Consider the following 269,761-nt stretch of genomic DNA (forward strand, 5'->3'; position numbering starts at 1 on the left):
TGGCCTGCATCAATTACTGAAATATACACATAATAATACTCAACAGGGCTCAAAATTTTTTTCTGAAACTGAGGCCATCACAAATTCAACATAAAACCTACAGGGAAGACACGTAGTGGAACAAGGTAAGGGGAAAAAAACCCGCAAGGATGCTTTTGATTTCTCCTCTCTGCATAATGAGCCAGATTCTCAGCTAATGCATAGCCTCATTTTTCCATTCTTGCCTATTGAGCTCTGACATTCTGTACAACTGGTACGTTTAACAGCAGGTTAAGAATAAACCTGTAGACCCAACCTTAGTACTTGCCAGACCCACAGAAGCTCATAACGCGGTGAAAGGTCACAGAGCTGCTCACATTTCTACCCTGTGCCTGACAACACCACAACCTCAGCCACCCAGGAGGTGAAAATATGCCCCTTACACCAAGCTGTCAAGCTAAATGACTGAGTCTTCATAAAAAAAGAAAAAAGTTCAGTTAAATCTAAAAGCATACACACAAATTCTGACCTCTGGAAAGAAAAAAGAAACTGTATTTGTGCCGCTTTTAGCTTTTATTGGTTTCCCACCAAATCTCTTAACACTTCTTCTGACTTATTCCAAATTTTCAACTTTTGAATAACTACATTTGCAGCTCTGCTAATTTTGCTGCTCTGGGAACACAGCAAAATCTGGCTGCCACAACTGTGGCTCTTTTGTGTTCAAAACTGCATCACTTATGTATTTAAAAATACATATGATATTTATAAAGCCTACTCAAAACATTACTAAATTGTCCCATTTTCATGTTTTCATGACAATTTATATGTTTTCCATATGGGCAAATGCTGACAATATGATACAAGCTTAATGGAACAAACTGTGGTTTTTCTTTATTGTCTTGGCATCAAAAATCTGCACTTGCATAAAAATAACTCTCTCCTCTATTTTAAAGGGATGACTTTTCATTAATGCAATTTTAAGGGCAATTCTCTCTCTCCCATTTTACTTAAAAATATATCAAATTTTCACTGCTTACCTTATCATTGTACAACCATTATATCCGGGAAAATTACAAATCTATTGTAAAAACCAGCTGACATCCACAGAGTGCAGAATTATTCAGAATTTTCCATAACTTAGCGTGAGCTCCACAAAAGACTCAGGTTTGGGAGAGGAAGAAAAGATGCCTCACTTTTTTCATCCACAGGAAGACAGATACTCCCACATCACCCATCTACTTCTGTTTTCTCCCTCCAACTTTCCAAAAGCAGGAACAGCTAATGCCTGCAAGCATTAGGAGGAGCCTGTGTGCTAAAAGTCTAAGGCTGAAAAAGCTGACAGTAAAAGACTTCCTTAAAAGTTCTCAAAGTATCCAATATGGCACTAAAAAGAACTAATATTCCTATATTCCAACAGCATATGTACTTCAGCCATCTCCATCCAGTCTCTGCTGCCTCCCTCCCTCACCCTACCTCACCACAAAGCCATTCTTGCCTTCTACTTCTCTTCCAATTGCTGCAGTCCTAAAGGAGAGAACACTTTCCCTGACCTGAAGCTCCTCAGTCAGACCAGCCAACCTTCTCTTCATTTAATCCAGCTCCTACAGAAACTTCACAACATGACAAATATGTTAAATGAGCCATCCACCAGGCTGCAGACAGCAGTTTCTAGGGCATAGGAGACACAGGTGATGGAAGAGATTGTTGGAGGAAGTCAGGAAGACAGGAGGCCATAGGTAATATCCCAAGTGTCCTGCTGAAAACTGACAGCTTAATGGGCATGATACATAAAATAACCAGCAGTATCTCAAGTCTAGACCTTGAATAATTACTACTCACTACTGAGAAGCTAAAGTGGAAAATAGATTTTGCCAGAGTTAATAAGAAAGACTAATGCTATAGAAGTTGTGGGTTACAGGCACCACCTCAGTCAGTCTAAAACATTTTACTTTCTAAGAACTGAAAGTTGATGAAAGTTGCTATACTGATGGAACAAGACCAAGTTAATTCACCCACAGATAAAGCAGCTGGTATCATACACAAACCTTCTTCTAGGCAGCCTCTCTCTGGGATAGGCATTGGGCAATCTGTTTAAGAAGCAAGCTTAAAAGATAGCTGACTCAGACAGAGCCTCTGATCAAGCTTCCTGTTAACCAGCTACTCAGCCACCAACTGGTGCCTTTTCCTTCAAGGAGAACGCAGCGCTCCCACCACCTGTTCTCTTTTGAGGTGACTCACCTTGGTGACACTACTGTCCCAAGACATGCATATACTTCCATTTGCAACTCTCATGCCTGACGGGAGAAAATCTGCTGCGCTAAAACACTGGAACAGTTCATGGATTGTCACTTCCTTTTTTTAGCAAGACTTTTTTTAATCAGTTGTGTTGGAAATGCACTTCAGGACAGTTTTACCGTGTTCTGTACACACCCTCCCATGCTCACAGCAAACTGACACTTTGTACTGTTTTGGGCTTAAGTAGTTATTTTTCTTCATGGTAGCTTGTATGGGGCTGTGTTTTGGATTAGTGCTCAAAAGCACTAATAATTCAGAGATGGTTTAGTTACTGCTGAGTAGGGCTTACACAGCATTGAGGCCTTTTCAGCTTCTCACCCCACCCCACCAGTGAGTAGAGCAGAGGTGCACAAGGAGCTGGAATGGGACACAGCCAGGACAGCTGACCCCAAATGATCGCAGGGATACTCCACATCATATAGCACTGTGATCACCACGGAAATCTGGGGGAAGAAGAAGGAAGGAGGACATGCTCGGAGTTATGGTTTTTTGTCTTCCCAAATGACCATTTTGCCTGATGGAGACCTCCTTCCCTGAAGATGGCTGAATATTTGCCTACCTGTGGGAATTGGTGAACAAATTCCTTGTTTTGCTTTGCTTTTATGCACAGCTTTTGCTTTATTTATTAAACTGTCTTTATCTCAACCCATGAGTTTTCTGACTATTACTTTTCTTATTTTCTCCCCTGTCCTGCTGGTGGGGGAGTGGGCAAGTGGCTGTGTGGGAGTGGGGCTTAGTTAAACCATGACAAACCCACATGAACAGTAGCGCAGCTTCAGCAGAAATCTCCGCTGTTGACATTCTCCAACTCACTCTGTCCTGTTTAATCTGACTCATGTTTTCTTCACTCATCATCTTAGTTTTCCTTATTTCATTACATTTCCTTTAAAATCACTTGTGGCTGCAATCTAAGAAAGTTCAAGCAATATTTTTTTTTTTTAGCAGATATTTTAAAGGTAGATCTCTCAACAGCATTTGTAAGATGAGCATTAACAGCAAACAAAACAAGCTTCTGAGGAACAGAATCTAATAATGACTTCTCCTGGTTTACTTCTAGATTGTTTTTGTATTAGGCACAGTATACATATATAGTATAATTAGGATAAATTCTCTGCTTATGATCTCTGCAAAACTACCACACCAGTAGTGTTGAATAGGCTATAAATCACTCAGATGTTCACGCTCAGCATTGAATTTCTCTCACCAATTAAACAGGGGTTTGGAAAAGCTCTGAATCCAAAAGTTCACATGATGAAAATTTTGGCACAGAGGTGAATATTCTCTATTAAGATGCACTACACAGAGAAGTAAGCAATATAATGCAGTCGTTCATTTTCCATCTAAGCAGAGTCTTGATTAAATATCTGTCTGTTCCTCTTACATGTCAATAGCTTGTATTTCAGCCAACTGATTGCTCAGTTACAAAGTTTGCAGACAGGAAACTGAGTTTATTTTGTGCAATATATTAGAACCACTAAAATTAGGTAAACTTCCAGGAAGCTGTACAATGGAATGCAATAACCACCTATAGCCTTAAGTCTTAATAAAAATGCTTATTTCAAACAGCACCTTGTCATCAGTCAATGGATGATTTTTCCTTTTCACGTAGCATCAAAACCTAACAAGTTTCATTTGGAGTTTTCACTTTAGCTCTCCATAGTTCAAGTGACTTAATAGTCACAGTTAATAATCAAATAATAATTTTTAAAATTGTATTGCAGTAATATGAAATAGTACACAGTAAAGACCATTGACACTCTCCTAAAGAATTTTGTTCCTGTATAGATGTACAGTATTTTATCTTTATAAGGAAATTATAAAGTAAAAGAAATCTGTTCTGGGAAAATGAAAATAGATATTTTTCCTGTTTATCCAGGCTGACTTATTAGTGCTAGTACTCTCAAAGTAACCTGACCTATTCCAGTGAATGTAACTCCTTGCTTTTCAACAAAATTTGAAAATTAGTTTTTCCACTTTATTAATCATATATTAAGTCTATTTCACTTACCTCACAAACTTCAAATGTTCTTTTTCTTCTAGCCCATCTCTGCATTTCACCCTTAAAACTTGCTTTGCAGTTAAAACATCCATGCCAAAAGGCACTGTGCCATTCGTACATTTCATAAAATAGAACCACAGCACACACATTTAAAAAACACTTAAAATACACATATTTTCAGGAATTATTATTATAGGTGGTGGTCACATTGCTTTAGTACTTACCAGAAATAGCAAAGTGTTTTCAAGTGGACTGAAGGGCTAGACCAGTCCTGGCAATGGAAAACAGACCAGAAGACAATGTCAGGTGTTAACAAAATTCCTTACAGAAAGACTCCAAGAGTCAAAGACACTTTTACTGCATGATTTGGAATTTCAACTGGTCCTTTCTGACTCCCCTTTCTTTCAGCAGATGTATTTGAGGTGTACAAACACCAAAAGTCTAGACTCCTTTTTACATAAATTTGATTTTTCTACCTTAATTATTGTTGATATTGTACATCATTTATGTGTGATTATGTTATATTTAAGTATTTCTAAATGAACTCACATTAATCTAGTTACCTAAATTAGAGTAGAAAAATTATTTTAATGTGACATCCTGTTAATTTGTTCCTTTGGTACTTTAGCTTTGCATCCCTGGGGCAATACAACCATATCCCATCTAATGCAAGAATTTCAAAGCTCCAATACAGCACACAAACTTAGGATCACAGGAACTGCCAAATAGGATCAGAACCACAGGCTATTTAGTCTCATATCCTATGTCCTGCAGGGAAGATGCTCCAGGGAAAGGTGTAAGAAACCCAGCAGTAAGCAACAACAAAATATAACTTGCAATGTGGTCATTCAACACAAACAATGGAAATGGTGATTTTAAGCATAGCTACAATAAGAACAGAGATTTTTAAAAAAATAATTATAAGTAATCACTTTAAAGAACACAGGGATGTTTCTATTACGTAAATTTTCATTCCAGTGACACTTCGATACAACTGTGATATTCCATCATGGGCTATAAATAATATTATTTCTCAGGACACAGTTATGGGCAAGAGAGAAAAATGTGCATTTATTCTATATGGTGCTATTTAAGAAGTGTTTCCAAGTGACCCACAAAATTTTATTCAGGGGAAATGCTTTTGCTTGTGCTTGCTGAAATCAGTAGTAAAACTGTACTGTCTTTGGTTTAGAAGGGCAGAATGGAAAGCAAAATTTAGCCACTGTGAACTTAAGGACACACTTACACAGCTTGTGAACCACACAGAGGCTAATGATCTTAATCAACAATAGAATTACAGTAACCCAAAGGTCTATATGCAGACAGAGCCCTGGTAATATCATAGCTGCAGTAGCCCCACTTCTTGTACTCTATCTAGACAATAGTATTTCACTGGGGCTGAAGGGCCTGATTTTTGCTCTTATCTCTACTCAAGACTTCAATCCCCATGAAAACTGAGAACAAAGACCCTGGTTCCCCCTTGATGAAAACTTTCTAAAAAAGCCCTTTTCCACATCTTCCAAGAGAAGGCCCTGCAAAAAGGAAGCTACTTATTGAAGAAGGTTTGAAATGAGCTTCCACAAAAAGCACAGGTGTTGTCTTAGCACGAGTTCCAACATTGCTATAGTTCAAGGATTTCATATTGCCAGAGCTTCACACCTCCGCAATGTTTCGCACAGGCAACTCCTCTAAACACTGACTGTCCCTGGTCCTTGCAGCAGTCATCTGACCCCAGATGCCACCAATCCACTCTTTTGTACCACTTGTTCTTATTGGCTACAGGGGTGGCCTGTCAAGATCAGGCCTGCTTCTAATCTTTAGTAACTGGTCCAACTGCAGCTCATTTGGGGATAAGATTACCTTCTATACCACCTTCATTTACCCATACTGTATTCCCCTACACACAGGTCTTTTCAATAAAACCTGCATCAAATTTTAAAGGAAAGGGGAAGGTCTCCTTGAAGCACATAAAACCAAGCCTTCTAGCAGTGATAAGGCTAACTCCACAGAATGGAACTTTGTTTTTTATTATTTTTTCTTGACATAGTAAAAGAACAGTAAAAGATTTTTTTTTTTTTTTTTGAGATTTTTTTCAGGAAACTATATTTGGAATGCCATGGCAGACCAGAAACTCCAAATCTTTTCAGCTGTACATCTTTTTTGTATAGTTTACAGTACAGTCTAATTACATAATCACTTACTTGTCAATATCATAATTTTTCTCCCACAAAGTCAGAGACAGATTATAATACTAGATATTTTTCACTGCCATAATAGTCCAGTATGTCTTTACCAAACTTTTCTGTGATTAAATCCTCATCTTTCCTCAGTAAATATTTTTTTTAGTCAGCAGCCATATACTATAGACTTTTTTCAAGCAGCAGCAATGCTGCCTTAAGTTCCATTTTGAGATGAGATTGCAGCTAACTTAGCTGCATGCACAGGTATCCTAAAAATGCAAGTCACATCTCACAATGTTCTTAAGCTGGTTGATAAATCTGACAAAAAGTCACACTATGCAACAACAGTGGCCAGCCCGGGATGAACAAAAACAGTGAATAAACAGCTGAAAAAAAATTTGCAGAATGTTTTCTTGCATCTTGGAAAATTAAAAATACATCCAGAATACAGCTTTGTTCTGTCCTTGACAGTTAATTAAATATAGCTACCCAGATCACCTGCCAAGCTTGAAATTTGGATAATCATACCTGTAATGTAGAATAAACCTGCAAAGCAGCTGTGACTTACAGAATTATTCACTAGAAAATACTCAGATATTGGTGGATCAGCATATCCATACTTTGCCCTGACCATGAGAACAGAATAGAGACCTGTGGTTAGAGACTGCAGTAGTAGATAATAGATTTACTAGATCTTCTGGCATATAAAAAATGTTTAACAGCACAAAATGCAGAATTATCTAAAGTGATATCATAATTGTACTTCAAAAATAATAGCTGACAATGTAGTCAAGAGTTGTTTCTTAGAGGGATTTAATAAGTGTGACATTTCCTACCTTTTGAATACTTAACCTTACCCTTGCCTCATGCATTTACCAACAGGGCTGTTGAAAGAGTGTGTAGAAAAATGAAGTAGAAAAGAGCAGCACTGAAAATAATACTGCCGATTAAGAAATTATTAAAGAACACTGTAAAATCTTGATGATAAGAAATGTATTATTTTGAAATCTCCAGAAAATAAACTCAGAATATAAAATAACCATAGTCCTGTCATAGGGAATTATTTTCATAGTAGGTGTGTAAATATATACAAACCAGAGCTCTTCCATTTCGGTAAAGGATAATTTAAGGAAGGTGATCTTTCCCTCCCCTTTCATCTTTCTTGTAAAAACAAATTATTTCCTTTTACAGTATTGTCCTGGTTTGAGAAGAAATGAGTTTTTTTGGGATGGTGTGGTCAAACCATAACAAGTATCTTGCCTTACCCTTCTCTGAGAAGTTGAGAGCTTGAGCTTCCAGCCAGGCCAGATAATCTGCTAGCAACTGCACTCCCTAGCCAGAATTGACACAGATGTCTCTCGTAAAAACGTTCACTTTTCTGTTTTAAAAGGTGTATTAATACATTCATAGTATTTCTGTGGATCAGATGCAGAATATATTCACTAGTTGAAATTGGTTTTATGGGTCTTTTCCTCTCCAAGAAACTTACTGCTTTGGCTGAATTTTGCTTATGGAGCCATCCCATTTCTGCCTGATAGAGAACCGAAAATGCCAAATCTCCTGGGAAAATGCACCAGGCAATAGCAGGGACATGCTCACCGAGATCAGATTCAGTTGTGAAAGGGGGAAAGAAATTTTAAGGTTTTTTTTTTTTAAAAAGTTGGTTTGACATATGGTCTTCCTTTGTATATAAGACAAGTAAATTTGAGAAACTGTTTCACTGTACCATATATAGGGCCCTGTAGGGCTTTTCCAGATGAAAGGAAGAGATAGCAGTGTGATCTGCACAGGTGTCCACAGGAGTCTAATCAGAGAACACTGGGACTGCAGAAGGTAGGCACCAAACTAGAGAACCATTACTGCAAATGATGACAAATAGATGAAAACAGCTTGGTTTAATGGTCAGACCTTAAAGTGAACTTGTAAGATCTATATGCAATAAAAGTCTTTAATGCTTTTGCACTGAAGAAATTGATAAGAGGATCAGTGATATACAAGGGAATGTGAAGTACCACAGTGCTACTATAGTACCGTTATTTCTAACAGGAACACTAACTTAATGACTTCTTTGTAGATGTTTTATAATGTAATCAATTGTTGGAACACACGTGTGTGTGACGCCTACAATGTCATGCCCAAACCCAGGTTCAATTGGACATGTAGGCAGCAAAGACTGATGGAGTTTTGACATCTCTCACCTCTACAAGTCTTTCTGCGACTCTGAGCACCTTAATGTTTTTCTAAATCTGGTCTATGTCTACTGGAACAGAGGGACTGATTTCTACATGGAACAACACAGCTACGTATGAACTGCAACTGCAATTTCTTGTAAAAACATTTATTTCATCTCTTTCTAAATAACTGCAGTTCTGAAGTACAGAATCATGGAATCATTAAGGCTGGAAAAGAGCTCTAATATCATTGTGTCCAACTGTTAACCCAGAACCACCATGTTCACCACTAAACCATAACCCCAAAACATATGGTAAGTTAAGACTGACAAAACTTTCTTTACCATTTCCAGAGAAAGTTGGTTCCCATTTCCAAATGGCTATTTACTGGAAAACACACTCAGAAAACTGAAGTAAATCTTTGGAATATGGGTATCCTTAAAGCAGTAAAACTTAATCTCCCAGATCTGTAAAAATAAATGTGTTGCATTAATAAATATTTTCAATTGTGTGCTGTGCAGAGTCTGTTAGCAGGCCCTTGACCCTTTACACCAAGAAAAAATAACAGGAAATTCTAAGAAAACAGAAACATAGCAGTGCTGGACACACAGTGGGAGGTGCCCACAAGGCCAGTGAAGATTGTAAAAGGTGTCTAACGGAAATTGTTCAATTTATTACTTCTTATTTAAAAAGCAATATATACCTAAAAAGCTTTGTATTTCCCAGTGCCTGGGACCCATAGATTTTAACATGCAGGTAAAGCAGAAGACTGAATGTTCCTCAGGTGGCTGAATTTGACCACTCTCTTCACTGAAAACCAAAAGCACAGAATTTGACCCCTCCTGAATCTGTAATTAATCTTAGTAAAAAATCCTTTCATACCTGAGACATCACTGGAAAGCATGTTTGCACAATAGTTCTAAAATGCTAGTACTGTGGGTGGATATTTTATTAATTTATACACAAGTATAAGCATATATGAGACAGAGCTTGGTTTGAAGATTACCTATCTAATGATATTTCTATGAGATTAATCATACACAGTAAAATAGTGGGTTTTTTATACTGAGGAGAGAGGTAAAAGAATCAAAGTTTCAAAAATTACCAGTGACATGAGATGGCCAGCTTAAGACCAAGAGTTTAAGATCATAAGGATGCTTGATCACCTTTGAAGACCTAGAGCAGGCATCCAAATTACTCTCCACTCTTGAAAAAACAGCTTGCTCTCTGAAATAGCAAAAATATAGAGCATATGGTTGTCATACCATAGGAATAACATAGTGGAAAATAACTAAGATACTACGGTGTCTAAGCATGACAGAACTGCAGCACAGCAGGAAAAGGGCACATTGCTATTCAAAAGCATTGACTTGTTTGGCCTACGTGTTTCAGCTGGGACAGGCACAAGCTACCTGTTCTAATGGAAGAAGGCTGCACTACTCACCATCGACCCAGAATGCAAGAGTGTCTTTGGGCATTCAGAGCACAAAAAAACTTGTTACTGCTCCTCTGTATGTAGCTTCTTACAATGTAGTTAAAATGTGGCTTTTTATACAAGCCGTGTTACAAGATAATTTCTCCTAAAAAATAAACTCATGAAAAATGCTTTTAAAAAAAAAATGCCTGATCTATGTTTTCAGCCCACATAGATATTAAACCTAGTTTCCTAGACCCTGAAAAGCTAATTATGCATTCAATTAGAGTTTCTTAATAAAGATTAAAACTCTGAAGTCTATTACAGGCCCATATTTAATTCAACTGCCATTTTATCCATGCCATGAAAGTGTGAGTAGTAACAATGAATATAAATTATAATACATGCCATAGAGTGAATGCTATTTGTCCAAGTACGTTACTATAAAGAATTAAATTTTGCTATCGGTTCCATAATCTAGTTAAAATTGGTATTCTTTATTTGGTCTTTCAATGTAGTCCAATTTCCTACTTTGAAAAACAAATTCTAGGGAATAAAGAAAAGAGATTAATTTATCATTAAGACTCTGCTTAATTGAAGTCAATTCCGAACAAACTTGAATTCAATTTCTACTCATTAAATTGAATGTGCTCTGCGTTTCTCTCTGCATTGCTTTGAGCAAGCAGCTGAGAACAAGGGACTAACATCAAAATTATTAAATTGAGGAGATTTTATTTGGTCTTCACATGCCAGAGCTGCTTTGATGAGGAGCTGTTTTGGCACTGAAAGGAAACGAGAGCAGCTGGAGGAAAAATCAAATGAAACTAAGCCTCGGAAAATTGAAGAAAACGCAAGCTTAATAATATTTAATAATTAAATTTCCACAAACAATAGCGGCAAATGAAGTAATCTGCAAAGTCTGTGAACTCATTTGCATAATTGATGCCGGTCCCCTGTAAATGAATAATGAAGATAATAAAAGATGTTTCTAAAAATGGGCACAATAACAGCAAATTTCATCAAGCCGCGCGCTCTGATTAATCTGCTCTTGCAAATCAGCAGTGAGGGGGGACGCGCGATTACCCGCGCGGCGGCCGGCAGCAGGCGGCAGCTTGGCCCCGGCCCTGCACCTGGCCCTGGCCCTGGCCCTGGCCCTGGCCCTGGCCCTGGCCCGGTCCCGCGCCCGCCTGAGACTCGGTGCCAGGACCAGCGGCACCCGGGGGCGGCCTCCGGCGTGGGGCCGCCTGCAGCCCGGCGCCGCCGAGCCCGAGGCGCCCCAGGGGCCCCGCGGCACAGTCCCGGGGGCAGCGGCGGGGCCGGGGATCCCTCCCAGCCGCGCGGCCGCGGAGCGAAGGCGAGCGTCAGTGCGCCCCTTGTCCGCCGGGGCTGCGCGGCCCGGAGCAGCCGCCCGCTCTGCCCCGCGCCTGGGCCAGGGCACAGCTCTGCCCTTCAGGCTGCCCTGAGCAAACCGCGGCGTCCTACTCAGCGACCTTCCCGCGAGCCCCAGGCCTCTCCTAGAAAACGCAGTTTCCAGCCGCCCAGGACAAGGGCCCGGTGTGTCACTGCCTGGTAGGGCTCTTCAAGGCTGGACAAGGTCTAGCTCGGGCCACTGAGCACCCGCAGTTTTCAGCGCAGCCTTTCAGTCCTACCAACACTCGTTTATTTCTAAGAATAAGCCTTGCCACCAACCTTTACCTTTACACTGATGGAGCCCCTCAAGACGCAACCCATAGCCCAACACTTCACACAGCAGTCTCTGCTCTTCACAGATGAAAAGTGCCACAAGTACAAAGTGTTGGCCAGGTTGCTATCTGGCTCAAATGTTGGTAGCCATAAAATACTACTTTCAAACATACTACTTCGTTTATCCTGATTTAGCTACTCCCACAAGGGTCCAACGCCACAGATTTCAGTGGCATTAATTAGTGCTTTTCACAAGACTGGAATTTTTCACAGATTGGGGGGGAAAAAAAAATTGAGAAAACAGTCATGCTGCTTCCTGAAGCTGATGCATAGGCTGGCAGTGGACACTATGCATTGGAAGCAGGAAACTATTCCAAAAAGCAGTATCTTTTTAGAATACAGCACTACACTCTTTTACAGCATTTAGAAATATTCATTTATGAAGAAATTAAAATTACTTCATTGGGATTACTCATAGGACTATTTAGAGGATCAAGCCCCAAACTGTTAATCAGTAGATACAGTTTACTATTCAGTTGCCTGAAACAAGTGATCTCCTCAGACCATTAAACAATTTCATTGAATGAGAACTTTTCACTGTATGTAATATTTAAATGCTTTATAGCCAAAGTACAAGATACTCTCTATTTTAATTGCACAAATTCTTTTACTCAAATTATGGATCAATCCACCTTAACAACTAGAATTTGTTTGAAGGGCATGTATTTCATTACAGAGTGGAAACTCCAAAACTAGACACTCCTAGGAGAAGTCTTTTATATCAGTCTAGTGAAAAACAAAAAAAAAAACCATAATTTTCTCTTGTTTATGGTCATCTTTAAGCTACAGTTCCAGCTATTTAATTTCGTGAAAAAACACCACCTCACTCCCTTGAACATGAAGAAGACTGTCTGCCCTTTGTGGCAAGTATATGCCATTCATCTTTCCTTTTGCATTGATACAAAACAATTGTTTAAACCTAGTTATTAAATCTATGTACAGCACTATATACACCTGAAATACAGTATGATATATCATAATTAATACAAAGCTCTCATGGGTAAACTGCATTCAGTAAATAGAAGAGGAGTTAAGCCATTCAAACTGGAATAAGCAGTTTTTTCATGAGCTTGATGGATACCTGCAGACCTGCATGGCAAGAAAGAAAAAGGTTTGATTGTGTTATTAGGCATATAGGTAATTGTAGTGAAACAGGGACAGATCCCACTATACAAAATACAAATCTATATTTGCAGCTTTTAATTCTATCCTTATTTTATTTTCTTCTAATACTCAAGGAATAATTCCATTCCCAGTGTAAGTCAGGGCAGCCTTAGAAGTATTACAAATTCAGCAACTTTGCCACTGAAACTAAGGATCCTCCTTTTGGCTGTGTATGAATGAAGCACAACATCTGCTGCACATAAACACAAAACAGGCAAGAGCCAAAGGGAGAACTGAGACTTATCAACCAGTTGTGTATGAACCAAGAGTCCTCCCAATAAACAGTACAACAACCATGAACCAGGACTCAGGATCTGAGTCCAAGGGGTTTGTAAATGTAGGAGTCAAACATGCCACTAATAAGGGAGACTACATTAACAAATATGTGTGAATATAACTGTAGATTCAATTTCTAATAGACGTGATGTATTTGGGGTCAAAGCTAGTTATTATAATGAATTGGGTTCTATGTTCAAAAAGCAGATGTTTGGTTAAGTAGTACTTGCAGTTCTCAGATGATAATGTATGTTGATATAAATCTGATTTTATTTTGAAGAATCATCTTTTATTTCCTCCCTTTTTGAGCACTATCATTGTTACACTGTTAGAAGTCATTATCAAAACATCTTTGTCTGACAGTAGGACTGGGAATAATTAGATTTAGTCCAGTCCAGTCCAGTCTAATGACTCTGGTGCATTGACTTAAGACCTGACCTTTGCTGACTAATTAAAAGGATTCTGTATCAGATGCAAGTGTTGTGATTGTTTTTGATGCCCTAAGGCACTTTTGGTCAGAAAAAAAGATTCTAGTTTGCTATTCTCTGCATGTTTTAGTTGAGGTATTTTCCATCTTTGAAGAGGAATAAATGTGTTGTTAATTCTCTGCCTTTCCATCCAAAATATTGTTTAAAAATGTTCTTAACTTCTCACCTCAATGAAACACTAATTCAGAGGTCCTGAGCCTGTGCAATATCTGGATAAACTTATGATTTATAAAAGCAGGAACAGTTCTTATTAATGGAGTTTTTTTCTTTCCTTTCTCTCTTTCCTCTGCTTCCCCATTCTTAGAATTCCTATGAATACCATGTTGTGCTCCATCAAACATTGCAACATTGCAACAGTATTGCATCTACATAGACTCTATCCAGACAACATCCTAAAGTACAGATATTCAGCATATCCCTGTTTTTGTCCCCCAGTGTTCCAAAGAAAGACAGAATTTAGCAACTCTTGCAGGAAATTGTTCCATTTTAAGTTTCACTTCGTCTTAGCTGACAGTTTTCAGGCAGAAGCAAAATTACATTGCTCTTAGTACAGATTGCATGAGCTCTCATTGCAATGGGAGGAAAGGATTAAGGCTCATTCTTCCTTCACCCCTGATTTCTACTGTTCCTAAGTGGAGTTGGTGGGTTTTATCTACACAACCTCTCAGTAAATCTGGTCAATATCTTCATAGGCTGAGTCAATCTGGGAAGTGTATTTGACTTTTTATACTCTCTTTATCATTCAGCTGCCATGTTTCCCTCTATAGTCACAGTTAACCTGTCAATGTACTAGCTGTGAAACAAGGTTTTTGTGACCATTCCAGCTGGGTTTTTTTCATCAAATGCATCTTGAAATGGTGTATGATGGTCTTCCAAGTTAACTGGCCCTAAAGACTGTAAACTTCAGCTGTGTTCTCCTATATTTCAAAAAAAAAAAAAAAAGAAAAATTCAAAATTAGCCAGCTGACATGACTTCTATCATACTTTTGGATTTCTTCCTGGGGGAGATTTCTCTTCAAACCTTACACCATTACACTGCCTAAGTTGAGTTTTGTGGCAATTTTCATATTTTAAATGCTCCTTTTTATTTTCTAGTCTGTAGCTGTTCCTAGATTAGTAATGGAGAAGACAGATATAAAGGTGTCACATAAACTTCTGACTTGGCTTAAAGATTGATAAAAGTATCACTAGAGACTGTATTTCTTCTACCAATTCTCATAACTAGGGCTTATAGTGTCACATATTTGGTCATAGTTGGTGACATTTGGTTATGCAATGTGCTTTTTTCTTTTAGTAAAGGAGATTTATTGTTGTGCTATACTAACTTCCATATAACAGCGAGGAGCAATGGACAATCACAATAATCTTATTGGAAAGCTGATGTTGAAGGGTTATTTTGCCAGAATGTTAAATTGACTATTTAATTGCACAAACAGCATTATATAGAATGAAAATCCAAAGGGAAAATCTTTACCCAAGAATAGTAGCACTACTAAAAAACATTCCAGGGCAATTTTCTCTGGCTTGTTCAGCATCATCAAACCATTAATTCTAGGTGATACTTTCAATGACACTCCCTCAGAGGAACAATATTAGGCATTCACTTGTATGATCTTCACCTTGTATGAAGAGAATGAATAAAAAATGAAGTTCTTCACTGCGAACTATTCCCGACTAGCTATTTTCATTTAAAAAAATGTTTATTTTACTTTGACAGTCTGAAGGTTAAATTAACTCTGAGTTTTCTGTTCCACCATGAAGCTAGTGGGAAGACTCAGAGCATACTGCCGCCTCTTAAGATGGTAAAGGAAGCAATAAAATATAGCTGAAATGTTAATACTCCAACACTATTAAATGTCTAAGTCACAGACTCATCAAAAACTTTCTGACCAATGATGCTTTCTTCTGTCTGAAGCATACAAGATCTTGATTACTGATACAGAGCCAAAGAAAATAAAAATTAATTAGGATGCTGCTTCGAAATAAACATTCCTTGGGATGCATTTTGAATACCATGCAATGTTTCCTATGCATTCCACAACATGTCTGTATAACTCAGTAGAGCTGCTATTCCTGAGCCAGATACAGAAAGGATTTCGGTTCTTGTACGCATTTAAGGATTTGATCCCAATTTACTGCCTAAACAAGAGAGAATATTTTGACCACCCTGACTATGAAAAATGCATAAAAGTGTATTGCCGTACATATGACTTTCTCCTTCTTAATAAAACACTGTAAGCAGAAATTAAGACATACTCTGCAACACAAATTTTCTAATCGCCTTCTCTCTATCATTAGTGACCCTTAACTGAATTCACATGGACAGAGGGTTTTCTAAACAGTAAGGATTTTTTTTAAAAGGTTGAAACTATGAGTCTTTTAGCTGAGGTAACCAAAATCTTTGTGGAGAATAGCACGTGTCACTGCAGTCATCTCACAAAATAAACTGCACTGGGCAGCTACACTGAGAGTCATACCAGCTTTTTCTAGAATAAACTTGTAAAGCAGACCAGTAGTGGAGATATTTGCTTCCAGCTCATAGAGAAATTAGTTCAGAGCCTTTTGAAATAATTGTTCTGTGCTCTAGCTGATAAACCACAGCCTATTTATTATACTATTTATGCCTCATTGTTCAAAACATACTTGCCTGTAATAAAGGGCTGCTACATTGCTAACTGAATGAAAATCTTAAATACACAGAGTCCTACCAACTCTTTGTAGAATATCTTTTGAAAGTGTATCTGCAGTTGGATATTCAGACTGACTAGTTGTCTTAATTTATGCAAATATAGCCTATAGCTAAAAGCTTTGTATATTTGTTTTCCTGTGGTATTAGTATTCAAAAAATGGGACATTCTTTCAAGGGCATTTTATAAATGCAGAACTATAATTTATATAGCAAATTAAAGCTTATACAAAATGTGTGCACTGAGCTACAGATTAACATATTTAATTTCACTATTACCTGCAAACCTATTTTTTTCCATCTACTGCTCTAATTAGCCATATAAAATCAAGTCAATATATTGTAAGCAATTATTTTAGTGGGAGTAGAAAGAGAATCTGAATTAAGTATATGGTAAGAGATAATATCTTATGGAAATTAATATACTCATTTGTGTCAAGAAAAATGTGTTCCAGCTAAATTTTATAAGATAGTTTGGAGTTCAAACATATGACTCATGTAGAAGTTGTAGTTTTATAGCTCCTAAGATGTTAGACTGTGGATCTTCTTTTAAGTTCTTTATTAATGTGCCAGTGCTCATTCTTTGATATCTACAGATTGTCAGCAACTACTGCCATTTCATACTGTGAAATTTTTCCTATTATGAATATTCACTCCCCCTACAGTCAAATGTGTAAACTGTTAGCAACTTTGTATGTTAAAAGAAGGGTTTTTTCCATAATTTAAAGGTATAAATCATACCTGGCCCTTCATATTTTTTATTATTCATTTTTATTTTTGTAACTATTTACTTGAGAGAATTAAATGATGGTGAAAATCAAAATGCAACATTCCTTTCACCAAAATCAAAAAGTAATCCTATAAAGAGTAATTTTTTTCCTTCCCATTTTACCCTCAAAAAGTATGAAAACTAAATATGAAAAGTCTTTTTAAGGAGTAAGAAAAAAAAAGTGATATATGCGATGATGAACTTCAGCTGTTTCCTCCTAATGCAGTTTCCAATTGTGATGGTATTCAGACAGCACAAACCATTTTCTAGCAGTAAAAGCATTTAGCTGATCAAGTTGCTGCAGTTCAGAATTTTGCACTCGGTTTCAATTTGGAGTCTGCAATATATGCCACAGTTAAATTCCTTTTAAAAGAAGGATAACAGACTCAGTTCCTCTTACTTCTTGCTCATGATCTCAGAATATCCAGCAAAACTACACAGAAGTCTGATGGCTGCATAACTAGCTTTTGGCCTTAAAGCAACTCTTCCCCATTTCTTGGCATAGAACTTGTTGGCTGACATAGCTGCCTTATACTTCAACTCTGCCCTGGGAGATAACATGGAATCTTATTGCTTGGAAGGGCCTCCCTAAAAAGGCAAGCAGAAAGTAAAATCTTTTAGAAAAGGTGCAGAAAATTGGATTATGTTTTTGCCATTTTGGCTCCAGCATCACAAAAGAATAGCTAATGCACAAGAAAATTCCTGGATCTAGAACTGTAAAGAAAAGTCTTCCCATCTCATGAAAATTCAAAGCTTCCAGATGCTTTACTATTTCCTATCTGAATAAATCAGTGAACTCTACAAAAATACAGTGCACACAGGCATGTACTAGTTCTTCCCTTAGCATCCTCTCACATTCCAGCTGAGCATCTTGGACACTTGAAGTCTGAGGTAAGTTGTTCTCAAACTTCCCACTGCAGCCTTTTTATCTTCTATGAACAGAAAATCTTCATTTGAAGAATCTGTACCTGGGCAGAACATCAACTACTAACCAGCCTTAAGCAGCTGTATTATATATATTTAAGAAACCACATACACACACACACACACACACACATACACACACATACATTCTCCTCTGAAACAGCTGCATTTGGAGAAATCATCATCTCAAGTGAAACTCATTCTGTTTTACAAATCCAAAATACTTTCCCCAACTATAGGAGGAATAATTCCCAATCTTCTGTATTAATGTGTACAAGTAAAAGGAGTGTGTACAAAATATTTTTATTTAAAACTTTCCTTAACATTGTAGGACAAATTGGCAACATGGCCTCAACCCAGTCTGTAAAAATATGTGGAAGAACTTCCAATGTGACAGCTAAACTTGCACTCAACATAAAGTGCAGTAGGAGTGACAGAAAAAGTGACAGACAAATTAAAGAGCTACCTCTGTTTTAGCAATTTTTTTGTGACAGCATTTTAAAAGTTTGCTGGGCAATTACTCTAAAATGACAGTGCACTGCTGAGTGGGTAGTACACTGAGTACATAAAAGAACTTGTCAATAGCTTTCAAACTCACAGGAGCTTTAGTATACATCATTTCATCATTAAAATATTAATTTATATCAGCTTTTACAGATGTAAAATTGTTGCTGCACCTATTTTGCTAATTAACTCTGACACTTATGCTTTTGCATAAATGTTAAATACTTCAGAGATGGTTCATTTCTACATGCTAGTTACTAGCCTGTGGACTGTATCAACTTGCTTGTAATATCAGAACCAAAAGACTAAGTACCAAAATACAGCAAACATTTGTGTCAGTGATGCACTTTTGCATGCAATTTTTCTTCCTCAGTTTTTTCAGTGATCTAAGTCCAGCCTTTGGGGGTCTGTAAAAATTTTTTTTCCATGCAGCATTTTAAAGGCATGTTCATTTTATTGTAGAAGAAATTATGTGAAGTATGAGTTGAGATTTTTTTTTCCAAAAGAAAATGGTTTGCCTACAAAGCAGATACAAATATGTTCATGTAACAGAAAATAAGTAATACTGAAGAAATATTTTGCATCCGCTTTATATTACATACCTTCTGTGTGCTTCTTTGGTACATATTTGCTCAATATTAATAATGGACCACTTTAGCAGTTTAAAGATTCTCTGCACATTTCAGTAAAAATGGAATAGGTTTTATTTTCCTCACACATATCAGAGTTTTTCCAATCACTTTAAAGAAGTACTCTCCTAATCTTCCCAGACAAAGTGACTAGTTACATTTTTCACCACATTACTCAGGCTCATGAGGTGTTAGAATAAGATGATCCAAACTTAGTTTAGGTCAGAATTATTCAAGTGATTCTAATGCCTTTAGTAAAAAATATTAATCCTGGACAAACTCTGCTCATGGATAGTCAAGGCACAGATAAATAGGGCTTATCACTTCCCTTGTACAAGTTTAGATCTATTCTACTTTAGTATTGTCCAGAAATTCTCAGGTGTGAGCTGGTCTGAGTTAAGTTCCCTGTAGGAAACCAGTACTAAAACAGATGGAGATATACAATACTACAGTATTTTGTTATATACTGAAAGGACTTATGAGCCATCCAGGATTCTGTTCTATCTCATCAATACTTTTAATGTTAGTGTGTAAATGTGGAGGAAAAGGTAAATGCTATCCAAGAGGATTTCCTATCAACCACCTCAGATATCTCACATTGTGCTCTTTCCCCAGCCCTTCCTACGGATTTGTACTTGGTGTCATCTCATGGCACAGGTTTGCGTGCTTGACTTTGCATCCTGCTGCTACAGAACAGAGCCAGTGTGACAGCCTAGTACCAGTGACATGAATTTTCAGAAATTCTTAAACATTTCTAGTTTTAAAAAGCAACAAATTGGGATAGTACTGAAGAGTAAAAGTCAGTTCAATGTTTTCTGAAATTAGAGTGCTTTTTTAAGCAACATAATACAAACCATCACTGTAATTAAAGATAGGCTATAGCTGGAGTAAGCACATGCTTCCCAATAGTACTTGCTCAAACCCATACTCAGATCATTTTCTTCATTCATACAGAAAACATGTGGGAAGATGTTTCCAGTGAAACCCTACCCAGTCCTGTAGGTGAAGTGTACTCTGGAACTCTGGTGCATTGGCTGCAATGTGTCTAAAGTCCTGTGGCTATCGATCTCAATCCCTGCTCTCTAAAGACATTGTTTAAAGACATTGCACTGATGAAGAGTAGTTCACAAACTCTCATGCACTATTCACAAAATGTATGAAATTGTGCACCTTAAGATTCTCTTTCACTTCAAACCCCAGTTCTGTTCAAATACTGCAGTATCTAGATTCATGCCAGTAAGTATAGCACTACCACAAAATAATACAAGTCCAGCTCTCCATTAGATCCTGCAAACCAATATGCAGGAGGTGTGGTATTGTGTTAAAATAGTAACCTTAATCTTAAAACATTTATTAAAAACTGACTTTCAAATTCTGGAAGTTTGAGCCACATAAGGTTATTAGGTTATCATTAGGTTTTGACCAGCAGTTATATGCACAGTTCAAACACACTTCTAAACATCTGTACTCTATTCAAGTATTGAAAGTCATTCTCATTGATTTTGTAAGAAAATTACAAAAAATCACAATACAGCAAGGAAATACCATGTTATACAGTACTTTTAAAAATTATAGAATGGGTATAAAATAATTCCCATTGGTGCATACCACATAAAATGTGTATTTTGAATATTTGTGCCATCTCTCCAATCACAGTCCTAGGAAGCAAAATAATGCAAAAGCAGCAGTACAGAATTTAGTTAACATTATTGACATTAAACTGTGTATCAACTACTCCAGTTGTTATGAAGTAAACTTAAATCTGCATCACTAAGGAAATTCAGCAGTAGTAAAACAGTTTTCCTCTGATAAATGTGGCAAAACTTGCAATACACATTTCTCTCACTGAATTAACTTCTCCCTAGTTACAACAGTCCAACCGGAGTGTCAAAAAATGGCTTTAGTAACACAAGAGTTCCAGCTGCATTCAGGCAGAACTCCTATCAAAATAAATGGGAATCTCTCCTACAGCTCTATTTCTGAAAATGCATACACATGTGGATATTGAAGGCTACAGGCCTGCATGTTTAAAATTAATCCCACATAAATGTGTGGGCTCAAAGCCTAAAGAGGGAGTACAGAACCAAGCCTTACAGGAACAATGGCTCAGAGATTCCAAAAGGAACTGCTTAAAAAACTTATATTAAGAGTGCAATGCTTAACTCTTCTAGTCTCCTTTGAAAAATCTCTTCATTTACCTCAGATATTTCCTGAGTAGCTCAAGCCTCCTGTGTGCCAGGAAAAAAAGAGAAAAGATATCCTCACTGCCTTAGCTATTCATGCACTATATGAATAGTTTTGATCCAGATCAAGTTCTACACTTTATCAAATGGCATAAATATCTAAATATGATAATTCTAGACCCATATCCATTAGTGCTTTAGTCAATGGGGACATATTTGTAACAGTAAGACACTGTCACTTCCGAGGGAAAAGATCATTTTGTGACAGGTAAATTATTGCTATATCTCATTAAGAATGTTACGTTCCTGTGCTAAGATATATCAATTGCAAAGTGGTAATCATCATAATAGCATCAAGATGTTACTATATATAATCTAGAAATCAGAAGAATGTGCTCCCCTTGGGCCTGCACTGAAATTTCAGTGCAATTATCAATACTTTACAATTAATTTCTGCTAACTTTTCTCCTATAAATCAATGGTGCACACCAATACCAAACAACCAAAGCATTCCTTAAGATGGGCAGCTCCCAAGCTTATAAATGGCAGCTATTTCTCTAGTTCAGAATCAGCTGTTTCAGTGTCATCTCATTCAGCAAGGAAGTCTTGGAAACATCTCTGCCCGATGCTAGGGAGCACTGATAGTCCCATCTGATCTGAAGTGATCCTGGACATTCCCTGAGAGATTGGTTGCTCTTAAATGCAATTCTCTGTCCCTAAGTTCTACTGTACCAATCCGGTGGGATTGGCTGTATCCATACTGACAAAAATAGAAATTGGAGACCTCAGATTTAGATCAGAAATACTGACAACTTTTCCTCCTGTGACACAGCTAAAATAAGCCACAAGAAATATAAATATTTCTAGTGTCAGGCATTTCAAATGGAACTAAAATTTCCTACAAAAAGGAAGTCAGTCCTTTCACCTTGATATACTGCATTGATAAAGGAACACCTCCTGATTTACATTAGAGCATGTGAATCAAAAATTGCTATTAGATATGTCAAAATGTTACCTGATAATTTTTTTAGAATCAGAGATTACACCACAAATATTTTTAAAGAAACCTAAAAACAGAAAAGTGAATTTGAGTCTTTAATTCATTAAGAGCTAAACTTTCAAGGCTGAGGGATGTACATCACTTCAGGGGGATTCCTAACAAATCTAGATTTTTCACCATGATAGGAAAATGTGACCAGAGTAATAATACATGGTGTTATATACTGCTGCACAACTTAGAAAAATTACATCTGTTACTGGATAAATGTGGAAAGAGTCTGAATTAGAAAACTTCCTGCTGGGTCTCAAACATACATCAGAATTAGTTTGTTTTCAGCACAAGAAAAATTGCCATTGTCATATTCCAAAGTAAGCATAAATTGTTTTATTATAAACTCCCTGTTGGTCCCTGTTTAACTGAGAAATCATTCAATCTAAATTTATCTTTTCTCTGTGGCAATGCCATGTGTTGATATCACCAAATTTTGCCTCAATAAGACCAGTATTTCTGTAAAAGACAGACTGCACTCTTGATCTTAAGCAACCTTGCCATACATTAACTCTTAGTTTGCCCTCATTTCCTTTGATTTGTAACCCAAGGCTCTCAGTTTCATGAAGAAAAGGCCTCATTGTTGTTGATTCACAAGGCAGTCAGTCTCTACAAACTTCTATCATGCTTGACAATTTGACATTTATGCATATGAAAATCTACATTTCAGAAACAGTGAAAATTAATGAAAACTATCCCCTATTTATATTAATTCCTGTAGCTTCAATAGAAAGAAATCCTAGTCCAGATTAGTAATGATAGATATACCTATTCCAGCTATCCTCCATGCACTTCATTCTCATTTGATTTGCAAGAGAACTGACCTGCTTAAATAATGCCACTTAAATGCACACAAAACCAATAGGTAGCCTTTTTTGTTTTCCTTTTTCTACATTTTTTGCTCTTCCATCTTAACTTTAGCATCTGATGGCAACAGGATAAGTGTCAAAGACTCAAAAAGAACAGCGAAGCAACCACTCAGACATCATACAGGCTCCAATTAGCAAGAGAAGGTGTTATTGTTGTGTCCAAGAGCTCCAGCAAGGAAGGCTTTGTTGACAATGTAATTTTTCACACTTAGTGCCATGAAATGTCAACCTGAAGCAAAATCAAATCCACCACCCCTAATGTCATGAGCAGCTCCATTATACCAACAAGAGCACAGCTGAGGAAATAGAATGAATCCAAGTCCCCAGTAATGCTTATTTGCTAAAGATTAAGAGTGTTATACTTGAATTTATATGCATTGGAAATATTAGAAGTTTGATTTTCATATGTACACATCTGCCCACATTCAAAGGGGATAGAATTGTTTAAAACAAAACATTTCCTTTACATTTTTTTAATTGGCAATTACAAACAAGCAAAGCATCCTTCCTACCCACTAATTTAACCTCTGGGGAATAGCAATATATTTTGCATCTTACCACTGTTCACTGAAAACCTGGAGCAATTTCTATATTTTCTTTAAGAAAGGAGGTTGAAAAACATGATGTTGCTAGAAACTGTGGGGATCCAATCTTTTCTATCTCCAGCTTCTCCATGTTCTCACTGGCCAAAGTAGCAGCCAGCTCAGTGTGACTTGCACAGGCAAGACAAGCCAAGTCAGGTGGTGTGTGCTGTCTCAGAAAAAAGAAGACAGTATTGCTTCTTAATTATACTAATGAACTGCATCTTTAAAGCATATATTTCATTCCTCTTTTATAGGACTTTCCAGAAAAGGATATTTACAGAAGGGCATAGAATGTACTTATTTAAAAATAAACTTTTACTGGATGGAAAAAACACCAGTCCTTTCAAATATCTTTTTATAATGTGATTTTTCCAGTTCTTCTTCTGCACCAGGTTTGGGGTTTTGTTTGGGGTTTTTGTTTGTTTGGTTGGTTGGTTTTGGTTTTGTTTTTTTGGTGGTGGTTTTGTTGGGTTTTTTTTCATAGCTGGAGAAAGTAGAAGCCACAAGTGGTGAAAAATGATCGTTTACTTCAGATGACTGGGAGATCTTCCAAATTAAGAAGGGAGTATGTCAATTTTATTTCTGCAGTATGCAGAAATTTAAGCATTTATTTGGAAAGTGGGTGCTAGATTATGGCTTTGACACAGGTTAAACTGAGTAAGGCTTATTTCCTAAGCGAGGAAAGAGAACCTGAGTTTGCCACTGCCCTTCTCCTGCCTCCGTGCGTTTTTCCATTCAAAAGCACAGGATGGAGAAGCTGGAGAGTTCCTGGAGCACACTGCTGCTCCCCACTGGCAGCTGGTAGGTCCCAGCTAGTTCAGCTGGGACTAATTTAAGAAGTCACAGGTGCAGCAATAATTTACCAGCAGAAACTAAGTCGTTGTTGTTATGCTTTTGGGTATAGAACTGCAGCTACAGACTGAGATCTGTCTCAGGTATGAACGTACATCAGGCTTGGTAAGACAGTAAATCTTCAGCAGGGACCTCAGAAGTTGGAGAGGAAGAGAAAATTTAGCTGTACTCTGAGATTTGGACATATGTGGTCTACTGTGTTATTCTGGAGATCCCCTAGTCTAAAATGAGATAAAAATTAAGAATATTTGTAAGGAAAAGCAGTGACTTTAGCTGCTACTGGCTTTCTTTCCTATTGGGAAAAGAAGTTTGTGAAATATCATTAGATAGTTTCTTGAAGCTGCATGATATCTCTTTATTAAAACCCACTGATGTAACTAGGAAGCAAAACTATTGCTAGAGAAAAGCACATATCATCCCAGTTATTATCTTCACAAGGGTGTGTTTCAGAAAGACTTACAATGGGCCAATTAATAATTTGTGGGGTTTCTGTTAATAAAATTACTGTCTCATGATATTCAAGTATAAATTTAACCTTCCTTTAGACAAGCACCTAACAATGAAAAAAGAGGTTATTAATTTGAATATAAGAGCCTTAGAGGAAAAAAAAAGATTTTTTTATTAGTCCAAGTCAAGAGCAATAGCTATGCATACAAGAAATGCATCCAAAATGTGGTATGCTTAGTGGTAGGATCTCACCTATCCCAGAGCTACCAAAACTCTCTTAATGAAGTATGAGTGTATAATTCAGACAGAAAAATGAAGAAAGCATTCACCTTGTGAGAAAAGAAGCATAGAGACCCCATTAAAGGAGATACTAGAGCTAGAGAATGAAAGCTAGGAAACCACTGCAGATAAAATGGGAAATAAAAAGCAGCCACATACATTTGATTTCTGAAAACTTGAAAAGGCAGCAGTTGAGAAAAAAAGGTAGAAGAAATCAAAAAAGAGCTTATTTTCTGACATTTCCCTACCAAGACCAAAAAAATACAGATAGGTGAAAAAAAGCATTATCTGAGGATGATGTGAACACACTAATTGGCAGGCTGGAGAGTGAATAACTGAAGGGACTTACAAGGTGAACAACATTCCAAGTGCTGGGAGAAATAACTTGTACATTAATCATTCACCATCTGGGAAAGAATTAGAATGCCTACCCACTCCTCAATTTCTGGGATTTATTGTGGCTGGAATATTATTTAAATTAAAAATATGAACAAGTTAAAAATATTTTGTTTCACAATACATTTCATTGCTATCAGTTTTCTACTAACATGAAGTGCTTAACAGAAGAAGTCCTTTCATACCTGACTTGTTGCTTCTATTTAAAAAATCAGCTAGTCAATCCATTTATTTCTATCTGTACACTTTTAGAAACATATTTTGAATGAAAAAATACGCTTTTAAAGGCTGCCTTTCTCCCATCTCCAATTTTGTTAATTCTAGCTGTTTGTTACAGCACAGCTGTAGTTCACTTCAAGCATGAGGAGAGGGGGGAAAGGGAGGGCTTTGGGAAGGGCATCTGGTTCAAGGTTAAGATGAGATAAAGCCATAACTTGCTTTAGACTTATCTATGTCTCATCTCAGCTGTGTGATATGACCCTCTCTTCTTGCTGAGCTGCACTATCTCATGTTGATACTGTGTATCAGCTGACAGACATCCTGAGCTTTATTCTTGCCACTGTGATTTCAAAAGATGGCTACAATGAAGTATGGACAACTATTTAGCAGACTGAAGGAAACTGGGAAATAAGTTTTATAAGTTTTATAGTAATGTTTTTCACAACCATTACTCAGCTAAAACTGCATCTTGTAATAAAATATTTACAATTATTGTCAGTGAAATTAAGGTTTCATTAATTTCCAGTTCATTCTTAACTGTGTCTTGCTATGTTTATGTTAATTCAGACTACTTTAAATATACTCAGCTCTTTGAAGTGCCCAATGGAACATTTTCAAAAGTAACTAATTTGAGAAACAACAGGAGCATAAGTTAAGTTAGGAATAATCTGCAGCAGAAAACTACTTTAGGGTGTTTATTTTAGGGAGCCAAACACTGTCTTAAGCACAGGAAATGTCTATAAAATGCAGAGCAGGTTTTGAGAAGATTTCAGCTGAATTCTAGAAGTACTAATATTACCCAAGCCAGCAAATATCAAGAGGCTTTCAAAGGTTTTGGCTTTGGCCCACTTCAGTGCAAAAGCCATTATGTTGATTCTAGAATACTTTTGTCTTCCTGCATTACAGAAGCAGCTAACAATTCTCTACCATTAAAGACTGGTCAGAGCTTTAAGCTTCAGCTGGAGTGAGTCCAGAGATGCTTACATCTGGTTTTATGCTTCAGTGACCACTGAGTCTCAGTAAAGTAAGTTAATAGCTTGGATTTTGATCCTGTTTTGCTCTTGTGCCATAACAATTAAAAGAAAGAGTTGTCTTCTGTCTCCCACCAACCATTCTAAAATGTCTTCTTAAAAGAACATGTGTCTATTTATGAGAACAGCTTCAAATAATTTAAATCTTATGTTCAGAACAAAGAACACTGCATTTACAAGTAAATTCCACATATTTGTTTCTGCAGCATGCATACCTGACACTCTTTGTCAGAGATTCTGATTTATAATTCTTAAATTTGTAGCAGATAACCATGGGCCCAGAAATACCATAGCTGTAAAATATTTGCTTCTGATTTGTTTTATTCAATTTCTATTATTAAGCCTTATTAAAGAACTGGACATTCATTACAAATGTTATGAAATATGCAAAATGTATAGGTTTGGTTACTCCACTGTTTTTGATAGCAAAAATAAATTTTCCTAAAACAAGACTAAAAATCATGTATGGACTATCCCCTGCTCTGTTTTTCATTCAGCATCTAAATATTCAAAGCAAACCAAAGCTTAACTCCACATATTATGAAAACTACCATTTAAAATTTATTTATGTTTAAAATTACCCCTAAAACTTTTCTTCTAAACCTCAGTTGAGGTATCAGTTGTTTAAATATATTCATCACATTTAGCAGAATCCTATCATCTCTCCTCTTCCTATTTAATTAAGAATTAGTTTTGCCTGCCACAGGAGAATCAGAAGAGCTTTCTTTTGAGTTATTCAGAGAGTGGTAAAATAACACATGCAGATACAGCAGCTGACAACATAAGCAGGGTCAGTATTAGGACAAATTGGCCAAAAAGAGCAGCTTTTGGCATAATTTTAATCAGTCCTTGGGTACATGAAATGTCATGGAGTTTCATATGAAATGAAATTATCCCTTTCTCTTAGCTTATTTTTGTTCCAACTAATCCTCTAACTCTTTATTAAACATTATCATTACCATCTGCTCTGGGTGAATGTTCAACACCTTGCAGAAGAACTCTGGGCTGATTGGTTTTTATGGGCAACATGATCTGAGTTTTATACACATACTTAGGATTATGTCAAGGACAAAGAGGATGAATAATCCATTAACTATAATAAGCAGGAGCCCATATCAGTGAAGCTCAAACATGTGTTATGTTTCAAAAGGAAAATATGAATTAGAGATATGTGGATCATAAAATACATATAACCTGGGACCCTCTCTATACCAGAACATAATTTCCATACATGCATACTCCACTAAACAGCATTCCTGAAAGTGACGTTTCGCTCTTGATGAGTCAGAGTTTATAGTGCTGAAATGGAATTTCCAGGCCTACAACATGCAAAGAAACAGCTCTGCTGAACTGGGCATTTCCTCTAAGGTAGAACAGATGGTAGCAAAATATCTGCCCCATGCATAGGTCTTTCAACCACACCTATATGGTCAATAATAGAACTTCATTCTATTTTCATACTTTCAGTAAGCCTCTAAAATAAACCATCAAGGAAGTGCTGCTGTTTAAAGTCACAATTTAAAAAATTTACACTTAGAAAAGTAATTGTCAAAAGTTAGTCAAATGTTGCTATCAAATATATCCAGTTATTGCTTCCACTCTTTGATTACCACAAACACTAAAATAACATTACCACTATTAATTATGATATTTAGGGTAATGTGTATCAGCCCACCAAGACCGCATTTGCCACAAAACACATAATTGTAAGAGTTTGGTTCCTTGCTTGCAATAGTTCATGTAATTACTCACCTTTTTCACCTTTCCCCATCTTCTACAATAATTTGTCTTCCTCTGGCTAAGCTTTCAGACTGAAGTATTTACCTTTTCTTCCACTATAAAGGTTTATGATCCCAAAATGAACAACAGTTATGATGGTATTTGATAACAGTGTATTATCAACAGAAAATATCTGGACAATAAGTGTTTACTCATCTCCATTTATGCAGAAGGTTTGCACCATGTATCCTTGCAGTATGCTCTAAGGCCTAATGACTGACTACTCTTCTAAACAATTTCAGTAACTTGTTGAGAATTACTCGACTCGCAGTTAGCAGCATTCTTCACTGCTCTATCATTCCATACATGAAGGGAAGGATCAAGGTTCTCCACTGATGTAAGTTGTATGAACTCTGTTGATTTCATTAGAACTGTGTTGATTTGAATCAATGGTGTGATCTCTACACTTTTAGAATTGGTGAAACAGTAAGGACTCTGAGAGAGATAGTCATTAGTAGCTACTGGATATGCAGCTAAAGACTATGAGAATTGTCCAGCGGAGAGCTTTGACTGGCAACAAAAGGCTGCATTGAATCCCAGTATTCAAACCTCAGTACTACACGTGCTTTGGCTGACCAGGGACCTTGACTTCTTTACCTGGTCCTGTAGTACACACTGGGGGCAAAACAGGCTTAGAAGCAAATCACAGAAACCATGCTCCATGAACCATGCTCCAGACCACTGCCCTCACAGCTCACTGGATTAAAGAGAGATCAGATTAGACCCGAGATCATCTACTGTATGGGGACCTGCTCAAGTTGCCTACCCTAATCTAAATCTCAAGTGTGCTAAGGAACAGATGAAAAGCTCCACAATAATTGCATAGCCCAGGTACTTAGTAAACTTACTGTCCTATACTTCCAGACTAGCAACCAGCATAGAAACAAAACCTAGTAATAAATAAAAAGTAATACAGCTTAAAGAGCCCAAAATAGCATTACACTAAGCTACAAAAAATAACCTAGTATCTTCCTCTCCAATTCCTCCAGCCATGGGCAGCATTCAGTGATAGTCATAGGTGGGCAAGGAAGGATCCAGTATATTTATGTCACAGAATTTCCCATGTAAGTAATTAGCTGCTTAACACACGCCCAAGAGTTCTTCCTAGACTAACAAGTATTTGTGAATCTCCCAGTTCAGAATACAAACTTCATTACTAAATGAAAGAATAAACACACATAATATTCAGAGTAAATCTCATCTAAGATAGGATATTACTATTCTTAAATAGACAGAAAAATGGGTTCCAAACACTCAAGTACAGTCAGAGGTCTGGGCCACTCAGCAGAAGACATCCCTATCAGCTTCCATCCTAAACACTGAATTTCAGAGACTCTTCAAAAGTACATGAGAGTTACTTTTTTACTGTTAATGCTTTCATTAAACCTCTTTTTATAAAAGTCAATTAAAGTTACTTTCCAGTGCAAATTGTGAACTCAATGGGAATTTTAAAACAAAAGATAAATGTACTGTTCATTTCTATCTAGAAAGTGTCTCTCTCCTCCCTAAATCTTATTACATACATACATGGATGATTTAGATGAGGTAGAAGGACAGTGAGAGATGAAGAAAAATCTTCTCTAAAATAACACCTTTGAAATTATAAAAAGAGGAAAGCAAAAGAGTTATGTAAAATGTTACAGGGTAATAAAGATTTTTTACATATCTTAACTGTTAGCATGAGTAATACACAAAATGGATTTGTTTTAGGTTACCAGCTTTTATCCAGATTATCCAGACTATCAGCATCTGGTTTAAGTCCCCAGTGTAACCATCTGTAGTAATGTCACATGAAGGATTAGCCTTATCTGACATTTGTAATGAATATATGGATGGAAGAAGAGGAAGGAGTGTGACATAGAATACAGTTGTTAAACCTTAAAATCAGGTGAAACCACATCTTTATTTGCTGATTCTAACCATGGGGTTTTTTACTTTTCAAATATTAGCATATGTATTGAAAAATAACACATCCTCATTGATTTTTTAAAGAAAAGCGGGCAAACTGAGAAAAAATATTTTTTGTAGTTGACCTTTTAAACATAATTAGAACATTAAATAAAAATAAAGCCTACTTCACCATGTTCAGTTATGACAGATGGGTATGATCACAAAAACATCAAAGGTAGGCTTATCCTAATCCTGTAAAGTGGTAAGTGCCTCCTGAAAGGTCCTGAGTGCCTTCTAATCCTACTGAGGACAGGCTGCAAGTGCAATGAGAGCTAAGAGGAGCAAGTAACAGAGGTAATAGTGAGCTTTCCTGGCCACATGACGAACAGTCTGTCTTAAAAAGATCTGATACATTAGGAAATAACCTGATTTATCTAAACACAGAAATTAGAAAGTGGGAGGATGTGTATTTATTCTCTACTCTCTGTAAGTCAGCCCCACATTATGCAGCCTGAATTCAGAAAACCTGGCTTCTCTTCCAGGCTTTGTTATTTGCATAAAATTGCACAGTGTCCTAGGTCGATATATTTACCCCTTAGCATCAGTGTCTTCTTTCCACAAATTGTCAAACTGAAGTGCCCTCTTCTCAACAGTTTATGAAGTTGTGCAAAATTGGCAATACATAAGAATCTATGGCCATAATTAGTTTTAATGCATCAGAATGTATGATGAAAAAGCTGGGGTCTAAAGCAGAAAGAAAAACTCAAATCCTACAAAATGTTTTGATTTGAGGTTTCCCCTTTGGGTGCAATCAAATATTTGGGAGAGGGAAAAGGAGAATAAAAGATTCTATCAACTTAAGGCAGGTACCACTACCTTTGGAAGAGCAGCTGAATTGGAATGAGTGCTTATCAGGTCAAGTTCAACAAGAGTATTTTTATTCAAAAATGGCCAGGTGAAAGGTCTCAGTGAAGATCAGGCTCTGTGTTTCGAGGCTAGGTGATATGAGAACACAGTACTGCAGTGGAGTGCAGCAGCTAAACAAACAAGGTATATTGTGACAATGCCAACTACTCCTCCCCAGTTTAAAACAAGCTTGCTAAGTCACACTGCAAAAGTACCTTGTGCAAAGTCACAGATGATATCTAGTGCAGCCTGAGAACTAAGCCTCAGCCAGTTTTATCTCATCATAGTGAAACTCTAGAATATTCCCATTGGTCATACAAGACAGAGATATCTTCTTTCCTTTGGTGAAATGGACACAATTAATAGCTGATATTAAAAAAAGGCTTCTTAATATGTGTATTATTAGATGTCACATGTCCATGAAGCTCAAGCTTGGGAGTTTTTTTCAAGTATCCAGATACCTGTTACCAGGCAGAGTGTCAAATGCCTACATTTTATAAATTTGCATGAGACATTTTTATAGCACATGCTGTATTGGCACCAATTGCCCCAATACTGCATGCAATTACTTTGTTGTTGCAGTTGTTGCTGAGGGCCAAGCTCTAACAAATTAAATTTAGAGAAGGGAAATAGGCTTATATGCAAATGGAATTAAATGCTGACACAAGGATAAAACAGCCCTGGATTTAGACAGGGCTCTCCCCCCGACTTTTTACCAATCATTAGATTTAAATTGAACAGACAGATTCATCTTTGATTTAACTCCACTGTAATCAATGGAACTGCAGCAGGGATGAACCCGAAGCAATATGTTTTTGACAGGTTTTATGGAGTGGCTATCCAGAATGAAGTAGATGAAACAGATTTTTTTTTTTTTTTTTGCTTATAATTTATGAAATTATTTCATGATCCCCAAATCCCTACATCAAGGAAATTAGTTGATGCATAAAAATGGATAAAGTAGGCAGTTGCATGCCAAATACCAACTGCTGACCACAGGCTCTGTACCCAAATACACAAAGCCAAAATATTTATCTGACTTACCTGTGATCCAGAGCAAGCTCCCTAATGGTGTCAGTACAGCCGGATAATTGCACAGCTTCTCCTCAATGTCACTTGAGCTGCATAAAAAGAATGAGTACATTTACTATCTCTATAATATTAGTATCATATATTAATAGTGACTGAACTTAGAAAATTATGGTTTTTGGTTACCTATAGAAGTCCTAGGACAAATAATGACAGTTGATCTGATCATTGCATTATACAAAAAATGCATTTCAGTAAACTTTTAGAACCCTTGGTTGCATTTTGTGCCTTTGTTACATGACTGCTCCTAGACATTGCTTCCTCCCTTCTTTGTCTCCATTGGCACATCTTGTGGGAAGAATATATTGTTTATCAAAACACTTAATAAATTAATGTAGGACAAAAGGACTATGACAACAGGCACTGTATATGTAGCTAATGAAAACTAGGGACTATTGCTCATACCAATCTGACAGACTGATTTTTTTGGCACTTTTTTTTTTTTCAGCATCAACTCCTCTTCATTCTTCTCTCCCTTCATAGTTTTCCATTGGTTCTTTTCAGCTGACAGCTCGTTGCTTATTCATTTATTCATGGTCTCATTTTTTGGTTTTAAGGATTCTTTATTCAATGGTAAGTTCAGAGGTACAACAGTTTGTTATTCCACACAGCCACTTCTCTACTAAAGCCAAAAGATACAGAGAACTTCTGTATGGGTGTGTAGCTTTACCCTTCTTGTGTCAGTTTCCACTCCTGCATTGTTTTTTCCCACAAAAGGTTTTAGCTTCTTTTTCACTGTATATGCACATGTAATGCTATTTTTGGTAACTGCTAATGGTTGACCAACTGTACATGAAGCATAACAGACTTCCTATGGCATGGTCACCACCAGCCAGAGTTTGCAGATTATCTTCTTGAAATATTAGAGTAGGACAGTGCTTTTTACTTGGAGGTCCACAATAGGTCACTAAGATAAGTGTATTCTCAAAAAGTAAGTCCATGCATCAAACGTTCATTAACTGCTGCAGTAGAGATATCCTCAGCTGGTGGAGTAGCCTTGGGACTACAGGTACTCTGGGCAGAGACAGCAAAGCAGACCAATTTCAAAAAGCAAAAACATTTCCAATTCCAATTTATTGGTATTATAACCACACTATTACCAATTTATTTCCAAAATACCAATTTCAAAGCAAACTCAATTCAGATCAAACAACCCTAGAGAAACATGTATTTCTTTTGTATGTCTTGTCTTACCTACATAAAAACAAGAGAGGAATCTAACAAGGCCTAGCATTGAACTTACATTGAGGGAATTACTGATCTTTGTTTACATTTGCTGTTCTGTAGCAAATCATTAGGGACATAGCAAAACAGTGCTTATCAGTATTATTATACTAAATGGAAGTGCTTGAATTGGGTCTAAAGCACATACAAACTTCTCTTCCTTTCCTCAAATATATGTATTTCTTCCAAAAGCACAAAGCAGGTATTTGTTACAACCGCATTTTGCTCACTAGAGATTTTTGAAAGTATAATCAGAATTACTGTGGCAACATGCAGTCCTGTGAAAATATGTACAACAGAGAGAATTACGGTGGCATCATGTATTTTAATGCAAAACTAGTTTAAAAAAAAGTTATGAAGATATAAGTCAATAAAAAGTATGGAAAGCAGCTGCTTTTATAATACACATCCAGCTTTAAAGAGAAGGAGAAGATACTACCTTTACAAGTATGTCACTGTATAACTTATAGGAAAATTAAGATTTTTTATTTCAGCTACTAATAGTTTCCAGAATACAAAGCATAAAAGTCTGAGTACTCCCTTTTTTCAAGCAGTGAAGGTCTAAAGTTTTTACCCTATTCATATTTGTTATCACATTCTAATCATTTGTATTTCATTGATTTCAAAACATAGAAAATGGTCCATCAAAATAATGCTTTTTATAGATGTTACAAACTTTATTACAATCCTTCTACATTTTTCACCATGGAAACTACAGTAATTTTCAAGTAATAAAACTTCATGCTTACTTTCTGGAGTTCTAATTCTAAACATTTCATTTTGTTCAGTTATCTGGTAGTATCACAGCACTCAACAGCATTCATTCTTCTTGTGTGAAAAAAAAGCAGAGTTAGAGATGGTAACTGATATTCGTATGAATTCAGGAATCTAAGCAAAACTGAGATATTGAATGTCTGTTCGTTAAGAAGTCAAATCAGCATTCAACCATCCCTTTAAATATTTCTAATATTAGTAAGAAAGTTTTCAACTCAAACCTATAAGCACGATTTCTTTCCCTAGTCTTTCAACAGATGAAATTAAAAAAGCATTTTAAGGAAAGACACAGGCATCAAATCCAGTATCTGGAAAAAACTTGCTGGGTTACTATCAACCTCATAGGGTAACATTAACTGCTTGCCTTCAAACTTCAAAGTAAGTGCTCCATTAATTTTTAGCTCTTCCTTCTACTCCAGCTTTGAATTTCTTCTTTTTGCCTGCCAAAATAGCTGAATTGATCTGCGGTTGCAAGAATATGATTCTCCATGTGTTTCTTGTATCTGCAAAGAATCAGTTTCGAAACCAGTTAGAGAATTCAATCTGAAGGGAGGCTGTCCATAAAATCAGTTAATCAATTCATAAACATACTAGAGGGTTTTATGCTGAAATAACAAGAAACTTGTTTAGTACTCTTTAAAACGCTCTTCAGTCCTGCGGGTGCCCGGCTGCTGCAGGGGGAGGGCTCTCTCTGCCCTGGAGGCCCCGCCGGGCTGTGCGGGCGCAGCCTGCGAACGCCAGGGCGGCTGCCTCTGCCCGGCCCCGCCAGCGCAAGAGCGGCTCAGCCACAGCTGGGGAAGGGCCCGCTGGATCTCAGCTGGGGAAGGGCCCGCTAAATCTCAGCTGGGGAAGGGCCCGCTAGATCTCAGCTGGGGAAGGGCCCGCTAGATCTCAGCTGGGGAAGGGCCCGCTGGATCTCAGCTGGGGAAGGGCCCGCTAGATCTCAGCTGGGGAAGAGCTGAGCCGGCTAAACCACGGCTGCCAACGGCGCACGGCTATCACATGGACTAATAGGCTCTCGCATCTTCTACTACGAACACTCCCTCTTCATTTTTCCCCAATGCTAGAAGTTTATGAGTCTTTTATCCAAACCAAATGATGTTCCTAAAGAAAGTTTTATATTCCTTTGGGAAGAAAGTAGTAAAATGGAAAGTTGGATAAGAGTCTCTTATACAAAACAAAGCAAAATATTCAAAATATGCAACTTTGTAACCATCATAAATATCTAATATGGAATTAAAAAATTGGTTCGTTTTGAGAACCTTCCCCATTCATGGGAAAGCACCCACAACAAAGAGAGAAAGAACAAATGCAAGTAAAAATAATCAACCAAATAGAATCAGAGAGAACTTTCAGGGAAAAGCATTCTACCACCCTTAATATGATTGAATATCCATCTTGCAAAGAAGCAGTCCAAACGGGGGGAGGGGTGGGGAAATTAGTTACAATTTCAGATCAAATTGAAATAAACTATTGCATGGCACGAAACTGTGAAAGAGGAGAATTTGGATTGTTCTTGCAGAGCTGTGTCAGACTTGTTATGAAATCTCATTAGCTATCCTGTCTCCCTCAGTATCCTCCATTCCCTTTCTCAACTCTGGTGATCTACAGAAGTTATGGACCAGTTCTCACAGTGGACACATCTATGCTAAAATCAGAAGAGTGACAGAGTGGGGTGAAGGAAAACATTCCCAGACTAGCTTTACTGTCACTGGCCTGCTCAACAGAATTTAATTGTCCCAATAAGTATCCATTATGTCTTTCAGATCTGCATCCTGTGCTGCAGTCCATGTTTCCTGACAAAGTTCCTTGATAAAGTTTCTTTCAGCTGTGCCTACCAGTCCTTCACTTACATACAGTGTGCAATAGTGATTTTAAATAGGTGACACCTGGATCTCAATGGGCTCTCTTAAGCACTACTTTGTAATACATAAAACTAGGTGCTGCTGAAATACAAGCAACTTTCTTGCACTGATGATTTGTTGCTGGACTAGCCCTGCTTTTCACCTAGATTGCTTCTAAAAAGCATTTCCTGCAAGTCTGGGCAATTCACGTCCCCTCTGCCTGGAGCGTGGATCCCTGCAGTTGGTGCACTGAGCAGACCCAGCTGGTGCAAGCCCTCTGCTCCAGGCCCTGCAGCCAGACACCCTGGAAATGCACCAGGGAGCAGATGCATCACCTCCTCCTGCAAGCACTGCAACAGCCACTGCACAGGTGGTTGCCTAATGCCAACAGTATGATGCATATTTCCTGCACTGAAGGAAATTGCATCTTTCAAAAATTGCATCAGGCTCTGGCAAAAAAATAAAACAGCTAGGGAGAACATATTTCAATGTGAGTGAGCTAATTATAATTTTGGCTCTTAAAGCTTTTTAACAGCCAACATATAAAGTCCAGCTGGCATGTCCTTCCACCTGCCTGAAGGAAAAAATCCCAATTTATAGCACAATCAAAAATCATGTTTCTATATTTTTGGGTTTTTTTTAAGTTACTGCCAATACATCAGCCTATGGAAAAGCCTCAGATTGCTTTCCAAGTGATGGAGTGCCAGGAAGAAAAAGTTTCAATGTATTCACATTTTACTGTCTTTACATTGGTTTAAAAAGCACACAAGATTGCCTGGCTGGAAGTAAGGGGAAAAGAAGTATCAGTTAAGTAAGGAATTTGTGAATCACATAGTCCTGTGCAAGTAAGGGACCATTGTTAATTTTCAGATTGTCATAAAGCCATCAGTGAATTTGAGACAGTTCAAAACCAGTTACAATAGAAGGAAGAGGGGATTGCGCAATCTGCTGAAATGAAATCCAGCCTACAGAAACAAAATCTTGCAAGAACCCAGCACTGAAGTATGCTGTGAGAATAAAACATATATAAGCAAGTGCAGCAGGTATAGTCTTTCAAAGACCAATGTTATTTGGTATGAAGGCAGAGGGTATTGCACAGCTCTGACCGCAGATTTGCTAAGTATACCAGGCTCTTACTTCTTTCAGTGAATTATACTCTGAAAACTTTGAAACTACCACAGATGTACAGAGAAGCAGCTATATTGATTTTCACTCACTATACCTGTAGTAATAAATCAATCAATATCTCTCATAAAAATACCATAGCACTACTTGCCCTGAAACAGCATTTTGAGTATGCACCTGCAAAGGCAGATAAATTTTTCTACATCTCATAACTAAAACACTGCATCGCAAATAGCAGTTTGCAATGATCAAAACAGCATTTATATGTCTATTTTTAAGTGATGTTTCTTTAGCAATATAATTATGATTTTGATTACTCATGCATCAATGTAAACTAAATGAAACATATCCTAGGTTGTATTGAAAAAAATGTAAGTGACCAAATCTACAAACTTCATTAAAATGCACAACTCTAATATGATCAACAACATAGATTTCAGCATGACTCTTTTTGTAGGTAACAAGTTTGTGTAGTAACCCTAAATGAATTAAAGCCCAGGAATGTGATTTTCATTAGTAATCTTGCAAACAAAGGATAGGGAACCATATTTATTCTTCAAGTGATAGTCACCTTGTGGCATCTGTAGCACATGAAGTCTAAAATGTAACATTTACCCAGGTTCTGAGACTGGAAGTTGAACAGGGTACACCTCCTGCATTCTGTGGTGCATTGTGACTTGAATGCAATTTTCTATACCATACTCATCCTCTCTACATTTGTATGCTCAGGTATTCAAATTCCTTCAATATAAGTCAATGCTTGTCCAAACCAACCTAACAGCAGAATCTAGATGGAGGACTTTAGGTGTCTGAAGAAACAGCCAATTTCAGCAATTTTTTCCAGTTGCCGAAATCCTTTCAGTAGTTAAACAATGTGCAACCTTAAAGCATGCTTTGGATGGAACTGAAGGCAGAATGGAGACCTGCCTCCACACCTTGCCTGTTACTTCAGCCTTTAGCCTTTATAACACTAAGCCCTTCAGCTGCTCCTGGTGCCTCTCCACAGCATGCATTTTCTTATTACACTGTAAAGGATGTAGTTTGAAGTACCAATATTTTATGACTTCCTAGTTCAGTCTGTGACAGTTGTCAAGCATCCATCAGTCTCCCAGTACTAATAGCTAGTTATTTACTAGCAACTACATCCAGAACCCTGATTTTCTCTCAGGACCCCTGAGGATTTTCCTGTCTCATCAGTTCAAAATTCCACACATCTTTGTATCTTGTCTATCTGGGTATCTTAACTACATGTGCTTTGGAGGTAGCATTTGGGTTGTATGAGCTCTTGAGAAGAGGATGCCAGTCTTCAGGGGCTGCAGGGATTGCCAGGATCCATTTCTTGGGGCTGGGGCAGGTGAGGCAATGTCCTTGCTTGCAGCAGGGAGCTCACATTATATCTGGTGAATTCAGCACCCACCATCCTGGACTGTAGTAACACCATAATCCGTAGACTGAGGGAGGAGAAACTCATCACTTGTTAGACCACATCTGTAATAGTGTATTTGGGGTTGGGATCTCTACCACTCAAAAGACACAGGTAAACTGGTGTGTCACCAACACTGTCAGGGACAGAATATACATATGTATCTCCAGAATATATGTATACATCCAGAATATATATATTCTTCAGATCAGCAAAAAATCCAAATTTTCAACTGGCTCAAAACTTACAAAAGCTGTAATTAGAAATTAAATGAAATGTGGAATCCCTTTCCTTAGGGCAACTTTTTCAGAAGATCTGTGTAAAATTTATAGATCATAGCTTATACAAACCAACAGTCTACATTCCTGTGAAAAAAGTTTTCAGTATTTTTTCTCATTTTTATATATACCTATACAAAAATAGACAGAGTACAAACACACATATATATAAAAACAAGCATTTCTTGATTCAGTTGGCTGTGTGCTCAAAAAACACCTAGGTGATATACTTGATGTATATTTTCATATAATTCCCATTTTATTTGGCTACTTCTAGGAATAGGATATTGGGCTAGACAAACCTTTAATGTGATTCAATATGAAAGTTTTTATAAATACTATTTTCAACTGTTTCAGCCACATTTTAAGTTTACTATCCCAAATATCCACAAAGCATAATTGAAAAGAATACAAATAATTTAGAGGAGTTTGGATTAGCTCCTGTTTTCCATAAAGAAAGAATGAGGTTCAGGAGAGTGTAAGACAAGATGAGCCACAAGAGAATCAATCTACAGCCATGGTCCACAAAAGTCTGAGAACTACCAAATCACTAAGTACTCAAAATTGTGTGCAAAATATGAATAAAATATTGATTTCATTAAAAATGTTAAGGACTACTTAATTCAACAACATTTTATATGTTTGCATATTTATTTCCAAATTTGCATATCTGTTTGCATATATCTTGTAAAGCTGAACGATAATTATACTTTAAAATCATGTATAAATTGTAACCAAGAATGTTGTATGAATTTTTGAAATAAGAGATGCTCAAGTACCATTAATTATAAACTGCCATTTAAAGCACACTGAAGCAGACCTCATATTGAAAAAATATTGAGCCCTTGACAAATAAAAAAGGCAGCAAGAGTTATTAACTGGTCTAGCTGATTAAATGGTGTTTCCTACAAGCATAGCATAGATTTTTTTTCCTCTTTCTACCTCCAGACCTTTCTCTCTCCTGGGTTCCTTCTACTTAGAAGTGACACATGACAATTTGCTGGCCAAGGTAAAATTGCTATTAAGACCACATGATTCACTGGTTTACAGTTTCTGTTTAGGCCAATTCTCTTTTTGAATCTTTATTCATGTAGCACTGACAGTAATACATAACAATAGACAAAACTTCATGAGTTACTTTAATGGACTAATGTCAAATGAGGTGAGTTGAAGTGATTTTCTCACACATTAATTAGATCTGTGAAATTATTCTGAGTAATTTAAAAAGCAAGGTCAAATCTCAAGCAGCTTCCAAAAACCTCGACTTGCTAAATATACAAGGCATGTTGATCTGACTATCACTTAAAGTGCAAATTGGAGACAGTCAAAATTCTAATAGCTTTAGATATAAATCCAAGGTCAGCTATCCCAGTAACCATTAAGGGCCAGGAGTTTCCTAAAAAACTGTTCCTTAAGAATATTGCAGAAGTATTGCTCTTGTTAATTTTGAGAAGATGTGTTAAAGATCCATTAATAGTTAAAGAAAATAATTCAAATGTACAGCTTGCATAGAGAAGGCTCCTCAAGTTTATTAGTGCAAATCAGTGTTGCTGCCCTTGAAAGTTACCTATCTCTGCAACAGGCTGTTCCCTAAAGAAAGGACAGCAGAAAGGAAAAGTCCACACCTCTCTCTAGTCAGTCCAAACCTGATATCTTAATTTACGTGAACAATGAAGCTGAATTTGCATTAATCCATCAGACTGAAAAGTATATAAGTAGAGATGCAAACTCACCTATCTTGTTGTGCTAGCTCAGGGGTGGTAACACCAGTGCAAGGAGCAGACTGACAGCCAGGAGCAGTGAAGTCTCAAACTTCTGCATGTGTTATGCAAATGGGACCATGTCCATCAGCTTTAGTGGTGTTGCACTACAGATTGAATTTGGCCTGCATAGGTCTGGCCTAACATTGGCATGTTATCAGCCATTCACACTCCTTGGTCAAGCAAGGGAACTTTCTTCAAATCTATGGAAGCTCTTCGCCTGATCTGTATTTCCCCCTAGAAATACAGACTACAGCGAGAGGGAGAGCCCAGAATGCACTATGGAAATACAGCTCTGTGGTTATCTCTATGGTGAAGTTGATTACAGGAAAATAGCCACAGAGCAGCCACCTCAGAGACATAAACCTCTCATTGAATCCTGTCTTCTGAGAGACACCTCTTCCGCCTGCACATTCTTTCTTCTTCAGCCCACACTTGAGTCTAAGCAAGTGGTTCCATTAGAGGACATGCATACCCTAGCACAGAGGCCTTCTGTTAACATTTCTTCCACCATGCAAACACTGTTCGCACTTGCAGAGCTGAGTTAGATTTGCACTAAACTTTAATAGTTGAGGATTCATAGTATAACATGTCAGTGGTAAAAAATCATGGCAAATTTTCTTGCTCTCGGTAGGAAAGTAATGTGAAACCCTATGAGTTCTGACTTTTGATTTTTCAAGGTTTCCTATTCTTTTTATTTTTCTTTCCCTTTTCACAAAACAGTCTGCAAAGGAAATAAATGCTGCAATTCCTGTGACCCTTCATAACATCATATGTCATTACTTCCAACAGTACCTGATTCTCAGGCTTGGTTCTTTCTCCTGTATCAGTGTAGAATTTAGAGAATTTAAAGTAGCAACCAGCACAGCTGTATAGAGCAGGGAACTTCCCCAATGGCTAAAAATGCAATGAATAAGTTACCAGCAGCCATTTGATGCTTTTCTTCCAATGTGCATGTCCTTCACCTACAACCATGGAACATATATTTTTAAAAGAGAGGAAAGAAAAAAGATGCTTCTGTTTCTTGAAACTAAGATATTGCTACAGCTGTAATTTCCCATTCTAATGAGGATCTATAGCGAATGAATTACTAAAGCAATAGACAAGCACCAAATAGTTCTCCCTCCTGATTGATTACACTCTAACAGCAACAAAACCTCATGGCTGAGCCACTAATGAGTCTTAGATAACCCATCTGTTTGTAATAGGAGCATGCTATTGTATTGCCTGTAACAGAAGGACTTTGTATTGATATTTTGTTACAGAAGGGTCTAGAAATATATTTTTTCAAGAATTGGGATCCAAACAAAGATCTTTGTAGTAAAAATGCCAATTGCAGGGATAAGCCAAAATCCTGACTCAGTGTTATGCACTCAAACTTGTATGATTATAAGTATTTAAGTATTGAATCAAGTTCTTTTGCTGAGCTTTCATGACTAAAGTTATCTATTTAGCTAAACGCAGAAGTAACTTGGCAGCATGTTTTAAACACATGCTAAACTAATACAGCTTAAACTTAATTTCCTCTGTTCCTTTATAATGGTTTGCTACTTTGATACAAAACAGCAATTGTATTAGATTTAGGCCTCAGTAATTAATTAGCAGGTGGTATGGAATTAGTTCATAAGGGTTCAGAAATGTTAATATAGCAATTCACAGTTTGTGTCACCTTTGTTTAATTTTAGTGCAGGTAGGTAGTTCAGTAATGTTTGACAACAATCATTGCCATTTGGCATATTCAGTCTTGCAAGACTAACACACGAGCTATTGTCTAACTTACTTTTTTTTTTTTTTCAAGTCTAAGAATCTTCTCAAGTGTTTTATCAGCAAATTCATTTCTTAACAGAAAGTAGTATACATAAAATATATATAAAGATGCAACCACCAATTTTTTATTTATGCAAAAACTACGAATACCAGTGTAGTTGTTGGAGATTTTCATATGCAGCATGCTTTAGATCACTGCTTTAAAATGGATGAGCTGATAAATGTACTAATTCCTTACTACTTAGCAGCCTATTATCAGTGTGATTCCCAAAGAGAGGCAGGCAGGCAGGAAGGAAGGAAGGAAATGTAATTTTGTCCTTTTTCAAATTATAATAAAGAATAATTAATACAGGAAAAAAAAACAGTGAGAAAATAAAGGGATTTTTTCAGATAATTGCCATGCCTTATTATTGTAGTCTTTCTAACAGACCATATTCTGATCTCACTTCATAAAGAACTGTGCAAAAGTAAGTTCCAAATTTCACTTTTTGATCTCATTGATTTTCATTTAAAAAAAAAACCAAACACTGTACTTTTGGAAATATACCTGTAACCATTAAAATGTCAGGTAGCTGCAGCGGGAAAGGAGCTACTACCTTACACTTTCAGGTACTCTATCATGTGTCTCCCAGTCTTGGTTTCCCCAAAGATGCAAAAATATACCAGGGGCCTTAAAGGACAGCACATCAGCTTTTGGACTTGCCTACTGCAGTTGTAACCATGAGAAAAGAGATCTCTGAACATAACACAAAGTGATCCACAAAGGAAAAACAGGGGTTGTGTCTTTTTGCTGCTTTTATGCATTCTGCAGAATGCCAAGATGAGGTTGTTTTACAAGTTGCTTAAAAGCTTACTTTTTGCTTTTTGAAAAACAAGGGAGACCAGGTTTTGCTCAGCACTAATTGGAGGGGATGGAAGTACTGAGCCTCTGTCAGTTTTTTTCTCACAACTGCTATTGATTAGCAGTTGAGACATAGTGAATATACGTTTTTTATGCTTGTTGTAAATTTGAAAACAGCATTTGCTGTAGTCTATTATCTATTACTCCTGCTCAGTTGTGTATACTCTGCTTGAGGAAGATAATACATAGACAGCTTGTGGTGACAGTCCAGCTTTTCATGCACTCTTACATGCACAGAAAACAGTAAGACAACAAAACCTCATTTGATAATGTCAGGAAAGGAAGTCTCTAATCTTCAATAGCTTGATTTTTGCAACTACCAGGCTAATCTACTGTTACAATACTATTTCATCCTCAAAAACTCTGTTCTGTGTGTAAGCAGTGACGTCAGCATTGCAAAGGAAGGGCTGTATGACCATTTTAACAAGTCTATCACCCAATTCCTAGCGTGATACTTTTTTAATGGTTAAACAAACTCTCACAGCAGAACCTCCGAAATCAAGCAGCAGTTAAGTGTATCACCTGAGATATTTAATTTTGTTTAGCTTTGGGGTTTTTTAAACTGGCCATGTATTTCCCTCTAATATGACAGTAAAAATGACACTTACAGAGAGAGAGAGAGAGAGGGAGAGAAAGAGAGAATATGGGCAATGAAATCATTCATTTACTGGATACATCAAAACTTCTGAATGTATACAGTGTTGGCAGACTGAGAAATTCCTGTGGACAGATCTATGCTGAGCAATCTGATCAAGGAAGAGGTGGAATCAATGCCATCCTCTGTATATAATAAAGTCAAAGTCTTAACTACATAGAAAGAGGCTTTCCTTCTTTTCTTTCTCTATATTAAAATTTCCACTTCAATGAAGATGAAACCAAAGCTATTGGCTTATTCAAAGTTCAATTTACTTAAAGAAAAAGCAGAGTTCTCTTGCTTCGAGAAGTATCTGCAATCTGTGACACCAGAGAAAACACAGAGCTCTATGACACTTGTATTTGTAGGATTGCTTAATTTGGCTCTAAAGTAGGAATACATCTATGCCAATCTAGCTTTCAGATGAGTTTTGCAAGCACAGCCTCATATGTCCAAATTTGTACCAACTTAACTAACAGAAACAAAAAATAAAAATTGCTTTTTTAATGTGAGGCATATTTCTAAAATGATCAGTATATGAACTAAAATGTACCCATCCTTAGAGTAACTGCTTGGCTGAGCTGAAATCAAAACATGAGGAAGCTTGAACGTGGAATTCCTCCCAGCTGTAAATTGAAATCCCCAGGAAACCTTTGTCTTAGCCATGTTCTGAAAATTATTTCGGCTAGGGGGCGTTCAACTAACATATTTTCCATGGCTGCACTTCAGACATCAACCTGTTCCCAGCAGCCGTGACAGCAGCCTCCTGATGAGAGCTGTAAGTGCAAAACCTTGATATTCCAGGATTTTAAATTTCTCCCTTACTGTGTAAGCAAGGGCCTCAGACTCCACTGTGAAGCTGTAGCAACACGAGTAAATAAGAATTAGTGTCTGATACAGAAAGGTGCCTGCCATTTGCTCGTTCCATAGGCACTCCAATGCAGGGATACCCCGAAGCTCTCCTGCTGTGACTGTTACAGGGATGTGCATTATACCAATGCAGTTAAGCCATAAGACACAGAACAGATTACAGCAACAATTTTGCCAGTGTAAGTTCATGTTCACAAAACTCCTACTGACATAAAGCAGAGATCATACCTCATGCTACCCCAGCTTTCCTACTTCCTACAAGTGACAGCAGCAGCATAACTACAACCTTAAATAATTACCAATGCAACTATTTTGAAATACTACATTTGGGGTATTCATGGGGGCAAAAGATTTGTATCAATTAAAGCTTAGCTTCCCTGGTCACATGTCACATATGGCTCCAGGACACCAGCACCTCCACTTTTCCTTGGTGGACAGAAGTCAAAGGAAGTGTCATCACATGTCCACCCACCAGGGTCTTAAGAGAATATTTATTCCTGCTTCTTCAATGTAGGCAAGACATGAGCATCAACACCTTTTTACTGGCTTAAACAAGGGACACAGATTTCAAAGCTTTGAACCAACAAATAAGATAAATATAGATCTATAACCATGGGTTCAATAAGGATAGCTAGACACTGAAGGAAGGCTAAAATTTTCCTTCAGAAACTGTCACCTCTTCTGCACTGATGATTCTCTGGCACGTCATAGGCTTATAAGACTGTGTTGGGGCAGGGGGTCTGGTTAAGAAAATGCTATAATAACCCTTCAGTCCATATTGCATGAGATTTCTTTTGCTCATATCTCCTCCTCTGCAGATGAATAACAAAGGAAAATACACATTGCAGCTGGTGACTCATTATATTAGTAGATGCCCTGTGCTAAACTCTATATTATGAGAATTTCCAAAATTTCATGGGTATCTCTTTAAGAAACAAAATGAGCTGAACTTTCATTGTACTGTGGGAAGTAACAGCACATCAGCAGTTATGGTATTACATATGGACTTTTGCTTCCTCCTGGGAGTTGTTTTCCTTAGAAGCAAAGCTGATTCCTATTTTCCACTTTGCTGATAGCTCTGTTCCTGCATAGTTTGTACTACAGTGGGAACTATTATGCACCCTTCCCTCTCCCTCCCGCCCCTGCATACCTACACACTTCCTCTTTCCAGAACAAAAGCTTTTTCCAGTTACTTAAGGAATCTCACAAAATTATACTTCCTTTCCTTATATAGTGATCTCAATTATTGGTTCCAAAACATACTTTTGAAGGGAAAAGTATAATTGTTACTCAGGAGCTGAGGCATAAGCCTCCATCAACCTTGTATTTAATGTTAAAACAGTGATGGAAGAAAAGTTTTTGGGAAAAATGGGATTCCCTGCCCAGTTCTGGTTGCACTACCTGTGTGAAAACAATTTCATTTCAGAGGATTACTAATGCAAGGATACCAGAATCCAAAATTACTATAAATTCTGGTTGCTTTCAGATATTCCTAGTTACTGTTTTATGGAACTACCATTTGGGATTTAGTTTACAGTCTGCAAGCAGTAATGATAGAAACTCAAGACAGGTCAGGTTACTACAGCTTAGCTATCAGACCCCTTGAAAATATACTGTACAACCTTTAAGAAAACAAGCTTCTAATAACCATAATAAGCAAGTTCCAGTCTCTGATTAAGAATTCTCTTATCTCTTAGCCCTGGTTCCCAGGCTAATGAGATGACTTTGAGAAAGCTGTCTTTAAGTGTCTTCCCTTTATGCTGTCCAGAATTCTGCAGGCTGTATGGCTCATTACATGTTTCTTGTAATACTGATTTGTCTCTGCCATAAGCTGTCTCTGCTGCCTGAGTGCAAGAATGTCTCACATTAAATTAAAGGGCCAGAAGTCCAGGACATCTCAAGAAGGACAAAGAGGTGGCAAAGCTCACTGACTCTGCAGGGAAATTGCTTTCTTGAGGGAAGTGTTTCTTGTACTCAGGAGGTCTGGAAGATGGACTTTCTGGGAGAAGGTGGCTCAGTGCTGATAGGGGTGCTAATATAAACTGTATATGAGACTATTGTTGTCATTTTAAAATTAAAGAGATATACAGTCAATACTTCAGCCTTTTTGTTCCCCAAAGTCAGTACTTTATTGTTTTTAAAGCTTTGTGTTGACACAGTGCCGACCAAAGGCAAACACTACAAAATACAAGCACAGACCCAGCATGTCACTTTGAAAAACAAAAACAGAATGGGGAAGAAGTGCTACGATGTCATGCAAAACATCTCTAGGCCTAATTTAAAAAAAAAAAAAAAAAAGACAGTTTTATATGGAACCTAGAAAAAGAAATATATTCAGAAAACTGGAAGAAAAGCAGTGCCATACACTATTACAGAAAAAAAAAGCCTTAGCTAAACTGCAGCATTCTATAAATGATTGAATTCAGATTAAATGAAACAAACACCTGAACACTTAAAATTACTGTCTTTTGTTACAATCCATTAGAAAATAGCCTAAAACTGAATTTTTTTTGAATCTATGGTATTTTGGAACTTTGCTTAAAATATTTAGCCACACACAAAGAACAGGAGGGGTGTACTTGAGATGGAGTTGTGGGGCACTGGACTACAAAACACACAGGGCCACAAATTGATCTGGGATTAGCACAGGGCTGTGGAACAGCCTTTGATAATCAAGCCTCAGAACAGTATCAGACTAAGAGAGAGCTGCTCTTGTCAGTAACAATTTTATTAAGCAAACCATTGACATTCCCCCACACCTTAACAGGAAAAAAAAACACCAAAAAACAAAACAAAACAAAACAAAAAAACCTCAAACAAACAGAAAAAACACAAAAAAACCCCATGCAAAAATCAACAAGCAATCCTTTTTATTGATTATGCCTTTCTTTTTCAAGAGTAAATTAAATTTACAAACAGCATGGGGCAGCCTAAATAGTACCACTGTAAGCCTAGTTCAGACTTGCAGTGAATTCAAGAAAAGAATTTTCCATTTACATTGCAGTTGGTCTCACTAGGCCAAGTTTACAGAGAGCACATCCCTGTAAACGTAGTCAAGTTGAAAACAATGGTCCTGTTCACACAAGTCCAATTTTGTAGAAGTAATGTGGTAGGAAGGAAGGTGTTCAGGATACAGTGCTATTGATAACTTCTGTGGCACAAAATCACCTCGGCAAAAAAGAATCAGGCTGCATATTCTAAAGGTTAAAAAAAAAGGAAAATATACTTTACTGTATAACAGGCAAACTAGAGTGCCTTTTGATATTTCCTTATCACACAACCCCCAAAATATGAAAAAATTCACTCAGCAGTTCCAATCATCCATCCAGCATGAAAAGAACTGTTTTATAATAATTTGTGATGTTTCTGAAACAATAAAGAATACATGCAAATTACACCAATACAATAAATACTTGATTATGCAACTGTTTTGCCTCCTTCACTACAGCAATAAGCAAGAAAACAGAGACTGAATTGAACACAATTTATGCTGCAAAAGAATATTTACTGGTGTTACTGCTTTGGCTACTTAAAAGAAATAATTTTGGTAAATCATTATAATTAGGAGACCCTATTTAAGGTTTATATCAACGACCTTGAGACCAATTTCATCATGTCTGTGCTCCACTTCCAGATTTTCAAGACTCAGTTGCTTTGCTCTCAAATGACAGCAGAATACTTTTTACAAAATGTGTTCAATAAATTTTTAAGAGTGTCAGCATTACATTTTTGAGGATTAATATCTTGAAATAATCTTTCCTAAGTATTTCTACTTGAGAATACCTACGCATATTAGAATTTACAAGCCTTTTTTTAACCTCATTACAGTCAATGGAAGTTAAGTATAGACTTAAATGTATTCTGCTATTTTTCATCCTGAACCAGGATATTCCATTGTATTTTAGACCAAGAAAGAACAACACTGAAAACTATGTATCAGGCATACAAGATATGTTATACAAATCATGTCAATATGCTAATAAAATCAGTTATTTCTTTTCTCATGCTGTTGTAAGGCACCAACAATGTTGGTTTTGGGGTTGATCAGAAGAAAAAGACACCTTTTATTCAGCTACACAAAATCTAAATTTAAGAGAACGTTTCTCTCTCCTGGTCTCTTCTCAGAGCAATGGACTTTTCACACCACTGCAGATGAGAATCCCCATTTAAAATTTGGTTTATTAATGGTGCTAGAAGCAGCATTAACTCATCCTCCAGCCCCTACGAGCTGTGTCAGAAGGGGTCACAGAGTACTGGTGCTGGCCAGCAGCCAGTGACAGCATGGCGAGCAGCCAGCCATTCTGCTATGAACTGAAGGGGGTTCCTGAGGGAATTTTAAAGTTTTTCTGTATTTCCACCTTTATTGCAGCTCAAGATCTCCTGCAGAGTTTGCATGTACAGCTTATGGATACTAAAGGCTATGCTTTTATTTCACTGAATGCTTTCATAAAGAAACCAAACCAACAGTAAGATTTTTATACAGCTTCAGGAAGCTTAGTATGAACTTCTTTTGGCCACATCACATCCACATCTAAACTTTGCAGAATTGATCATTTAAGGTAATTCGTGCTTTCCTTGCAAGCTGAGAAAAACAAATATAGGAATTAGTAATACTATCTTGTCTAAATTCTCTGTTTAGGAGGAAAATAATCTTCTTTGTTACAGTTTCCTGTACTTCAACATTCTTAACAATGAATTACCGGATTTGGTCCTGAAACATTCTGCAGCAAGATTTGGAAAATTTGTACATACCTTATGAAATTAAACCAAGTTACACATGGCTTCTGAGAAAATAAAATAATTTAAGCTTGTATAGAAGCAAAAGAGGCAGTATGGGTTATGGAGAAAAAAAATGCACCTTGGCATACTACAACAGTAGGCAATATCACCAAGACATCATTTTCATGATGTTTCATTTCATACATATTTATAAAGGTCCATACGCAAAAGCACCTGCCCACAAATGCACAACACAAAAATCCACAGTTCTTTGGGAAATGGACTTTGTATAATCTGATAGAAAAACTTTCTGCAGCATGCTTGAAAATAGATTGAAAATTATTGCCTCACTTTGAACATTTCCTGAAATGCACTGTAATATCAGTACAAAGCTGACTGCATCAATCAGGTATCTTTAGATGCTTCATTTGATTTTTCAGAGAGATGAGAAAGCAACAAAGTAACTAGACCAAGCAATTCCAGGTACTTATAGCACATTAATCAATTTGAAATGAACTCCTTTTGTCTGCTGCTGCAATGGTTTAGAAGATATTTCCTAAACAAATAGATAATACTTTCTTTTCTATTACAAGTGATCAAACTCTGAGACTTATATTAGAATTTTTTTTAAAACCCACAACACAATACTAGTGTTTTTGGTTTTTTTTATTAAAGAGCATGCTTACAATTGTGAAGTCATGGTTACAGAAGTTCAAATAAAGCTTATTTTTTAAATTCTATCTGACCTTGGATTTGACAAAATTGTATATGGGTCAAGATTATGAAAGGGCTTTCATTACATGAAGTTATCTAAGTATTGTTCAGACTGGTTTTCAGGATGAAATACTAGCTGAAGTTTGTATTTACTTCATGTGCAATCACTTTAACCTTGCTATTTGCACAGCAGATGTCTTCTTCACAAGACTACAGAAGCTATTGACTATAAATCTTGATAAGATAAGCTGTTCATTCCTTCCTTGTCAGAGCACTCTAAAAAGTAGCATAAAAGAAAACAATTACTGAACTGAGGCAAATACCGTTGATCCTAGAGTTCTTATGGAGTCTTCTATACAGCAGCTTCTGACCAAGGCAAACCAGCAGAATTAGAATCCTTGTAGGAAAGTCATTATACAGAATTTGATTCATTTGTGACATTTAATTCATATGAATGCCAAGACTGCAGTTACAATTTTTCTAATTACCACTATTCCTGAAATCTCAATAGTTAAAAGAAGATTAAATAAGCATAGTAATTCAGCTACTTCCTTTATCCTAGCATCTTACCCATTCAGTCATCAGTATCACAATGTGTGGTTATAGCAGGACTGGATAAGCTTGTATTCCCCATCCTAGTGGGGAAGAGAGTGGCCAAGGCTGCCAACTCTAAATTAACAAAAGCCTCCACTGAGTGCTTTCCACTATCTCTGGAAATAATTATGGAAAGCAGGTTCCATCCATTTTTCTGGTTTACTGATTAAGAAAGTTTGTTCCACTTACAAAAACAACATCAAATCGACATAAGAAAGTCTGAGGGCCCCAACTTCCTATTAAGAACAGAAAGGTAAGAAAAATACACAGCCAATGATATTTTGGCCATGTGTGTCTTCAAAATAATGCTTAAAAAAAACCCAGCTGGATAAGGTGAACTGCCCTGTGGAGAAGGGAAGATTGTTCCTTCATTGAAGAGCTATTAACATGCTCTAGGAAACGCTTCTAATTCATCCCAAAAAGTTTGGCATTCTTGAATTTAAATTAGTGGCCTTCAGGGAACTCACTGTAAGGACAAAAGTATAATCTTTTTAATCTCTCTCCATAAGGTGAAACAAAAAACTACCACTCCTGTTATTTCAATTGTCTTCTAGAAATGAACTTTCTTGAAATACAAACCTGATTCTGCTTTTAGTTACATGATGCTGATGAGCTTATTAACAGCCAGGTTATTTCCAATTGACTTTCTGTGGGCTAACAATTCATTGATGCTAAGCAGCAAAAGATGCATTATGACTAAGTCCTTTTTCATATAGGATTCCATGCTTTGACTTAAAATATTCTACAGCCTTTAGGCATCTGGGAATCTCAGAACAAACAGGAAAGTTATCTGCAACCCTACCTTCAAAGATGACTTATTGGATAACATAAAAAATAATTGGCAAACCACACAAGAATGCCATAAGATAGTCCCATCTTTAAAGCACATGGGCAAGGGGACAGGCCTCAAGAAACAACATTAGCATGACTACACATAAATTAGTCAGATAATCTCAGCCCAATAAACTGGATTTACTCAATTCAAACAGGATTCTGCAGTAGTGACCATAGTCACTATTTGTATATTTGCATGCTGCAGTGCAGCCTCCTTTGCCTGGATGCTGTTGTTAAATCTTTCTGAAAAGCAGAGATTCGCTACTGCACTTTCTGAATTAAATGAAACAGAAATTACAAAGGTATACAACCCTTTAATACTTAATTACCTTTCCAATCAAGGAGTGAAACCAAGCAAGATTATATGACTGATTATACTGATGATATGACTGATCTATTTGGATTGTTATTTGTCACACTTAACACAAGTAATGAGGAGAGCTATCCTTTGGTTGCTTAGAATCAAAGTTTAACCCATTTGCTGATGATTTTCCTAGCTTCCCCTGTCAGCCCTGCCAAATTTCTTTTCAGCAAACTAATACCCAGGGTTTTTTTCCAAGTCTTCAAGCTTTTACTAAGTTAGAAAATTATGATCTATCTGTTTTCAGAGGCTGAGAATCCACAATTTTCCACATACTCACATGAGTGGCAGACCCTGCTATTTGAGCACCATAACCCAAATGTTCTTTCATAACTGCCACACACAGTAAAGCAATTGTTTTAGGTCATTTCAAAGCCACCTCTTTTGTGGAAGAAAACAGCCATTAAGATCAGATATGCAACCTTGTGAGGATGGCAAGTTACATGGTGACAAGGTGGGTGAGCTGTAGAATTAAGTCTGTAACTGGAAAGCATTTCAATAGCCCTAGAAGCAGCAAACAATAAATGTGATGGTGCACAGGAAATTCATGATGCAGACCTATTTGCCAGAGAACATGCAGAGAGTGATTACTGTCTTACAGCAAACAAACATGACATAATATTATGTTTAAAGGAGGCAAATTTCAAACTAAGTTCAACATAATCTATCCATCATTTTTAGCAAAAGATCCTATCACCTTAGGAAACAATCGCATCACTAGAAAGCCACAGGTGTTGTTTCTGTTTCTCAGTAAGTCAGGTGCATTTCCTATAGCCTTGTAGGACACTGCATCCTCCTACAGTTTTGTAATGTAACACAGGCCTGTTACCTCTTAACAGATACAAAATTGTATGATCCAGATGCATCAGCCTTCCAGACTCTAAATTTGCTCAAATACAGTAACTACCAACTTTTAATTTTGGTTTGCACAAGACATTCTGATACATACAGCAGCTACATCTGCACATATATCTCAGCTCAATTCCCACAAGAACTTTTTTGGGCCCTTTAATCAGAGACTGAACTCCGTGACTTGCTTGTTGTGGGCACACTATACAGACTTTTTCCAGAAAAGTGGTATTAAGTAAGATCTGTGTGCTTCAGAAGGACATTCTGTCTTTCTGTTGGAGCTTTCTACAATGTCCAGTTCTACACTCCAACACACAAATCTAATGCTAAACCCAGAAAGTAGACTGAAAAATGCTACTTCTAGGGAATGTTTGCCTCCATTTCAATCCCTTATTCTTGCACTCTTACAATATGCAAATCACCTTGCATATCATAACTCACTTTTTATTCACAGGAGAGGAGGGAAAACTTAAACCCCACAATTCTCTCTAGGAGAATAACAGGACAAAATTCAGCTTAGAAACACGGAGAAAAAAAAAGGAAAAAAAAAGAGAAGAAATTGAAAAGATAAGAGAGATCTAGAAGTTCTTGAACACCTAAATTTTTCCCTGCTATGCCTGGTTCATATCTTCAGCTGCCAGTCTGTCAAGTCTGAGAATAACTGCTGTGATTGGAATCTGCTAAAGAAAACAAGATGCTATGAGCAGCCATGTTTAATTAAACAGTGGGAAGTTCACATTAGCATTAAACACAGGAAATATCAGAAGTCTTTGGCAAAAGCCAAGTGGTCCTTTTTACTGGTTGTCTTTACAACAGAGCAGAGACATTAAGGATTCTCAGGTATGCTAATGAAATACCATGTGATTCCACCTGTCTAGAATAAGAATGCCTCAGATGTTCTGCTTCTAAAGCTTTGATTCACAATTTCACAGAAATATGGATGCAGACATGGAGAGCTTGAAAAATGCCTCTCAATGTCAACTTCTACTTTGGTGGCAGAAAATCTAGAAAGGAGCACCAAAATAGGCCACTATCTGTTCTGCAGTCATGGAATAGATGTAATTAAAATAATTTCAGATTAGCTACAATATTAGGACTGAAATTATTCCTGAAGATCATATGGTATCAGAGGTTAAAAGCCCAAACCAAAACAAACCCGAGTAGAACAACTGCTTAGAATGCTTTTTTACCAGCATGGAAATATGTAGAAACAAGAAGTCACATGCTGGTTTACTTTTTCACAGTGCATGCCACTAAAATGGACTCCATTTTTGATTAGAGGGGGATGTGAAAAATCAGTTAATTTCAATTAGCTAAGAGAAGGCCAACCATGGAAACACCACAGAAGTTAGAATATGATAATAAGAATCATAAGAAAGACAGTTTAAGAAGGAGTTAAACCTGAATGAACTAGAAAAATCATCAATGGTAAGAATGTACTGAAAAAAAAACAAACCAAAAGAAAAGGAAAAAGTGTGGCATTTATTTCTTTCAGGGAGATAACATCAATATGATCAAAATCATATAGATGGGTTGAATAATCAGTAAGATTAGATTTTAGTACAATCCAAAATGAAAGAGGTTATCCACGCTTGGAGATCCAGAATCACTTTTTGATGAAAGAGAATAAGTTATTTGCCCAATTAAGTCACACAATCCAGCACTAAGCTTATGAAATAAGCAATCTGATACAGTAAACAATGTAAAATGCAAAATGCCACAAGACAGATTGACAGAATTAAAACTTCATGGCATTGGTCTAATGAAGAAGGTGCACGAGATCAAAATTTCCAGAAATTTGGGAGAAAAGCAAGCTCTTCAAGTCCAGGATAATGCCAAAAAGCCACAACAACTCTGCAGGTCCTGCACTGTCCTATGGAAGTTGTTCAGAGAAAAGGCTCAGATCAGATGGATCAGCATCGGTACTCTCAGTAACCTGCAAAAAGACAAACATGCTCACCATTTTTGAATCCACCCATAACATTTTTAAAAATACATACTCTGCTAGAAACCAAGGAAGTTTACAGAAGCAGAAGCAAAGATGAAGCCTAAAGAAAAAGTGGTCAATGCCAAATATTTATTGCTGCATGTGGAAACCAGCCAGGTTCTGATGAGTACATCTTGAAAAAAAACAGAGGAGTATACATCAAATATTGTCTCCCTCAGTGCACATGCTAACTGTTTCCTGGGACTGCGGCTGTTTGGCTCAGGCTTGAAACAATTAAGTTGCATTACAAAAACAAGGCATTTTTGATGGGATGAGAAATAAAATGGTAAGATGTTTTCCAATATCAAAATCACTACAAAGACACAACAAAGCAACCCCAGAGAGGAGCACAACTGAATCAGTACAAATCATCGTAAGGCATACTCTGACAATTTATCTGCCTCAGGAAACAAGAAAGATTTCATATACGTATTTTTAATTAATTCAAAGAAAATTCCCACTGCTTTAAGATAAAGCACCATTCTATTTCACAGCAATTAACTATTTCTTCATGCACTATTATCAGGATGTGCTACCTTGTATTTCAAACTTTGAAAGTTAAGCCAAAAGTACAACAGCTGAGGTTAAAACGCACACTGCAAGGAAACTTTACTTAACATGTAGGGAAGTTACACAATTGTGATATTTAGTGGCCTGGGAAAGGAAGATAGGAATAGCAATCTGCAATTTTAAGTGACGAAACTAATTGGGAAGCGGAAGTCTGGAAAAGTGCACTACAGGGTCTATGTTCCATTATTCAAGTGAATAATAAAAACAACAGTCTTGGAATACAATGCAACTCTTCTAGACCTATAGAGCAGTTTCTTAATATTAAAGGAGTATTTAGACATGAAATGAGGAGAAAATTAATTTACTAGGAAATTAAAGGCAGCAGATTAACCAAAACTGAAAAATGAATGACAAAGGTAAAGGACAGGGGAGTAAGCAAGTCCAAAGCACCTGTTACATTTTCAAGAACAGACAACTTTCTTTTTAAAAAATCCAATACTTAAAATTTGGATTTAAATTATTTTAGTTATCGCTTTTGCTTGCTTTTCATTTTTAAATGATTTTTGTGTTCTGCAGGACTTCAGCTGCTGGTTGCACAATTTTGGGCTCTATTCAGAAACTGAAAAACAATACCAATCACCCTGAAAGTGATTAATTTTGCTTTCTTAAGCACCTCAGTTCCCGTTAAAGCCAGCTGCATAAGGGATCACAGCACTGGGCAGCCAGAATTTGCAGGTCTCCTCAAGAGCTGCCTCTTTTTGCTTTTTCTTTTTTGTCTTTTCAAGGTGTTCAAAGGAAGAAAGCATCAGAGATGTCTGGATTAAATATTTTCTTGAACATTTTTCTTTTGAATTTTTTCCTGTTTTCATAGCTGGGAAACAGGTGTTTTCACCTTGATTGGCATAAGAATTCCAGTTGCTTACGAAGTATATTGACACTAACAAATCATTCAATTATTCATTACTATTATGAAAAGTACAGCATCAGTGCTAGTAAAGGCATTTGGAAAAACAATCTGCAACTGATATTTCTCTCATGTTAAGACACGAGATGCATCTCACTATGTATCACTATGCATCTAACTATGTACTGGACTCAGTACATAATTCACTGTGTATTTTGTGTATTTTAACTCTTCGACAAAGAATCAGAGACTTCATCCTTATTGTACTATTCATGCAGTCCAGCTTCTCTATTTTCCCTCCCAGGCCCAAGAAGAACCCAAAAAAAACCAGTAAGGCACTAAAACCAAGATTTCAAAAGCAGTTGAGACACTTGGACACCCAAGGCTTCCTTCCATTGAAGTAAACAGTACAAATCCTCAGAAGAAACTGGAAGGAAAATCAAAGTTTGTACCTTGTCACATGTGCAGTTCCCTTGGTAGAGAGCTTCCTATGTAAAAGAAGAATTCAATCTTAAATTTTTAAGAGGCATAATAGTTACTAAAGAATAAGAATCACAAAAGAAAAATGTCAGTTTTAGAAGACAGCCACTAGATGGAGCAATTTAATATTAAGATTCCTTTTATAAAGGTTCTTTTACCTTTCCCATTACAGATTGATTTTTTTCCTTTTTATGCTAAGGATACTTAGAAATACTGTGCCCTTGCATATTATGCAAGTAAAAGGAAAACTGCACATGAATAAACACTAATGTTTCTATGTATTGCCTGTAGTGAAGCAAAGACTGGAACCAGTGTAAGGTAAAGTGCAATTCTAAACTACTTCTGTTAGACTGTTAATTTAATTAATCCACCAATCTACATTTCCTAATCTTGAGAAACATTAAGCATTAAGAAATACTAAGCAGTTTATCAGAATACTATGCTCTCTATTCACCAGACACCAGAACTTTTTGCCAGCAGAGATTATTCTATCCTACCCTGAACTTCAGCTTAACTACTATATCGTTAGAATTCTTCTATATTTTAGTATCAAAGTCAGAATTAAGAATATTTTGTACTGACACAAAAGGAAAAGAGATTTGACCTCATTAGCTTGAGTCCCAATTTGCATCAGTTGTATCTAAGATGGCTGTAGAACTACAGTGCCTTCTGTCAGTGTAAGACCAAAAGTTGAACCCATGTCTATTTATATTTCTAATGTTATTTTCAAGCAACAATTTACAGTTGTTACTATCCAAAGGCCTGATAACATCTGTCTGTACCTTGTGAAGGTAATGTGTATGTTTAAAAACAGAACAATGGTGTTGTTGCTGAGTGCAGCTCTGAGGCACCAAGAAAGTAAATCCTCAATGATTACATGGGTCTTACAATCCTTCTTTAATACTGGATTTGCTGGGAAAAGGGGAAGAAATAAACACAGTTAAGGACAGCCTGCGAACAGCAATCCCCAACTGGCCTCTGCTTTTTTCTTTTAAAAGACTCCTGTTATACCATACTTATGAAATATTCATATTTCTGATTGATAAGTATGATAATCTAAGTAAGCATCATGAATGGTCTACAGCACCCAAAGTCTGCAAACATCATAATACATAATACAGTATACATTTTAAAATTCTTCCTATTAATGAACTTTTCTAATGTTAAATCAACCTCTACCTGCATAGCAGGGGCAAATAGCAACGGGATTTACTGTTGTGTTTAGGTCCATGATGAAAATCCGTGCCTTTAATGTCTAGATGGGGTGCTTTCTTCGAAGAACTGCTACTATTATCTATCATGATTAAAGATAAACAAAACCCAAACACTAGGCTGTTTATACAACTATTAAGTCAATTGTGCATTTCTCTCTTAGAGAAGTCAGCCATGGTTCTAAAGTTTCTGAAGATGTATCATTGATACATCCCCATCATGTCCATCATTATCATGACCACATTTAGCAGAAGTTCAATTAATCTAATCTCTTATCTCTCTTATCTCAATCAAAGTCATTAAGGACATTGCTGTTCAATCGCTTACTAGATGGACCTCAGAATGAAGAGAAAGCATACAGGACAGGAGGAAGGTAAACCTTATTATTTTGTTTTGAGATTACTGCACTTCATTTTTATGCCTTGCTCCATCGCTGCACTGCTTCTAGGGGGAAGAGAAGAATGTATGTAGGCAAGAGAAGAAAGCAAAGAACAAGCCAAGAATGAGCATGCTGCATTAGCTGGAGACACTTTTGGCATTTGAGTAAAAGCTGCCTTCATTAAAGCTAACATGTTAACACTGCAGCAAGCAAAGACATAAATGAACATAAAGAACATCCACATTATCACATTTGAAATATCAAACCAGTATACTTCAGACCTCTCCTCCATCAAGTCCACCTCAGCAATTGCCTATGGCTGACTGCTCCTTGACAGGGTAGCTACAGAAAACAGATCAAGGCCCTAAAACATTTTCCCCCACATTTTTCAGCGGCTGCTGCGCTCATTTTTCTTATAAAGAACAAACAAGCTCACTAACTGCAAACTACCTGCTAGACAAATCAACTTGAAAGTGTTTTAGATTTCATTATGTGACGATAATAAACAATTCAAAGCTGAGGCCAGACTGACAGTGTGGAATTTCAGTGAATCCATTTCAAGCAACTTAACCCAAACTGATTCAGCTCAGTCCTTGAGACCTCCAGTGTTTGCCCTAGAACATGAAACCCATTACATAAAGTCCTAACAAGAAAACACTTTACACTTTAAGAAATCACTGGCACCTATGTAAGCAAATTAAAAGAAGCACAAGAATTTAATTAATCATCTCTCAGATACCAAATCATTTCACTTTCCAGTCAGAAGAGTCACTCTACAAGTAACTTTGTAACTAGGCTTCAGTACAGAAATCTAACCTAAGAAATCTCACCTAAGCCTTTCTACCTTGTGTTTTTTCAGAAAACATGAAAACGCCATCAGATTCTTTCATACAAGAGAAAACGCCTTTGAAGAACCTGAAATGTTTGGAAATTACAGGTAGTTAAAAAGGTATATTCCAAATGTGGTGTGATTAACTTCCCTGCTCACTTGTGTTATAAGCATCCCTCTCCAGGGATGGGGAAGAAAGAAGAAAGAAAATGAAGGAAAAAAAGAAGAAGAAAAAAGAAGGAAAGAAGAGAGAGAGAGGGATTAGTCTTACTTCCCCTTATGCTTAACAAACACTTAATTAAGGGGAATACACTGTAACAAGCCATCTCTGAACCACGGGTTCATAAGCAGAACATAAATGAAAGCAATGTAAAGTTGCACTAAATTACATGACAGCAAGTTAGCCACAGCCTAAGAATAAAAAAAATTGAAGATGAGGGAGATAAGGCAAGGAAAAGTGAGGGGGGAGTACTAACATATTTGGTAGCAGAACTTTTTGGAATGTTTTTCTCTTTATATTGTTTGATGCAATTGTCATTTTCGCAGAAAGTTTTTAAGCTCCCTTCTCTCCAGGGGACGTCCAACCCAGCAGAGCAACAGTGCAATTAGAGCTAGTTACAAACATGCCAGGCAACTCGTTTTAAGTGTTCATTAGATGAAGATAGATCTGCCTTTTTAATTCAGAGACATTGCCTACTAAGTACAAGTTAATAACTACTTAGGACTTCAATCTCTGACAGAGTTACATATGCAGGCTACTGTCTCTGAGAAGAGATAAAGACATGGAGGAAAAAAACCAGCCATCAAGTTAATCATGACCAGAAATCATTACCATGTAAGACTGAGTGTCTGATGAAGTCTGTTTCAGAACTATTCAACATAGTTATTTATGTGTCCACAAACACATCAGAGCTAAGAAAACACTGATGTATAGATGCTGTATCACCAGACACGTCATACCAAGAACTTACTTCCTGGTTTTGTCAGTCTTTGCTGCAGATTTCAAAACAGCAAGTTCAAATTGTTTGAGGACGACCAGAAGTTCACAAGTCACACACATCAACTTCCACAACACAAGGTAAGACAAGTCTGTCGACAGCATGATGCAGAAGAAAATGGACACAATCTTCTGACTTCTTTATTTCCTACTGTGAGCTGCTAGCAAATCTGCAGTCTCATTATTTCTGGAAGCAACAGATTGCCCATAGGCAGGTCAAACCCCACATCACAAACATGCAAGAGACATCCCTGCAGCAGCCTTTCAAGCCCAGATCTCTTCTGCAAAGATTTCTCTGGGTAAGCCATGTCTGACTCCTCCCTTGCAATACAATTCCCTTTCCTCCAAATGCAGACTGGGATTTCAGCTGAAGCTGTAAAATTCTTTTATATTTGAAAAGCTTTCTGGAGGAACTTGATTTTCCTAGAATCAGAGGAAGTTGCACACCTTACTGCTGCACAAGAAAGTCTTTCAATAATCTCCTGAGCCTGAATTTTCTGATGTTTATTCATAGCAACTTTAGGTCACAGCCAGCTACCTACATTCCTTCAGGAAATCAGCCTTCTTCCTAACAGGATGATATATTTGTCATCTTGCCTTGTTTTTGTAACAAACTAAGATATTTTCCCCTAGTCACCATTTGAAGTAATGTGTTTGCAATTTACAGAAATAAAGCAATGAGACCAGGAACTATACAGAGGTATAGCTACCTTGCTTGGACTGATCTCTTATCTACATTGTTGAAAATAAGGTCTTGATGTTACCAGTGCTGCACCATGCCCTATTCACTTCAGTAGAGTCAATGAAAGCACAGGAGTCCATCTGGGCAGTTCATTTGCAGAAACAACATCAAGTATAATAAGCTGGATCCTTCAATCAAGATTAATTAGAATCACTGAGACTTAGCATAGGTGTAGAGATCAATATTGTTGATCCACTTGTGGGCTCACAGCCTTAATGTAAAGACATAATGCATTTTGTTATTACTTCAAATAATGCAAGTTGATCTCCTGTAGGGAAATGAGGCCTGATCTTAACAGCTGGTTGTGCACAGGTAGGGCTTTCCTCTCCTCAAGGTACCACTGACATTAGCTGGCATAAGGCAGATTTTTCCTCATAAGAGAAAGATGGAAAAGAAAAACAGCAGGCCATAATGAACAGGAATGAACCTCCTTCCCCTGGAGCACTCTTTTCTCACTGACTGCAAGTCTTCCCAGGGTCCAGAATTAATAAAACAGATAGTAAGATAAAGTTTGTTGCACTCCACACCTCATAACATAAGCCTACACTTAGCCCTGGGTAATAGTATGTAAACATGGAAGACAAATTTTAAGCAAAACGTGTGCACCAATTGCTAGGAGGGTTATGATTACATCACAGTAATCCACATAGAACTTGTAAGATTAGTAGTGTAATTAAAAGAGTAATAAAGGAATAGTTTAAGTATACATGAAATTTGCAAGCACCACAAGAGCTAAATAAACAAAGGTAGTCATTTTAGTTTTGTGTTTGTGATGTGCCATAAGCTCATCCCCTTCACTGGCACTGGTACATCAACATGCTCTCATGCTCTCAGGAGCCTTTTCTTACACGGATTTCCCACTGAGAAATCTGAGTGAAAGACAGGTAATTAACTCCTTAGAAATGCTATGGAAGAAGTGAGTTTTCAAAAAAAGGAAATTATCCACACTTTTAATTTTTAATTTTTTTTTTATTTTCTCATTTGTGGCATTTTCTTTAATAAACACCAGGAAATTGTTGATCTAAGAAACATTATTATATAACTTTTTTTTTTTGTCTCAAGTTTTAACCTGACCTAGACATATTTATTCCTAAATCTATTGGAAAATGTAGTACAGGAAGCTTTATAAAACGAAGATTTCTCCTATTCCCACAATTATTTGCAAAGCAAAACAGGAAGATGGAAAGTAGGATTCTTCATTTCTATCCTATTTTTTCAAGACCGTTGGGCTGAAGTAAACAAATACAGAAGGCAAAGATGTATACATTCTCCATCTCATTTTTCTGTGTCTCATAGTTCCAGAATTTCATAATGTTTTAAAAGGATCCAGCTTAGAGGTTAACTATGCAAGAGTAACATTGCTTTGTCTAGAAGTCAGGGACAATTAATGACTATATTATTGAAAATCTATTGTGGTGGTGGTAGTAGTTCAAGGTTTTGGAGATTTTTTAACTAATGTTGGGGCTACATTTCTTTTATATAGTTAGTTGTCTTTATTCCTAAGTGAAAGAACTTAAATTCTATCCCAAAGTTGACTTGAAGTGTGAATTTTAGCATTCCTGCTTTATGAAACCAGGATTTCCTTTAAGAGGTATTGATATTACTTGCAAAATCAAATAACCTTTACCCCACCCCATTAAGAAGGTCACTAATTCTTAGAGCTTGTTCTGTGCTTAAAAAGGCAGTGAGCTGGCCTAGTATTGTTCTGCCCCACTCTTCTATTAAAAGCCTAGTAGCATCACATCCAATTTCTTCTTACCAAGAGTGCAATTTTGCCCATATCTAGGCACATCTCTACATTGTTGTGCCTCTAAACTACATCACTAATTAAAACAAGCAAAATTAACCAAAAGCCTGAAAAAGAAATTACATTTTTTTCCTGGTAGAGTTTTGCCAGTAGTAAGCATAATCATATAATTAACACCTATCTGGTGCTCTTCACATGCCAATTCTCATTTCTATATGCATCACTAAGTGAAAGTAAACTCTTTCTTAGGTGATATATTGGACTAGCTAGAACTATACTAAGAAATACCTTCGACTTCGCTTACAGTATCCTGAACATTTACATAAAGTGTTCTGTACTGTGCTTAGGGGTTCACAAGGTGTGTTTTGTACCAGGAACACTGCAAGTCTCAGCTATTCATTTTTCCAGGTCTTTGTGACAAAGACTTTAATAACACAACATGAAGAAAATAAACAATTAAAGGGGCTTAGCCAATAGTATTGACATCCATTTCATTCGGTTTGCTTTTCTAGCTTGCTAATTGACTGCAGGGATGAGCTAACAGAATAATGGCTGAAGAGATTGCATTCAGATATTTTAAGGCACAGGCTGAACTCAGGATTCCATATAATGCTAAATTCTCAGACTTACGTACTGCCTTCTATTCTGGGACTCATTCGGAATGTTCCCTCTTGCTTAGTAATTCACTGTCAGTTCTTAAATGCAGAGCTACGGTTGTTCAGGACTGCCTTGTACTTTCCAGACTATAAAGAAAGAATTATTAAGAATCAGGGCTTTAGCTAAGCTAATATTGTTTTACCAAACCAGTTTCTCTATATTCCTGTGCCACTACACTTCCATCAAAGAATCTAGGACTGTGTCCTCCCAAGCTGTGCAAGTAACATTTGGAATACAAAAAAAGATTACACGCCTTGCATTGACAGCAGTAATAATATGCTCTAGGCTACACTCAATAGGCAGGCTAGGCTAAGCATGAACCAAAGCCAGCTGCCTGTTTTAGAGAGAATCTCAAAGCTTCACTAACTTTGTTGACACCCACTCGTATATCTATAAATTTCTTCTGGTGCATGCACAATCTGTGTTTCCCTCTGACCACATCTTGTAAAAGAGACATGCAAACACATTGATCCTCTCCTTTGCAATGGGACCAGGCAAGGAGATGAGCTGCAGTAATGGACCACATACACGCTGACAAGTATATGAAGTCACTAAGTCACAGTAATCCAATCATTTCTGATTACTTTTTTATATCCTTCAACATCTGTTCTCAAAACCAGTTCAAATGAAGTTCAAACATTTGAACATTTGAATCATTCTATCATGGTCAAAATGAGAAATTATTATAAAAAAGACTTTCTTTCCCCATCCCACCCATCCCGTTTGTACACACTGTGAGCCACAAGTCATTTCATGGCTGTGGACACGGGCCCACTGAAATAGCACTAATTCATCCCACTGACACTGAAGCTGGGCTTGCACACATCTCATTGGATAAGAGCCTTTCAAAACTAGTGACTTTTACACAATCAGCAAATAAAATTTTCCTCTGAGCCTGGAACTGCCCGGCCACAGCACAGAAATTAAGCCACTGGCTTCATGCGGACTATGTCTAGACATAAATTTGTGTATGTGAAAGATTATGAACTGTGTCAAACAGCTACTTACATGTAAGTCAGTGAAACTGTAATTTCAGTAAATACGTGCATTGTTACGGTAGAATTATCCTAATATTTCTTTTATGTGAAACTAACTGTGTGTATATGTTCATAATTTTTTTTCTACTGCATGATAGTACCTCAGGTTGTCAGGCTTGTTTGGTGCTCAACAGTGGAAGTATAGGCACACTTAAAATGCTTCAAATTTGCTAGGAATAGTAGTGATAATTTAATGTTGACTTCTGCCATTCCTAGTTCCTCAAGAAAACAAAACAAGCCAACCCTCCGAAGTTTAACTTGCATTCCTAGACTACTATTGGTCTGTAGCCACACAGAGATGCAGTAGCATATACAGAGCAAAACCTGAGGATACTTGCGTGAAGTTTAATCTATCGAAAATGCCTCAGCTTATGAATTTTACATGAACTGCATAGAGCAAAAAAAACCCCCACAAAACAAAAACCGCCAAACAGCTATAATTGCTTCCACAGAACATTTTGTATTAGTCCAATCAGCCGAACGTAGCATCAAACATTAGGGTAGAATGAGAAAGCACGTGTGTATAGAGCCGACAACAGAAAGCAAACGTTTAATGGATAGGTGAAGAAAACCACTAACCCTCGGCACAGGCAGGAAGCTGAAAAGAAACGGTCTTGTAAGATGGTGCCACGAGGAAAGAGAAACCATTTCCTCCCAGACACTCAAACCGATTCTGAAGATCTGAGAAGCTTATTACTCTGCAGATTAACTGAACAGTGCCAAACCCCCAAAAAACTCACCAAGCATCCCAAGTACAAATGTTCAGCCCTTTAAACTGTTAAAAACGGCATTTACAGCCCCCACTCACCACAACCTCCTGGGCCACTGCTCCAGGTCCCCAGGGCGGCAGGTGGCTGCTTGAGACAAGCGTGAACTCTCCTTCCTGAGCTACCTGCCTTCGCTACCCAACAAACTGAGGGTTTCACCTGTCTCCTGGGACGGGAGAGCCGAGCCCCGGCAACCCCCGACACCAGGAATGTGCCACACGCCCCCCAAATCCCGCCACCACAGGAGGAAACATGATTCCCAGAGCTGGAGCCTAACGGATGGGAAAGCGCAACCAGTAGAGAGTGCAAGGAGGGAGGTGGCGAGGGGGCGCGGAGCTGAGGGCAGTGAGGGGCTGAGGGCAGTGAGGGGCTGAGGGCAGTGAGGGGCCTCGCGCCGCGCGGGGAGGTGGGGCGGGGGGCGCGCACCGCTCTCCGCCTCCGAGGGAGCCCGCTCTTCCTCCCCGCTCAGTCACGTGCTCCGGGAGCCGCAAAGCAGGGACGCCTTTGCGACAGGGTGACAGCCAAATGGTGCGACATCGGCGGCGGCCGCAGGCGCAGCAGCCGCGGCGGCCCCAGCGCTGCCAGGGCCGAGCGCCGCGCCCGGGCGGGGAGCGCACCGCGGGCACCGCACGGCGGGGAACGCACCGCGCCGCTCCGCGCCGCTCCGAGCGCGCTGCTCCGCACCGCGGGGAGCGCGCCGCTCCGCACCGCCCCGCGGGGAACGCGCCGCACCGCGCCCCACAGCCCACCGCGACCCCCATGAGAGTAGAGGGGTCGGCGACGACCCCCCCGCGCACCCCCGCCCGCCTGCCTGAGCACGGAGCGCTCCCCCCGCCCCCGATGCGCCCTTAGTCCCGGCCCCGGACCCGCCTCCCTCGCTCCCCTCCCCGCCGGCGGCGGCGGCAGCGGCAGCAGCAGCGCCCAGGTGCGGACTTCAAACCCCGGCGAAATGGCGTCTAACGCGGCCGAGAGGGAGATCCTCTTCACCGAGCTGCAGGTAAGCGGCGAGGGGCGCCGCCCCAGCCCCGCTCCCCTCCCCTCCCTTCCTGGCGGGGAGGACGGAGGAGCCGCCGCGCCCCGCCGCCCCCTGCCCGCCGCTCGGCGCGGGACTCCCACCCCAGCCCAGCCCGGGCCGGGCCGGGCCGGGGGGCTGGCGGAAGCCCGTGCCCACCCCGGGCCTCTTCCCGCTGCTCTCCCCCGGGAGCGGAGGCGCCGCCGCCCGGTCACGGCCCCACCCCGCCGAGCGGCCGCGACCCGCTTTTGTCTGCGCTCGGCTCCCTCCTTCCCCCGCCGAGCGGCCGCGTCCCTCCGGCGGGGCCTGCCCGGGCCGCGCCCCCGGCCCCGGCCGCGGCCCCGCCGCGCGGGGATCTCCCTCCGCCCGCCTCAAGGCTGCCCGCGCCCAGAGCCGCTACGGGGGCCGGAGCTCTTGCCCTCCCCCCCGCCCGGGACACGGCGCTCGCCCGGGCCGGGCCCAGAGGGCTCCCGGTGGCCACCCCACGCCCGCGTCAGGGTCAGGCAAAGAGCCTCTCTCTCCTTTGGACACGGCACCGCGCAGGAGCCGGAGCAGCTTCCTTCTTGTAGGCCTTGAACGCTGAGCTTGGGAAGAAGAGAAAATGGTGCGGTCGACTTGATTTGTCACACGGCAAGGGTTCTTGTCACTACGAAAAAACAATCCCAAAAGACCCCGCAACGCTGTTAAAGCTTGAAAGCTCGAGGCTTAGAGGTTTCCATCCCTGTAATTTGATCGGTTTTAGTTGCATGTGCAACTGTTACTTTTCTTCTTGTCAGCTGCAAGGTTGAGTGCAATTCCGGAGCTTCACTTTTGTGCTCTTATCTTTAAATGTCAGCACAACCTGCTACCTCTTCAGCTTCCTTGTTCTGAAGAAATCTTGTTTTTCTTTTTTCCTTTTTTTTTTTTAAATATACATCCCTAAATCTATTCAAGTTATTATGCTTACCCAGGCAAAGAATGTGTCTCTGAATTTATTAGTTGGACAATGATCCAAAGTAAGAAGTCCATAAATGGAAAGTATTGAATTTAATGGTCAAATAAAAATTAGAAAGGCATGTCTTAAAAAAAAGTAATTTTATTTATGTAATGCTTTTAAGTTCTCCTGTAATTCGGCAGGTCGGAGGTGTGCTCACTTGAATAGCAAAGGAAGAGAAGGCACAACAGATGTGGGACTCTTCTTAATATTGTAGCACATGAGATGGCTGAAGGCTAAGAATCCATCTAAAATGCTGAACTTTGATCAGAGGCTCATAAGTGCCTAGGAAGAATCAGTATGTTAATACAAACTTGATACGATGATATATAAGCTCGTAAACCTGTTTGAAGTGGAGAGCTGTGTGAATTACTAACTGCAGCAGTGTTTCAAGTAAGCTAAATGGAAGCAACATTTCTCTAGAAGTACCCAAAGCAGGGTTCCAATTACTTTAAACAGAAATGAGTGGAGATTTTTCTTTGGGGGGGATTGAAGAGGTTGGTTTTGGTTTTGTTTTGTTACTTTTTTTCTTGAAAGATGAGACTGACAGTGATACTAATTTTTAAAAAAGCCCCAAAGAAACAACCAAAAAAACCCCAACAACCAACCAAAAAACCTAAGGTGGATTAGATTCTTGGGTTGCCATATCTGTTCCATTATATATGGTAACTTCTGTATTAGTAAATACAGTTTCTTGCACAAGACAGAAAGGTTAACATGGGAATGCCAGTGAGGTTTAAGCTTTGTGAACTGCTAACTTTTAGGTATTTTTAAGAAGAACTTTCATATCAGAAAGAACCACTGTAACGATAGTGCTGTTTGCCATGCCATATATTAGCAGTGAAATACAAAGGCATCAATACAGTTCTGCTTGAGAATACCTCAAAACAAATTGCTCTTCATATACCTGTACATAAAAGTTGCTTTAGTGGTATGGTCTGAAAGTAAAGGGAACTAGAGTGAAGTGTGAGATACGCCATTTCACTTGTGTTTCTTCAGGAGGGAACTTCCTCAATCATAAGAGCTCTAACTTTAAAAGTGCTTATATGTGAAACGGACTTTTGCTTGCATATTGCAATCCTGTACAGAAAGATGAGGAAGTTGAAGAATTCATGGCTGCAGTAAAAGTTTAAAGGGTCAAGTCCGTGGGTTGATCTAGATCATGGGTGATGTGTGGTCAAAATGTTGTGTTAATAGATGTGAAAACTTACTGAAAACAAGCTACACCCTGCCCCAAGCTAAATGCCAAGCTTGTTCCTGACAGGGGCTCTAAAGTATCAGTCAGTGATCAATATAACACATTGCTTTGTGCTGTGGTAAGGGCTGTGTGCACCTGGTTATGACAGCCCAGTGTACTCCAGAGTCCTGTAAGGAAACTTAGCTTGAGGTGAAGTTGATAGAAGTGGATCAGTAGTTCTGAACCAATTGAACGCTCCTGACAGAAAGTTTAGCAGACTGTCAGAACTACTGACTAACAGGATGTGGATTCTGAGAAAATACTAAAAACGATAGAGTAAAATAACTAGTTGCTAATAAGTAAGTGGTAAAACATAGATGCAGTACGTGTCCTTGTTTCAAAGGCTTAATTAAACAGGCCTTAAATAGACCCTAGATCTCACTTCTCACAACGAATTTTTGTATTTTAAATAAGTGATGCCGTATTAGATAGAGCAATTTCTTAGAAATCTCTGCTAGCAAATATCCACTTGATATTTCTGTCCTGCTTTTTCTACAAAATATTGTATCCATTCTTCTATATTTTGTTTTACTTTAAACATTTAACAGACTCATAGTGGGATGTGGAAAGTATCTCTTTCTACTTAGCAAGTTTTAAACTTAAGTCTGTTCAAGATGAAAAATGCAACGCTTTTTTCTCAATAGTTAGCAAATGCAAAGTACAAGGTAAACTTGGCAATAAGCAAATCCTCTTTTTAGTTTGTTCTGGTAGCTTCACCAGCGAAATTGCCTGATTACTAAAGATTGAAAGATTACATAAAGCCAGATTACCCCCTTTTACCTCCTTTTATCTCTAGTATAGGTTCTTTAGTAGGAGGAGGAATGAGCTTGGGCAAGAACCAATATTGCTGATGTTGCCTTCTCTACCAAAATTCTGCTGTCCTTCTCTGGGCTTGCATCCCTTAGAACTTTGTACACCAGGTAAACTAGCCTCTCCAGTGCTTGCGCTCAGGTTAATTGCACAGTCTTTAACTCTTTTCTTCCTGGTGGAAGTGCCAGCTCTGTTTCTTCAAAGAAATTAAACTCTAATGTATGGTGCTGTAGTTTGTTAAATAAGGCATCCACAAAATAAAATATTTTAAAGTTTTTTATGGTTTGGGGGTTTTTTTTCAAATCATTATTAAAAAGAATTTTTTTTTGTGAAGTGTGTATGCTTTCTTGGCAGTGATGGTAGATATCAGCATAGTAAATTGGTATGGCTGGGTTAACAGAAATTATTGCTTAGAGTATTAAAATGAAACCATTGTATATGCGCAGTGATTACACTTGTCTACTTCTAGGTATTCCCTACCACTTCTTTTCTAGACAGTACTGTAAATCCTCTAGACTTGAGGCTTTTATTGTTAATGTTAAGGATTTATTTTACAAAAATTTTCACTTCACTCAAAGATGTGTTTTGCAAAGCAATACTTGTTTAATAAAAAAGTATATTGCTTGGGTTTATTTGCTTAAATCAAATTGTTTGGTCAAGATAGAAAACTTGGGCTATGCCCTGAAATGAGTAAGCATGTAACAAACCCTCCATTACTTCAAATGAAAATATTCAAGTCTCTTCCTGGAATTAATTTTTCAATCTCAACCATCATACATATTTTTCATATTACAGAACATTGTGAAAAATGTCTTTATACTGGTCAGCATAAAGGGACCTTATTAATGGAAATGTTCAAAGGCCACAGTATTTTTTTTTTTAATAGTGATGAACAGTATCACAACTGAAATATATAAATTACAATTATATGATGGTACATCCGGTATAGTTTTTTTGGTTTGTTTTATTTTTTCATTTCATGTCTAGGGCAAGAATATCTGTCAAATTAATGTGACCAAACAATGTTTAGTATTTTACTGGTCTGCATGATGCAAATTGGACAGTTGAGTCTGAGGTTATACAACTATGTTTTGTATATAAATGTGTATAAAATTGGGCACTTGTTAAACTACTAACTGGGACTCTGAAAACCTATATTTCATTCCTGGCTTCTCTGCTCTCAGCTAGGTGACATTAGGCAGATGGCTTTGCTTACTCATGTCTCCATTTCCTCATCTTTAGAATAGAGGTAATGATGCCTGCTTTTTTTGGAGTTAGAAAGTACTGGGTATTTATTATTAGCTGTGGTCAAGTGCCTAAGGACACTGTAAAAAGGTACAAGTAACCTAATTAATCTGTTTTGAAGAAACATTGTAATTGGGCTGAACACTCAGCAGTAAGACTGCCTTCAAATAATACTCAGCTAGGACAGATTAGCTTGAAATAATTTTGAATGACTCTTGTTTCTTTAGGAGGAAAGAGTGTCACATTCAAGTGAAAATATCCTGAACTAGTCAATTGCAGTTTAGAAAGGATGTATACCTAATTGGGACTTCTTAGGTCCCTACAAATGTTTTCACAATTGGTGGATTTAGAAAAGCACTTCAGTTTTTTTTTTTTTCCATTTGTGGATGTATATTACTCTTTAAACATTCCTGTGCTCAAATATTGTATTAGCAAAATATGCATCCTGTTCTCACTGGAACATAAACAGTCCTTAAAATACCTTTTGGTAGGTGGATGGGTGGAGTTTTTAGTTGTTTTGGGGTTTGTTTTTTTTTCTTTTTTTGAATTCTGTTAGTCTTCCTGTTAACACAGAAACTTGTATATCATTTAGACTTGTATACATTTGACTGAATTTTCTTTATCAGAATAGCTGGCTTTTTAGGACCCAGATCTGTTACTTTAACTCAAGATAAATTATTAGTGATGGCTAGTAGAAAAGTATTTACTTACGTTTTATGTAATAGCTCTTCTGGAAGAGTTTTGTAGATTATGAAGGTCATTCATTACAGTGTAACCTAAAATCTGCAGTAGAATAACTAGATAAATATGTCCTTGACATTGGGAAACAGTGGTTTGAGGATTTCATGTTGGGATTAACAATTTCTTCATCAGTGCCTCAGTGCTGAATTGAGGACTAAGACCTCTGCATAGATTCAGAGTAACAAAGTCTTGTATGTGTTATGTGCAGTGCAGAGCTCAGTCTGCTTTATTTTTTTTTTTTGTACTCACTTGTCCAGCTGTTACAAATTGGTTGATGGTAGCCTTTTTGTTTGTTATGTGTTTTCACTACATGTGTCCAGTAAGTGAATGGGTTCAGGAACAGACTGAGCTGAAGCATCTCTCATGAGACTTTATTGTAGCATGGGCAAAGCATTTGTATGGTACTTTGAAACTTTAATTATTAATGCTTAGTCTGCAGTTCCTGACACAAGCAAAAGAGCATCTTTGCTAGTGTTTGGTGTGGGGGGGAGGGTTTCTTTTTAAAGAAATGAGATTTATGTTGTAAAATTGAATCCATGGCTTCTGTTACTTTGAGATATGATTGAGAAGTGCTACATCGAAACCGAAACTAATAATACCGTTAGCTAGTGAAATGCTTTAGGCCTGTCCTTGAAAGTACCAGCAGATATATGTTTGTTTGTTTGAACTGCAGCAATACAGTTTTGTCACAGTGACACAAATCAACACAGTTTTTGTTACTGCCATTTTGCAGCTACCAGTTACTTACTGTTTGACACCTCACCAGTGAATTGAACTACTTGCATGGCAGTCTGGGAGTACATCCTTTGGAGCAAAGTACTGCTTTCTCGGTTTTCTCATGATTTTGTGGGATACAGGAATTCTGTGACTGTATGTCAATCTAAGGAAGTTTTGTGGCATCCATCAGGTTTGCCATGCAAATTCTGGTAGCTGATTAAGTTTCTGTGGTGAGGAGACACTCACATGAACAGGAAAGTAGTGCGCATTTGCTGGTTTATGTTCAGCTAAATGGGCCAGCTTTGCTGGGAGTTCTGCTGTTCTACTCTGCTTAATAGAAGAGGCTGAAATGAGGCTATTAGAGGTAGTGCATTTAACCTCATCAGCAGGGTGAGCTGAGAGGGTTCATGTGATCAGTTACTATGGCTCAGAAGTGGGACCACCAGCTGGGTAGTGGTGAGCTGATTGTTCTTTAGAGCAGGACACGCCTTACTTTTTCTTGATGTTAGGTATAGATACAGTTTCCTATGCTTTGTATCAACATTATGCCCACTGTGGCTGTACTTCCTGTTTACTGCTGCTGCAGTGTACCGAGCACTTCTGGAGTGGATGCACGGAGATGGCAAGACTGTGGTCTCAGCAGTAGAATTTGTTACGTCCACTGGACAGGGAAAAATAGGAATATTAGCAGAAATGTATTTTCCTAGGCCAAGTATATTGATACTGAAAGCCTTTGTTATTTTACTGTAGATACATAGCTAGCTATCAGATAGGTACCAAATAAGAAATGATGACTGGAAAGGGCTGGGCTGTGAAGTTTTTTTTGTGCCATGAAGAAAGGCTGATATTTGGCAAGACCCAGGGACATGTGCTCTGGCCCACCATACAAATCAGGGTTAGTAAAAACCTTAATGTGGACGTGACTAAATTAGTTCGCTTTTTCTACCTCCAGTTCCTATGGATTCCTTTAAGCCTTGTTTTCTTCACTGGAGATGTATTGGTTTTTTAATGATAGAGTGTTTCTGACTCCTTCTCTAAATAAGTGCAGATCAGAGAACTTGAATTAGAAGCCTCTAATATTTGGCTCCTGTCTTAGTGCTATGTATGGGAGTCTGGTGTTGAAGCAAACTGGTTTTTCTCTTGAGGTTTTCCTGACATTTGTTACCTTGCAACATGGTAGTAGGGTTCATACATTTTAAGTTTCCATTAAATGCAAGAACTTGTTAGCCAGAAAGTTGAAGTAGCAGAATCAGTTCTGTTTCTATTGAGAAGAACCAGAGAGCTTTCCATTAACTTTCCACACTTGTTATTAGAATGTAACAAAATGCAATAAGCAGCAAATCTATAGCCAGGAGAAGGCATAATTAAGTCTGCAATACCAAGGTACTAATAGATTGTACTAAAGTTATAAGATAAATCTCAGGAATATTGTGAGGCTCTGTTTGTTACTGTGATGAAACACTTCCAAGCAGATCAGGTCAGAAAGGAGAACTTTTCTTGTGGGTAAATACAACAATAGTAGTTTTCTGAGCCCTAAACCCAGAGAATATTACTCAATTCTTGGAATGGGGGTGCTGATACACTTTGTGGGGGTTTTTTTTCAGCTCTTAATACTCAAAGTACTTGAACATTGCTACCACATACATTTTCTGTAATGCAATTTAAGAAGTAAATACACATATGTGAACTCCATAAATACATATGCAATATCCTATGTTCTCATATTTGTTAGTCTGTTTAAATAAATGGGTTACTTAAATTAATAAAAAGTAATAGTAATTTTAATTGTTATTTACCTGAAATAGTACTTGTAAATAATAACAGTATGTAGCTGTTTTGAAATTATTCTTCTATTCAGCTGTGTGTATGCATATCTTTTTTTATATTCAAACTTCATGTAACTTTTGAGGAGGAATTGAGAGTTGATATATAAAATATCAGAAAAAATGCCATTTTTTTGTTTTTCATTTCAAAGTCCTAAACACAAACTGTCTAATTAACCAGATGATATGGTTTAGTGCATCACTGGTGCCATAGCTGGCCTGTGAACTCAGGAATTTTAACATATGTATTTTTGAAAACTGTTAAAAGTATAATCAGTTTGGTTTTCTTTGTTGCAGTAAGATGTACGGCAGGTCTGTGACATAAATTTAGGATGGTAGAGTTCTAGTTGGTTCATTGATGATGTCGTGTGCTGGAATTAGAAGCTTTGCCCATAAAGACTTCAGTCTGTTGCTCAAAGTGTCAGAGTTTGTCAGCTGGTACCACTGCTGAAAGTGAGCGTCTGCCATATTATGTTGCTATACATTTGCACAGGCAGCTATATGGTGAACAGATTTTGTTGTTTTGTTTTGGTGGGGTTTTTTCACCCCTAGATTAGTTTTCAGCCAGATCAGGTTCATAATTGCAGTTCACTGTGTGGCCATATAAAAGTTTGTACTGTATACATCAATGAGTGGTCTGGAGCAGGAACAAACTGTTAGGGGAGGTCAGGACTGCTTGTTCTTTAGGATGCTTTTTATTGCCTGCAGTGGGGGTTCATGCAGTAAAATGTTTATGGGATTACAGATTCACAGCTAAGGACTGTGTAGAGTCCAGTTCTGCTGCAGGTGAATATGCAGATAATGAGCAGTCCAAGCACTGTCTGTGGCAATTGTTTTCTAGCTTGATATTCTTCAAGCAGAAAGTCTCACAGTATGCATGTGACAGTGAAAACCTGTTTGTCTGAAAAAGCATTAAAAATAGAATTGGTTTGGACATCGTGCATGGATGGAAGATACAGTTACATTTAGTTTGATGTTGAAGGCTGGCTGGTAAGGTTTGGTAGCAGTACCAAGGCCCATGTAGGGATATAAGCCCAAGTTTATTAGCTTACTTTGAGAAGTGGTAAGCCTTTGCTGTTAAACCTTTTATGCACTCAATGCAAGAAGTAGCTTTGAAAAATCTTGAGTCTTTTTGTTATTTCTCTAACTGAAGTGAAGAAAAAGTGATTGTACAATTGAAATGGATGGGATTGAATTTTGGAGTGAAGACAAAGTACTGTGCAAGTGATACTAAAAATGTACTGCCCATAAAGATAATGAAGAGACTGAATTATATACAGCTTGGTATGAACACATTTGTCAGTTAATGAGTAACTTGATAAGTGTGAGACATTTGAATATTCAGTAGGGAAATAAACCCCATACAGTGATGAGTTGAATATTTGCAATAGGAAAATATCTCTGAATGGTCACATGAGCATCAATTAAAGCACCACTTAGAGGATTTTGAACTACTGTGTACAAGATTAATTCCATGTTTCAGAGGTCTAGCCAAATTTGGGAGAGAAAAGGCCTAAAAATCTGGTGCAGAAGTAAGAAGTTTGAGGTAACAAAGCAATTAAATGTTTTCAATGTTCATGTGTTGAATTAATTCCAAAATTATCAATTCTTTCTCATTCTCCTTGTACTCACAAACCCTGAATGTATTCTTTTTTATTTGTGCTGTTGAGTTGAAAGATTATGTTTAAAATAAACATGGAGATTGTTTTTGGTGATTCCATGTGTTCCAAAGATTTCTGGTAACAAGCTTATTTCTGCAATGTAGGCTAGAAACTTCATGCCAGTCCTTAGAAAAATGGAAAAAACTTGCTTGGTTCTGTTTTTCTACCTTTTTTACTTCTCTTCTGCAGGAAGAGGAACATAACCACTTCCTTTTATGATAGATTTTAGGACTTGCTTTGTTTGCATCACTGAGCCTATTAGAAATGAGATTGAAGTTTCTTTTTCATCATTGTGATACATGTTATCACTTGGATTTTTGAGTAACATGAGCCCAAAAGCATCCAAATCTATTGCTGAAAAGTTAGAAGGAATGCATATTGACTGTGTGGCTTGTTGCTTTTTACAAGCACAATATGTAAAACCATCCACTGCTTTTCAACTTCATATGTTTATTTATATGGAAAGACACTGCAAAACAATGAAGTGGAATATGATATTCGAATTGTGGAAGCTAAAATTATAAGATAAATTATGACAAAGAAGTGTCAGCTTTTCTGACAAGTGTTATTAACCTCTGAAGTTATAAGGGTGTGTGCTGCCTGCAGCCCATCCAGAGCATGTCGGGAATTCCATGGGCATAATCAGATGGGGAGACCCAATAGAGTAAACCAGATTCTAGCAAAAGGTTACAGAAGCCAAAGTCAAAGTTTCAGAGACTTGTATTAAAAAATACAAAAACAAGCATACAGATCTACAGAACATTTTAAAATCAGCAAGGCCTTTTTGTAGACATATTCTAAACTTAGTGGCAGCAGTAGAAAAGTAAAAGTACTGTAAATCGTACATGCCTAACTACTCATGTAGCATTCTTGAACTGCTGCCCATTTGGGACTCAGCAATCTCCTTTAATGGAAGCATGTTTTCTTCAATATTTGAGTTTGTTTGTTGCTTATTTATAAGCTCATATGAAGTCGTTGTTTTAGGCTGAAAATGCCTGGATGTCAAAAGTTATGAGTTGCAAATTATAATATCCATAACTAGGAGTCCTCAGAAAGATTATTTAAATTTTGTTATTGAAACTTAACTCATTATTTAGGAAGTTTTCTTCATATTTCTATGATCTGCATCTTTGGTTTTACAAGAGGTGGGAACATGACATTTTGAAAATTAAAGCAGACAGTGCTTCAATATTAGAACAACATAATTTCTTTCAGAGGGTTTTTTAATTGTACTCTACTTCTTTATTCAGGCAAGTTAGTGTGAGTCAAACTAAGTATTTTTCTGTTGGGTGAAAAATTTAGTTTCAACTATTCATTTTTATCAAGCTGGTTCATATATGATTCCTCAGCAAGCCACTTCACAAAGGAACATCTTGATCTGACTTTTTTTCTTTTCATTTTGTATGTACATTTTTCAAATAAAATACTAATCTATGGCAAAGTACATGGCATTTATCAGCAGTTAATTTTTTGTTTTGGGGGCAAACTCCTTTCTTGAATTCTGCCTTTACTTGTAATGTGCTACATAATGCTGAAACAATTTGCAATTGTAAATTTAATTGCTTTAGAAATTGGTCTTTATCTGTATTAGGATTCCATACAAGAGAGCAAGTGAATATATTCTCAAGTTTTAGTTAAACTAATTCTACCAGTTGTTTTTTTTTTAATCCTTAGAAGATTCTTAAGTGCAGGAGGAAAAGGAATGGTGGCCTGCTGTAGAGGGGTATCCAGTATCATCATATATTTTTCAGGATAGCAGCCAGACTAACTAATTTGAAGTGTTTCTTTTTGGTGGCAGTAACTCAGTGGCACTAACTCAGTGGCACTGTCAGGGCAGCAGTTTCTGTGCAAAATTGATTTCTTTACCTCCAGTGACATTCTTGAACTGGATGACCTTGGGTATGAAAGAAAAGCAAGGGAGATCCAAGTTCGGCTAATGGTCTCCCATTTTTTGCAATTTTTTTTCTTTCTACAATATACTGTACTGTTTTATGAGCTCAAAAGTAGCATTTCCTTTCTTTAGCATTTGTTTTCCTTCCTGTTTGTCGCATCTGCTTTAATTAATTTGTTCAGTGTCAATTTAAAGTTTATGCAGTACTTGAAGAAACAGATTCTTAAAACTTAACTACAGGCATCCAAATTCTGAATTGATTCACATACATTTTCTGAACTATGGAGCTGAATTATTCTTCATTTCTATCTGGCATGTAGTTTTTCTGCAAATTATTCCACTAATTTTGATCTTGCACTTGTCCAACAGTGTACATTGAAAAGGTCAAATATATCTAATTCTATTAATTTTTCCACTGATATAAAATAATCTTGTCTACTGTCCTGAAATATATGTGTTTCTTTACTGCAATGAATATACTTACCACAGAGCGAAGTACAACTACTGGGAATTCCTGCAAACCTGAGATGCAAAGGCAGTGAGCATTTTAGTGGTATATACAGGGAATGAACAGAGCTGCCTCTTCCTCACTCAGGGTTAGCTGGCTGTGGTTCTGGCATCTTCAGAAAATGGGGAGGACCTGTACCTAGGCAGAAGTTTTGGCTGCTGTACCCCAGAATGTTCATCATGATGCTGGTTCATTGTGTCCTGCCTGGGTAAAACAGTGCAAAGGGCATGAAAAAGAAACCAGTAATGCTCAGAGAGGTCAGAGATGTTTAGAGTTGAGAGGATGGTAGCCTGAGCTAAATATAGTGTCTTAGCTTAATTTGGAAAATGGTGCATACAGATTGGGATTGTACTTTATTTTTGTAGTTAAATTTCTTTTTTTTATTGCAGGGACTGATTTTTATTTTTCTCCTGTGACTCTTGACATCTTTAGTACAATACTTGAGAGAGCATCAAAAAAACACACCCCACCCACTCACAATCAGCCCCTTCCAAGTGCAGTTAGGAAATAGCCACAACCACATAACACTTAAATTTCAGAATATGAAAGTATCTTTCATCAAGTAGGAGTCATCTTCCTGCTGGTATTTTTCAGTCAGAAGTTAATTTGTGTATTTTTGTCTCCTAAAGATGACATGCTTTAGATTAGACAGGTCATTATAGAGGAATACATTGTAGATACTCTGGGGAATGCAGCAGGTTAACCATAAATAGCTTCTGACTGCAGTACTTTCCTTAGCTTAAGGCAGTTCTTCATGAAGGTTTTGCTCAATGTCATATCTAGAGAAATTTTTGGTAGTTTTTAGTTATTAATAAAGCAGAATATTCTACTTTTGCTTAATAGAGTTTTTATGCTACAGTTTCTAGTAGTACCTGAAAATTTTTCTCAGGCTGCTAACTGAAATGCTCCTGACCTGGAATGAAGTGAAAAACTTTTAGTCTTGAAGAAAAATGCCTCAAAAGTTAGGAGCATACCAAAATCAGATTCACATCAGCAACACGTATTTCTAGGATGTTTTTTGAGATTGTGTATATGAAAACTGCTGTTTATATGTGCCCTGTAAAGTAGCGTGAGGCTTTTAGTGTTAAAAGATTGATCAGTTTAGGATAAACATGTTACATAGCACATTCAAGGTTCCATTCATCTGATTGTGGCTGGAAAACACATAGACTGCCTGTGTAACCTTACCCACTCTGAAAAGGGAAGAGTATTGAGATCACTAACAAGTATGTCTTGTTGTGGGTTTTCTTAATACTCAGCAGTATAAAAAACAGCATCATTCCCCTAATTTAATGCACGTGTAAGGTGAGACCTTTTTACCATTGTTCTGTATGCATGGGTTTATGGGATATCCTTTAAGATTTAGTGTTATATGTACGTCTATACATGATGCACTGAAAAAGTGTTGTTTTGTTCTGCTTCGTTTCTGTTATGTTACAGGTCCCGTTGGTGCATTGGTTATTTTGAAACCACTGCTTCCCATTTTCTATTTAACTGATATTGAGCTGTGCTGGTAGCAAGAGCTAGATGGTGGGGAGTCCTGTGCAAGTATGTGTTCACAACAGGAAACAGCTTACTTAGGAGATGGTGCTGAGGCTAAACATAAAGAGTAAAATTTGTTCAATATGCAGTAAGAAATCCTTTGCTAAAATCCTAGGCTTTTGTTCTACACTTTTCACTGCAAACTTCATATGTAAGTCACATGTTCATTTTAGGTCATAAAAAATTAGATTTACTTAGAGTACTTATTACAGTCAGGGGAGAATCAGGGCTTCTTAAAACTAAGAAAATGTAGAAAGGTTTTAAAATCAAAGCTTTAGGCATATTTGTATTTAGAAATGTACTAAGAATTTTTTGCAGTCAATGTAGGAAGTGAAATCACCTGCCTCTTTCATTGCTGTTGCATATAAAGCAGTTAAGTCAGGCAATTTTTTTTTGGCTTCTGTTGTAGGTTAAGACAGGATACTATTTGTTCATTATTCTGTAATGTCTAGGGAATTCTTAAATAGAAAAAGGACATTAAGAGCCAGTGAGAATCTTTCTACCATATTTTAAGGGTCAGAGGAAGAAGGATTGCAAAAACACTATTCAGATGTATCACAATGTGCATCAGTGATGCTCTGTAGAAGTCTCAGACAAATGGGACGTGAAGTAATGCTTCTATAAATAACCCTGTGTTCATACGTAAACTTTTACTGGAAGAGCATGGAATGAGATGCCTGCATCTCTACAAGTGGAATTTTGGGTGTGGCAGTCCCAATAGGGAAAAGTGGTCTTTTCTACTGACCACCTGTAAAAGATGAGGAAAGGATTTAAGAAGACTTTCCCATCCTTCTTTTACTGCTGGAGGTGAAAGCAGGAGTAGGATTTCCAGCTGCTTGGAATGTGGGCTGTGAACTTGAGTAACTTCAGATAAAACAACCCAAGCTACTGTGAAAGAGTTCTCAGTCCTAGAGTATGAAGACACAGATCCTTGCTATAAATACAAGCATACATCCCTTTCCTGTAATAACAGATTCAGCTACCAAGCTGGGAAACCCATAAGCTCTGGTGAAGCTGCTGTTGCACACAGTCCTAGAAAGCAAAAAATCTGGTTCCTTCACCAGGATCTAGTATTTAGCCACTTGGCCTCTTGCCTTATAAAACAGATGTTAGTATTATCTCTGATATGTATTGCTGCATTTATAATGTACAAAATAGTTGGCTGCTAAAGATGGTGGCTTAATTAGAGTGGAATGTAGACTCTCGACTCTTCTATTAGTTTTGAAATGGCTAAAAATAGCTCCTGTAGAACATAGTAAAGTAAAATGAACTAACATATCTGTTGTTTGTGCTGAAAGTTGGAATTGCCAGAAACAAAGAAATTCAAGGGTTTTTCTTTTCATCTGCTAGTTATCCATCTCAGAAATGGAGATTTTCATACAGGGACCCCTTTATTGTACTTTTCAGATTAAAGAAATTGAGTGTATTGGTCTTGAACTGTCCTGATACTTGCATGTGTTATTGAGAAATTGCTTTTTATTGTGAGGATTTCTTTTGCATCATTTCAATGTTTAAGATTTTTAACCTGAACTGAAAGATCACAGAAGTTCCAGGTGTAATGATTTGTTTCTGTAGTAAGACATTTTAGCATTCTTCTCTTGCAGTTTAGTTCAAGTGTGTTACGCTGAATTCCCACCACTTAACAGATGTGGCAACAGCTGATAGTGGGATTTGTGGATGAGCTGAATGTTCAATCTGTTTCATTACCCGAGATAGATAATAATACCTTTTTAGTGGTAGCTATTATCTAATTCATTTTTCATTCATAATATACAAGAAAAGCTGATTGTCATTAAGCATTAATAAATTAGGGTTTGGGTTCCTTGAGGTTTTATTTTTGTATTTCTGCATAGTAACTAAAACTCCTTCACAAGCAGAAGTTTACCCACACATTTTTATGTTAATGTTAAAATTACAGCTGTTGAAAATGTGTGGTTGCAATGGTAACTTTTCTTTAAAGTAAGCATATTTTTGGGTGCATGCCCACCAAATTATCACCTTTGTACAGTGCATTGAGTTTGAGGAGGAGTTATCAAAGTCATAAGACACGATTGTGACTCATGTCTGTTGACTTGACCTTTTAACCTTTGAAAATCTCTTCTACCCAATTAATACCACATCCTTTAGTTTGGATAATGTAGTGACATTATTTTTTCAAACTTCTTGAGCTACATGTATAATATTACTCTACTCTGCATGTTAGACAAAAACAGGGAAATGTTTTGTATGAAAAAAATGCAATAAATATTTATATTGGGGTGACCTAGAACAAAATTATGCTAACTTTCAGTAGCAGCAGAAATTTTTGAGCTGAGGTGTTTGCTTTAACATGCACTTCAACAGATACCTTACTGGTTGTGGTGGAAGCAGTATGGGGAAGGGGGAGAGTGTTTCTCCTTGGTGGACAGATTAGTTTCTGTATTACTTATACTTGGAGGCAAGTTCACCACACAATATTTGCATGACCTTACCTTTATCTGAAATAGTTCTGTTTCCTGAGTAACTTATGTTATACTTCAAGCACTTCAAAGCATTATAACAACTGCTTGCACCAAACTTGAGTTTAATGTAACAGAGAGATCAGTCCAGTCAAACTGAGACAAGTCTTGGGATAAAAATTTCTCTCAAGCCCCCTTCCTTGTTTCAGTCTCTGGCAGTAATTCAAAAGGAGTGTATGAATTTCTGAAAGAAATGGATAACATGGATACCCCTATGTAGGGTTTGGCAAGTTTATTAAAATACACTGTATTTTAAAAGTACATGCTGTATATATTCAAGAAATAATTTTAGGCCATTAGGGTGAAGTTGTTTATTTATTTATATAGTACAGAGAATTGCAGGTGTCCTCATGAAAAAAACCCTGTAATTCTTATGGGTTTTTTGAAAGTGTTTAAAGAACAAGGGAAAAAAAATACATAGTTTTGTTATCAGTTTTAAAATTTAAGGGGTTTTTATTTTAAAGAAGCCCCAAACTGTCAAACACACACAAAAATGTTCATTTCTCTGCTGTTTACTAGTTAATATTTTCATATACTACTTCATATATGTTTTATGGGATCTCAGGTTTTTTTTCACCAAGATATTTCTCAAAAGAATATTGAATTTTTCAGTTCAAAATTTAGAAAATGCAAAACGAGTTTGTGCATGAAATTCCCATGTTGCCAGTAGGAGGTAGGACACAGATACCTGTCTGGTTTTGCTGCCCAGTCCAGTACAATAAGCATACAACTCTATGACCTGTGGCTGAGAGACTTAATCTTGCAATATTTTGTGTTTCTTTGAACTTGCCTCTCTTTCATTTGTTGATCTGTCACTTAATCCACCTGTTTTCCTTATCTTTTAAAGGGGAGTGTGTATATTTACCACATTATTAATGTATGATAATATTACAGGCATTAAATGAGAAATTATCATTTCAGTGCTCTGATTGCATGCATCTTGGTGAGGCTGCATTTTAGGGGAATTACTTCAGTCTTCTTGGCACAGTTCTGTGATACATCATTATTGGCGATATTTTCAGCATGCACTATGGTATTAACATTTCATAAAATCTTTTTCCCTGTATCTTGAAAGAGACTGTTTGTATTTTGGCATTTAATAGAGCTTCACCTACCATATGTGGTCTGCTTGAAACCATACTATTTACATAAAAAGCAGTTTTCTTCTGAGTATGTTATTCTCATATGGGGTGAGAAGCAAAATGAAAACTAAGCAAAGTCTCATAGATAATGGAGAAGTGGCATTATTATAGCCATAATTTCATATCCTGATCTTCTTGGGCACATGTTAATAAAGGTTGTGACAACAGTCCCTATTGATGGGAACTAGGATTTTGCTATTTCTTTTGCACATCTGAAACTAGAGAGGGGAAGTTTTGTTTCCACTGTACTGGACTCTATTGGAATTTTTTGGCTTGGTGTCGGAACTTCAAGTTAGAGATAAAAGTTTGGAAACTTCTGAAGTGTTTGTACCTCGCCTGTTGCCAGAATATGTAGTAATGCTTCTTGGATACTGTAGCCATTTGCTGGCCTTCCATTTGAGTGCTCATCACCTGTGTTGTGCCATAGCCTCCATCAAGCTTTCGTGATTGTGAGAAACAGTGTGAAGTCATTGAGATATGACATATGAAGTCCTATGGCATTGAAAGAAAATCTTCAGTGTGAAGATTTTCTTTCAATGTCATATTTCCTTGGAAGCCTCCTTGCAGGTTCTTCGCCTTGTGTAAAATTATCAGGAGCTCCTGCAATGAGAAGCAGCTGAAGGCAACATTTCTTGAAATGTTTTCTTTCCCTTCTGTAGCAAAGAAATCTCTCTCTCTTGTGCCCCTTTCTCTCATTAGTGTTGGCACAGCACTGCATAAACACAACTTCTAGTTCTGTGAGCAAGTCTTTACTGCAGTTGGAGCACCTTTGGGGGCCATGCTCTTTGTGTTAGAAAATTCTGGCTGAATCAGGGATTTTTGGTGGCTGGAAGCTAGATGATAGCAAGGACTCCCCAGAGAATTTTATTACCTGATGAGGTGTTTTGGCTGAGTCAGGCCACGCAGTTTTTCATACTGGAGCTGAAGGACCAACTGCTGCAGCCCAGCAGCTATTGTGTGAGTGAAAGCAAACATTCCTCCTAAAGAATTCATCAGGACAGCAGTTCAAACTGGGAGAGCATAGCAGAGGTGACCAGCTGATTGAGGACCTCCCTATTTAAGGAACACATTTTTCCTTTTTAAAAAATCTGTTTAATCTCTTACAGATGCAGTTGGGCACTTGCTGTTTGTGCACAGGAATTGAACCCCATTTAATCAGTGTCCTACTTGAATTCATCCATGTATAATGTGGTGGACTGTGGGTATTTCTGCCTTAAACAGCCTCTTGTTACAAAGCAGAAAGCTGTGACTTAGATTAAATTTAAATCCTGATTTGTGACATGTTAGCACAGCAAACTAATGCCAAAATCTATTAAGCCTCCAAGTTGGGGGGGTTTTTTTAGTTCTTGACATTGGGTGAGTGCTGAGATCTTGACCACAATCACATTTGCTTCTGAGTAGGAGGAAATAGTCCATGTAGTTCCAGTAATGCAGACAAGCCGTCACATCTGGTTTTATGAATGATTTCAGGGGGAAGGGAAGTTTGCAATTGATTAACATTGTTTGTAAAATAAAAGACTACTCTAGTTTTAGGAATTAGTGTAGAGAACTTTGGGAACCTTGGCAGTTAGCTCAGAAAAAGCAGCTTTTTTCCCTTTTTTTTTTTTTTCTCCTAAAAAATTATTCAGAAAATTATTCTACTAAGATATCTAGTAGTTCCAAAGCTGTACTTCTAGCTCTTCAAAATTAAATTACAAGTTAATAAACATTTTGTCTTTCTGGGTTATGATAATTTTTAATTATATGTAAGATGAAAATCTTTTTTTTATATAGCATTTTTTACTATATTTGTCAAACAGGTTTTTAATTGTCTCATTGTCTGTTGAAATTATTACCAAAATTTAAGAGCATATAAAAAGTAAAATAAAGAGCATATAAATTATTATTTAATTTCGAGGCAATATAAAAAGAAATGCTAATACTTTTAGGAAAAAAATTAAGCAGTTTTACTGGGAGTTTTGAGAAGATCTGGTTTGGGATATTTTCTAAATGCAGGTTTAGTGTGTGCTAGTAGCACATCAATGTAAAATGTAAATAATATTGTGCACGAGCACTCATCAGCTGTTAAGCATGGTTTAGTTTAAGGCTCCACTTACTCTTCTATAACAACTTCTAACAGAAATGAGCAATGGAAAATCTTGCTCTAATTGATATTCTCTATAATGAATATATGGTATAGCATTGTCAAGTTGTACTGTGACCTTAAGAGCAAGTCTTCAAGAGTTACTAATGCCCAGAGTTTTAGTGCTATCTTCTAAGAGGGGGCAGGTTGAGAATCTCATTTAGAATTCAAAGCCATTTGGTTTACACAACTTAAGCAGATTCCCTGGTACGTTCAGCTTCATGGTACTCTCTTCCAGCAATACCATTACCACTGCCATGCAGATTGGATGTTTTATTCTTAAATGGGATTTTGGTGGTATTGCAGTATGTAAAAGCACCTGCTTCACCAGTTGTTTGGTTCAGAATTGATCTGAAGCAAAAGTGCAAGCCCCACATGGTTTTCATAAACAGTATTACTACTCTCTTTCACCACACCAGCCAGAATAGACTGTATTATTAAAAGACATGCTCAGACCACTACTCATTATTTTCAGCAACTACACTTAAAACATTTCCCAGAAGTACAGAAGCTGAAGGCTAACATCTTGAATTAATCTATGTAAATAGATAGTCTTTGAGCCAGCAATCAGAGTGAGGTTAAGCCCTATGCAATGGGAAGGCTGCATAAATGGACTCCTTTTTTCCTTTTTTTTTTTTTTTTAATCAAGCACTGGTATCTTATTTGTGGTTCCTTATAGTTAATTGTGGTTAGCATATCTTCAGTTTCATTACACACTGAAATGTTTCAGAAATTTGCAGTGGCTTGGAAACTGCTTGGAAATGTATTTTACAAAGAGGTGTGCAGCGCTGCCTCTCGCTGCTGTCTGTTCCTCCCGCGGTGGGTGGGTGACGCTGCCCTTCGCCGCTGCTCGGGCCAAGAGCCAGCTCCCCAGCAGTTTGCTGGGGCACAAGGGGAAAGGGTGCTGTGCTGAGCTGTCCAGTACTGGCATCACCCAGCAAAGATTGGCCCCTCTCTTTTAACCAGCAATCAAAACACTACCAGAATTTAAAAAGAAACTGAGAGTCAGTAACTGGCTGCCCATTCTGTTGCCTTGGATTGTAAAGCAGTGAGGCCTGTTCTCTCTTTTGCTAGCACTAGTGGTTTAGTCATTATCTGTTTTAGAGCATTTCTACTCTTAAGATATTTTATGTTCAGTGATTTGGAGAGGAAGAGTAAAGGGAAGAGTTATGCAAAATTCATTGATAGCTTCTTGGCATAGAGAATGTGAATGGTTTCTTCTGTTTTTGTGCTCTGCCTGCTTGAGCGCTGCAAAGGAATGGATTGCGCCTTGCTCCTAATTGTTGTTTCTTTTTACACTTAATTTTCAGGTTGAGTGGGCAGAACACCTACAGCCTAAAGGATGTGAGGTTCATCCTGGGAGGAAGTTTATCCAAATGAGAAAAATAGATTCTTGAAAGAATATTCAGCTCTAAGCAGAGACTTGGTAGTAGGTTGTCATCTAATACAGCTGGAATATGCTGTATTTTAAATAACTTCTTCTATTTAAAAGTATAGTTTTGAGTTTGGGATTTGAGAGGTGCTTTTCTTAAAGAAAAATCCTACCTCATTTCACTGATTTAACTATTAGATGTTTCATCTTCATATTATCTTCATCTTAAACTGGAACACTTCTGAGGCTGCTCAGCTTTGCAGCATGCGGCTCTGTCTCAAACCTTTGCTGCATCTCAGCAGCAAAGCACATTATTGCAGGTGCAGAGCAGCTTCCCTTGCAGAACACCCTGTTGCTCTGCATTCCCAGTGACCTTCAGGGGTCACTGAGTGCACAATTGCCTCCTTGGAAGAATTTATTTCACAGTGACCTTTGTGCCAGGTGACACATCTGGATAACTAGGTGAGAGAATACTTTTTGTTTAAAAGTATAACTAACTCTGGGTGACAGGAGGGGCAGAAGGAGTATCATCTGTGGCTTTTAGGGGGGATTTAAAAAAGAGTGTTTTAAGTGTACAGGCAGTGTGACCAGCTTCCAGTGTTATCCATGCTGGTGAACTCTACTGTCTCAAAAGCAGATTGAAGACAAGTCTAGCCTGAAACCCTTAAATCCAGGGACAAAGATGCTGCTGAGACTGCTCAGGCTGAGGAGAACTTCAACTCAATTACTGCAAATTTGGAAGGCAAATTACTAATGATCATGGAGATTTAATTTCATTGAAGGCTTACTAGGGGCTCTGTCTGGAACAAGGGCTCCAAAAACCTTTTTATGGAAGAACATAACATCACTTTAACAGATGGGATATAGGGCTTGTAGAGGGATAAAAACCTCCCCTGTAACAAAATACATTATTGTTCAATGGATGAACAATAACTGAAGTCTCTTTGGTAAACCCCAGTGAATAATATTTCTGAATTATTTATATCTTAATTACATTGTTCTGTTTGAGAAGTGTACATTCTTGGCATAATTTTAGCAAACTTCAGGTGCTGTTACAGCATGGAAAAAAGGTTTTTCTTTTGGGTTTTGGTGGTTTTGTTATTTGATTTGGGGTTTTTTATATTTCTCATTTGTCTTTCTTCTCTGAACTTTAAAAAGTATAATATCCTGCTTTAAGGAAGCAGGTGATACATAAGTGTATTTCTAGAAAGCTTGCAGAACGGGCATGAATAATTATGCTGTAAAAATAAAATGCTTTTTATTCACAAACATTTTTTACTATCTCTTTCTTTAAAAGCTGAGTAGTAGCATACTAATCTTGATGCTCTTTTTTTGATATCCTTAAGTTTTATGTGTTAGAAAGATAGGGAAAGCAAAGATCTTAATCTGATTTGGATGTACTTGCTACTTAAATGGTTTGCCATACAGTTGTTATATAAATTTATTTTCAGTTTCAGTTTTCTCAAAACTAAACATCCAACTTGTGGTGGGTGGCTTCCTTCATTTCATTTCATTTCATGAACCTTTGTACTAGTTGCTCATTGCTATTGATTATTCTATTTTTTTTTTTAAATCAATTCTATTTTGTGTGCCTATATATGGAAACAATGCCATGTACTTCCCAGTACAGCTATTAATAGCCTCTCTACAGAGGCATAATTATTTATTTTAATCTGCACTGACAGAAAAGCACTCACAAGTGCACTTGAACTAAATTTGCATGGTTTTTTTCCCTTTCATTTCCTACTCGGTTTGTCATTTCCAAATTGCTTACTTGTTCTCTTTTTTACTGATAGTCAAATTCTGTGGCAAGATGGCAGTTCTGACTACTTTGAATATTTAAGAATCTTTGAGTTGTTAACTCTTTGTACTAAAAGTAGAATCTGTGGGTTGAAAAATTTTAATGAGAGATTCAGGAGACTTGGGAAATTACAGTTGAGGACTAGTAGATTGCATCTTGCTTATGGAAGGCAGGATTGCTGGAATATGCACGGATTGAAACAGTTTGACCAACATTATCTGTGGACATGTAGGGCCCAGGCACAACCTTCCTGATCCAAATTATTTTGAAAACCAAGTTACTATAGAGGATCTCTAGTGGTTTTGTGTTCTGGACATTCTTCAGTTTATTAGGCTGATGCTGTGCTCTGTGAACTCCCTCCCAAATGTTTTCTTCTACTTTTTACTGTGATGATAACTGATTTTATGACAAAAACTTTCAACATTTCAATTATGCCAAAAAATGCCTTTTTGTTCACCCCATTTTTCAGAAGTCAAGGCAACTTCATCATAGTGTTTAAGAAAGTTTGGTGGAATTTTGGTATTTTGGGTGGTTACATGCAATCAGGCCAGACATTTATTAAATAAATTCTGAGTTAGGGTGGGATCAAATTCAAGTTCGGGAGAATCTTTCTTTGATCTTCACTCATTTACCTCTAGCTGGAATTTTTTGGGTAGGACCTAATGCCTGCTCATTGTCCAGGGTCTGTGCCTAAGGCACACAGATCTTGTCACATATGTAAATCTTGTCACATATGTAATTAATTGTATGTGAACTTCACTGGTGTAGGTTCTATAATGTGCCCTTTGTGCTTTTACTCCTCAATGATATGTGACTGTATAGTAGGCATGATTATGACACCCGGTGTTCTTGGGGTCTGAAGACTCTTGATCCCCTGCTCCCTTAATACACCAACTCCTCTTCCATCATTTCAGTATTTTTTTTTCATTTCAGCCTAGCTTGCCTGCTCAAGAAAGTAAGATTTGGGTTTTTTAATTATTATTATTTTTTAAAGAAATTAATTCTTATTTTTAAATTTTAGAAAAATCTTTACTTGAAGGATTAAAAAATAAAAAGACCTGGTAAATGTCTTTCCAGTAATAACTTGACAAATCCTTATAGATATGCCAGTATTTCTTTAAACAACTCCAAATATCACTACATTTTTTTAAACAATCTTTAAAAGGAACCTATTATAAAGAATGTATAAAATTTCATCATAGATTATAATTATTAGAAGTTAGTTTTCTTTCGTCTATCCATCTTGTCTATTAAAACATAAATTAAATCTATAAAATTACAAACATGACTCATTAGCTCTGAGGCATATAACTGCTAGGCAAGCAGCCATGACAAATACAGAAGTATTTAAATCTCTTGGTGTTAAAAATAGGCATAGTAAAGATAGCACTAAATTTAAAATAAATCTGTTGATATCTTGTGATATTGTTGCTTTAGGTCACCGTGAGTGTAATCTGAAGTTAGTGAATGGGCTTACAGGGTTAACTATAGCGACCTGAGTGCTGGGCACTGTAAGTGTGTGTTGTCAGAAACAGTGTTGCCTGGTGATTATATTACTGTTTTTCTTCCTAGGGGGATGCCAAAGGCCTTGTAACCTCTGAGAATGTGAGTACTGGCCAGAAGTTGGACTTCTCAGATACAATGGTACAGCAGAAGCTGGATGAAATAAAGGACCAAATCAAGCGAGAAATAAGAAAGGAACTTAAAATCAAGGAGGGAGCAGAGAACCTCAGGAAGGTCACAACGGATAAAAAGAACTTGGCATATGTGGACAACATTTTGAAAAAATCGAATAAGAAGTTAGAAGACTTGCATCATAAGTTACAGGAGCTAAATGCACACATTGTTGTAACAGATCTCGAAGATGTTGCAGGTACCATGCATTACTGTGAAATCACTTTTTCTTTATAGCTGAGATAAGCTCTCCCCATTTCACTTGAAAAAAATTGCTTTGTGACTGAGCAAATCCATAGCTGGTGAGCTTGTTACTTATGTATGTGTCTTTGTTTTGACTCACAAATCAGTATCCAGTATGTTTGAGTTTTAAATTCCTTTCTAGGGAACAGTGTCTTTTATGGATTATGAGTTCTTCCCTTTCAGTTCTTAGCATACTAAAATATTTTCTCAGTCACTGTAATGTTTCCTAGTAACTTTTCTCTGTGTGAAAGCAAATTTCATGAGCTCTTCCAGTGACTTTCTCTGAATTACACTGTAGATATCAGCATTGATGCACCTTTTTATTCAATGCAGGAGAAATTACAGCATTTATACTTAAAATCTTTGTTAGTTTTTGGTTTTTTAAACTTAAGTCTTAACTTAGAAAATGTTTTTCAGTTGTGCTGTTATTTAACTTATCAAACATTTCTTACAGTGACATTTCTTACAATTTATTTATTCTTCAGCCTTTTCCACAGCAAAGCTGCTATTTTAAAGACAATTTGAAATTGTTTTCACTGAATGGTTGTAGTTGATGGTTTTAATTCGTATTTTCTGTGGCACAGCAGCGAGTCAATACTAATTTTGAATGTATTTTTCAAAAAATACCAGGATTGGCATTTTAAGATGGAATGTTGTGAAAGTAAACAGTGCTCTTTCAGCTTTGTGGAATGGCCTGGGAGATACTGCCAGCCTGGTGATTTCACATTGCACAGACTCTTCTTGGCAAAATGTTAATAGTGTGCACAAGCCATCGAAGATTCGTGTGAAGTGAATGCCAAGCCTAAGGAAGCTTAGGCTGTAGAATAAAAGTCTGCATCATCCTTGTGATGGATGAAAGGTTGGTTACAGTGAGAATTTAGGAAATAGAGGCGGGTGATGTCCGCAGTTCGTGGTCTGGCCCAGTGACACACTGCAGAGGTGTTCAGGTGTCTGTGGTGGCCTGTGCTGGATTCTTTTTTGCATTTTATCTCTGTGAGGATACAAGAGGTGGGGCAGGGACACAGCTGGAGCTAGTGAGCTAAGTGGTTGCTGCAGCATGAAATGGAAATGAATACAATCATGTATGCTTCCAGATAGCCATTGGGCATTTTGGTAGGCATGAAGCATTCTGTTCCATGTCAGCTAAGGTTTATGAAAATCTGCTTCAGTGATGACAGGACTGGCTTTTAAAGGAACAGGAAGAGTGGAACAGAAAAAGAATTGTATACAAACTGTGTATAGACCAAATATTAAAAATCTGTGCAGACATAATTTGCAGAATTCATCTAGCAGTAGAACTTGAAAAGTGGATGAGCACAGAAATGCTCTTGTCGGAATGCTTCCTTCCAGTGTAGCATTTTTAAAAGCCTTATCATAATGAGTTAATGGGTAATATTGTCATTGTGCATGTCTTGGGAAATGCAGGAGGGATTCAAAGGATAAAAGATCATGGTTGATCTTATGTGCTTCTACATGCTTTTGATGTGTGCTAAATTTCTTAGGACTGTGTTTTTAAATTCCATTCTGTTCTAGGTGTTAGTGGTAGATAGATTGTACAGTCTTAATCATGGAAATATGCAAGAAAAAACTTGAAAATTCAAGTTTTTCAATTTCAACTTGAAAGTTGAGATCTTTATATCCTCTGTAAAATATCACATCAAGTATTCCCATGCAAGACCCATTTAAATATAATATTTTGCATAATCTTGATGAGGGGGGAAAAAACCAAACAAATCTTTAATTCTGTTAATACCTCTTTTTAGATAAAAGATTTGGAAGCACCTGCCCTCTGAAGTTGAAGTGCTTGAGTTTTTTGTAATGCTTGCCTTGCAGTTTAAGTGCTTGTCTCCTTCCTCATTCGTGGTCAGTAGTACATGGAGGGGGAGCACTATCAGTAAATGTTGTCTGTCTTGAGACAAATGGCTGCAAGTCATCTTGGTGATATTTTGATTTTTAATAATGAAGCCTTAGGCTTGACTTAAGGTATTGGTGAGCTTGGCCTTTGCAAAATAAAGTTGGTAATATAAAAGTTGTGACATGCCAACTGTGTGTGCATGAGGATATATGTATACACACACATGATATTGAGGAAGTCCATAGATACATAACCCTAAAGGTGACTGCCATCTGACATAAGATACCTCACTTAGGGAACTCTTGCTTTTGCTAAAATAGGCAGTGAATTTAATAACCATTTACTGGTGAATAGGGGAGCTCCCCAAAAAGTGCATTGTTTCCAGAGGTTATCTTTAGTCATAGTTACTGCTTTTCACTTAAGCTTGCGTTTGACCTTCTTCTGGTCACTTAGTAACAAGTTATTTAAAAGAGATGGAAATATATGGGAAATTTTTAGACTGTGCAGATCATGAATGCTGAAAATAAGGTAAAGAGGGTTCAACAGCTATAGGAGTCAAGGTGTGTCTTCTCTTTGTGTACTTTAATACATTTCAGTATTAATGCCCTGTGGTTTCCCCTCTATAACAGAATAAACTGGATAGGTTTTTTCAGGTTCTAAGTAGCAAAGTCAGGATTGAGATTCATTGAGCTGATCCTTTTGACTTGTCAGGCCTGAACTCTAAAGATTTTTTGACTGTTCTGTTGACTGGTTGAAAGACCATTTTGATAACTTAGAACAGTCATTTAATCTTCCTGTGTTCCTGTATCTGGAAAGTGGGTGTGAACATATATTTGTAAAGTGCTCCCAATATAGAGCTGAGAAATGCTGCACAGGCTGTTGTGATTCCTTCTGTTTCTTATGGTTTCAAGCAGTAGCTTGTATTACTTTTTAACAAGCCACTAATTTTTAGTGTAACTGCTTTGTAATCAGCACAGTGTAATCAATATGTGTTGAAATCGTTAAATGTAGCGTTAACAAATCTACTGTAGAAAAATCTGTTTTAATAACATTCTATTCCAAGCAAGTTTAGATGTTTTTGTGGTAGTTTGCCTAGAGCTGAAAACTCACAATTATTTGAAGAACTGGTACTAAACTTTAACCAGAAAGTGCAGTTTGTCAAACAGCTTTATTACAGCATGTGAGGGTAGATTTGACAGTGGGTATGTGATTCAGAAACAACTTTTAGTACAACATAGGTGTACTTTACCTTATAGGGATTGCTGATGAATCTAAGTTTGTTTTAGGAGTGGGACTTTGTACCCAAGTCTGCCCTTGTTGTGCAGTGTATTAGTCATACAAGGATGCAGAATTTTAAAATTTGTAGGTCAACACTTTAAAGTGAAGCAGAATCCAGCAACATAAAATGAGTAGGACAAGCCTAGCGACCATTATTGCTGGAAGTCTGAGAGATGTAATATGTCCCACAGGGATGATTACTTCTCTTTCAGAGATGAAGAAATTTTGTGTCTAGAAAACATATTTCTATACAATAGCAGAGATTAAATTGGTGGATTTGTGTTTGTGTCAAAAGCAGCAGTACAGATTGTGGTCTCTAATATGACTCAGGGAGGAGTAAGAGACTGAAATAACTTACCTACAGCACGTTACTGATTTAATTAGACATATAGCTAATACACAGAAAATCTATAAATTGGCAAATTGGCCCATTTCAGAGAGCTGAAGTTAAGGGGGATAGAGAAGTGCAGTGATAGGAAAACCTTTGAGCGAATTGATAAAACTGGATAAAACATGGACAAAATTAACTCAAAGACAAGTTAATGCCTTTTCTTCCAACCTCCTAATTCCTAAAGTGGAAGCTATCCACTTTACATCAAATTTGGCTGTAGGCATTGCAAAGAAAATAAATTATTTTGTTTAAGACTATGGTTAGCTGGCTGTTTGTATGACTAGGTTAATCTGTTGGACACCAGAGTGTCCACATAAGACCAATTACTGGAAACTGGTAGAGGTAGCAACCAAACTGATAATAGGTAGTGACTTTTTAGACAGCAGACTCTGCCTACAAACTCATATCCACTGGAATTTCATGACAACTTTTGGGAGCCTTAATGTAAGATAATATTATTGATGCAATTTGAAACAGCCTCCTGTCACTTTTTTAGTAGTTAAAAGTAGCTGTTGCCTAGTGGAAATTCAGTTGAACTTCAGAAGTTTCCAGAAGGTCAGCACTGGATGTTTTCTGAGTGCAGAATGTCCAGTGCTGCCTTGGACCTACTGATGACTTAGTTCAAGTGCTGATCCAACCTTCTGACTCCCTGAGAAAAACCTGACAATGCATCTTTCTTCTTCCCTTCTGCAATGCCTGAATGCATTGCAGGTATTTCTGTTGGGTATGACACTGATGAGGCTAACTGCAATTAAATATCCTCAAATAAGATTAAAATTAACCATTTACCAAAGGGTACTTGCTGCTAATTGAGTACTTAAGCAGCACACTGCAGTACCATCTGGGAGCCCAAATTCAGAAAGTTATGTGGGATCCTCGATTTCACACTGAGCTCACTGAAGAAATAGTATATGTAGCATCTATATGTAGCATCTTTGGAGATCCCAAAGGAATGAGCAGCAGTCTCAGAAGAGTAGAGTTATGTAACCACTCTTTATAAATATGACGTAGATGGCAGTCATGGGTAAAAGGCAATTTAGAAGCAAGAAGTTTTTGCTGGTGAGTACTGTACAAACTCAAACTGAAAAGGTTTTCAGAAGAGCAAAGATCACAGTTCAGATAATCATTTCAGACTGACAACTGCCATTGTCCTCATGTAATCCAAATATTAAATAAAAAATTATCCCTCTTAACTTATTTAAGTCTGTTGAGTATATTTTTATGAAAACAGGATATTTCAGGTGCTGGGGAAGCAGCACTGCAGCTCTTCCAGCAACCTGGATATATGCCAACAAGTTGCACAAAACTCACTGGTGTTAAGCGACAGCATTCATAGTTGTTCAGTATAATAAGATGCCAATTTGCTTGAAGTTGAGTTCACTTGAAATGTATCTGTTACTTCACTCTATACTCACTGCAAGAAGATTTGGGCCTAGGAGCCTGAACCTGTACCCCAGCAAAGCCCTTGCTGTCTGATGCAAAGCTGTACTTGAATGTATCCAAAATGGCAGGTTTCTACTGCCCTTATTAACCAACAAATGGGGCAAACTGGAGAATCTCTTATGTTCCCCAGTCCTTACTTTGTGTGAAATATCAATTTGGTATTAGTACTTAGCTCTTGCTTAACAAGAGGAGTATACATAAATTCTATTGATTGCAATGACCTGGAAGAATTTATTACTTATTTGTACTATGAAGATAACTAAATGCTTTCAGAGGAGATTTGACCCCCTCTGTAAAGTGCTTTACATAAATAAATCTGAGATAACTAGCCATGCAAAATCATAACAACCTTCCAGAACAGAGAAAAGGAAACAGCTAATACAGATGTAGCTTGTAGTGTTGCTGCTGAGACTGTCAACGCTTTCTGCAATAGAACCGGTTTGTCTGGCTGATTTAAAAATTAATCTGAATTCTATAAGAAGCTGCCTCGAGCTGCTTACTGAGTAGTAATGGGGAGATTGGTTGGGGGGATGGTAGAAGGAGTCCCTTGGAAAGCATCTCTGAAAAGCTATTGATAATTTTTTTTTTTTAAGATAATATGTTAAGAAGCATGTTGTTCCATATTTGGGAGTTTAGTGAGCAGCCATTATGCCTGAAGGCAAAAAATTACTTCTTCCTAGCAATTAGTCCCTCTTGCAGAAAAGTTTCCTTTGCTACTAGTTACTAACAAAGCATATAGTACAACAATTTTAACCAAGTAATAGAGGGTAGGCTACACCCACAAGTACAGACCAGCTCTTGAAATGACCCAGGTAAGTGGTGTGGTTACACCTTCACAGCAGAGACATGCAAAGGCAGATAATAACAGCTGTGTGGGCAGCCTGAAACATGGTATCTCTAATTAGTCCTTAACTTGCAACTTGTGTGTTGTTTTAATGCAAAGAAAGGCTGCTTGTGTACATCTTTAAAAGCTGTGAAAACAGACTTCAGGAGCCCCACAGCCTTCACAGGGATCATCAGAGGGCTGGGATCTATGTGGTAGAGGCTTGCATCATATATCTAAAGTTGGTAAATATTCATTTATATGATGAATCTACTTTACAAGGAGACTTGACACTGTGACTTTCAAGTTCATGTTTGTTCTCATTTTGAATAGTTTATTAGATGAGGATGACTTGAAACTGAAGACATAAGTGATAGGAAAGCATTTTGTTAATCTTTCTTTTACTAATAACAGATTTAAGGTAAAGCTGTTCAAGTGCGGTTCCACAGAGGAACCAAGCCAAAACATTGAGGAGAGGATCAATGAAAAACCAGCTGAGAAATAATGCAGGTTTTTTTTTTAAAAATCTGGTGTTTTCTGTGCTACCTTTAAGTAGTGAGGATGCAGTAAGAGACTTGTAAGTGGCTTGAAGTGAAGAGTGAATTAGTAGCAGAGGAAATTAAAACTCCTTACTTGAAATCTGTATGTAGCCTTGGCAAAGATTGCAATTTAGGAGGAAATTACCCAGCAAACTTGGAAACAAAATGTATTGAATCTCCAGAAATAGTTATCAGAAGCTTTTACAGAAAAAATACGAAAAGGCAGATAAGACATTTCCCCTTGACACCTCATAAGTAAAAATACGTAAGTTACTAGTGCACTGCCTGTGTTTTCTGGTAATTGAGGATTTCAGAATTCCTCATCCTAGTTTTAATACAAGGAAGATTATTACAACTGGAAAAAAGATTCTACTGTTTGAATTTAGTAAATACTGTCTTCCAGGAAACCAGTACCATTTGTCCATAGAGAAGGTATTCTCTCAGGTATTGTTGGGGTAGAAGAAATATTTTTTTTTTTAAATTATTATGGTGGAAATAATTTGTTCTCTTTTACCCAAAGGTTGGAAGTCATTGGGACTGCTAAGGAAGATAGTTAGCTCTAAGGACAGGTGTGTTGAAAATAGTCCAGTGGCCACTTATTTTCAGTTTACTAACAGTTCGTGTTGCAGAAGCTGAAATATGAAGTTATATAGTAGACTGGTTATGAAAAGTTAAGGAGTTTGACTTTATCATTTAATTGATAAAACAAACTTGCATTCCATGAAATTAATCCAACAAGAGGGAGACCCAAACACAGTAATACTGTCAAGAGAAAAAGCTTTCTCCTTCGCATAGATCTGTCAGTTGTTCAGTAACCTATCTGCCTATATTTCCAGTTATCCTAGATTTTTGTTATGACTGCAGAGCAGAAAACATTCAGCTTTAGAATAAGATAAACACTTATTTTTATCTGTTCTTAATTTTGACATAAACAGTGTCTGCAGTATTCACACTAAAATGGATGAGGATCTATCAAGAGCTGTATTCAGACGGTGCTCATTAGTATCTCTCGGGAGTATAACAGGGCTTAAAGGAAAACTGCATTGTTTAATTGACTCAAGACATTCTAGAAGATTTAAATCTCCTTTGAAATAAAAATAGGCTTAGCTGCAAACCTGCCTGTTTGCCCACTGCCGGAAGTGATTCATGTGAATTAGGACACGTGTAGGAGTCACAGGGCTCTCGGGAGGCTTTTCATGGTAAGGCGCATTTGCAGTGCTGTTGCAAAGTAGCTCTGGACAGGAGGGTCACTTAATTCTCAAGTATGATGTTCCAGTTCTGTTCAATCTGTAACTTCATAGAATAGAGTGTAAGATGGGTTTGGGGGGAATGGTTTGGGTGTTTTCTTCCTGATTTTTTTCTACATGCTTATACCTTACCTTTAATTCACAGATTGTCCTAGCACTCCTGATACTCCAAATAGTGATCCTCGGTTTTCCACAAACAACAGATTGATGGCCTTAAAGAAGCAGTTGGATATAGAACTGAAGGTAAAACAGGGAGCAGAAAATATGATACAGATGTACTCAAATGGCTCTTCAAAGGTAAGGCTTTGGAATGCTTAAAGATCATTGATTGAACGTGGGTTTTCACATTGCTGTAATGTGACTGTACAATGTGTAAACAGTATGCAGCTTCAGTATTTTTAGTTTGGGCTATATTTTTGTTAAACAGTTACATCAAATCTGCTACAAATTACTATACCATTTTTTGTTGTGGTTTGATACCCACTGAAGTGATTGTTTTATCAGTTTGTACAGATGCAGTTCAACCTAAATAATAAATCCGGCTTACTAAATTTAGTACATCTAGTAATCTTTGACCATGTGGGATTCACTTTGCAGCAAAGCTTGGTGGGACTGACTGGTGTTTTTTCCAGCTCCACTAAAAAAAAAAGATCCATTAGTTTAACATTGTAACATAGGTGATAATTACAACAAAGGCAGTATTGCCAAGTATATTCTGAACTTGTCATCTAGTTGTAGTTAGCAGTAAAAAGATCTGTGCCAAATGCTTCAACAGAATGTGTGTAGTATTCTGAGAAGATGTCATAACCTCCATTGATACACATATACATAAAATACACATTGAAATAATTTCTTTTTATGAAAGTGTGGTAGTCTAGAGGTAGCAACTGATAGAATAAAGTGAAATTAAAAATAAAGCTACACTTACTATTATATTTGAATTTTAAATACTTGCACTCAGTCTCTCTTGATAGCACCAGAATTTTTCCAAGGAGGTGGAGGGAAAGTGTTTGCTAACTTCTAAATGGGTTTGACTTATTACGTAGTCTTTTCTGTGTAATAAAATTCATCATATTCTAAGGATCCCTTAACTCAAGTGGAAGACAATCCAAAACTTTGAAGTGAAAGAAAACAAAACAAAATTTAAAAAGTTAACAAAACTAAATCCAGAAACTAACAAAAAAAAAAAAAAAAAAAAAAAAAAAACCAAAGCAACCCATTTTGTTGATTTTGAGGCAGTCATAGTTCTCAAATGAGAAAAAAGGGAGGGAAAGTTCTTCTACTTACATTCCCCTTCACCTTTCATTCATTACTCATGAACTGTTCTTTTCATGTACTTTTATTAAATCATTAAGGAGATTAATTTCCGGACTAAGGGGAAACACAAGAGTAGATCTAACAAATACTGTGTAGTAGCTTGGTTAGATGTTTTTGTGTCCAGACAGTAGTAAGTAAAATCAAAATGTTTTAAGACCTTAGCTGAGGCCGCACCTATCAGTCAACTTACTAAAAGGAAGTGTTTGGCTAGAAGAGTAGGAATCTGAGAATTACATTAGAACTGATTTTAACTATAAATTGTTGGAAGGAACTTCATGTTTTTGACTGAATTTGGGCTAGGTGTTGGTGGAGAGGTAGATCACTTTGTGTCTGCCTACTGTATGGCTTCCTTATACCTTGAAAAAATAGCAGGGAGCACTGCTCTCTCCCAGAAAATGAGTTTAGACTCAATGGACCAGAGGTGCCATCAAGTTCCTTCTGTCCCAGGCAGCCTTATCTTAAAGTGACCTGTAACATACTAGCTGGGGGCAAATAGAAGAAATAGCTGGAGTGCACATTATGACTAAGGTCCTGGGAATGCTGTCCATCCACCACAGTCCCTCAGCTCCTGGAAACCCTTGTAGTCTACATTCTCTGGGGCCATGTACTTAACATCAGGTACACTTAAAACTAATAATTAGCTGACCCAAATGGATCAAAAGACATACATGAATTAGGTTTCTAATAAACCCTTGGTAAGTAACCTTATAACAGGCTGAAAAACTTAACTAAACACTCAGGCTGTAATATTAGACATTGTTAGCAGGCTTTGATCAGACTAGGTAGAGAAGATAAATTCTGGTTTGCTTTAGATTGAGGTATGTAATTAAAATCTATGATTGAATCTTGTATTTGCGATTGGTAAATGCTTAAATGAGCCTACCACATTGGGACTATATAGTAACTGGGCTGGAGAGAGCAAGCTGCAAAGCACAAAAGCACTGCCAGCTACTTCAGCAAACAGGATGGAAATGGTGGGTATTCATTCTCTTGTTTTTTCCTGCTCAGTAGTGAGTTTTTTGGCAAGTTTGAACTGTAGCCTTGAGCATGCTGATTATGTTTAAAAAGCAGAATTTAAGGGAATCCAACCATCTGGATGGGGTGGGCAAAAGGGGCATAAAATCCCCAGTTTGACTCTAATCCCAGTAATCCAGTAATTCTTAAAAAAGTAGTCATAGGGCCATCTTTAAACATATTAAACTCATTTGTGACCTTTCTTCAAGTGTACTATATGCTTTCAAATCTGTTGTATTATTTTGAGACCTAAATTTAATGGAGGGAGGTTATAATCTGTTTTCTGAAACTGAAAAAGCAGTCTGTTAATAAACCCATCATCTCATGGGAAGCTTTTCCCTTTGTACTTTACTTGCTTCAGTAACATTCAGCTCAACCTATTTGGACTTGAACGCTTCTGAGATAACGATCACCTTTCCTTGGATGTGCGTAGGTTCTCTGAGATCCCATGACAGCTTTGCGGATCAGTTTTACAGGCACTGTCAGTTCTTCTCTACTCAGAAGATGCACTGAAATACTTTGTATTCAGCCTCCAACACTAAGAGAGCTGCTGAGCATTACACATACATTTTGATTCAGAAGATGTGATCTTCTGTCTCTTTAAAACCTAAGGATATCTCTGTAACACTGGATTGCCTCCACTCAACACACTGAAGGGCTAATGCTGCTCCTGAGCAAGCAAATCCATTCCAGTAAGAGACTGTGAGGGGTAATCAAGAGCAGCAAGATCAAATATAAGATAAAAGTGAAGATACAGAAAAAGGAACACTTCCAGCATATTTATACATCAGAATGATGCATGGATAAGGTTTAATACAGGATTTTGGAGTGACTTGTAATCTGTTACTTAAATCCTATACTCTGCTGGAGTCAGTGATTATTCCAAAATTTCACATCTGTATTCAAGAAAGTACTGATTTAGGAAAGTCAGTGTATTCATTAATTGGATAAGTAACATGGAATCTTAAAATATGAAATCTGTGGTATCTCCCTGTAATGTTGATTAATACTAAAACTTTAATTCGAGATTTGTGAAACTATGGTATGCAGAGGGGGCACAATTTCTTTCCACAAAACCAAAGTCTTTTTATGTGTAGATCTTGGTATATCTACCCTGCAGAACAAAGGGCAGCATTAAAATATCTGAGTGAGTAGTAAGTCAGGGTGCGAGGTCATAGAGGAGCTCTGTGAAGGTCAGTTTCTCAGCATACAGATCTTTCTTACAGTATGCTTCATGTGCCAATATTTCCAGCTCTGGGATCTGAGCTTTACTGCAGTTCTTTCTCTTGGTTATGGCAAGGGAAGAATTAATTTTTTTTAACTTCTTAAGTAGTTGATAACTTCATTATAAAATAAAAAATACAATTACAAACCATGTCCATGGGAAAGTAACTTATTAATGAGGTTATAGAGTGGCTACAAAATGAGCTAACCAAAATACCCTTTGGGTTGTAAGGGTGGTACACATCTGCCCTGACTGCTGTGATTGATTAGTACTTCATGGACAGGACAAATATACACTGCCTTAAATTTCCTTAAGTTTTCTTATACCTTGTTTTTGTTGTTGTTCATACTGCAAGTCAGATCACCTTTAAGCTGTCTGGTAATTGCCAGAACGTAGAGCCACGTGGCAGCCATGGAAGTTTATAAAAGTTCATCTTTAGGAATGTTCTCTTCTAAACAGCTTCTTGTGATACTGCTTTTGAAGATGAAGCTTGGTTATCTTAGTTTATTTAGATTTAAAAGTGCTGTACTGTACTTAGATTGCTGATGAAATAGCTAATGAAGTAGCCCTTGTTTGTTACATATTTATTAATGCAAAAAATGTTCAGCTTTCATTTGTTCAGCAAAATGTACTGCAGACTTATTGTGCTGTGTAAGCAACATCATATGTCTCATTTCAGTATTGAAAATCAACTCAGGTTAAATAGTACAATTACTTTTATGTAAGCTTAGTCTAGCAAATTTGTCTATTACAAGAGTTTTTACCATACTCAAAGTAAATTGGAGACATTCTACATGGTTTTGGAGGTATTTTGCACTTAATATCTTCTCCTTTCTTTAGTATCAGATTACAAAATATTTACACATGTAATGTTTCTAGATCATGCCTCCTTCACTCACCTTGAAACACATACAGTTTCCCTGGGAGTGGCTTACAGTCTTTAATCAACCAATGCCTCTGTCCTAACTTAATTTTCACCAATATCTTAATGTGGTTAGTGTGCCTAATGCTTTACTAAATGAAATGCATAGATTTAGTTCTTGTTTCTATGTGTGTTTTGAAACTTTCAGTGTGTCTTGTTCCATGAAGAAGTTTCTGATTTCATCTTGTCTGTTTGTTTTAATAGGATCGAAAACTTCTTGCCACAGCTCAGCAGATGCTTCAGGACAGCAAGACAAAAATAGAAGTTATAAGGATGCAGATTCTTCAGGCAGTCCAGACCAATGAATTGGCTTTTGATAATGGTGATGGTGTAGAAAGGAAATATGAATCATTAATGTCAGAATGTCATATAGATATATACCCATATGCACAGAGACTTACCATAAATTTCTGTTAGGAATATTTGATACAGCTTGCATGAACCAAAAACAATCAGAGGCTAGGCAAAACTTTGGGTGTCTTGGGGTGCCAAAAACATCTGAAGGAATGTGAAGGAAAATACCTTCATCGTTATGAAGAGAAATACCATCTCTGTTTATCATCCTTTCTATACTTTATGCTGTCCATATATACTTTTTGCTTTGTGATCGACCTTCTCATTTCATGCATGCTTTCTTTATCTTAATAATTAGTGATTTTTTTAATGGCATATAATCTTTATATTATGATGCTAAAAAAAAAATCTGATGCCAGTACAAAGCCTGCTTGTCATACATACTTGAATAGACTGACCTTATTATTTCTAGTGGTCGGACAGATGGAGGAGAATTTTTCCTGATTTTATCAGTATTTAGGCTAGATTGAGTGCTAAATAATTACCTTTAAAGCAACAAAAAAAAGTGTTATTAAAATGACCTGGCTTGAAATACTCATGCTGCATTTCAGAAGTATTTTTAAACTTGCATTTCATTGAAAATCTTCAAATAATAATAATAAAAAATTACTCGAGCTCTAATAGCATGAGTGTACTAGAAACTTACAGGCATATGGGTATATCTCTAAATCTTGAACTATATTTGTGTTCATTTCTGAATATTGACCTTGTATGACAATGCTTGTAGTCAGGGCCTGTATATATCCTAGGTAATGAAAAATGTGTGTTCATGTTTTATTTTGTGGTGTGTTAGGTGTTTGGTTTCTGTGTTTGTTTTTCCACACCACTTTTTAACACCCCATTTTAGTACATGGATTGTGTTTATAATTTGGTTAAAAGGAAAAGAAATTCATGCTAGAAAGGGCTTTCCAATGCCTTTTTGTGTTCCTACTACTCTTAGTGCATTACACAGAAAGGAATATATTCAGGAAGTGTTCTGGTTAGGATGTAGGATAAGCACTCTAAGATGTGGACATTAGAATGGTTAACCCAGGCCATTTAGCAAAGGCAGTGTATGGAATCTCTCACATTTCTCTGTGGTGGCAGAAGCCAGATTCCATGGGATTTCAAGTGAACCAGGGGGATTATCAGAAACTGATCAGGAATCTACTTGGCTACAGAGCACTTTAAAAGAGAAATGCTCATGGTGTAGTTCAGAAGTGTTGAAGTCCCAAAACTTCCTTGCCAGTTGAATATTTGGGATATTTCAGTTTTGTCCCTTAACTCCCCTGAAGACATTTTCTTTTTTTTCACATCTTCTAGCAATTATAGCTTTTCAGAAAGTAGGAACTGTTTCTTGAATTGAGGCCCTGATCAATTATTTCTTCATTCAAATGTAGATGCTTAAAATATCACTTTTTACTTTTATTACATACTTCAAGTTTCTCTTTGGACTACCAAATACACATCTCTCCTGGTTTTTCCCTTTTTCTTCTCCCCTCTGTTTATATGGAGGAGGGATTGATACTAAAGAAATAAAACCTGGTTGTTATCTTCAATGAAGGTTGTTTGTTTATATCTCTTTGCAGCAAAACCTGTGATAAGCCCTCTTGAACTCCGAATGGAAGAATTACGGCATCATTTTAGGATAGAGTACGCTGTAGCAGAAGGTGCAAAAAATGTGATGAAATTACTTGGATCTGGGAAAGTTACCGACAGAAAGGCACTTTCAGAAGTAATTTGTCATTACAATTTCTGATATTTTGTTTTAAAGGTTCTTTAGGGAAAAAAAATTGAACTATTTCAAATTCTTTTTGTTTTAAAAAGGCGCAAGCAAGATTTAATGAATCAAGCCAGAAGCTGGACCTCTTGAAGTATTCACTGGAACAGAGATTGAATGAACTTCCTAAAAACCATCCCAAAAGCAGTATTATTATAGAAGAGCTTTCATTAGTCTCCTCACCCACATTAAGTCCTCGTCAGAGTGTAATATCTACTCAAAACCAGTACAGTACACTGTCCAAACCAGCAGCTTTAACAGGTATGATTTAAAGAGCTTTTTTGGTTTTCCTTTTTTGATCTTAATTAATGATTTAAAACAAACCTTTAATGCCAACTATATTTCTTACTGGACATATGTAATTGTTGTTCTTTTCCTAGACAAAGGCATTTAGAGTTTCCAAGTGTCTATATACTGCAAAAATGCAGATAAGTTTCTTTGATTTATTTGTTTACCTTTTTATAATGTTATTGAAAATGTGACGCTCTGGCATTAAATAGCTCCCTATGGAATGATATTGCTAGCATTTACCAAATGCTTGTCATCTTGAGATTATCGTGGACTTATCATCGAGGTGTATAAGTATCATTATACCCATTTTACAGATAGGGAAACTGAGTTGCAGAAGGGTTCAGCAATTTGCCCATATCATATAATAAGTAGGTGGCAGAGCTGGAGATTGGCACCCAGCTTTTCTCCCAGTTCCTATTTTACCCATTGGACCTCACAGGATTTCTGGGAGGTGCGATTTATACTACCAAATCATGCATTATGTTTGTAATCCAAAGAAAGAGGTCCTAACAAACATACATGAAACCATGGGAGACTCTTGTTTGTTGGTGTCAACTGTTTTCCTTGCAAATAAGATTGGAGTGATTTTTTAGAGATTTAGCCTACTGTGAGGAACCACATTTATATATAAATGTGACTTAGGAGCATTTCATAGTTTGGGTTCACCTGGAATTGTCCTTCATTGAAAGTAAGGTTTGAACAGATGAATGATACTTTAACAAAGGCCTTGAACATTTGCCTCTTAATTGTTCTTAAAGAAAAATATGCTTCTGACTACCTGGGGGTATGTTGCTGTTCTAAATTTATTTAGTCAGTGGTCTAGAATTCCTAGAACAGATAGGTTTGATTTTATGTTTTGTTTCCTAACACATTTTGCATGTAACTATTAAGCCTTTTATTAACAGAGTAAGTTTATAAGGAAAAAAAAACACCTGTAATTCAAATGTTACTCAGGATATACCTGTAGAAATGAAACAGAATTTAATTTTTAAGTACTGTGGGGTTATATTTTGAAACAAAAAGAGGAACCTTTCTGCTAAGCAATAATAATAATAATAATAATAATAATAATAATAATAATAATAATAATAATATGGAGCAAGTCTATTTCTCTTGCATTGTGGTTTATCAGGACCTCAGCCAAGAGTCCTTGTAAAGTTGTGTGGTAAGAAGAACTTTTTTCATCAAATGAAAACTCAAATGATCACTGACTGTAGGCAGGAAGTATCATGCCTTGGGTTTAAAACAACTTGCTTTTTTTTTCTGTTTCCTGTAACACATAATGAAGAGTCTGATACCTTATAGTGACTATAATTTCTCTTTAAACGTGATTTACTGATACATATGAAATTTTTTTAATAGAAATTGACAAAGCTACATTCTTGTGAAGTTCTTCATAGTTTCACTTTCATATTGCCTACACAAAGAGCTTTTGTATTGAGCTGGATTTAAATGAACAGTGTCTCTGTGTTTTGCCTCTAATGCTTTGTGAGAAATAGGGCAATGCTACTGTCATACATCTTAAAGTGCATCAGCATGACTTTCTGATTTGCATCCATTCCTTATACAAGAGCATAGCTTTTCTGCTTATTAATATCTTTTTTTTTTCTAAACAGAGTTTGGGAATGAAGTATTCTTTTACCTTTTAACCTGTTTCGGAAGCCAATAGCATCTCTTTGTCTTCATAGCCTAATGCTTAGCTGTCACTTACGGCTGTTAGCTTCCTACAGGTTGGGATTTCTTCTTAGACTGGTTTCTTGCTGTCTGTTCTGTGGGCTATGATGTTGCCAGATCATTTTTAGGTTAAGTCTGACTTAAGTTTCTGTTACAAAAGAGTACTTTTTAAGTGTCATGGTTAAGTACGTTTACTATCAAAAGAAGACTGCATTTCCGAGCTGCTTTTCTAACTGACACTGATTATGAACTGGCTAATTTCAGCACTTCTAGTAGCTGATCTTGTCAGTCAGTGGTGTCACAGTTTCATAGATGTTATCTTGTACAGGATGAAGCCAGCCTACCATTCTTGTAACTATCTGTGATGTTCAGATGTTTTTGTGCTGCTGGAGGAAACTCTTCAATTTGAACAGCAGCCTTTATACCTCATTTGGTTAAAGATGCAGAAGATTTGGAAGAATAACTTGTTGAAGAGTAGCTTCTTGTCTCAGCTTTTATAAATCCAAATTCAGTCAAGTTGGAACAATTTAATGATTTTAAATTACTGACACAAATTTGACTTCAGCATGCACCAGGCAGATGTGACTTCTAGTGTGTGATTTCTTACACAAATCCATAGTCTCAATAGTTTGTTAATTTTATCCAGTATTAACTAGTTATATAAAACTCATTAAAAATTGTAATTGCTTCATCTGCAAGATTCACTGCTTTAATAAGAAACTTGAAATTTGTCAGTCTTAAAAAATGACATTGTTTAAAATTCGAACCCAACTCAGTTAGGTTCCCAAGTGAAGAAAACAAAAAGACTTCTGAAACACAACAAAAAGTTATTTTGTGTTACCTTGGTGAACTGTTGCTCTTTACTAGAAGGTTGAGTCCCACATAGTTGACTTTTAATGCTTTTATTTTCAATATATATGTGTGTCCTGGATTTGTCTTTTGATTTCATCTGATCTCTCTGTTATACCCTGTGGGAGTCAGAATGTGAGCTATTGCCATCAATCAGTCATTAGTCTTTTGCTTGTTTTACTTAAGAGCAGAAAACTTTCATAAATCGTTGTCCATCTTCTTCTAGGTACCCTGGAAGTGAGGCTCATGGGCTGCCAGGATATATTGGAGAATGTCCCTGGTCGATCAAAAGCCACATCGATTACATTACCTGGTTGGAGTCCAAATGAAGCCAGATCATCTTTCATAAGCAGACCCAGTAAAAGTAAAAGTGGGAGTGGTAGAAACCTTCTGAAAACTGATGACTTGTCCAGTTCAGTATACCCTTACTTCTCTTATTTTTATGCATTGTCTTTTATTTAAATTTTCATGGGCATGATATGTTCTGTAATTTAAAATATTAAATTGATTCAAAGCTTTAAACTTTAAATATTTCTTTACTTGTTAAGCTGTTAACAAAAGCAAAAACACAACCACACTATTATGCCCATAAGAACCAATTAAATATGAGATTACATTTCTAAGGGAAACTTACTGGAGATTTTTTTTGTTTGTGGAAAATCCTCTTAAAGATTTAAGCTGAGTTTATGTACTTTACTTACAGATGAAGTCTGTGCTGTACTGAAGCTGGATAACACCGTGGTTGGTCAAACTAGCTGGAAACCGATTTCCAATCAGTCATGGGATCAGAAATTTACACTGGAACTAGACAGGGTAAAAATGTGGCCTGATGTCATTGACAGCTGTAGTTGATTCTTGTATTCATTTCATGTCACTTTTTTCCCCTGTTGCTGTCATTTTATTCAAATTCCATAAGTGCAGCATTCCTGTCTTTACTAGAAAGAGCTCCCTGGACTTGGGCTGTTGTGCTGGGCCAGCATTCTAGAAATCTTATCTTTTCTGACTTACAAACTGATGTAATATTTTTGCCAAGATCTAACCATCAGTGGGTTTTCAGAGATGGGAGAGATGGTGCTTACCTTTTTATTTGGATCATCAGCTTTTAATTATTTATCAGTAAAGTGTGATATCAGATCAGTTTGGATGTTTTGGTAAAACCACATCAGAATTTTTAGTGTTTTTACAGAAGTGTTCTCATGTAAAGCTGGTCAGTTCTTCAGGGATTATAAATTCATTGATAGTTCTTTCTTATAACTTTAAATGTTACTTAGAGGGCACAAGCATTGAGTTGCTACTTTTGAAGTAGAATTTATGTTACATAGATTTAATCAAGTATTTTTTTTAGATACCTGATAGTCCTAGCATTTTAAGGTACAAGGTTTATTTTTTTTCCTGAAAATTAAACTATATTTTAGGAGCTTAAGTGTTATCTTCAGTACATGCTTACTCCAATACATGCTTCTCACATGAGGAAGAAATAACAGCCACTTTCCTGTTTTTTGCTTTTTCCCCACCAAGCCCCAGTCCAGATTCCCTCATCTAGGAAGGAAGCAGTTTTAGACTTGCAGGTAGAGAAATTCAAGTTACAGTCAGGAGTAGTGCAGAAAAAAAAACCAAGCAGCTGTGGAGCCCTGAAGCCTCAATTATTTTCAGATTAAGACTTGAACTACTCAGTGTAGTAGCTGCTCCTGCCAGCCTCATGTGTTGTGGGCTCTATTTAAGAACTCAGGTTTTGGTGCCAGAAAAGTACTTTGCTTCTGCTGTTCCTGGCCACATATCCTGAGACAGGCTCCGAAGGTCAGAGCATGGTGCCAGTGACACCAAGGGTTGGGTTCAATCCCCATATAGGTCATTCACTTAAGAGCTGGACTTGATGATCCATGCAGGTCCCTTCCAACTCAGAATATTCTGTGAATCCTTCTGTGCTTGAAATGCACAATCCGAGCCCTGTTATTCTTTCATCTGGTGCTTCTTGACTTTTATTTCTTTTAAAACCTGTCATAGCTATGGTAGACAGTAAAATGATGTAATGTGATGGAATTGAAGTAGTAACATACGATGGTGCTGTTACATTGCAGGATTCACATGTATTGCAGGATTCTTCACTTCTGGGGCAGGTTTTTGTAACACACATATAAGAACACATAAATCACATCAGCAAGATAGAGCAGTAGTTCCTGGTAGTTTAAAGTTTTTGGCCCCTCTTTACAACCTTGTTACAAAAGGTGTAAGCATTTCTGAGATAGTCTATAAGGTTTTACATCATCATGTATATGCAGGTACTGCAGTGTTTGCAGGCATGAAATGAAATTGATACTTGTAAAAAATACAGAAATTACCAAACTTGAGGTTTCTAAGCACAAATTAAGCTTTGTTGTCAGAGCTTGGGCTAAAACATCTTGAACAAGCAATGTTGCTAGACTGACCCAAAAAGTCTGGTGACTGTGGCTCTCTGCTTCTACTCTCAGGAAAAATTTTACACTTGTGCTTTTATTTGTACACTGGAGATCTCCTCTGAACTGAAGTGAAATGCTGTGATCATCAGAGCTTCAGTCTGACTGGTTAGCCCTGGCGGCCTTTTAAAATAACAGCTCTGTATCTTGGTCCTTGAGTTCCTCGATCTTACAATTGTACTGTGGTAACTGTTGCAGAACAATTACTAATAAGTGATTTCCTGTGTCTGTGTTTCCTGTCATAGTCACGTGAATTAGAAATCTCAGTTTATTGGCGTGACTGGAGATCTTTGTGTGCAGTAAAGTTTCTGAGGTTGGAAGATTTCCTGGATAACCAACGGCATGGCATGTGTCTCTATCTCGAACCCCAGGGCACTCTGTTTGCAGAGGTAAAAATGTTTCTTTGAAGCACTTGAACATACTTGAAAGTATTACATGGCAGAATAGTTTAACAAGTTTTCCTTGAACTTTTAAGAATGCATTTTGTTCTGAAACTTGAACTATAACACGCATTATTTGAACTGCAGGTTACGTTTTTTAATCCGGTTATTGAAAGAAGACCAAAACTCCAGAGGCAGAAGAAAATCTTTTCGAAACAGCAAGGTGATTCTTTAATATAAACATGTAAAGCTTAAAAATTGTATAGATCTGTGAAATTTTTTATACAGAGGTCTAATGTTTGCCTGCAAATCATACTGTTGATAATGAAGGATTTGACATTGCATTTAGAAATTTTTTGTATTAGAATTCCTTGTTATGCATTAGCATTTAATTGTAAATAATTAGAAATTGCTAAGGAAAATTACAAATTTAGTTTGTTTTTCATAAACTATAAATTAATTAATATGGGATCTTTAAATTATTGGTTTTGGTAATGAGTAAGGAAATTACTTGCACTCTGTTTTCTTTTTTCATAATATCTATAGGCAAAACATTTCTCCGAGCTCCTCAGATGAATATTAATATTGCCACTTGGGGAAGGCTGGTAAGAAGAGCTATTCCTACAGTGAATCACTCTGGCACCTTCAGCCCCCAAGCAGCAGTGCCTGCCACAGGGCAAGTGGTGGATGCCCAGCTCGCTGAACTGACCCTGCCAGCCGGGTAGGTCACCTCTGCAGCTTTGCAGTACCCCTGAGTGCAGGAGGGAGCACTGAGAGGCTTCTGTCCTCGTGTACAGAATGTGTGCAGAGTCTGGGTATCCTGCAAGGCTGCGCACTTTTCCATTTTTCAGTTGTGGAAAACTATTCTGCAGCTCGATCCAGACACACAAGGCTTGGTTTAGGAGAAATCTACAAGTATTAAAATTGTCTTTGCTATACACTGAGGAGTTATTTATTTTCTTGTCAGTGACTCTCCTGTAGCCAAATTGGACTTTGAACTTGAGCCTGAGCCTCCACCTGCTCCACCCCGTGCATCTTCCCTTGTGGAAATATGTGAATCTTCCTCTGAGATAAAGGCTCCTGATGTGCCTTCTCAGGCAAGTAATTTCTAAGAATCTTGGGTTATACAGTTTAACTTGGTTGTAATATTGGCATCTTTGTGATGGATTTCTGCCTTTATGAATCAGCATATGCTCCCTTAACTTCCACACACAGAATTGTGTCAGTAGAATTCTGATTGCTCTTCGTGGCAGACTGTTTCTGTGGTTGGTGTGTTTAACACTCCATGTAATTAGTTCTACCACAGAAAAAGCCTGAGCTCCAAACCTGTTAGAGTATTCAGGATAAAATGGTTTTATTAAGAAAGAGCAGAATGACTGGAGCAGTAGGATTTCATCAGTGTGCTAAAATTTTACTTACCTGTATCATCTGGAAATTTGCCATTTTAGCCTAAACAGTGGGTGTATTTAGAACTTCATGTGCTTGTAGTAAAATTTCTGCATTCATTTGCCTTCACAATCAGTTTTAAATTTTCAGGTTTCTTGTTCTTCACAGGATGAAGTAACAACTTTTGATTTTGAAAATGGCAGAAATAGTATTGTTCCAAAACTCCAGCCTGAAATAATCTGTGAGTCTGATGTTCCCCATTCAGACATGAAATACACCAACACCAGAGAGCCCGAAGATAGAAGGTAAAAAAGAAGTGTTTTTTCTGTTTTGATCTGAATAATATTTCTTAAAGCTAACAAACTAGGAACTTTGGGACTTTTTTTTTTTTTTTTTACATAGATCACAACAAAGATTCCAGTTCAGTCTGAAGGATTTCAGATGCTGCGCTGTACTGGGCAGAGGACATTTTGGAAAGGTAAATGTCAAAGGCCTGCTTCAAGTATCAAGGCTTTATCAAAAAGTAGATACAGCTCTTCAATTTATCTCCTCTGTTTTAGGTGCTGTTGGCAGAATACAAAAACACAAATGAGATGTTTGCTATTAAAGCCTTAAAGAAAGGAGATATTGTGGCTCGTGATGAAGTGGACAGGTCAGTTTGTCCAATATAACCATGTGGATTCCATAAACCGGTTGTGTGCTCTGCCAGGGAGCTGCTGAATTGAGTGGTAGAGCGAAGTCAGTTGTCATCTTCCTGTGTAGCTGGCTGCTGTAGATGTGTATTCTTGTTCTGGGGCAGAGTAACCCCTGGTTTGTTTTAGTGCCCTTCCTTTGCCTGAACTACAGCTCTGACTTAAGGCTGATCCTGATTTTGATTTTCAGGTTCTCTTGCAAGTATTCATTCTAATTACTTCCATCACATTAGGGGATAACAGTGACTGTTTGCTTTACTGGCAGAACTCATGTTGCTATTTCTGAACCTGTAACATACTGTCATGCTCTGTCCATCATATTTCTCTTTGTATACTCCACTGGGTTGGGTGTTTTTCAATCTTTTTGACCCAAAACTCAGGTTCTGGTTTTTTGGGTTTTATTTGCTTGGACATGAAAGAGCCATTACAAAATTGTTTGGTTTTAGTGCAAGAAGGTGTTTTTACAGTTGCTTAAGAGTGACTGTATTCATTTACAGGAAGAAAGATAGCTGTATTAACAATAACCTACAATTTAAACAATTGGTTTAAGGAGAAATAACCAGGAATTACTATAGATAGATATCTGTAATACTGTCGCTGGATTTCCACTTTACATTTTGTAAATAATTAAAATTAAAATTGATTGAAATGAATGTCACATGATAGCAGTGCATACTTAATGCAATCCAAGTATTTGGAAGGAGAACTGTCGGCACAATTTTCATGGGCTGCTAGGTTTTCTCTTTTCATTTGGGAAAGCTAAATATAAATTCATGAAATCCTGATATTAAAATCTCTCTCTTGAACAAAAAAAAAAAAGTTCTTATCTTATCCTGAGGAATAGAGCAAAAAACATAAAGTATAAAATACCAGTAATTTCTGAGAATTGAAAAACTGTTGTTCAGCACTGAGCTTTATGTTGTTCCTGATTTTGTTTGCAGCTTGATGTGTGAAAAGCGAATATTTGAAACTGTGAATAGTGTAAGACATCCCTTCTTGGTGAACCTTTTTGCTTGTTTCCAAACCAAAGATCACGTGTGCTTTGTAATGGAATATGCCGCTGGTGGGGACCTGATGATGCACATTCACACTGATGTCTTCTCTGAGCCCAGGGCAGTGTGAGTATCCCTCCCCTCCTGTGGCATTCAGGGACGGGCCCTTGGCTCAGTGGATAAGAACTAAGGGCTTTATCACCACATGCCACCACATTATGCTCTTCAGTAAACACTGCTTAAGTTTTTAAAAGGGTTGGAGATTCTAATTGATTTTGCTGTTAGAAGATGACGTGCAGGTTTAATGTGCCTGAATCTACACTGAATTCTACACTGAAAATCTATATACAAGTATTTAATTTTTATAATACTTTTTTTTAGGATTACATAAAAAAGCTGAATGAAGAGTTAAAATAGACAAAGCTAAAAAGGGAAAGAATAAGCTGATTTAGAAAACCTTCAATGCTGTAGCAGTGAATACTACAGAAAATTTATCATCCAGCCCAAGCAAATATGCCACAGTTTGAAAGCTCCAAGTGTTTTTGCCATCTGGCTTTAAAACTCTGGCCTTGAATAAAACTAATCTGTGCCCAAAAAAGCAATTGGTAATTTTCAAAGGATGGCTCATAAAAAAAATCAATAATAATGGACTTCACATTCTGAAAAGCAAGACAAAATTCCACTGAAATTTTAACTTTAACTTTTTTGACAGATTTTATGCTGCGTGTGTGGTTCTTGGACTTCAGTATTTACATGAGCATAAAATAGTGTACAGGTAAGTAGTCATTTCCAGCAGATGAATTTCAGCTGTTCTGAGTAGTACTAAAGAAACACATCAAGTGATGCAATTTTTGTTCTCCAATGTTCATTTAGAGATTTGAAGTTGGATAACTTATTGCTGGACACAGAAGGCTTTGTGAAAATTGCTGACTTTGGTCTTTGCAAAGAAGGTAATGGCCCTTAAATTTTCTTTCTAGAGTAAGAAATAGTCTGTCCTACTCTTGACTGTTTCCTTGAGAGTGTGGGACTGTGAGATGTGCATAGGGTTTATGCATACATAGACCCTTTTACCATGTGTCATTTGAAGGAAAAAAAAATACACCCCTGATTGTACAAATGTGGACATAAGAGGAAGTTCCTTAGTAGGGAAATATCAGGAGCATGTGAGCATTGCCCTGTTCTTTTTATTTATTGTCAGTGAGCATCACCTATTCTGACTCTTACTTCATCACATCTCTGCTTGTTAACAAGGCACACTGCACATTTTATGAGTAGGAAAAGCATTAGGTGGTTTCCTCATTCTAAACATCTTGACACAGCACAACAAAATCAAGTGCCATTATAATCCATCCTGAGTTGTTGCTTTTTTACAAATAGATTATCTATTTTTTTAGCTCAGAAACAGTTGCAACTCTGAGTATGTGGAAATGTGATTCTTAGGAAAATTATGTGCAAAGTATACTACAGCTAAAATTGAGAGATTGTCCCAAAAGGAAAGTCTAGAAAGTTACTTTCAAGCACCTCACTACTGACAAATACCAAATAGAGGTAGTTATTACAGTGTTTTTCTCAAAACCCATTATGTGGGCCAAGATCCTTTTTCAGTTTCTCTAGCCTGTCTTGCATATCTTTTTCTTTAAGGTAGCCTAAAAGGGAATTTGGTAAATTCAGTAGGTCTTCAAACATGAGTGCCAGGGCAAGTCCTGTGACTGTAGCTACAAATAAGTTCTGTAAATGACAAAATAAAATGAGAAGGAAAGTTCTTTCCTTTACTGACTGTTACAGTTAGTGGTTTTTTCAAGTTTTCTGCAGCAGCTCCCCTTGTCTTGTCACATCAGGCCTGGTGGTGCTGATGTCCCAAACTGTGCCCCTCTGGCAAATCCACAGGGCTTATTTTGCTCCACAGTCTTTCAGTACACTCCATGTTTTACTCTGCTATATGTAATTTGCACTACAGAAGCATCCAGAGGGGCACATTTGGCTAAACTAGTGTGTACTGGGTTTTCTTTTGCTAACTGGTAGAAATGGAGCATAAGATTGTATCTTTCCAAACAAAGATAACTGGGTAACAGAAGTGTAACTGGAACCTTAATCTGGCTCATTGCATATAGTGAAGGATAGAATTTGAACAGAAGCACATGTGAAACAAAGGCATGGGGAGGAAGAAGGAGGGAATGTTTTACCTCATTGGCCTGAGCCTTCAGGTCACAGGCCTTGGATCTACAGTATCGGTTGAAGTTGCTCTGGAGGGAGGTTCTGCTTGGAGGAACAGGTTGTGGAATGGCAGAAAATACTGCTTGCTTTTCATTATCTGTAACTTTCAGGAATGGGATTTGGAGACAGAACAAGCACGTTCTGTGGCACACCGGAATTTCTGGCTCCAGAGGTGCTGACAGAAACCTCCTATACAAGAGCTGTAGACTGGTGGGGTCTTGGTGTTCTTATCTATGAAATGCTGGTGGGTGAGGTAAGTTCTAGTAAGGTACAGTGGAGTCATAGAAAGCAATGTTTAAAGGTTACAAACCTCAAGATACCAGCCTGTTAACATTTCATATGCCCTACCTGCCACAGTATCAGTATGCATAGGCATACCCAGCTTTACAGTGAGCATCTTAATGTGAGTCGTCAAGAAAAAGAAGTGTGAAATACTGGGCAGCTACTCACCTGACATTGGCTGCTGTAACACTAGAGAAGTTGGCACGTCATGTCTGGAGCTTGAATTATCAGCAATTGTAGAAGCCAACAAGTTGTAACAGATTTTTGCTTTACTCTATTTTTAATTACATCATTATGTCTTAAATCAAATTCCACTAATGGCAGTGTCTCTAAGAGCACAGTACATCTGTACATACAGTTTGGGGGAGCTAGGTTTCCAGGACACATCTGTTACCAAATCTAGATGTGCACAGCAATATATCAGTCTTCTGCTTTCAAATGCTTTTGGGGAAAAAATTAACTTCTTAACTCTTTTAGCTTGAACAAAAGTGAACTTTAACACATAGAATTGGATAGCAATGAAAGATTATGCCAAACACGCTAAAATAGGAAGCCTCAGTTCCATGTAAATGAGCTGGTATAAATAAATCACTGTTGAGAAGTTTCTTTGCCATTGCATATACTGCTCTAGCTCCTGGTCCATTTTGTAACAGTATCTTCCAGGTGGCACAGTGATAGCACACACGCTAAAAACTCGTAATTTTCTTCTTTTTCAAAAAAAGATGGTTGTTCAACTTACTTTCACTTCCTTTCAGGTAAAAAAAGACAAAAAGCTTGTGCAGTGTCACCTACATCTGTCAGGCCACTTCAAAACAGTTTGAAAACCCTTGAGCTGCAATATGCTAAAGATTTTACTAAAGCAAATTAGTCTTGCCCATGCTATTTGTGAATGGCAGCTACCCCAAAGAAGAGCTGATAGATAATTTCCATGTACACCCTGAGTTCAAAGCAGATCCCAGTTTTAGGTGTTTCTACATCTACAAGCACATTTTTAAAACACGGTCCTTCAGTAGGAATTATGGGATAATGCCAACTTGCCTTTTCTCTCTTCCTTATGGAAAGCCACGTATCTCTTTCTGGGAAGGAAGACTTCATTTCAGGGTGTCTAGTTCCAAATATTCAGATGAGTTTGTTGTTTTCAATTTTGATTTTAAGCCTGTTTATAGTAGCGGGTTTTTTTTCGCTTTCATTACAGTCTCCCTTCCCTGGAGATGATGAAGAAGAGGTGTTTGACAGCATTGTAAATGATGAAGTAAGATATCCACGATTTCTGTCTACAGAAGCCATCTCAATAATGAGACGGGTAAGAATATTTTAATAATTATTACAGTATCTCCCTCTTGTCCTGTTTCCAACAATTACTTTTGTGAGGAACAAAATAGTTTAGGAACCTGCACTTTGTATTTTTTTTGACAATTAAATTTCAGACTTGCTTCATTTATGCTCTGCCTGTCACCTTAAATGAAAATAGTCTGTGCTATTCCACGTTGTTTGGAGCAAGTTTTTCTTTTTACAGTGTAAAACACTTATGGCTCTATTTTCTCTCTGAGCTAAGTTTCCTAGTTTTACCTAACTAGAGTAGTTCAGCTCTCTTTTCCTAGCCAAACACTGCTGCATTGACCTATTTGGTAGATTAGCATTGTCACATGAATATTTTAATTCAAAGACTTCCAAATCTTTTTGGTTTCATTCCAGCTGGGGCAGGGAACTGTACACACAGCATCTGCAGTCCCATTCTTGCAAAGAACAGCTGATTTTGGTTATGGTTGTTGCTAGTGCTATTCCTTAGTGAGACGTGTCTGCTTATCAAAGGAAGGCAGTTGAACCTAAGTTAGCACCTTATCACAGTTGATAGAAAGGCAGTATTGGAGGTGGTTCCAAAGCCTTTGGAATCAGCCTCTCCACATAAATGCCTGATGCTGAGTATCAGTTTAGCACCCAATTCAGCAATGTGCTGTAGCACAGTTAACTACTGTGACATAACATCTACGTAATAGCATAAATATTCAGTAATTTAAAACAATTGCTTAGTCCCAGAGAGAGTGTTTGCCTAGAGAAAGCAAGCAGAATACAGATTTAAGGCTGTACCTGGGGAAGGTATTTTTGCTGTGAAAATTCATGCCAGTATCCACAAGCCACCGGGTGCTGCTCCACTGCACCCACAATACATGTACTAGGAACTTTGTTTACTAGTTGGAGCTCGGTGCATGCTCTTTCCATCACAGAATTTCATTCACAATATACTAGACATTATTTTTTGATGGCTGCATCATGACTATCAACCCACCCTGCTGTTGAGCCCTGCCTGAAACAGGGAGCTGCTCACAGCAGTACAGTTCACAAGGGGGAGCATCAGACTTCTGGGGGTAACTAGGAAACCCTTTCCTTTGGCTGAATGTGTGAAGCAGCTTGAACCCTCTCCTGGTAAATCAACTGCTGTGAAGGAGCTGAGCACTGAGACAGCAGGGTAATTAATCTCTTCTCTGAGCTTTGCAACCACTGGCTAATGTAAATCTGCACCCTCACCAGCAAAGAGGAACTTTGCACTCTGTGACTTGCCCCAGATCACCTCCAGTACCAAGACATGGCAGCACAGCTCTGCAGGGAGACAGATCAGTCTGCTCTGGCACTGGTCCTGGCTTAGCTGCTGCTGAAACTGTGCTGGCAGGCTGAAAGAGCACTGCTAAAAGCTTTGTCTGTCCATTGCTTCAAGGGGAAAGGACTTCCCACAGGTCAGGCAGTATGGCTTTCACTGTCCACCTTATATTGGTGTTGGCTCTTACACAGTAACATTCATCCTTCTTCCTTTCCCTCCCCCTGAATTTCTTCACTGAAACTCTGCATGTTTTGTCAGCTGCTACGAAGAAATCCAGAGCGGCGTCTTGGGGCTGGAGAGAAAGATGCTGAGGATGTGAAAAAGCATCACTTTTTCAGAGTGAGTACAAACTAATACTATTTCTAAGGACACAGAGGAGTAGAGATGGGAAACTAAACATCAGTTCATTTCTTTTACAGCAAATAGATTGGCATGCTTTACTGGCCAAGAAAGTCAAGCCTCCTTTCGTACCTACCATTAGAGGAAGAGAAGATGTCAGTAATTTTGATGATGAATTTACCTCTGAAGCACCTATCCTCACTCCACCTCGGGAACCAAGGATACTTTCAGAAGAAGAGCAGGAAATGTTCAGAGATTTTGATTACATTGCTGATTGGTGTTAACTTCCACACACTGTGAAGCCCCAGCTGACTGGCTCACAAGAATGCCTCTCTCTGAAGAATACTGACCCTTCAATTGCTTTCTGTGCCACCTGCAGCTTCTGGGTTTTTTTAAATCACATGAAGATCCTTTTAAGTACTGTTTTAACACTCTTTTGAAGAGTGGCCTCTTTGTATATTGTTTTTATCTGAGCACTGGAAAGCAGGTCTATGGCGTTCCTAAGCCGAGTTGGTGAACCCAGGCTGTGTTGAACTTCCCGCACATGGGCGCACGTGGATCTGTACAGTTTCTCTCACTCTTCCACAGCAGATAATACCGCTTTTTAAGTATCTGCCTTACGTGGGAAAAGCAGACTTTGAGCTAGATAATCTCCACTCAGCCACACTGAAGTAAGTTGGGATACCAGTGACACTCACACAGGACCTGGTTCTAGTCGGAGAAGGCAAATGATTTCAGCTAAACATTGTGCAGTCTTTAAATCTACACATTTTTACGTACACCTTCATCTTGTGTTCTTAAAATAATGGTATTGAGAACAGATATGCCTTGTTTTGTAAATTTTCTATGGTATTTATTAGGAAAAATGTTAAACACCTTGCCTTTCAGATAACAACTGTGTAAGTGCTTCCATTACAAAGAAAAAACCAGAAAAATCCGGAGAGTTTACCAAAGTCACTTGCCAAACAGTTTTGCCTTCAAGCTCCTTGAGCATGGCTTAAGGCCCTGGTTGGGATGAGGAATGTAAGGAGGGCACTGCTCAGTCTAACCCCGGAGCGGAGCAGCCGCAAGGCCCAGGCCCAGCCCCTTCCGTACTCACCTCGAGCCTTTCCCGCAGCCCGAGGGCGCAGAGAAGTTCCCAGTCCGTATCTAACCCCCTCCACCCTCCTCTGTCTGCTGTACAGTATCATATCACTTAGGAAAAGTAAGCATTTTCAATGTATACATGCTGTGAACATGTATATTTGGAAGTTGTAATGTATTCTTACCTCCAGGCAAGTAATTTAACTGTACCACTTCACGATGTTGCATAGTGGCCATGTGAACAAAAAAAAATGTATCCATGCAGGCCACTGAGCTCCAGCCCCTGGATTGGCAGTTACTGAGGGTAAAAAGCAATATGTTGTAATAGAATGTATAAATATTTTTGATAAAAACAGTGTATATTTTATAAACCCCTTAACACTAAAAGCTGTACCTCAAAAGTTGATAAGTAATTTAGACCAGACACTGTGTGTATTTGTAAACCAAGACCTATTTTTGGCATCTGCTGTTCTGTGGGCAAACATTGACTCTTGGAAAATAAATTTTCCACCTGGTCCTTACCTCTAGCACTATTCAGCACTGTAACCTCACAGGTTCATCCTGGCCAGGAGTTTGCTGTTCATGGGCCGAGGCAATGAGCATCACACTCAAATGAATCAAAAACTGGTAATTTTATTAATTCAAAGAAGAAATGCAAACCACTGGAGTATGCAATGCTAAGGTGGTGGTTTAAAATCAAGATGCTGGACAGACCTGCAGGGTTAGGCAGGGGAGAGGCTTAAGGGATAAAAAAACAAAATAATTGTTACTAGGTCTAAATCAGGCCAGTCCCCCACAGGAATGGGGCAGGCACCTTCCTCACTGCTACAAATCACGTTGGAAAGAGTGAGTCAACTCCTCAGCATTCCTTGTTTCCAGGTTCTGTATTGACTAGAAACAAATTATGTTCCTGTATCTAGCTGAAACCAATACTTTTGAGGTACAGTCAGCTCACCCTTTTTGGTTCCCAAATATATATATATATACACAAGCATCTTGCAGGGTGCTTAATACTTATGAAAGTATCCTCAAACATACCTTTTTGTAACTACATCTTGTACAGAAATCTTTTTTTTAATCTAAGCAAATCACTAAAAAAAAAAAAAATTAGAAAAAATTAGAGGGCAGGGTATGTTCACCCAGTTAAGCTGAAAAAAGCACTAATTTTATCTCTGTAGTTTTTTAAATATTTTTAGGCAGATTAAGATTTAAACCCTAGATTGTAAATATATTTTGCTATACTTTATCTGTATGTGGCTGCTCAAGCACTTTGTAAGGAAATTAGGATATTTTAGAATGGTACACTATGCATTAAATGAAATGTGCCTTTAACAAATGTCATTCTAAGTGTTTTGCAGTCATTAATATCACAAATTAAAGGTCTAAATAGAGTAATTTGTAAATTGTGTCTCAAACATGATTTTGCTGTTCCTTGAAGTGGCTGGTCATGTGTCTCAAACATGATTTTGCTGTTCCTTGAAGTGGCTGGTCATGTCTTCCCCACAGGTACCTTCCAAAAAGATCTTAATGTCAGGAGAGGACCCATTCTCTTGGTGGCAGCTCAAAAGGCTTCCGTTATGTTTTTTTTTTTTTAAGAAAATGACGAACTGCCTCTGAGCAGTCTCTGGCTTGGAGCAGTTGGGAGAGCTGGAGTCTGGTCTGCTTGGCTCAGCATTCTCCCTCCCAGGCTTCCCTGAGGGCACAGGGAGACAGCTCAGTCCTGCTCCTGGCTTCTTTACAGTCTCTTTCCTACCACCATTTCTTAAGCAAGCTGTGTAACCAAACGAAGTCTGTACCTACCTACCTACCCCTCACCGAGCTCATTTTTTGGACAGTCTAGAGGATGAAGCTTTCTTCTGAGTGCATTTAGAACAGAACTCTTTACTTTTAGGAACTACATGGAATTGTACGTGGCCATTTTGCCCAGAGGCAGACACTTCACTTCATACCTGGCTAAACAATCGATCCAGAAAGGGCTGGCTCCAGCGTTTCAAGGATCTGATCTGAACTGCCGTTGAATTAAGGCTTGAAGATGTTCCCCACACACCTGTGTGTGGGGAATGCAACCCTGCATGGTCCTGTCCTGCCTTCTCCGGGGCTGGCTGCTGAGCCGCCCCCTCAGGCCCGTCCCGGCTGAGCCGAGCGCCCCGAGCCCGCCCCCGGCCTGAGGGCGGCGGTGCCTCCCGGGCCGCGCCCCTGGAGCTGGCTGACACAGGCAGCAGGAGCTACCACAGCGGTCACAGCTGCCTCAAAATTAATCCAGAGCTAAGCCATATTTTTTCCTGCTATGGTTCACATTAACTGGTATACTGCAACCAGTAGTAAATGGCCCTCAGAATATACCTGCCCCTTCAAACAGAGTCCTAGTTCTGCCTCTTTGTGCTGCACAGTTACTCCCACACCCTGGGAGATACAGGAACTGCTATGGAACTGCAGGGTCACGGCAGGATTGCACTTCCCTGCCTCCATCTGCTGCACTTCAGAGCTTTGCACGGACGTATTTAAATTCCCATCCAGTCAATCTTTGCTGTATGCAACAATTTCAACTACAAACACTCACCCACTGCATGTCAAGTGCTCGTGCCTAATGCCTGAAAGGATTTAAGATGAGCATTATGGGCAATGTATATTTCAGTCACTTTCAACCTTCATAGAGCAGATTTAATCCACAGATCTATGCTGGAAAATGGCACTCGCAGTAAAAGCAATTTCCACCTTCACATTTCCAAGCTGTAGCAATGCATTAATGGTCAGGCCCAGCCCATTCACAGCATCCCACCTTTGCTCACAGAGGATGCAGGCAGAATAGTACAGACCAAGACCAGGAATGCCCAGATAACAGAAAATGCTGCAACAAAGTCAAAGGCAATACATCAGACAATGAACACACGCCCTTCCAATGACTGAGCGTACTCCTAACCTGCACCAGAAGCCTTCAAGGCTGCAACCAACAGCTCCTGAAGTGTAACAGGACTGTACAACCTACAGAAGAAAATGTTCAGTTTCCATTTTTCCAGTATCTACTGGCAGAAGAGGATTAAAGCTCAACTAGCAAACAGTGAGGGCTACTGGCAATTAGTGAGTGCAATAGCACTGGACACAGCCTTCCCTCTGGCTGGCTTAGACCAGATGTGCAGCAAGCTGACCCCTCAGCTGTTACTTGTGTAGTTAAACTGCATTGCACCTGTGATACAAAATCTCAGGAACACAAAACTCACAGTTAAGCACATTTGTTGCTTTGTACACAAAAGGACACTGTCAGGAGGCAACCAGTGTTCAAAGCTCTTAGTCTGGGCAGGGCTGAACAACTTCAGGCCTTCACTCAGCACCTGGCATATCAGTTCAAACAGCAAGGGCTCACTTAGAACAACCACAGGGCCAGCCAGACTGCTGAGTGGGCTGGCAGGACAGAAATTTAACAAACTTACACTATAAATACTTTTTACTGCATCATAAAGTTACCAGTAATTCAACTAAAGTGAGTCCTCATGCTTCTCAGTAGTTGCTTTGTCATTACCTCAAATTCACAGCAGCAAAGCAGAGACACTGAGAATCAGGAAGACTGTGCCAAGGATGGGATTAATCCTTTTGCAACCAGTTTGGAAATATTCTGCAGCAGTTGTGCAAAACTCAGAACAGCTTTTCAGCAACTGTTTACATTCTGGGTGCAAGCACCCACACTACAGCTCCCCACAACTACCAGAGCACTCTAGAGATCAGAAATTGTCCATAGAGTGAGCATTTAAGCAGCCTTGTGACCAAGCCCACAAGTATGAAGCTCACTCCACCATTCCATGGACTGCATTCCAGTTCTCAGCATGTACAACAGTACGTGCATGTCACATTGCAGTCATACCACAAGATGGTGTTTTTGGAAAACAGTTTATTTGGGAATTACACAATATTTTAAATTCTCCAAAATACATCTTACTAGATCCCTACAAAAGAAATCTAAATAAGTACAACAGTATCAAATTAAATTTGTTGCAACAGATATTAAATATTTACTTCCACTAATATATACATACAAAATGCCACACAATCAGCTTGTTTACCCTTGGAATGTATGCTGCCTTTCAGCAGTTATGCTCCATCTCCATATCCTCCCGTTCCACAACACGAAGACCCAATATTAACACTTTGTACATCCTTTATTATAGGCAAAAATAAAGAGTTTTTGTTGGGTTTTTTTATGGGGGGGTTAACAGAAATTAACCCTCTGTAATCTCACAGCTGTGGTAGTTTGTCTACTGGGGTATCAAACTTGAAGTCTGCTGGGAAAAGATCTGGAGCTCGAGGATAGATCAGCCTGTATGACTGTCTAATCGTAACATCAGCCACACCAGCAATATCACCAATTTCTACAACAAAAAGCAGAGAAGTTGTTAGTTTTTACTTTTGCCATTTGTATTCAAGAAACCAGCAAGCATAACTTATCAAGAGGCACTGGACACTTGCTTCACTTGCAACTCCCCCAAAAGCCTGGTAGAAAGGGTGTTAACTGTGGTGACTAATATTTTGGATATATAAGTCTGTCGTCTTATGTGCCACAGCTCAGCTTAACCTATAAATTGTGGAATAACAAACTTCAAATTGGAAGAGGACTGGAGTGTAAAAGTAATTAGAAACATCTACTACATATAACCACCATTATTTTACCAAATCATCATCGACTTCCGGAACTTTGTTTTTATGCTTTGACTAAATATAAGCAAAAACAAGCAAAACACTGAGCCACAGACAAAAATTGATACCTTCAGTTAAGCATGAAATACATTTACCTCAAAATGCACCAAGAAATAAGGCAGAGGCACACAGCACTGTCTAACAAGCTAAGGGAACACTTGTTTGAGATGCACAGAAACTTAAATTTATTCAAGAGTTAGTAAAGTCAGGAATTTAAACCTTGAACTGCATGAGAGCCTTCAGCACTGTCCAAAAACACTGGAGCAGTGTGGAGCTGTGGTGTCCATGGCAAGCAGCTGTATTTTAATTATCACTCTTAACAGATGCAATCCAGTAGCTGACAGCCAGCAAGGATGAAGGTACTTAACTTCCTGGGCTACAGATCACTCGCAGGCCCAGGAAAGTCCCAAAAGGATAGAAGCTCCAGGGACATAAGCAATAAAAAATGCAGAACAAAACACCACAACCTGACAGATAAAAGCTATTCTTTATCCAAAAGGAATGGTCAATTAAGAAATAGCTACATTTTCAACATTTCTGATCTGGACTGGACAACTCAGTGGAGCACCTGAATCCATTTCTTAAATCAAGTTCTACCCCCTGCAGCCTTAGCAAACTTCTTCCCCCAGACATCACTGCTCTGTAACCTCATTTCCCTGAGCCCCAGGGGCTGATCCATGCTGCTCTGCAGTTCAAGAACCCTGAACTCCTTACTGGCTCCCCACAGGCCACCCTACCAGCAGGGAATCTGCCCCAGCTGGTCCACAGCAAACCTTGCCATCCCACATTTTCCATCTTTACCACAGGCTGACGGTAAGTCAAGGACCATGTACTAATGCAGGCAATTCCCTGGCTGCAGGAATGATTAAAGATTCAATGTAATCCAAAGCCCAAGTGCTCCCTGTAACTGCCACCAAGTTCCTGTTTGGAATATTTTAGAGCAGAAAAACAGACACCCAAAAATATTAGCATATGTGAACTTAAATTATTATGCTCATGTGAATGCACTGGTCCATTGCATTCAAGAATCTGACTCCTAATACCAGAAGAAAATGAACTCAATTTACACTGAGTGTAGCCAATTACTCCATGTTCCTTCTGGGGACTGGGAGATCCTGGTTTGGTCCTTGCTGCACGCAGTTAGAATGGAGCTTATCACTGTTTGCACAGACCTCATCCAAGTTTTACCAGAACACTGAAGTTTCTTTCAGGAAGAAAGATGTGGCAAGCTAAAAACAAACCAAAAAAGACCAAAAAAAGTCATGTTTTACCTTTTTGTGTCCTTTTCTCTGAAGAAGCCTGTGATGCCATATAAATAGCTGCAGCTGCTACAGAGATAGGGCTTCTTCCAGGAACCAAATCTAATTCCACAGCTTTACGGGCAATGTGTGTTGCTGCCATTTGTACTTGTTTGGGAAGACCCAGATTAGAACAGAATCGTGACATGAAGTCTCCAGTTGTAATCAAATCAACGCTCGTTTCCAGAGCTTTCAAAATAAGTTTAAAGCACCGGCCTATTTCTTTCTTTGAAATCCTGGACACTGCACATATTTCTGAAAAAGAGAGTATAAATTAAATCTTAGGCTCCACAGCATTTGTCGCCCCCAAAATAATCAAACTTGATTCTCAATATTTTAAGACCCATGACGAAGGCCAATGTCCTGAAGGCCACCATCACTAAATAAGCTCTGACCATTTGTGAAACTTCAGTCAGTGCACATTTATCACAAGGCACTAATTAATACAGCTCACTTAGGGAAATTTGGTCCTGAATGCTAGAGAATTTCATCTCTGGTAGGGAAAAGCTGCACAGATTTACTACAGAACTGCTGGTTCAAATTCAGTTAAATCAGTTAAACCAGTCTCCACCATCCTCTGATCAAAGCAATGCCTTTTAAGTTTCACCAACACTCAAAATAACTTTCAAATGCTAAAACCCTCGTGCCCTAGAGCCACAAATATAACAAATTCCAACAGACCCTTCTACCCACCCCTCAAAGGTGAGCTACAGCTGAGAACAACCAATTTGACAAAGTCCAGGAATAAGAAAACCAGCCTCTGACAGTGACAGTAACTAAACCTTTCCTTCACAGCAAAATTGAATCTGTATCACTGAAAACTTACCTTTAAAAGTTCTTGGAACACCCTCTTGCCTACAGGCTATGTAGAGACAAGCAGAAGCAATAGCATCATTACTTCTCCCCTTCAGGCTCTTTTGCTCATACACTTGCTTGAATAAATTATTTGTTCGATCCTTCAACGCAAGAAGATGAAATTTAATTAACTCTAGGCCATTTAATTAGCAGCAATATCAAAAATTCATGTGCTCATTATATTATGCTAACTAAGTCAATGCCAGAACAATTTAAGGAAGGGAGACATGAACTTACAACTATATTTCTAGGGAGGTTGATTCTGTCTGCCATGTTCGTAATCTCTTTAAAAGCATTCATCATCGCACGATCAGAGCTGCTCATAGTTCTGCGATTTTGGTACTTTGAATTCCCAAATTCATCAAAACTTGCTGCACCTGTGCCCTGAAAAGAAAAATTTACATCATCAATAATACAACCAACTAAGCAACTTCCTGCTCACTTCAAGAGCAAATATCTTCCAGCTTTATACATTTTAATTCAAGGCATGGGTTCCAACAGTTGTGCAAATAAACATCACTGAAAGTAACTCATTCAATCACACATCATTCCACACAACAAGTTCTACACTTTGCACCAGTCTCAAATCATGAAATGCTTCCCAGAGATGGCAGATTACATAGGGCTTTTTCTTCCCTTATGTAACAAAATTACACAGTCAAAAAGAGAAATACATAGCCAATGTGTGCATCTCAATACTCCTGTCACCAGTGTTGAGGGCCAAGATGATACTCCACGCAACTCTGGTGCGTCCTTTAGGACGCATCCGTGGCAGACAGGTGAGTCAGGAAAACAATTTTATGGTCAATGGGAGACCAGTTATTACAACGATAACCATTATAGTGAAGGCATGGGCAAAGAGCCAGTCAAACCCAACCTGCTACCGTGCCTGTTAGAGGCTGCAAGCATTAATTAGAAAATGGAAATATCCATGTTTTTTGACTTTATGGGAAAATCACTGGCCTCTTAAAAGAAAAGCTTGAGGTCTTCAGAGAATTAGGAGCCTCACACTCAACCTGGCAACTTCAAAACAAGCTTCCAAAGTACCATTTTGCTTGTACCTAACAACTTATAGAGTAAATTGCATACTTCTATTAAATATGCAAATATGCCCAACCAAAAGGGTCCAAAATGTTTAAAGTTTTCAATTTGCCAGTAGCCCAAAACAAGCCTTAACCAAATAATGCCATGTCAGATTAGTGATAGCTGATAAGACATGTCCTGTAAGAGAAGAGCAATTTATAATCTCTAACTTCTATTGTCTGCATTTGTGTTCACTGTCACAGTATGCAAGAGGCCCAAGTTCCTTCAAGTGGAAACCACTTCTTCATAATTCCATCATGTGTAGAAGCATGGATTTCCTGAATCTGCAAGCATTTATTCCTTGCTGGTACCTTCAAACAATTTACCTGGGATGGGGCATCCAACTTTCACTACAGACAGATTTGGTCATTTAAACAAGCCACCGCAGACACTGACTACTGGAGTGTTATTTTACCAAAACCAGTAAACACAATGCAGGTCTTGATCTGTGCCTGACTGATAACCTAGCTAGCACTTGAACACAGAGATCTCAAACTGAATACCCAGCAATAGATCGAGATGTTTAGGCTGTACAAAGTGTAAAGACACAGTGAACAAAGCACAGAATATGCCCTGGCATCACTTTTTCTCCTCAGCTGCCCAGTTTCTTCATTCCTGACCCATGTCCTTGAGAACTGCCCCTCTATTTTAACAGGCTATAACTGTCATCTGTGAGGTGTACTTCTGCATTTAATACATGTTTTCTGACAGTAATAACACTCATTCTTGACCATTCACTTACACTGTTCCCCTTCCCATGCCCAAGGCCTCAACGACACCCCACTTCCAGCAGCCCCAGTGGATCCCTCCCTGCTGAGACACCATCTGTGGTGCTCACACACCTTGACTCACTGTGGCAACTGAGGACTTCAGCACAGAACCCTCCTCATAAGTCTCCCTAGCTCCTTCAACACGTCTTTACAACAGATTCCAGAACCATTCATGGCTTTTTCCTACTACTCCAAACATCCTTTAATACAAAATAAGCACCCAGACATGATCCTGGCACCAACACAACACAGGGCTGCTCCAAAGACAATCCTACTTCCTTGGCTGGATGAACACCTCCAGCTATTCAAAGATTCCCAGTAAGATGAAAAGGTAAACAAAGAACAAGAATAAAGTACAAGACTTCAGGCCACAAAGAGCAATACTAGGCCTTCCATTCAAAAATTATGCCAAAGCTTCCCTTGGCCCAAAGTATACAGAAGTCTTAAGCCAAAAGGTTCCTTGCTGGCCATCAGTCATACCCCTGTTCCCTGCAGTGTATTACATTTGTGTTTATCATGGCCTCCTAGACCAGTGCTATGCACACATGCTTACATGGAACTGCATGAGCTCAAACTCTTGTAGATGCCAGAAGAGTGAGCACAAACAACAGCAAGTCCCCAGGTCCTTGTCTAGTCAGGCTTCGTATCAGAGACTAATCTACCAGGAAATATTGCTCTGTCCTGGAGCCAGCAAGGACTCCCCTTCACCACAGGATTTTCCTTGGTCCACTGGTTAAGGAGAACCAAAACAATTTAAAAAAAACAAAAAACAAAAACAACCACAAACCAAAACCCATATCTATAAGGTGCTGTGGAATGAAACTAGATAAGGATTTTACCCTGCTGATGTGAGCCCCCTTCAAGAGCCATGCCCAATATACAACTCACAACTATAAAAAGGGTGGAAAACTCTCTTCCACCTCAATTGCTTACATAAACCACAGAAAATCTCCCTGCATGTGTTATTTAAATGCACCATCTACTTTCCTTCTGGAGCTTTGAGGGACAATGTTTTACTGACTTCAGCCCTTGACAACCATGTTAGGAGATCCTTTCCCTTCGTGGAAAAAGACAGAAGCCATACAGTTTTAACTGAAATGAAGCTGACTTTATGAATCATGTGATTTCCTATTGTGGCCTTTGAGTCAGGAGTTCTACCTGTTTGGCTTTCAAACAGAACAGAAACCTCATGGATACAATCCTGGAAACACCCTTCAAGGTAACTAAAGTGAAAAAATGCAGTCAAGTAAACAGTGACAATCTCTGAAGGGGCTCAGTGGAGGTCAGGTTTACAGTGCTGGCACTCAACAGCTTTGTACTCCAGTATTTCCCCACAGCAGCAGAAAGTACGACCAGTATCACCCACATCACTGATTTGTGGTTAGCCAAAGCAGCAAGTCATGCCCCCCGATCTAGCAATCCTCTTGCCCAGTACAACCAGCTCATATGGATCAGTCTGATGGATCCTTTCTACTTTTTCAATCATCAGCCCCTGATACCTTCTCTGTTTATCAATATAGCACTGTTATCAATATAGCACTTCCAGATTCAGGCCATGCAGTTTTACAAAAGCCAGCTTTCTCTCAGAGATAATCTGATCAAAGGATAGGAACTCTATGCTAAGAGATTGCATTAGATCTTTGTTCAACCAATATAAATTCTCTTGGAGTTGCAGTTACTACAAAAAAAGGAATCAATTAACTAGCAAAGGTGACAAAAGACATTTTCCACAAGACAGGAAACAAAACTTGCAGTTTGCTTTTAGATTCCTAGAAGGGAGCTCCCTGGCTCCCTGTATCAAAGCAAAACTAAAAGATACTTGTTTAGTTATTTTTCTTTAATCTTACATTAGAATTTTAGAAATAGCTACAACATCCTGGCAATCAAGACACAATTAATGTGACACTTCACCATGCCTCCAATTGATATGCATTGTAATCAGATCAACTGCAGCACACAGTATCTAATTTCAGAGTTACAGCTCTGTGCCAGTATCCTGAAGACCTGCCTGTGGAATTCAAACCACTTCTAGCACCGCCAACTATGCTATTCACCCTCCTCTTCACTGGCAAATTAATCTTTGTTCCAATGCAGGCTGCTGCTGCCTCAGACAGATGGGCTCCCTACACATTAAAACCAATTAGGAATTAATCCCTTTGCACAGGCAGAGCAGCTAACACATACAGACCACACATCCCTACAGGAAGGGGCCCCAGAGCAGCACCTCCTGCCTTCCCAGAGGAAAGAGAGAGAAACCACTCTGTGAAGCAGAACTGACCCTCTTCCTCTACTGTTACAAAGCAATACTGTTGTAACTGGTTGAGACTCCATTTCCATCTCTGTTCCCAGGAGTCTACAGCAGATCTAACATGATGTGTCATGAGAATTATCCATGTCCTTCTCTTCTGGATTTCCCACAACACAGGTTGTGCTTTAGGAGATTTTCTGGTGGGGGTGTTTTTTGCAAGGATGGAGAAGATCAGCTGTAAAGATTTTATTATCTGCAGTCCTACCTCAAGCAGAAAGAAATAGCCCTGGTCCTGTCCCATATGAAAGGTTAAAGCCATCTCTGGCACACAAATATGGGGTCTGCTCCAGGCCCTTCTAAAACCTGCTGTTAACTGGGAAAATAATAATTTTACCTTGTTTCATTCTCTGGAACTCGTAAAGGTTGTTCTGCACTCTGTCAGATACTACTTACCCTCTTCAAGACTACACGGATTTCAGCCTTGCTCAACCACTGTGTCTATCTAGGTCAATCCACATCCCAACCTACTGCCAGGAAGGACTTCAGATCACTGCCCGAGAAATGGACTACTTCCTTGCTGCAAAATTCATGCCCTTTCTGCACTGACAGAAGATGTCTCCAGCATCTTCTGATAAAAGTAATTCACTTCCTTCCAAATAATTAGGAAAAAAAAAACAGTCCCTGATACAAAGCTCACATCAAGGAACTGACATTGCAAAGCTTCTGCTTACCAGCAAGACAAACACAGGAACTCCTGTGCAGAAAACATCCTGGTTTGTCAAAGTGACTCTCAATTTCCCATAGACAATAATGCACCTCTTCTGCAATTCCTCCCTGTGCAAATAAAGTATCCACAGTTGAACTGACTGCCCCCTCTACAATCCCAAACACAATCCTGGCAGCTCCAGCACTTCTTACTCAGTTCTCACAGATTAAATCATGCCACACCAAAACTCTCATCTTGTCTTTATGGAATGGCACTCTGCTACAGCAAGTTTGCTCCTGCCTATTCTGGGATGTTCTGGTTCACAGCAAATGTCCAGCTCTGAAAGTTTTCATGGGCAAACAAACTTTTCATACAAGTTCCTGTGTCTTTAATTCCCTCACTAAGGTCGCTATCCCTCTTTATTCCAGATTATGATCTGAACATCCAGAGGGAAGGGAGTTAACAGCTCAAGTCACTGATCACCTGGACACAAAACCTGTCATTAGCTGAAATTTCTTTTGTCTTTTCCAATGCGCAGGTTAGAACCTGCACAGTTCTCTAGAAGGAGCTCAGGTCATTCTATTGACTGAATTAAAATGAGCTCCCAGAAACAAGCCTTGTATTTACACAGCCAAGAGTGAGAAACAATGTGAACCTGGAGCAAATAGTCCATTTCTCCATCTGTCTATAAAGGTATAGATCTTTATCAGAGCTGACCAAATCAGTAACAGAAATTCAAGCCCTCTGAACTACAATCTTTCTGATCCTTTATAGGTGGTATTAGAATTCCAGTGACTTCTACAACGCTGCTTCAAAGAGCCACTTAGCAATGCCAATTTTTTAATGAAGCACTGAAGAAATTTGTTTGTCTGAACGTACTCCAAAAGCCACCTATAATCCTAAAATGTGATAGGCAGCAATGCTTGGAATTGTCCAGAACATAATAATCTACTCGGACATTTCCTCAAAGAGAAGATTTCTTTTTCACTAATGGTGAAAATTAGCTGCCCATCAGTATTCACTTATTGACTTCTTTGCTTTTAAGAATTCTTGGATGAAAAGTATGCTGCACACTGCCCTATACATACATATTTATGCACTTCATCCGAGCAACATCACTGGAACAAAAACTTTTGAGAAAACACGTAAAGCTGCAAAGTGTTCTTAATCAGCAACTGTAGCCCTTTTCATGAAACATTCAGGAAATCCACGAAAAATTAAATTGGATCTTGCAGTAAAATATGAAGAAGAAAGTACAACAATTAAAACTTACCTGTGTCACTGCTTCATTAAAGGGAATGAATTTGTGTGATTAGTCCTGCTTGCTCTCAGGAGAAACAGCTGGATATGACTGCACCACAAAATTTCAACCCAAGTATAGACTGAATACTTTCCTTTGAGGCACTCACACCATGAAAGAATGCTACATTTAGTGCTTTAACATTAACTGAAAGAACATGTACAATGTGGTCTCCAGGTCCCCAATATGAATCTGATACAGACTTTACTACCAAAAAAAGGCAGCATTAGCTATTAAGATCTCAACATTAATTTCAGAACCACCTCAAATACACTTGCTAAGTCAAAATATACTTCTTTTAAAATTGCAACATCAGCTTTCCTATTTATAGAAACATATTTAAGCATAGCAAGTAACCCCACAGCACTGCAAACTTTTTTGGTTTTTTGCAAAGGTTGACCCTTTCCTTCTATACCCAGGAAAGGGCCACATTTTATAGACTGTTGAAACATGCAACTTCAGTTCAGGTGAAAAACTCCTCAGAACTACATTTATTGCATAGTTTCTTTATGGAAGTATCATCTGGTATTTGAAATAAAAACACTCAGTAAAAATTTAGTATTTCCAGTGTTACCTTGCCAATCATTGTACTCAAGTCACCATCACTGAGCAAAGGATTCTGGGTATCCCCGACTCGAGAGGGGTCTTTGGTTGCTTTGTCATTGCTGAACGTTCTCCACTCCGAGCCCACGTCTATGACCCGGTCACCTGAGAACACAAGGTAACACAAAGTCTGCATTGACACAGTGCTTTAAAATATTGCATGAAACATTAAGCCAGGCATCTGAGCTCTGCACTCTAAGGAGGCAGTCTGCTGGCATTCCCAAACAACAGTAACTGGCAGGACAACAAACCAGAATGTTCAGGATCTACAATGGAAAAAAAATGCAAGTAGAGCTGCACAGAAGACATAAATAACTAAAGAAATGCATCCAGAAACCAGAAACTGTCAGCTTTATGGATTATCCATTAAGAACATCATGGCATTTCCAATACACAAAAGGAATCAAGATCTCAATTTCAAGCTGAAGTCAGGCTGCCTGTGGACTGCTCTCAATGAATCAGCTGCTGTAACTTAACAAGTTCTATTACACTTGCCATGTGTTAATAGTGCACACATGAATTACCTATCATGCACAATCCCATCAAGCTATAGTAAATTACTTCTCTTGAATCATTTCTAAGTCCTTTGTACTCTCAATTTTGTACCTTCTAACCCACCATTGATGACACCTTGCAGTTCAAGTTTTGTGCGTGAAGACAGTTGTGATCCTGCCCAATTTCAAGATGCTTGACAGTATCAACATAAAATATATAAACTCAACTACTTTTTCCTAAACAAAATCAGCCCTGTTATAACTGGAAGATTTTCAGTACAGATTCAGAATAAACAGGAAAAGCACCACATTTTCTGAATGAAACAACTTTCCCAGCAGTCGTCTCTTAATTCCACATTCACCTAAACCTTTCCTACAGCAACTTACCAGTCTGAGAAGTAATTCTCACCAACATTCTGATGCAGGCAAAAGCCCTACAGTAAACACAACAGAAACTTGGGGGGAAAAAAGAAACACAAAAGAAAACACAAACCCCAGCCCCAAACCCAGCACAGCTCATTGTATTCAAAGATCTGATAAAAGCTGCATTGCAAAAGTGTTGCCTCCAGAGCAATACTACAGAATTTTTAAGAACACATGTACAAAATAACACAAAAGGAACACTTTTCTTAGTGTTCTGCAGTAATGAAAACACTTTTCTTAGTGTTCTGCTCAGAAGAAACTTCAGAATAATTGGTATCCTCAGCTAAACCTGAGGGAAAATTCACCAACTTTATCAATGTTTAAGTTTGTTGTGAGAGAAATGTCTGCAAAAAAAAGTAGCATTGACTGCATAGTTTACAGTATGGAAGTCTTAGAATGAAATCACAGAGGCTCATTTAACCTGGTGAAAACAGGCAGAAAAAAGCACTCTGCAAACAATATAAGATCTGAAGCAGGAGAAAATGCAGAAGGTGCGGACACAGTGATGTAACTGCATAATTCCCTGGGGGATACAAGGGGACTCTATTCTGACAGAATAACCCACTCAATTTTTAACATAAAATTATGAAAGGAGAATGCTTGAAATTGAAAGCTGTGAATGAACCAAAAGAAGTTGCTACAAAAAAAAAAAAAAATCACCACAACACTTTAGGTTAAAGGTGTTCTCACCAATATCTGTCAGACCTGCTCATAACTATGGCTCCACCTTTATTTACTGGTCTAAAAAACCAAGAGGGAGAAGAAAAAAAACAACCACAAAAAGCTACAGGGTTACAGATAGAGTAAAAGGCAGCACAGATTCATTCTATCTGCTACAAAGGTCAACCCCCACACCCTTGGCAAGCTTGAATTTGAAGACAGTGTGCTCCTCTGACTCCTGGACTCTCTGTAAATATTTGATTCAGTAATGCTCCTTCTATGGCCTAGCAGTAACTTTACTTTTAGACAAACCCCCAATACTGTTTACAGCATCTAAAAAAAGCAAAATGTACTTAAAATTCTGGCATGGTATAAATAGAACACTGAGTACAGAGCAATGACGTAATATTTTTCCACACAAGAGGGAATGACCTAAATGACTCACTCAGGGATCTGCCTCTTGTGAGTTATGAACCATTCCTGCTCTAACAAAAAAGTTCTGCATCACTGCCTGCTTTGATAAACACACCACAAAGAGAAGATGGAGACTACGATGTCAGAGTAAGAAAAGATTAAGTAGAACAAATCACTGAATATAAAGCATTTGTGTAATTCAGATGGAGTATGCAAATATCTTCATTTTGCCAAGAAATCTGCTACTACAGAAAAGAAGTTTTGCTGTATCTGTTGATGTCACAGAAAAGATACAGAAATCCTAGGCAGCACATTCCTCTTTGAAAAGGCTTCTATATAAGTGTGACACAAGCTAGAAGTATTAATGAAAATGGAACAAATAAGCCCACAGGTTTCCATAGATGGAAAACATGTTCAGCTACAAGCATGATTAGCTGGATTATCCTGTTCAACAAGAAACTAAAACAAGAAACAAAATGCAGTATTTATTATCTTTAATTCTTCAATACATAAAAACCACCTTGGAATGGTGATATAAGGACGGATGCAATTAAGCCCCATCCTAAGTGGTCAAAGCAAAACTTTAAAATACTAAACTTAGTCTTAGAAAAGCAGTGTAAGAAAGCCTTGAAAACTGGTCCTAAGTTAAGATTTCAAGATCTAAACTGAATTTGCTAGGTCATGCCCTACTGACTGGCTTTCCCAAGCTGGAATACGGGTCCAACAGCCCAACATGAGAGTAAAAAAGCTCCCACTAAGTACATTATACAGTTGTCTCTGCTTTCTCACATTCTTATATTGGTTTGGGCAACCCTCTAGAACTGCAATAAGGATGGGAGTGGCCACATATTCCTTGGCTACTTCCTTTTGAGGCAGTCCTTTTGAACAAAAGGGCTTCACTAGATACACTCGCAATAGATGCTCCTTTATTTGATTTTCCTCTAACAGATGAGTTCACCTCCTCAGCTTCCTCCTCTGAAATACATACAAAAACAGTTTACAGGACAAAATCCTTGTGAAATGCATCTCCAGGCTGATATCCCAAAGCATCTTTCTAAACAGACTGATTTTTCTCCATTGCTCCATTTCTTTTCAGAAACTACTCTTCCAGTGTTCAGTGTCTCTTTAAAACACAGTCCAACAGAGTAACACAGAGGCTCTAGTGCAAACACACACTGCCAACTTCCCTGGTTGGTAACCAAATTCAGGTTACTCACCATCTGAAAAGCTCATTCAATAAGATGCAGAAGTGCTACTCAGAATGGAAAACCTCAGGCCAAGGTTACTTTCCTTCACAACTAACACATGCAAAGAACGTGTGCTACAGAAATGCAAAACCAAACTCAGGTCAGACTCAAAAATTAAAACATACTTTTGAGCAATTTTTAAAACTTAGTTTGAAATATCTACACATCAAATTTGCAGTAACTTATATTAAACATCTGTATTTTCTTCTCCTTCTGCATTTCGCATTATCTGTTATAAGAAGACAACTGAAGATATCTAACCAAAACTAGAACTATGATGACATTCATGAGCAATGTAATCTTCCACATCCAGTCCTGAAACACTGCTGAGAAGGCATGTTCTTAAGTTCTTTTCAGAGAAGCTGTAATGTTAGCTGCACATTGCATTAAGTTCCACATATTGTTAACTAATATTTTAATTTAAACATAATTACAGTATTAAAAGTTGATTTGCACTCTGAAGACCCAAAATACCTACTGTTAGTAGAGAATGTTTCATTCTCATGGTTAGTTAGGGAATCTGCTGCCACCTAGTGAGCACATATATTATACTTTTAATTAAAAGCACTTTACAATGCCAAATTTAAATATATATGTGTCCGTGTGTGTATATATATATATATATATATATATATATATATATATATATAGGATTACACTTGAGTTTCAGTCAGCTCCTGATGAAGTAGAGCAATGAGGTGCTGGGACAAACTACAATGAAAAAACTAAGGAGCAGGCTTCAAGCTGGGGAGAATGAAGAAGACATGAAACTGCACAGAACCCCAGGCTGAACAGAGTGAGATCAAGCTTCAGCTCTCAAGACCCTCCTAACTCCTAAATCACTTTTGCAACCTTCTTCTGAACTTGTTCCAGCAAGTCTCTCCCTTCCTGGTATGGAGAAGCCCAGAGCTAGACACAGTACTCCAGGTGTATCTACTCCAACATTCTATTTATTAGCTCACATACTGCCCCATATGGTAGCACACAACCTTTTTTTCCATTTTTCAGCCTTAGAATTTCTATGAAGGACCAGATGTATTAAATGCTCCACAGAATAAACTCATGGAGAAGGGAAAAAATTAATGAACATATAGTTTTACAGTCACCACTTTTCCTAGTCCTTAGTAAGACACTAGTATTCTTTGTAAAAGTTATCTTGTTTTCAATGATTGTCATCACCACAAATTTATCATCACAAACCAGCAACATCAGTCTACTCACAAGACAGTTAAAATAACTAAAGCAGGCTTTCAGATGGCTAAACAAAACATAAAACCCCCACAAGCTAACAAACAAAAAAGCCACAGATGATTTTAACTAGTTGCCAGACATCAACAGCATCACATCAGTACCAAAAGGCAACTATGGATTGATACAGACAGCACAGCACCGCAGGCAAACGACTGCTACAAGAACAAAGGCTTAGCAGCTCCTGCATATCAAAATGATGACAAATCTAAAAGGACTTACAGGCTTCCTAAGCCATCAGCTTGCATAATAATTTTGGAAGAAGCAAATGAGAGTAGAAATGTTAAATGATCAGGTAGACAAGTCTGGTCAACTGCAGTTACAGCTCCCCAGGACTTGAGGCCTTCAAAAGATTAACAGCTCAAATACTTGTGTGAAGGATGCTCCAAACTACAGAATCTCAATTTAAAATGTTGTGCCTGATTTACCCTACATCAAAGGGGTATTTGAGACTCTTTTTCCATCAGAGGAGTTCACACTGTTTCCAGCCCTTATTTGCCTAATTACCATGTCAGCTGGTAAGGAAGCAAGTTAAGAACCACTCCCTAAATAAGATGATTCAAAATGTTATAAGAAAAATCTGGTACTGCACCTAATGGAAGAAGTAGTGGCCCTCAAATACCTGAGGTCACTAGCCAAAAACCCACTAACTAGAAAGGTTCCTCCACCCTCCAGGAAATTTCATGCTACGAGCAGTGCTTATTACCAAGCCTGACAAAAGACACTAACTTCTAACATCTAAAGTCTGTTTCCACTCTTACAGGCATTACTGCCAAATGCTTAGAAGCATCACCCTTTGCCTTTCAAGCTGAAAAGGGTTAGAATTCAAACAGACTATTTGAAATGCTGGCTGAGAAAGGCAAGCAGGTTACTTTCTTCATATCATAAATTTCCTGTATTAAGTATCTGTGAACGCTCATGCAAGAGTCAACTATTCAGAATGCCTTTAAGCATCAGTATCCTTTATAATTAGCTTTCCTCTGAATGCAGAGAGTCTTTTTCCAAGGGCCAACTTTTGTCACACACTTTTTAGTAGTCTGGACACCAAGCATGTAAAGGCTGCTAATACACATCCGTATCTGAAGATTTTTGCCTACTTTTTAAGCAATACTTTGAATCAAGAATTAATATTTTAAAGACTGACAATACTTGCAGAAAGGAGTAAACCTGGACATACAGCCAAATATTAAAAGATTTTTCCCCTATGGCTGTAACTGCCCTCTACTGGATGCAAGTCAGAAGTACTTAAGCACCTTCCCCACTTACTACAAACAGCTGAAAAGAAATAAAAAGTTTCTTTGGTTTTCAGAAAGAACAAGCAGCTATACAGAAGCAAGCAATCTTATCCCTAATGACAGATATCCTGAGTAATGAACTGGCCAGTTGAGAGACAATTGTGAAACCCCTTCCTACTTGTTTATTATACTGCCAAGAAAAAAAAATACACCTGTAGTATAGTCAAATCTTACCTATTCTTCATGGACCAATTTGAATTTACAATGCACCATTTTGATCTCAAACTGTAGAAGTTTGAAGTATCAGCCAAATAAGTTTGTCAGAAGTATCAGCCAAACAAATCCTCAGACAGATATTTGTAACAGCCTTAGTACTGACAACAGGCTATTGAATATTTTTCCCTAAAATTCTTCAACTGAACACCCAGGTATACACAGAACATGACAGAAATGTCTGAATATTGGTCATAATCTGATTCAAAGCTTTAACAGTTGATATGTGTCCAAAGATCCTCATCAACTGGAAACAGACTTTGCTTTTTTATCAAAGAAGGCTCCCCAAAGCAGGTCCACACAAGAGCACCATTCCTCCCAGCCACACCAGTGAAGCAGACAGAGCCAACCAGTTCGAGAAAATCACTTACTACACACTGAAAATAAATTCCTCACTGCTTAACTTCTGCACACTAAGAAAACATTTAATGAAGCTATCTACATAGAAGTTTAAGGAATGTCTAACCTGAGTTATTCCTTATACCTGAGTACATGCCACCAGACATGTTCTTATCCTCCTCTGAAATTCACATCACCACCTTGCTACATCAAGAAAATTCAGTGCTTTGTCTTCCACTTACACTCTGCTTTCTTCAGCCCCTTCTGGCATATGAGCTGATTCCCAGCCTTTTTTACAGCCTATAAGGCAGTAAGCAAAATATCTGCCTGTCAAGAAAGAGGATTTACTAGCCCTCTGTTCTTGAACACCCTTTTCCCCCCACCAACCCTGTCTGGAGAATGAGATATGGTGAACGTTTTAAATGAACACAGAACTAAGAACTCTGTCCATGAACTCTCCCACCAGCTCGTGAACCTTTAGTGTAGCACATAGCTTAGAATGACTGAAGGAAGGGAGGGATAATAAAGCACTATTCTTGTCACAGCAAATAGACCTGGACAGAATTGTTAAGTCTCAAATGCATGTCAATCCACACTAATATCAAAATTTCATGGATGATTATAATTTAGGTCTCCAAGCGCCTTTCAAGTAAAAAGCAATTAGCAGAAGGAAAAGTTAACAAGTTGGAAATAATTACCATGAAAAGACAGAACACAAACTAATCCACAAAAAGTAATAATGAAAAGGCAGATGAGAGATTTTAGGAGAATGAAGCAGTATTTTGAAACAATAATACTCTCAACACCAGCTTCAGCCATAATGACATTACAAGATTAAATTATTTTAATATTGCACAGAAAAACACCAGTTTATTCAGAACACATGGAAAATACTGTGCAAAAAAACCCCAGCATACTAGATTTAACTAAAATTTCAATCTTATTGAGACTAAGAATAAAACCTGCAAGTAGAAAACAACTCTGATAAAAAACTTTTTTCAAAAATCGCTTTAAAAAGTAGTACTTGCAACACAATGGTCTGCCTAAAATATGGAATCCACTTGATAGAGATCAGCTCCACTGTGTCCTGGCCTCCTGCTCCCCCAAAATTTTCTATTACTTTACCCTTCAACTGATAAATGTAAGCTAATAATAATGATTAAATCTCCTCTTCCCAGAAAATTGATTATAAACCTGAAAACTATCTGTGCACCAGCTATTTTATCCTACAACATAGTTCTACATATAATAGTCTTACACTGTTTGCATAAATAAGCAACTTCAGTACTTTACCACAGCAAGCAAGAAAAACATTAAACGCAAATACTCTTAGTTAAGTCAAGGACTATTAGCTCTGTCTACAATTTTTGCATGAGGAGGGTTAACTGGTTTAAATGATCCCCACCACTGAAGTGACTTCTAGTCCATCCCAAAATGTATTTTCAGTGGGCTCTGCTCACGTGTGATCATAATGCATGCAAGCCCTGAAACAAAACTTCCCTATGTAAAAACAGGAAATGAAATCATTACTCTCTTAAGGGAAATGTGTCTCATAGAATCTGCTACAAATACAAATTCCTTAACTTTCAGCTTTTAATGAAAATTTTTAAATTCGGCAAGGCAAAACAAAACCACCATAGTTAAGGAAAGATAGATATAAACAATCTGAAATATTTAGCAGCACTGAATGAATTACACAAACATGCACCCTCAAGGAGGATTTTTTCACATAATGGCCAAAAAAAAAAAAAACAGAAATCAATGAAGTTTAAAGGATTACCATAATACAAGCATGGAAAGTTTCCCAGGATAAAAGGGATAAAGACAGTAAGGTGCATGTAACTTGTTCATCCTAGAAAAGATACACACAAATGTATATGCAGCAGGTTTTATGGCAACTTCGTCTTTCTCATTCAAACAAAAGACAACACCTAACAGGCCCTTCATTTTAAATATGCCATTATACTTAGAAATACAGTTTAGTCTGTGGAAGTTGCTGCTACAGAAACCAAGCAAACGTGCTCCACAAAATTCCAGTGGGAAAATTTACGACAGTCTTAAAAGCCTTGGGAGAAGCAACTAACAAACACACACTCTAGCAACCATATAAAGATAAATCTTTCAGGGCAGAAGATATCATCTAGCTACTGGGAAACTGAGGTTGGTTGGGGTTTGGTTTTGTGTTGTGTTGGTATTTTTTCTTACAAGCAAGTTATTTCACAGAGAGCTTTTATAACGTCTCTTATACTTTCCTGAATGAAAGAAGAGTCATAAACAAAAACAGAATATGGGACTGGACAGCACAATGCTCTAATTCATATTACAGCACATTTTAAATTTTCAGTCTTTAAAGAGAGTTTGATTATTTTCATAGTGCAAGAAGCTACCAGAAGACAGGCTATTCAGAGCAGTAAGCTTTTAGCAAACAGACAATCACAACAAAACCTAAACCCCACACAAAAAACCAAAACAAACAAACACACACCCATCAAATCTAGCACCCACACTTAGGCATCAAGAGGGCACAAACCTACACACATCATTTAGGTTACATGGTAATTTATAAAATATTAATAACTACTTACCTACTACTAGCCCACACTCAGAACAAATCATATCACCAGCTCTGTAATCCTCCACTAAAATGGAATCTGGATGATTTGGGCAAGTCACCCTCGGAAGTACATCCAAACTAAGAAACAAATGAGAAGGATTCATGACTATTAAACAAGCAAGCTGTGTATCAAAAGCAAAAGAGTTCCTTGATGATAGGAACACTACAGCACTTAATGACCTTAATTATAGAATATTAACTTGATTACCTGAGCTGCACTTTTTATATGAGTGCTGTAACAACATTTGACAACCAAGACTTCAGATTGCCAAAATTCCAGTTTTCTTGTAATGTATCTTGTACCAAAATTACTTCAAATCAAAACATTAAAAATCTACATAACAGACTCGATTAAATGCAGTGTAACTCAAACTACTGCTAAATGAAGTTTCCCAATAAGTTAGTGGTGATTTCTTCATTCCAAATGAGCATTTTCATTCCTTCTACTCAGAACAGTATTATTTACCAGGTCCTTAACTCAGGAAGTAGTGCACATACAACATGTATGTTTGGAAAATTCCCAATTCAAACACTGGTTTATTTTAAAGTATTTGAAGAATAAATTCCATTTTAAATTAAGCAATTCATAGTGAAATCTTCACAAAAAATAATCGGCTCCTAAGGCAATTACATGACAAGTTCTGAAAACAGGGAACTCTTTCACACCCATGGATCTTCAATAATTACAACTTCCCATAAAGCATTAGCATTATTTAATAAACAGCTTTTAGTTACTGACTAAAGTAACAGCCAATTGCTTCTAATCAAATGTTTTAAAAGTAAATACTTCGTATTAACAATATGTTACATTATTCAACTAAAATTATTTCAGAATTGGAGTAAAAAGTGTTTACAATTGGAATCCATGTATTCCACAAAGCCATTTTTCTCAAGCTTAAAAGCAAAAGTTGATCTCAAAAAATTTATTATGACTACTAAATTCTATCTGATTAAACAAAAAAAAAATTATAAATCCATTCAATTGTAAAAAAAATTTCCAATAGAATTACTGTTACCCCATTTTCCACTGTTATTTCTGCCATTAATCCAGCCTAACCTATACTTCCCATTTTAATTTTCATTTTTTAGATATTTCTAATGAGTCTAGAATACAAAAAAACAGAACATTTTAAACCACTGACTCTTCACAAAAATGTCTCCAACCTGAAACTAAAACTGAAAATCAGCATAACTATTAATATTAAAACCTCCAGAAAGCATATCAACACAACAACTTCAAATGTAAATTATGTTCAAAACAGTACATGAAAGCTCTTTAGACTACTTTCCTTCTATTCCCAGCCACAAGTTTCATATGACAACACTGTTGACAAAGCATTCACAATCACCTGACATTTGGCATTACATAAAAGGCAGTGACACACCAAGCAAAAGGAAAAAAAAAAATCCAGATGCCTCAAAGAATACCAACCATGTTTTGTTTCAGACTTTACCTTCATAAAACATTGCAAAAATTTGTCTTCCCATCCCAATTTAACTCGGTTTATCTTCCTACACTTATACGCTGTACTCCTTGCAATGGGTTCAATTTACTAAGCCAAGAAAATACATGGCACGTGTGTAAAGGCTCATCTCGGCATATAACTCCCGAGTTGCAGCAAGACTACTCGGAAGCACTTCCTAGATCCTAGAACAGGTTTATCAGGAGTTACAGAGTCACTCCAGTCTGTTCCGCGGGCTTTCAGACTAGAAAGAAAAACTCGGTATGTCTCCAGGAGGACAGAATTCAGAACTCGAAACCCGTCTGCTCGCTGACTAGTGCCGGTACGGATTTAGGGTGGGAGCCTAAAAGCAGTTTCCAGGCCCCGATAAGGTGGAGCCAGGCCAGGGAGCTGCACCTCGGCCCAAGGCAGCGCTGAGCACGAGGGACACGGGGGCCGCACCTGTCGGTGCCCGGCCGCGGGACACGGCGGGACGAGCTCGGTACCACCTCAGGCCCGCAGAGCACGGCCCGGCCCGGCCAGGACACAGCCGCGCTCGGGGGACACACCAGGCCATGTCGCCGTTCGGACCGAGCTGTGGCTGACGAGGAGCTCCGCACAGAGGACATCAATCCCCCAAAAACCTCGGCGTCACCTCGGAGTGCTGCCCAGCAATAGCGACAAGAAGACGCAGAGGCGGCGAGCTCAGCCCCTTAGAGGCCGCTCAGCCGGGGGCCGCCCGGCCCGGCCCGCACGAACAGGCGCGGGCGCCCTGAGGCCCGACCGCCCGCCGCCCTAAGGAACGGCCCAGACAAACAGCACAGCGGAGAGGGGCCGGTGGGCCGTGCACCGCGAGAGCCGCGCTGAAACGGCAGCACCGGGGCCGGGCAAGGGCGGCGATGGCAGCCGGTCAGTCCCCAAGAGGTAGCAGAGGCGACGCAGCCATCTTCTGTCTGTGCCGCGGACGGGAGCAATGCCGGAGCCGGAGCCGCTCCCGTTTCTCCCCCGGGCCCCCCGCGCCCAGCCCGCCCCCGTACCGGCTGGTGGACGCCATGTCGGCGGTGCCGCAGCAATGCCGGAGAGTGCGCGGCCGAGCGGCTCCCGTAACTAAATCTCGAGAGCGGCGGGCGGGGCCTCGGAGCGCTCCTACGGGTGCCGCGAAGGGGCGGGCGCACGCTCGGGGCCGCCCCGCGCTGGTGCCGCTGCACGGCGGGGCGGGGGCGGGCTGTAACTGTTGGTGTGAGTACAGCACATGATACTGGGTTTCTCCATAATTTCCGAAATATGGATGGAGCAATGACTGCAATAGATGTGCCTCATCACCACAATGAGTCCCTTCAGGCTTTCCAGGTTTGTCTTGATTTCTCCTGCATTCTGTTCTACAAAAACAATGTTCTGCTGGCAATCACTGTCAACCCTCCTAAGCGTATTCTCATTAACTTAGAATTGAAAGAATTTCATTTTCACCACAGAAGGACAGTAATTTTGAGAAATGTTTCAAAAATACAGTAGATATATCATGATTTTTTTTTATTACTTGTCTGCAGCAATTTTTCAAGTAGCAGACAAAAAGTTGTTGATGTGGCACATGGAAATATCGCTATTAACACTCTCTGTCAACAGATCATTTTAACAATACACAAAATTTACCTAGCTGTCCCTAGCTATTCTTTTCCATCACTGTAGTCACAACAATAATCCTTTTTTAAAACTTGCTTCATTGGTCATTCTGGAGTTTCTTAACATTTCACACCAAGTTTCTCAAGCTGGTTACTATCAGGAATAAAAGTGTTTAATTAAACTGCAATTCTTACATTGCTAATATTACCAGCATCATTTCAACAATAATGCAATGGGATATTCAGACTCCTTTGCAAACACAATGAACAGTACATTAATGAAAACAAATCACTGGTTCTTATTTGTATGTCTAAAGGACCTTTGTAATGGTTTGTTTATTTATTATGTAGTTCAATAGCCTGTTGCAATCTCAGTTCCTGCAACACCACAGCTCCCCAGTGCAACTTGCATAAACAGATTTTAAACTTCTTGTAAAATAGAGTGTAGATTTCACAGAAATTTAGTGTCTAAAAAAGTTTATCCTGGAATTTAATATAGGAATTTTCAAATTAAATTCTGAAAATTCAGCTAAGTAAATCTAATTGCTGAATTGACTTTTCTACACAAAGACTACCCTCCACTTTCAAAATACCAGTCAGCCATCTTCTGGTGAGATTTGGGGAATGGCTGTGCAAGACAGCTACGAAGACTATGGAAGTCCCTGCTACTGGACTCCCAAAAGTCCAAAACCAAGAAGTATTAATGAAAATACCTAGCAGCTCTTCTCTCAGGCCAGTTTCTATACCTTTATTTAGGTCCTGGCCATGGTCAAAGTCTCATGGAACTCAGTTAATGAGTTCAGCTATGCGATCACAGAATGAGTAAAACAGTGGCAAAACAAGTTACTGAATTTTTCAGGCTTTGACACCAGCTGTGTCATTGTTAAAGCCCAGATGGCAGCAAGCACCTCCCAGCTGTTCACTCACCCACCACCCCAGACTGGTGGAATGGGGAGAAGAATCAAAAGTAAAACCTGTAGTTTGAGATAAAAACAGTTTAATAATTGAAACAGAGTAAAAAATAACAACAGTAGTAAATAATAATAATAATGATGATGATTTTTAAAGGATTTTTAAAAAGGAAAAACAAGTCATGCACAATGCAGTTGCTTACCACCCACTGACTGGTTCCAGACCCCACTCCTGCAGCCCCGGTGGGCTCCCCCTTCCCGCTAGCTCCCAGCTGCTGTGCTGAGCGTGACATTCCATGGAGTGAATATCCCTTTGGCCAGTTCGGGTCACTTGTCCAGCTACGTTCCCTCACAGCTTTTCTTAGTTTCTTGCTCCGCCTCACTGGCAGAGCAGGAGACACAAAAAAGTCCTTGATTTAGGATAAATGCAACTTAGCAACAACCAAAACATCAGTGTGTTATCAGCATTATTCCCATGCTGAATCCAAACCACAGCGCTGTACTAGGTACTGAGAATAAAATTAATTCTATCCCATCTGAAACCAGCCAGTGAGAAGAACATAGAAAGACCATGGAGGACATTGCACACAGCCTTAAAAAGTCTCCTACCTGGATTGCTTCTGATAGTGGAAAATCCATCCACAGATTAAAAGATTGCAGAAAGAAGTGAAAAAGATGGTAGCTAGAAAGGAATTCTCCATATTGACTTCTTTTGAAACAAGTCATTTATCTACTGTACTTGAAACCAAGCTAGTTGAGCTCCATAAAACAGCATTAGGCCCACCTCCATGGCCCCCCTAGATCTAGTTTGAAGTAAGTTTGGTTGACATTGCCAATGTTTTAACATGGAAAAAAAAACAATGACACAAATAATTGTGTCACTGTACATCTGATTGTAAAGGAGCTTCTCCTATATTTTGCTTATATTTTGCTTTGTAGATTCATCCATGTAATAAATACAAGGTAGCCATAAATGAAAAGAATTCATATTCCAGATGCCACTTTTATAATTATATTGAGGACTGAATACTTTCAGAACACCACACGTGACTATTGTGGGAAATAAAATAGTAATTACGTAACTTAGCACTTTTCACTTTATTTAAACTGATGCAATTTCATCAGACAGAGAAGGTAGGCAGGTATGTGAGAGTCACTGCAATTATCTAATATGAGCCATGGGTCTTAATCTTCCTCTACTGCAGGTTATTTGCTTTCACAAACTAAGATGTTTCTAAGTCTCTCTCTAGTTCCCATACTATGTCATACCAAAAACACCTCCCCTTTTTTACCTGTAGGCTTTAAAATACCTATATCATTTATTTATTTTACACAGAACCCTATAAATCTTTTCTTTTAGTAAAAGAAATTAATCCCATTGGGGTTTCTTTAAGAGAAAAGCAATTTATTTTTAAAAGACTGAAAATAACCTCTGAGTTGCTTTACACATATTTAAGTAAATCCTTGTTCTAACTCCTCAGCAGGTATCAATAAAAAGTTATTTACAATGTCATGTTAATTCTGTACTGTATTAAGTAATTTTTTCTTAAATTTCCAATTAAAAAAAAAACCTACTATTAGATAGTTACACTATATGGAAGAGTTAATAAAAATCAGCCTGTCTGTTTATTCCAGTTCTTCAGGATCACTTCAGCTGCATCTAGTGTGCTGTCTTTCTGCAAAACAAGAAACAACACTATTACTGCAAGTACTGAGTTCCTGAAAAGAGTCAGTCATGATTATATCATCTCAAATCAGTATTTAGTTCTTTCAGTTGCATCCTGTAAATATCTTTTCAGCCAGTTTTTCATTGACTGGTGTTAGGTACAAATCTGGACTATACAAAGAATTCAATGCTGATTCCTTGAAAATATTTATTAGATATTTAAAAGATACCATCTCAGCATTCACATTATCCCATTAGAGGAAAGCAATACCTACATAAATTCATGGCATTAATGCAGTGATGTAACGTAGCAGCTCTGGTTTGAAGACAGGCTAGCACACTTTCCTAATCCCTGTGAGTACAGTTGGGATTTTTCAAACTCCTTGCAACCATGCTATGCTGTGAACTCCTCAAACATAATCCCTCAAACTGTGTAGCTTGGCTCCAGCCTGGTGAGTCATACAGGCAGTCTCAGCCACAGGTACAACCAGTAACTTCATCCTGGTTGTTACTGACTCAGTTTATACCATAGACTTTACACCTCATCAAAAGAATTAACACAAGGAGAAACTCCCCTTCATTACTGTTTCAGGCCAAGGCTCTGATCTTTACACAGAACAGCTCAGGACTTGTACATGTTCCATTATGCTGACTCTGTTACAGAACAATTGGGAAACATCTTAGGGCTTCAGGCTTATCAAAGTTTACATACCTGTCCCCAAAGCCTTTCAGCCTTTCAAGAACAGACTTAACAGGGGGAAGAATATGTGCAAAGAAGGTGCTCACAAAATGGCAAAAATCAGCCAATTCACAAGAAAACATGTTTTCTTTTGTAATTTGGAGCTCATGTGAAACTCTGTGAGTTTTCAGGCAAGCAAGCTAAATTTGAAGGTGACCTCTTCCCTGTTTTTGCTGTTGGACAATGAATGGACATGGGGCACACATTCTGCTATAGAGTTATTCTCTGCTCTGGATTATGGGTATGACATTAATTGACAGCTTATCTGTCTCAATAATTTTCACTGTCATCACTGGTCAAGAATGTTTTTAAAAATCAATACAATAAGCTTAAAAGGGCTACCCATCCAGTTATTTTCTGCCAGTTGCCCTTCCTAGCCATGCCACCTACACTGATGGTGTAAAGTCCCTCAGCAAAAAGACAGTTGAAGATACTTTGTGCTGAATTTTACATCAAACTAACTTTATGTTCCTAAAAGCTTTCAATACAAGAGATCCTGGGAAAAATGTAAGTCAGTCTCTTGCAGATTCCTGTACTGCACTGATTTCAGGACACAAGCTTACCTTAATGAAGCAAAAACGTATGTATTTTTCAAACTGTTTCTTTGTCTCAAGACCACAGAATGCTGAAAGAGGAATTGCTGACAGCTTCTGAAACATAAAACAGAAATAGCATTTGTTTATTTAAATGTGTATAAGAAATCTGGTTTAAGCATGACGGTTTTACTATTCTGTTTCTAGAACTCTCCCTCCCAACACATGAGGGAAAGACAAGGTTCAGTTTTGTATGCACTAGCTAGGCTTGCACTAAATTCAAATTACTTTTTTTAGGCAAAATATTTTAAAGGTACTTTTGTACAACTAACACTTAAGCTTCCTGAAAGAAAAGTGCTGGGATGTAGCACAAACCTACAGTGCTCATTTTCAACATACTTAAAATATTTTAGCCACACCATTATCAGCAACACCAAATAATATTTTGAATGGAACATCTCTACTACATTATTTAATAACTACAGTTGCACTGCTCTTGCTTTCAATAGAAAAGCATTCCTAAAACTAGAGTATGACTAAGACATCTTACCTTAGATGCTATCATCCATTTGACAAATTTATAATCATAAGGTTGTTTCTCATCTACATCAGAGAGATCCACATCTAAATTTAAAACAAATATGTTGTAAGATTTCCTAGACTCCAATGGGAAGGCATTCAATAACAGCATTTTATTACAGTTAATGCTTAAGAATGAAGATATATGTTTTATTTTAATATATAACTTTAAAATTATACTCTAAGAGGTAAAATAGGCCAACAGATTGAACCTTTCCTTTCTGATCTGAGCACTTATTTTCTGTCCAAAGCAAATTCAGATGTAGCTTGGAAGAAAGCCATGTAATACTCCAAGAAGTCCTGAAGTCTGGGCTATTGGGGGATCAGGGCTATGGAGGGTACTGAAGAGTGCATTTGTTGCATGGACAGCAATAATCCCTGAAAATGCAGTTTTCTCATCTGTGAAACTGGGGTACCTAAAACTTCCTGACACATGATTAAACTGTGATATCTTTCTGTGTTTAAACATTTCTGTCTAAATGACAAATGCCATTTAGAGCACTTATTGAAAAAAAATGTGTAACTAAAAAGACCTTCTTCCCCTGTGGGTATTCTTTCTCTGAAGCTACCATAGCCTGAATTTTCAAAGGTTTGTAAATTTTGGTAGCATTTTACAGTGTTCAGAATCAGAATGCTTCAAAGAGCTTTTAGGGTGTGACTTCGGATTAGGGAAAAAAAAAATAAATAAACAGAAAAAAGACCAGAAAAAAGAAAATACAAATGGTATGAACTCAGTATATTATCCAGGCGCTTGGCTCTCAAACATTCTCATAATCATAGATGCTTTGAAAATAGGAATGTTTATCTGCCTCCTTTATCCTCTCTAAAAACTTGTCAAAGCTTTGCAAAACATGGACAAGTTAGGATCACAAATGCTTTGATGAAGCTCATAAAATCTACCTTACCAGCTAAGGTGAAACTGAAAATTTCAATCCCAGTTAGTACTCCTGACAACGTTATGCACACATATAAGATGAGAATATAGTTTAAAATGAAAGCTGAATTTTCTGATTAACCAAATTTACTTTCCACACGCTCTTTAATAAACTTTATACTGACTTAACGTGGAAACATCAACGATCATAAAGTATCCTCCATCTGGAATGACAGGCTTTAGTCCAGCCCCTTTCAGTAGCTGAGCCATCCGATCACGCTTGCTCTCCAGCTCTCGAGACAGGGAGTAAAAATAGCAGTCAGGGTGATCCATGCGCTTATAGTCCACCCAAAATGCTTGTGCCAAAGCCTCCTGGAAACATAGGGTCCAAAGCACACATTAACACTCAGGAAACTCACAGACATTCCCACTTCCTGCTAAAATCACATGCAATTTCGTTCAATCCTGGCCCATATTAAGCAAATCACCACACAGATTACACAAGGTACATCTGTAATCTGTTCATTACTTTGTGCTGTGGCATCACCCAAATCACCCAATCTTTTCTAGGCACTAGAGTCAGAGTCCTGAACACCAGGGTTTGCAATCTGAATTGAAGTTAAATTTAATTGTTTGATAATAATGTACCATATAATACTGGACACTAGTCGACAGAACTTTCATTTCTATTTGGAAACCATTAAGATTATCATGTTTTATGCAACACGTAGTTTGTAGGTACAAGATGACAGAATCCACAAGACTAATTTTTTTTTTTAAATGTCTGGTGAGCTGATCTAATTTGTTTCCTCTTCTTACACCCTAGAATATGTATCTTGACAACTAAAAACTCATTGTTGAGATTACTGTTTAATTACATGAGGCCTACAGCTTTCTTACACCAGAGAACAATCTCCTTTGCCCCATCTGCACCTACCTGTAATGGAGTTGGACAAGTATATAGTGTATTCTGGTGAACAACTTGCAAATGCTTAATCAGGTGCTCAGGACCAATGGACCAACCAAGCTAAGGGAGGAAAGTGTGCATATATTATTTACACTTAGGGGCAGTGATGTTACTAAGAGATAACAATTACTAAAAATTAGCCAATGTCTCGAGTTTTTCTATTTTAAGAAATTTTTTTGATAAATTATTAAGAAAAAGCTGGTTTACACAAAGCTTAGTGTATAATACCTTTAAAAAATGGTAGATTTGAGACAACAGTTCTATTTTCCCTTATCCCTATCTCTCATAGGATACTGAGCAAACTTTTAACTCTTCATAAAACAAGAATTAGAAATCCAACTGAACATTTATGAGAAATGTTATTTCTAATTGGTTTAGAACCTATCCATCTCTTAAGCTCTGTGTCAAAGCCAGTTTGAATATAAAACAAAAGCTCACTACTGCACATATATGCTGTGGTTCACTTTGAAAACATGCTGATAAACACAGGGTGATGAAAAATTTAGTTGCTAAAAATTTTTTTTTCACTTTCTGATACATATTTAAAAGTCAAGATGGGTAAACTGGGAAGTTAAAATATCATAATATCCATGTTTTCTCCAAAAATATCTACTGATTTTGAACAAAACATACTGTGGTGGTTTTTTAGTAATTTGTGCTCACAAGAGTTTATCAATTAAGAGACAAGAAGATAATTAAGACATGGGTGTTAAAGATTGGTAATTGCTCCAACTGAATGGTATTGTCACATTTTAAAGTCATGAACAGTTGCCAGAAACTTTCAGAACACAGGTCATAAAAACAGGTGTTTTTAGAGTAATAAATGCATTCTATATAATTTAACTCATTTATATTGATTCTTCTTACCTTCCAGCCAGTCACACTGTATGTTTTCCCAGCACTTCCTATAGTTACTGTTCTTTCCCACATACCTGGCAATGTAGCTGTACATAAAATAAAATTAATTTGGTACAGGTGCACTCACATATTTCATGTAATTTGAAGAACTGCACTGCCCCTAGCTCAGAGCTGTATGTTCATTGCAGCATTTTAAGCACTGGCCCATATATCCTTTCTCATTTGTTACAATTGCTTTAATTTGAGAATATTCTAAAATCAAAGCAATTGTAACAAATGAGAAAGGATACATGGGCCAGTGCTTTTTAGCATGAAAAGAAGGTATAGATTAATGAAAGGAGAAAGAAGAGACAGAAAATAAGAGGTACAGTTTGAAAACTACATGCTAATTATACTCAGCAAAAATGCACAATTATCCATAAGAAAAATATTATCTAAGGCTACCCATTCACCCCAGGACAGATTATTTCTGATACCTGGCAATAGTACTATACACACATTAACTCAGGCACTCCAACCCACTTTACTAGAATTGTCCAGTTCAGTGTCACTGGCTGTCTCAGACATCAGAAAAAGAAAATAATTACTAAGACTTCTAACCCAGAACCAAACACAAGAATACCAGAAAACTAGCAGAGTGAGTAAATAAATTATGCTGTATTGTACAATTTGAACAGGCCTGAGACTGACTGACAATAGCAGTTAGCTAAAATGTCTGCACAGATGAAGGCACTCACAAAAGCCTGTCTCTGTCTTTGCAGTTGTATCTGATAGGAGACCAAAATCCTTTGTTCCCTTTCCAAGGAGATAACAGATCAAAGGTCTCTTCCTGTAGTTTGCAAATTTTTTTCTCTATACAGCTTCTGCAAAGCTCTACTTGGACTCTAACTTAATTAATTTCAAGAGAAACAGACAAATCCAGACACACCTAAGTCTGAGACACAAAGTCAGTCAAGGTTGCAATTACAGTAGTCACCAACATCTGACTTCACCTTATTTGCATACTGGAACCACTACCAGTGAATCTGTCAGTTGTTAAATCCCCTCTCTAGCAAGACCAATGAACAAAGATTTTCCAAATTAAACCCCTGAATTTCACAAGGAAGTTTTTGCAGCAGTTATCGGCATTAGACATGGCATAAGTCTTTCAGTTATTTGAAAACATGTATTGCAATTTTTTGAGCAAACTTACTAAGAAGAGAAACCAAACAGCATGAAAGAAATTGATTTTTCTATTAGCCTATCCATACTTAACTACTCTGTGACCTTGAAAAGAAAAAGTTTGAAGAGATGTATCTTCTACCAAGCTAGGCCACCAGTATATGGGTCACTTCCTAGGGGCACCCAAACTAGCTCTCACAGACTGCAAAAAGAATTGTCTTTCAAAGCTAATGGCCTCTAGCAAGCCTGTTTTGCCACATAGTCACAGGAATTCCACCTTGGAGATAGAATGTGACAGCATTTCAAACAATAGCAGCAGTACAAGGGCACAGGGAAAGAAGCAGCTCCATTGCTTTTCCAAACAAGTTTAAAAGAGAGAGGGAAATTTCCCCGTGACACTTGGCAACCATATATGACATCACATGACACCATAACCAAGTCTGACTACAATTTAAAAACAAATGAAGTGCAACTAACATATAATAAGCCTGTTACCTGGGATGGTACTCAGCTTGTTGAGTGGCTTGCTCAGAATCCTCAGTTATGAGGGGTAATCTCTAAATCTGCCAGTGCAACCCTAATCATTATGCAGAGGAAGTCCATATTTTTATAGAAGTCGGATGATGGGAAACATGATGAAGTGTTATATGCTACAGAAAACTGCTTCAGTGACAGCACAAAGACTGTACTAATTTTATGAGCTGTGGCTAGCAACCCCTGCTAAATTGTATGAAGGAACAACTATTAGATCCTGTAAATTGATGCAACATCCATTTTGTATCTCCCACAAAAAAAAAAGTGTCACTGCATTGAATAGAATATGTAGAGGTTACTACGGAAACACAAGAGTTTATAAATAGAGAAATAACACACTCGTTTTTATTATATTATTTTTGTAGACTTAGAAGTTATAAGGAATAGGAGAAACTTAAGTAAAAAAAGAGCAGAGCCTGTTTCTTTCACTGAAATAATGTTATTATTTACAGTGTTACCCTGAAAGTTCTAGAGTACTTTTAACACTAAAGAAGATATCATGGGATCTGTTAAAGAATCCATACCTAAACCTAGTCAACTATCCTTCAGGGCTTTAATTTGCATTTTCTTTATACAGTACTTTTACATTTTATGCTAAATTACAGAGTGCCTTTGGTTTGGTGCAATTAAGATGCACCAATGCACTTAATTTGGAAACATTAAGATGCTGATGACAATGGAGATACTGCATCTTAAGAATTCACCACCTGTCCATAAGATGAAGTGTAGCTGACAATGTGTTTGGACCTGCTGCTGTTGAAAAGGAAAATTATTACCTTACACCACACAGAGATTTTGGTTCTGAAGACAGCCTTGCATGAAATGCTAAGGCCATGAAACACCTGCTAAGCCCACGCAGAAATCTTTAATCTAACTGACTTCACTTTGCAGCTGGGACACATGATCAGTTACTGTTAGGTAACCTGTAAAGATGCAGTGACTCAGATTACTATCACATTAATGTACCCAAAATGTTCTCCTTCTTCCATATCCGAAGGTCTTTGAGACAGTATCAAGGTAACCACAACAGCTATGGAATTAGGTCACCCTCAAAACAGACTCACAGCCTATGCATGGCCAACACAATGTACTGCAGCTGGATGATCAGCAACTGTACAGCTGAGCTAACAAGTAGTGCAAGGTCATTTAGATGTAATTTTCTTTCTATTACTCATAAGATTCAATTTTCACAATGATGTAGCCCTCACCAATGGATTTTATTGTCACTCTACAAATATGGAACTGAAGCCTAGAAGCAAAGTTATTCAGCATTCAACCAGTGGCAGAGCTAGGGAAAAAGGTAAGTCTTTCCATGTCTAATTTATACTAAGTGCCTTGATTTCATTGTTTAATCTTAATATGCCTCTATTGCACACGACTGAAATGTGCCTTCAATACAACAATAAGTACATCAGAACAGGTAGTTCATGCAAGATGCTACCATCAGAAACAAAGTATCTGTATATATGAGAAGGAAGTTTTGGACTTTTCAAATACATCAGCAGAGCCAACCCAAGGCCACCAGACTAGAAATTTTCACAGAAATACATAGCTATAGCATTATAGAACTGGAAAAGGAGTTCAGTAACCTGAACTAGGTTAAATTGTGCTGAGGCAATGGGAGTGAAGAGGATCAAGAACCTGGCATCATTATTTGTTTTTCTGGTTTGTTCTTGCAATGGTGCTTTACTCCTGTAACAACATTACCTGAAGATTTAACAGGTTTTCATACTGCACTTGCAGGACTTACTTCACTGAATTCAGTGCCTAGTATTTAACCCTGTCTCCATCCTTGGGAAGGACAGTGCTCATGCACTATCTCTGCAATAACCTTTATACTATTTTTTAGTTTTTTATAATTAGTGGAGCAAAAATAATTGTGTTCTTCATTGTCCATTTCCCTCATTATTATCTCTACCAAGCTTTGAGAAGGAAGTTCTAATTCTGTTCCTTCTATTAGTTCTTCAGCAAAGCACTGTCTAATATACCTACAGTAACAGCAACTATACTTGTCATGGCCAACAAAGTAACTGAATAAGGATGGTAAATTCATATGATCATAACTGACTTACTTAGTCCTACTGGTTTCTATGGATATCTGCTCCAAAGTCTCTTAAGAGCGTTGGAAATTCTATTTGGAAATTATTCTTTAAAATAATTTTTAGAAAAGAGAGGGGATCTCCTCCTTAGAGCCTAAACATTGTAAAATTTCAAAGCTTGAAGTATGAGCTTCTTCCAGCAAGCATTATCCTTGGGAGGCGAGTTCACAGCATTATTCCACAACTTCTTCTAAGATGCCACAAAAAATCAGTACCTATTTTAATGTGTTTATTCCCTTTATACACCAGCCATTCATACACCTCATCACTGATGCAAAGGGTGTCATGTTTAATACAGAGATCAGCTATTACTTGGAGCTCTTCCAGGGTAAAAACCTGGGATACAGGAAAAGTAAAGGAAAATACATTAATCACAGTATTTAAGGCATTCTTTGAAATTAAAGTGGTGTTAAAGCAGGACTCTTACCTTGCCTATAGGGTTGTGTGGGGTATTCAGAATAATTGCTTTTGTTTTGGAATTAAATTTATTTGCAAGTTCAGCAGGATCTAAGACCCAATCAGCACTAGATGCAGAGTTTCCATCATTTTTCTAAAAAAAACCAAAAAACACAAAAACCAAAACCACAATAAATTTATTTGTGACTTTAATACATGTTGCAGCCTAAAGAGAGCTGCTCAACTTATCACTCTCAAACACTTTCATAACCATATGTGACAACCTATCCAGTCTGTCTTGCTCACCTAAGAGAAGGTTGTTCTAGGAACAGGTAAACTATTGTGACAGTGGCTGTCCTCCTCTGGCCACTGTCTGTCTTAAAGCCCCTGCAGAAATTGGTTTCCAGGATCTTGTTGCACACATGCTGATTATTACAGTGTGTAATGCAGAAAACCAAGAGTTTACAGACTTCCCAGACAGTAGAGCTTTACTGAAAAGACTGATCACCATGAGAGATTCAAGGTCTTTTCCTCCTCCTTAAACTAATGAAAATGGCCAAAGAGCTAAAAATCTGCACTACTGAGTCTCTGGAGTTTATATACTACACAATACAAGTATCCCTAAAGTATTACAAATGGCTAAGAAGTTTGAGCCAGTTGGTACAGAGAACATGGAGTATGGCCACACTACCCCTGTGACACCTGCAATGACTGGGAGAGGGCCACACTGAAAACAGGGGTGTAAGAAAATGCTTGGAGGTGCCCTATCATTCAAAACATCCCTAGACCATGGATTTCCAGAGGAACAGTCTCACCCACTCCCACTGCAGTCCTGGAGGTTTTGTCACTCTATGTTGTTCTGATTTCATGGTGCTCCTGCAACAGTGCTGCCCAAAGAGCCCCTCAGCCCTTCCCATGCAAGGCTGCCAGTTGCACGAGGCACAGTTGGCATACAGAACAAGCCTTGCAAGCTGTGGGCATAATGCCAGCAGTATCAATTTGACAATTAACCTATAGTCTCTTTAACAAAAAAGGAAACAGTAGTTCTTGTATGCATAGCAAACACATCTACTACATGATCAGTCCTTATTTAGCAAGCATACTTTGGAAAAGAAACTGTATTCTGTCTTTGCAGGAATTGCTGCAGGGATCAGGAACCAAAACTTTTGAAAACCAACTGACAGAGAAATTGCACTGATACGTGGATCCCCCTTCCATAATTTGCACTGAAAACTGGAGAAAGCAGTGTTAATCAGCTTTCAGAATGCAAAAATTAAAGCAAATAAGTAACATTGTCACACCTTCTCCAAAACTAACAAAATATTCTCTTTTGGATTGTCTCAGACTTAGATTGCTAGAGTGTATCTCACTTTTATGTAATTTGATATTATGAAAAACGATGCAGAAAAGCATCATATAGGTGTTCAGCAAACTGTATTGAACATGAATGAGAAACTTTATATAATTAGTAATTTTTAAAAAGTTACTCACACATCTTAGTGGGATAAAAACAGGCTTTGCACCCGCCATCTTTACCATCGGCTCATAACAGTCATAAAATGGCTCTATTATTATTACCTGAAATGACAATCATCAGTATCAGAAACAAAGAGTTTACTGTGCATGATACCATCATATTTCTACATTTACCTTGGTGCCATAGCTTGATAATGTTTCTGGCATTCCAGGTTTAATGTTATAACATTGCAGAATATTTCTCATTTTAGAGTACAATACAATAATGCCCTCAGGCTAAGTATGATAAGCACCACTCATTTTTGACAACACACAGAGGCTGTTTTTCTAGTTACACATTACAGCTATTGAGTTCTAATAAGAAGAATGTTTGAGACCCACACACAGATTTGAAGGTACAAGGCAAAGATGGAAATAGCAATGGTAAATTACTGAACCACAGCAGAGCTGCTCTAATTATGCCCATGAAATTCCAGGATTTCCAGGTATCTAGAAACCTCAGAAGAACAGTTAAGTCTTCCAATTTTATCAGACAATAATTGTCAGGTAAAGAAAGAGGAAAAATTCAAGAAAAACCACACAGAGGCTATACATTAGGAAAACAAAACAAACAAAACAACCAACCAAAAGCAAAGGCTTATAGAACTATTTCAAGCAAAAAGAGAAGTGACTATCAGAGCAACAGAAAAGCAAACAAGTGAAACAAATGAAACACTGAAAGCAAAATACACAACAACACAGAAAGATTTTATCCACTATGGATACAAATATTCCTGTAAAATGACTTTTTATTTCATTGTCAGAAAGGCAGACATCAGTAATAGAGAGGAGCTGAGCCATCACAGCTAGTACAGTAACTAACAAGCTTTTCTGCTACCTACGCTGCCACCATGCAATGGCCCAAAACAGAACCTGATACACAATGGTTATCCAAACACCAACAGTTCTTTGTGCCACCCTTAGTTGTCTGTTGCAGACAACATCCCACATGTTTTCTCAAGAAGTCAGTGTGTATTGTGTCACTTAACAGTAACAGTGATAAAGAAACTGCCACAGATATCCTAAGTGTGAAAAAAGGTGTTTGTAAATTGATGAGTGATAGGAAGACATCCAAAGGATAGTCTCCTAATCACAGCTTTTGAAACCATAAGTCAGATGTACAACTGTGAAAAATCAAACCAATAGAGACAGAAAGAAGCCCCAACAATTATTTATATTTAGAAGTAGACAAATAAGAAGAGAAGAATTCTCATGTCTGCGAGTATATGTGAATATTTCCAATAAAAACTTACTTCATCTCCCTCTTCAATTAGTGCCTGTATTGTACTAAAGAGAGATCCATAAGCTCCCACAGTCACCAGGATATCTGTGAGAGGATCAATCTTTCTTCCACAGACTTTCTCATAGACTTGAGACAAGGCTTTCACCAGTGATGGATGTCCCTGTTCATAACAAAAAGAAAGTAACTGATTGGAGCATGCCTGACAATGTATAAAGCCTGTGTTTTTGCTCTTTTCTACGTGTATCAAACTATTACATTTTGAAATTGAAAAATACAACATTAGCCCTCAGTGTTAATGGCTGTTAACAGGTAACAGGGTTTAAACTTTTTGCACACTAGGAAAGAAAATCTTGTTTTCAATTTATATGTATCTACTCGGAAATTCTTTTTTTATCTGGTGCTTTTTAATTACTTCCATATTATCACATCTCAGAGTAGGCCCAGATAGTCTATAGCCAGCTAGGACAAGAGACAGAAGGAGAGAAGGGAATACTCTGACACCAATTCACCCTTACCTCCTCTTCAGTCTCTTTCAGCTTCTTCTGTTTCCTCTCTTATCTTTAAACTAAAAGCATTTGGTGCAAGGAAAATCTTTTTATTGTATTTATATGCTGCTGATAAATAGCACTTGTGATCAAAATATTGATTCATATAGGCACATCCCAAATCTCAGAGTACCATTCACCATTTGTGTCCCCTCCAGGGACATGGCAGTGATACCAAGTATTTCTTTCTCATTCTCCCATTGTACTGTCTGATTCATGTTCCCACCGACCAAAGTCAGAGGTAAATGTATAACCTACACTCTTCAACCTGAATCAGCTCCTCAGAGACCTCCCAGACCTGCTCTACCAATCTGCTTTTGCTGAAGGATTCTACCTCAAAGAAGCCTACACGGAGGAAGTTCATTAGTAACAGACAAAGCTGCTACATGAACTTAATTTGGGACATAAGACTATGATCTATACATAAAACTAATTTAAAGTCAAATTTTTTCCCTGTGACACATTTTCGACGGAACATGGGCCCTGGAGTTCTGCAATACTTACAAAGCCTCGGGTGTACTGGTTCAGTCTGTCCACTGCTGCTGCCTTTGCCAGTTCTTCTTTAACATAGCTGGGAGGGGATATATCAGGAAGGCCTTGGCCGAGATTAACAATTGAGGGATCTGCTGCCACTTTTGTAAATTCAACCCTGGAGGGAAAAAATATCTTAAAGTTAACATACCAGATAAGGCAAAACAAAAGTATTTCAGCTTGCCAAATTTCCAGCAATGGGAACAGGTTTAAGTAGAATGGAGACCTAAGGGCTGAAAGAATGTAAGTGATCACAGGAGTCAGAGAGCACCCAAGAAAAGATTGATGGTCTGCATCCATAGAATAACATTTCTGGTAGAAGTGTGCTCAGATGTGCAGATACACAAAAACACAGTTACTCTGGATATATGCAGCAATTGAATACCAGGTACATTAAATGTCCTAAAGATTAAACTCAGTCAATTGAAGGTGTCATTTAAACTACCCAGTCACCTCAGAGTGCTATATTTTTTAAAGTAATTTTAGGCCACAGACTGTTTCAGGTTACCTATTAACTGTTTCTAATAGCCTACAGGATCCTTTAAAATTTTTTCCTTCTTCCCTTCACAGGTCAGCTTTACATTTTACTCTTTCCTCCCTACTGAAATGTTAACAAGATTTAAAAAACAAAACAAAACAACTCTCTCCCCATCAAAACCCTCCCCACAGAGCATCACAGTCCTGTCAAAAATGAATACAAATTGCTAAAAATTAGCTTGAGGCTGAATAATCGAAACACCTTGGGTATATGTACATACAACTAATGCAACACATACACACAACTAAAGTAAGCTCAAAATAGTCTTTTCACCAGCTAAGAAAATTCTATATTTATTAGTGATGACAATATTGCTTTAAGACCAATTTAATAACTAGAAAAAGATGTATTAAAAATAATGAGCTAAATTATAAAACAAGCATAATGGCTTATTATAAAACAAGTATAATGGCGTAAAAAAAATCTGACTTGTTTGGTAAACACAAATCAGGTGTAATTGAAACACATTATTCAACAGAATTAACATTTAAATTTGAAAATCAGCTATACTACCATGCCCATGAGTTGTATTTGTCTTTCTTGGTTTAATAGATGAAGAGAAGGCCAAGCCTAATATTTAAAGCTGAAAAATAAAAATTAATCACACCTTTAATTGAATTTAATTCACTGCTTCTAAACAGAAGCCAAACATATTCCAGCAGAGATAGCACCTGCCATGTATCTTATTATTGGCAATAATTATCTTTTTGGAAAGAAAATACATCAGCCAAGGTCATTTTCTGAAATTTGCAGATATTTTCCTCTTACTTACCACACATTGCTATCAAGGCCTTCAATTCGTCTTGTGTTTTTGTGTCTGAAGGGCATTGTCTGCAAGATCAAAACATACAGACAGAAGGGTTTTGTTAAGAAAGATAAAGTATGATATTGTTGGATTCAGCATGAAAACCCTCCTTCATGCTTTCTCAAATACACCATTGCCAGCTGAATTTGGTAACTACACAGAATTATAGACACGTTCTTTCATTAAAGCTTCCATAATAGCTTGAATTCAGACTAACAAGAAAATACACAAAAATCTCCTAAATTCTCATTCTTCATTATCTAAATCCACTAACCTTCGAGCAAGGGTGGAGAAGGGGCATAATTCAGCCCAATAGCTTTAAAAGATGACCTTAAAAGAAAATAATTAATGTACATACTTTCTTTTTCTTTTCTATGGTATACTAACAGCTTAAAGACTATGCTATTTCTAGTCCAATTCCTGCTGCTCAATCCAGTTTGGAAAGTTATGCAATGTAATTTTATTTGTTAAATTGATGGGTAAGAAGAAAATAGCAAAGACATTTCCTATTTTTATTGAGATTTTTAAGCTTTAAAGTATCTGCCTTAGAACACAGCAAAACCACATCAGAATATGGCTTTTTTCTGTGTATTTAGACCTTAAATTAAGGTATTGGAAAACTTCTGTAAAGTAGGTTTGTAAAACTACTCTATATGGAGGCAGAGAAAAACCTACTGATAGTTGTGGTATTTTTAAGCTAAAACTGGAAAGAAAGTTAGGAAAAATAACCCCAAATTTATTTCTAGGTGCAAACAAAAAAGATGTAACTTCATATCTATCTTTTCACACTAGCTTGATACCAAATAAAAAATTACATAGCCCTTCAGCAGTCCAGACACTCCTGTTTCTTTGAGTCAAGCTACAGATTTTTAGCTACTTTTACCACTGCCAGCTATTGGTAATTACCAGAAAGCTTCAAAAACTGTATTCTAGCCAGCATACTCTGAGATGAAAATGTCTGCATTACCATTACACTCAAGTTTCAACTTCGTATCCATAGAAATGACTCCTAGTAGACCCAGTATGCAGCAGGGCAATGCTTGCACTCAACCTGCTTACAGTAATGAAGCCATCTCATATGTTGTGGTATGAAGAATGGGAAGCTATAAAATTAAACAGAATCTTCTGTGCTCCTGTGTCTTCTCAACAGATCTGATTCTGACCTCATTGTGTGACACAAACTCGAGAGAAATCAAACACAGAACACCTTTTAGCTGTCCTCAGGAAGAAAACCTTTAAGATCACTGGACAGGTCAAGTCAGATTTCTTAACACAGAACAAGAGGGAGTCAAGGGAGAGTCCTGACTAGGTAAACTGTATTGTATTTATTTAAAAACATACATATAGTTTAGAAGATTAATCTGATTTTACAGTGTATGTTTTGGTAAATATCATCAATGTTTGGTTGTACTTTAAAAATACAAACAACACAGGTAATGCTTACACTAAGACACACACACACATATGTCTTTTTTACATGCTAGGCTACTTCTTGTAGAGGAGGGAATAAGACTCACCTCAAATCTTGCTAATTCGTAATGACAATTCTGTATGCTGCCATGAGTAAATTTGTTCCATGCACTGCCTCTTCTTAAATTGTTTCAATTTGCTAAAGGCTTATCAACTGCAGGACTTTTGTAATTAACTATAATGTAAATCTTAACTGCATTGAGTAACCTTCCCTAGCTAAAAATGTATTGACAATAAAATAAGCCTTCACCTTACTGTTCCGTACTATACAAGTTTAAACATATTTAACAATTCAAGTCTTTCTATTTCTTTCTTTCTTATGTCTTGGAACTAGTTTTAAAACAGAATAGCAGGACTTGCTTTCACAGAATCAGATTACAGTGGTGCTCCGGTCAACCTCACTACTTTGGGGAAGCCAGCTAATTCACTGAGATTTTAAAATGAAACCTTCATTGGCATTCGTTTTTCCAGAAGGTCATGATAAATCTTAAGAATCTTTTTTCTTTCAGCCCACTTATGTCATCACCTGATAATCTCCAGTCCATTTCTAGGTGCAGGGGTAGGATTTTCTGGAGTCAGAGATGGATGCTAAGCAGGAGACCCAGGTCTTCATCAAGCTCTAACTGACCTCCTACTTTCCCTAACACCCTCTAACAAGGGAAGCACCTGATAGAAAGCCAGGTGCTGCTTGTATTTATCTTTTTTCTTAATTCAGAAAAACTTGTAATGAAATTGAATATCAATAAGTTTAATAGTGTTGGAAGGAGACACTTTGACATGGTACATAAATAAATTGTAGAATACACTGTAAAGAGCTACAACTTAAGTCAACATCTTAAGAAAATTAAAAATTAAAAAAAAATATTAAATTTGAGGACATTTTATGTGAATATCCAACTCAATTAAACAGAATATAAATATAGCATATGAAAAACTGACTCAGGCAAAAGCTGACCTACAAAGTGGCTCGCACTTCTCATATGGGCAAAATGTGTTGCAACTTTCCAGAATAATGACTCAAGCATCTGTTTTGAAGGATCTGTCCTGTGCCTTAGTTGACCCAATTTGTTGACTAGATGAACTGGGAACACCATTTACATTCCAGTGTTCTTTATGGAATGCAGAGTGTCATCTCCAGCTGCCTGCCATGTTGCAAAGCTGTTTCCTCTGAACCTAACTGGAAGACTTAAAATGAAGTTACACAATCTTATAAGCAGTAAGCTGGGAAAAGATTCCCTATAAAATGGGAAAAGATTCCCTATAAAATGAAGTTTAAGGTACTCATAGACCCCTTGTTGCAGCATCAAGAAGCAACATTATTGTCATATCATTAAAGGAAAACTGAGATAAAAATAAATAAATTGTCTTACCAAAAGCCTGTAATAAAGCTGATATTGAACCTGTCTCCTGAATCTCAGGCTTCTCTCTAAAAGCTAGGGAATCTCTGGTGTGATATGTGCTAGATGTGACTTTAAAGACTAAAAAGGCTCCACAAAGCAATAATAACCAAATTCTGTTACGCCAGTCTGGTTAATATTTGACTGACTCAAATACCTTATTTTGTTCCTGATATTAAATATTTTTTATCTATAACAAGAAATGAAGCACAGCTAAAGCATATATGTTTGCAACATTGCAAAATTAGTGCATCTCTAAAACATTGCATAAAATATGAAATAGTTTTCTCTATGGAGCTGAAGGAATACTTACTGCAGAGGTGGAATGTTTGATGGATCTGGAAAGCAAATCTGTTCTTAGCTTAATGCCACGGCGACAGAAGTTTCGTGAAGCAAGAAACATGCCTGCATAATAAACAAGTGACCTGTAAAACCTTACAGATTCTAGGAAGGAGTTCCTACACAACACTAAGCAATTTTAAGATAAGATCCTCTCCTCTTCCCCCCAGTGATTTTGTTTCAATTAAGTGCTACTAAATGATTACCTTGTCATAATTGTAAGCATTGAGGATGAAACTTTCTAATTGACAGGGTTGAAAAATGTTTCTGAGTGCCATCTCAAAGGAAGTTTTCCTTTATTTGACAGCATTGATCTTCTTTTCTTTGAATAATAGCTAAGACTAAATGCAATTCAAGCTTCAAAGTCTCTGTTACAATTCTTGTGAAAATGTATTTGTGTAATAAAAATTGCTAATAAGATTGCTAATATATAATAGAAAAAGAGCCCAATTTTTTAAAAGTTTTGCATCTTTAAAACTTGTCCCTATTTCCAAGTGTTTCAAATCAGATATGCTGAAATCAGGATAATTAAGATGACCAGTCACGCTGGAGAGAGAGGCCTAGGAACTTTATCTAACTACAATAAGTTTTGTCACAACGACTTGGCAAACATTAAATATCTCCCAGGGGTGAAAACAGCTAGAAAAGACACTTTGTATAGAGTAACATCATTCACAGACTGGAGAAAACGTGTCCTGTTAATTAATAACTATCAAAAAAGAAGTAAGAACTGGTTTTTCATGCAACTATTTGCAGAAGATACTTTAAAACATATATGTTAGATTACATTGCCACAATGACTGAAGTGTGTTAGACACATGTAACCCACAAATCTAATGTCAGAAACACAGTAGCCAGAGCAGTATAATTATTTACTTTGTTTTCCATTATTTACTCATTAAAGGGCATATAACCTCTGTTTCCCCCCTCACTTTGCTACCTGAGAAGAGGAAGAGAACAAAAAAAGAAAAAACTATACTATTTGCCATAGAAACATAGGAATGCCCCTGCTGTTAAAAATGATACCATGCGAGCCTCGTGAACAGAAAGAAAAAAGGTAAATCAATAGCACAGTAAAATATGATGTTTTCATTAAGAAGAATGTTTTTAGTCCAACAAGAAAGTGTCCTTTATATTTAATAACTAATAGAAAAGGCCAGTCAAAGATGCCTCTGCGTAAGTTTTAAAAGTATGCTTATTTTGCCTTTTTCTTACTCCTGTGCTACAAACTCAGTCTCACTTCTGAAATTAGGGTCTTTCTCACACACTACTGAGTTGTAGCTAGCTCAATTAGACCTTCAAAATAGCCCCACAATCCCATTGCATTTAGCAATCTGCAAGTAAACAATTCATGTTCATTTAAAAGAAGAAATTGCTAGTCTGAGGACTAAAAAAAGTAAACAGCAAGAAAATTTTTGACAGTAGTCAGCAGATACTCTTGAAGACACAGAAGAAATACATGTCCTTAAAAAAGACCAGAAAATCCATTTTAAGAGATATCTAAAAATATCACTTAGCATATTCAAGATAATCTTTGAGAATAACTATGTAAAATCAAAAATATTATTAAAGTCTCTATTGCTCCCCTTGTCTAAGGTTACAAAAGCTACTTGTGTAACATACTGATGCTATCTTAAAACATAACCATGACATTGGTGCTATTCCCCAGGGTCAGACCAACGAGAGCATAACTCTTGCAGCCCACTGTGAACACTTGCAGCAGTTAGTTAGTGCAGAAAGATAAACATGCATATTTTTGCCTGTTTCATTTTGTATTGAGAAATAGAAAAATTAAACAAAAACGTGCAAGCCTTACATGAAGAACTAACTTGCAAGTAAGAAAAATTACTGACAGTTATAAATATTTGCAGCATTAGTGCCATGGTGCACCAAAAACAGAACCATTATTTGACACGAGGCAATCACACAAAACCACCACACTGCATGAACAGCAGCAGACCTGTGTAACTGTGGTGTGGTTAATCTCTGCAAGTGCCTAAAATACCCGAAGAAAAAACAGAATAAATTATATCCACATTTAATACCACAGAAATGTAGAAACTGTGAAAACTTTATGATGAATGTAATGGAAACAACTTTGCTGAACAGCCTCAGTAAGAACAGGCACTGGCATGTAACACTTCTCCCACTGCTTCTATCTTTGTGACACTTTTCTACTTAAAACTGAACAGACTCAAGAGACAAGACTACTGGGCATTAAATGAAAAAGCCTCCTATAAATACTTTTATGACTTCTTATTCTTTTATTTCTAAAAATGCCTCTTTTCTCATCTGTAACTCTGAGTACCTCCACTTAGACTTCAAGGATTTAAAGGGAAAGGCCTCCGTAATATAACAAGATACTCTCCCACACACTGATCTAAAAAAAAGAAAAAAAATGGCAAGGCCTACTCCTACCCTTTTTTCCCAAACACAAACACACACCTTCCCAGTATAATTTTATATGACATGTTAAGACATACCACAGGCCCAAGAGAATTATTTCCTGTTACTTTTACGATGAATGCACTCTCAGTTATTACCCTGTATATGTAAGTATGTGTAAAGCACATCAATGAGATGTGCTCAGCTATCCTCAGCTGAGTTTTTATCATTGGGATGTAAAGTTTCTTCCAGATCAGAGAAATTACACAATGCCAGGCAGCTAGAAAAATACTGCAAACCCCATTTCAACCCTCTTCAAAATTTGTAAGGTTCTTCAAACACAGAAAATGCACCGATCTTTGTGGGGGAATTAAATGGTAATACTAATCTCTTTCTTAGTCTTATTAATGTTTCTTTTTTCAGTCTTGGAGTCAGACATCAGCATTTTGGCCAAGAGTCATGCTTGCTAAACGCAGAAATTAAATTAGGAATTCTTTTCATCCCATTCTAATTTTCAGTGCTCTGAAGCATTCATGTAGTCAGTCCTCCTGGAATTCAGGCTTGCATATCCATAGAGAAAACAGGAAAATTAGCATGTTAGAGGAAAAGGGATAACAAATGACTACTCCTACAGCTTTCTATATTTTTAGGGGAGTGAGAAGCAAGCAAGGCTATCAGAAAGGTCAGTGCCATAAATGTTTTTTAGTGGGACTGGTAGCAACATTTTGGTTGCTAATTGGGTTGAAACTCAGGTTTGGTACTTAAACTAGACAGGAAGATATAATTGGACTTGGTCATGGGAAATAGTTGAATACATCTGTGTACTGACAATCATTTAGTTCATGCTGTGCTTTGTAACTGTTCCAGCATAGACACAATTTCTGAGTTGTAAGCTCTTCTGCTCCTTTCACAGCTGCCCAGCCTCCTGGTCATACAGTACCTGATGTTGGGATGCTGCTGAACCTCTAGGGCATTTTTAAAAAGTTACAATTTTGTAATTAATTCATTTTTCTCCTTTGAAACAAAAGGCCAAATGCTGCCATTCCTTCATTTTTGAGCTTCAGTTATTCCATCTCTAAAAAAACCACGTGACAGAGCTTGAACGACACTTGGTCAGACCCCTTAAACTGATGCATTTTTTCAGGTAACAAAGTTTCATTTTGCTGTGGAGCCTCAGTGAGAAATATGGCTACAAACACTGAAAGCCTGTCTGCCACTACAGTAATGTCATGATGAACATGAACTGTTATATTTGTCCTGGGCTTAATATTTTTTGATACACAAATCTGAAAAATGTTATACCTCAGCTAAATGCTGTCAGAACTTTGAAGGACTGTCTCTTCTTATTTTCTCGAGGATGAAAGTCTCGGAGAAAGAAAAGGTGCCATCTTACCAGTGGAGGGCTCTCCAGGACTTTTTTTCCAACCATCTATATGCAATAGATGGTTTATTGAGCCAAAAGAACTGTTGCCAAAATCACTGTACTCAGGGAAGCTGGGCAAAGGCACTGAATTTAAAACCTTCTGTATGAGAAAGATTTATCATAGCAGGCAATATTTTGTTATTTCTTCTTCCATACTCTACAAGGAATTGAGCAAATTGTGCGCGCAGAGAAATAAATTTTACCATACGGATTAAGGAGCGGGATGAGATTGTGAGGTTTTTTCATACTTTTGTTTTCCCCTCGTAGAGCAGCTCTACCGTGCAGCCACTCTGTGTTGGGCTTACGCTCCCACCCACACGTGTTCGCAGCCTGCAGCACGGGGTTGGGGAGGCCGGAACCTGCCGGGCACCAGCGCCGCCCTCACCCACAGGCCCCTCGGTCAGAGCCGGGGTTCCCCGGGCCCGGCCCGGCCGCTCTGCGAGCCAACAAGCGCGGCCACCCCGAGCTCGGGCTGGGAGCCGCCTCCCCCGCCGGCGCTCGGCAGAGAGAGGCCCCGAGGGCAGCGCCTCCGTCCCGGCCGCCGCCGCCACACTCGCCGCACTCACCACCCCGACACCGCCTCCGCCGCCCGCCGCGATCGCTGCCGATGGGGCGGGGCCGCTCGTCCCGCCGCCCTGAGGGGCGGAGAGCGCCCATCCCTCCCGTTCCTCCAGTCCGAGGGCCGGGGAGCGCCCATCCCTCCCGTTCCTCCAGTCCGAGGGCCGGAGAGCGCCCATCCCTCCCATTCCTCCAGTCCGAGGGCCGGAGAGCGCCCATCCCTCCCATTTCTCCAGTCCGAGGGCCGGAGAGCACCCATGGCTCCCGTTTCTCCAGTCCGAGGGCCGGGGAGAGCCCATCCCTCCCATTCCTCCAGTCCGAGGCCGGGTCCGCCCGTGCTCCCGTCCCGCCGCTCGGATGCGGAGCTGCTGAGGGCCAGAGGACTGCGCGCAGTGCGGAGCAGCGACGGGGCAGAACCAAGGCTTAGAAATGTCTCTCCCCGGTACGTTATGGAGCTATACACACATAGCATCTATCATAAAACTTGGCGCTTTATTGGGAAAACTGGGCTAACTGGTTATCTTTCTTGGGCTCTGGCCTTTCTGGAGGGAATAAAGTGTCAAAATCGTAAGAAAATATCTCATGCCTAAGTTAACCACTTATAAGGGAAAGAATGAGATTTTCCGGATTTCTTAAGGTATTCAATAAACTCACAGAATCTCCATTTTTAAGGTTCTTCTTTACAATCAGGACAGAGACTTACTCAATTTGTAAATGAAAAAGTTCCCTTTAATCAACCTCTCATCATCACCAAATTTGACTACTCAGTTAGAAATAGGTATATATTTGCAATGTCTTTACAGCCTACTTTTCCTGCTCTTATAAATCTTGATAAAACTGGTTTGCCTTAATATCAACACCATCGTACTGATTGTTTTCATCATTGTTCAAGAGAAAGGCCATACAACTCCAAGTAATTTTTTTATCCAAGTCCCATTGTGATTCTACAGAGCTGAAAGAACCCACAAATCAGATTTTACAAGGGTATGGCATGACATAGTGCCAAATACATTTCTTGTTCGAAAATGTTCAATAATACAAACGTATATTTTTGAAAGAACTGCACAAACCAGTGAGAAAATAGTTTCTGTAGCAAGTCTTCATTGCTTCCTTTTAATGTGGACACTAGAAAGGTCTCTGATGTGTCAGTAAGAATCACAAAGATAATAATTACAGGCAGAATGCAGATATAAAATGGGATATATACACTATTTGCATATCATTACCATATGTATTGTGTTATGTATATAATCATTATGTGTATATTCATAGAAAATGAAAGAGTAAGAGCTGATTGAAGAGAACCAATTTCATAGAACAAACTAGAACACTCTACTTGGATGTAGAAATACTCTGACAAGGCCAGAACAATACAGCAAAATTAAGAAACAAGTCCCAGAGATTATTTTAGACCCTAAATAAAACACATGAAAAATTTAACAATTTTTTTTTTTTTTTTTTTTTTTTTTTTGGTAATGGTTCTTGAGAATTCTCGTGATCTCCAAATGCAGTCCTCTGGCAGAGAGGACATCTGCAAGCATGCACTGGAGGGCAGCAGATCCCAACCTCTGCTATGTCATGAGGAGCTTAAAAAGGGGAAAAAAGAAACTTTAGCCTACCATTGGCCTTTAATCCCATTGATGCACTCATTTTTCAGAGACTTATGCACAAAGCAGATGTCAAGGTGTATTCCATGAACTGTGATTCTACCCAGGCTTCTGCATCATCCTGTCTACTCTAGGCCCGTGATACAGACAGCTGAAGGGATGTTGGTAAGATTCTCCTGATGCATCCTGAGATGATGAAACAAGCACTGTTTGAGTCCTTACCCCAGCACTGCTCAGTGTTTGCCAGATCAGCAGAGATAGTCTGCTGCAGTACAGGAGCTTTTGAGTCTTGTCTGCTCCAGCTGGCACTGACATTTCCTCTCTTGCAAGACTGTGACTCTTGGAGGTGTAACAGAATCTTTTGAGCATGTGAGTTAATGGGATCCACTGCAGTTTAACTAATGTGGCAAAGACAGCAATGTCTGTTCATTTAGTTACAATTCTGTAGCCTCTGGTGCAACTGTTTTGGTTTAAATTTCAATGGAAGTAATATGAAAACCATATAAAATGTCCAACTTCTGCAACAATCAAAGTCTGCTGTAGCTAGGGACAACTATGAAAATTGTGGTTACTACCTATGTGCAGTAGCAATTTTTCAAATTCTTCCCCCAAAAGGACAATTTTTTAAAAATGTAATGATATTTTGTGCTTTAAGCAGAAAATCCTCACCTTGCATATCATTCAGATGGTCTTGAAGGAGGCCTGTCTCATCAGTGTTAGAGAAACTGAGTGAGAAGTCAACCTCCCTACACTTTGAGCAGTGTGAGGGTCCAAAACTTCTTCTTCAAAGATCACTAGCTTAAAAGAATTTTACCAGTTCTGGAACAGCTGGGAAAATGGAACACTGAACCGAATGATTAAATACATTGTCTGGTGAATACAGCATTCAACAGTTTTCATAAAATTAAATCAGTCCTGAAACCCAGGGCACAGCTAAAGTAATAAATTTTGATGTGGTGAGGCATTTGCTTTTTTAGATTTATTGATTTATCTTTCATACATAAAAATAGTATCTATTTCTACATTTTAAAAGTAACTTTGCCATCACCCAGATTTAACTTTCCTGACCTTTTTTAAGGACCCCAACTATCTTGTACTGAGGTTCAGTTTGGAAGCATCTCACTCATTTTGTAACTGCTTAATAATGCCTCCTCAATTTTTGATAGAAGTCTACCATGGCAGCTTAAGACACTCTCATTCATTAGAAGTAAGAATTAGTGCATTTTTAGTCTAATTTCTTTTCATATAATCAAGCTCCATCCTTTTTTTTTTTTTTTTTTTTTAAGAGGCAAGGAGGTCAGGAGTTTCTACACTTGAAAACTGATTAGTGAGGCAGTTCAATTGAAGAGGACAAAATTACTTGGCAGAATTTGGGTGCTCAAGAATGCTATTAACAGTCCATAAAAAATCAGCTGACTTCAGCTGTGTTTTGTCTGTCAGAGTTTTCTGCCCTACCCGCAGTAGACTGGACTCTAATAAACCTGTATCTTGGTCAAACCAAAGGAGAGATGTAAAACATAAAATATAAATCAGCTTTCCCTTGGCATATAGCCAATACTTTCCAAAGTGGTATTATGTAAGTCATAAAAATAAAACCTTATATGTGGCAGTTCCAAAAGGCAGGTATGTGTGGGAATTTCCTTTTTATATTAATTTAGGGCCCTAAAGATGTTTTTCGTCAACAAGAAAAAGCATTTAATTACTGATGGGACATGCAAGGCTTTGTCACAGATTTGTTTACTAACAAGAAATGGACAAAAGCCTATTTTTCTCATTACAAAATCAACTGAACAGCAGATGAGAGAATCTCTTTGCTCACAATTCCTCTCCTTAGTATCTTCCTCTATTGCTTTGCTCCCTCAGAATTGCACAGCTCTGCTTTTCAAGCAAAAGCACAAAAAGGCAGGCTGGTGTCTGCAGCAGTTCAGTGTCCTCTACTCATGCCTGTGCAGTGGGTTAGGCAGGACACCCACACACCTCTCAACCATGGACAATTTGGAGTCTCTTGGGTGGGAGGGACCATCCTTACCCCCAGGCCATGGCCCTGCTGCCACTTCACTTCTGCCATGTTGTAGCTGCAAGCTCTGATCCAGAAAGAATCTTGTCTTTTGCAAATCCATTTTTGAGGAGATGAGGAATTAGTGTGCCATCTTGAAAAGATTACAGGATAATACCGAAGAAGAAGTACAGCCCAAATATCTCTCAAGCCCAGCTTTATTCCTAAAGGCTGAGTCCTGCCAGCATCTGCATTGGAGAAGAGGATGTGACTCTGCTCCCACACTGTGTGACTAACACTGGATTGCACAAGGGAAGTCTAGGGAGCTGGAAATACTTCAGTGAGAATTTCCCATATTACTCAGAGTATGGAGTATTAAACAAATGCATAGGATTTTTCAGTCATTTGGGGTGAGCTGTATGACACATATCTGACTACATTGTTTTGTGATTAAACATTCCAAATATATGCCAAGGAACTCCCCATAACCGGTTGTGCTGTAAGCATTTATTTTGATTCTCATTAAAAAATAATGAGTTTTTCTTTTCTTTCCTGGTAGGCTGCGCTGTTACAATTTGCTTATCAGATAGTAGCTACTGTATAAGCTTGGCACTGTTTTAAAAGAGGCATAATGGCCAATTAATGTGATCCTGGAATTCAGATTATACTTGCTTTATTCCTTCTAAAGATCTAATCTTAGAAGGTGCTGAGAGGACTCCAATTTTAAATGACCTCATACATTTTTAATGAAAGTATGAGAAAGAATATTGAATGCAACTGCAGAGTGAAGCAGGTGTTGGAAAGCTCTAGCATTTCTTATCAGTATCCACAAACAATTAATTTATTATTTGGATATTTGTCATACTGCCAATGCTGATCATATATTGTGTCTATGTACATTTGACTTCAGTATAAAATTAAATATTTTTATATTGTGAGGGTTTGTGGACAAAATTAGCTTTTCCCCCCAGTAGAATAATGCCATTAATAAAAGATGAAAGAGGGTATCACAATGGAAATATTTTCTGACAAATTCCAGAGGTACCTTCCTTGTATTTGACTTGAGGTAAAGATACTTTGGTATAACAGACCTTCTTGTCTTATTTTTCCCATGGTCTCTAGAAAATATAAAACAAGTTCCTGTTGAGATGTAGCAGAGACATTTTTTTCTTATGGGTTCCTCAAGTTAGCAGAAAGTGATTCTGTGACTTTTATTCTGTCATGGGCTTCAAACAGTAGAGAACTGATGTGTACACTCTCTGGAGGGATACTGGAAATAATTTTTTCAGATAAATCACTGACCAACCTCAAAATACACATTCAGAAAGAAGACTGAAGGGAATGAGGAGACGATCCAGATTAAATGTGTGCTGAAAGACAAATAATTTGCCTTTGGTCTTTTGATCTAACAGCTTCCCTGAGGATCTGAGACTGCAAGGTGAGGAGCAGATTCTGGTTTTTTGGCAAGGCCAAGTTAAATGGGAAAGAGCCTATACTGGTAGGTCCCAAACTGACTGTTTCAAAGTGATCTAAAGTGAAACCTTGTAACTAAAAGTGTTTAACTGCTCTACTTAGTTTGGATAACCTCAAAGTGGGGAGCAACATCACACCTAAACCAGACTGCAGATCTGAGGAGATCTGAGGCAGCAGCAACTTCTGATGAAAAATTAGCTGGGACTATAATCAGCAACAGGAGAAAACTTGAAGGGAGTGACCCTCTTGGGCTGTCCCAGTTGAAATCAGGGCTGCATGTCTGAGGCCTAACTAGTACAGGAACAGTGATGACATAACACAGACAGGAGTTCCCTACTGGAGGACTTCTGATTTCTAACAAGCATAAAGTTGTCCCCAGACAAGTGCTGAATTCAAGAAATTCAAGACTTTGCAAGAGTGCTGAGCAAACAGAAGCAGGCATTTATGGAATATTTACAAGGTGTAAATTTCTCACCCCTGTGCAAGGTGAATGAAAAGTAAAAAATAGGATAGTATAAGTGAGAGAGGCCTAGGATAGTTGAGAGAAACCAGGATCTGCATAAGAATACACTGAAGTGCAGAAAATTATGACACGTAGTGTTTCAAGTGCTAGATTCGTAATTGCATTTTTAATGACTTGTACTTGCAGTACTAGAATTGTACAGTGGAGTCAAAGCATTTTTTGAGCAATAGGAGTGAATGATATTTGAATACCAAATCACTAATTTTTTTATTATTATTTGTTACTAGCATTCTAGCAGACACACAGCGATTATTAGTAATGCAGTATTAAGTGTCAAATGTGAGCTGACAATGCCTCTAGGGCTACTAGAGCCATCAAATGTTTATTTTGTGTTGAAAGGCCTTGGAAGACAAATACTCATCTTATGCTGTCTACTTGGAGTCCACCTTAGAAGTTCCTTGGAAAGTCTCAGACAGAGATTTTACAAATAATCAACCAGATGCAAGAATCACCAGGAGGCAAGAATTCAATACCATTGAGACAGCACAGAGAATCCCATTCTTCAGCATGAAAAAACAAGGGAATGACTGGAAAACAACCTGCATAGAAAACATTGCTTATGCCACCTTATGCAGTTGAGTTTGCTTTTAAGATTTCTTTTTGTAACAACAAAAGGGAAAACAACTCAGAATGACTCCTTAATCCAGACGTTCTGGCTTCTTTATTCAAGCCCCATATTTTCTTCTCCAAACTCTTTGAAAACATTTTTTTTTTCATGTGAAATATTTCTCATATGATATTTTATAGACCTTCTGTGTGCTTAGCACAGGCTTTGTTTTGAACACAGATCAAGAACCACCTAGCTATTTCCTGTTTTATAATGGTGGTTTATTCCAATTAACCTCAGTATGGCTTTCAGCACTCTTACCTGTTCTACCTTTCAACACTGAGTACCCCCTTGATCCAATCTTTTGACATTTCTTCCATGGAACAGAAAAAATCTCTGTCTCTCTGTTTGCCTTTTCAAAGTAAATTTCACTAACAAGGAATTTTGTTTTCGCATTATATCTGTATTTTCTACTCCCCTTCTTCTGTCTTCAAATTATTCATCTTCTTCCTATGTTTTGAAGTCCACTAAAAGCCTTCATTCAGCAGAGTATGTGAACAGAATCTTTGTTCAGTAAAATGCTTAATTATGTTTTTCAGTGGTGTTCTCACAAATGAGTTAGGAGCACGTGAAGTACTGCTCTCGGACCAGTTCCTGTCCTTGTGAAGGGTGAGAATTAAGCACAGTCTTACTCATATATCTCTGCAGTTCTCTCTCCCCTTCCTTCTAACACTCACCCTCAGCTGAGGACAATATTCCAACCACTAAATGACTTAAAGGCAAGACAGCTGTATCTGAATATAGTAGCTTCCATCAACCCCCCCTGTGAAATGTCATACTCTGGTTATTGCAAGCAGTTTGGAACAGATGGCCAGGTAGGAAGTGTGGCACTCAATTAAAATTCACTGTAGCACCGTCTTAGTTTTCATAGAGTCACAAGAGGTGCAGGCAATTCTTAACTTTCCTTTTTTTTTTTTTTTTTTTTTTTTTGTCCCTGCATGGCCCTATAAAGAAATAAACGCCTGATGATTTGGGTAAAAGGTATTTTAAATATTGTTCTAATTTCATCTGTCATAAAGCTGTCAGGATTTTGGAGGGAATATGAAATGTCAGACCCTGAGACTCCCAGTTTTCACATTATCTATGGCTTTGAGATACTCCTGTCTTGAGAGGAAAGTATATGGATATTTCCAGTTGATATTCGATGCAATTTTTATGATTATCCTATTCATCTGATGAATTATTTTGAGCTTTGCTAGTTTCGCCCTGTCCCGCGCAGTCTGGGAGGAGCAGGGGTCTTGTCGGAGCGAGAGGCAGAGGAAGGCGTGCAGGTCCCTCCGGGCAGGCGGAGCTGTGACTGCCCACAGGTCCGGCAGAGGGAAGTGTTGTTCTAAAATACCCGCCCCTGCAGGACAGCCTTTGTTGCTCACGTTATTTGCACCAGGAATCAATGATCTGGAGCGTATGGAAGATGTGATTTATAAATTGTCAGTAGAAGACAAAGAAGCTTTTGAAAATGCCAGAAGGAGCAAGTGAGATAATAATCAGGATGTGCCAGGAAATTAAATAAAATTATATTAATAACTATGAAGCTTACAGGTGTTTTATTCTCTTAAGGAGAATAAATGATAGTATGGAGTTTTAGGAGTTAAAGAGTTGCGGTCCGATTGTTCATGCTTCACCTAAACATGCAGCTGTAGCCTTTCATATGGAAAGACAGGATCCTGAGAATCACTTGGTGATCACAAGGCAAGCTGTCATAGGGTGCTTTATTTACAGAACAAGTTCAGCTTCAGATACTGCTGCCAGCATGATCACTGATCAAGATGTTGCTGCTCCTGCAACTCCAAGCACTGCTGGAGGGTTAAAAGACAAGAGAAATATAATCTCTGTAATATTAAAAAGAATTTTCAATAGAAAATATTTAAAAGTGAATTTTTTACTGTATTGCCCTTTTAAATATACAGCACTTTCCTATATAGCTTTCCCTTTCTTATTACATGGGATTTCCTAAAATTGTACAAGTGAAGGGGTTGAAGCAGATGCTCTGGATACCCAATAATCACACTGAGCATAACATTTGAAATCATTATTTTATATATATATATTCGAAGCTGTGTTTGTGACATCTAAATAGCAAATTAAAAAAGATCAGGGGATGGCAGGATGTGTGAAAGGAAGCTCAACTTTCACAGTATTGTCAAGCTGCTGTTTTTCACTATCTTATAGATGGCTGTCACAAACAAATGGAATGGGTGTTGGAACTTGAAGAACATTTTCCAGGCAATGTTGCTTGAAAAAGACTGGAAGAAATTCATCCTGAAATAATTGTCACTAAGCTAACTTTAAAGATGAGCTTGATTGGTAGGTGTACAGTGAGTGGCTGCACGGATAAAACAGTGCTGGTTTTGAGTAAGATGATAACAAAATATTTCCTTTGCTCAGAGATTGGTGTGCTGTGACTGACAGGCTGAGTCCTCCCCTTGTGCTTCCCTATGAGCTACTCAGTATCAGAGTAAAGAAGTAAACCTAGAAAATTGTGCTGCAATCTTCTGCTCAAGCAATTATGAACCTTGTGAACATTAAATTCCCTGTTCTGACTTCAATACTTTGATTCTTAGTACAAAGAGTTCTTGGTTTTATAATTTAGTCAAACATTAATTTGTCTTCCTAGTATACTGCTGACAAAAAGAAAATATGGCAGATCCTGGAGAAAGACTTTTCCTTTTTGTGTTAGTAGAAAGTAAGATTATAAAACAAGATGTACTTTTATTTATTTTGCACACAGATAGGGGAAATAGTCCCTGTAAAACGGATTAAATAATTTCTCAGGGAAACCCTAATACAGCAGAAAATTTGTCTCGGTGATACAGCCAGCTAAGGAGGTGTCAGGTCGTGAGACAAAAGGGAATTGGTCTCCTGGGAAGAGACTGGCCTGCTCTCTGCTGTTTACCAAACCTCACCAAGGACTCTTGGAGCCGTAATTGCAGACAATGCCACGATGTTGACATCTTTGTGGTGACAGTAGCTGTTTCTCCGAGGTTAGATTACAATCAGCATACATACCCGAAGTAGAAACTGTCAGCCTAAAACAAATACATTCCCTGCTAGGCTACCACCAGGACTGCAAACTAGAAAAACAAACAGTCATTTTTCTCAACACACCTCTTCATTGGTATTTCTACAAGTTTGGATTAAAAAGTGAGGTTCCCTTTTATTTTAATTAGTTTCACTTTTGGCTCCAGTGCAATGCTTGTGCTTCCTCAAAAGTAGGATGTCTCTTTTAAATTGGAACTAACACTACTACTAAATGTGTACTGGATACATATTTGAAAACTGAGAATACAATTTGAAAATTGTTAACTTTTGTAAAATTTAGTGTCTTTGCTATTTTAAATGAAGGTGGTTTTGTACAGCTGCAGGGGAAAGGATTTTTGTGTTTCATGGAGGAAAAGCAGTATTTTGAAAATAGTCCCTTTTCCCACGAAATTGATGACTGGACAGGGAATAAACATTACCATAGCAGAGCCAGTGTAAGGAGTGTAATTATAGTGTAAATAGAGTTTAGACTAGGTCTTTGCAATGGCGTTACTAATAATGAAAATATGTCAGGACAATTACTTGAATAGAGTGAGCTGTTTGCACGACTAAGAGGAGGGAGACAGAGCCTATTTGTCCCAGTTTTTGTAGAAATCTAGTTAGGAATCAAAATTTTCCTTCAGGCTTTCATGCCTTTGCCCAGCAGAACTGGCCTCTTCAGACACCTGGAGAAGGGAGCTTCACTGTCCACCGGAGGAGGTGCAGGAGGAAAGTCAAATGAATTATGACTCTTAAAAACCGTCCTGTTTATTTGTGAACTTTATGATATTGGTATCAGGTTTTTAGTGGAACTAAGAGCCATAGAAGAGTCTGGCCGCACAGACTTTTGCCTGTTCATGTCACAAACGGTGGCCGGTGTTGGGTGTCCCTGGCCCGGAAGGAGACCCCCGGTGCAGCAGGACATTCGCAGCGGCGGTGCCGCGGTTGGGGCGGGAGCTCATCCCGAACGCACCCGCGCGGTACCGCTCCCCAGCATCCCCGGCATCCCCAGCCTCGCTCCTCCCGCCCGCCCCTAGCGGGGGTCGGGGCCGCTCCGGGATCTGCATCCCGTCCCAGCCGAAGCCTCCGGTGGGATTAAATTGCAATTCGCGAGTGTCGCCGCGTCTATTTTTATTTGCTAACGGCTGGCGACAATGGCTTTCTCACTTCCTCCACCTCTTCTAACGGCTCGGGTTATTTAAACGCCGGCAGGCAGAGGGGGGTTGCAGCCTGCGGGCCGGCACAGCCGCGTCGCCGCACCGAGGGGCTCCGAGGTGGCCGGGCTCCCGGGAGCCCACCGCTCTGCCGGCAGGGGAGGTCAGGCGGCTCCGCAGGTGAGCGGCGGGGCCAGGCTGGGGTCGAGCGCGGCGCTTTTGTCCGCCGCAGCTCCCCCGCCCCGGCCCGTCAGCGGCGCCGCCGGCCGCGCCCCATTGGCTGCGCGGGCGGTAACGTGACACCGGCGGGGCCCGCCCCAGACGCGCCGGTTGGAGCCGGTGCCTCGCGCTGCGCCGCCGGCTGCCGCGCGGACGGAGCGCGCGGACCCAGCGCCGCTGCGCGGGCGGGCCGGGGGGCGGCGGCTGCAGGTAAGGGAGGGGCGGCTGCCGCTGACAGGTGCCCCGCGGCCCCGGCGTGCGAGGGAGGCACGGGCGGAAGGAGGGGGAGCGGCGCGGAGCGGGGCTTTCCGAGGGCAGCTCTCGCAGTCCCGCTTTTCCCGGGGTTGCCCCTCCGCCGGCGGACCGGGAGGGCGCTGCCGTCCCGCGGGGTGCCCGGCGCCGCTCGTCGGATGATCCGGTGAGCCTGCGCGGCGGCCGCCCCGTCCCTTGGCGGCGCCCGGCAGCGGGGCCACTCACCTGCCGTGACCCCGCGGGCCGGCCGAGGCAGAGAGGGACCGGGCTCGGGGCGCCGAGCGGGTCTGTGGCCGCCCCGGGGCCCGCGGGCGGAGCTCGGCGAAAACCGCTCTGTGGTTTGCGTAAGCGATATCTGCGCGTGTCCTCGAGTGACCCGGGCGCTACAGGTCGCCTGGGGCCGCTCTCCTCCGCCCCGGGCTCGCCCGGCCGGGCGGCAGCTGCCACCTTTCGGCCCCGGGAGTGCAGGCGGCACCTGCCCTCGAGCAAGGGGCAGGCGGGAGCCAAGTCCCCGCCTCCCCGCAAGGGAGAAAAGTGTTAACTCAGTGTTGAGGCCTGACAGTTCTGCGTGTCGAACAAGAGCCGTCCTATTTGTCGTTGTCTTCCTTTCTCCTGCCTGGCCGATGCGTTTCTCATCCCAGCTGGTCAGGGATCTTGTAGCAGCCCCTTGAGTGGCAGCCTCGCTTTGTGCCCTGGCTGAGTTGTGCAAGTAGCATCAGGCTGACTTAGTGCCCATCCTCTCAGGGAAACTGGGGCAGCTTCCTGGCTTTGGGTCAGAATTTGGCCGTAGTGAATGCTGCAGTTGACGAGTTACATAGGAGTGATTAAACCAGACTTCCCTAAAGCTTAATTTTATATTAAGTATGGAATTAATTATGCTGGTAAGGTAAACTGTTTGAATTGGCCCCTGGTGTGGTCATTTAAAACTATACCTGTGAGGTAGTTTTCGAACAAGCTAGAAGTGATGGAGTTTATTATGGTTTCAAGTATTTATGCTACACCTTCTGCTGACTCTCAGCTTTCTTTGTTTGCTGAAAGGATATGGTAAGGCATCAATTGTTTCAGGTGTCTTGGAATTTTTTATAAAGTACCTTCCTAGCAGGGAGGGCAACAGATTAGGCCTTACTGATCTGTCTTGTTTAACTTAAAGAGAGTGGTGAAGGAAAGCCCATGAGGTTTAAGTAGTGAAATCTTACAGTACTTGTAGAATTTATTAAGTATTGTCCATCTATATTGTGCATGTTTTTTTCAGAATCCATGTAGCTCAGATGACACTGTGAGGAATAGAAGAGATAACTTTCCTTTCCACAGTATCTGTGGCCCTGAGCAGTGCAAAGGACATGAAATGAAAAGAGAGTGGAAATGAGAATGATTATGGCAGAGAACCAGTAGTTAATATATAAGGGGGATTTTTAAAGTATTTCCTTGAGTGTTTAAAGCATTCTGTTGTAGCCAGATAACAAATGGTTATTGGAGAGTTTTACACTAACATATATTATTACATTCTACTGAATTTTATATTTACATAATGCAATTGACTTATAACTTCAGTAGGATTCGTGTAACTTTTAGAAATTCTGCAATATTAACTTGCTAGTTCCCTTACACTTTTGAGAGAAGGGAGTTGCTGGTCTGGCTTGTATTTGTTTCCTCTTTCGGGAAAGCATGGTTTTTATGGGGAGAAAATTGCCTTTTGTTTATTCCAAGTTACCAGTACAGCTGTTGTTTGAAGTTAATGAAATAATGTTGAATAATTTTTAGAAAGGGACCAGTAGTGCTAAAGAAACATCCATCTGTATTTCAGCATTGTAAAATGAACCTTGTAGAGCAGTATGTCACTGTCAAAGAAGTATTTTTCTAAGGGGGATTGAGGGGGAAATCTTGTTTTGCTTTAGCTGCTGCTGTGCCTGCTCTGCCTGATGCGCTACAGGTAGCAAAAGAGGCTGTGGCACCAATAACACTAGTTCAGCTTACAATACCTACTGCTAAAGCCATAAAGCTTTACTCAGCTAGGATTAGAAATGGATGTTTCATGTGACTAAGGGGATAAGGTGTGGTTTTTATGGGTCTCTGTGCTGCCTATCTAAATCTTTCACGCTGCTCTCTGTATTCTTAGTGCTAACCTGTGGGCTGTATTTATCCTTAGACATCTTTATAACAGCTGTTCAGCTGTTGTCTTGTAAATAGTGTTATTCTGCCAGTTGCTTTTGCAGTTATTCTTTTTAAAGATAAGTTAGCAGTCTGTGCTGTGGTTATGAAGCTATTTGGTTCAGATATCATGGATCACCATGGAGAAGATTGAGAAATGTAAAGTGGATTTAATATTCTTAAGTTTACATATGCTGTCTTTAATGTTTAAGTGGTACAGGTTGTATAATTCCAGTTAGAGTTTTACCAGACTTGGTGAGTGGGCTTCAGTTTATTGTACTTATGCTTGGGTTTGGGGATTATTTTCTCCAAGAGTTGTTAGCCTGCTACAAATAAGTTCTGGATTTAATTTTTAGCTTGTTGAAATCAAATTGTAATTCACTATTGAACTAAAGGGTCATAATACTTATGAATAGTTTCCCCAGCTATTTGATTTATACTTACCTATATGAAAAGGCTGTGCTTTGTAGTGGTGTAGTACCTTGGAAGGAAGGCAGATGATGCAGCTCTCAGTAAAGCTGTTATAAATGCAGAGTTCAAGGGAGAGTGCTGACACACTCTCTTCTGATGTACACCCACGAGGATTCTAGGGTCTTTCAGCAATCAGAAGGGAACTGTGGAGAACTTGTAATGGACCTTTTCAATTTAATTCCCATTGGTGTTGCTCTGTTTCAAGATAATATATTTGCCCACACTGGAATAAATTATATGACTGCATTTCCATCATAAGGGCTCAGCCTCCAAGTACATTTGGATGCTGTAAACTGGAATGCAACTTCTTATTCTGAAATTGAGAATTTAGTTGACTATGAGAAAATAAAGGGATTAAAATGCTGGTAAGGGGTCCAGTGAGACCAATAAGAATATGGTAGCAACACAATCTGGTTGCTACTAATTGTGAGTAGAATTTAGACATTGTTACAAACACTTTGTTTCTTTGTGAGATAGTAGTTTGAATTGTGATTTTAGTTTGCAAAGTTTCAGTTTTGTGACACAACAACTACAAAACCGTGGTCATGTAGTTTGCTCAGGCTTAATTAAAGTAACATTGATTTTTAGAGCTCTTATTTCAAACCCCAGAAAATGTAACCCCTTATTTCCCAGACATTATTGTCTTAGTTTTCTGGGGAAAATACCAGTATTCTGTGACTAGTTCAGGTTGTGAAATATTTATTTAGCTACTTTCTGGTAGCTAAAAAAAATCATCTGCATCCAAATATGAGGATCTACTGAGCTGAAATTTAATAATAGCACATTAAGATTTTAATGCTGAAATATTAGTCCTTTGAACTAATTTTTCTATCTGAATGAAAGCAAAATCTTGGTGTGCATTTGTTGTGTGATCCAAAATATTTGAAGAAGAGAGGGGTTTTGAAAATTAACTAAAACCTGTTTGTTTCTAGCCTGTGTTTAAATTATTCACAAGATAAACTTTAATTTCCAACCTATGCCAATGCAAGTGTGAAACTGATTGTTGCTTTTCCAGTGCCTTTTCAAAGTAAACACTTTTTATTAAACATTAACATTGTTTAAATACTAACTTTGCAGTGACACTGACTACAAAGTTGGGAAAATTATTGCTTAATTGAAGTGAGATGGGATATGTCAATACTCAAGTGCTTTACTAAGGAGGAGTTAAAAGCAGTGTCTGCTTTACTTCAAATTATTATTTTGTTTTGTACAAATATAGGGCTAGAGGTTTTTTACTTTAAAGTTCTTAATTGATTCAGGTGATGATAAAACCTTGACTCTTGTTTTTGTAGTTCTTAAACTTGGCTTCCTACCAAGGTGTGTTTCTGATTAATAGTGCTATCTGAAAAACCTTACCAGCTGTTGGGTCTCTTCAGAGAGCCTGCTCAAAAAAGGAAATTTTGCGCAGTTGGAGACTTGCACAGCACACTTGGGTTTGATGGACGTGCAACCCGTGAACACAGGTCCTGAACTAGCTTTGTGTTTGTTCAGGAAACAAAGCAGGATTACTGTGGATTTACTGTAGAATTCAAGTCTGATCACTTGTTTGTGGTTCTGAAACTTAGCATTGTTCCAGGAGATGTTTCTGATGGGTACAACATGGCTTGTGGCTCTCCTGATCCCATGCATGTGTGCAGCTCTGAACTGCACAGCTATGTTTAGGCTTGCAGTTTGTACAGACACTACCACACAGGCTGTGCAGTGGGAAACTTGTCTTTCAGTCCGTTCATTTGATTAAAAGAAGAGAAGATGTAGCTGGTTGCTTTGTCCAGTTAGTAAATACACAATGCAGAGTAATATGAATAGGAAGATGCTTAAGAGGCTGAGTGGGCTGTGTAGCCAGTTTGCACACTGCTGGAGGATTGGTAAAGCCTGTTCAATTTCCATTTCAAGCAGGCTTGTATTTGACTCCAGTCCCAACTTCTTCTTTTTCTTACTTTGGGGTGGGGATATTCTTTAAAAAGATTATAAGATGGGTTTCTTTAAAAAGATAATGAGACGGAAGAGCTGGCATACAAAAGGAGTGTCTGAGTTTGCGTCAGATATCAATTGGAAATTTGTCTGTTCTCATTATTCTATTTTAGCTGTTTAGACCAAACATTTAGAATCGAGTGTTTCACTTTGTCAGGCTGGCATTCAAGAGTAACTGTCTTTCCAGTTAAACAAGATGGAAACCTGCTGCTTCTAAAAGGAGATATGAGCCACTATTGAAAATCCAAATCAGCTTTCTGATGTCAGAACTAATAGAGTGAAATGTGTTTTTGTATTGCTGCCCTGATAATTATATTTTCCTAGATGCAATTAAGTTCTTGTCTGTGGAAATAATAATATTCCCTTCTAGAAAGTTCTCCATTAATCTTTCGCAGCATCAGGAAAAATTAAAACTAAAAGACTATTTTTTGACGATTCTTAAATCTTGTGGCTATATTTGTACATGGTAATAATTATCTTGCAGAGACTTTGTATCCTTTTTTCGGCCAAATGTTGAAATTTCAAGTTATTGTACTAGATAACTGTTCATATTTTAGAAACATCAGAATTATTCTAGCTAGAATGAGGGCTACAAATACAAATTAATATTTCTGAGATCAGACAAAGGTGGTAACTGTTTAACCACTATTAGGAAAAGGAATAGCATGTATTTCCAGCTCTCAGAACCAAACAGAGGCTTAGTACAATCCAAAACAGCTAAACACCTAGTAAGAAATTATTAGTGTATAATATTCCTCATTTAAATAACTTTTAGAGACTAGCAGAAACAGTACCATAATTTTATAGTTGAGAAGTTTGAGTTGGAAAGAAATAAAATTACTTGCATGAAGTGGTTCAGCTGTCAGAAGTAAATTATTAACTAGGTTAGGTATGGGTATTGTATTGGAAAGCAATGTTTGAGCTAGGAAATTCATACAGAATGGAGGTTCTGAATTAATATAACCACTGTATTTCAGTATTCTGCTCTCTGCAGAGTTGGTATGCAAAATATTGGCATCTTTCATTGTTGTCTAATTGCAGTATGGTTGAATTCTTTATTCCTTTATTTAGAAGAAGGAAATCAGAATATGAACCTGCTTTAGTTAATACCTGAGTACATATGGTATTACATTGCTATGTAACAAATGATGTTGATAGCCTAGTTATAGCAACATGTTATCTTGTGGATGACAAAATTGACCCAAATGCTCACCTGACTACTTAAGTAGGATTTGTAGTCAGTGTACTTTATTCTGCTGTGACAGCAGCAGTCTTGATGGTGCTTGAGAAATTAATTCAGAGCTGGTTCAGGATTGTGGATGTATTCCCAAGCTCTTCCTTCTGAGAATATTCTCTTATTTCAGACTGGTTTCCAGTAAGGTTACTGAAGTTGTCTTGTATGTTTCAAATCTGTTTGGCCATTTATGATTTGATTGGGAAGGACACTGAAAATGGAAAGAAGGTGTATGAGCATTTCCTTGCCTTTTCCCAAGGAAAGAGGGTGATATAATTCTAACTGGTTTATGCTGCTGGGTCCTTTGTAGTGTTACTGCTCTTGAAGACTGAAGATAATAAGCTATACTATAAATAAAGAATCTGCTTGTAGAAAAATCTAATAGTGTTTAAGTTGTGAATATTCTCTAGTGTTCTCTCTGCTTTGCTTTCTGGTGTCCTGAGCGTGGCAGCACAATGAATTGACATAGCTCTGACTTACAGAAACTAAAGGGATAAAAATTAATTTTCCATTGTAATACTTATCTTGGTATGCAAAATAAAATAGATACCATTGATGCTCATTCAGAATGCTGGAGGGATACTGCTGATACCATTGTCTTATGGTTATGTAGTCATATTTCCCAGCATGAGAAAGACCCAAAACTATGGTTACAAGAATAAAAGTGTACAATAAGCAAGCTTGAAAAATCTTATTTCATGCAGTTGGAAGGTGTCTGACTCTGTGTTAGCTGTGTTAGCACTGGGATGAAGGGCTTGATGTACTGTTGTGTAAGAGGTTTTCTGGGAGAGCTACAAAGGTGCAGTTAAAGGACCTAGGCAGGGACTGATGAGGTTGCTTTTGGTGTCATCATGCTTGTTTAGGAAAGAACCAGTGAACCACCAAGGAGACTTTTCATATTTAATGTTCCAAGCTTGCTCCAAGATTCTTTGGAACTTGCAAGTAAAGACTGTAGTATCTTTACAACTGAGTAACTGGCTTTAAAATCTAATTGGGAGATGGGGGAAGGACAAAGGAGGCCTGTTCCTCTAGATATCACTTAAGAGTGTGATCTGTGCCAATTTCCTGGTATCTTCCTTGACACGTTTGGGCTGGAATGCTTGACAGCATGGCATGCCTGCAGTCATCTCTGGAGAGAGTTGTCTCCTGTGGTTTAAATTAGCATTAGCTGAGCACTTATGGACTATATGCTTCTGTCCTAAGTAGGTGAATACATTTCCAATACAATTCTCTCCCCTTCCTTCCCAACTATATTCTCATTCTTCTTTCCCTTATGCTAGAAAGCCCCTTCCTTTAGTCTACTTTCTTAAGTCACTATTCCTTTGAGCATTCTTAGTCTTGCAGTTCAGATTCTGGTTTTGTTGCCTTTTTCTGAGATGATAAAGCTCTTTAGACATCCAGATTAGATTTGTATGGGGATGGTGCCCCTTGTTGCTGCAAGTATTTTTTTGGGTATTAGTGAAGGACAGCCTTTGCTGCTCTGAGAGCTACATCATTGCTGCCTCATTCATCCAATAATTTCCTTTTCAAAGTGGAATATGTGAAATATACAGCTGCTTGGAGAAATTAATGAAGCAAACAAAAGTGCTAGTTTTCAATGAACGCAAATTATATAAGTTATTAATTAAATATTGGGATGAAACTAGATTAGTATCTATTATATGATCAATATAAAGCACTCTTCTGAACAGATGTTTGCATTGATATTTATTGTAGTCAGTATTTTAGAGGCTGATATGTCTCAAGTTTTGTTATAACCTTAATTTGTATATTTTAAAAATGCATCTTTGAGTTTAAAAATAGCACTGAGACAGTAAAGCTGTAAAAAACATTGCTTACTAGAAATGCTCAGATTTGATTCAGAGTCCAGATTCTGCTTGGTTCATTAGGGATCTCAGGAAGCACCATGGCTACAAATGGAGTTATAGGCTCTGGACAAGCAGACAGCTTGTTCTCAAAGAGATTAGTAATGTTGATGCAATTACATGAAAGCAAAGCTGGTCCACCTTTCATTTTACTGTATTTTTTTTACCATTAGAAGTTTTATCTGTTTAACTCTGTAACATATTTGTTCAGAAACTTAGGTTTGTACCTACTTACCAATTTTTCTACATTTAATTTTGTAGGGGTTTTGTGTAAACTGATTGTCTCACCTATCTCTGGTTCTAAACTTGGGTTTAAATTGAATCTCTCACTTTCTAGGAGCGTAAGTTGTGACCTATTTCAGATAGAACACAATCCTTAATTTGAGGAGAGGGCTGGAGAAAATGCTTTTACTTGGAAAAATATTTATATCCGAATGTGAATTTGTGTTTGAAATTGCTCTATGGGCTAGACTGGAATGAAATAAAAAGCACACTTAACTTTTAAATGCAAATCTTATAATGCAACTTCATTACAGAGTTTAATCTTCAGAATAGTGGACTTGTTTTTACCCTCCCATCTGCTAGTGAGAGTTAAGCTCAAGTAACTTCATGCACTTGGGCAGAGCTAACTGATGTGGTCCATTTTCTATTGTGGCCCACAGGTATGCCATTTCAGGCAACTGGAATATTTGAATGTGGTCCCTCTCTCTAGTGAGTGTTTGAACAGTGACAGATTTTACAACCAAAGTTTATCTCTTGACTGGCCTTCCTTGAATAGAGAAAAGGCTCAATAAGTGGATATCAGTGATATTTAATGAGAAATTAATATGGCTCAAGGAAGACTGGTCTTTTTTGGAGGCTGCAGGCATAGGAAGGAAATGCATAATGTAACATATCTAATCCTGCACAGTCAGATTTCAGGAATAAGTCTTGTGCTTGTAAAGTAAATCAAATTGGAGTTAAGTATATTTTCAATTTAGATTAGACTGCAACTTTGTAAGAACTTTAGACTATGCAAAGTATTTTTCTTGCATTAAGCGTACCAGAGTGAAAGAAGGGTGAAACTGCCTTTGTTTGTTTTTTCCACCTAAGGCTTTTTGTGTTGAACCTGGCAATGTTCAAGCTTTTAAGTAGTTCACGAAACTGAGATATACTTGCCATGTTCTACTTTTGTTTTTCTCAGCTTCATGAAGATATGGTCGTGGTTGAGTGAGGTAGTGGTTGCTTGATTTTAAGATTTTTTTATCAAATTATGGGCTGTGCAGTTAACTCTGAAGCTGTAACATAGAAGAGTAAATATTGTAAACTAAAAATGTTAGTGTAGCCTAACTCACTAACTTTTAAACTATGTTTGCAATTCTTTCCCCCCAGAAATTACTTGGCTATATAGATTCATGTAAGCCTTCCCCAGAGAGCAAAAACTGATTTTGAAGCAGTGTAAAACTGCTGTTACTGTTCTACACCTTATGTTAGGCTGTCTTGAGAGCAGGAGTGTTTAAGAAAGGCATGGGCCTCTAGCCAGTCCAGGTACACATGGTTGAGATTGTCTGTAGTTGTAATTTCTGAGTATTTGGAAGGACTTTAGGTCTTTGCCATATCAACCTCTTAAATAATCAAACTTGGAATAATGTTAATGTAGTGTTGAAGATCCAGTGCTTGGGGAACATGCTGTTTATTGTAGAGTGTGGGAATGTCCTTGGATTTGTTTTAAATACAAAAGGATAATCACTTATACATGTTTAATTGTCACCTGTGATCCAGGTGCTGGAAAGAAGCTTTCTCTAATCTTGTTTGTGTTGTTCAGCATCCAATGGAATACAGATTCAAAACCACAATCCCTATCAAAAAGGTCCTGCAACTGAATCTCTGTATGCACACAGGTGACCAAAGTACAGATTCTGAAAGAGTCACAGCTTAAAAAAGGGAGAGGCAGTCCTGTAAATGCTTCTACTAAGTATGGCAGTATCATTCTTTATGGAGTCACTTGCAGCAGAACTCTTGCAGTTCCTCGCTGTTTGGTGCTTACAGAATACTTGAGAAAGGGAGCAGTAACATGCCAATAAAAGGAGAAGTTTTTGCCAGGAAAGATCTGGTTTGGGTGATGAGTGTGTGTATGGGTAAAGTTTGTTTATTTTTGTTCCTTTGGGAATTTTCATGAGGGTTTATTTGCAAGGCTTAGGCTGTGCATATGAAACCATAAGCAGGTATTGGGAATCTCATAGGGGAGTCTCTGCCTGTGAAGCAAAGCCAATGATGTGTTTAGTTCATTATTGAACCTAATTTTCCATCCAAAACTTGAGAAGAAAAAGTGATCTATTTAAACTAGCTAGAAGCTAAGTTGGTTCTGTAGTTCAGGAATGATTTTTGAAAGAAAACTGAATAAACAGATGCATTACTTAGTATGTCAGCATCTCCTTATCTAGGCTGAGAAGCAGCTGCAAGAGTCTAAAGAGACTGCCTGAAAACTTGGTGGGGGTGTTTCTTTGAGGGGGAGGGAAAAAAAGCAAGACAGAGGGGCCATGGGAGAACCTCCTGTCAAGTAGTTGTATAAAGCTTTAGTTGTATAAATCTATTTTGATTAAATTAGTATGTCAGAAACACCAGTTGAATACCCTTTAGGGAGGACAAGCAAGGTAATTGCCTTGCTGCAAAGACATCCCTGACTAAATGTGCCTAAAATTCTGTGAGCAATGACCAAATGACAGAGTAATGCAATACTAAGTACCCTTTTGGCAGCTGGGGTGGTGGTGGGTGTCTAATGCTTATAGATAATATTTTTCAAAATGAAAAATATTATCTATTCTTTTATTCACATTCTGGATATGTTTCTGTTGTTCTGATTTAATAAGTCTTGAAGTAACTAAAAATTACCTCGATATTAGTGATCTTTATTACTTTATTTTTCTGGCCCGTGTCTCTGTATTGGTCTGGAGTAACTCTCCTGAAGTCATCATTTTGCCTGGGGCTAAGCTTCATTCTCTCTTCTTGTAAGAAAGATTGCCAATTGAGTTAGGCCACTTTGAAAAGCTTTTATGGCTTTGATATGGGTTGAAAGCTGCTGGAGATGAGGTTTATCAAATCCATTACAGTTCAGCATTATTCCATTTGATTAGCAACTCTTGGCATACGGATAGGATTTGAAAGAAAAATGTCTTTGGCAAAATTATCATTAATAATTCACATATTTATGTTACAATTGTATATACTGTGTACTCCTCCAATGGGAAGCTTTATTTCATAAACATAGACTTGTAATGGATACACATTCTTCACTGGAAGACTTCAAAAAGTAGCCATTCACAAGACCAGCTTTCAAGTATTTAAATACTTAATATTTTGATATTTTCTTTTTGCTAGAAAGTGTTGAAAAAGCACAGCAAGGATGTAGTCTTTTTTCTGGAATGGGGACTAACAGCTTTCCATTGCAAGGCAGAGAGGTGACAAAGCACTTTATAGAAACAGACCTCACAAAGTTACCTGGGTCAGCCTCAGATGGAGTTCTCAGTCTGTACAAAAACAAAGCACTTTTTCTTTTTTTAGCATTATGTCATTCATTGAAAAAGGTGTCTTGAGTGATGCATACTCTTAAGTATACCAATATGATTTTCACAGGATCAGCTTAAGTTTCATTTTCTGTTCTCCTTTTTGTAAATTTTAGGGAAAATGCTTTATCAAAGAGTGTTAACTGTTTTATTGTACTCTGAATTTTGTCCTTTGTATTGAGCAGGTATGCCTTATTCCCCAAGAATACTCCAGGAAGCATGTAGTTATATGAATCATCTTAAAACATTAGTATCTCCCTGATGAGGTTTACACGTTTGTCAGGAAAAGAATTGCTCTCATCCTCATGCCTATTAGACCTTTCACACTATGTTAAACTCTCAGCCAATTTAGTGAAAATTTTGACTTTTCAAGTGTTTTTATTTTAAAAAAAATTCTGTTTTTACCTTTTGATCTTACTTTGTTGCATCATTCAATATTAATTTCTAAGTGTGTTGTTTACAACTTTAACAGAGGTCCCAAGTCTTTCATTTTTATACCATTTTTATAACAAACTTCAAGCAAAAAGAATTGACTGGTTTAAATTTTAGGCTGGAAGGGAAAAAAAGGTTTTGATTTTCTTCTGTTTACATTCAAATCAAGCATGTTTGGCTTGAGTCAAGATGTGATCCAGGTATTCTTTGCAGAATGAAAGCCTTAGTTTGAATGGGTTTAGTATTTCTTTGTGCTTTTATACCAACAAATTTATATTAAAACCACAAGAATTATGGCAAAAGAACTCATTTTAAAGGCATTTGAGATATGCTTTCGGAAGTTGGAGTGTTTAAAGAAATTACTATTTTTCAGCTGTGTAGCATCTGAGCTGCAGAACTTGTAACTTTATATAAATGCAAAAATTGTTGAGCTTAAATGGCTTTCAGTGCTTAGAAAGGGGACAATGAGAGAAGCCATTACTTTATTTCTACTTTAGGAAAAGCAACTTTCAGATAGTGAACAGGTAGGTTATTTGAAGGGGGTGGCATCTTGTAGGTCCTTAGATCTTTTACTCATATATGTTGGCTCTTTGAAATGCTGTTGTGGAAGCAGTAATGAGCTGCTGTTCTAATACTCACAGTTTTTGGAGTCCAAATATTTCACAGTCTTACAACAATTTATTTTCCTTACAGAGTGTATTGTAAGCATCCAGTCCTTCTTCAGCTGCTTTCCCTTGGGTGGGCCTGGTAAGTTTTTATATTCTATTATATATATATATAATAAATAGCTTTGTCATTGTAAGAAGGGTTAATTTATTTTCAGTCATTTTTTCCACTTGAATGTGGAGTAAAAATCAGGTTCAGCTACTGTTTGACTTTTAATAGCAGTTTGTCAGCTCTGTTTAAAATTGAAATGAACCGTACTGGTATATTATAAACAAGAGCCAACGTGTGCCCAGGTGGCCGAGAAGGCCAAAGGCATCTTGGTCTGTATCAAAACCAATGTAGCCAGGGGACCAGGGCACTTCCCTCTGCTCAGCACTGGAGAGGTCCCACCTTGAGTGCTGTGTCCAGTTCTGGGCCCTGACTACAAGAAAGACTTTGAGGGGCTGGAGTGAGCCCAGAGGAGGTCAGTGGAGCTGGGGAAGGGTCTGGAGCACAGGTTGTGTGAGGAGCAGCTGGGGGGAGCTCGTCCAGGAGAAAAGGAGGTTCAGGGGGAACTTACAGTCTCTACAACTGCCTGAAAGGAGAGTGTAGCCAGGTGGGGGTCAGTTTCCCAAGTAACAAGTTCATAGTTATTTGGGGGGGAAAAAAATTACTTCCTTGTTGAAACAGCTTAGCTGAAGGCAGTTTCCCTGGATGTTCAGGTTTTTTTCTGTTGATGTGATTGCAAAACTTTGACTTTGCATACTGCATGATCACATAGATACATCCTGTTCCATTTCATGGAGCTGTAGCAATGCAGAGATTAATGGAGGCATAATGAGGCAGCAGTTGTAATGAAAGCTGAAATGTTTGCTCTTTATTTACATTAAGCCATTAAATAAGTATATTCAATGTTTTCTCCATCCAGGATGAAGACAAATGTAAAGATGGCATGTCCAAGGAATTTTAAAAGGTGTAGACCTCCTGACTGAGCAGTGCTGTGTTTTTTATTCTCTTCAATTAGTAAAGTAAGTATGAATAAAACCTATGCTCCTGGGAGTTGAAGTGTCATTTTTATATATACATAACTATATTGAACAATAATACATTGTGCCACCTTAATTTTAATTCTGCCAATATGCTTAATTCTCTTGAGGGGAGAAGATGTGGAATTATGTGTAAGAATATGTAATACACAAGGGCTTTTTGGGAATTTGTGTATTTTTAATTGGGTATAATTATTTAATCTGGTAGAAAGATCTAAATTACAAGAGCCATCATGTCAATGTACCACTCTGATTTTGGAATTCTTCATAAATAAGAAATCACTTATGTAAGTTTGATGGTAGTGAAGGACTGCTAATAGTACATCAGCCACTTCTTTGACTTATACCTGTTTGTTGCTTCTACTGCAGCAGTACCCAAACATTTGGTTTTAATATACCTTCTCTCGTGCTAGTTTCACTCTTAAGTTTTTGCACTCCCAAGTACCTTTCTTTAAAATAAATCCATGAGATGATGGCTGTGGTCAGGTCCCAGAAGTTCTTGGATCCTTTTGCTGTGCTCTGGAGTCCAGGTCACATGTTACACATATTTAGACCTGTGACAACAATGATAGACTTCTAGTATTGAATGGTGAGATAAATTGTTTTTAACAGTTTGCTAAGAATGTATTTTCTTTTCTTTTTTTTTTCTTCTACCAGCTGCTGTTCTCTCACAGGTGAAAGTCATGATCACGCTAACAGAACTCAAATGCTTAGCAGATGCCCAGTCATCCTACCACATACTAAAACCATGGTGGGACGTCTTCTGGTATTACCTCACCATGATAATGCTGCTAGTTGCTGTGCTTGCTGGGGCTCTCCAGCTCACTCAAACCAGAGTATTGTGTTGTCTTCCTTGCAAGCTAGAATTTGACAATCATTGTGCTGTGCCTTGGGATTTAGTTAAAGCCAACCTTAACATGTCAGCTAGCTCGACAGCACCGATAATCATCCCGCTTAAAATCCAGAATTATCTCCACCGGCAGCAGTATTCCTACATCGATGCAGTGTGTTATGAGCGACAGCTTCACTGGTTTGCCAAATTTTTTCCATACCTAGTGCTTTTGCATACCTTTATTTTTGCAGCTTGCAGTAATTTCTGGCTTTACTATCCCAGTACAAGTGCCAGGCTTGAGCACTTTGTAGCCGTTCTTCAGAAGTGTTTCGACTCTCCCTGGACAACGCGTGCCCTCTCAGAAACAGTTGCTGAGCAGTCTGCGAGGAAGTTGCCAATAGCCAAATCAAAACCAGCAATTTCATCACCTCAGTGTTCAGGAGACATAGGGGCCAGCAGACAGTCCCTGCCATATTCACAACATGGCTTGGAAACAACTGGAAGAGAAAATTCCAGTGTTCTTGACAAAAAAGAAGGGGAACAAGCTAAAGCTATATTTGAAAAAGTGAAGAAATTCAGAGTACACGCCGAAGAAAAGGATGTAGTATACACAGTGTATATGAAACAGATTATAGTGAAAGTCTTTGTAGTTATCATAATAGTAACTTATGTCCCCTACTATTTATCATTTATTACACTTGAAATTGATTGTGTTGTTAATGTTCAAGCCTTTACAGGCTACAAAAGGTACCAGTGTGTTTATTCGCTAGCAGAAATTTTTAAAGTTTTGGCTTCATTTTATGTTGTTTTGGTGATCTTCTATGGATTAACTTGTACTTACAGTTTGTGGTGGATGTTACGAAGTTCACTTAAGCAATACTCTTTTGAGAAGTTGAGAGAGAAAAGTAATTACACTGACATACCTGATGTGAAGAATGACTTTGCATTTATTCTTCACTTGGCAGATCAGTATGATCCTCTTTATTCCCAACGATTCTCAATATTCCTGTCTGATTTGAGTGAAAATGAACTCAAACAGATAAATCTTAACAATGAATGGTCAGTGGAAAAACTAAAAAATAAACTAGTAAGAAACTCCCAAGACAAGACTGAACTTCACCTTTTCATGTTAAATGGTCTTCCAGACAGTGTCTTTGAACTGACAGAAATAGAAGTTCTAAGCCTGGAACTTATTCCTGAAGCCAAACTTCCTTCAGCTGTGACCCAGCTTGTCAATCTCAAAGAACTCAATGTTTATCATTCATCACTAACAATGGATTATCCAGCAGTCAGCTTTTTAGAAGAAAATCTGAAAACCTTGCGTTTGAAGTCTAGTGAGATGGGAAGAATTCCATTTTGGGTCTTTCATCTAAAAAACCTACAAGAATTGTGTTTAACAGGATACTTCATGCTAGATCATCACAACTCCATATACAATGATGGCTTTCAGGGGCTAAAAAATCTGAGATCAATTCACTTAAAAAACAACCTTTCCCGTATACCTCAAGTGATTACAGATCTTCTGCCTTCTTTACAACACTTGTCTATCAACAATGAGGGAAACAAACTGATAGTGCTCAATAACCTGAAGAAGCTGGTAAACCTGAGAACCTTGGAACTAATCTGCTGTGATTTAGAGCGCATTCCCCATTCCATTTTTACCCTAAACAATTTGCATGAAATTGACTTAAAAGAAAATAATCTCAGAACAGTGGAAGAAATAATTAGTTTCCAACATCTTAAGAACCTTTCTTGCTTAAAATTGTGGCACAACAGTATCTCCTACGTCCCAGTGCAGATTGGTGCATTATCAAACCTGGAACAGTTGTATCTAAATTATAATAATATTAAGAATGTTCCATTGCAGCTATTTCTTTGTAGAAAGTTACACTATTTGGATCTTAGCTATAATAAGCTAACCTCCATCCCTGAAGAAATCGGTTATCTGACCAACCTGCAGTACTTGGCTTTGACAAAAAACCATGTAAGTAGAACTTTGAATTACTTTTCAAAAACAAAAATAAGCTTAAGCTGCTATTTCTTCTGGAACAGTCTCTAGCTTTTGTGGTGTTTATGATTAAAGTAAATCCAGAAAAAAGGGTGGTGCTTGATTAATTACTAAAGCTTTGGTATCAGCAAAGCTCACATAATACTGAACAAGTTATATCCTGGTTTGTAGCTGCTTAAGGGCTTTGATCCAGAGATGGTATAGGTTAGCATGGCTGCAGAAACAGATCTTCCCTTGCCCTGCAGTTGTCAATCCTGTGTTGTATTTTAGTGGAAGTGAACAGCGTTTAATGTTTACCTTAAAACATCAAGCTGAAAGCTAAAGTGAATGAACAGGTTGATGAGCATCTCAGGTGTATGGGAAGAGGGAAACAATTGTGATTGGTAACCTCACAATCAGTGCTAAACTGTCTGACTTGTTAGAGTGGAGCTCAGGCTTGTGACTTCTTCTGAGCTTTGTAATTGTTTTCATTGGTGAGGCTGGTTTTGGATGTCATGTGTCAGTAGAGTGGGCAGGACGACTGCACTGCACAGATAGCTGCTTGTACAGGTGTCACAGCACAGGAGCTGCTAATGTCTCTCCACAGTCTGTGCTTGTTTTTCATTAAGTGATTCTTAGGAATAGTAGGCTCTTCCTCTCCCCTGCCACCTGCACACATCTGCGTGCCGTTCTGCGTGCATACGTGGATGTGCTCCCCCTTCCAGGCTTGGCTTGTGCCAGGAGCTAAGCAGCTTTGTAAGAAAACAGGGATAATAAAACCATTGTAGTGCTCTCAAGCACTTGATCACATAATGATAGAGGAATTACAGTCTTCCTTTTCCTTTCATAAACTAAGAGGGCTTTTTACCCTAAAGTAAAAAGGGGAAATGTCAAAACACGCAGCTGCACGTAGGCTAACACCTTTTAATGTACTTTATTTTTGTTCTTTTCTTTTTCTAGATTGAAATGCTGCCTGATGGATTATTTCAGTGCAGAAAGCTGCAATTTCTTCTTCTGGGAAATAACAGCCTGATGAATTTGTCCCCTTTTGTGGGTCAGCTACTGAATCTTGTTCAGTTAGAGCTCACTGGAAACTATCTTGAATCACTTCCTGCTGAACTGGAAGAATGTCAGCTCTTAAAGCGAAATAATCTTATTGTAGAAGAAAGGCTGTTAAAAACACTTCCACCTCGTGTAAGAGAGCGTTTGCAGGCATGCTCAGATAAGTCCTAAGTTTAAAATGAAACTCTGTATTGTTGCATTCTACAAGTCTTGCTTAATATCTCTCTAAAGATATGTATAGGTAGAGAGGGGTGAAGGAGAGAGAGCAATTTACAAATCAGTCTTAAACTTAAATGCATTCAACTGAGTTGATTATATTGGAAAAGAAAAATTTATTCAGATTGAAAAAAAAGATGCAGCCTTTTACAGGTAAACATGTTTGAATTTTGGAACATGAATTGTTGGTTAGGTTCTACTGATTGAAATAATTCAGCTAAATGTTTATGGTAGTATTGAAAAAGAAGACATAATTGCCTGGCTATAGTGAGAGTGTATATACTTTTTTCCAATGAGAATTTTTTCTGTTGATAGTGGTGATTTAAAATAGCTTTATTCCTGCCATATGAGGTCTAAGAACTGTCTGGAATTAATTTCTAAATATGAAGTCTTCTCTAACTTAGGATGTATTAAATTAAGAGTTTAAACTATTTGAGCAGTTTAATTGCATGGGGTATACGGAAAGTAATTTTTCAAAATAACTTAATTTTTAAAAGCTTTTGACAAGTACTAAGCATTAATTCTATAATTGTGGAAGATGCCATTTGAATCTTGCTATTAAATACCTAGAACTGGTTTCAGCATTTTGTCTTAAAAATAGTAAAAACAAAATTAATTGTTGCCTAGAAATTGGGAGGAATCAGAAGAATCTGAAGTAACTGTCGTGTGCATGTCCTAGAGAACCAATCTTACATTACTGATCTTCAGAAACAGTGATGGCAAACAGAATAGTTGCAAGGTTGTCTTCTGTACGTTGTGAGCATCCCAGGTGTTAGTGTAGTGTATGTTGCTGATTAATATTTTTATAACTTCTCATTAGTGACTGCCTCAGTGCAGCTTCTCCACACCCAGTTATTGGGGAGAGGGTGAAGGAAGTTTGAGGTATTAGATAGGGACAGAAAGACACAGATAAAACTAAATAATCACACAACTTAAAAGCATTTGGGAGGAAAAGACAGGAAGCATTATAAGCTTTGCCTCTTCTAGGGATGTAATAATTTCATAAATCATAGTGGTGGGATAAACTCTTATGCCATCCTTAATACTTGCAAAACTGGATGGAAATAAAATGTTTCCTGACTTCATTCTTCTGCTGTGCGCTGTTTTATTATATTTGAAGTCTTAATTCTCATTATGTTTATCATGTTCACCAGAAACATAAGTTATGGCCCTGGGGAAAGAAGAGGTTAGCATTCTTTCCAAAAACACATTTTAGAACTTCAACATAATACAGTTTTCAAAAACCAATCTCAGTTGTGGGTTAAGCAGATGAAGTAAACTGCCCTTAATGACTTTGTGTTCAAGAAGTGTGCTAACAAACTGCATTCCAGTTTGTAATAACAAATCATTACAGATAAAACTAGTTTTAGTACTAGACTACTTTTAGTCATCTCTTGCTCCCATTCCACTGCCAGTTTTGTGGAGTGTAATATTATTTTGCATGAAAATGCCCAAACAAGTCTGATCAACATGAAAGTAGATGTCTTTGCAGGAGCAGTGCAAGAGGTGCATGTTTATCCACTGTACTGACAACATTCCAAAGTCCTTTGTAGTTGGAGCACTTTTCTTCTCAGGGAACCAAAATGTGGTAAAACTAATTGCTTTCTTTGTAGTTCTAGAATGGTTTAGTTTAAACTGGTTAGTTGTGTTTATGTGCATACCAGTGCTGCTTGAACAGTGTTTCATAACGTCCACATGTAACTCCTCCAAGCTCTGTTAAGTAATTTTGAGTTGTATAACAGTCCCATAGGAATTGACATGGTTCATCAACAGAGGTAGTTGTGGTACATGGGATTAAACCACATTGACTTACACCCCTGTGGCAAGACTTGTGTTAATAATTGCAATAGGCCTGTCTGGACTTCATAACTTAACATTAAAGAACACTTTATGCCAGAATTTGACACTTAAGACTTGCAGTCTAATAATTTTTATCAGATTAAATGAGCATTTTCTTTAAAGCATTTTTTTAAATTAAGAAGCTGTGTTGAAAAAGTTAAATCAGCAAGTAATTGACTTGGCCAATAGCTTCAACTTTTTAGGAATGCATCAGTCCTTTTCCATAAGCAACCAAACTGATGAAGAGAATTTTTCATCTTAAATCTGCATTCTACACTAGTTCTGTCAGGAGTGAATTAACAGAAATAACTTGGAGAAAGGTACTTAATTTATAAAATGGTAGAGGATTTGAGACTCAAATGCATAATTAATAATAATATTGTTTTATAGGCTAAATAGGTTACATTTTTTCAGACTTTATTGTGTTCACTCTGCACCCCCTCAGGAGGGTTGGATTATTTTAGCTGCATATTTGGGTGTTTAAAAAACACCCAGACAAAAGCTGGAGCATGTAAAGGCTATGATATCTAGCCTTGTTTTCAAACCACAGTGTGCCTTTACTATCCCTTTTGTACCATGAAACCTAATCCAAGTGCTTAGAATTGAGGATGGAAACAAATATGACTCTGAATTCCTTGAATTCGCTTCAGCCGTTACCTTAATATTCACGATTTCTTCAAAACAAGGGAATTTTCAGGGAATCAGTTTATGAATCCACTGTCAAACTTTGTACAATAATATTGTTGGCATCTAGTCTTTGTATAAATAATCATTTCCAATCAAAAAAGGCTTCTCAACTTGTTTGTGTTATATTGTGTTTAAGAACTTTGTATTGTGACCTTCCGTATCATGAACGTTTTGTTTGAAGATTAAATTTTTGTTTGCATCACAATTCTATGAACTGTTCCTTCTTTTTTGTCAGAGATGTTGCATTTAATGCAAAGCTCAGAAGTTTGCTTCCAGCTGTCTGCATCTATGTGGCAGCAGGTCTGTCTTCTACAGGATAGTGTGAAGATAATGAAAGCAGTGGGAAATGAAAACTATGGTCCATGTCAAAAGTGTTTTCATATTCTGGATTAGGAGAGAAGTTCTTGTGTTGATTTAGCAACAATTAAGAAGGAAGCTTTGTTCTACAGAACTTTTCCAAGTCTTCCACTTTAATTTTTGTGAGCTGGGTAAGTATGAAATGGAGAATGGAATTGTACTGGAGAAGCAGGTGGACAATGATTCTCTCCCCAGCTTGGCACATACAGCTGTCATTTGGCTCAACTGCCATTAATAATGCTGCTCATGGTAAATCATGAATGTATTTCAAGTATTGCATGTGATGTTAGCTCAAACATCTCATTTCTCTTGAAATGCAAGATGATATCTGATGGCTTTTTCTGCAGGCTTGGATTTGACACCATATTCTTAAAATAAGGGAAAAATCTCATACTTGCAAGTAGTGTTACGTATTCAAGTAAAAGTTAAGTATTTTTATTTTGCAAAGTGAGAACCTTTCCAGTAAATTTTATGGAACTGTGGCCCTTTTTTCTTGGACATGACATTAAATAACTAATAAAATATGATGCAGTTTACCTGTTTTGAGGAGGTAGTGTTAGTAAAATAAAGCAGATGATGATTTTAAAAACTGTTTTCTCATAGTCCTACAGATTTGTGTATTTTGTTTTCATAGCAACTTACTGTCACTCTAATAGTTAAAATTTTTTTAGTTGGTAGATCTTCATCATATTAACATACTTCCTTGGTTATGTGGCTCTTTCATCCTCAAGAATGTAATCTGAAGTTCATTCTGTAACCATTTCTAATAAGTCATAAGTCACTCTTTCTCTCTTCCCTTTCTATGCCAATAAATGCCAGGATTATTGAAAACAATGTGGGAGCAAATACATGGCTACAAGTTCTGAAAGGAGACAGTTCACACCATCCTGTGGATTGTTTCTAGGAAAGATTTTGCAGAACTCTTACTATTTCTGGAGATCAGGAATTAATCAAGCTCTCATGCTTTATTTGGCCTTGTTGGGTGGGCAAGTCCCTCAAATGTGCAAGCATAGTAGTGCATTTCCCAGAGGGATTGCAGGGACTGCAGTGTAGCTCCAGCATGGCAGCGAGTCCTGTAGGCTATGGCAAGGGAGGGGGAGCAGTAGTTGTTAGGAAGAAGTAAGCAGTGATACTTTGGTCCTTTATGCTCACAGGATACAGCAATGTTTCAGCAAATCCTGTGTGTGGGGAAGTCTCCATCCTGGCTTTACATGAAGAGTTTCTCCCAGTGCTCCATTGCTAGGACATGTAGGTGATGCAGGGGGCAGTAGCAACCCACTCTGGGGCTGGACTGGCATCTGAAAGGGTTCAGGCATTATCTCAGTCCACTGGGTTTATTAAAGGACCGTTACATCTTTGTCTTTTGCTTCTTTGTGTTGCTCCATTTATGTGAATATCCATTCCCTCCTTGTTCAACTTCTAATAACCTATAATCTGTTGTTGTTATTTTGTACAAATGTGCACTCTGCTTCATAGGAGCCAGCTAAAAGACTTTCAAGTCGTATGGATATGCAAGTCATATGCATTTAACACTTGGAGACATGGAGAAGAGAGGATGGAAATGAGTCCACTTTCAGAGAGAGGGGAGAGGAATAATTCCTCCAAGTAACAGGAGAGATTGGAGAGATGGTTATTACTGCTTAGCACAGCAAGCTTTTGGGAAGTGTTTCCTGGGAAGTAGAGCTTGCTGGTAGGTAGTTCTGGCAGCATGGTGCTTAACACAGGGACCTATCAGTCTGTAGTGCTCATGGGCATGCTGTTAAACAGGTGTATTTATTACTTGCTATTGCTTTCTTCCTCTTATCAAAATGCTATTTCTATATTTACTGCTGCTGTTGATAAGTGTTACTTGTAACACCCTGAATAAAAGTTATTTCTTTTCTTTTCCCCTACCTCATACTTGCATATCTGTCTATTGCAGAACCAATACTCTTATCAAAAGATGTTGTAAAGCAAATATTTGAAAAGTGTGGAGGGAAAAAAAGCCAGTCAGCGCAATCTCCCTGGCAATGCAACCTGAAAATCTCTCAAGTCAGGGTTCAGGCTTCTAGTATATGGATGGCAAGGGGAAGAAGGCATGTAGCTCATTACTCTTCATTGCAAACATAGCTAACCTGCAAGTAAATAGTGAATTGATTGATCATTTGAAATTGGCCTTGCTCAGTAGCAAAAATGCATAAAATTGTGATGAGGCAGTTGGGTGGGATTTTTTAGTGAAGCTGTTCATTACAGCTAAAGGTGTTCATCACTCTGACCTCTATGCTTTGGCCCTCTGGTCTAACCATTGTTTTTGCTTTTTCTGGACCTTATGCTGAGCAGATTCTGTGCAAAAGCCTGGCAAAACACTTTAGTGTACTAGTTTTCTGCTGGTTTAACAAGCTGAATTAGTCTGGTACAGTCTGGCAAGTACCAAAAGCAGCACAACAGGACAAAGATCAGTACCTCCCCTTATGATAACTGCTTAGGGTGCAACTTTGTATTTGCTTGCAGAGTAATTATCCTTGGCTGCCTCTTTGGCTTTGTTTGGTTTTTTTTAATAACAGTACAACATTACAACCAAATGGGCATGACTTCTTCTCATGGATTATAATACATATATATATAGCTACATATATGCACATGCATAGATATTGAATAACAATCTGGTATTAAACAGGCATACAAATACACTAAATGTGTTTATCTAGAGTAAAATATTAAAAAGTGGAAAGTGTAAGGATGATTTAAAACAACTCTTCAAGAGTTGGTAAATAGCATGTCTTGAACTGTTGTTATCAGATAACAGATATGCTCAGTTGCTGTGGCTGCACTGGCTGAGTGAAAATGTAGGAACAGAAGGGAAAATAATCACACTTCCATGCTGTGCAACCCATGATTGCTGCTGAATATGCGGGCTCATTAATCCCTAACACTCTGTTTTCCTCAGGTTGCTTGTGTTTTATCTTGATTAGTGCTCTATTATGGAGCAGTGATAGCAGTTTCTGTGCTGTGTAGAAAACTTTCTGCTACTTAGGGATGACTCTGATTCTCCAGCAGCAATAGCTGAATTGTATTTCAGTGTGTGTTAAGGCAACCCAAAGCTGGCATTGCTTTTTATGAGGTGGACAAAGTGTCTGTGTCAAAGCAGCAGAGTGTAGTATAGTGGGGGTGGAAAACTGAAGGGGGGGAAAAGCCAGAGCAGGAGCTAGTCCAGCTACTGTAGAGCAAGTCCTTTTCCCTGCTGAATCTGGCTGATGAAAGCTACTGCTAGTTTTTCCTTCAAAGCAGTCTGTCTCATTAAAGAAAACTGCTGAAGTAACTTGAGGGCTGTGCAGGGGATTGATTCTGTAAGGTGCTGAGTTTTTGAGTAACTATTTAGTGAGTGTACTTGACTCTCACCCAAAGCTAGCAGAAGTTCAGAATATTCATACCATTCCAAATAACTCTTTCAAGTTATTCAACTTGTTCTTCAAGATGTCTTGGTAAAAGGATCTTGTAAAACAAAGATTTGTTTTCTTTCTGTTCTGTGATTATAAATTATAACATATGCATGAAAAGGAAATAGGTATGTTTTCTGGCATAAAAAATAGCTAGAAACGAGCAACAATGTCAAAGGCAAGTACATATGAAACTTATTTGATTTTAATCTGGTTTTATGCCAAGGGGTGTGGTTTTGCTGGTTTGAGAAATAAATCCCCTAAGCAGTCTGAACTGATAATGTGTTCTTTCCTGCATTGCTTCAGAGAAAAGTGATAGACTCAGTGAAGTTAAAATTTTGTACCTGAGTCTTGCTTTCAGCTGTAGCTGCCTGTTTTTCTGTATTTAGTAATGCTAGCATGTTATAAAGACAGGTTGATTTTCATTGCCATAGATTTACACAGATCCACCATAATATAAACAGAGCCTCATATTCCATAGCAGAGGAGACTGAAATTCTACATAACGTTTCAGGTTGCAGTAGGCTACCATACATAGTTACATTATTTATTATGTTAAAATGGAGGCATTTAATAAGTTAAGCTCACAAATAAAGATTAATAGTCGATAGAGTAGTGCTTCTGAAACCTTGATGAAAAGTGGTGCATTTTATGCTGCCCTGCACTTAGTTCTTAATATATCAAAGATGTTTGTTCTGGAAATGCACAACTGTCAGAGAGAAGCTGAAGCAGTGAGCAGATGGGGAAGGGGAACATGCACACAAGCTGAATGTTCTTGAGTCAGCAGTGAAGTAGCAAATAGTGCATGACAACTTGTCTTTTAAGACTTCAGGGGTAATCAGTTCAGATCTCAGTCATTTGCTTCCTTGGAGTATTGCTCCAGGACACTGCAGACTCAAAACAGAAGTGGAGCAGAGTACAAGTTGAGGTTTGGGATTTTTTTTTTCCCTGAAAAAAGCTGCTGTTTTGTTCTGTTTTGGGTCGGTTTGGGGTTTTTAACAGAAAATACCGAAGCTGTGCTGCAGAAGTATGCTATGGTTATTAAGGCTTTGAGCCCCATTTAGTTGCAAAATCCCTCTTGCATTTTTCAGAGGTTTCTGTCTTTTAACTGTGTGCCATTGGACTTCAACTGCCTTTTTTCATTAACAGCCCACCCCTTCGTGAATTTTAATCATCATAATAATTCCATAGGGCAAAGGAGTCCCCTAAAGCTTCCAGATGACAGAGAAAATTATCTCCTGTGTGTCTAGGTAAACATTCCTTTGGCTTCTGTATTGAGGTCAGGGAGATACTAAATCACTGTGGTTGCTGTCTCTCCCTTAGGGTCCAGCTGATGACAAAATTCCAACCTAGTATGTAAGAGAATTCAGGCTTGTGCTGGCATGAGAGAAGAATCTGGGAAGGGCACAGTAGGGTTGGTTATTTCAGTGGCAGTGCCACTTCTGATCATCCGGAGATAGAAATACATAGTGACCTACATAGTGGCTGTATCCAACTATAAAGCATGGAGTAAGAAACATACAGATTGGGAGGCAAACTCACTCATTCTAGAGGCTGTCCCTGCTATATGTTGAAAGAATTGAGCTGGCAAAGGGAACTGGAAAAATACTATTTGGAAAGAAAAGCTTTGGTTGTAGGTCTGAGTATCCCCTTACCAGCATTTCTTCTCCCATCCTTAGCAGTGTTACCTAACAGCTGTACTTTTTGCCATCTTCATAGAGTTAAGTCAGTGGCTCCTTGGCAGTTATTTAAGTCCAGAGGTCAGTAGGGAGGGAGTAGCATTTACCTGAACTTTTTCTCAGCCAAAGTAATATGCTAGAAAATCAGAGAGCTTTTTAGTGTAAGCTGATTAAACTGATACTGAATCAGATTGCTGGTGAAGCATGGAAAATTCATCCTGTGCAGCTGGGGACATTTGTCAAATCATGTCTTTGCCTTTCCCTCCCAAAATAATAATGTACCCTGAGAACATCTCCAGTTGAAAGAGAGACTGTGTGCTGAGGAACACTACAAAAGGACTGCAGTCATTTACGAACAGTTACACAAATGTAAAAGGTGTGTATGGTAATTAAAGATTTAAAAATTAAGCTACGAGTTAAGTGTTCAGAAATGATCAGGTATTGCCCTGGAAGCTAAAGCGAGCATTTGCAAAGCTCTGCAGGTTTTTTTGGTTTTTTTTTTGTTTTTTTGTTTTGTTTTTTTTTTCGGTTTTTTCTTTACTCTCCCGTTGAGATGCCAATTTATTTCAGCTTTGAAATGCTCCAAGAACTTGCATAAGGCGTTTCTACTGCATTCTCGTACTTTCCACCGCCTCAGGCAATTGTACCGTGCGTCTCCCCCTGACGGCGCTATTGCCTGGCAGCCGCGGAGGGCTGCAGGTAGCGGCATCTGCTTTGAAAAGACCTTTTGGAAAAAGCATTTAAAGGAATTAAATACAAATTATCAGGTAAGCTCCTTGAGGTTTGACTGTAAACACACCCAGTCTCTGCGGTAAGGAGCAATACCCTAGAAACCAGAATGGAAAGCTTATGTGGGGGCAGCAATGCCAGTTTGTCCTCACTGTGCAGAGCAAATGCACTACCCAAATAGCAAAACACTAAGGAATTCCTTATTTTAATGTAAGGATTTGAATGAAGAATGTGCTTTTGCAGTTTACTTTTTGCTGTCAGGGTGTCTGCCCAGTTTGGATGCTAATCAGTCCAAGCTGAGAAATAAGTTGTGTTATTAAGATGGATGTTACTATTACAAAAGTCATATTAAATGGAAAACATCTTGGGAAATGAGAAATCCTTTTCTATTCAGAAACAGCTTAATTCTGGAGGGAATATAAATTCTGTTTAATCTTCTTCCCACTTCTAATCCATGTCAGAATAGTTACCTGGAGACATGCTCTGCTCACCTAATTTCCCTTTTGCTGGTATCTCTTTCTGCATGAGGCACTAAAGTCACTGCACGGCTTTGGCTGTGTCACTAGGTTGAAATGTACTTTCCTCCCTAGTCCTCAAATTGTTTTTGTTGTTTAACCTTTTCTTGAATATCTTATTTTCTTCAGGTATCTTGAGTGGCTCTGCTGGAAAGTGGTTTTTTCTTCATTTCATTTGAATAAGTGTTAAAATAAAACACTTGTTATTTTGAATCTGTAGATGAGTTCTGAGTAACTTCCTAAGGCATCATGTATTGTCTTCTGGTTATGTTCTATGAATGTACAATATAGCATAAGCTACATGAGGTTCAAATGTAATTGAAAAAATTGTTTCATTATGTAAAATGAATGAGATTTAAAAATCAAATGCATAGCTTGCTGGTGACGAATTCGTAGTGTCTAATAATACTTTTCATTAGAATCTGGCAAAATGTTGTGTCTTTTGGGTTATGTCAGCAAACAAATAGACAGTGGGTTAGTTGGGGTGTTCCTCTGCTGTTTTGCTTATTTGCAATGAATCCCAATTGTCACTTTTTGCTTCATTTCTGTCATTTGAGAAATCTATTTAATACATTGCTGCCGGCTAAGGTGTTTTCTTAAGTGACTCCTCACTCCCTGATTTTCTCAGGACACATTATACCATGATGTCTGTCTCCATGGACTGCTTTGCTCAGTCCTTTCACCCTGTGTGCATTTTCTCTTTTGAGCTTGCAGCCACTGTGCAGTTGTTCTCAGTTAAATCTCTCTGTGTGCATACCTGAGGCTATGAGGCAGCCTTTTGGGAGTCTTTGTTTCAGCTGGGTGTTCCTGTTCCATGGAAGGGATGTGTAACTGCTCACTTCCATAAAGAGGGCGACTGTTTTTATGTGCCAGTTTCAGTGAAATTGTTGCCTAGCTGCTCTCAGAAATGTTTCACTGTGGTTATGCCAAGAGGCATCCCCAGCCCAGTCACCAGAGGTCAACATCACCTTCTCCAGCTGGAGCTCCAACTACCACATCATTAGAGGATGGCTGCTGGTTTGTAGGAGAACATACTCCAAAATGCTTTGAATGTTTATGAAGGTGTATTCCTGATCCTGCCACTCTCCAAGGTTAGGAGGACAGAAGATGGAAGACAGGAGTAGAGTAGGAGTTAGTAATTTCTCAGTGGGAGCTTTTTAAAGGCACCAGGAACCAAAATTAAAAAAATAAAATGAAAAAAAAAAATGGAAGGCCTTTGCCTTTCCGTGCCTGAGGCAGCTTTTGGTGAGTGCCTTGGGGAACACTTGGGAAAGCCAAGAGGATAGAACAATAGAACTGGTCTGGAGCCATAGCTGTGTGTCAGAGTTGTAGGTCTTCCAGCTAATGTGTGTAGCCAGGAACTCCTGTCAGTACAACACACACTTCACCAGTGTCAGGACTCTTGGGGATCCCTGGGATTTTCAAGACACACAGGTATTGTCTTTACATTCCTACCTGAAGATGATTTTTACTGTTTCTAGCTTGGAGATGCATGCAATCAGTCTGAAGTCTGACAAACTATTTCATAACTGGATGGAAGCTGAGAAGACTGAAACCCAGGAGGAAAAGTCTAATACTGCATCATTTCATAAACAGCTGAGGAAATGAAGCCTGGTATACAGATCAGTGTCCCTGAAGATTTCCTCATACTTGAGTTATTTAAAAGTGACCTCCCTTTTACAGGTTTTATGGTGTTTTAACTTAATTTTTGAGGCTTTTTCTTGGCTGGAACACTTTGGAAATTCTGTCTTCCCCCCCTAGGTAGCCACTTATATCTCTTCATGAAACTTGAAGGAACTCCTGTAAAATTGAGACTTCTTTTGGTGTATTTGTTTGAAGTAATCCAGGACATTCAATATTTATTAGAGGAATGACAGAGATTGCATCATTGTTTATGCTTTACCTAATTACCTCTGGGAGTATGATGTAAATAGTCTTCCTTCTAAGAATCTATAGAAACTGTATTTGTTACTACAAATGCAGTAGTTAATTAATCCATTCTACATTTAATGAACTTTGAAAGAGGTGAAGAAAGCAATACTTTAAGTGAGAGGATGGATCAAAGGAGATTTGGTATGTATAGATGCACACTTGAAACTGTGCATCTATACATACCAAATCTCCTTTCAGCTTTTAACTTTATCAGCAAAGTCTGACAGAAACAGATGGAAGAAAAGGAAGATGGATTTATCCAAAGGCACAAAATAAGATGGCCTGGATGATCCTGGGTGTAATTATCAAAGCTTTAACTAATCAGGGATTTTGCTGTTGCTGTTGCTTCTGCTGGAAAGTTGCTCATCATTTCCTGTCTTTCTGTTTTTTCATAATGACTTCATGTTCTTGTCAAATTCATAGAATTTGAGCCAGTAGTGTGGTTTTATTTGTTAGACTGGAAGAAAAAGGAACTTAAACAGTGATTAGCAACTTTTTTTTTCTTTTTTTTTTTTTCTTTTTTTTTTTTTCTGATCCTGTAGGAGTTCTCAGTTGTTAACAAACATGCCAGAAGAGGGAATGCAGACTGCTCTCTGTTCTGGCTGTGCTGCCTGCATTGCTGTCTCCTTTTCAGCTAATGCAGCTTGACTGTTCCTGGGCTATAAGCAGAGGCCTGTGGGCTGTGCCAGGCAGCTCTCCCAGCTCTCAGGACTGGCTCAATACCTCTGCACAGTGGCACCATTGTACTGTGATGCATGGGCTAAAGGCCACACCACTGAGATGCTGTGGAGGTAATGGTAAAATACAGGTGCAGGGCAAAAAAAAAATCCCTTCCTGTTCTCTGTTCAAAGCTGGTGTATCACTTTGGGTAGGCTGGCACATGTTTTCCCAGTGTAAGGCTGGAGGAGTTCTATCTATCTGGCGTACAGTGCTGTTGTCAGAGCTGAGCTGAAGTTCCATGAACAGCATGAGCTGACACAAGCTGATGGTTCTGCTGAGGGTGGTGGCTCTGCTGGCCTCTCCTCCCTCCTTCCCTCCCTGCAGATATTCCTGCAGCTGTGCAGAAAGGCACGGGGAGGCTAAAGCAGCTCTGGGCGTGGGCCCAGGCGCTCACACGCTCGCCATTCACCCTGCACGTTGTGGTGCATCCATGGCACAGCTCTGGGCTGGGCTGCACCCTCCCTGTCCCACTCTGGGGCACAGAGGCCACTGACTGTGTCCTGCTGGCAGTCTGGGTGGAGCTCTGTGCATGGCAATGAGGGAGTTTAGCTGCATGGATACAGCCTGTTCTCTGCAATATGTGAATATGAAAAGTAGCTCCAGTATCATAGCCTTGTTCTTTAAATTGTGATAAGCTGCCTGTGGCTAGATGCTCATCCTTGGATGCACGTAAGTGTTTTTATTTATTTTTTTTTAATTCCTGCATCTCCTCTTTGCTGCACCAGAAAGTAAATAAGTAACAGAAATATGAGAGCATTTCAAAACCTGTTTCATGAAGTGCTATGCCTTGCTTTTGTGTTCCATCCAAGCATCTTTGCACATTCAAGTACCACCTGAAACAGGAGGAACACAAACACTGAACAGCAACCCCAATGTGACCTGCAGACTTTACTCACCAATAACCAGTTTCAGGACCTGAGATCTGCTTGATAAAACTGAGAAGCAAACACTTTCAGGGTTGAAACCACACCAGATTTTCTACTTGTAAGAGTCCACTTATTTTTAAATCCAGCTTCCTCCAGTACGTTGGAGCAGAGTCTCTCTGAAGAAAAAGAGCAAAAAGCTCTCCTGGAAGAATCACTTTTGTTATATACAGAGGCCAAATTTTTGCACATGCTATGTGATACTTTCTTCTCAAAGTTCTCTGCATAGCCTCTGCTTCAGAGTAGGTCCTAGTCAGCAGAACTGATTTCTTAATGAAAATGAATGGTCAGATTTTCTGTTGTTTGTGTGCCCCAAATCAATTGTGCCCCTTTCTCCTCAGAACTGCAGGCTTCATCTCTTTCTATATAATTATTGCCTTTTACCTAGTTATTCTTTTATTATTGCTGGATGGAAGCATGGACATAAAGCTCCTAACCTCTCTATTCGGACACCATTCAAGCTAAAAGTGGATCTGGTTTACAAGATAAAATCACAGAGAAGTTATATCTTATGCTGAGATAATTTTGTACTGCTTTGTTTCAGAGTCTGCTCTTGACATCTAGGCTTCCTGTTAGCCTAGCAAAGGTCTTACAGCATGTCTATTTTCTTCATTCTTCTTTTCACAAGCTAAAATAGCCTGGTGGTGTAGACACTGTCAGCATTACCTTTGTTCCTCCTTTATACTTGTATTTTACACAGTAATCGCCAGGAAGCAATCCTATTCCTGGAAATTCATCACATTCCACGCAGTTGTGTGGCCTCTCTGATGGTGTTTTTCAGCTGCTTTAAGTGATTCAGTGGAACTTCAATTTGTGTTTGAGATTCCTGGAAGGTTTGTCATATACAGAGCTGTAAAACAACAATACAGCAGATGAAGGCAGGCAAAGAAAAAGGCAAAATTCTGTCTCTTAAATTATTATTGACCAGTCTATAGGGGAAGTTTTTTGAACCATTGAGTTTTAAATGTCTTAAGTGTAGGTATCTAATCAGTCTCTTGCTGAAAAAAGAGTCAATGTATCACATCCATTTCAACCAACAGCTAGACCCAAATAGCTTGCATGGATATTTCATCCCCTTGTACTTGTGCTATAGTAAACAACCCAGTCTCTTACCTCAGCTGCATGAGGGCTTGTTTTATATAGGTATATGGAAATACATGCAGTCTTATGTCTGAATAGTTGTGATAGTTGTTCACATTGATAGAAAGTTTTGGCAAGGCAGCCTGGACTGCTTGTACAAGTCTGCAAATCACATCCACCAGAAACACCTCCAGCTGTGACAAGGGAAGACTGGAGCCCTCAGACTATCATAATTTACTTGTGTGAAGGGCTTACAGCCAGAACATGGAGGATACAAAAGCACTTAGAGAGAAGGAAAGAAATAATGATAGAGAAATAATGATTAAAGAAATGATAGAGACTTTTAAATTTGAAGTCACTGACTTGGCTGAATTTGGTGTAGTCGCAGGAGAGACCAAACCACTGACAATCGAGGAAGGGTGAGAGTAAAAATAAAAATATCAGGTGCATGCTCTGTGTATGAGGCCTGAATAAGCATGAGATTGGACTGACAATTAGTGCAGGCCACAGATTGCTATTTTATCACCAAAGCTTATTCCAGACAGTGTTCCCAAACCCTGCGATGAAATACGTGGTCTTTTTGGCTGTTCCCCCACTGAAGTAGAGGGAAGTAGCCAGAGCTGAAATTGTAAACTATCCCAAAGCTTTTTTTGGTGGGATGTTTTCCCCATAGTTGGATTCAAATTGATTCCTAGTGAACTGCAAGGAGCAAATACATGACTGAAAAACAGCAGCAGAAGAAAACCCTTTTACCCGTGAGCACTGAAATGGAGGCAAGTCTGAACACAGCAGACATGACTGCAGTGGGGTCAGAGGCGTTCCGCGTGAAGCGGCTGACGAAAAGGCAGGAAGCGCAGTGCAGGATCCACACCGACTTCCGCTGGCGCAAGCGGAGCTGATCTGGATCTGTGTCATGGACAAGCAGCAAAACACGAAGCCGTTCCTCTCTGCGTGGGCCTCGTCCCATGACGCAGGAAGTGCTGGGAGCTGGCTGCTGCCATGGATTGCCCTCCTGATTGAGAGAACATCCCCGGTCCCAAAGGAGGCTGACAGGCCTCGTTCCCCCGCACCTGCCCCGACTGACGGCACAGCGCGGCCCACGGACTGCGCTTTCACTGACACCAGGGCACGCTCTCACTGCTGGCTGCCTCCGTGATGCTTAGCACTATAAATCCAAAACTACTGTTAGTTTGGTCTGAGCAGCCTCTACTGTCTTAGGAATCTCACAACTCTTATAGCTACTGAGCTTGTACAGAAGCCACCAACATATTTTGTTCCTTATCAGCTATGTCTCTATCAGATAACCCCCTGTGCAGGTAAGTTATAGACTAGCTCATCCCCAGTCTCCTGAGACTACCTCTCCTGCTAACCAAGAGGAATTTCAGGGAATCATTTAGATGTGTGGTGTTTTTCCAGTGTTGTTCTGTTCTAGCAATTAATGCAAAACATTGTTTAAGTTTAGGCAGCCAAGACTGCTGCTGTATTTTAGTGCTTTCTAATTTTGAGAATCTATTCTAATCCTGACCCTTTCCCAGCTAACAAGCATACCATATGTCTGATTACTCAGGTTCCCATGCAAAGTAGGAAATTAAAAATTCCAGATGATTAACAAGCATTTCTTCTTGTTTATTTTGAGATGACTGTTTTAAAATACCATGAAAAAAAATTAGAGACTTCTTTCTCAAACATTTACTTTATCATTTAGATGTGTAAAAGATATTTTCGTTAATAATGTGCTGTTTGTGCTTTTTAGAATATGATTTATTGACACTGGTTTCCTACCAGTAAAAGATATACAATTAATTGTTTAAAGACGGTGGACAAAAGGGTGGGTGATTCCATGGTGGAATTTCAGAGGAGGGGAACTAGGCACAGACATTCTAAGCTGCTTTACTGACAGTGAAAGACTTGAATCCTCTTCAAAACATTCAAGCCCAAAGCATGATGCAAGTTGGAGCACCACCAAGAGCCTGTGTTATCTCTGCAGGATGTCAGCCAGGGGAGCAGGTCATGTAACCAGTGACTCCATCCAGTACAGCACCGAGCCAGGATACCTCTGGAGAGGTCACTGCTCTGGCAAGTAGAGACTCCCCTAAAAGTAGAGCTTCTTTGCACTAGTGTAGAGATTCTCTGCATGAGTTTGGTTATGAGCAGACTAATTCGGTGAGAGGCAGGAAGCTGTTGAGAAAACCAAACACTTGAATGAGGGGAAGAGCTGGTTCCCATGCAGAAGAAAGCCTGTGTGTATGTCTGATCCAGCTACAGCATTGCAGTAGAGAATATCAGAGGGGGAAGGCTGGGAGGCAGCACTGGGGCAGCCTCAGCTGCCACCTGAGGACACCAAGCCTACTGCTTGATTCTTTTCCTAATATCCTCCACCAGAAGTGTTTGTCCTTGCTACAGCTTGTTTATTCAATCACACCCATAAATGTGCATTGGCAGTAAGAAACGCCTCTGTTATTTTGAAAGGAGCAGTTGATAATTATAAAGTGCTTGCTCTGAGCTCGAGCTGCTGGGCTTCATCCCTCCTGCTTCGTGTGAGCTACCCCCACTCATTGCATCACATCTAAAATTAGGTAAGATGCTGTATCCTGTGAAGTGCAGGGCTCAGTAGCTCAGAGCTGCAGGAGCAGGACCAGGCACAGCTCCTCAGTTCGGAAGATGTTTTCAGAGAGATCACTGAAGAACACCTGATGATCAGAAGTGTTACACAGGTAAAGCAGCATTCACATCCACGAGCTCCAGTTCAGCCAAAGAAAAATGGGAGCTAGTTCTATTTATTTTGGTATGACTTTAGCTCTCTATTTTCTCAACAATACGTGGGGACAGCTGTCAATAGCTCTAGAAACATCTACTTGGGCCAAATTCTTCCCTGAGGTAGTTGCACCACTTTCATTGTAATCATACCAGTGATGAATGTGGCTCTTCTTCACTTAGGAACAACAAAAGAGCTCATGAGATTAAACATTCTTTCAGTGCTTTCCTTCTGATTAAAGCAAGTTTTAGTACTTAGAAAATGCTGTGGGCTTAAGAAATGGGTGTATTCTTCATCCTGCTCTGAAGTTTTGCTTCAGCTTCCCAGACTCAGCCCATAGCATCCATGAAATTTATTTTAGAAGCACTGTATTCCCAGTGCACTGCTATTCTTTAAACATCTGGTGCACTTAAAAATAATATTTCAGAAACACTAATCTGGGGGGAGAAGGGTTAATATGTGAAACTAGAGAAAAACAAACTGGGGAAAAGAAATCCTGACAGAAACTTCAAGCAGCTAAGAAGTACTAGAGCTGTCAAATCATGCATTTTGGATTTGAGCTGAATCAAATCACAGAGGCGCTTTTTCAGTGCTTCGTCTGAAAGCAATTTAGCTTTTCTATGTTAGCAGATTATGCTGTTTTCAACAGTTGTTGGAGAGATGACTGATGAAAAGCATTTTCATTGTGGGTGTGCTTCCAAGTACAGACGGAGCTGTGGCACTCAAACCCCGGGTTTCTTACCCTGATCTCTCCTGAAGCTGCGGGTAGATGGTCTGTCAAGCTCTGTGCAGCACTGTTCCCTCAGACCCAGCTTCAGTGCAGCTCTTGGGACCCCAGACTTCAGTGTATGGGATGGCTTTGTGTTTTTTCAGCGTGCATCCTCAAATCATGAAGGGATTGGAGAGGGAAAAACAGCCCCAGGACTCTGAGCAGGGATCAGCAGAAGATGAGGGCTGTACATGGCAGTTAGTGCTGAGAAAGGACTTCAGGATAAGGCATCCTGAACCTGGATCACACGTGAGAATCAGCCCATAGCTCCATAAACAGAGGATAACTGCAGTGTAAGTACTGGCAGTGCAGTCTGTCCCTGTGTTCAACCGAGTTTGGAGGCTGGTCTGTGATAGTTTTAACTTGGGTGCAAATCAAACCCTGCCCCTGGTTCTGCTGCAGTGTAAGGGCTGCAAGGTAGCACTCAGTAGCAGCAATGACACTTGGAGAATCTCTAAGTTATGAATGACAGAATAAGCCGATTGACAGTAAAAGGCAAACGCACTAAGTTAGGAGTAATGACATTTCTTATGTGATCTGTCCTGCATTCCTCTGGAGTCGATGAAAAAGAGGCAACAGTGAAATCAAAGCATGTCAAAAACTTGCAGTCATACAGATGGTGGAATCCAGTTACTGTGGCCTACCATTTTAGTAAAAGCAATACTCCAGAGCTACTTCAGATTTCACTGGCCTAGATGGTCTTAAAATAATGCAGGAATTCGCAAATAAATTACAGTTTTCTGCAGGCAGCAGAATTTTTCCACTAGAGCAAAGGTATTTGGAGCCCCAGTTGTGTGTTTACTATCAAGTATGTATTTTTGGGCCTTCTTCCACCAGAACTGCAGTAAGCCTCCATCTCCAAACTCAGCATCTATATTTATCCATGGACCATGTTTTCTACTGCAGTATCAGTGACCTTGCCTGTAATTATTCTTCACAGGGGAAGCTTAGCTTAGTCCTCCAAGTACTGCAGTAACTCTGAACAAAAATAACCCAAAAGTCCACAACAGGAAACGTTAACAATGGCAGGATTACTGGCCACCATGTCACCGTAAAATAAACGAGCAACTGAGAGGGAGTTCAGGGAAAAGCAGCACCACAATTAAGTAACAGGAGGGACTGACTTATGAGGAAAGATTAAATGAGCTAAGGGATGATGAAAGGGTGAATGGAACAACTGCCTCCAAATGTTTGAAAGAAGAAACCATCCAGGACAGGGAGGGATTCTCTAAGCTGTTGCCAGGAGTTAAGAGTAATGGAAAGAAACCAATAAAATGAACACAGCAGTCACCATAACTATTTCTTCAGCTCAGAAAAAGAAACCCAGTGCTTTTGTCAGTATGGAAACCTTGCTCATTTGTCCGATTTTATTTCTTAGCCATATTCCAAAAAGTATGGTGGGGGGGGAGACACACTTAAAATTATGTAACGGTGCAATATTGCTGAAATGTTTTAGGCTGGCAGCTCTGAAGGACTGTGAGGGAACTGTGCTGACATCCTCTTCCAGTTCCTGTCAGATTCAGACCCTTATTTCTTGAGGTGACTCAGAAAGCCTTGAGGTTTCAGCTGAGAAAAGCAGCTCTGCACAACAAAGCACTTAAGCAAACACTTCAGGCAAATAATGAACAGAACTCCCACAGCTATAAATCACATCCATGACTCCCAAATGAGGAACCTGAGTCTGCTCTCAGCAGTCCCTGTAGCAGACGGTCACAAAATACACTAAGTCAGAATTCCCCACAGCTATCCCTGGCAGACCTTTGGTTCACATTCTAAAGTAGTTAATATTTTTGCAGCAAAACAGCTGTGAGGCATCATGTTGTGTTTGTTTTCATTAACTCCTCCCCAGTGGGCTTATATATTTGTATTTCCTTGTTTACATATTTGTAGTGTCCCTAGGGGGATACACACACTACCCCTAAGGTTAGGGGCAAGTTATTGGAGGGCAAGTACCTCCCTCTGATGCAGAATTTATCCTGTCTCTTTGCTCTGCCAGAGATGTAAATCTTTCTGGAAATATCAGACCAAAGTCCCTTTAAACATGTGGTTTCTTTCAGCAGCAGTTTTCAGACTGCGCTTTTTGAATTGCTGGGCCAGAAGTTTGTGTTTCCAATTGTCACTCTCTGAGACACTTTGCCATTGTTAATGCAGTTCCAGGCGCTTTACAGCCTGGTTTCTTTATAGTCGTTCCACGGCCCTGCGTGTTGAGGTCCAGATCTTTCCATCACAATTTGTGCTGTCATTCTCCCGACGAGGCGCGAAGCCGCCCGCCCGCGCGGGGACGGCGACTCGCGGCTCCCCTCGCCCGCCGCTGCTTCCCACGGCACCGACCGCGCTCCGTGCGGGCCATGGAGCGGCCCCAGCCCGGCCCGTCCGTGCTGCGGCGGCTCCGCCAGCCCCGCCTCGCCGCTCCTCCGGCCGGGGATGCCGCGGGCGCGCCCTGAGGTCGCGGCTCCCGGGTACCGTTACCGGCGGCTCCGGGGCAGCGGGCGGAGCGCGGCCGTCCCGCCCACCGCCGCCGCCGGGCCCGCGGGGGCCGCCGGGCACGGCCCGACCGGCGCCCCCCGGCACTCGCCGCGTGCGTCAGACCGGAGACGTGGCCCCGCGGCGGCGGGGGCGGAGCGGCGGCGGGCGGAGCGCGGCTGCGGGCGGCCTCCCGGCCCGGCCCTGCCCTGCCCGCCGCACTGAGCCCCGCACCGCGCCGCGGGATGTTCGCGGTGCCGCCCGGCCGCTGCCGCCCGTGACCCCGAGCCGCACGCCCGGCCGAGCGCCAGGTAAGCGCTGCCGCGCCCGGCTGCCTCTCCCGGAGCGCTCCGCTGTCCGCGCCGGGGACGGGGCATCGCCATGGGGAGGGGGCCCCGGGGGGCCGCGCGGGAACGGAGCCGCCCCGCAGGGCCCGGCGCTGCGCCCCCGCGGGGAGAAGAGACGGGGCCCGGCCCGGCCCGCGGCCGCCGGGGCCCCCCTTTCCCCGCCGGCGGCACCAGCATTGCCGCTTCCGAACCGGGGCAGTGCCGGAGGAGCCAAACTTATCTGGGCTCGCCGCCGGCTCCTCTCCCGCGGGGGACCGCCAGGAAGCGGCCGCGGCAGCCCCCCACGCCCCATCCATCCCACCATCCCATCCCCTGCCGGGCGGGGCAGCCCCGGGGGTTCCCGGCGTGGCAGCGGCCCGGAGCCAAGCGGGGCTTCCCGGGAGCGGGGCCGCCGAGGGGGCACTGGTGGGAAACAGTCGCCATGGAGACGGGCGGCTTGGGAAAGCTTTCGGGGAAGAGGGCTTGGGGAAAGCCCATGGCCTTATTTTCCCCGACAATGAGCCCCAGACCAGCCCGCATTACGGGGAGGATGCGAGCAGGACTGAGAGGCGGCGGTCAAACCGCGCTGCCACCGCGCCCGCCGGTCCCTTCCCCGGGGGCTGCTCCGGCCTCGATATCTCGGTTTTTGAAGAGATTAAAAAGAAAAAAAAAAGAGCCCGATTTTATATCGGTTTAAAACCAGCTCTGCCTTGTCGTGGAGTGATGGGCAATTTTGCCGATTATTCACCAAGTGCAGTTTGTCCAGTTCATTAGAAAGAGTTGACCAAGCAAAATGAGACGCTTATGAAAGACCACCGAATGTATCCTACCAGAATTTCATGAGGGTTGAAGTGTTTAAAAGTAAGGACTTTTATTGCTCAGATAATATGTCAATTATGGTTTGGCTTTTTAATTATTTCTTTTTTTTTTTTTTTTTTTTTACTTTTGGAGTTAGTACTTCCTGTGACAAGAGATTCAGTATTATTAGCACCACTGTTTGAAGACAACCACGTAATGTTTACTCACACAAAGCACTGTAGGTTTGAATGATGCTGTAAAAGATTGTACAGGCAGAAATGTGCTTTGCAAGATAGTGAAAAAAACATGACAACATTGGAAATAAATAATAAATTTAAAATCTCCCTTTCCAATTTAACCAATTACACATCTTACCTTCTCCCCACCCATCACCCCCCTCCTGCCTCCGGGCGTATTAGAGCTGCTTTTACTTTTCTTTTTGATATGATGAAAACAGTCAAGAGGGTAGCACTCCCCTGGGCTCACTCTTCTTCTGGAAAAACCTGTTTGCTCCTATTGTGCAGATCAGCATGGAGAGCTGGGCCGAGCACAGTTCTGAGATGATCCCTAATTTTAACCTGGCCTTGTATTCCTGCTGTCTCCCAAGTGCTTGTGTCCCAGGGCTGCCAGCAAGGCACAGCAGCCTGGTGCTGAGCACCTGTGGTTTCTGAATCATTTCCTTTTCCAGTTGCTTTCTGAGTTTGCTAAATTTGTTGCATCCGTGCTACTGTTTTCTTCCAGTCTGAATACTGACAGGCCCTGCTAGAGGTTTTGCCATAGTATAACAGTCTGTGTGTTTTATTTGTTATTATTTACTCTTGTAAGCAGTTTTAGAAATAAGCTTTCTGATGGAAAGGCTAAAAATCTATTTGCTTTGTATGCCCAGTATTGGAAAAGGCTGGTGGTGGATTTCAGTGAAAAATGAAATCAGAGACTGCTGAATTCTCCTTACAAGCCCTCACTCAGTGCTTTGTGCTATCTTGCAGTCAGTTCCTGTACCGGCTGAAGCTGATTTCCTGAGGCAGCCTCATCCCACCTCAGTATCTGGCTTTTGGGGCCCACAGCAAGGAGCTCTGACGGGGTGGGGGGGGCAGCATCCGGGCTGGGCAGGCCGGAGCCATGAACAATACTCAGGTGGCCTCAGCACCCCAGGGACAGCACCGTGAGACCCAGAATAATGGACTGGGTCAGAGTGCTGGGAGGAGCAGTTCCCCTGATTGTCCATTGACCTCAGCTGCAACTGGTTGAAGTGGGCCACATTCACCGCCAGAAAGGCACTTCCCAACCCGAGGCTTTTTGAGAGCTGTGGGAAGTAAAAAAAACTGTTAACCATCCAAACAATTCACAATAACAGGAGCTAGAGTTTAATTTTATAGTTTCTTCCTCTTTAAGGAAACTTGGTAGAAAGATGCTGTCCTCATTGTCAGAGTTGTGAAGGGCACGGGAGGGCTGGCTGTATAGTAAAGAAAATACTGAAAATGAAACAACTGACCTCAGGCAAAAGAAACCTTCTAAATACTTTAAAGCCTTTCTTAATAAGTCAAGCCATTCTCCTTCCAAAATAATTTGTCAAAGGACTGTTAACAAGTGTTGGATTTCACATGTTCAGCATAATGGAAACTTTACTCTCTTCTTCATCCTTGATCTGCTCACCCACGGATTTTGTGCAACAAAACTCTGTTGCAGATTCAAGCTATAGTGCAGTGACTTTTGTTGGGTTGTGTTTCTAGGACCTCTTTCTGGTTAGGAAGATACTAGGTTGGATTCAGCCTCTTGGCCAGGTGTGATGAAGTAATTTGTTCCATTGCTTTCATTCATAACACAGGGCAGGCCCTTCTGCCTTCCCATCCCCAGGCAGGCAGAGTGTGTCAGAGCTATCTTTCAACCTGTCAGACCCTGGATGAACTTTCTGTCACTGTATTCATTTTACATCTTTGTGCCTGGCACATGCAGCTAATCAGACACAGCATAAACTTTACAACTGTATCATTCAGAGAGTCATAGGTTTGGACCAGGATGAGGGTTTATTTGGAATTTTTCCAGTACAGAGTTTCTGTACAGTCTCCTTCTCCCTTGAAGGACTGATTTACAATCTGGTGTTTGATCTGGTCAGATTTTTAAAAGGTAGGAAGGATAATGCCATGCATGTGCTTTGCACATTTCCCACTTGTTTGGGAGAGTCCTGCCTTAAGATACAGTGCATGTTTTCTCTTGGTTTTAAAGTAAAAGAAAGGCCTCCCCTGCGGCACAGGATGGCACCGTTCTCCAGGGCAAGTTGCTAACGCCGCTGTTATGACAAGCGGATAAAGTTCCACTGAATTTGAACCAGAACACATAACAACATTTGGTTCTGTACCACAGTATTAAAAATCCATTTCTCTCTGTCAAAGTAAACCTTAACTTTTCCATTGACTTCCAGTAGAGCAGAATACAGCCTTTTATACCAACTTCTAATCCTGGGTTGACCTACCATCTGCTGAAAATGGAGATGCTACCTCTCACCTCCCTTCAGTGGCAATAGTACATGGTGACTTTTTATTGATGAAATAACCTGAATTCCTAAATTCAACAACCCGGCAGTAAGACTGCCAACGTGCTGAGAACATTTCCGATTTTATTTACTTATCACTGAAAGGAAGGTGGGAGTCTGGACTAATTGCTTGCTCTGGAGTATATGGTGAAGCAGAGCACAGGTCAAGCCCTGCCCTGAGCGTGCAGCTGCGTAAGATCCTGATACATGTGCAGTTTACAGCAGAATGCAACAGCTCAGAAGTGCAGGTTGCTGTCAGAGGGTTTGGTGCTCTGAGCAAGGACCATTATAGATCACATTTTCCATTGATGTGAATGTTTAATGAGCTGTCTCTGGGGGAGGTAGTTTTCACCAGTGTTCACAGAGAGTATTCTCGGAAAAGCCCCTTTTTAAGTGTAACGTGACTAAAAAGAGTGTCTGCTCTTTGCAGTCATTTAACCACGGTGACACATATATAGCACACCTGCTATAGTGTTGTCAGAATCCCCTCTAGCAACTGCTTTTATCTCACAGTTTAGGCTTGATGGAAACTGCTTTTTTTTTGTTGTTGTTTTATGCAGCAACAGACTTTTTGGTGGAATGAGGTAACAGCTAATCCCTCTTTGGTGGTCTATGGAGGGACACTGTCCTGAAAAAGTCCAGTAGAGAAGGCAGTCCTAGTTTTCCAGTTCATGATCTTTAAAAGTCATCCTATGTGAATACCAATTCTGATTCTGTAGTTACTAGTGTATCTCTTTGAGTGTGTGTAGATCATGTGCAATTTACGTGCTTTAATTTATCTATTTCAGTCTTTCTTATTCTTTCAGGGATATGGATGAGACCATAAGTTTATTTTTGTTGTCAGGGATTTTTGTAACAAAGGATGGTTTGGGGGAAGAAAATCCACCGACTGCTTCAGGTTGAGAATACGTGTATGTTTATCAAGGTGTTTTGGGATCCATGTTTTATGAGACTATCATGGAGTTTTATAAAGTTCTTTTGTGTTGCATGCAAGTAGGAGCAAAAAAGATTCTTTATATGAAAAAGTCTCCCAAATCCTGAAAACAGGAATTCTTTAATGTTTTTGGCTCACTCACTGCATAAAATGTTTTTAACTAACTTGTCAGATGATTGAGCTGCTTAAGACTCAGAATGGACCTTTTGTACTTCCTGTCCCAATTAGGAATTAATTTTTAATTATATCAGCTGAACATTTTTAAATATGAGCACTTGTATTAGCCTCAGGCACCTATTTCTTTGATGAGGAATGGCACTGATTTGTGCAATACTGTCTGAGACATTTTAACAGCATTGTTTCTGTCTTCATCATCTGAGTATGTCAGTGTTTGTGGAAGACCTAGTATAACTTTGATTAAAACTTGATGTGATTTTATTGTTTAGGTTTGTCTCAATTGTTTAGATTTATTTCAGGAATACTAAAATATCACTTACTGGATTGTTACTTGCTTGGTGCTTTGGTTTGCTGTTAAAAGCTTTTACTCACATTAAAACCATTTTGTAGCTCTGGAAAGAGGGCAGGCATCTTGAGTGATAGCCCTGATAAACAAAGAATGTTACTCCCAGAGCTGAAAAATGATAAGTATTGCCTTTGAAGTAGTCTTTGACATGGAAATGCGTGGAGTGTACTTCTCTTTAGATTTGGAGAAATAGCTCAGCAAAGCCAAGGCTCCACACAGGCCCATGTGCTTGGTATGGAAAGAACTCCTACTGATTCCACTGAGACTTTATCTGGCAGAATCTTGCACTGAACATTTTTTTGTCTTTGGTCCAACCAAGCTGAAGTCAAAGAGCTGCTGACAATAGGAAGTCTTTTTGGTGTGTAATACATGAAAAAGTGCTATGACTCAGTTGGAGCTAACAACAAGGTTATTGTCTGGGATTCATTGCCAAAGCAGCGCTTACTGTATATGTAAGTGGAAATTGCAACATACATTTTGAAATGCAGTTTATTAAAGTTGCTTCCTCTTTATGTCCTTTATGTCCTCTCTTTGCAACCCCTATGTCTCCTCTGAGTTCTGGATTCAGGTCTTTGAGCTTCCACTGCCACAGCAGATGGTACCAAGAGCAGAGCAGGGGCATTCACTGCTGCCTCTGAATGCCCCCCATGCTCTCTCCTGGCTGTTAGGCAGGTGGGCAGCTGAAACCTAACTGGATGGGCCTCAGGGACTTGGGAGGGAAAGGAGTGGACTAGGTATTCAGCATGTTTCTGGAAGTGACACCGTTTCCAGTTCTCTCCAGCACTAAATCCCCCGTTGGCATCTTGCCCATGGTTGTGGTCCTGCGGAGCTGCAGCTCTGGGGAAGCTTGGTTGTGGCAGCTGACATAATGGAGCACAGCTTTCCAGCTGTTGGCTGGGACCTTGCTGGAGTTCAGGTGGCACAGCCTAGCTGTCCCCAGTCAGTACACCTGGAGGTGAAACGCCTTCCCTACTCTGAATGGCTGTCACATAGAGGACACACCTTTTGGTGGACACACCGCCAAACTGTGGGCACTGGAAAAATGTCTTCTGTGAGCTAGTTGTATTTTGTCTGTTCTCCATATTAGTAAGCTAATACCAACTGTGACCTTTACTTTTGGTAATGTGTAGTATGAAATCAAATTTACTTCAGTGGCTTTTTAGAGGAGTTCTGACATGCTATCAGTTTGGATTCAGGCATTGCAGAAAACTGGAAAAAAGCTATGTTTTTGGTACTATTCATTCATAGTTCCCACCAAAGGTACTAAAGAAAGTGGATACCTTTCTGTTTTGCAGCTAGAGAAGTGGTGGCATGGTGGGTTGATGTGACGTGCACAGGCTGTCCATGTCCCAGTGGGGACTCCTGACTCACTCTCTGTTGTTCCTCCAGGTCACGTTTCCTCACCAGCTTCAGCCACAAGAACATGAATTTGTTTGAAAATACTGTAAACTCATGGACTGTTAAAAATAACTGTTTGGATGCAAATGGTTTGTTTTTAATGTCTTTCCAGTTCCTTTACATGGGATTTATGTTTAAGAAACAGCATCATTTGTTTGTACTTCTTACTTCAGAGTGATGGTATTTCTTCCTATGAAAATCTCCGTTGCAGTCAACGGAACAAAATGGGAGCCATCATGTTTCAAACAGTGGCAACACAGGCCAGCGTTCAAAGTAGTTTTTCCAGCCAAAAAGTTTATGCCTTTTTTAAAAATATTTTTTAAATTGAATTCTATATTACAGGAAACACCAATGGCAATAAAACCTAGCAAGGAAATGGGTCTCCTGAAATACTTGCAAATACAATTAGTCAGTTGCAGGGGTTTTATCATATGTTACACGGGAACTGACCAAGCACCTACACTTACCAAAATGCTGGATATTTTGGTCAGTGCAAACATGTAGCAAAATAATTACCAAAACTGAATGTCACGGTAGTTCAGACATTATTTCACTACGTGTACAATGTGTGTGAGAATACACAGATAAGAATGGAACATAAGCCTCTTGGGAGTTAGGAGTTACTAATTCCAGTTCTTATCATCATATTTCCCCCTTAGTCTAATCTTAGTTTCCCTGGCTTGGTGTCTTGTCCCTGCATCTACTTTTAGTCCTCTCCTGAATAGGTGATGAAATGAAGCAGGTCCATAATCTGTTATCTGTGGTGCCAGCATGGGCAGTGCCAGGAGCTGTGAGGGGTTTCTGGGCACATGCTGAAAATGAAGTGTTCATCTACTAACATCAAAGGACACAAACCCACAGTTTCCAAAGGTCTATAAGTTAGCCAGCTGTAGGCAGCTGTTCACACTGCAGTAAAACTGTGTTCCCAATAGACAGGTCAAATTTTGGGGCATGGGTGATCTGAAAAGTTTTAAATAAAAAGACCACAATTTTTGTAGGGTTCACATCCAATTTGTTTCGCTAAGCTTGTTTCTAGAATGGTTTTAACAATTGCTGGCTAGATCTTTGTTCAAATTTTATGTTAAATTACACAGGTTTTTCCTTATGGTTGTTTTGTGCACCCAGTCCCACCAAAAAATACAAATTTAGCAAAGTTGTATTCGATAGAATATATGAGTGATGATAGCACCAAGCCATTTTCATGCCAGGCTGCCTATCAGCTGTCTAGAGGAGATTGTTGCCCTAAGCCCTTGTCTGTGCAAGTGATATTTAAACAAAATCACTTGCACAGACAAGTGGTTTTGTTTAAATATCCTCTTTGAGCATACATCACCATCAACCTGACTGCAAAACTCCCTTACTTATGCTTATTTAACTGTCTCAGAGTGCCGTTCCAAAGCAGGTAAAATAGGAATGCAAAATTCTGCTTTTCAGTGCAGCCTCAGGCCCTGTGCTGAGAAACACTCCAGCTTAACTTCACCTCCTGGCCCATGGCAGCAGAGGCCAAACAGCACAGAACACTGGAAAAGTGACTTTATGATATTTGTGCAGAGTAACAAATGTTTACAATGAAAGATGGTGAGGTTTGGAGTGTGCAATGCCTTGTCCTGTGTAAAAACTCTCTGGCGTGCAGCCCCTGCACATGTGGCTCACAGCCCTTGGGCTCTGCTGAGTCCCTGCTGCCAGGTCACAAGTTTGTTTTGTGTTAAATACGAGCTGTGCTCTGTTCCTCTGATGAAGATGGATGTGCAATAAATCATGTATGGGAACCAGCGCAGAGACCTTCTTGCAGCACTGTTCCCGAAAGGCATTTCATCATTTACCCTAACATGAAGTATGTTTAAAACAGCCAGGAGAGCAGCACTGGCCTAGCATTTTCTCCTTCCAGTAGATCTCTGATGTGAAAGACCAAGCAGTGCCAGTCTGAATTGGCTCTTGAGGACATCTGAGCTTTGACCCTTCTGTCATACTCAGCTGGGCTGCAGTCATGGTCCTGCAGCCTCCAGCCCAAGGCTCCTCATGCCAAGAAGAAAGCTCCTTCCCTAGTGGGGATGAGGGCTGTTCCCCTAACCTCTGGGGCTTGATTGAACTCTGTGCCACTCTTGGGAGGTGGTGATGCTGATCCTGCATCTGAGGAGGATTGATGGGATGTCAGGGAAATGAGGTTAAATGTCAGCTGGCTAACCATTTAAATATCTTTTCTAGTCAGCTTAAGAAATCCCACCAACTTTTTGTGCTTCCCAGCTGCCAATATCACTGTTTCTTTCTCCTCCAGTTATGTTCCTTCTCCTTTTTCCCTCTGGTGTATAATTCATGCCTTGCCCTTGCCATACCAGCACTTTCTGGATGATAGTTGTCTGTCTGACATCCAGGGGCTCCAGTTCTGGTGCACAGCTTTGGTTGTTTCCCCAAAACAAGCAATGGATGACGCTGATTGCTTCAACACGTGTGACATGATTGAGTAACCACTAGTGGAAAGACAAAATAGCCAAGGGCTTGACTTCTGGTGAGTGACACCTGTAGCATGGCAAACACAACTCTGGCAAGTCCTGGTCTCCTGCCTGAGCACAGGCGGCAGCAGTGACTCCACTCCTCTGTCACAGGAGGGTCTGCAGGGCACGGAGACAGGCTCTTGGGCTTTGCTTGGCAGGGAGGCCATGGCCAGGGCATGGGGTGGCTGCTGTCTGTCCCCCATAGGGTGGCACCGAGCAGTGCCTAGGGAGGGGTGCGGACAGCTGGCAGCTCTGACAGCACGGTGCTGGCAGGCCCGAGGCCAGCTTGCCATGGTGGGGAGCGGTGGCGGGAGCTGCTGGGGCTGTGCCTCAGTGAGGAACACATGCTGTCAGACCTGCCTGGCTGAGACAAAGGCAGAGCCTCCCAGTTACTCGCTTTGTTTTGCTCACTGTGCTGCTCTTAATTGCCGTGTCTCTGCGGGCTGTGCCTTGGGAGCCTGGGTGGGGCAGTGGGAGCGGCCCGTACCGGTGCCACGCACTGGTGTCGCTGGTGCTGCGGCTCTCCGCAGCTGCGTGACCCTTGAGTTCTGCTCCAAACCACTCCGTGAAATGAATGGAGTGACTCTGTGAGAACCCGCTTAAAAATAGCCACTGTCACCTAGCGAGGGCTTGGGCCTGGGGCCTGGGAGGTGCTGCAAGCCAAAGGCAGCTTTGTTCAGCGTTGTCCCAGAGGGGCTGTTTTCTGTGCATTAATGTTTTTGCTTTTGAAGAGTCTCTCAAGACACAAGCTGAATGCAGCTTTATGAGGGGGCGTGTCAACTTCCATGTCCCCGTGTGTTTGTCCGTCCGGCACGGTGTGTCCTGGCCCTCACCGCGTCCCTTCGTGAGGGCCAAGGACACACCGTGCGAGGCAGGGACACGAAGCCGTGACGAGCAGCTCTCAGGGCCGACCTGAAGCACTAAGCCAAGGCCAGGGCTTGTCCCCAGGGCTTGTCCCCAGGGCTTGTCCCCAGGGCTCGTCCCCCATGCTGTGACAGCGAGCCGTGCCATCCGGGCACCGCGGTCCCTTGGGCCGCTGGGGCTGGTGGCAGTCGGGCCCACGGAGCCCCCGGGCTGCCCCTCGGGCCCTCGGCGGGCGGGAGGTTCGTGCATTGGTTTCCTTTCATTCTGCAGCGGACATCCCGTGCATTGCCCGTGCCCCGGTTTTCGCTTTAGCCGCGCTGGCAGGAGCCATCCTTACTTCCAAACTGTCCTCACTGCTTTCCTTTATTCCCGCTGATATAAAGCAACTGCTGAGAGGCTGGTTTGCTCCACGCTGCAGCGCTTCACAATCAGCCTTTGATTCAGTCTCTTGATTTATTAAGTCTAATTTGGTTCCAATACTTTTGTCTCTGACTTGGATCTATTTATTCTCCTTGGCTCTTTTAGGTCACATTAATTTGTTGTGTCTCACCCCCAATCTCCTGTGCATTAGCTGATTCCTGTAGTTGGGTTTTCTGATAGAGTAGTTATCGCACTAGTACCTGGATTCAAGTAGTTAATCTTATTATGCCATACTCATTTTCACCCACCAAGTTTTCTACATTTCTTAGAAATTTTAAAATAAGAATCAGTACTGATTTCTCTCCCCTCCAGTGTTCTTGTGGGGTTTTTTTTGTTTGCTGTGGGATTTTTGTTACTTTTTTTTCTTGTCTGATTTTTTATTTTTATTTTTTTTATTTAATCTGGCAAACCCACAGCTCTGTTCTACAACACTGCTTAACAGCCAGTACAACTGCTTTTTAATCCAAGTTCCTTTTTTATTTCCTTCTGGTAGCTGAATAGCAGATGATTTATCTAATGTTTTATTTTCTCTAGGGTCTGAGGATTATTTGAAATGCAAGAGAAAAAAAGAACACATTCTGTTTTTAATTGAAAAGAATTTCCAATATTTAGAGCTCTAGTATTTACTAAAGTAGGTTAGAATAATACTTTATGATAAGTCAGATGCCACATTTCGGCTACAATGTACTGTGCAATTAAATAACATTTTGAATGTGAGTTAACGCAAATTAGTAATGCAGTCTTAGGCTGAAATGTTCAACCAGCTGAAATGTTGAACTCCTTGTCTTTTATCTCCTTGTTACAAGGAGAGATAAGAAACTGCAGTGCATGGTGTGCTGTCCCAGAGTAAATGGTGTGCTGTGACTTGGGCTGCAGTGTTACTTTTTAGCATCCCTAGATTTTTTCAAACTGATGATTGATTAAATCCTTTTATTTTGTGTGTGATTATAAAGGAGTCTGGCAGTGATGCACCTTTGGGTGTAGCAGTGGGAAAGAGCTGGGCTTTGGACATGGCCAGGAGGGATTTTTCAGGATTGCTCTGAGCCAGGGGGACCTGCTGTGTCTTTTCTGAGGTCTGAGTTGCTGCTGATAGTTGTCCTTTCCATCCCTGGAGAAGCCAGAATGGGAAAAAAAGCTAAAGGGAATTGGGAGACAAATGAAAAGTGATTTGGTGTCATTTTGTTCTGCGTGCAGATGTCAGCAGTGCTGGTTAGCCTAGGCTGCTCTTCTTTCCAGCATTTTCCTTGATTCTTAATACAGCAAGGGGAGAAGCAATAGGGTTCCCCCAGTGAGTGTTGGAAAATGGTTTTCCTACTTCGTCACATTTGATTGCCATTTAAAGTTTCTGCAAATATCTTTTTCCCCAAAGCTAAAAAATATCATCTGTCAGTAGATGTTGTTGGTTTTTTACTGTTATTTTATGTGTAGTACTACTATCATCATTCAGTAGTGTTTGTTTTCTTTTTATAGCAATATAGGAGAACATTAGTGGCAGACAGGGTTTGATGTCTGGTGCTGGACAGCAAACCTTCCTACCCCAGAGATGGGTTTTCTAAGATGGCTCAGAGGGCCTTTCTGTGTGCAGCTCTGCCTCTGCTTGGGCCATTAATTGGGTAGCAGTGTGTGCACTCTACTAATGAGGAGTCATGCTATGCAAACATCAGCCTCTGAAGGGAACAAGGGATCAGGGCAGCATGTGCTTGTGGTATCAGAACCTGTCTGCCTTCATCTAAATTTCCCACACATCACTTAGGAGAAATAAAGTAAATATATGATACAACAAAGACTCCTAAAAATACATAGTGAAACCTATAAAAAACAACAGCCAAAGGATTTTTTGGTCCAAAAGCTGTCCCTGCACAGTAATTTGAAAGATAGTTTCCAGTCTGATCTGCTGTCAGGCACTGCCCCTGATTCAGTGCTGCCACCTTTCCTAACACTGTGGCTCAGACCCACAGTTGCTTGGGTGTCTAACCAGGGGCTCCTGGGTCTCCCCACATTTCTGTGCATGTGAGCACTTGTGTTTTGTCAAGAATCTCCACTGTAGGAAACATTATTCTGTCCTTACCTGACACTCAAATTGTTTATCATTTTGAAAAAAAGCGTTACAAATAGTATTTCTAGAGGCTGTGCCATCAGAATATGAAAAAGCACTCCTAAGCCATTATTGCAGGGGTGGGAAGAAAATGTGATTTTTAAAGCAATCTGTTGATAGGTATTCTTGGGGAAACTGATGCCATTCCACTTAGTCAGCCAGCTGGCCTCAAAACCTGAGCCAACAGTAGTATATGTGTTACAAAACTTTGAGCAGGACTGTTGCATGGCAACTGCTTAGCTAACATTTGTATTAGTGGATTCCTTTGAGAATTTTTTAAGTTTTTCAGTGCTTGATTAAAAAAAAAAAAAAGCTTACCAGCAGCTACTAAAGTCACCTGCATTTTATGTGGAAATGAAAAATAGAGGGGTGATTCCTTACCAATGGCAGTGAAATGCATATGGGAATGGAAGACAGATTGTGTATGATGTTCTTCAGCTCAGGTGGCGCTGGGAGCTGCCAGCAGAGGTTTAGCTGAAGGAGAGCTGGGCATGTACTTAAAGCTATATGGTGCACTTCTAATTTATGAGATCCACTTTTTCCACCCATATTTATAAAAGAAGAGTGAAAGGCAGCAAAGGTTTGTCCCAGCAGCCACCCCAGCTTTTCTCTGCTGTAGAGGTATATCTTCCCTGATATGTCTGCTAACATTTCAAGCACACAAAAAGCAGAACTGTGGTCCCTGGCTGCCTGCCATTTGATAACAAATGCTGCATTCCTCTTCCAGCACTGCAGCAATTCAGGCCTGCTGGCAAGGATGCTGTCAAGCCTCCGACCTGGCTGTGTGATGTCAGGCTTGCATTGCCATCATTTTCACTGCTGGTCTGTTAATTTGAAAGTGGTATGGAGGACAGCCTGCCTTCATCTTGGGGATTGCCAGCTGTGCAAGAGGTGTGTGTGGGTGTCATCTGGCATTGTAGCCTGTGTCCTGGGGACAGACTTCAGAAGGACAGGAGGCTGAGAGAGAATTCTCCTGTCTGGCCAAGTAGTGCTTAAAGCAGCATGGAAGGATTGAAAGAGGAGAGCGGGGCAAGAAACAGAAGTTTTTTTGTTACTCAGCTATGCTTTAAAGCCCCAGCCTAGCTATGACCACAAGTTCATTTACAGACTTCACCTTGTGCCTTTGGGGACTGCAGTACCTCCTGAGCATCAGATGGGCAGCAGAGACAGAGCAGTCCCTGAGAAGGTGCCAAAGGGAGCATCCTTCCACACGCCTATGGCCGGTTAGTGGGGGTCAGTTCTTAATCCTTAGGATGGCTGTACACTTGCAATGAATTGCAGCCATTAGGGCTTGAATCATTCCCTTCCTGTTCCCTGGCTCTGAATGAACTGAATCCCCTAAGTTCCTGAGCAGCCTCTTAGCAAGTGTGTGCTTTTCACTACCTGCACAGAAATGGATGTCACCAAGCCCACATTAATGGGTCCCAGTGTGCAGCTGAATCAGGATTATAGACTTCCAGTGTTCCTGTGATATGAGCTGATTGTGATGAGCATTTTTGATGTTAGTTAATGGACAAATTTTGTTAATTGCCCTTGGGAGTATTTTTGTTACATTCCCATCAGAATTTATCTTTCCACTGTAGCTTACTAAGGAGTTTCAGTACTGGTTTGATCTCAGGGATTCAGTTACACAGGCTTTAATATCAGCTGCTTTGCCTGTACATGCTCATGTGTTAGCTGATTTTTCAGAGGATATGATGATGTAAGCCTACACATCTGAGGTGAAGATAAAGCCCTTGATCTGGCTGTAGTTTTGGTTACCTAAACCACTTTAGGAACTTGCATTCAAAACATAGTAGATTTAAAATTGCAGTGAGTATGCACAAAAATATTTCAAAGCATTCCTGAAACCACTATGAATAAAATGGAAGGGAATTGAACATGATAGCTAAAAAGGTGGGTGAAGTTTGAATGCAGGACAAGCATTTCAGCCAGACCTTTGAGATCAAGGCTAATGTGTGTGAACATCTCTGTACAGAATGGGCTGATTTTCAAGGATGCAGAAGGCCTCACTGACCCATCAGAGATGGCTGGAGTCAACAGAGAGAGGGATTTGTCTGCCTGCATGGATGGCATTGCAGGCTCTCCCTTCCTCCCTTCCAGGAGCTGTGTAGTGACAGCACGAGCATCCCTCTTCTGAGGTGGGGTGTCAGTGGCTGGGAACTTCTCTGCCAGGTCTGGGAGTTCCATTTACAGGGGAGGTTTTTTCACTTGCTGGCTCGGGGTGAGGGCTCCGAGCTGCAGGAGGCTGAGCTGGCCGTGCTGTTTTGCAGGAGGATGATTCCCGTGACCGAGTTCCGGCAGTTCTCGGAGCAGCAGCCGGCGTTCCGCGTGCTGAAGCCCTGGTGGGATGTGTTCACCGACTACCTCTCGGTGGCCATGCTGATGATCGGCGTCTTCGGCTGCACCTTGCAGGTACCTCACAGGGACAGGCAGTGACTCCTGGGTGCTCCTGGGGCTGCTCAAGGAACACCACGAATGAGGAAGGGCCTTGGAAGGATGCTGTCCCATCTTGTTTTATCTCTTGGGCTCACCATGAACAAAGCAAAAATGTGCTGGTCCCGGGATTAAAGCTGTTTAAGTAGCAACATCAAATAACACAGACCAGACTTTTAGCAGCTGGGAATCAGCAGACTTGCATAGAGTCAGTGGAACTGTGCCAGCTAAGATAAGAACTGTTGGTTTGGCTGGTGTCTGCATCACTGTTTTCACCTCAGTTTGGCATAACAAAAGAGATTATCAACTTCAGTTCTTTTCTGTTACCATTTTGGTGTTTGAAAGTTTAAAAAATGGAATTTTGTAATTCCTGTTTTTCTTTATTTGGCAGATGTTAATATTATTTCTGTTGTTATGCTTTTAAGAGATTTGAAATTAATGTGCTGATTTTATTAATGAAACCCACAGCTAATATTATGTCTCTTCCATTCCAAAATGTCTCTGAGGATGCTTACACATAAACAATTGACATTACTGTCAGTCACTGTTAGTTACATTTTGCTGAGGAGCCAAAAGCAGAAAAGAAATGAAAAATACTGTTTGAAGTGACTCTACAAAAATATAAAGTATGAGTTCAAACATGGACCTCACATTTCTTGGCACGACTTTGAAATGGAGCTAAAGGGACACATTGACAGAGCTTTATTTCAGAGAAATTTGCTCATTTACATGGCCTAGGATTTAGATATACTATGTCTCAAATGTCACATGAAATCCACTGTAGTTTTGCCTGTATTCTCCATTCTCAAGTATTTTCAGTTGATACAACACTCATGTTTAAAAATCTCTTTATATAGAGCTAAATTTTGCATTAGATGATGTTTGCTTAACCACACAGATTAAATCGTCTGTTATATCTGTTATCTGTTTTACATTTACCTGCTTGATTGGAGAAAGCACACTGAAAAATAATGTGTGGAAAGACTGAAATAATAGACAAATTGGTTTTCATTCCAATTTATTGTGAGATACATAAATCCAGGATGTAACTAAGGGTGTATATCACAGTAGCAGACACTTTACAGACCTAGATTAACTACAGAAGTTTTTGATGTGTCAACAGTTATGGCACTGATACTGTTCAAAACGTGTGGTCTTACCTCAGCATCTCCCTACACCAGGGTGGATCATCAGGTGGATTTTGGTAGCTCTTGTTGCATACCTTATATTTAGTGCTTTCAACAGCCATGATGTCAAAGAGTAAATCTACACTACACACACGTTCTTAGTTTGGGCTAATCACAGGTAGTCATTCAGGGCAAGTGAGAGAGCTCCTTGGTTTATCACATGGATTAGCATTTTAATTCAGACCTGTAGGGAGCCTTGCATTGAACTCAGAACTGTTATCCCAAATTAAACCAAAGGTGATTGGTCCCTAGAGGCACTTTGATCTCAGTTTGTCACCATGGGTGACCATCCTGGATTAAGAAAACTTCTTGTTTGTTTTTTTTTTATAGACAGACTCAAGAACAGAGATAGATTATTTCCCCCAGGTGTGTAGTCCATCCTACAGAAGCCCCCCATGGACAGGGACTTTGGACAAGGGTAGGTAGTGATAGGACAAGGAGTAAGGGCTTTTAGCTGAAAGAGGGTAGGTTTAGATTAAATATTAGGAAGAAATTCTTCACTGTGAGGATGTTGAGGCAGTGAAACAGGTTGAAGTTTCCAGAGAAATTGTGGATGCTCCATCCCTGGAATAGTAGATGATCTTTAAGGTCCCTTCCAACCCAGATATTTTTATGATTCTATGAGACTCTATGTATATGTGTGAGAAACTAAATAAAATTTATGTCTGTGCTCACACAAATGCCATCAAAGAACTGTCCTTATCTGTCTTTATTAAGACTGAAGATTAATAATGTACCTGCATAGATAAACTTATATTAGCCCTTTGTCAGCAATTTTTGGTGTGATAAGACATCACAGTGTGAGAGTATAGCCACATGAATGCTGTTGTGCTGCTGTCAAGCCTAAGCTATCTCTGAACATCGTGTAGCCAGGGTGAATGCACCTGGCAGTAACAGTCTGTCTCTGGGGAGAGCAGAGCAGGAGATCCCTGGTCTTTTCTGGAAGCATTCTCCACATTTCTCCTTTTCCTGGATTGTGTCAATGCCCTCTTATTCAAATTATGGAAAGCTAGCCGTAGATAGAAAGGGGTGGCCTAGTTCTTGGCACACAGAACAAGTGTCTTGTTGAGAATAATAATAGTGCAGCCTGTGGGGACAAGTAGCAGGCTGTGTGGAGGAATGCCTGGCAGCTGGAGGTACTCCAAGGACAGCTACCCATGGGTGCTGCCACCATTGTTTGTACATCAGTTCAAAAGATATCTTTTTGTGTGTTCCAGGTCATGCAAGACAAGATAATATGCCTTCCAAAGCGCGTCCAGCCTTGCCAGAACCAATCTAATAGTTCAAATGTGTTTAACACAATGCCAGACACCACCCCCCTTCCCCCACCAAAGCCATCCGCCCCTCCAGCTACAGTCGAAATGAAAGGACTCAAGACTGACTTGGACCTTCAGCAGTACAGCTTTATAAATCAGGTGTGCTATGAACGGGCTCTGCACTGGTATGCCAAGTACTTCCCTTACCTTGTCCTTATACACACACTGGTCTTCATGCTGTGTAGTAACTTTTGGTTCAAATTCCCTGGATCAAGCTCCAAAATCGAACATTTCATTTCAATACTTGGGAAATGTTTTGATTCTCCCTGGACAACAAGAGCCTTATCCGAAGTGTCAGGGGAAGACTCTGAAGAGAAGGATAACAGGAAGAACAACATTAACAAGTCTAATACTACTCAGCCAAGCACTGAAGGCACTTTGGTCAAGACACAGTCTTTAAAATCAATCCCTGAGAAGTTAGTTGTGGATAAAGGAACTCCTGGGGCATTAGATAAAAAAGAAGGTGAACAGGCCAAAGCACTTTTCGAGAAGGTGAAGAAATTTCGACTGCATGTTGAGGAGGGTGATATACTCTATGTCATGTACGTTCGCCAGACTGTACTTAAGGTAATTAAATTCCTTATTATTATTGCTTACAACACAGCACTTGTCTCAGAAGTTAATTTTACAGTAGTCTGTAATGTTGATATAGAAGACATGACAGGATACAAGAACTTTTGCTGTAATCACACGATGGCACATCTGTTCTCTAAACTTTCTTACTGCTACCTGTGCTTTGTAAGCATCTATGGCCTGACATGCCTTTATACGCTGTACTGGTTGTTCTACCGTTCACTGAAGGAATATTCTTTTGAGTATGTTCGGCAGGAGACGGGAATCGATGATATCCCAGATGTCAAGAACGACTTTGCTTTTATGCTTCATATGATCGATCAGTATGATCCTCTCTACTCCAAGCGCTTTGCTGTCTTCCTGTCTGAAGTCAGTGAAAATAAGCTGAAACAGCTGAACCTAAACAATGAGTGGACTGCAGATAAACTGCGACAGAGGCTGCAGACAAACTCCCACAGCCATTTGGAGCTACAGCTTTTCATGCTTTCTGGACTACCAGACACAGTGTTTGAAATTACTGAGCTGCAGTCTTTAAAACTTGAAATAATTAATAATGTAATGATACCAGCAACCATTGCACAGTTGGACAATCTCCAGGAGCTCTCATTGCACCAGTGCTCTGTGAAGATCCACAGTGCCGCCTTGGCTTTTCTGAAGGAGAATCTCAAGATCTTGAGTGTCAAGTTTGATGACATCAGAGAACTTCCACATTGGATGTATGGCCTCAGAAATTTGGAAGAGCTCTATTTAATTGGCTCCCTAAGTCATGATATTTCTAAAAACATAACACTGGAGTCTTTTCGGGAGCTTAAAAGCCTAAAAGTTCTACACATAAAAAGTAATTTGTCCAAAATCCCACAATCTGCAGTTGATGTTTCCAGTCACCTGCAGAAGTTGTGTATCCATAATGATGGCACTAAGTTAGTGATGCTCAACAACCTGAAGAAAATGGTCAACCTGACACAGCTGGAATTGGTTCATTGTGATTTAGAGCGCATACCTCATGCAGTCTTCAGCCTTCTCAGTCTTCAGGAATTGGATCTAAAGGAAAACAACCTCAAATCCATTGAAGAAATAGTAAGTTTTCAACATCTGCGAAAGCTGACAATTCTAAAGCTGTGGTACAACAGTATAACCTACATCCCAGAGCATATAAAGAAACTCACGAGTCTAGAGCGGCTTTCCTTCAGCCATAACAAAATAGAGGTTCTTCCGTCCCACCTATTCCTATGCAACAAAATCAGATACTTGGATTTGTCTTACAATGACATTCGCTTTATCCCACCTGAAATAGGAGTTCTTCAGAGTTTACAGTACTTTTCCATTACTTGCAACAAAGTGGAGAGTGTGCCAGATGAACTGTACTTTTGCAAAAAACTTAAGACTCTGAAAATTGGGAAAAATAACTTGTCAGTCCTTTCACCTAAAATTGGTAATTTGACATTGCTTTCCTACTTGGATATAAAAGGCAATCACTTTGAAATCCTCCCGCCTGAGCTCGGTGAGTGTAGAGCTCTGAAGAGGACTGGTTTCACTGTAGAGGACAACTTGTTTGAAACTTTGCCTTCTGATGTCAGGGAGCAAATGAAAGCTGAATAACTTCTTCTTGCTCAGTTTTACAGAAATAACACTTCTACCAAAAACGCTCTAGAGAATGCATACTCTGATTATGCATTTAATTTGTCTTTTTTTTTTTCTTTTTCAAATCCTTTCTGTACAAACAAATTTGGAGTAAGGAGTACATATATTTTTAAATAAAATTTTCTCATATTTTTTCACTGTTTTATGATATTTTTAGTTTGTTTTGCCCTGAGAACAAGGGCATCTGTAACTTAATTTTTACTCGTAAATGTAAATGATTTTGTCTGTTAGTTTTTATTTCCATTTCCTAATCCCACCAGGGAAACTGTGTTTAAGATGTATGCTTTGGGTTGCATAGTTTGTAAGAGATTATTATATTGTCTTCCTAGTTATTGTTAATCCCTTAGGACATGGTCTTCAACAGGTGGTGCTGCAGGTGTTGAATACCTTTGTTTCTTCTTTTCTTCAGTGGCAGTGGAAGGTGTTCAACATCTAACAAGATCAAACCTAGGCTGACAATCCTCTACTTACAACAGGGTTTTCTCAGATGGTCAAAGCAAGTAGAAAATATTCTTTATGTATTTTAACAGGTGAGAGGGAGCATGCAGAACTCCTTCAGGGCCTGTTGGCCATTGACACAGCGCACTGAGCAGGAGGCACTCACTGTGATTTCCTCTCTGGTGCAGGAAGAGCAAGGTCACAGTTCACAGTGGAATCAGGACCAAAGTGACTCATGTAAAGGTTTTCTTAACAGTGCAAAGGGATGTGGCTGTCCATTTCCTACTAACTTGAGTGGAAGGGGTGCAGTGAACTCACTGTATTGGAAATGTCAACTCAGCAAGATGAAATGCTGTCTTGAAAAACCCCATCCTCTCTTAAACACCAGTGCTGCAAGAGAGAAAGTGCCCTCTGCCCGCTCAGCCCACTTCCCACCAAATTGCTTGGCACCTTCTAGGAATGGGATCCAGAAAAAGTGCAATCATACTTAGTTTGTAAAGCTTCTGACAGGGAAATAGCCTCTAATGTGCTCCTTGATTTAGCCTGGGTAGCATAAAACCAAGCTCAGCGCAGGAACGTTTGCAGATTTGCAAAAATGAGATTAAATGAATGCATTGATTTCTCACAAGTCTCAGCCTACCCAGCATACCCAAGGACAGTGATGAAGGCTATGTTTTCATCTCCCTGGGAGTAATTAAATTGGAAATCCTACAGTTGGAAGTTTGCTTTGTAAAATAATGTAATCTCCGATGATTGTGCATCAGGTTGGGAACTTTATCCTCTGAAGCCATGTTCAGCTGTTTATTTAATCCAGCCATTTGATTTCTTTTAGTCAGGTTTTAAAGGGATGTGCTGCTCACAAGGTAATTTAAGCTAATCAAAAGTAGAAAAATATTTTGCTGGGAGGAGATCTCTTCGTCATATCCAACAACACATATTTGAGTCAGATGCAGGCACTTGAGAAATGTTTTGCAAAAATATCTAGGAATAAGCCCTTATTTCTCTAGGAGGCAATGCTGTTCATAAAATGAAGAGGTTAAATTGCTGTTTGTTCAGATTTATGTAAAATATTTGGCAGTTGTCAGATTCGTTGCTCTTAAATGTTTTCTAACTGCAATTGTGTGTCTTGAGCTACAGTTAATCTGAGTTCTTGAGCTTGATACAAAAGCATACAGTTGGTTTAAGACTATGACTTACAAAGGTGGGGAGACAAACTACAATGAGAACTTCCTTGTTAATCCAGGGTGTGCTATGCAATTTGGTGTGTGAGCTTGCCACAGAACCAGGTCAGACTTATTTTTTGCGCTTGGCTATGTTCTGGAGAAGATCCAGATTAATCAAAAATGGGTCAGGCATGAAGGAATCAAACTTTTTTAAAGGGGTTTGATTTCGTTCTATTTAAGACCCGTAATTGATGTAGCTATTGTAAGAGCTGCCCTTACTTTTGTGTGGAATGCACTTACTGGAACAGCTTGGCAGTATATATATTCTAAATGTATTTCACTTCGATGTTATGTGAGGAAGAGAAACATTTCATTGGTCATATTAACCTAATTATGTAAACCAAAGTGCTGTTGTCCCTGATGAATGTAAACTGTTTGAAATGTCCAGGTAATTGGTGGAGCTGTATAGTTCTCTTACTTAGATTTTAAATACGGGATTACATTTAAAGTTTTTTTTAAAAGTCTTTATATTCCTAGATGTATCATTTTAAACCCCTAATTTATTTTGTGTGTAATATTGTTTCATGTGTAGTTTGTGGTCTTGTTTCTGAATGGAAGTTATGCACATCTCATAACTGAAGGTTGGAGACATGTTTTATGCCATTTTTGTAAATACATCACTTAGGGGATGTGGGGTTTTGTTTGTAACTGATTATACCAGTGCAACCCCTCATGTGGACACAGTTACACAAGTATTAAGTGCCTTGTGCTGGCATATCTTTATTCACTGTGCTAGGAATAAACTATACCAGTCTAAGCACTTTCACACTAATAACTGTATCTTCTCCAAGGGTTTGGTGAGCTGAGACAGCATCCTCAGTCTGACAGCTCACTGTCACCAAAAAGGGGCAGCTTCCTCCTCCTCCCATGCTCCCTATTCCTGCCAACACGTTCCAGCTGCTTCTCATGTACCTTTACAGGTCTGGTGCTGGTCTGATCCCTCCACAGGATAAATGAGCTTTTTAGGCCAGCAGAAAATGATGCCAGTCTAAAAAAGGGACTAATGTTGTGCTGGATCAGCTCTCTAAAGGATTGGATGGACACTAGGATGGGAGTAACAAGGGGACAGGACTCTCAGCTGGGGTCTGTACAAGAAGAAGGCAGGGTAAGTCCCTTTGGAGATACTAGGTCAGTTCATCATCTTGCCGAGCCATGTGCTCTGAGAACTGTGCTGTTGTATGTATAGCAGGGTGAGGCAGCTTGGCTTTTGTGAGTAGACAACCCTCAGGCTCACAGTGGATGATAAAATATCACATTACTGTTAATTTCATAATGAAACAAACTCAGGTAGCTGCACTGTTGACTTTTCTAAACCTCTTACTGTCTATTCTGGGGTGTATTTTCCAAACCCATATTACAGTAACTTAGGAATGAGTCACCTGAGGGAAGATTGTTTTCTAATTGTCTGTAACATCCAGGAAAATATGTAAAAGTGCCATATTTACTCAGTGAATCATGTACTGCTCATATGTATATTCACATGCAATTCTTACTAGACTTTTCTGTGACCAATAGTATTTGACTTAGAGTGGATGGACATTTTGTGGACAATACTTTAGCATGGTTTGTGTATATACAAAGAGTTTCTATAACTACTTATATTAATCAGGTGCCTAACAAGTGTGACAGTTCCAGAACTTAAGCAAGGCATTTTTTCATTATTGTTCAAAAATAATAAAAATCTTCCTTGGTAACAGAGATGACAAAGATTGCATCCAAAGTAAGAAGACAACCTTCTTAGCACATTGAGCCTGACAAGCAAATCTACTTTGTGATCAAAATCTGCAGATGTTCATCCCCCCCTTTGTCAAAATTAGAATGGATATTTGTGCTGACCTCGTGCATCCAGCCATCCCAACAACTTTTGCAAATTCTGATTGGAAAACGCCTGCTCCAAGTCTTATATCACTTTTCTGGCACATCAGTAATTCATGTGTTTAAGTGGTGACAAGTCCTGCAGGAATGCCAAGAAAAAACTTTGAAATTTGACCAAATGGAGAAACTTAATTCTGTAGCAAGAATCTTAATATCATAATTGACCTGCATAGTGTTACTTTGCAATATAGTACACCCAGAAAAACCAGAAATAAAATGCTCTTTTGTAATAATAACCATTGTCAGACTGCAATGTGATTATTTGTTTGGGAAATACTTTGTTTCTGGGTTACCTAAAGATCAAACCATCTTTTGGGTTTGGTCCCTTGGGAGGGAAATCAAGAAAATGTGCTTAAAAAACCATCATTACACTTGACAGGATTTACAGCTGCATAATCTCCATTCCTGTGCACCTCCTTCCATTGCTTGACTCCAGCAGCCAGCAAAGTGGTCAGGAAAAAAGCCATTCCCGCTGGAGCAACTCCTCCACTCTGGTTTCTGTGCTCCACCAGGGCTTGGGGGGTATTTTGGGAGCCCTGCCAGCCTGCAGCTAGGGGTGTGAGGGCTCCTTCCTCCTCCCTGTCATGTGCCTTGCTGCCAGGGAAATGGTGCTGTTAGTCCTTGCATCTGCCACACTCCCCCATAAATCTGAAGAGATTTGGAGATTGCTCAAAGGCAGTTGGGCTGCCTGCATTTGGTATAGGATGTTTTCCTCATTTCTGTTTTTTTAAGTTGTAAGGAATAATGGGTTTCAGTTTTGGTGTTTCATACCAAGACAGCGCTGTCCTGGCAGGATGGAGCAGGAATTACTTCTCTCTGGTGCTTGTGGTCCCAGTGGAGGGAGGAGAGTGGTAAACACAGCAGTCTGGGTCAGCTTTGCCTTTGGGTAAGCCCTGGCAGGGAGCTGGCATGGGGGTATGCTGCCCCTGGGGCATGGTGGGCCTCACAGAAGAGTCAAAGGAGACTTCCTGACACTGCTTTTACCTCCATGCTGTTCCTTTTGAAAATGTGGAGGGCTGGGAAAGCTGGTCCACTCCTCACAGCACTGCTCCTTCCCACCAGCCTGGAGATACCCTCTCAGGGCCACATCCAGCAGGATGGGAACTATGGCACAGGTGTAACTGCCAAGGGGATCCTGTGGCAATGTCAGCTGCTGGTGAAGATGGCACCCTGTTTATGGAGTGTGCTGGTAGTAGGAGAAGTTCGTGGCCTGAGATAGCTGAGCCCTGAAAATCTCTTCTTGCAGTTCCCTGAACATGTGTGCTTGGGAGTGGGCTTTAACTGGAGCAGGTACTGTGCCCAGGGCACTGCCAGAGCACAACGCCACCAGCAGCTATGTCCTCTCCTTGCCAGCAAGCAGCAGTGCTTCACTTCATGCCAAATAGCTACTGGAAATTCCCTGTAGCCATGAGTCTGTACATCTTCATATATTACATTTGAGAAATGCACTATATGCTTTGGTAAAAAAATGGCATGTCTGTCTTTTTTTCCTTTCTGGTCTTCTTATTTTTCCTCAGTGATTGCCTCAGAAATACCCCTCCTACCAAGGGTGCAGATATCCCCCACTGCTGCCTCCATCCCCATGAGGAGCAGGGCCTGGGAGCAGTGGCACACCGGCAGAGCTGGGAACACTGCAGGAGCATGGATACAGGAGTGGCTCTGGCAAGAGGGTGAGGATGGACACCTCAGTGTCTTCCCTGCTGGGGCAGTGGCAGGGCAGGGGCAGGCAGGCAGTGTCCCACCAGCAGGGCAGCTCAGCACAGCAGCTCTCTGCAGTTCCACCTCCACCCACGGATGCCTGGCACACCAGGCTCAGCTCCTGATTTCCCATCACTCAGGCTGCCCATCATCATGGCCTTCTCTGTTACACTGGATGCAGAGCACCTGAGGGACAAATCTGGGCTGGACCTGCCCTGTTCCCACTGGGATTGAGAACTTTGGTGTGTCATGGGTGAGCATGAGATTGGCAGACATGCAGTGAATGGCAATGGCCCCAGAGCTTCCACATAAGGAAGCCCAAACCAGCATGAGGACCTCGCTCCAGTCCTCTGGTCCCAGGCAAACATTTAAAGGAGCTTGTGCTGGCAGAGAAGTTGTTTTCAAAAATGCAATACTGTCAAAGAGTGAATTAATCATGAGCAGTGGGGTTTGATTGCTTTTGGTGAGGGCCAGGTTCCCAGGTACCATCATGGGGAGCACTGGCAAGGTGTGTGATCCCAGGGGTGTGGAGTAGAACACCTGCATTAAAGGCACTCTTGAACCATTCTACTGTCAAGAATGATTTTATCAGTCCATCTTCTCCCCTGCTGCCAAGCTCATGAAGCACCTAAAGCAGTGGGTATGGGGACCACGTCCAGCAGTGTCCTTCTTGTGACAGGTGGCAGTGGCATGGACACTGAGAATGGTCATGGCAAGATGGGGCTTCCTTCCAAACCTCTCTCAATGGGCCAAAGGGACATGAGTAACCATGTCTCTTTACAGTGCTGCAATTACACAAAAGGCAGACCTGAGCAACTTCAGACAACTGTAAGGTCCCGCAGGAACCTGACAGAGGTGGCAAGGGAATTCAGGACTTCCAGATGCACCAAGAGCCACAGAGCTCCCAGAGATTTCAGCAAGGAGTCACTTTGTAGTGCCTGTGCTGCTGCTGGCCTGGTATGATACAGGCTAACTTGAATTGTTGTGCTTTTACATTGCTGGAGTAAGAGGGTTGCTAAACTGTCTGTTAGAGGAATTTTGTCACATGAGTTTTATGAACTGTGGTAAATAAGTGTTGATGTTTTTCTGAATTAAAATTGAATTTAAATGTAACCCTTGTCTCTTGCCAGCTGGGGTCATGTGGCACTGTTGGACTGGCTTGTGGAGACTGCCTGCAGTTCTATTTATTTAGTGAAATATTTTGGCAAAGCTCTGGCATCCTGTTTCCTTGCTGTGAGCAGAGAGAAGAAAGTAGTTTAAGTAGCACAAAACTCCAGTACAGTCACAAGGTTATCCTTAGGATCAAGTTTTTGGCTATATCTAGGAGCTAGATGAGTTCAGAACAAGTTGCAAACAAAACCACAGAGCAAAATAATACTCTATTCAAAGAGTAGCTTTGGGAAACTGAAGTGGAGGAGCAAATACAGGCAGGATTAGTGCTTGGGAGACTTGTGACCTCATTTACCCATTTGTCCCTCTCCCAAGGCACGTGATCCTCTGCAGTGCAGGGGTGGAGAGTGAGGGGGGCATCCTTACTGTGGTTGGATGCAAGACAGCTCAAAGCAGCAGAGCTCTTCTCACCTGTGTTTTGAAGGTGATGCTACCCATTAGGCAGTTGATTTACCCACTTGACTGCAGCATCTCTGTGCTGGATGCACTGAGGAGAACTGACAGCCTCAAAGGGACAGAATTTATTATATTCTTTAAATATAAGAAATCTATTGCTACATCCTCACTGCAAGATCTCATTGTGCCACCTGTGTCATCCTGGAAACACTGACCCTTCTCACCATCACCAGCAGCATGTCAGCACTGTACTCTGCATGGAGTAGGACATGGTAAATGAATCCCAGCAGAGATGTGCTCCTAGATGGTGGCTACAGTGCTCCTTGGAAACACAGCCTAACCTTTGGGGGGTTTTACCCCTGTGCCTTCAATGAGCTGAAAATTTCTACAAAGCCATGGGCCTGGACATATTTTCAAACCAGAGAGCTTATCAGGGGCATGAATCAGTAGAATAGACAAGAAACTTTCCGAGCTGATGGAAGTGGCTTTGCAAGGCCTGGCACTTGCACAGGTGAGGAGCAACCAAGTGGTCCTGCCAGCTGAGGGCTGGATTGGCCAAGCAGGTCGGGCTGGTTGCTCCTGCCCAAGCAGCCCCTCCCAGGAGCTTGGCATGGCCACCCCGACAGACTGCTGGAGGAACTGCTGAGCACATGCTTCACCTTTGCCAGCCAGTATTGCTGCAGAGGTTGTGAAAATGGAGAGGCACTGCTTCCAAACTGCCGGGAGCATCCATTAGCAGAAACCAGCTGCACAAGGGGCTCATCCCTGCCAGCACCAGCATCCAGGCACCTTGAGCATCAATGATCCAGCTCTGCCACAGTACCTGTGCTGTTCACAGCTCCTCCAGAGCTCTGAGACTCTCTCCTTAGCACCATAACCCACACTCTCCTGTGAGCACCCCAGTACTTGTAGCTGTTTTCTTCAGAGAAATGAGGCTGGGACTTGGTGAGTCCAACTTGTGCATCAACAGGAGCTAAAGCTTGTACCTGCTGCAAGTGGAGCTTTGCCATAAATCTTGCAAAGCAAAAGATTTTCTGGTCAGAAACATGTGAAAAGGACCTGGAAAAAAAAATTTAGTACTTATCAAGTGTCTGAGGGGGGCAAATAAAACCTTGCATGCCTGAAAAAAAGTGAGGTGGTGAAGCAGGGGGCTGCTGCATCTTGTGGGGTGTGATGATACCCAGGGTGGGGAGGGATGCTGGGGTTCTGCTGGCCCTTATTCTCCAAGGGCTCAAGGGTTACAGTGCTTTTTCAAAAACAGGGCTGCAGCAGCAAGGCAAACTCTTTGTGAGAGAATGTTCTGTTCATGACAGAGTAAAGGCTTTTACAGTCATTGCAGAGAGGGCTGCGGCCTGGAGAGAGAGGGACCAGTGAAAAGGTGTTTTGTTGAGACTTGGATTTTTCCTGGGCTTGTGTCAATGCCAGAAGGGCTGGGGCTCTCCCTTGGCAGGAATGGGGAAATGGAGGAAACAGATGTGTTGCCATGGCAATGCAGGGAGCAGCTGCCATGGGCACAAGCCTCCTTTTCTGCTGTGTTCCAGCTCACACTGAGAGCCCACATTAGGGACAGTCAGCCCTGCAGGCCCACAGCCACCCTCTGACCCCACTGACCCCGGGCAGACGGGTGGGACAGGGTGACTGCAGCACCCACACCACCAGCCAGGCTCCCCTGCTGCCCACCTGCACTGGAATTGCCAGTAGGACACATAGGGCTTTCATTAAAAATAAAAAAAACTTTGTTTACCTAAATGTCTTTTTTTTCCACCTCAGCTTCATCACTCCTATTCCCCTTAGGCAGGCTTCAAGAGTCCTCAGTGATAAGGGGGCAAGAAGTAAGTCAGACTCTTTGGGGGAAGTTACACCTAAATACAAAGCATGTGTCTGCTCAAAACTTGCAGGTTCCAAGCCTTATTGTCTCTGTGTCCAAACGCATTTCCATTTTTCACACCCTTTTTCTCTACAGCATAGAAGGCCCATAACACTCCATAAGTACACATTTACAGTCCCTTCAGGCCTCCAAGGGCATCCTGTATGAAAACAGCTCCCATTATAAAGAAGTGTTTCCAGTTTAGGAGCCTTAAAGTGTATTCCATTAATGTCATGCTTCTATGAGTCCCGCAGCCCTCTCTGTAGGTTTTGATCCCATCTTACACGTGCCTCGGATGCTCCAGTTGCCTTCCAACACAGCAAAACTGATTCCCTGTTTTTTTAGTTGCATGGTGTCCCCAAGCACTTTGTTTTCAGGCCTTTAATGTATTATTTGCCATGGATGCACAGATAATGCAATGGATGCCAGATTTATTACGTCTTACAGACACACTGTGAATTTTTTCCCATTGCAATCTTCATGAAGAAGTTTATTTATTCTGCAAAACTTCAAAGCATTCAAATTTAAACATTTTGCTTTTCCTTTTAAGGCTGTGAAAAAGAGAGGTGAGACCTCAGAATGTGAGCCTTTTCCACAGTGTCACTGACAGGCAGCAGATACTAGAGGCCAGGGGAAACTGGGAACACACCAAACAAGATCTTATATGGGTGCAGGGCAGGGTCTGAGGTGAGGAGCTCACTGAGCAGTGCTGCTGCTGGAGGTAGCAGGAGCTGAGAGGCCTCAGCCCTCCCATAGTGCTGGCTTGTGCAGCAGGGGCTGGGCTATGTTTCCCCTCTGGCTTGTGCCCCTTTTTTTGGTGAAAAAAGTAGAATTCACTAGAGATGCTGCTGGGGACAGGCTTAGGGAAGTTTCTCTCTTTTCTTTGCTAATTAACTTGCTAAGCACACACAGAGCATGATGCCAGCTATTGCCCCAGGACAGGGGCTGTGTCTGGTCCCAGGTGTAGACACCCATGGTGACTCTCTGGCATCTCCATGCCCACCTATGGCATGGGGGGAGCATTTAAAGGAATTTGTCAAGCAGACAAGAGGTGATGTAAAATACTCTGAGATCCTCAGGTGAAACCCACTGATGAAATAACCTGTTATTGCTGTGCATCTCATCAGACGTCCCTGAAAATCATCCTGGCAGTTCCATGTGAATGACACAGGGGTGTATGCAGCCAGCAGTGCTGGTTAGGGGGTCTCCCACTTTCCAGGTGAAATAGATGCTGATTTGATCCTGGAGACAGTTATACAGCACACAGTAATTATTCTGTGTTCCTCCTGGGGGTTTATAGCTGAGTGAAGCTCCTGATCACTAAAGTAAGTAAAGCCAGGAGGTGACACTGCACTGCAGGAGACCTTGGCAGTGTAGATACACCCTTTGTCAGCCATACATGAGTATGGTTGGCTTGCCTTTGGACTTGCTTCCTCTCCATCAGCCTCTGCTGCTGAAATCCTGTCTGTGTGCAGCTCTTCACTGCCCCATGGAGTGAGGGGTTGTGGCTGAATCCCATGGGTGAGGAGGGCAGCAGCTGGAGGGGTCAGGGAAGGCAGAGCACAGCACTGAACGGGTTCCAAGGCAACAAGGCTATGTGGTTTTCTGGGGGCCTGGGGCCCAGGTCCTGCCCCTTAGGGTGTCCCTGCCTGGCTGTGGGTATCACAGGTATGCCCAGCCCTGGGGTGGGCACCAGAAAGGGCTACAGGGACCCAGCTGCAAATGGCAGTGGTGAAAGCCTGGATAGAAGAGGAAGGAAGTTTTCCAGCTCTCTTGGTTTCTGTTCTTTCTTCAGAATTAAAATCTGATGGGTATCTAGGGGAAGGTTTTATCCTTGATATTGGTCCTCTTAAATCCTTCTCTTTCCTCCTGTCTTTGCTCTGAAAGATTTTTTTGTTCCCTTGCCTGTTTCTCAAAGCTTTTCCCTTTCTCTGTTTCCCTATCACTGAGGGGGAAAAAAAAGTTCCTAAATGCAAACCAACAACAACAAATTAAATAAAGAACTCAGACTTACAGGAAAAGCTTGTCTATTTTTGAACTTCCTCTGCCTGACTATTTTTCTGACTCCTTCAATGCCCGGTGTCTCCTGCCACCCACCTCTGGGCTTGGGCACATTCCCAGGCAAAGCTGGAGTGGTGCAGAGTGGGAGCCTGCAGGGACCCTCCTGGGGCACACTAACCTTGCTGCCTCATTGAGTGGTCAAAGTTCTTCCCTGAGGGAGTGGGGAAAGGGGAGGTTTGCTGGTTTTAAAGAGCAAAGGAATTACCTGGGCTAACCAGGAAATTCTCATACAAGCAGGGTACATAAGCAGTAGCTCAAATCCTCACCAAATCAGATCACCCAAAAAACTGGGCCATAAAAGCAGCCTGATATCACATCACCTTAATGGGAGTGCTGTATTCCCATGCTGATAACATAAAAATGAGCAACTAACATGTAAAATAAGGAAATACTGTATTTCTATGACTGTTTCTAAGTGCTTACCTACATGGTTCTTTTTCCTGATTTGGATCCTATTTTCTGCAAAACCAGTTTTTTAGGCAGGATTATCACGGCTCATTCAGTGAATGCCTCTCTCCAGTTTGCTTTCTGCAGCTTTTCTACAATTGGATCCTCTGTTAATAAACAGCCTCTACTGTTTACCTCCCTGGGGGACTGTGAGAGAGCCTGCAGTCAAAGGGGATTGAAAACATCATCTTTCCTCTGCTATTGAGCTGGAAAGAAAGGTCTTCTGCAATGCCTACGGGACACAATGTTTATAGGAATCACAGCTCAGATGAGGCCAGGAATAGCACAGGGATGAAATTATACAGGGGGACCAGGGACACAGGTGGCTGCTGGAGGAGGGGCTAGCCAGAGGGATGCCTTCTCCTCCAAATTATCATGCAACTCCTCCTTCATGCACAGAGGGGGAGAAATCTCTCTCAGCTGCCACAAGTGACTCATGTAGAAGGAAGAAGGTGGATCTAAAAACCAAACTACAAATCAGGACTAAAGGTCTGTACCTTCCTCCTCTGTTACTATGCAGAACATCAGAATTGAAAGGCAGATTGCTCTTAGTGAAATAAATTGCAAACAACTGGAGGGCTTCAAGTGCCTGATCTATTTATAATAAAACCAGTGGGAAACTTAATTTGCTTATTTTCCTAACACTTAATAAAAGAGCTGGCAAACAGTAGTGATAAACCACTCATGTTAAAAATTTTGTGGTTTCACTTCTTCAAGAAGCCTTTGCTTGTAGACTCTTCCAAGATAACTTCATATCATTTTAACAAAGATTCAAAGAAATAAAAAAGGGAGAGGTCTTTAAAAGTGTAAGTCCTCTTCCATTGCAGTCAACTAAGCTGCTGCCAGTGGAGCCACTCACTGTGGGAATTTCTATGAGGAAGCCCTGAAACAAGCTGAAACTACTTGGTGAAGGTGACATTTTTGATGAATATCTACACTCACAGAAGCCTACAAACCATTTCACAGTGCTTTCGAACAAGGCTGGGAAGAGGAGAATGCAGAGAATGTGTGGGTGGTATGCTCCTCTTTACAGCTATTTTCCAAGTTCTTCCCTGGTAAGATTTTTTTAGAAGGGCAGTTGAGGCTATTTGAGAGGAAGGCTGGTGGCCAGGCAGTGCAGGCCAGGGGTTTGGTTTGGAGGCAGCAGGTGGGCAGTGGGATGGCTGCCATCACTTGCCTGGCTTTGGCAGCCCTGGGATCCCCTCCAGGCAGCACAGGGACAACACTAAAGCAGTGTAAAGGTGCATGTAAAACTGAGACTAAGAAGTCTCAAGGATGGGCAGGTGATCCTGCTGGGGAGGTGAAGGGAGACTGACTGTGTCTCTGGGTTTTTGGTTTTTTTTTTTGTTGTTCATGTGCTGTGCTCCCTTAGGATGGCCTTTTTGCTGAACTCTTTCAACTGGTTCCCACAATATTGAACATTTTTCTAATGTAAATGAGCTCCTTCTCAAAATCTCCCTTGAACTGCACAATACTTGGGAAGTTCAGAGAAACAGTGATGCTCTGAGGGCAGGGAATTTTCAAAACCCCTATATAAATAGCTGATTTTAAAATCATTGCAAGTTATTTGTCCATATCCTTGTTTTTCTCATTCACCTGACATTTACCCACATTCTCTATCGGTGCAGCAGTGGCTGGAAGAGGCATCTGGTCTATGTCAGCTTTTATCTGCCTTTTTTCTTCCTACTGTGCCTCATTATGTATATTCAATAATTCAATTCAGATTTGAAAGGAAATACATAAGAAATTAACTGGCAAGACAGCAGCAGCTGCAAGAAATCCACAGGAGAAGAAATCTATGAAATAATGGACTTAGTGGCAGTGTAATACCTAGACATGACTGCAAATCGCTTCAGCACATGTGAGTCTGAAAACAAAGAGAGGATCCAAGAAAATGGAAAGGAGTCAGAGGAAAAAGATCTGTGAAGTGGCATTTTCCTTGCTTCTCTCAAGGCTGCAGATGTACTCAGAACACAGTAAGGCACCTTGCAGAGCAGGCACGGGCAGGACAACACAGTGGGCAAAATCCCCAGTAGTGCACTGGCAAAGTACATCACACTAGCTCACAGTGCCAAGGGATGCTGCCACCAGGGCTCGGGCATGGTGGCAGCAACGTCCCAAATCCCTGGCAGCACCTGAGGCTGCATTCTGGGTGCTTCCATTCCCCACCTGTCTGTCCTGTGCTGCAGGAATATGGCTGTGAGGAGTTTGCCATGGCTGTCCTTCACTTGGCACCTGTGGGATGGTTGGGCCGGAGTAATTACACACTTTGAGCAGCCTTACTACAGATATAGAGACAGCTCCAGAAAAGCACTCTGCTAATTACAGATTTCAGAGGTTGATGTCAGGATTAAAACAGAGACACTTCCCCTAGAAGGCCTGTGATGCCTCTCAGTTTCTAAGAGTCCACCCCAGCCCTGTGGGACGGGAGACATTGCACATGTTATGTTACAGCTGAGGGTTCCCACTGCCTTTCTTCCTTTTTTTTTTTTTTTTTTGGGGGGGGGGGGGGGTTATTTTGGTTTTGAGTCAAGTGACATAAATATTCACTAGCACTGGGGAGCCACATTTATTTTATAGGACTGAACTTGTCTCACCTCAGTGTTTAGGGCAGTTTCCTAAGAGAACTGTGCTCACACAGACTTCCTGCCTCTTGCTGGTAGCTGCTTCGATCAGCTGGGTCTCCCAGCCTGCCCTAAGGCCAGGAGATGGACTGGGAAAGTGCCACAGAGGGATGCTGGGCACAGCACAAGTGACAACAGCCAGCACACAGAAAGCCAGTTTAAGGTTACAGGTTCTGTGCTGCAGCTCTGCCCATAATGGGGAGAGTGTTTCAGCTGTGAGAAATGCTGCTCTCTTCAACCAGACTTTGCATTTGGACAAAATGGAAAACAGGTACCCATAGGCTATGGGATGTGGTTCCAGTGCCCAGAACCACCATACAAAATTCTGTCAGGTTTCCAGTTCTTTAAAAATTATAATGGTTCAGGTATGTGATGAGCAGCTGCTTTCTCTGAAAAGCAGGCAAAATATTAAATCAAAGAAAAAAGAGAATGTATGTACATATGTATGCACTTTGAAAGCTTCCTGTTGAATTATGAATACCTTCAAATCATAAAATATAGAGCCTGTCAGTGGTTTCCATAGAAGTTTGAACATGCAGTTTCACTTGTTCACAGTGCAGTCTCTGTGTGCTATCACATTAAAACCAGAGAGAAGCAAGAAAAACACAGAATCATCTTGTAGGTAAAATAAAAAAAACCAAAAAAACCCACAAACCTGATTGACAGACTGAGTAATTATTAATGGGAAATTCAGAGAGGAGAGGCATGAGGAATAAACTTCTCTATGAATTGGCTTTTATCCCACAACAGTCAATAGATTAATTGCAAGAGGTGAAATGCTTCCTTCCCTTGGAAAAGTGGGGAGGAAAAAAATGCGAAGATTCACCTGTAGCAGCCAGCAGCTGCACTGGTGCAGCAGAGATGCTGCAATGGAACACTGATCTTGTGCTGACGGAGGCAGGAGCTTGCACAGCTCTCCATGATCACCACCAGTGTGAGGACTACTGGGAATAACCAAAGCTGTCATGGGATGGAGGGCATGACCCCAAGGAACAGTACATTAGGGCCTGACAAAGCACCCAGAAGCTGTGGGTTTGGCTGTAGCCCTTCCAGTGCTTCCTCCACACCATGTGCCCAGGATTCCTGGAGAAAGGATGTGCCAGGATGGGCTGTCACAGCTGTGGAACCTGAATGGAATGAAACACGTGCGCCTTGCAAGTGGCTGTGGAGCCACAGGCAGGAGGGCAAGCAGGGCTGAGGATGTCATAACACCAGCAGAGTGCAGCCAGGCTGGCAACAGGCATGGGGCTCTTGGCTCTGCCCATCCTGGACAGTCAGTCCCTGCCCCAGGCCAGCAAGCTGGGACTAGCTGGGACTGGATGTGGCCCCACCTGCAGTGGCAGCTGCTGCTGTGACTTTAGGGATCTAGGAAAGGTGTTGAGGTTGCTGAAGACTTCCTCCCATGGTGGAGGATACAGGATGGGGGGTGGCCCCACTGGTCTACAAAGCCTCCACTTACAGTCACAGCAACTGCCCAGTTGTCCTGGCCCAGTCCCATTCCCCAGAAAGTGACTGATGATCGGGACTGGGGCTGTCCCTGGTGCCTCCTGGCCTGCCCTGCTCCCTGGCTGGGATGATGGGATGGATCCTGCTTGCTGGGTCCTGTTCTGCTGCCCCAGGGTGCCCACATGGCTCCCACCTCCCAGACAGCCTAGGGTCCCAATGACCTAGAGGCCCATGGAAAATACAGTCTCAGGAACTGCAGGCAGCAAAGAAAGGTTTTCAGCAAGAATTGTATGACGGAACCCTAAGTCAAGACTTTTGTCTCTAATTCAGGGAGGAAAACCATGACAGGGTACCCAGAGCAGGAGGGAGGGACTGGATCTGTAGGCACAGCCTGGGAACACAGGGGTCTGCCCAGGAAGGAAGAGCTATGAGCACCTCAGAGAAGAAGGAGGAAGAAGCAGTTCTGATGGAAACAGTGACCTGGATTCTCAGAGCACTGAATTGCAGGAAGGCTAGGAGTCTAATTGAGCAGCCATTAAAAAAAAAAAAAAAAAGAAAAAAAAAATCAAACCTGAAAGAACAAAAAAAACCCCCAGAGTAGAAACTCACATTAGAAACTGAGGAGAAATTGGAAATCCTCCATACAACACCAAAGGTTTCTGGAAGAAGAAAAAGGATGACACTGTCTGAGAAAGCAACTTTGAGGTCAAGCTGGGCAATAGCTGAGGCTTTCCAAAACGCTGGGAAAATAATTCAACTGAACAAGCAGAAAGTTTCTCAGCTGGGCAATACACAGAAGCAGACCCAGTAGGCAAACCTCAGTGTGTGGACAAGGCAGGTGGAGACAGGCACCTTAAGATCAGCTGTGCCCTAACTCTATGGACAGCTGTATGCAGCCTGGGAATTGGGTCATTCAATAATTATATGTCATTTTTATCTGTAATCATATCATATGGGCATCTTCCATTGATTTTCTTTGCTGCTAAAAAGGAAGTAGTTTGAAATGAAGCCATTAACATAGGGAGATACATAGATTTCTAGCAACAATGGGTGGAGATCTGAATAGAGTTCCACAAAGGAAAAACCCTCCTCCTCTGGAGATTGTGTTCATGATGCCCAGAAAGGCCTTGAAACAAGGAGTCTTGAAAGACTGGAAGGCACAGGCTGCAGCACACCATCAGAACTCCACTGATGCAAACCCTCATGGGGATGCCCTTGCACTAGAGTGACTGGAGAGATTTCTGTCTAGTTTGTGTTTATGGACATAAAGAGCAAGTTAAACCTGGTTATCATTATCTGGATTCGATACACATCAGAGTCAGCTGGTTTAAAGCAGAACCCTGAGGCCAGATCTGCAATGTTCAGAGCAAAGTCCTTTCATGTAGCCATGCTGCCACCAGTCCCTCTGTGGCTTAACCTGCAAGCTGCCTTTTTTCTACCACTCTCTTTTCTGGCAGGGAAGTAATTCGTTACCCTGTCATGTGCTGAGGGCAGGGTAACTGTGCTTGCAAATTGCAGCCTGCCCAGCACCCCCTGTGTGAGATGGGCACCCTCCTGCCCATCCTTGCTCAGCATGGTCCCTTTCACCCCGCCTATGCACAGATGGGAATTGGTGGGGAGAGCTCACTTCCCCAGGCTGGGTGCCAGAGAAGCAGGCAGCAGTGCTGGGGAAAGGTGTAGGAGGCTCTTGGTATGTGTGTGCAGAGGGGGCTGCTTGTGCTGTTCACGTTACAGAAAGCACCAGGAGACACTGAAGCTTGAGCATTGTGGGACCCCAAGGAAGATGTCAGAAATACTGAGGGATCCATCAGCTGTCATCACGAGAAAGACAGACATAGCTGAGGTAGGTGACAGCACAGGCAGAATAATGCACTTGCATAAACCTGGCCAGCAGCAGAGTGCTGTTGGCGGGGCAGTGAAGGACAGGGGCAGGCACCGCTTCCTGCAATGCTCTGGCTGAGCAGGTGAGTGCTGCGCAGATCCCGCACGCAGCACTAGAGGGGGTAACGCTGCTCTGTCAGTCACAGTGCACCTGCCTTTGATAGCACGGAGTAGCGCCCAGCTTTCATCTGTCACTTTGCAAGCACAGAGAGACTCTAAACAGAAAAAAAAAAATATAATCTAGAGAACCACAGCACTTGCTTGTACTTTTTTCTTTTCCTTCCTTATGGATCTCCGAATTCACCATCTCTTGTCCCCTATTCCCACCTCTAAGACTGAAGGTCTCCAGCACATCCTTACATGCCCCTCTGCACTCTGGTGGTTGCTGCTGCACGGACCCATCTCCTGAGGCTCCACACTGTGTCTGGAAGCTCTGTGCAGTCTGAGGTACCTTGGGGTGTCTGAAGTGGCTGGTGGGCTCATCTGCCCTACTGCCAGGACCTCCTCCAATTCCTGTGGGCCTTTCCTGTCTCTCCCACTCTGGCTTCCATCCTGGCCTTGGAGACATACCAAGAAGTTGAAAATAATCGCCAAAATTTCAAGCATTTTGCTCGAGTTGTGACTGCTGAGAGTTCTTGGTAAAGCCACAACTACTGCAGGTGAAGCGAGCAGAGGGCTGGGTGCTGGGTCTGAGAACTGCATAGCTCACTGAGACACTGAGAGAGCATTTTCTTCCTCTCCTTGAAAGGAAAGAGTTGGAAGGAAAATTATCAACTAGAAAAGTATGTTTGTGGGAGAAGGAATCTTTGTGGGTTCAGATGCCTCGCACAAGCAATTTTCATTAGCTTTGGCAGGAAGGGGCAGAGCACAGTGTCACTTTCATTCCGCTGGTTATCCAGCCCCACCAGGTGACTGAGGCTAAGGGTCTAGACAGGGTAGGTCCAGTAGGGGACCTCCCATAAGGGAAGGAATTCTATGAACTGAGAAGTCCTTGCAACTTCTTTTTGTCCCTAATTTTGCTTGGGGCTTTTTGTTGGTCTTGGTGGGGTTTCCCCTCCATGCCTTTGCTTTTCCTTCTCTTTCTGCTATTCTTTTGTAATATTCCGACGTGTAATGCTTTTTTTGGCCAAAAAAGTCAGTAAGAAAGGAAAGAGAAGTTAAAAACCTGCCGCCATTCTGAAGTTCATTCATAGTGTGGGCGTAAACAGACTCAACTTTAACAACATGGCCCACGTTCTCCCGTGGCTGCCTCGCTTATTGGTCATGGAAACAGAATATTGGCTTTTTCCAGAGCGTCATCATGAATCCTAGTCAGTAGCAATGACGGGCCCGGAGTGCCGTTTCAAGGGGATCTTTAAGGCGTAAACCCTTGCGTGCCCGCCAAGAGGAGCCGCACTGTGCCCTGCGGCGATGGCCGGCACCAGGGCGGTGCCCGGGCTCCTGCCCGCGGGCGGAGCACGGCCCGGCCCTCTGAGGCCCCGGGGCAGCCCGGCCGTGCCCGGGCCGTGAGCGGGCGGGCTGGCCGGGGGCTGGGCGCGGGGTGCCGGAGCTCCCACACTGCCCTGTCCCTGTGTCGCTGCCCTGTCCCTGTGTCACTGCCCTGTCCCTGTGTCGCTGCCCTCGCACGGCTCCCGGGTGCCTCCTGCCGGCGGGCGGCTCCAGACTCCGACCGCGGGCAGCAGCCCCACGGCGGAGCTGCTGGCGCGGCCTCCCGGCGCCCGCACGGGTCGTGTTCCACTGTGGGGCCCGGGGTGAGCGGGGCCCGAGGCTGTGCGGAGCCCGGGGTGAGCGGGGTCGGGCAGCGGCCCGCAGTGGCACCTGCTGTAGGGGCCGGGTAGCGCCGAGGTCTAAACTCCGTTTGCCGGCCTTTCGGGACACTCTGCCCACCGCCCTCTGACGGGATTTCGGCCGGATTGCAGGCCATTCCAGCGGCAGTGGAGCAGCCGGCGCGTTAGGCAAAGGCACACATTTGTGCAGACACCTTCCCAGAGGCTCAGCAGACGGCTGAGCAGCGCTCACTGGGGTGCTCTGCGTGGAGCCCTCATTCGGGTCAGAGAGCAGCTGTAGCTTGAATAGAGTTTACTTTCCTCAGCCTCACCTTCTTCAAAGTGTCTTTGCAGTAATAAAAAGGAAACATTTTTCCTTTGGTTTTTACTTACTCTATTCATGCTGCAAGAGTGACCTAAGGAAAAAAAGAGAGTGTTTCTTAGTGCTAGATATAGTAGTTGTTTTATAACAAGTACTGGAAGATAGCATAACAGGCTTCAGTCATCTCTGACAGAAAGTCTGTTACTGGTTCTCTTTGTTCTTCCGGCTAAGTTATTCATAGCCAGGGCTCCCACAGCGGGTCCTGAGCCCACTGAGGCCAGGCTGCTCCTCGTGGTGTTGGCCAGCCCCAGCTGTTCTACCATGAGGCCATGGCTGCATTGTTTAATAATTTTGCTTTTGTTTTCCTTTGCAGAACTGTTAAAACCAGCAGACATTCAGGCAAGCAGACCAAGACCAAGACTGGGAATGCTAAATGTTGCACACTCAAAACCATATGAGCAAAGCATTTGCCTGCCCTCAAACCTAGGGAACAGCCTGCTAACACAGGTGATGATGAAGGATGGGCTGCAGGAACTGAAGCTTGCTAGGAGTCTGGGAAGGGCCAAGGATGTCTGGCTGATGAGCTCTTTGCCTCTTGGGTGCTGCAGGGGGTGGCCTCCCTTCTTCCCCATTTCATGCAAGGGAAGGTGGGATGCTGGGAAAGGATCTAAGAGGGGGAAGAAACATGTTCGTGGGCATCCTCCAAAGACAAATTTCATTTTCTTTGAAGAGCTGTGCTTTCTTTTCTGTTAAGACATATGGAAATTGAGTGCATTGTTGCCTACAGTCATGTGGATGTTGTTTTGTCTGTTGTGACTAAGGATTCAATACTGTGTAGCACCCTGTAATGTGGTCTGATAGGGCATCTTCAGTTTGCCACTGCAGACAAGTTTCTTTGATTGCTTTGTGACTAGTGCAATTGGAAACATATTCCAAACACAATGATGGGAAGAAAGAGAGGCCTGTATTTCCCTTCAGTGCTCTCCATGTGATCTCTGTGGATCATGGACCCATGCAGTTTTCTGTGGTTCTTTTACATACCCCAAGTGAAGTAAAAGAAGCTTTCTTGACCTAAAAGGAGCTATTCTTTCAAAGCATGGGGTTCTCCAGATTTGTAACAAAACTATCATTGTATTTCATAAAGGTAGAGCTTCTGCAAGTGCAGTTCATAAACAGTGTCATGGGATGTTTTCAGAGCAACTCAAGGTTTGTTCAACTTCCACAGAGATCACGAAAGTCTTGCTGCTGACAATATCCTGCTTTACCTCAAGTTCTTATTCCAGCAGAAGAGAGGACTCTCATGGTCCTGTGTCATATCTGCAAGCACTTCTGGCTAATGACCCATGTCCTTCATGAAGCTGTGCCAGGCACTGATTTACCAGAGATGCAGTAAAGTGCTGCATCCTACCTTCAAATTCCTAGAGAAAGAAAATGAATTCATAAGCTTTGGTCTGCAGGTGTCAACATGCAATTGTTTCTATACAGGTGGGAGAGTTCAGTCCTCTCCACTGGCTGCATTCAGGTTTTTCAAAGACCTCTATCAGCATTTTTCAAGCCTATACACACTTGAATTGGAACAGTAAGAAAACAAAACTCAAGTGAATGGACTGGGAAAAAAATCTTGAAAAAGTGGAGATCCAGGAACTGTGTGTGTCTGATCCATTCTTGCTTTTCTGTGGTCTAAAAATTTTTGTACCACGTTGAGCAAAGACACCAATGTGGTGTCCAAACCAGGGGGGATGTGGCAGGTTGGATCCCAGAGGTGCATGTACCACTCCCCTGTAAGGCCTAGTGCACTTCAAAGGCAGATTTTGTATTAGCTTTGAGACAAACTGCAAACTCCAATCCAGCCATGGACTTGCTGCAGAGAACACAACAAGCTTGTCCATGGGTATAGTGACTTGCCTCTTTTCCAAATGATCCAGCTGGATGGGAAAGGAAAATATAAGGGTCTTACACTAATGTGAGCTCAGTGATCTGGGAATATTTGCTGTATATAGTGGCTCTGCTAATTGAGTTGGGTGGAAAGACCATCTCCCCTCTGCTCCTCCTGTTCTTTCCAAGCCCAAAAGGAGGAGGTAAGGACACAGCCTACCTGCTGTGTGCAGGCAAGCAAAAGGGGAGGAGAGCACCCTCATTTGCTTGTGTCTCCAACAGCCTGGACACCAGCAGTGTGGAGCTCACCTTGTCCTTCCTCCTGGCAAACCAAGCAAACCAGCCACTATTTCTGAGACACATTCTGCTCACCTAGATTTAGGAACTCCACAAAGGGTAAGTAAGACAAAAAGAGTGAAATGGGTCTTAGTTTAAGGGATCTTCAGCTACCCCCAGTCCCAGTTTCTCAAGTTGGGAGTTCGTCCCAGTTCATAACATGCTTAAAGTAGAGATCAACTCTTCCTTCCTGTTCATGCAGCTCTGGGAAAACTGGTTGTACTTTGTTCAGAGAAGAATTAACAGCAACCACTAACATGGTCAGCTCATTCCTACCATCATCACTGATCTTGATCTGTCAACTCTTTTTGCTGCTTATTTGCTGGCAAAGAAACTCAAACCAAAGGTCCTTTGGGAGATGCAAAGACAATAGAAGGAAACATTTGCCTGATATCTGATGTTACCACAAAGAGCTGGCCAGTGCAAATAGAAATATTGGTCTTATGATGGAAAATTTAATGGGGAATATTGCAGGAATAGAGCCTGTGCTTCAAAGGGCTTATCTGTTCCCTAACATAGACTCCAACTGTCCTGTCCTTTTTCAGCACACTCCTCCCTCTGGAGGAGGGTACTGGTCACAGCATTTCCCCTAGTCATTCCCTGTTTTCCATTCCAAATCCCAATTTCCAGACTTCCAAATTTAGACAATGCTTCTCCTCTGAGTAGTCCTGATGTGGAGTACAATTTAATCACAAGACACTGACTGTCCAGTCCTTCCTGGACTTCTCCCTTAGGTGCATTTTGGCTCTTCCCTCTTGCACAAGAAACATCCTGGTTTACTCACAAGCTGCCACTGCTCTGTGCAGCTGCTACTTGTTATCAAGAGGTTTATGTGTGAAACAAAACCTAGTTATAAAAGAAGGGAAAAATGCAGATTCCCTGGGGCTGGGCATGAGGCTGTGGGACTGTCTTAAACCCCTGGAGATTAATTTCTGGTTCTGCAAACAAGCTCTGAATGAAAAACTTTGCCTGCTGAAGCCAACTACTCCCACCACAATTTATGTGTAGGAATTCAACATATGTGAAGGTTGTGTCTCTGGAGGTATTGTGATGGACCACTGTCACTGCAGGAAACCAAGAAAAAGTGACATAGTAAGTGGGCATAAATTGGAAAAATTAGGCTGTTTTCAGTGAATTTACTGTGGATTTAGTAACATTTCATTGTCATTTTATAAATATTCAGATTTACTGATTAGCCGTCCAAGCAAAGGGGTTTGCAATGGACACAACTGCAGATTGGGGACACAATTATTGTGAGTACCAGGAGATCTCATGCCACAGCACCATCAAGCATAGGGTTGTGTAATTTGAAAGTTTGGGTACCCATCCCTATTGCACTAATCTGAATTTGTTTTGCAGTGGAACTCACACAGGAAAGATAGGAATGGCTGGTTTTGAAGTGGAAAGAAAAAAGATAGCACAAGGGAAAAGGCACACATAGAGGGTGTACAAGAAGTTTTTAAAGAAGGTGTACAAGAAGTTTTTAAACATGTTCAACAACTGGTATTCAGATGTGAAGAAGAAATTCTGCAGTAAGCACAGGTAAGACAAGCTGTTCTATATAAGGAAAAAAAAAAAGGTGATTAGGAGCTAACAGCACAGACAGTCTCTTTTCCCAGAAGTTTAGAACTAAAGTGTAGAAATTTCATATAGGGAAAACCAGGAACATAAAGCTGCCAGTCTCCTCCGGGCCAGAATTGCCACAAAATGGCATTTTGAAACTAAACAGATATAAGAAGCTTTCTCAAATACTGGGAAGCAGGAAAGAGAGGGTCACAGAGCTAACTTCAAGTGTATCCAGGATGCTGTTCCAATGGACAGGGAGTGTTCAAAGCTGGAAATTTGAGTCCAAATATATGCATAGCAGGACAACACAGTATGCAAAAAACACCTAAAGGAACACTGCAAACAAGCCAAAAAGAGACTTGGTAATGTACTGATCTCAGGGCCCAGAGGTGTCATTACAAAATAATGAAGTGTGGCTTCACTTCTCCTTACTTGAGAACACACATGCAGATTACTGCAGGATGCATTAACAAGCACATGTGTACCTGAGACTACAGAAAAATGTAACACATGCCAAGCTAGCAGCCAAATGTGGGTTCAAGAGTCACAGATGGTAGGGGAAGACTCTGGGTCACATTAAACTATAAGATCTTATTGTTGTTAAACGATGAGCAAAATTGGGAAATGCAAGAAAACTGTTCATGTTTTGCTGAGTTTTCAGATCTGAGTCTGCTAAATTAATGTTTTAAGTAAAATAACACAATTTTATAATATGTTTTCAACTAGTCATTTTACAGCTTTCCACAGATGGTCTGAAGTATGTATGAAAATATAATACAAATGGAAAATTCCATGCCTTTAGAACATCCTTATGTGCTCTCTCATATGCACCTCCTGCATGTCCAGCAGCAATAGTTTAAATGTTAAAATTTCATGACCACTGTTGGTTTTGTAGTGGTGAAATGAAGCTGGAGAAGTGGAAGCAAAAGAAACAATGCAAGAAAGAGTGATGTTTCTAGTAGGAAAACAGAGTGTGCAAATGCAAGGGACTTGCAAGGAAAAGAATCAGAGGAGGTGATGTTAGCAGCACTCAGTTCATCTAGGAAAGGCTGAGATGCAAGGTGGAGAGACACCCATCAGGAGTGGGGACCAGCAGAGCTGTAGATGTTAGCTGAAGCCCTCCAGACAGATGAGGTGGTCTCCAGAAGGTCACCCAGGAGACATTTTGTCCTTCACAGGGGAGGAAGGAGAAGATAGGCTTGCTGGAGTTTCCCGTGTGGAGAGGGCAGGGAACAGATAAGGGCAAGGAAGGATGAATAATGTGTCTGGGGTGGGAATAGATGGAGGTCACTGGGGTCCTGGTCCAAGGGTCTTTGTGGAAAGAAAGAAGGAAGCAGAGAAGAAAAGCAATTCCATAAGACAGGAAGGAATACAGTTTCAAAGGGAATTTGCAATTAATGGCACCAAAAGCAGCAACACAACCAGAGGGATAGGGACAGAGATGGAGGAGTGAGAGGCTGTGAAACTTAATGGTGCAAGCACTGGAATAAAGGTATAGATCAGGGTTGTTAGGCTGAGGGGAGAGTTAGCTGTGGTGCTGGCTGGATTCTCCCATTCAGAGAACAAGGAAGATAAAAGGTGTGTAAGGGTGGGATTTAGGGAGAAGGGGAATTATAAGGTGCTTACCTTGGAAGTCTTGATAAAGGAGCCTGGAGGAAAGTGAAGATTTGGAGCTGTAAAGGATTGAGTAAGGCTAAAGGAGGTGGCAGAAGATACCGTTTCTGAGGTATTTGGATAAGTAGGAGCAGAGAATGGGTAATGCTATTGACTGTATAAGAGCCAGGGAGAGTACAGGAGAGGAACAAGCCTGGCACAGACTTGGGAGAAGCTGGCAGTACCCCTGCACAGGGGTAGAAGAAAGAGAAGACCTGTGTGAAGCAGTAACCTGAGGTGGTAGGCAGGGGGTCTAAAGTGAAGGAAACTGTAGGAGGACTGAGAGAGAGGATGGAGCAAGAGGTGTTAGGAGAGAGCACATAAGATATGAGCGAGTAGCAGGGAGATAAAGAGGAAGGAAAGGGTAGAGCAGTGCGGCAAAGCTTTGTGTGGATGAGGAGTGCAAGGGAAAAGGGGATGGGAGTCAAACAGCAGAGGTAGTGTGAAGGTGGAAAGGATGGAGAGATGGAATTATTCCAAGGTGGGAGGGAAGAAGAAAGACAAATGAATAGGCAAATTATAACTAATGCAATAATTAACTGCTACAGCAGTAATCTGATTGTCACCCAAAAAAGAGGATGAGGCAGGGAGTTCGTGAGTGAGGGGGAGGCATGATCAGGCTGGCAGAGAAGCAGAAGTGGGCTGAGCCCAGTGGGGTGCAGAGGCAGTGTGGCAGGGAGCAGCAGTAGCAGATGCTGGGGCTGCAGTTCCTATGGCAACATACAAAGGCAAATGCAACGTGGCAGCGTTAGCAGGGGACAGCTCGGTGCCTTTCTGTGTCACACTCCCCAGGCTGGGAGTGGAGCTGAGCACCATCCCTGGCCACCAGGGCAGCATGGCTCTGCCCCTGCAGAAACCAGCACAAGTTACTGGCAGGTTTTGAGGCCCGGCCCCCTCACTGCTGTGAAATGGGTGTCTTGTGCTCTCTTTCTCCAATCCTAGGAATCCCAAAGCGCAGCAGAGTGAGAGCTGCTGAGCATCTTGCCAGCAGTGAGGCGCCTGTGTGCCACATGGCGAGGCGATAGCACTGCAGGGAGTGATGGGAGAGTGAGCATCCCCCCTCCTCATGCCCATGTGCCATGGGGCTGGGGGCTTAAATCTCCCATCCCCTGGCTCAGCACGGCCTGCTGCAGCTGGCACACACCTCCAGGCACCTGAAGTGTGTAGGTGCCCTCTAACAAGTCTGTCATAGTGTGAGGCCAGTCTGCCTACAGCAGGCAGAAAAAGCACATGGCTTTCACAGGCTGGGGCCTTATTTCTTACTCATAAATTCTGGCAGAGTTTTCCCTTCCTTTCCTATAGCACCTCTTGTAATTAATCAGCAGTTTGGGTCTGCAGCTACTCCACACCATTGTGCTCATGTCCTACACCAAACAGCTGGAGAGAGAACATAAAGGCAAATTTTCCTATTTCTCTGACGCTCGGAAGAACGCTGCGGGGTGAGCAGCAAGGATGCAGCTCCATTTATGCTGCCCCGCCGGAGACCCATCCGCGCCCCGCAGCAGCGCTCGGGCTTTCCGCGGGCTCGCTTCCAACAGCAGAGGGAGCTCCGGGAGAGGAAGAGGAGAAGGCGAAGCTCGGCAGGAGCAGCCCCAGGAAGGAGGGAGGCGGGCAGAGGTGGACGGAGGTAACTTCAGGCTGTTGTGCTGCACCAGGTAGGGAGCTTGTAACAGCGTGAATGGATGAGGGGAAGTGGGGCCTGAGAGCGGGAGTAGTTGAAAAGCAGCCACCATGGAAACAAAATGCCAGGAGAACTTTAGGTATAAAAAAAACCAAGAATGAGACGAGCAAAAGATGTGTCTGGGTGCTCTTTCTAAGATTTAAGACTTAGGCTAACTTAGGGCATCTTGTGCTAAATAGCTGTAAGGAGGAAGAGGGTATCTTAGTTACTTGGAGAGTGTTTTTAGTGTATTTAAGTGCTAAAAGGTCTGGCTGTATTTTTTGTGAGGAGAATGCCCAGTGTAGAACACTGTTGTCACATCAAATTAATTTCAGAAAGTTTCAGTGACATTTTGAGAAACTGGTGCATGGGTTCACACCAGGATCAAAGGACAGCAGTGAATATGCCTTTGTGGCAGTGGAAATGCGCCCATTGGTAGCTGATGGCCATTTCTGCCCCACATGGGATGACAGCAATACCAGCCAGCCACATCACAGCCCCTACAAAGCCAGATCATGGCTATGACTCTAGCCACAGAGATCAGAGCAAGGAAATAAATATGTTGGTCTTTCCATCCCTTGTTCTCCGTGGTCCCGGGTGCAGCACAAGAGCGGGCATGATTCATTCCACAGTGTCTGGGCAACCCAAGGGAAAATCGCCTGCTAATTTCAGTTTCTGATGTCAGAACGTATAATTAACCGGACAAAGCAAAACGTTATTTTAGGTTAAGGCGTGATCAGACCTTCCTTCTCCCTCTACCTATTTCTAAATGGTAATAAGTTGAAGGTGTTTGAGGCTGGGGGAGGTATATGTTTTGTGGTGGCTATAGAGTGTTGGCAGTGAATTTGCTGCTCCTATGCCTTCTAATATACACAAACATTACCAGTGCTTTCTCCAATTAATTTATATTCAAGTTAAATGCAGAGAAAACAAAGTTTTTGGACATTACAGTAACCTTCTTCCCTGTCATTGCATGTGTGTGCAACACTTCTCCTTTGTATCAATGTTTGGAACAGGAGATGAAGCAGGTTTTGAAATTAGCATGCTGAATGCCATGGTGGCTGTGCATAGGAATCACAGGAGTTCTTGGAATCTTTAAGGTGTGTAATGTTAGAGTGGATAGTGTGATGCAAGACTAACAGTGGATATTTAATTGTAGAAGCTTTAGTGACTGGAATACTTTGGTTTACAGTTAGTGTATTTGAAAAAGTGCTTGGAAGAGGATTTTAGAGGTGAATTTATATCATGTTGTTGCAATGTTTTCCCTTGGGTAGAACTGATAGAATGAAGCAATTGATTTTGTTTGATCTATAATATGTACATATAACCAGCAGAATGTCTTGCATTTAAGGTAAGAGGATTAATACAGCCTATTTCAAGCAAAATCAACTTCTTTTAGTGCTGTGTTGGCAAGTCTGGGTTCTGTAGGCTCCCAGGCACCAAAAAAAAAAAAAAAAAAAGTAAAGGGAAAAAAAAAAAAAAAACCAGCCCTTTTTGCAGTTCTTGAGGTGGGAAAAGAGCTCTAAGTACCTCTGGTCCCTGATTAAGGAGCTCCATTTTAAAATAAAAGTTCTATAGTCTCCTTCTGCAGAATGACTAGTGGTTTCTTTGCTCCATGGTAAAATAGGAAGGCAGAGAGAAAATGCAGCATATAAGATATAAATATTACTCCTTTATCCCTTTTTTTCCCAGGCTGTTTTTGCCTGGTTTTCCTCAAATTTACTTGTTTTTGGTGGTTAGGGGTTTTTTGTTGTTGCTGTTTTTTTCTGGTTTGGGATTGGGTTAGGTTGGTTTTTTTTTTGGGAGGGGGTTGTTTGTCTGGATTTTTTCCTGATCTAGTTGGGTGAGTCCTTAATCTTTAGCCATTTGAATGACTGGAGATCAGTCAATTGCAGGCTCAGAGCATTTTGGTCCCACATATGTTCTTTCTTTTTCCTCCTGCTGCTCAGAAAGCTTTGCCCAGCTGTGCACCTCATTACGCCCTTGTGGCTAGGCTATTTTAAGGAAACTTATTCCAAAGGAATAACAAAATCAGCAAGGTCTAACTATTGTACCAGTGTGATTGGGGAAGTGAAGGTTAAGTGCTAGCACAGGTACAGCTCAGCACTCTGAAGATAACTGGCTTGCCATTTCTTTAAAGGCCATCATTGTCCTAGATCCAGGTAGGGCACTTAGGTTTTGTGTCACTCCGTTTGCACATGGAGCCACAGCCATTTCACTGAGAAAGCCAATTGAGATCTGAAGGGGAAAGAAGGGCTTTCAGGCATGATTTGAAGAAAGAAATAACAGACTGAAATGTCCCTGGGAAAGCAGGGAAACTGCTCCAGAGAGCAGGGCTAGACAAAGTGTGACCTGAAAGCTTCTTTTGGTCTTACTGCTAATTCTGATTATGACAGCTTTTAAATTTTTATTTCCTGTTCTGTCTCCATGTTAACATTTAGTAATTGTGGAAATGGTGTTGAGCGGAAGAGGCAGAGATCATAGAAGCAGTAAAGTGCAAAATTAAGAAAACAGGAAGAGCTAAGTAGATTAAGTAGACTGGTACAGACTGACCCCTCCTCCCAGCCCGCTGGCTCTAAAGATCTGAAGGTACTCAGCATCTCAGCAGTGATTCCTGCCTGGGCACTGAGTATACAGACCCCTGTTACCAGACAGTACATTTGACTGACACAGGCTCTATCTTGGGCTGGCCAAGCAATGCACAACCATATTCTTGCTTCTGCTAAAGTCCTGCCCTGGCAAGCTGCCAGGGTGAAGGGCAGGTTTGCCTGCAGCTCAGTTTATGGCCTTCCTGCCATGCCTCCCATCTCACATGATGCTGTGTGTTTTGTGACTTTATAGTCCTTTATTGATAAATACAGAATGAAACAGATTGGCCATCTGTTTGTATATCCACTGGATGAAATTTTAGAACTCATGAAAACTAGGTCTTCTGTGTAATCAGAAGCAGCCAGCATGTGTTCCTGCCATCACTTGAAAAACTTTCCTGAGCTGCAGTGTGATAACACACGCTGCTAGCAATGCACACCATCATGGCTGCTGCTCTTGTTTCAAAATACAAAGGTACTTGCTAAGAATGAGGCCTCATCCCCGAAATTTTTAGAAATGGAACTGTCCATTGGTTGGCTTACATATTATCACAAATGAAACAAAAGAACTGGTGATCACATTGTGGAGTTCTGGATGTAAGTAGAAACTGCTGTTTATCTAAAACAGTCATTCATTCCTTTTTTCAGCACAAAGACAAGGTAAGCAGTGATTTTTTTTCCATCCAGAAAGTTCAGAAGCTGGGAGAATCCCAGCCAGAATAGCTGGCTTGCAAGGCCTTTAAGAGTCACTGTGTTTTTAATACAGAGGCTGCTGTGCCAGGTGTTTGAAGACAAGCATAATAGCAAAGTATCTTCAGAAAAAGTGGTAACATGGGTCTGAATAATTGTTTATAATGGAGTTATATGGAGTTATATAATGGCAAAGAAAGTTGGTTGGTAGGAATTTAAAAAAAAATTGAGGGAATTACAAATGAACCTAGTAGGGACAGGGTTTTGCAATGCTTTTGAAATTGGAAAAACATGCTTTTTTCCCTTTTCTTCAATATCTTTGGGATTATCAGTAAAAATGTATGAAAAGGAAGATTGTCTGATAATTTGATTAGACTTTCTGAAAGGTTTGGCAATTTGTCCTGGTGATGGGGCAGACTGAGCTCCAGCAGTCGGGTAGCACAAGATCACAGCCCTGGGGCTTCTCCTTCCCTCTCCTCTCTGGAAGCACAGCCCCACACCCCACGGCTAGTTCTCCATGCAACAGGCTCTCCACAGCCAGCTCTCCACAGCCCTTGCCAACATCTGCTTGCAGGACAATAAACCAGCTGCCAACGCATCGCCCACTTTTGCCTGGGAAGTCATCCTTGCTGCCACTATGATGGGTGCGTGGCACAGTGGTGGCCCTAATGGCCCTGGGGCTGGCAGTGGCAGATCGGGGCTGACAAGTCTGACTGCAGCCCCAGCTCCATCGTCCTGCCCATTGTCCTGCCCATGTGTCCTGGGTGAACACCACGGGCTGAGCTGTTCAGCACTGAGAAACACTCTTTCTGTAAAACAGGTGGCCAGTAGCCAAGAGAAGTGACTCATATGCCTCCTCCTCCTTATTTAAACTGGAGTCTTCCCCTTCATGCTTTGCCCATTCCATGAAGCCAAACTGCTGTTTCTGGAGAGGAGAAAGCCAATTCCCTGCCTGTTCCTCTTCTGTATAGCTGTCCACACTTCTTCCCGAGTTACTGGTACCTCATCTACTTCTTAATCATAGAATCATAGAATAGTTTGGGTTGGAGAGCATCTTTAAAGGTTATCTTGTCTAATCCACAATATCAAAATTACCCTTCATCTTAAAGTTGCTTGGAAGAAAAATTTGTCAGCCCACTCAAAGCCAGGACTGAAATATTTCCCAGTATGGAATTTCCTCACTCTTTTCTGAGGAGCCACTGGTGCACTCTTTTTTTGACACCATCTCTTCCTTATGTTCACCTTCTGCTGGTGTTTCTTTTGCAGCTGGTTCCCTTGGACTGAACTTGGACATCTGCTGGACAATGTCATGCAGGTATATATGAGATGCACAGTATGGCTGTTTGAGTGAAAGAAGGAAAATACTGGAAATCATCTCAGAATGAATAGTCAGCTTTCAACCTGGCCAGAATGGTAACTCTGTTGGAGGGCTGATATTTTCTAAAAATTTTTAATGATATAAGAATGAGGATAACAATAAGGTTGAAAGATATGACATATTTGGCTACTCACGGTTATGGAATTTGAAAAATTGAAACTAAAATGCAGTTGTAAATCCAGAAGGGATTGGTTTATCCTGTGAGGCATATGACTGCATTGCTATTGCTTGTTAATGTAATCACTAACTCAGTTCTCTGAGCCACAAATCAAAATAACAATATTAGTTTATTTAATTGTAAAGGGCCAATGTCAAAACTGTGCAAATGGGAAAGAGCCATTTTCCCCCCACAGCCTCTGTTTTCTTGCATCTTGGAGTATCTTGGAGTTGGCTGACTTGTACTTTTGCCTATAAACTATAGCAGAATAACAGAACAGCTGGGATTTTTATTTGCCCCAAACTGAGCTCTTTTAGATTTATAATTTCCCTCCTCTCTTTTCTGTCCCACCTCAGCATGTCCTAGGTGGTCAGAGCCAGAAACAGCAATGCAGAAAGAGCTGCCCAAAAGTACTCAGACTTGAGCCTGGGGAAGACCAAACCTGAAACAGTGGGAGAGGTCTCTACTAGAAAAGCTTGAAAGAGGTGGTGGAGAGAGGTTTAAATTAAAACCCATTTGTGTTACCTTTAAATACATACCAAAATGAGTAGAAAAAAAAAAAATCCAAACCAAAACAAAAACCAAGCAACCCAGCATATGTTCTGTAGGAGGCAAGTCCTTCGCACTTGTGTTTGCCCTGTCAGAAAGGGAATCTTAATTGGATCCGGATCTTCCCAGTTCCAGGTGTCTTCTCTCTCAGGTCCCCAGAGCCATTTGTTTGTTTTGCTGGTGTGCCTCAGCTTGGCAAAGTATCTTGATTGCTAAGTGAATGTGGATTCAGCCAGCTCTGACCAGCTCTGGCATCTGAAAAAATCCTTTTTTCTTCCGCTTGAATTTCTCTGCCAGCTGCCTTCGAGTCAGGATTTCCCAGCCAGCAGCTCTTGTTATTATCTGTTTTCACTTGCCTTGATGTTTACCAGATTGGACTGCCTTTATCTCTATTAACCCTCCCTCACTGTGGAGCCCCAGTATTACATACCCTATGTGCCTTGGCCATGGGGTCAGAGCAGAAATAAGTAAATAGATAATAAAATCACCTTACTGAAAAAACAGTGAGGTCTAAAATGTTGGCCAAAAATAACACAAGTGATGGTGATCTCAGGGAAGAAAATAGCTAAAAGGCCAAATGAAGGTATTAAAAATCAAAGCTTAAAATAATTGACTCATTAGCTCATTAGACTAAATCTGAGCTCTGCTAAAAT

The 269,761-nt window shown here is 39.8% G+C and overlaps 5 protein-coding genes and 1 long non-coding RNA gene across 12 annotated transcripts; 3 read left to right on the plus strand and 3 right to left on the minus strand.

The window, feature by feature from the left end:
• Positions 1-54,925: 54,925 nt before the first annotated feature.
• LOC132331123 (uncharacterized) lies at positions 54,926-66,132 on the minus strand. The gene is made up of 2 exons (XR_009487498.1): positions 65,754-66,132; positions 54,926-55,400 (listed from the first exon to the last, which is right to left on the minus strand). It is a non-coding gene; the product is annotated as an uncharacterized LOC132331123 (long non-coding RNA).
• A 379-nt stretch (positions 66,133-66,511) lies between these two features.
• On the plus strand, positions 66,512-121,525 carry PKN2 (protein kinase N2). Of its 2 annotated transcripts, none has more exons than XM_059854184.1 (22): positions 66,512-66,709; positions 90,380-90,680; positions 98,446-98,597; positions 102,983-103,100; positions 104,701-104,846; positions 104,939-105,152; positions 107,932-108,117; positions 108,409-108,518; positions 110,404-110,547; positions 110,686-110,761; positions 111,085-111,259; positions 111,506-111,635; positions 112,075-112,229; positions 112,327-112,402; positions 112,485-112,576; positions 113,558-113,734; positions 114,321-114,383; positions 114,482-114,558; positions 115,933-116,075; positions 117,300-117,407; positions 118,959-119,039; positions 119,120-121,525. In XM_059854184.1, exons 1-22 carry the CDS (start codon positions 66,662-66,664, stop codon positions 119,321-119,323), a joined length of 2,976 nt encoding a protein of 991 aa, XP_059710167.1. In that variant the 5' UTR covers positions 66,512-66,661; the 3' UTR covers positions 119,324-121,525. The 2 variants fall into 2 exon arrangements, with proteins under 2 accessions (XP_059710167.1, XP_059710168.1); XM_059854185.1 differs by having other exon boundaries at positions 112,093-112,229.
• Positions 121,526-124,254: 2,729 nt separating this feature from the next.
• On the minus strand, positions 124,255-145,216 carry GTF2B (general transcription factor IIB). Of its 2 annotated transcripts, none has more exons than XM_059854192.1 (7): positions 145,098-145,216; positions 142,590-142,696; positions 133,643-133,776; positions 127,199-127,345; positions 126,933-127,062; positions 126,080-126,361; positions 124,255-124,483 (listed from the first exon to the last, which is right to left on the minus strand). In XM_059854192.1, the coding sequence occupies exons 1-7, from the start codon at positions 145,112-145,114 to the stop codon at positions 124,350-124,352; spliced, it is 951 nt and encodes a 316-aa protein (XP_059710175.1). In that variant the 5' UTR covers positions 145,115-145,216; the 3' UTR covers positions 124,255-124,349. The 2 variants fall into 2 exon arrangements, with proteins under 2 accessions (XP_059710175.1, XP_059710176.1); XM_059854193.1 differs by lacking the exon at positions 145,098-145,216 and adding an exon at positions 144,073-144,210.
• Positions 145,217-147,669: 2,453 nt separating this feature from the next.
• KYAT3 (kynurenine aminotransferase 3) lies at positions 147,670-169,844 on the minus strand. Of its 5 annotated transcripts, XM_059854190.1 has the most exons (15): positions 169,754-169,797; positions 169,158-169,287; positions 165,354-165,445; positions 162,141-162,199; positions 160,804-160,948; positions 159,765-159,914; positions 158,488-158,574; positions 157,028-157,150; positions 156,816-156,936; positions 152,816-152,892; positions 151,919-152,008; positions 151,167-151,353; positions 150,079-150,152; positions 149,559-149,645; positions 147,670-148,266 (listed from the first exon to the last, which is right to left on the minus strand). In XM_059854190.1, exons 3-15 carry the CDS (start codon positions 165,441-165,443, stop codon positions 148,204-148,206), a joined length of 1,353 nt encoding a protein of 450 aa, XP_059710173.1. In that variant the 5' UTR covers positions 165,444-165,445; positions 169,158-169,287; positions 169,754-169,797; the 3' UTR covers positions 147,670-148,203. The 5 variants fall into 5 exon arrangements, with proteins under 5 accessions (XP_059710173.1, XP_059710169.1, XP_059710171.1 ...); XM_059854186.1 differs by lacking the exon at positions 169,158-169,287 and having other exon boundaries at positions 169,754-169,844; XM_059854188.1 differs by lacking the exons at positions 169,158-169,287; positions 169,754-169,797 and adding an exon at positions 169,436-169,682.
• Positions 169,845-180,449: 10,605 nt separating this feature from the next.
• Positions 180,450-200,776, plus strand: LRRC8B (leucine rich repeat containing 8 VRAC subunit B). Its single transcript, XM_059854194.1, has 5 exons — positions 180,450-180,552; positions 192,951-193,004; positions 193,831-193,930; positions 194,606-196,764; positions 197,728-200,776. Exons 4-5 carry the CDS (start codon positions 194,632-194,634, stop codon positions 197,998-198,000), a joined length of 2,406 nt encoding a protein of 801 aa, XP_059710177.1. The 5' UTR covers positions 180,450-180,552; positions 192,951-193,004; positions 193,831-193,930; positions 194,606-194,631; the 3' UTR covers positions 198,001-200,776.
• A 17,322-nt stretch (positions 200,777-218,098) lies between these two features.
• LRRC8C (leucine rich repeat containing 8 VRAC subunit C) lies at positions 218,099-241,214 on the plus strand. Its single transcript, XM_059854195.1, has 3 exons — positions 218,099-218,220; positions 232,563-232,704; positions 235,130-241,214. Exons 2-3 carry the CDS (start codon positions 232,567-232,569, stop codon positions 237,398-237,400), a joined length of 2,409 nt encoding a protein of 802 aa, XP_059710178.1. The 5' UTR covers positions 218,099-218,220; positions 232,563-232,566; the 3' UTR covers positions 237,401-241,214.
• The last annotated feature ends 28,547 nt before the right edge of the window (positions 241,215-269,761 follow it).

Source organism: Haemorhous mexicanus, chromosome 9 (genome assembly GCF_027477595.1).
Source record: "Haemorhous mexicanus isolate bHaeMex1 chromosome 9, bHaeMex1.pri, whole genome shotgun sequence".
Taxonomy (NCBI): Eukaryota; Metazoa; Chordata; class Aves; order Passeriformes; family Fringillidae; genus Haemorhous; species Haemorhous mexicanus.

Excerpts from the sequence above, each read along its gene's own strand:
- LRRC8C (XM_059854195.1), top strand. The coding sequence starts at position 232,567 with ATGATTCCCGTGACCGAGTTCCGGCAGTTCTCGGAGCAGCAGCCGGCG. Across the intron at positions 232,705-235,129 it reads TCTTCGGCTGCACCTTGCAG|GTCATGCAAGACAAGATAAT; the intron begins GTACCTCACAGG and ends TGTGTGTTCCAG.
- KYAT3 (XM_059854186.1), bottom strand. The coding sequence starts at position 169,844 with ATGGGCGCTCTCCGCCCCTCAGGGCGGCGGGACGAGCGGCCCCGCCCC. Across the intron at positions 158,575-159,764 it reads TAATTGAAGAGGGAGATGAA|GTAATAATAATAGAGCCATT; the intron begins GTAAGTTTTTAT and ends TTGTCATTTCAG. Across the intron at positions 152,893-156,815 it reads GAATAAACACATTAAAATAG|CTACATTGCCAGGTATGTGG; the intron begins GTACTGATTTTT and ends TTTTATGTACAG.
- LRRC8B (XM_059854194.1), top strand. The coding sequence starts at position 194,632 with ATGATCACGCTAACAGAACTCAAATGCTTAGCAGATGCCCAGTCATCC. Across the intron at positions 196,765-197,727 it reads TGGCTTTGACAAAAAACCAT|ATTGAAATGCTGCCTGATGG; the intron begins GTAAGTAGAACT and ends TTCTTTTTCTAG.
- PKN2 (XM_059854184.1), top strand. The coding sequence starts at position 66,662 with ATGGCGTCTAACGCGGCCGAGAGGGAGATCCTCTTCACCGAGCTGCAG. Across the intron at positions 111,636-112,074 it reads CTCCTGATGTGCCTTCTCAG|GTTTCTTGTTCTTCACAGGA; the intron begins GCAAGTAATTTC and ends TTAAATTTTCAG. Across the intron at positions 116,076-117,299 it reads ATGAAATGCTGGTGGGTGAG|TCTCCCTTCCCTGGAGATGA; the intron begins GTAAGTTCTAGT and ends CTTTCATTACAG.
- GTF2B (XM_059854192.1), bottom strand. Across the intron at positions 133,777-142,589 it reads TGAGTGTGGGCTAGTAGTAG|GTGACCGGGTCATAGACGTG; the intron begins GTAAGTAGTTAT and ends TTGTGTTCTCAG. Across the intron at positions 126,362-126,932 it reads TGTTCCAAGAACTTTTAAAG|AAATATGTGCAGTGTCCAGG; the intron begins GTAAGTTTTCAG and ends TCTCTTTTTCAG.